Source organism: Ictidomys tridecemlineatus, chromosome 14 (genome assembly GCF_052094955.1).
Source record: "Ictidomys tridecemlineatus isolate mIctTri1 chromosome 14, mIctTri1.hap1, whole genome shotgun sequence".
Classification (NCBI taxonomy): Eukaryota; Metazoa; Chordata; class Mammalia; order Rodentia; family Sciuridae; genus Ictidomys; species Ictidomys tridecemlineatus.
In genome coordinates, this window is record NC_135490.1 from 61,351,909 (window position 1) to 61,637,501 (window position 285,593).

The window sequence follows — 285,593 nt, forward strand, 5'->3', positions numbered from 1 at the left end:
GACTGGTGAAACTTCACCTGCCAGTTTTCCTCATCTCTTGGCCTTTGGCATTTTTTAGTTTACTTGCCCTGTACCCCAGGGGATTCCTTTAAGGTCACACAAATCTTTGACATGGGGTCCTTTGGGCTGTGAGAGGAAAGAGGAGATGGCAGCCGCATGATTTAGCCTGTCTTCACTGTCCACACCCCTTGTCAGAAAGAATCTCTGTCACTAAAGATGGAGATGAGGCCAGCGAGAGAAACTAGAAACTGTAAAACTCTATTCTGAGAAAACACACCACCCAACGAATGCCTTGCAGCTTTTGCTGAGAGACAATGAATGTCACCGCTCTACAGTAAGGAGAAATGAGAAATCCTATTCCCAAGGGAGAGAAAATACATCTCCACATATGACAAGTAGTTAACATTATGGATAGCATCTGCCTGCGCTCTTATCATGATGTAAATTTGTTTTCTATTCACTGGCTTGAATAGTAACAAAATAATATTGAAATGTGAATGAAGCACACGATCCAAATTTTATTACAGTTTCCACGGTAATCTGACTGCTGGGGGGAAAAGTTTAGGAGTGAACAAAGGCAGAGAGCAGTTAGTCAACTTTTATATTTATAACCTATATTGGAAAGCCAATCTGTTTATTAATAATAAGCCAAATGCTTCTTGAAATGGGAATTTTTTTTTAAGCTTTGCTGCATCATATAATTGGAGTTTACATAAAGTTCCTGAACTGGTTTGTACTAACTTGTTGACAAGCTTGCTTATCATCTCTTTTGGATGAAACATAAAATGAAACTTTGGCCACAAGGCTCATAAAAACTATCTTATGCTTTTCTATATATACACTAGCAGTGAAGTGCTGGATGAAATCTATTTCAGATTTATCCTTTATATTAAGCTGCTCAGGGACAGGACTCATATTTCTTAGAACTTAGTGCAGCACATAGGCTTAGGTGGTTTGGAAGGTGTGCCATGAACTGGGAACTTTTAAGACTTATGGTTTGTATCATAATAAAACTCCTACTTCAAGTGAACTCTAGCATTTTAATTTTCTGTAATCATCATTTTATTTGACATGTTCAATATACAGTTATACTTATTTTAATATACATGACTATATTTTTTCTTACAAAGTCTAAAATTATAACACTTCCATCCATTTTTCTTTTTGTCACGCACTATTTCTGCTTTTTATTTGCTATGTTTTGTTTTGAGAGGGGGACTTGCCTTGGACTCCTGATTCTCTGGCTTCAGCCTCCTGAATTGCTGGGATTCTAATTATGCCCAGTTGTGCCTGATGATTTTTTAAAATATCTCTCAGTAAGAATTTATGAATGATTAACTTTATGAATCTTTGTCTATACAAAAATAGACCTTTACCTTGCCTCCCATTTTTTTTGAAATGATAATTCAGGTGGATATAGAATTCTAAGTGTTCTGTTCCCTTCAAACTATATAGATATTACTCTCTTGCCTTTGCCATTTATTATGACTGATGAGAAATCTATTGTTAGTTGGTTTTTTTCTTCTCATAAATCTGTCATTTCTGATAGTGTTCTTTTTTATATCCACATTTCAGATATATCACACATACAGAGAGGCAGGTGATTAAGCATTTATATGCTAGTTGAGGAATAATTGCGAAGTAAACATCCATTCAACTAGTGTTTGTGACATGACAAAATATCCACTGCATCTTAGATGGTTACCATCCCAATCACAATCTCTTCTCTTTCTCTTAAAGTAACCAGTATTCTGACATTTATGAGAGCCATGATCTGATGTTTTTAATAAGAAGAGTTTTACTCCCTTATATAGACCTTTAAGAAACCTAGCATAGTTTTACTTATTTATGAAAATGATGATTAAATGCCCCAAAACAGATCAACACCTTTCCATACCTAATAAGGAGAGAGCAGTCAGTGTTCTTGTAGGTTTTTGAGATTTTCTCTTTCCTTTGTAGTCGACAGCTTTACTGCAATGTGCCTACATATTATTTAATTTATCTTCTCATAATGCAGAGTGAAATTTCAATCTGAAACTGAAGTGTTCTTTTAATTTGGAAATTTTTATGCATTATTTAGCTTTAAACGTAGCTTCTCAGAATGCTCCTCCATTCTTCTATTACTATACCTCTCTTAGATATATGCTGGTATCTCAAGCTCTGTGCACGATGCCTTTTAAGGACTTGCTTATATACTTTTTAAAAATTCCTGTCTCTGATGTCCTACATAATTTCTTTAGTGAAATCTATTAACTAGCCTCAAGTCTAGAGTTTTAATACTTTATGTAAACATTCATTTCAATGATCATATTTTTCCAAGATAACAAATTGATTGTTTTCATTTTTTACCTGCTATTGTTTTGTTTCTGTATTTTTCTTTTATATCTTGATATATAAATATTTTATTAATTTCATATCATCTAGCTTTTCAGTCTTGCCCTCCTTTCCTTCCTGCCTTCCTTTTTCTTATTGCTCAAAGTCATGTATTACTTCTATAAATTCAAAAATAACATGATTTTGTTACAAGCATACTTAAGCACTTAATTACACAAACCAATTTTTCTGACCATCAACTTTAGGATAATCTAACAGACACATGAGCTCAAGAGCTAGAGAACAATTTCAGAGCTGGAAGTGTCTACAGTTATCATTAATTCTAATCTCTTCATTTTAAGACAGTAAAACTGAGTGCAAGGGAGGATGTGAGCTCTCTCTCCAATATTTAGATCCCAAACATGTGGGAAAGAAGGAACAAGTTGAGATTTCATCCTTTCACCGAGACCAAATCTGTGATAAGTCCTCTTTTAAAATGAGTTCTGCCTCCCTTGGTATGCTCCCAAGGCTGCAGAGACCATGGCTGCACTACGGAAGACAAATCAAACTGTTACTAACCTGCACCACACAAACCGCAAGGCTCAAGGAGAGAGGTCAATCAATACGTGTGTTATTGCATTTAGTTCTGGCTGGAACAGGATCACAGACAAGCCTTAATTCTGCTTTCTGCTATTTGTAGCTGTAAGAATCTGTCAGGTCCCTTGTGTTGAATTCTTATGGGTAGTAGTCATCCCCCATAATGGAAAGTATCAGTATTCTGTGTATAGACAAGACGATTCACGTCAATAAATTGATGCCAGGACCCAAGTGAGAACTCTTCTTAAAGTGACAAAGTTAACTTATGATACATACGTTGAGAACATCATAACTGTGAAAACATGATATGAACACGATCCAGCTAAAACCTCTAAGTTCTTCATCGATTTCCTTAGGGAAGACGGGGAAAACAGAACTTTCAAAAAATACACATAACTTGATACATTTACATTTCTTTCCCCTTCTGCCCCAGGAAGTAAATGTTAATGATACGAATATCTTAATAATACTTTCTACTTTTCACATATCTTATTAAACCCAATTCTCAGTAAGATTATGGGACTGTGTTGTTGTAATGACTACTTCACTCAGGACTCCTTATTAGGACCTACTACCTATGCAACAGCTGCAGGAGAATGTTACTTCCGACTGCTCACCACGGTCCTCCTCTGGAGAAATTGTCTTCAGCCTCATGGAATAGGGGAACAGCCATGCCTATGATTTTTCCTGTTTTCAGTAAGTGGTCCATGACTACCTCCAAAGAGTGCTCACATTGTTCATCTGGCAAATGCATTCTTTTTTCTCCCTCAGAAAAGAGGCTTCCACCAAGGGATATTCTCTGCCCAAGATTGTGTTCCATCCCAGGGGATGTCACTGAGGCAATGAGTATCTGATGTTGGGATATAAAGCCTTGTCTTCTAACCTTGGGTTGGAATGATAAAGATTCCTTGCCCTGGTTTTTGCATATTTGCAGAGCCAACCTATTACAGAGTTCTCTTTAGAGGCAGCTGAGCCTTTAGTTGTAGCCACATTGCATGTCTTCTCTTTCTGTCCAATAGTGAGTGTCCTTTTCCCATCCTGACAGCCATATATTCCAAGAATTACTTTAAAATAAAACTTTGCATTCAACTGTCCATCTCTCAAACTATTTCTAGCAAACTCAATCTGAAACAATTATTATTACCATTCTTATTTATATGCAAGTGAGTCTTACCAAATTCCCAGTTGGAAGTTCATAAAGTCAGGCCACTTATCCGAACTGTCTAACATCAAGTCCATATATTTTCTTTTATACCCTAATTCTAGAATTTGTCCTCTACTCTAACAGTATGCCTGGGGAAGGATTAAATTTCCCATTGACTTGTCTTTGTGTTGTTAGGGAACCAATAGCAGTCATATCCCAACAGATGGAGTAATATGCACTCTAGATGCAAGGAGCCAATTACTCAGCAGAATGCTCAAGAAACCTTTCTTCAATGGCACCAATCATTCCTAATCGATGCATACCATTTATTATCTTTTTTTCCACCTGACAGTATCCAATATAGGTTTAAGACACAGTTCAAATTCTCAAAGAAGTTTTCCTATTGTTCCAGCTTACATGTTTCTCTTCTTTGGTACAACAGCACTAAATATACCATAATGTCCTCAGAGGTAAGATATAGTATCATATTTCAGTCTTTTAAAGATTTTTGGGATAAACATTGTCACATATACAGTATAGTATAATAGTTAGGAGGCAGGATTTTGAGTCAAAAAGACCAGGTTCAAACTTTGACTCCATCATTCATTAGTTGTGAGCTTTAAAACCCTGAGGAAATAAACTGAGCTCTCAGTGACTCAGTTATTCTGGACTGTCAAGTGAAGATGACAGTGACCATGTCATAACTCAATGATCAATCTTAGGACCATGAGAAGCATGATAACAAGCCATCAATATGTCTGCTGATAGATATATTGCATTATGATGCACAAGGCACTACCTGTGAATAATTTTTTGCCACAAATATTTAAACTGAATCTAACCAAGACTTTAGACCAGACTTACGCTGAAGAAAATAGGAGATAGAGGAATATGTCAAATGATATGGCAAAAGAAAAAAGAAAAACAGACAAGTCCTCAAGTTGCTACAGTCTACAAATAACTAGCCCAAAGTCTTTTTTTTTCATTCAACTTTACTTGTAGAACAGTTTTTAATTTAACAATTGCAAAGACAACATAGTAAGTTCTGACCTACTCAACACCCAGTCTCTCTTGTATGATACATTTGCTATTATTAATGAGGCTATAGTGATACATTATTGCTAACCAACGTTTCTACTGGATTCATTTTTATAAAATTTTACTTAGTGTACTTTTGGTGTTCCACTACTCTATCAGGACACCATAGTACATTTAGTCATCCTGTGTCCTTTAGTTCTTTTTGGCGGTGACAGTTTCAGGAATCTGCTTGATTTGATGACATAAACAGTTTTAAAGAATACTGATCAGGTGTTTTGCATTATGTTCTTCTATTAGAATTTATTTGATGTTTACTCGTGATTAGATTGGGTTATAGGTTTTGGAAAAGAAGGCCACAGAGCGGAAGCGCCATTTTCAGTGTACTCTATCAGTCAACATACCTTATGGCTACCGATAACCTTCATCACCTGCATAAGGAAGTGCTTGTTGGGTTTCCACTTTTTTTCCCCTCTCTCTCTACATATTGTTCTCTTTGGAAGGACATCACTGTGTACAGCCAACACTGAAGGAGTGGGGAATTATTCTCCATCTCCTTGAGGGTAGAATATCTACATAAATTCTGCATAAATTCTTCTGCATGAGAAGTTTGTCTCTTTTATCCTATTTATTTATTCCATCATGCATATCAGTATGAATTCATGGATACTTAATTAATATTTCAGATTAAAATTCAACACTACTTTCTTTCTTTTGTTGCCTATATGATTGCAGCTGAGGCCACTTGGGAGCTCTATCGTTTGGTCTCTACATCCCATTGACAAACCCCCATTAACGTGGGAAGGTTTTTTGTTGTTTGTTTTTGTTTTAGCACTTCTTTTATTTCTGGCATTCAATATGCTCAGTCTCTACTTGTGTATTTCTTTAACCACAAATGCAGTGTCTTGACCATGTCTTAGAGTCAACCGTTTCTTTAAGGCTCATTGGGCAGTGGTATTAGAAATCAAAATCTGGGCAGTAAGTGTGCTTATTATCACTGTAGTGTCATTGCCTAATTACTGGGGTGTCATTGCTTCTGGGTCCTCTCAGGTGACAAATAAGGAAATATGTGCATATATCTTAATCCATGTGTACATACCTATCTAAATTTTTTGTCTGTTATCATCTATATCTATATTCATATAAACACAAGTTTAAACTTATATCTCCAACTCTAATCCATTACCATATGGATCATTCTGGTTTTCTCTTCTCTAACAGAAATCTGGCAGTCACAGCACCCATTCACTTAATGTTGATTCCAGTATGTGTCCAAAGCAGTATCAGAACCCATACTTCCATGAGAAACAACTTGATTCACTAGATTACATTGCATATGAATAATTTCTTTGTTGCAGACTCAAATCATTTCCATACTTCCTTAGACATTCCCATTTCCCTCTTGGACCCTTCAATCAGGCTTGCTTCATGCATTTATGATACAGTTAGGTTTCTTTTTGTTGCATTGTGCATTATCTGCTAGGATTTTTCAACTTAATAAATGATTTTTTTTAAAAAAATTGCATACATTAATGTTAACTTTTTTTCTGTAAAGTTCTATAGGTTTCTACAAATGTATTGTGCCATTTGTCTCTAATACACTAGTGCATAAAATAGTTCACTGCCTGAAATATTCTTCTGTGCTTCACCTATTGAACCTAATCCTCTTCTTGACACTGGCAGGCAGAGACAGTTTTATTGTTTCTGTTAAGTTTGCTTTTCCCAGAATGTCATATAATTGGAATCATACAATATGTAGTCTTTTTCAGGCTGACATCTTTACCTTGGCAACATTCATTTAAGATTCATCCATGTCTTTTGTGGCTTGATAGCTCATTTCTTTTCATTATTGAATAATATTCCACTAACAACCAGAGACATTTTTATTGTTTCTATAATTTTGCCTTTTCTAGTATGTCATATATGATTTACTAACTGTATATTGGCAGAGCTGAAACTGGAAGACTTCTACTTTTTTTAAAAAAATGTAATGTCATAAAAGACAAAAAGATTAAGGAAGAATGAGGGGGAAAGGGCATTAAGATAAATGCTTCTGAATAAAATTTGTGATACTCTATTCAATATTACTTTGTTCATACATATATATGCATATATATGAATATATGTGCATATATATATATATTGGGTGCAATTAAAAACATTTTAATAGTAACTTGATATTAGATAATATTAAGAAAATGCTACATCTTGGTGTCATAATAATGTAAATTATTATTTTGGAAACTTTATTTTTTAGAGATGCATATTAAAGAATTTAGGCTAAAATGACATAATATCTACAATTGACTTTTTTAAGCATAGAAAAAATGAAGAAAATGTGGCCAAATGTTAAGAATTAAATTATGAACTGTGGATGATAGATATCTAGATGTTTATTATGCTATTGTTTTATCAGCTTTTTCATTGCTGTGAATAAAAGTTCTAACAGGACAATTGTAGAGAAGGAAAAGTTTATTTGGGGGCTCATGGTTTCAGAGGTCTCAGTCCATAGACAGCTAGCTCAAGATAAAGCAGAACATCATGGTAGAAGTGTGTGACAAAGTGAAGCAGTTTGCATGATGATCAGAAGGAGAGAGAGAGAGAGAGAGAGAGAGAGAGAGAGAGAGAGAGTGAGTCAACTCTCTAGCTACAAAATATATACCCCAAAGTCACATCCCCAGGGACCCACCTCCTTTAGCCACACCCTACCCACCTTAGTTACCACTCAGTCAATCCCATTAGGAGATCAATTCGCCGATTAAGTTGACCCTTACAACCCAACTATTTTTCTTCTAAACCCTCTTGCATTGTTTCACATATGAGCATTGGGTGAATATAATAAACTTTTCCATAATAAAATTTAAAGTAAATGAGAAATATACCTATCTTGTGATGTTAATGAATATTAAAAATCACATATGAGGTAACATAAATAAAGTACTATTCATGGTACACAGATGGTGCTCAATAAGAGCTTCCTAAAATACCAAGTGGGAATTTTCTATTTTTGGGTAAGGATTGTGTATTCAACCGAGAGTAAATAATTTGGCCCCCTGCAATTAGTTTCACTTCACCTAACACTCACCTTTTTAGAGTAATGAACGGTAAGTCAATGTTGTTCATTTTTTAAAAAGCCACTATTAACATGAATCCAGCATATGTTAATGCTATTGCTGCTTAATGATGAATGATCAATAAGCAAGTTAGACACCTATAATACCATCCCTGCTGTGCGTTTCCTGACATTTGGTGACATCCATTCAGTGATTGATGCTTATTGAGGGATTGATGGGAACTGCAAATTTCTTGATTTTCTGTGCTTCATAGATAGTTTTGGTCTAGGAAGATATGCATTAAGAAGGTTAACACGTATTTAGTATATAAATAGTTTGTGAGCGTGAAGTTATGTCTTCTTCACACTCCATTAGGCTATTTGAAAATTCTACATTCTTTGAGCTATGAACTGCTTTCAAAATCAATGAGAACTTAAAAACCATCACAACAATTCCCTCATTTCAAAGATGATGAAACTGAAGCTCTCAGAAGTCAAAGGGCTGCCAGTGGGAAATAGGACTCTCAATACCCAGTTCTGTGTCCTAATATACATATCATTCCAGTTTTTTTCCCTTCTTATCTATAATTGCCCATTATAACAGTAAAGGAACCTGACTCCATCCATTCAGCATCCATTCACCTAATATTGAACTGCAGCACCAGAATTATTAAACCATTCTCCATGAGAAACAAATTTATCCAATGGATTGTATGGCTCATTGAACGGCTCATTACAATTCCTTTTGTCTTTAGTATTACCGACTCCATAAAGGGTGTTAGGAAGTTTGTTTTGTTTGTGTATTTTGTAGTTGTATTTATTTTAAATGTGACTTTTAACACCTAGCTTGGAAAATTCTTTGTATTTTTTCTCAAATAATTTTTACTCAAACACATTTGTTAATTGCTTACTACGTATCATGCAATCAAGATGCTGAAAGAAATGAACTGTTTCTTGCCCTCAACAAACTCAAAATCCAGCGGGAAAATTAAATGAATGTCCAAAATCCAGTGGGAAAATGAAAATGAAACAGGTCAACTGGGGGCTGTGGAAGGGAAATAAAGAAGAATTGATTCTGTTAAGATTGGGGATGGGGAGAGGGTAGACGTCATGGAGGAAATGGATTTTATCTGGGTCACACAGATAATAAGTATAAATTCCCTGGATGGTATCAGAGTGACAAGGGACAGTATGAACAATGGCACAAAATGTGAAAAGTCTGGGTGTACTTAGGGAAATGTGAAGAATGTGGATAGTTGCGGTTGGAGAAAAAAAGAAAAAGAAAAAAGGTGAAGTATCAGGAAGGAGAAGGAATTACCAGGATACGACCCTCAACTCTGGCTGTGTATTATAGAATTATAATCCTCAGGCAGTTTTAAGATATGCTAATGCCAAGGTCTCACTGCCAGAACAATTTTTACCTGGATTTCTGAGCATAGCTGCAGGCATGGGCACTTTAAGAGTTCCCTAGGTGACTTAATGTGCAAAGCCAAATGGCAGTGAATCAAAGCAAACTTAACTATGGGAGCAAATGGGTTGAAGGTCATTAGTTATCTGGATCATGCTGATCTAATTCCAGCATCAGATCTTAATTATTAAATGGCTTTTTTATTTAAGCAAATAGAAAGGCAACGATTTTACCTAAGGACTCAAGAACCAAACTTTTGCCATAAAACTATTAGTTTTAGTGGTTAAGGTACTAACTAAATCTATATAATAAACATCAGAGTTGGTGTAAGGAAATACATTCTTTTGAGTTTGATATTTAATGGCTCTGGTATTAAAGGAAACCCAATATGGGACACTCTCAATTTGCCTGGATCTGCCAAATCCTTGTATGACAACCTTCACCCAGAAGTTCTCCAGCATTGCTTTAATTATATCACTCCACTTTTCATTCGTTCAATGCATATTTATTGACTGTGTGCGGTGGGACTGGTCTGGGCTCTGAAGACAAAGCTGTGAATAAGACAACTAGAGTTTCTGTCCTCCTGGTGCTCACACTCAGAGAACTTTCTCTCAATTCAGCACTTCTAATTTCAACCTCACATTCAGAAACAGATAATGATAAATATTAGGTTTGATTAAAAGCTCACAATAACTTTGCCATCCCTCTCCCACCATCTCTCTGTCACCCATCTTCCATATTACTCTTTTAGAACATTACTATCATCGTATACCTCTCCCTGCTCAAAAATCATCCAGTAGATCTCTGTGGCTTATAACAGTGAATCTGCTATGTCTTCTATACCCTATGCCATGGTTCTTCAGGAAAACTGTTGTGCCAGCTCCTGTTATTGGTATGACTAGAATATATGCTCCAGGTATATCAGAATAAAAAATGAAATATAAATTTCTTACCCTAACTTCCGTAGCACCTTACTGCATGCTTTCCTGGTCAATTCTCTCTGCTTCTGGTACAGGAGCATTAAAGTGTTTTTACATCTCTACTTAAAATGTTTTTATTGACCATGTTTATATTACCTACAAGGCCTCAGTAGGTTTGGCCTCTTTCATTCTTTGGTAATTAAACATTTTCATTATCTTGAGGTATCTATCATGTTATTATTTTCCTTTCTATTAACCTCAACATAATAATGGTGTCTTGAGGAATCAGTGTTATACATTTTAAATGTAGATAAAGTTCATAGCACCTGGAATTATTGGGCACCTAGAGGCAGTAAAGGGGGAATGCAAGAGCTTAGGGTTTGGATCCAATTGACCTTGGTTTAAATTAAAATTTAGCATTGCCAAACTCTTGTATTTAAAATAGGAGTTAGAGCAATCACTGTCTGTTATACCAAAGAATAAAGATACACAACTAGCTCTTTTAAAACTCAAAACTCAAGTGCCAAAGAATAAACAATTTTCTCCTTAAGAAGAACTAATGCTCTTAAAAATTAAAACTTGCCAGCAAAGGAACAAACCAGTAAAGAGATTCACTGTTCTGTGTTCTGGGTAGAAAAAAAGAAATCAGGGCATTTTAAGTGTTAGGAGAAGTTAATCGTGGTTATGCTAATTAAGCATCGAAGCCCAGTGTTATCCATAGAACAGAATGAGTCCATGGGTCTGGTATGGTTAATTGAAATAAGTTCCATTGTTCAAGGGTTAGTACAATATTTCAATTAGGTCCAGTAAGGATGCAGAGTATTGAGATAATCCCAATTTTATGCTTTCTCTCTGCTGCAGCTACATAGAGTCTCTCATTATGAAACAAAACAGTGAATTTTAGTAGTTCCTAGGAAAGTGCTACCCTAACTGGAAATTTTCCCATATAAATGGTTGTTTTAAAAATTTCAAAAAATTAAAATGTTCACATTTACCTAGTATAAAATAAGCAATAAAATTTATTTTTAGTGTTTATCTTGTATCCTATAACCTTGATGAAGGCATTAGTTTATCTGTATATGGAGACAGTTTTATTTCTACTCTTCCATTCTGTTTGCTTTTACTTCCTTTTCTTGTTTTATCGGCAATTTGAACTTCTAGCACCTCATTTCTTAACAGTGGTCAGAGTGTACATCTTTCTTTTCCTTGTTTCTAACCTTGGAGGGAAACATTCAGTGCTTCACTAATAGGTGCTACCTACAGATTGTCATTAGAAATTCTTTGTCAAGTTATAGAAGACGTTCTTGGAAAAAAATAAATAAAACAGAAAGATATACTCCATTTCTATTTTAGTGAGATTTTTATACCATGAAACAGTTGAGTTATGTCAAATGCTTTTCCTATATTTAGCCTCTTGTTTTAGTTCAATATTTCACTGTAATAGTGTAATATCTGAGGGTGAGTGATGTTTAAGGAAAAGAGATTTATTTAGCACACACTTTGGGAAGCTTAAATGTCCAAAGAGCAGGAAGCTGGTTCTGACAAGATGCTCCCCTGGGAAAAGTCACATCATGGTGGACTGCACAACCAAGGAAGACCTGGCAAGGTAGGAAGCCACAGAGCATGAAGGAGCCAGTCTTGCTCTTTTGATAACGACTCTCTCACGTAAGAACTGATAGGGGTTCCCAATGAGAACTTACTAACCCATTTTGAGGGCAGCACCCAAAATGACTTCTCCCTGGCTCCACCTCTTGTAGGTCCCACCATGGCAACATCACCACACTGTGGGTCAACTTCTACATAGAAACCCTTGGAGGACAAACTACATCAAACTGTAGCACATGCTAAATGGATGACCTTGATAGATTTCTGAATATTGAATCACCCTTCTGTCCTTGGAATAAATGCCACTTAGACCCTACATATCATTCCTATTGTATTTTGCTGATGTCCATTTGTTGATTTTCAGCTAAAATTTTGCTATGTATGGTGGGAAGCCATTCTTGCACATGACTGAGATACCTCCCTGACTGGGTGTGAGGCGCTCAGACCCGCTGAGTCAGAGCTATCCCCACCCTTTCCCAGTGCCAGGGCTTGTCCATGTGAGGAGTAGCTGACCATTGACCTGGAAACCAATCACTGACCCTGACTTTGGAATGTTGTCTCCCTCGACCTTCATTGGATGGAATTTACCCTTGAATTTCTTGTTCCCCAATAAAGGCCACTCCCTGACATGCCCTTCCTCTTTCCTGCTGGTCTCTTGGGTAAACCTCACTACCACCAGGTAGCTGGAGGCAGGAGCCGGGAAGGGGCGTCTCTGAGCTGGGCAAGAAAAAGGTAAATTGAGTTTATGTGTCTTTATTTTGAACTCACTAGTTAACTTCTGTTTTGAACCTCTAGTACGAAGCTAGCATACTGGTCCCGCGGCAGAATGTATATTCATGAGGTATTTCAGTCTGAAATTTGTTTTTATCATGGATCCTTTGTGCTATTTGATTTTGTTGTCAGATTAATGTTAGTTTTCAAAACATAAAGTGGAAATTATTCCTTCCTCTTCTATTTTCTGGAAAGGGTTATTTTGTGTTGGTGTAGATTCTTTCAAAGTTTGCTAAAGTTCTCCAGTAAAATCATCAGAGCCTAGAGTTTTTGAATTATGAGTTCAAATTATCAATAGTTATAAGACTATTAAAATTGTCGGTTTCACATTTTGTGAGTTCTGGAAGTTAGTGTTTTCTGACAAATTGGTTCTCTTCACCTAAGTTATTAAGTTTTTATATATATTATAAATATATGTAATATTCTCTTTTTATCATTTTATTGTTTGCAAGATCTCTAGTGATATTGCCGATTTCAATTCTGATTTTGGTAATTTGCGTTCTTTCTTACCCTCCCTTCCTCTCTTTCTTTCTCTCATTAATCTTGTTAGACTTTGCTACTTTTATCAATATCTTCAGTAAATTCTTTGTTTTATTGTTTTTTGTTTGCTTATATTTTCTATTTCATTTATGTCTGCTTTTGCCACTATTATTTCTTTCTATATCCTTGCCTTTTGTTGTTTATTTTGCTCTTCATTTTCTGAATTCTTACGTTAGGACTTTAGATATTAAATTGTTTTTTCCAGGTACTGCATGTTAGTACTATGATGTCCCTCTCGGCATTGGCTTAATTCTGTCTTACAAATTTTTGATATGCCGCATCTTCATTTCCAGTTAGTTCAATACATGTTTTAATTTATCTTCAGACTCTTTTTTGACCCATAGATTATCTAGGAGTGCCTGTTTACTTTTCAAAGATTTAGAAAGTTTTCTTTTCTCTTTCTATTATTGATTTCTACTCTAATTCCATTGTAATTGAACAGCATATTCAGTATGAGTTTGTTTTTCCTTAAGTTTGTTGAAGTTGGACTTATGGCCCAGGATGTGGTTTATCTTAGTATACATTTTATGAACACTTGAAAAGAATGAATATTCTTCTATTGTTGGATGGATGGGTTTGTGAAGGTGGATATGATCCTGCTATTTGATGGTAATTTTTTTCTAAATTCTTATTGATTTTTGGTCTAATTGTTCTATTAATTACTAAGAGAGGGTTTTCTCCTAGTATAACTGCCTTTCCTTTCAGTTTCACTAGTTTGTACTTGACATATTTTGCTGTTCTAACCTTTGATGTATACACATTTAAGATTTCTGTGTCTTCTGGGAAGGTTAGCCCTTTTATCAAATGATGTCTGACTCTGTTCATTTTCTTCCCTCTGAAGTCTAATTTGTCTAATGTTAATATAACTATTTCTGCTTTCCTTTTCTTCAATCTCCGTGTCATTACATTTGAAATACATTTCTGGCAGAGTGCATAATGTTGGGTTACATTTTTAAATCCACTACGCCAATCTCTAACTTATAATTGTTATATTTATACCATCTATATTTAATGTAGTTATAAATATATTAGCACTCAGTGAGTTATTTTATTTTATGGGTATTTTTTTGGCCTTTCTAAATTTCTGTCTTTCTTTTTCTGTTTTCCTCTTGGTTACCTTAATTTTTTTTCAAATTTCATTTGGGTTTTTCTGTAAAATGTTTAACACATCTTTTTGAATAGCTTTTCTTAAAATAGTAGCTCTACATATTTTATTACGTTGACATAATTTATTGCAGCATATTGATGTCATTTTATTGCTTTTAGTAGCATATTTATTCCCTTAGTCTTACCTTCCCTTATTTATAAAATAATAAATGTTTCTACTTATAATAAACATTTATAATCACATCAAATAGTATTGTATTTCTGCTTCAACAATGCTCTATCAGAAGTGGACAGACACATCAGGCAGAAAGCCAATAAGAACATAGGTGAAATCAAGAGTATCATTAATCAATTGGATATAATTGATATACACAAATAACTTTATGTAATGGCAGCAGAATATACATTCTTTTAAGCACAATAAAACATTCTAACTTAGACTATATTATGGGCCATAAAATATACCTTAACAAATTTAAAATAATAGAAAACAAGCAATATCTACTCTTATACCACAATGGAATTGAATTAGAAGTCAACCACAGAAAAACAGCTGGAAAACTCCCCAAATAAATGTAGATTAAGTAACACACATCTAAATAACACATCGGTCAAAGAAAAAAGTCTCAAAAGAAACTTAAAATATTTTGAAATAAATGAAAGTATAGTTTATGAAAATTTATGGAATTTAGTGATTAGGTGGAAATTTGCAGCATTGAGAGCATGTGTTTGAATAAAGAAAGATTTAAAATTAATCATCTAAGCTTTAACTTTAAGTAGGAAATGAAGAATAAATTCATTGCAAAGCAAACATTAAAAAAATAAAATTGAAACAGTAATCAATAAAACAGAAAAGAAAAAATTAAGAATCAACAAAACTAAAAGCTGTTTCTATGAAAAGATAAATAAAATCAACAAATCTCTAGCGAGATAAACTAAGAAAAATAGAGAAAGGACAAATTACTAATTGAGAAATGAAAGTGAGGACAACACTACAGAGCTTAAAAATAAAATAAAAGAGCAATTATATTCCCCCAAAAGTTGATAATCTAGATGTACTAAACTCATCCCTTAAAAGACAAAATCTTCCAAAATTCATAAAAGAAGAATAAACAATTCCACTAGATACATTTCTATAAGTGAAAATTGAATAAATAATTAATGACCTTGCAAATCAGAAAGCAATTTATAGATGGATTCACTGATAAATTCTGCCAAACTCTGAATGAAGAAATTACATCAAATTTCTACAATTTCATTAGGATGATAGAAAAAGGGATTGCATCCTGTATCACTCTATGAGGCCACCATTATTTTGGTACAAAAATCAAATAAAAATATTACACAAAAGAAAACCAACAACCAATACTTCTCATGAACATAAATGCAATGTCTTTATCAAAATATTATCAAATTGTGTAAAAAAAAAATTTACAACACACCAAGAGGGATTTGTCCCAGGTACGCAATGATGGTTGAACATTCAAAAATCAATTAATGGAATCCATCATACCAACAACCTAAAGTAAAAAAAAATCGCATGATTATACCAATTGAAAGGTGAAAATGATGGAAACATTGTCACAACCCATAGAATATACACCACCAAGAGTGAAAACCCTATTGGAAATTATGGACTTTAGGTTCAGCCATTGTAACCAATGTACCACTCTAATGAAAATGGTGATCATGAGAGAGGATGTTGATAATGAAGGATGGAGAAGAAGTAAGAGATAGATGGAAAAATCTCTGTACATTCTGGTAAACTTTGTTGTGAACCTAAAACTGTTTTTTTTTTAAAAGTTTGTGTTTTTTTGTTTTGTTTTGTTTTTAGTGGGTATTCCCGGGGATTGGGGTTCAACCCAGGGTTTGATGAATGTCAGGCCACATCCCCATCTGTAAATAAATATTATTATTTTAAAGATCCTGGATTCATAATTGGCCTGCTCTGACACAGTCTCTGTTAGTATATCAGTCACCTTCTCACTGCTTTCCAAGAGTCCCATCAGTTCCAGCTTCATCTTTGCTGACATTCAGGATACTGTGCATATCAGTTTGTTCACATTTCTGGTTCAAAGGGCCACAGCTTTTCTGTGGTGTCTGGATAATGGAGAGGAGTTTTCTACAAGTTTTTAGACTTTGTCACAAAGAAAGAGAAGGCTTTGTTGCTAGGGCTTGTCTTTTTGGATTTCGTTGGCTGCTGTAGGTCACCTGCTTCTTCAGTTCCATTGTGTAAGTTATAGGAGGCAAAAAAGAAAATCCAAAGAACTCAGCATTGTATCATTTCTGTGTTCCTGAGGTCCCTAGCCTGTCTATTTTCTACTTCTCACAGTATATATAGAAAACATATGCCCAAGGATTTTAGTTGTGTTTAATAATAGGGGAAAGATTTGTAATTTATTTTCCCAGTAATCCCCATATAATATTTTAACTCAAAATTAATGTAAAAATATATGATAAATAGAGTATCAAAACTTTCAAGAAAGACATAATCAGTATTATTGAATATCTGTCTTTTCTAAGACTGCAATGTGGACCTGCACAAAAAAGTTATAGATATTGCTTATATTTAAAATTTGCCTTCATGTAGTAAACAGAAGAATAACCAGTTCATGGCTTAGAGAGAAATGTATTTGTTTGCTGCATGGAGAAAATTCCGAGATAGCTAGCAGCTCTGAGCTGGTAGGGTACTCTTTGGCATTATCCCAAATTTAGGATCCTCATTGTCTCTTCTATCATCTTTAAGCAATGACTTAATTTTCAAGGTCACCTTGTGTTGGGCTTGAACTATGATGACACCTGAAGAAGAAGGAATGAGATGGAAGTGCACAAGTAGTTCCTCTCTCAACTGAGACAGCTCTTTTCAAATAACTTTTCCAAAAATACTACCCATTTCCATTTACATCTTCCTGGTAAAGACTTATTCCTTTGTTACTTTTAAATGGAAAGGAAGGTTGACACTTGAGTCTTCTAGTCTGACCTGTAATGAGCTCAACTGAAAATCAGGTTCTCTATCTAAGCAAGAGGAAACCAGATGTTGGGGGAAGGTAATGAAAGCAATGATTGCCATACACAAGATACTTCCCATTTTCCCCAAGTCTTAAGGGAACCAGCCCAATCCCTATTTATGTTACCATGATGTCAGAGTTGGTAAATGGGAGTAATTTTTTCAGGAGGAAAATGGAATGTCAAATGCAGTGAGTAGAGTACAAGGACTCTAAGGTTCATGAACACGGAGATCTGCTGTCAAACATCAACACTAATAGCTCCTGCTTACCCTTTCCGCAGGGCCAATTTAGTAGTTCTCCCTTATCATTCTAGCCAATGTGAATGGATGCTGTTTTAGATCCAAGGGGCGGTATCTCCTGTTCATGGATACAAATAAGACATAACTTTATTGACTCTTTAAGGGAATAAAAACAAGCCAGAAATGTTTTTGATAGGAAAATTTTTATTTGTTTGAAAGCCAAAAATATGCAAATTGATAAAATCACAGAAAACAAATAAAACACATATGGACTAAAACATTCCATGTTAGTTTTCATTGCTTTATATTATTTATGTGTTTATTAACATTTTATATTTATATAAATGTATACATATGTTTACATATATTTTGTAGTTATATAAGTTTATATACACACCTATCATTTGTATACCAATTTTAATGTAGCAAGCTGTTTACAATAAATTCCAAATATATTTTGATCTATTTTAACTCAGGGAAATAGGTGCAAAAGAAAAAAAATACTTGAAAAGACATTGGAAAACAATTGTTAGTGAGGAATACAATTCGAGTGTCACAACAAGCCAATATCTAAGCATGCAATATTGTTTCTCAGAGCGATGACAAAATTCCCCTAACGTTATACATTCAGAATGAGTAACAGTCAGGACTTGAGCGTCTAACCTTCCAACCTCAGGAAAGCATGCTGCTGTTCAGGTATGGGGACATCATAGGCGTGAGGAGCAGAAGGCCAAATTCAAGGCCAAGGGCAACAGCGAGGCCACTGCAAGATGAAGGAGTGGCCATTGCCCAAAAGTCCTCAACCTTCATAGATTACTGTCATCACTCCCTGATATCCATGCACTTGAGCAAGGATCTCCATGTTTCTCTCTCTTATTACCATAGTTTTTTTTTAATGTGATATATCCATATATACACTGTTCATATTACTTTTGCTCTTTTCTCCTCTTTACCTGATTTAAAGTACCCATAGTGGTGAATCAGGAGGAAACTGCATACAGGATTAAGCAAAAATAACCACATCATGAGGAAAAGAAACACTCATACATTGCTGGTAGGACTGCAAATTGGTGCAATCACTATAGAAAACAGGATGGAGATTCTTCAGAAAACTTGGAAGGGAGCCATCATTTGACCCAATTATCGCACTTCTCAGCATATACCCAAAGGACTTAAAATCAGCATACTACAGTGATGCAGCCACGCCAATGTTTATAGCAACTCAATTCACAATAGCTAAGCTATGGAACCAACCAAACTAGGTGCCCCTCAATAGATAAATGGATAAAGAAAATGTGATGCAGGGCTGGGGATGTGGCTCAAGCGGTAGTGCACTCACCTGGCAAGCGTGCGGCCCGGGTTCGATCCTCAGCACCATATACAGAGATGTTGTGTCCACCGAAAACTAAAAAATAAATATTTAAAAATTTCTCTCTCTCTCTCTTTAAAAAAAAAGAAAAAAAAAAGAAAATGTGGTACATATACACAATAAAATATTAGTCAGCCATAAAGAAAAATGAAACTACGGCATTTTCCTATAAATGAATGGAACTGGAGACTATCATCCTAAGCGAAATAAGCCAATCCAAAGAAAACCAAGACCAAATATTCTGTCTGATATGCAGATGCTGACACATAGTGGGGAGGAGACTAGAAATTTACTGGATTATCAAAGGGTAATGAAGGGAAGGGATGGAGAATGGGAATAGGAAAGACAGTAGAATGAATGGAACATAATTCTCCTATATTTATATATGAACACATGACCAGTGTAACTCCACATCATGTTCAACCATAAGAATGGAATCCTAATTAGAATTATTAATACTCCATGTATGTATAGTATGTCAAAACACACTTTACTGCCATGTATATCTAAAAAGAATTTTTTAAAAATGTTTCCTTGCCATAAAAAACAAAAATGACCATATCACTAACCTTGAAGAAAATTAATTTTGAAGTCAAAGTCCTTTTCCTTCCCTATGTTGATGGTTCCTCACTCTTATGTATAGAGTGGTAGGAAAAACCTGTTTGCACCTAATTTTTCATACAAAATATGCTGACACACTTGCATGGAGAAGTCAGGAATTGCTCAGCCTGTCTTAAGTCCCACTGTGACCCACTCACTGTGATCAGCCAACTGCTTTGAGCATGTGAATCCCTAGTACCTTGGCATTCTGAAGATGGAGCTGTGTGAAGCATGCTGGGATCATCCTCGTTCCAAGAGTGGAATCAGGAGATGCTGCTATCCTTATTACTTGAGGAAAATATATGGAAAGTGGTCACATTCTTTCTCTTTTAAAGCTCCATTTGTTTCTGTGAGGACTCCAAGAATCTAGGGGCTGAGAATTGCTTGAAAAGAGGTGATTTGCAATGGAGAAATGTCTCTAGTACTACCTGTTGTCTCCTGGATTGTATATTTCTTTTGAAATCTCATTTTGCTATTCAAGTCTTTCCAGATAGTAGGGAAATTAATGTGGCATATCAAAAGTATGAAGTAAAATTTGTAAAGGTAAAATAATATATTCAGATACGATGCTGTAAGTAATCCCACTTAAGGAATGATCCTTTTATTTAACCTAGTCTAAGATTCCACTGGATATCTTTGGTATCATTGTAAGATTTTAATCCAAAGGAGATTAGTTTATTATGTTAAAGATAGGGAGGGAAAGAATATTTATGTTCAGAAATGTTAGAAAAATGGGTTGAAATGTTGAATATCGTTACTCTTAAATAAAACTGACAGAATATAAATCACTCTTAATGCGACTTTAACCACTTTTAAAAATGAACCAGGAGAAAATGGTTTCTGCTTCTCATATGGTTTGAACAGATTTAATCCTCCTGGTTTGTCCCCTGACTCTTAACTACAAAATAAACACTACTGAAGACCAAAGTAGAGTTTAGATTTTCATATCCAATCTAGGAGAAATGAGAATCCCAGAACAGTTGCCAAATGAGAAGTCAGTTATGGATTTTCCTGTCACCTGATATTTTCTGAGCTTCCTATCATCTAACCCAAAATTCATTCAATGTTAATCAAGTTTGTAAATTTATAAGATAGGCAGGATCGACACACCTACCCTAGACAGATGTTCTGTCCCTCAGAACATGACCAGTCCCTTATAAAAGTTGATTCTTGTTAACAAGAATTAAGAACCCCTATTCACAGACAAAATAAAACTTAGTCAGAAGTATAAATATATGCCCAGAGAAAGAAAACATTTTTCTTTAAGATATTCTCCATTCATTTTTTAAAGTATTAAATATTTATGGTTTAAATACAAAATAGATTCTTAAGAGCCAGGGATTCAACTTTATTGAGTCTTATAAATCCCTGGAATATTGCAATGATGATCAGTTTCTCAAATTTGAAATACTAATTATTTCAACAAATTAGAAACACTATTTAAAAAATACTGATTTGGTGTTTCATAGAGAATCATACTTCTATGCTCAAGTGTTGAAAAGTGAATATGATCCAACACCTTAAAAATCTCTTGTATTTCTTTCAAAGTCAGGCTGTGAGGACTAAATCAGCATTTATTTAAATTATCCTGAGAATTAGAAGTAGAAAGACCGAGAGATTTGATCAACCAAAGCTCAGAAAATCTTTAGGATTCAAAATGGTGAGGTATTTCAAGGTAGAAATCAATCACATGGATTTCAATTCTGGATTCCTAAAAAGAGATGTAGCGAAGGATGTCAGTAGACTGATGAGCTTTTCTTTCCCTGGGTTACCCAGCAAACCATGTTATTGAAAATCAGTGGTTGACTCTGAGACAGAGAGAAATGATGTTCTATAGTTCATAAGCATGCGTTCATTCAGCAATAGGCATGCTGAGTTAGCATGACAGAAGCTGAACTTTTCTAAGGGAAAAGTAAGAATAGTCCATGGCTAAACTAAGACAGTGAAGGTTAAGAAATGATGTCACAACAGAATCCAAAGCAAAAACCCTAGAATTTTAAAATATTTTGTAACTGTTTTCATTCAGATTTGATTGGCTAGATTAACTGCAAAATCATCATCATCATCATCATCTTTGTGGAGCATCTTCAATGTGAAACAAGATACTAAGTTTTTTAGATCTACATTATTTCTTTCAATCTTAACAAAAAACCTGTAAGATAAATATTGTTAATGTCATGTTTGCATAGTTTATCCAATAAGTGATAGATTCACACCTGAGGTGATGTGATTACAAAACCTGTGCAATTTCCACTGCACTATAGTGACTATTTGGAGGAAATCACAAGTGTTTTGAACTAACCATCCTACCTATAGTAATTTATTTTGTAAACATATATGTGCAAGTTCAAAATAGCATTCAGGAAGTTACTGGTATGTGCAGTATTTGTAATAGTAAAAGCCTGGAAAACAATACAAAATGACTCCCAATGAAGGAAGGGTTGAATAAGATAATGTGCTTACATATTAAATTAATATATATTTAATGAAGTCATTGCTACAAAAAATGTTTGAAAAAACTACAGAACACTGTATATAGTATGTTAAAATTTGTGTGAGAAACAAGAGAAATAAGATTACCATATATATTTTATACACCCATACGATTATACAAAGAATCATGAAAAGGAGTAACCAAAAATTAATACAAAAAGTTACTTAGTGGTGGCAAAGAGACATGGGATGAGGTGACAAATGTAGAAACTCAAATTCTCGGAGCTTGTTATCATTTTGACTTTTGAGTAATGTAAATCTAAAACAGTGACTGAAAATAAATAATGGGAAATTAAAGCTTTACATCCTAAAATGCAAGCCATATGAAACACACAAAAACAATTATATGTAAATTAGCAACATAGAACAAATAATTACTTTGATGGAATTAGAAGGCAACACTGATCAGGCACCCATAATGAGACATATTCTAAGGCAAAATGCACACACAAAAAAATCCTAAACTTCATTCAGAAATGTTTCCTCAGTGGTAATAGTTATTTTATTATTTTAAATCATTTTATGAATACCACCCATACTATTCCAGATACATAACTATTTGAAATTATTATAAGGGGAAAGAGGTAATATCAAAATGTATTTTGTGATGTACTAAGGATACTGGTCCTGAAATCTACCAAATATTATAGTGCATTTTAGCCTAATTCATTATCTGTATGAAGTTATAAAAGTAGCCGTAGATGACTAGGAATTATGTCATTTGTATTAAACCCAGATCTATTTCTGAGTATGTGGTTCATGCTGTTGTGAAAATGTTTTACCTTTTACCTTTGTCAGTTTGTAATGAGAAGATTTCCTTTTACCCTTTGTAGCTCAGAGAGCACTGATGTATCATCTCAAACACAATAAACATGCTCCTGAAGAAAAAAAAAAGACGTTAAGTAAAACTTCTGTCAATTTTTTAAGTTGAAATTTTATATATGATTTTTTAAAAATGATTTGTGCATGAAAGGGCATAAAAACAATAATATCCAAGTAGTACTGAGCACCTACTCTATTCAAAATATGTTTTCTAAATACCATTCTCCACTAAAAGAGACAGTATTTCTTCCTAAAAATGGCTATAGAGTAAATAATAGCCATTTACTAATAGAGTTAATCCAGGATATTGTAACGTGTTTTTTGTTCAAGAAATCAAAAAGGCTTTCCAAGATCAATGTAGTTTTGTCAAAAGAAACCAGGACACAGTTGAAAGAGATTCGACTGGTCAAACTTGAAAAAATCTGAACCACAAATGTGTTAGATTTCTGTCTCTGTGACAAAATACTTGATAAAATCAGTGTAAAAGGAGGAGAGGTTTCCTTAATAGTTTCAGAGGTTTCAATCCATGGTCACTTGGCCATGTTGTTTGGGCCTATGGCAAGGCAATATATCATGGTGGGGAGCACAAGGAGGAGCAAAGCTGATCAACTCAGGGCAGCCCAAAAGCAAAATGAGAAAGAGGAAACAGGGTCCCAATATTCCCTTCAAGCAAACATCCCTCAATGACCTTCCTTCCACTGATCCCCACCTCCTAAATGTTCAATCACCTCCCAGTGGTACTACAGGCTGCCAACTAGGGTTTTAGCATGTGGTCTTTGAGGGACACTTAGGATACAAACCACAACACAAAATAACTAATCGATATGATGTATTGCATCATGTAATTTTCATCTACAACACACACACAGGCACACACAGAGCTGCTTCCATTATAGATAACAATTATATCATCTTCTTCCTTGAAAATTGATAAAATAATGAGAAACAATTGAGCATCTGTACTTTTGTTTTACTGACCATAAAATGACACCAAATAGCCTTAATTGATGAAGGAAACTCTTTTGTTATAAAAGACAGTCTGCTAATAATTATAGATCGAATAACAGAGGGGGAAACACCACCATTTCATAGTTTCTAATAAATCTTTAATTCAGGAAAGGATCAGTGCTGAATGCTAAAATTTTTAGGTGAAAAGTTAATAGTGCTAAAAAATATACTGCCACGTAGTTATTTCCAAATTATGAAGGGGAAAAATCAAAGTGTCAGCATATTTTGTATGAAGAGTTGGGTGCAGAAAAGATTACATTACAAAGGAAATAAATCACTGGCACCATCACAAATAATATGTTAGCTAGTCGTTATTCTGATTTGGATATGAGGTGTCCCCCAAAGCTTCTGTGTTAGTACAGACTATTCAGAGGTAAGGATTAGAATATGAGAGCTGTCACCTAAAGAGTCCTAGTTTGAATGGGATGAGTGGATGGTAACTGTAGGCAGGTGGAACATGGCTGGAGGAGGTAGGTCACTGGAATTGTGCTCTGGAAGGGCTGTTCTTCCCTGCAGTCTTGAGCTAGAGAGGAGAGTCCCCTCTACCCTGGGTGCAGTGGGAGCTCCCCCTGACACCCAGGTTGGAGGTGTCTCCCTCTAACCAGGGGGACTAGAGCTTCTCAGTTGGCCATACTTTTCTTCCAGGAAGTCCTACCTCACCTTGGACCCACCAAGAACTAAAACTTGAAACTGGGTGCCAAAATATAATTTTCCTCCCCTAAGTAATTCTTGTGTATTTTGGTCACAGTGATGAAAACTGACTTAAAAAAAAAAAACTCACATTATGCAACATAAAGTAGACCAGCATCATCAGTGACTTATTTTTTGACAAAACAAACATTATATAAAATATACTATTTCACACTTTTTAATTGAAAATTTCAGTGGTCTTATATAATTAATATTATTGGGCAACCATGTTTAGCCTCACCTCAAGCCCCAAGGAATGGACTTTGATGGACTAAGACCTCCTTTTATGAACTCAGACCTCTTCATCCATGAGCCTTCCAATAAACTTTTCCTTCTTTAACATTGTTCTAGTCAGATCTTCTAATCACAGCAGTGAAATAGCTGACTCAAACAAACGTATAACTAATTAGAACAAATAAATTAAGTGAATAAAATTAAAACTATCTTTTGCCCATTAAAGACCCTAGCACCCTGGTCAAGAATCATTCGACCAGATATGCAAATATTTGTTTATTTCTGGACTCATTCTTCTTTTTCGTTGTTCTATATGTCTCTCTTTATGTCAGTACCACACTATTTTGATTGCTAACAGTTGGTAGTAAGTTTTGAAAGCTGTTAAGCGTGAGACCTCTAACTTTCACACACCAGAGTATCTGCGTCTGTCTGCGGTGGCTTCTGCCAGCTTGGGATCCAAACTATGCTCTCTTACATGTCTCACCTCCAAGTTACGTGACAAAAAAATAACACTTGCTCCCACAGGTTGTCAAAGGACAGAGTACTATAAACAACTTCCACTCTGCTTTGTTCAACAATCACTCATTTCAGCAATGCAGCGATGTACAGGGTGAGGGCAAGAGAAAAAATATCTATGAAATCTCCTATTATTTTGAGTGGGGCTTTATCTTGATTGGGTGTTTGTTTCATTGTTGCAAATTTTTGACATGATTCCAGAGAACCTATAAAGATGTGTCAGTAATTCTGTAGTTTATTTTATTTATCCATCGGCCATCTTACTGGCATCACTGTACAAATGACTTATTGAAAAAAAAAAGTTTTATCTGAATACAATCATATCTTTAAATCTTACTTCCAGATGAAAGACTATATGAAACATAGGGAAATTACATAAATGAAACGATAAACCAATAAGATAAAAAAAATGATGGGCTTGATGGTCTATTAAAAGGGATTTAAGATTGAGATAGCATATGTCCTGATTTTTCTAGATGGTCCCTAATTACAACTATTGCCCTGCAATGTCTGAATCAAGCTAATTAACATATGCATTACAGCACATATCATTTTTGTGATGAAAATTCTACTCTGTTAGCAATGTTTAAGAATACAATACATAGTTATTAGCTATAGTTTCTATGTTCCACCACAGATCTTTTGAATCTGCTCTTCCTGATACTTTGAGGATTGTCTCCCTACCTCCATCCTTAACACCCATAATAACCACCATTATATTCTCTACTTCTACAAGTTCAACTTTTTAAATTCCTCAAAAAACTAAGATCAGGTGTATTTATATTTCTGTGCCTAATTTATTTCATTTAACATAATATCTTCCACCATGTTATTGCAAATAACAAGATTTCCTTCTTTCTTGAGCATATTTCTTTGTGTATATATACCACTTTTCTGTATCATTCATCTGTTGATGGACACTTAGGTTGATTCCATATCTTGGCTACTATGAATAAGGCTGTACAAAACGTGGGAATGCATCTATCTTTTTGACATAACAATTTCATTTCCTTTGGATAAATACCCAGTATAGTCATATGTTGCTTATTGATGATGACATGTTCTGAGAAATGTGTTTTTAAGGTAATGATTTCATCATTGTGCCAACATAATAGAGTATACCTATACAAACACAAAAGTTACTTCACACGTAGCCACTACTATAACACAGCATATTGTTTTACATTACTTTTTTTGTAAGTACAAGAAACACACTGTAAAATAATAATAAAAAGTATGGCATAGTATATACAAACATAAATTAAAGATATTTATTATTACTGTCAAGTATTATGTAATAATCACAACTGAATGTGCTCTTCGTTTGTGACTGGCAATTACCACCACAAACACATAAGTAGTGCGTTGTACCATACTGTTAGAATGGTGTCACTATCACAGAGTTACAGGAATTTTTTAGTTACAGTATAATCTCAGGAGAGCATTCTCATATATGCAAACTGTAATTGACCAAAATGATGTTATGCATTATATGATGACAGACAGATCACTTGAATATACCATATCCTATTTTTAACTTTTTGAAGAACTTTCACACTGTTCTCCATATGACTGGACCAATCTAAATTCTAATCAACAGTATGCAAGGATTGCTTTTCTCCACTTTCTCACCAACACCTGTTACCTTTCATCTTTTTGATAATAGCCATCCTAACAGGTGTAAGGTGATATGTCCCTATGGTTTCAATTTAAAATTCTCCGTGGTTTTAATTTAAAATTCTCTGATGCATTTTTCATATACCTGTTGGCCATTTGTATGTCTTCTTTTGAGTAATATCTGTTCAGACTTTTTGCCCACTTTAAATCAGGTTATTTGCTTTCTTACTTTTGGGTTATTAGAGATCTTTATGTATTTTGAATAGTAAACCCTTATAAGATGTATGGTTTAAAATGTTTCCAATCCATAAGTTTTATTTTCATTTCCTCAGTTGTGCAGAAGTTTTATAATTGATGTAATTTCACTAATCTAGTTTTGCTTTTATTACTTGTGCTTTTGGGTTCATGGCTAAAAAGAACCTTTGCTCTGATTGGTGACATAGAGTTCTATCCTGTTTTCTTCTAGTACTTTTACAGTTTCAGGTCTTATGTTTAAGCTTTAATTAATTTTAAGTTGATTTTACATATTGTGTGACATGGGATCTGAATTCATTATTTTGCGTGCAGATATACAGCTGTTCCAAAACTCTACTGAAGAGACTGACATTTCCCCATTGTATGTTCTTGGCACTATTTTGAAAAGCAGTCGAATACATGAATTTATTATAACTTTGTAGTATATTTTGAAGTCAGTGATGCATTACACTTTGTTTTTGGGTTATTTTTGTTCAAGATATATTTGTTTACTTAGGGACTTTTATGGTTCAATACATATTTTAGTGTTCTTGTTTTCCATCTACAAAACATTACTATTGAATTTTGGTAGGAATTGCATTGATTTTGTAGATTGCTTTAAGTGTAGATATTTTAACAATACAAATTTTTCCAATCCATTAGCATGGAATATTTTTTCTATTTATTTCTGTTCTTTTCTATTATCTTATCAATGTTTTATAGTTTTCCATGTCTCCCTTGGTTAAATTGGTTAAGTATTTATATTTTAGTTCATGTAAATGGAAATGTTTTCTTGATTTATTTTTTAATAATTCACTATTAATATAAATAAGTGCTACCAATTTTGTATGTTGATTTTATATTCTGAAAAAAAGGTTCATTAGTTCTATTCTTTCTTTTTTTTATTTGAGTTTCTCAATTCTTTTTTTTAATTGGTTGTTCACAACATTACAAAGCTCTTGACATATCATATTTCATACATTAGATTGAAGTGGGTTATGAACTCCCAATTTTTACCCCAAATGCAGATTGCAGAATCACGTCGGTTACACATCCACAATTTTACATAATGCCCTATTAGTAACTGTTGTATTCTGCTACCTTTCCTATCCTCTACTATCCTCCCTCCACTTCCCTCCCATCTTCTCTCTCTACCCCATCTACTGTAATTCATTTCTCTCCTTGTTTATTTTCCCATTCCCCTCACAACCTCTTATATGTAATTTTGTATAGCAATGAGGGTCTCCCTTCATTTCCATGCAATTTCCCTTTTCTCTCCCCTTCCCTCCCATCTCATGTCTCTGTTTAATGTTAATCTTTTCTTCCTGCTCTTCCTGCTCTTCCTCAGCACCACATAAAAAGTAAATAAATAACTTTATTTAAGTAAGTAAGCACCACATAAAAAGTAAATAAATAACTTTATTTAAGTAAGTAACTTTATTTACTTAAATAAAGTTATTTATTTACTTTTTATGTGGTGCTGAGGATTGAACCCAGAGCCTCACCCATACAAGACAAGTGCTCTTCCACTGAGCTACAGCCACAGCCCCCCATTTTTTTTTATTGGTGAAGTCTTTAACATTTTCTGTATATAAGGTAATGTTATCTGCAAACAGGGACAATTTAATATTTAGTCTTTCCAGTTGGATATCTTTTCTTTCTCTCTTGCCTAATTTCTCTGGCTAGAACTTCTCCTTCTATGTTGAATAGAAGTGGCAGGAATTGGACTGCTTATCTGTTTTTTTTTTTTATTTTAAAGAAAAAGTTTTCAACTTATCAACATCAAGTATGATGTTAGCTGTAGATTTATCAGAGGGGAACTGAATTGTGTAAAATGCTTTCCTTCAATACCTAATTCATTGAGCATTTTTAATCAAGAAATTATATTGAATTTTGTCAAATTTTTATGCATCTATTGTGACAATCATATTGTTTTTGTCCTTCATTCCACTAAGAGGCTGTTTCACATTTATAGATTTGTGCATATTGAACTATCTTTCAGTCACTGAATAAATACTATTTAATCACAAAGAATGTTCCTTTTGTGATGTTGAATTTGGTTTGCCAATATTTGTTGAGGACTTGAGAATTTTTGCATCTATTATAGTCATTGGCAATATCTGGCTTATAAGTTCATTGGGGCTTTTTTGTTTGTTTGTTTCCTTGTAGCATTCTTGTCTAATTTTAGTTTCAGAATAATTCTGGCCTTGTGAAATGATTTGGGGAGGATTTCCTCATTTTAACCATTTTAAAAGAGTTTTAAAAGAATTTACATGAGTCCCTTTTCATATATTTGGTAGAATTCATCAGTAGAACCATCTGGTCCTGGGCTTTTGTTGATGAGTAACTTGTTTATTACTGATTTAATCTATTTTTTCCTCACTGATCAGTTTAGATTTTCCATTCTTCATGGATTCAGTCTTGGGAGGTTTGATGTATCTAGAACTGTATCCATTTCATCCAGATCATTCAGTTTTTTGGTGTGTAATTTTTCAGCAGTTTTGAATGATCCCATGTATTTCTGTGGTATCAGTTGTAATGTCACTTTCATTTCTGATCTTGTTTATTTGAGTCTTCTTTTTTCTTCCTCTTAATGTAGGTTAAGGTTTTTCAACTTTATGCTCTAAAAAAAAGCAAATGTGGTTTAACTTTCTAATGTGTATTTCATTTATTCTACTCTGATCTTCATTATTTCCTTGCTCTTGCTAACCCTGAGCTCATTTTTTTCTTGTTTTTCTGCTTTTTTTTTAGGTATGAAGGGAGGTTGTTTATTTGGAATCTCTCTTATTTTTTGATGTAGATATTGTTATATATTTCTCTTTATTTGTAATTTTAATACAAAACATACATATTATATATATGTGTTGCATGTGTGCATGTATTGTGTGTGTGCAATATGGCAAAGGTGATAATTTTTTTAATTTAGGTAGTAGGTATATCGGAAATAATTATATGATTTTCCTTCTTGTTAAAATGTTTAAATTATTAGAAATAAATGTTTAAAAATCAATAAGTTGTGTAAAACAAGATTAAATGAGTCTTTAAAACCACTCACAAGACCTTAATCTGCTAGCAGAAACAAACAAGGAACTGAACTAGCTAAATAAGGTAACATGTAATTGAAATTCACTCTATTTCTATTAATTTTTCTCTCATTCATATTTCTCTAGCTTATATGTGTTAGGCTACAATTAGCTGGGGATGTTTGCACCTATAGATCTCACATAAAGGGAATGCTTTCCTTCCTCATACATTATAAAGGCAACTTCAATATAGGAATAGTAGTTTTGTTCCTGTTTTCACTCCTCAGCATCTATAAAAAGTGCTGTAATGATTGCCAGTGACAAAGAAACTCATGAAAGTTTGAAGAGGGAGGTGATAGATCATAAAAATTGCCATAATTCCTCACTGCAGCTTTTATCTATAACTCTTTGAAATGTAACTTTATAGGCCTTCCTATCAAAAGGTAGAATCTATTTATTAATCCTTTACATCTGGGCTGTGAGTTGCTTTAACCAGTAGAAAGTGAATGAAATGCTGCTGTAGCAGTTCTGGGCCTCCTCCTTGAGAGGCCTGGCATGTTCCCACTCTGCCTCAGAACCCTCGCAGCCCACTACCTGAACTGATGCAGTATAACCCACTGTGTATTAAGACACTTGCTCAGTTGTCTCCAATACTCCAGCTAATAGGAGCCTTAGAAGCAGAGCCTCTTAGCTGACTACCATGGACCACAGAGGGGTAACTGAAGCAACCTGAGAGCAGAATAACTTGTTACTTGTTATTCTGCTCAGCTAAAATTGCTGATGCACAGAATTGTGAGCAGCATAAATGGCTGTTGTGATAAGCCACTAAGTTTGAGGTGGTGGTTTGCATAGAGAAAGATAAATGATATGAGGAAAGAAAGAGAAGGAAAAGGAGAGGGAGAAGAAGTCAGCAATAGAGAATAGAGGTCCTGAAGATAAGGATGACTTTTTCATGGATGTCTTGAATCCTCTATTTTTTTAACCATTTTTTTTTTTGCTATTGCACTGGTAGCATTGAGTAAGTACACAAAAGTTATGCCATATTATTTCTTCTATTAAATTAAATTTGATTTTTGAAATATTTATACAGATAAAAGAACTCTTTAGAGTCCAGGAGAATATTTCATTTACCATTCGTTTATACATAGCATCTGTCTTCCAGCAATTGGTAGCTACCCAGTCTCACTTAGCAATTTTCCTTTTAATTAACACCCTACCAGAATATCATGATTTTCCTGTCTTTTAGCCCATTGGTTACGTTAGTCTGTTTAGTGTTGCTCTAATAGAATACCAGAGAATGGGTAACTTATAAACTAAGTACACTTATTTCTTACAATTCTGAAGGCGGAGAAGTCTAAAATTGAAGAATCTACATCTAGCTGTGGCTTTCTTGCTCTGTCATCTCATCATGGGAGGCAGAAGGACAAGAGAGTAGCACAAGAGACAATCAGAGGTCAAAGTCCTATCCTCAACCCCTTTTTATAATTGACATTAACCCATTCCTGAGGATTGAGTCTGATTAGGCTCCATATCCCCACACTCTCATGTGAGGTATTAAATTCCCAGTATTTGCTTTCAGGAGCACACATTCAAACCATAATTCTGGTGCTTCAATTTTTTTAAGACTGGTGGTGTTAAGTGACGTGATTTCTCCACAGGGGTATTGACCTTGACGTGTATTCCGGAAGCCACAGATGGTGAATTCCTACCTGGAGCTCCTAATTTCTTCCTCTCTTCCTACCATATACCACCTCTGAGTATAATATACCAAAAAATACATGATGAACTTTATCCAGTGAAAAATATTGACAGAAATAGTGAAAATATTTGATCAGTATCAAAGTCTAGATAAGAGGTCTTGATTTGACTCACAATTGAAATGTCATATTCTTGATACTGTGCAAGGACCACAAATAATATCTGCAGATATAGGAGATTAGAGAAAAAAAATAGAACAGGTTAAAAGTAGAAAATATCAAACCAAAGATTATACTCAAGTGCCTATGTTCATACACCCCCCTCCTTCAACCACTCCTGCAAAGGGTTTTGAAAACTTGTTGGAAACCTAGAGAACTCAGAGGATTAGCAATACAGAGATGATCATTTTCATGTGAGAATAGTTTGGGATAAAATAAAGGGAACATGCTATAAGGACATCTGACCATATCTTGCTTTTGTAATTTTGGCTTTAGCCACCTTTCCTTGGATCTTGATTTCTCCCATACTGTGGACTGCTCTAGCAGATCAATTGAAAGTGATCAACACAAACAGTAGTCCTAGGCTAGTAAAGCAGTCAAAATGTAGTAGTCAATGCATTTCTGTAGTCTTCTTAGTCCTCCCTCACCAAAGAGTAGGAAAAAGAGGGACCAGTAATTCTTAGGACACTATGGCAAAATAGATTGGCAAACAAGGTAGATTAGACTCTAACCAGGACCACAGAATCAACATCTCTGAAAGCATGTATCAGGTAATTCAAGTTCAGAAAACTCCCCCAGTTATTTTTTCTGCAGCTATCAAGGTGCTGGTCCATGAATGACGTTTTGGAAACCATTGGATATTTTTAAAATTAAGGAAAATGCTCTCTAAGACATGGTATTTACATTATTTGTGGTAGAGAAAATTAACTTTTATACAGTTAGTCTGAACATTTCTATAAATATAGCATTTGAGTGAAATTCTAGAGAATACAAATACATAGACAATGAAGTGGAGAAGTGGACAGTATAAAATACTGACCAGAGAGTAAAGTATGATTTTTCAAATATCAAGAAATCCAGGAATTTTAAAGTGAAATTTCTAGAATTCAAAATGTTAACTTACTTTAAAAAAAAATTTAAAACACTGCTCTCAGGCTCAACTAGATGTTTCTATGGTCTAGAACACTCTATGAGCTACCATTAGGGGGTCTGCAAACACAATGCTGCCTTTGCACAATTGCATTCTCAAGTATTTTAAGTATCAAAAGAAACTACCTCAGGCTGAACAACGACTAATCTTGACCAAATACAGTTTTTTTTTTTACCTATGTATGCTTTGTGGTAGTACATAATTCATCCTAAACACAGATTGATTTGGTGCACAACACAGCAGCATCCCTATCCCCATATACAAACTCAAACATGAGTACACACTCATGTCTCAATGTTAGTCAGCTCTTCACCTCCATGACAAAATGCCTGAGAAAAATCTCAAGAGAAAAAAAAATAATATTTGGCTCAGAGTTTCAGAGGTTTCAGTCCATGGTCATCCAGCTCTATTGGGCCTGAGAGGTAAGAGAATATAATGGCAAAAAGGTATGGTGGACAAAAGCTTCTCACCTCATGGCAGCTGGAAAACAAAGAGAAAGGGAAAGGGAAAAAATACTATGCCCAATACGATGCCTCCAAGAACCTACTACCTCCAATTAAGTTCGACCCTCTGCAGATTTCAACGCCTCCCCATAGTCTATTCAGCTATGAATCCCTCATTAATCCACTGATGAGATCAGAGCCCTCAGGATCTCATGGCTACCCCAAATCCCCACCTCTGAACATTACTACACTGGGGACCAAGTTTTCAAAACACAAGCCTTTCAAGTATTTTCCAGACCCAAACTATAACAATAACACTCTTGGTGTCTATTTTTGTGAACTTATAGACACTGGGTGTTTGGGGACTGAAGGAAGAAGGTCTTTTATGCAAGAATATCTGGGGTAATAAGGTGATGAAAATATAACTACCATTCTCAGTATTTCATGAACTGAAATTTTTGAATCTTTACTAAAGAAAGTATTGAAAGTACAGGATAAAACGTATTTCCTTCCGCTATGTTGTTTGGGCATCTCAGTGAGAATGTCAACGTGGAGATGGGAGATGGCTTTCTCTCTCTGTCCTTCTGATTATTGCATGGCTTCAGCACCAGGAGGACTAAAAAAGAATAGAGCTTCACTTGGCATCTTTGGCTGTTGTGTCTCATATGGGGTTAGAGTGAGTGGCTCAGCATTTTAGAGATGGTTCCACTGGCAATGCCAGAAGACCTATCTCAAGTCACTTGTGAGCAGCCATCATATCCAAGAAGACCACAGTTGACATGTGCCAACTTTTTCCTGTATAACAGTGAAAACACAAAGGGAACTCCCACACCCAAGAAATTGAACTTGCCCATCATAGACCTGCCACTCTTACCATCTATGACCCCACTGAACACCTTATTTGCCCCAAAGTCATCTGTTTAGAATGGATCTAAGCCAATTTAGCCATGCAGAGTCATCAGGTTCTTTTTGGTGAATATTGGTTGCTACCAATGATCAGTGAGAGATGAAGCCAATTGTTTGTTCTACAATGCTTTTGCCATATATATTTGCTGTTTTTTTTAATAGCAAAAAAGTACCCTTAATTCTGCAGCAAGTACCAACCATTATTAGTGACCAGGCATGGAAACCTGCAAACAATGATTTCTTGCACACTTGAAAAAGTCCCCACCTTCCAATATTTTCACTCTTCTCTTCAGGCACTCCACAGTGCCTTTCATTAATCATTCACCCTGAGCCAACTGCAATGAATGTAGTAATCCTAGTAAGCATTCCTTGTCTATGGTTTTGCTTTCTGTACTGTCAGTTACATGTGGTCAACCATAATCTGAAAATATTAGGTGGGAAATCCAGAAATAAATAATTCATCATTTTTAAATTCTGTAACATTCCAAGTTAGATGATGAAATCTCACACTGTTCTACTTTATCTCACCTGGACGTGAATTACTCCTTTGTTCAATGTATCTGATGTCTACACTCTACCACCCACTAGTCACTTAGCAATATATCAGCTGAGATTACAGTACTTATGTTCAACTAATTCTTATTTTACTTATAGTCGTTCCTAAACAAATGAGTAGCAATGCTGGAGATATAGATAAGCCAAAGATAAGCTATAATATGCTTCAATAAGTAAAAAATTCTTGACTTAATAAGGAAAATAACAGTATCTGGTGAGTTTACTATGATCTATGATGAGAATGAACATTTTAGCGTGGAATTTTGAATACTAAAAAACAAATGCGTGTTAGTTTTCCTATTGCATCTTTTTTTTCAAAATTTATGACCATAGTACAAAAGTACTTAGTTAAGAAGAAAAGGAAAATTAAAGTTGGGTGTATATAGTGGGGAGAACAGTATATACAGAGTTTGGTACTATTCAAAGTTTTGGCCTGTACTGGGGTGGCTCTTAAAATATATATCTCATAGATAAAAAAAAAGTACAACTGTATTGTGAGGGCAGAAAAAACTGTATCTAGTATTATTGAAAAAAATTCTCTATGAAGTGGGAAACTAAGGAATATGTACAATTCTTGACCTGATGTCTTACTCAAAAATATACTAGCTTACTGGAATTTTAGTGAATTAATTATTCAAGAGTAGAGTGCAAATATTTTCCATACAGTACATATTGAAAATTATTAGTTTTCCTAAAACATATTTTTATTCATTTTATCAATTAATAAACCCTCTATTTCCAAATCAGACTATGATATATGAAGCATACTCTATGGCTTCCTCCTGAATTATAAACTGTGGGATAAAGCCCTTCAGGTATTCTTCAACTGCGTTTGAAGGATCCTAAAGAGTAAATTATTGAGGAGCATCCTTTACATGATATCTGACTATTCACAGAGTATAGATTAATATTAATTTTGTGCACACCTCATGCTGTCCTAATACAACATAGAGAATAGAATAATATCCCCCAGAATGTTGATTTTGGCCAAGGAAACTACTTTATAGTGAAGATGTTATAGTTTGGGTGTGATGTGCCCACCAAAAATTCATGTGTAAGACAATATAAGAAGGTTTGAAGGAGAAATGATTGGGTTATAGCCTTAACCTAATCAGTGAATTGATCCCTGATGGGATTATCTGGTGGTAGCTGGATGCAGGTGGGGTGTGCCCAGAAGAAGTGGTTCATTGGGGTATATATTTTGTATCTGGAAGTGGAGCTTCTCTTTCTGCTTCTTGATGGTAACATGAGCCACTTCCCTCCACCATGATGTTCTTCCTCACCTTGACCCCAACAAATGGAGCCTCTGTCTATGGATTGAGATCTCTGAAACTGTTAGCCCTCAAATAAACTTTTCCTCCTCCATAATTGTTCTGATTGGGTCATTTTATTCATAGCAGCAAAACAGCTGCCTAAACAGGAGAATCTACATGCCTGTAGACTCACTGTTCTTGCTAACTTATCCATCTTCTAGAAGAAGCTGGCCCTGTAATACAGTAGAATAGTGTATGAAGACTGACACCAGGTTAACTAGGAGAAAAGAGAACTAATAGGAGTTCGGTACACAGATTTGATAATCGTTCATAATCAGGAATCAACAATGGAACCCGTTCTTCCTGAATGTATGTGAACACATACTTAAAGATTGAGATGACAGGAGTCTCTTTTACATTTACACACATAATTGTCTTCTCACAAAATTTCACACCATGCAACAACAAACATATTCCTTGTTAATAATCAGTTTTCACGGTTAGTATCTTGATATCATAAACCTCCTTTCCTTCCATTTAATCAAAGTTGAGAAAAGCCCAAGTTAGCTAGGTGAATGTCTCAGTTTCGATTCCAGTGGAATCACTGTTTTACTTGGTGGAAGCCTTGTTCTGAAACATAAAAATCCTGAAACCACAGGAGCACAAAGTTCATATTGATATTGGACAAAAAAAAAAAAGAGTGATACAGAGCAGTAAGAACACCTTTCTCCAACCATCATTTGAATCTCCTTTCAATTTTAGGGCAACCCCCACATTGTGAGTCTTGCTAAGAAGCACAACACACCTCCCACGCCATTATAGAAACAGAGACTGGGTACTCACTTTCCATGCCTCCTTATAGTTATCATGTGGGCACTTGATCCAAGCAGAGCCAATAACAAACGTGTGTTCTGTGACTTGAATAGAACCAACAAAGAAAAGAAGCAAAACAGGAGGGAATCTCTCTGCAAGTAGATGCGAGGTTCATCCAGTTTTCAAGGGCACTAGCATCCTTATTGCAAGCAAGAGTGTCCAGTGATGAGTGCAAGGCAAACCACTGCCTATTCTGGTACCCAGAGCTCTTGATTTTTCTATTGCTGCATAATAAATTATCCTATCTTATCACCTTAAAACAATACATCTATCCTCTCACTATTCTGTATCCCAAAATTCCCAAAGGTCTTGACTGATTCTATACTATAGGTCTCAAAGAATAAACTGAGAGAGTGACCAGCCTGAACTCTTTCTTGGAGGCTCTGGACGGGTTCTGGAAAGGATCTGTGTCATATAGTAGCTCGTACACTGGTGACCTTGTGTGTATCCATATAAGTCATATAGGCAAAGGCTCCAAGTGCCACTCTCTGCTCCTTGGAAGAATGCTTGTGATCCTCCCAAAGTCTTAGAGGATGGGAGGATGGTAAGGAACTTCTCTGAGGCCATCTCCCATGGGACCTGTCTCCCTGAAGGCTTCCATGAGAGAGCTTCACATTTTCTCCAAGGTATTGATAAGGCATGAGATTTTCTTCTCTACCCCCTTAAACAGGGAGCTGCAGGATATAAAACTGCTTAGCTATGGTCTCAAATTTGTTCTTCAGCAACAACGTCTCAAGATCCTTGTTACAGGCCCCCTTTTTGTCTCTGTGTGGAACAAAGAGTAATGGGAGCCAGAGCCTTTGGCTCATCTTCCTTCAGCAATCTATGTGAGTAATAAACTCTCTGAATCTAAAAGTCGCTCACTGTATCTTGACAGTCATGTCGTAACCTTGCCTTGTCTTGTATTTGCTTGATGATCTGCTTCCACGCTCATGTAGATTGCTGACAGAAGTCAGTTTCTTTCGTATGCAAGCTGAGTCCTCTTTTCTTTCCTTGCTGTCAACTGGGAATTTCTCTCAGCCCCTAAGGTCATGGGCATTCCTCATCGTGTTGCCACTTCTGTCTCTACGCCAGCAATGGTACAGAGTCCTTCTTATGCTCCAAATCTAACATTGACCTCTGCCAGATTTCTTCTTCCTCTTTTCAGAAGGTTTTGTTTTAGAGATCATTGGATGAAATTGGGCCCATCTGAATTGTACAGGATAAATTTCCCTGTTTTAAGGTTCAAAAACATAATTTGCCAAGTTCCTTTAGCCATGTAAGTTAACATATTCATAGGCTGTAGGGATTAGGGTAATTAGGGTACTTCTACCTTTGGAGGTGCATTCTGCCCATTGTAACTAACAGTGACGTTGGTATTCCACTAGGTCAGATCTATTGTGAAATGTTAGTTCTTGCCTTGGCTGGGTGGTTTCAGAGTTTAGTTCTCCAGCACTCTCAGCTGCTCAAGCTCCTGCAAGATGTTCAATACTATTCTATAAATTCCTCTACTGAATATCAGGTCCATTTTTATTTCTTTCAGCTCAACTGCAAACTGACACAGATCCACATCATTTTCAGCATGGTTTACAACTCTTGGATGATATTACTTGGGGCTGAAATTTGATTTTTGCCAAGTAATTATAGCCCATAGATTGCTTTAAAATATCTTTTTTTTTTCTTACAGTTCTCTAGTAGAAATGACACCTTGGTGTGAGAATCCTCTTTTCTTTTTATTGATAGAGTCCTATCTGAAATTTATGGTACCCACCTCTATAACTGTCTTATGAAGTAATTCCTATGTTTTTGACTGACCATTAGAGTGGAAAATGATTGAGAAAGTAGTTACACAAAGACATCTTATCTCTCTCTCCCAATGCCCCCCTATCCTCAGTTCTATTGGCAGTCAATATTTTTTATACATCCATCATCTAAAATTGCAGAGGAAACAATCACTCAATACCATTCAGTTGCCTTCTCAAGTCTATACTTTGAACTCATTGTCACCCTTCCTCCAGGAGTGCATCTGGAATAATCCTGCAATATCTTGTATCCCTACTTACCTGAGATACCACCTGTATTCTCATCTCTTTACTGTCACTTGTATTCTTCTCCCCTGACTGCACTGAACATTTCCTAATCTGCTTCCTACCCTTCTGGCCCCTGAAAAGCCTCCACTGTTCACCTTGGGCCCCCTCACCTGGAAACAGCAAATCTTTCTCCAGTTCTTGATCACTTTGCTTTGGTACAGAGTTGGCTTTCCCCAAAGGACTTCATTTCTCCACAATTCTCCCCATCGAGGCCTTTATCTTCCTCCCCTTTTTCTTCACACTGCAGGGCCATGCAGCAGCAGCACAAGTATTCTCATTTGTCTTACTGACTTTTCCATATGCTCTGCCTTCTTCCTGCCATCTCCCCTCTAGAGCCAGCAAGACACAGAGGAGGGACCACTTACTTCCTGTCATCTAGAGACAGCTTGCTCTTTCCCATGTCCTTGCTGCAGAAGTGATTCTTGCAGTCTCTGTTCAGGTACCTTCTTCTGAGAGCTTTCCATGACTCTCCATTTGTTTTCTAGTACATCACTTGCTCCATTTTCTTCCAAGCTTCTATAGTCTAAATTTTTTTTATTGTTACTCATTTAGATTGTTTGTCCACATGAGAAGAAGTCAGACTTGTTTTATATTTCGTAGACTTAATATTAACCAGTTTTCCATCACTGTGACAAGACACCTAAGATAAACAATTTAAAAGGAGAAAAGTTTTAATTTGGCTTATGATCCCAGAGGTTCCGGTTCATGACTGCTTGGTTTTATTGCTTTGGGGCCTCTGGCAAGGTAGTTCATCATGGTGGAGAATGTGTATCAGATGAAAACTGTTCACTCAGAGTAGCCAGAAAGCAAAGAGAAAAGAAGAAGATGTTGAGGTCCCAATATCTCTGCCACTTTCCAGAAGTACCATCTTCTAGGAACCAAGTCTTCAACACACATGGCCTTTTGGGGACATTTAAGATCCAAATCATAACAGATATAACTGTGTATCTAGAATTGTTTGTGATGCTTTTAGAAAAATTACCTAACTAAACTTGGGTTAAATTTTTACTTCATAGCTACTTGAAGTTCTGTCTTGATATTTTATCTAAATAGCCAATTCTGCTAGTACTACTGATATAATAATACACTTCTTTCTCACTAACATTCCTTATTACATATGACGTACTCATATAAAGTCTGTTCTGGGATTTTTCTACTGTCATTTGGATGTATTTGCCTGATTATTCTACCAAAGGCAGACTGTTTTGATTATTGTGACTTGATAGGCCTTGAAAACTGGATGAACATAGCTGGTTTGAAATGGAGGTGGCAACATGATGAGGAATACCCATGGCCATAAGGGGCTGAGAGATTTCCAACTGAGAGCCAGCAAAGAAATGGGGACTCAGCTCACATCCACAAGAAACTAAATAGTGTCCACAACCTGCAGGCACTGGGAAAGAGATCATTGAGCACACACAGGACAGGAATTGATAGGGCTAGTTTCTTTTTTCCTTTTAAGCATCTCATGGGAAGTGTCTTGCAAATTTACATTAATATTCAGATGCTTGGGGTGTTTTCAATGAGAAAAAGAAAAACTAAATTTGATTCCATAAAAGTTGAACTTCCTTATGCTACAAAACATCAGAAACAAACTTAGGAATAGTATTTGCACCATATGTAAAAGTATATGGGTAGGGGTCAGACAGACAAGGTGATTCCCTCAGAGGGTATCACATCAGCCTTGAGCTACCCCATCATCCATCAAATTGCATGATCGCCCAACTGTCACAGAATGCTCAGGGAAAGACTGGGAACACTCAGCTCAGCCTTTCGCTTAGGAAGATGGAGGAGCCAATTTGAGAAAGAGCACAAAGCTTGAACACAATCAAGATTGAATGCATCCGTAGATCTGACCTGTGGACTGGACAGAAAGAAGGAAATTGAGAATGTCTGGAAGAAAGTACTAGAGCCTACAGATGAAGTACAAAGATTTCCAAGAAACAAGTGAAATTGGTGTGCCCATTACCCCCAACTGTACCACATCCTAACCCTCGAGAGACCTCTGTTGTCTGAGGAGAGACGATGGTAGGAAGGAACAGGAGGACTCAATGCTCTGGTGTGGGAAACCCCTCCCCCCAAACCAGACAAAAGTCATGGAGGTGCCTACCTTATGGTCAGTCAAGGCAAAGAGTGCTGGGTCTCTTCAGGAATGTGGAGGAACAGCATCAGCTGTGGTCAAGGACAATGGGGCAGAGGAGCAGTCATGACTCCGTGAGACAGGGAGCTGGTTTTCTTGTGAGTTCCTCCCTGTTCCCTAACCATGTTCCTAGAAAATAATGTGATAAAGGGGAGGTCCCAGAAATGCTTGATCAAAGAGGTGGAGATTCTGGGTTTGAGGCCTTACTACAAAAATGTAATTACCAGTAGGTGAAGTCAGGGTACCTATGAAAAACAAATGAAAGAACCACAATATTCATATTCCTAAAAGATGTTCTTTGCTGGAACATAGGAAGGACTGGCTTTCCAATGGGGAAAAAAAAGGTCTAAGGCTATTAACAGATCATTTACTGGTGAAGAATTGTGACTTACAATGCACACATACATCTGCTTAGTTTTAAAATAAAAGAAGAAATAAAAATGAACATGAGAAAGTACATTAAAGTTTCAATTGAGCCAATATGTAAAAAATGTTAAATGTGATAATGTTGGTGAAATGGAGAAGGCCTAGGAGTTTCAGGAAAAATAAAAACAGCGCGCAAGCTTACTAAGAAGACATTGGCAATACATATCAAATATTTAAAAATGCTTGAATTCTTGTACATAGTAATTTCATTTTTAGGAATTAATCCAAGAAAGTCACTAGAAATGGAGAAAAATATTTACAAAGATGCTTATTGCAGCATCTTTAAAAATAAAAGCATTGCAAACAACTTAAATGCATAGGAAATATCTAAATAATCAAGATAATACAGTAAGTATTACACTGCCATTAAAACGATGTTTAAAAGTAATGCTAATGATTTTAGTTGAACTATATCTAATGTTCAACACAAGAACCAAAAAAAAAAAAAAACAGTATAGTGTGATTACCTTCAAGCCATAAAATCACTGAGCTGTACCTCAGGCATTACCCTGGCCCCTGAAATCATTTTATGGATGAAGAAATTAAGATTCATAAAAGAAATTAAGAATGAGAGAGGATAAATAAGTGATGTCCCCAAAGTCACAAAGTTGGTTGGAAGCAGATGAAGGACTGTAATTCTAGTTCCTCGATTTTCCCTTCACTGTTTTTGAGATTTGTTCACTTGGATTTCCATACAATATGCATTTTCAGAGAAGCCCAGCCTTTACCTGTATCAGTACATCCTCATTGTGTGTGTCTGGATCTCTCCATTAGTATTACCTTTATCAAACATTTTTGACTCTCAAATTGCCTTATCTCCAAATCTTTGTCTGACTTGGTAAAGGAAATTCTTTTTAAAGAACTTTGCATCCTCTCTTTTCTAATAGTTTTGTTCTTATCTGTACTATACATTAATACTTTAAGAAATATGCATTCATGAGGAAAATGTTCTTAAGTCTTCTCGAATTCACAAAATTTAATATACCACTATAATTCTCTCTGAAAAATGCCTAAAAATATTACTTAAAATTTTAAGTGCCCCCCCTTAGACAATTAATGATTCTATGAATTCAGAACTAAAGCCTTTTATGAAGCTATTAAAATAAATTCTGGCAGAAGCAATTGCTGAAATAGTTTCCCAGATTGCTTACTCTTGTTTTTCTGTACAGTGCACAATTCTGAGTTGAACTCATTATTTAATTCCTAAATTTTCTTTTCTGTTTGAGAAATATAATCATTTAACTTTTTTTAATCTCAAACTTAGTTGTCAATTTTCAATACAAGGTCTTTTTTTTTTTTGAGAAACAAGTATGTGTTTCTGTGTCCTGAGGGCTTTTTATTTTGGATTTCAAGTTTTTAATTCAATCACAAGTCACAAACACTGAATATAGAACAGAGCCAAGTTACTATTTAAATTCCGAGAGGCCAACTAAGATCATCTACCAGGAGACTTGGCATCTTAACCCATTCTGAACACAAAGTTCAAGTTCATGAGACTTACAAAATGACGGGTTAATATATATGCCCAAATAACTGAAATTTCATTGTCATCTACAAATGCCAAGTCTGTTCTTTTTTCTTATGGGTTTGTATTTCCAGTAGGACCTTCAGAGTCTACTTCTTAAATTATCATATGCCTACCTTTCTGGCTTCCAACTAGCTTATGAAGATGTTCCTAACTCTGTCTCCAACACAATCTTAAGCATAACAATTGCTCAGTACTTACCTGTTTGCAAACATAACGGGTCCAGGTTGTCATGGGACAAAAAAGACAAAAAAAGCAAAAACAAATGTTTGTGGGAAACCTCTGTGGTCTTACACAATCAAACATTTGATAGTCCATGTTATCCCAAACCAAGTGCTTTGTTTTACTTCAAGAGATTGAAATGCACCCTGACCTATCAGAGGTTCTTAACAATGAAAATAGATTGACATTTATACAATTCCGTATAATGAATAAAAAGAAGAAACTTCATCATGAATGTATAATTGAGAAATCAAATTCCACTGTCCCTGGCATGAAATAAAGTACACATGGACACTCAAATAGTCATGTGCTTTCCTTCCCTAGCAAATACCAGTTCACTTCAGATCTATCGTCTTGCTGAGGACTATGAATCTAGGATGAGGTGACCTAGGGGTATGCCCTACTCGTTGTTACAGCATATGTAAGACTGAAAAAGTAAATTCTTTTCTATCTGAACTTAAAAATATCATCCTGGTATAAATTCACATTAAATAAAGGAAAAAATTTTCCCCCCAAAATGATAAAGCTCACCAGCTGTTAATACCTTTTTGAGTCAAGTAAATAAATCTCAATTAGATTTCACACAATAAATGTCATTGTGCCTTACCACAATTCCCACATGCAATCATGAACAAGTACTCACGATTTTACCTCCTAAATAACTTTCAAACACATCTGCCCTTCTCTGATCCTTTGGCCACCCTTCAATTCCACGATGCCATACTCCCTGGCTTGGCTTTGACAACCATTTTCCATTCTAATCTCTACTGCTGCCATGTCGTCTGCCTATTGCAGAGACAGATTTAGATAAATAAAAATCAAGTGTCTGGTCTCTACTCAAAAGGCTTTGGAGGCTTTCCTGTACTAGCAATAATCAAATGGACAGGATCAAAATCCCACACCCCACAGGGCCCTGTACACTTGGTATGATTCCAGGCACCTCCCCTGCCACTTCAGAATCCTGTTGCTCTCAACCCTGATTTGTTGTCTTGTGACCTAGAGAGTGGCCCCTGGGTCTGAGTGACAGGAAAAGGGAATGGGAGGTGAGATTGTTTATTTTTGTTTGTCCCAAGTGATTCTCATATTCAGAGTTGAGAAATACACCTCATGGATAGTTTGGGTCAAGTGACTTTGTTTTGAATTCTTCTTTACTATTTTTAGTTTCATTTTATTTTAGGTTAATAGAGTAATGATAAAATAATAATGATAGTAATAGTAATAATAATTAAAAACACTTATGGGAACAATATGATGTTTTACTGCATTTAAACATGGTGTAATGACCAAATCAGGACAATTAGCATACCCCTCACCTTAAACATTTATGATTTCCTTGTGGTGAGAACCTGCAACACACATACAATACATATTTTTAGCTGTAGTCTTAGTGCAGTAGAACATCAGAACTTACTCCTTCTATCTGACTATAATATTGTACTTTATGAACAGCCTCTCCCAGCTCTGCCTTTATGAGATCAACACTTTCAGGTTCCATATGTTTTGAATCTTAGGGAAATGTACTATCTGTTCATAGTACTTGTTTTATATTATATTTGGTCATTTGAAAGTTTCCTGGGAACAGGGACCCTGGTGACCACACGGTAGTTTTTCAGTAATCTCTTGTTCTAGGGGTGAGTAAAGGCACAGCTAGCTACAAGATAGGTGATTATTTTATCTAAATTATTTGCTATGATAGAGTGCCTATTCATTATAGAGACTATGAGAATGATGTTTTTTAAAATACCTATAATCTTACCACAAAAGATAACAAGCAGCCTTCATTGTATTTTCTTCTACTCCTCTTTTTCCAAAGCATATATATTTAAATATTTGGGGGACAATATTGTACATTCAAGGTTGTTATCATTATATAAGAAAGCAATGTTGTTTGTGATAATTTTCCATACAGGGTATGACAGGATAATAATCCACCAATGGATTTCTTCATTTATTTATCCGTTCATTTAACACTTCAGTATTTTCCATTCTTTCTCCTTTAAAAGTATAAACTATCTTAAAGAAATGAGAGAATTTGAGGATATAGATGTATTTAACCTGATTTAGAGATCATATCCATGCATTGAAACATCACGTGCTACCCCATTTATGTCAAATTTTATTTATCATTTTAAAAATTAACTTAAAAATTAAAATATATTTTTCAGGTGGTTTTATTCCCAAATTCTGATCACTTCCTAAGGCCAGATAACTAAAAATTGACTTATTGAGTCAGATAAGTGAATATTTTGATATTTGGCAACATCTACATTTTCAACAACAGTAGATGAGGTAACACTTTTTTTACTCATGATGAAGAAAATTTCCTCTTATTTGAACTTTCAGATCATTTTCAAATATTAACTTTTGTCTTTATTACTGAATGTTCCTGTTTCCTTTCTGTTTTGCCTGTAGTGTTTACTATTTCTTAAAAATTTATGAGAGTTATCAAAATTTCTACCAATTATTTCCAGTAAAAATACGTTGCTTGATTTAATTTTATGATGTTTATAAAATACAAAGAAGTTAATTTCCATACAAGCAAAGAAATTCATTTCCCTGTTGTGATTGTTTTCATTCTTTTTATACTTTCAAAGTCTTTGCCTCTATCAGATCAAATAACTAATGACTGAATTTTCTTCTAGCTTTTAGTTTCTTTCGTTTCTTTAGACATTTATGTATAGATCTCGTTTCTGCTTTAAAGAATCGAGCTCTGAAATTAAGAGGAGACATCGTTTGAAGGAAAGAACTCAGACTTGAGCATCAAAGATCCGGGCTTCTATTCCTGATCAGTTCTGTGCTCTAGACAAGTTAACTCATACTCTTGAGTAAAATCAGTATCTTAACACCTGCCATCCAAGACTCTTACTATGAAGGAGGTGGAAAATGGCGAGATACCAAGAATGTTTCTGCTTTCTTCTCCCCTAGGCACATATGTTTATTCTTGCATCTGATGACATTTTCTCACCTGGAATGACCCTTTCTGTTTCCTTTCTTTGTCCTCTAAAGTCTACCAGTTCTCTACTACTATCTGCTCCTTCAGACAACATGTGATCCCATGTTCCTCTTTAGGGTTGCACAGTTGAGGCTATAATTAAGTATCAAATGCTTCTTCATAGTTTTTTACTGCCTTTTGTATGTTTGCCCTAACTGCACAACTTCTCCTCCACTAAACTCATCTTTTACAGCGTGGAAAGATTTTGCAAGATGCTGTGGAGTACACACACACACACACACACACACACACACACACACACACACACAAAATAGATGGGTGACTCTCAGCTGAGTGATTTGTTGATTTATAAAAATGAAATTAATTCACAAGAATTTAATACCCTTCTCTCAACCTACCCCAACCAACAACTTGTGCCTTGAAAAGATCAATGAAGGGTTGACCTAATTCCAGACACGGATACTAAGCATTTGATGACAAATGACATAGCAGAGGTTATATCCCCTTCCTAATGGAGTTCAGAGCAATAGAGCTATTCTCAGCTTCTGAACATAGTCTCTAGAGTACAGACCTCACCCTGAAGTAGTTCTAGATGAACCTGGCCTCATCTCCCAGAGTGCACACCTGCTTGTCTTCTAGAGGACTGCAGCTCCTTCAAAGCATTGCTGTCTCCTAGTCTGGCTGCTCCTTAGGAGAATTGTCCTCTGATCCATGCAGTCTACAAAATACTGCTAATCGGGTGGTAGCTGGCTTCATCTTTTCCATGTGCTCTCTCTTCCCTTTTCTCCACCCTCCGACCCCTTCTTTCTCTCGTTAGACTAAAGAGGTCCCCTTAGATGCAACATGATTTTCAAATCAGAGCAGCAGAGGCAATCAGGATAGTTATATAAGGCCATTAAAGATCCTTCATTAACATCAAGTGCCCCTTTGTAATGAACCATGTGGCCTGGAAGGAGGAAGGAGGTTTAACCTCTCTGCAGGGAGGCAGCCTCAGATGCTCAAGTTTTCCGCCCAAGATAAAGGCAGCAGCTTGCAAAGCACCCATCTGTAAAGCAATCTGCAAAGCTTAGTGGTGAGAACACTTATCTGGAGTCAGTTAGACTGGACTTTGAATCACAGTCACCATTTACTAGCTTGGATACCCTGGGAAAATCACTGAATTCCCCTGCACCTCAAATTTTTAATCTTTAAAGTAGAGAAATTTATATCTCCTGTGCACCATTGTAATGACTTGGTGAGATAATCTGCATAAAGTTTTGATATGGAACCCTATGTTCAATAAATAACTATTATTATTACTCTTGAGTATCCAAAGTTGAGAGTTTAATACTTTAAATTTATAAAACACTTTGTAGTACCAAACTTGAACCCTATGTGAGCTATGAATCAGATGGAATCGGTATTTTATCTCCCAGGATTCTGGACCCCCCCATTTACTCCCCCACTACTACCACCAGATTTGTTAAACAGAAAATTCAAGAGTCAGAGCCATCCCACGAGGGTCCAGGATGCTTCTCACCTGGCCACAAAAGCCCCCTTGACTTATTGGTGAAGGAGCCATAATTAACAGAGGCCATGATTCCCCTGTGAATAATGAATTTCTAAATGATGAGCACTGGTTTGCTTTTGTTGTTTCCACTCCATCTACTAGGTTCCAGCCAGGCAGTACTAAAGCTGAGAAGTCCAGCTATTGTGCACTGTCAATTTGTTTAATGATTATTCGAGGAGCAGGTGATTTCTATTAGAGAGCAAGTGACAGATTGCCCATTAGCTGGAAATTCGTGTTTTTCAAACAAGAAGTTCTCCGCCAACAGGGAAGCAAAGCTGGCTGGTCTGCCTCTTCAGGCACTACTCTGCCCACTTCCAGCCCCAGCAAAAAGGTTAATGGGTGGTGGAACATCTGGGTGATGTTTGGCCAGGCCAACACACGAGACTCTGAACATATCCACTACCACCAACCAGGAGGAGAGGAAACGGGGTAGGGAAAATGACTGCCAGTGTGTGTTCCAAGGCTGAAAAGAAGAGTCTGGGAACCTGGATCCCAAAGGTTATTTTCTAGCTGAAGGAAGTTGGTAGAGAAGACTCCTAAAGCCAGGGAAGAGGCTCCTGGACCACCGTGCCAACAGCAGCACAGTCTTCCCAGGGGAAACTAATGGAAATTTTTTCCTTTTGCACCTTGTTTTGCTAATGCACATTGATGGGAACAAGTTTTAAGATTCTCCTATGTCTTGATTTCTGTGATGAGCCTTGATCGACTATGATCGAGATCACTCTTGGTCTTCATAGTAATAAAAGCCAATTCTAAACAAGACATCTGGAGTGAAGAAGGAACAATGCTATTTGCTATTTTGGTCCTTTTATTACATTTTCTAGCCAGGCATGGTGGCAGTTGCCTGTCATCCCAGAGACTCGGGAGGCTGAGGCAGGAGAATCGCAAGTTGGAGGGCAGTCTCAGCCACTTAGCAAGACCTTGTCTCAAAATAAAAATAAATAAATGAATGAAATAAAAAGGGCTGGGAATGTAGCTCAGTGGTAAAGTTCCCCTAGGTTCAATCCCCAGTACCCCCCCAAAAAAAAATCTAAACCAAGGATAGTGATCCAGGGCATGGATTAACTGTTAACCTAAGTTACAGATCTCTGCCATACCATACTTCAGAGCAGAAAGGTATTCTAAGCGCTTCCCAAACTGTGAGACTGATGTGCACAGCCCATTATTTCTCCTTTTAGCATCACTGAGGTGAGCCAGGGCTTTTGCCAAGAAGTGGGGGTGATGGTGGATAAAGGGCTCTCCTTTTATCTCAATGTTTCTCAAGATTTTTTACTTCTTCCTGCTCTAAGCAGGATGTGGTTTCTGAAGAATTTTTTCTCTTTTTTTCTTTCTCTATCTTTTTCTTTTTGCATATCCCAAGGCAAAAAAAAATCTTTTTTCTTAAAAATAGATAAATAAATAGGAAAAGAGAAGGTGGGTGTGGTGGCAGTGATGGTGACAGAAGTTGTTGGTAGCAGTGGTGGCAGAGGTTGGAGGACTTTATGGGCAAAAGTTAGTTGATATTGCCCCCTTGTGGAAAGATTCCCAAAGAACAATCTTTAGTCTGGTGCAAAAATCGCCATAGCACTTTGGTGGAAGGGGACCTGGCCTTTGGCATTAAGGATTACAGACAGTATCAATGATAAAAGAAAGGGATAACTTGTTCAGAGGAGGACATTCCGTAGAGTTTGGCTTTCGTGACAAGCAAATAACATCTCACCACCAAATTGCTATGCTTCTTCTTCCACTCTCTCTCCTGGCCAGAAAGGATTTGATTCTTATCTCTTGTGTAGTACTCCCCTGCCACCCGCCCCCATTAGCTCAATGCTTGTTAGAAGTGAGATCAGAAGATATTTTAAAACACTCAGAAGATTCAAAGGTTTTACGAAATAAGCTTACTATTAGTCTTTGATGACTATAAACCTTCATAGGTTTTCTTTTTTTCTCCAAAATCCTATTTGGTTGCAGTAGCTCCAATCTGCTTTCATAGATTGAAGAACTAATTCCTCTTCCTGAATCCCAGTTTCCTCCTTTGAAAAAAAGTATGACTAAAACTAGGGGCTAAGCATATTTTAATGCTCAATGATTTCTGTACCCTAATACTTATCTATATACCTTTTGCATATTATGTTACAAAAACCCTTAGTTCAAGGACATGCTGGAAAAGAAAATAAGTGTATTAATTTGAAGAGCTTTATATCAAGGGCTTTTCATATAAAGGCAATTAAAATAGACAAATGCAATTAAAATCACAATACTGATGAAGAAAGCCAGAAATACCAATAAAGAGGGCAGCATTATCCTTTGATGGGAAAAAGAGCAAAGGCTGGGTAAGTAAGCAAATTTCTGTCCTAGAAAACAATTAACCCATTCCAAGCCATTTCACTCCTCTCATGCACACATCATATATCCCTGTTTTGGATTTTCTTTGAAATGCGTAGATTAGGATGAATTTTATGTTTGGAAAGTTATTTTGTATTTCTGGTGTTTTAGCTTCTCTCATGAGATAATTGGAAACTGCTGTGCCGTCCCCAAACCAAAGATGGAGCTAAAGACCGATCCTTTCATGTTTCGCCAAAGCTTGCAAGGAGACTGGGAACCTTGGGGAGGAGTGTTTGCAGGAACATGCCAACTCAGTGGGGACTGACAGGGAAAACATGGCTTTCATCTCCTGTGCCATTGGTTACAACTGTTCTTTTCACCTAAGCTTCATGTTGGGACTCAAACAAATGCACAGTTTGTTGTAATTAGGATTTTGGAAGCAGCCTCTGCACAGCACCCACAGGAATAATGCAACCAGCCGCTGGGACAATGGTCTGGGATTTGCTGCAGCTTCTCAATGGTAGACCAGTCATTTCAAACAGGAGCAGTAGAGAGGGTGGGCAGAGGGATGGCAAATCATCAGGGCACTGGCACTGCAGCCAGGATTGCTGGTTGGAACTGCCAACCGTGGGCCTCTGCTGTTGTCTCCCTCACCCCACTCTTGCTGGTGAGCATTAAACATTCAGATAAAATCACCAGCTTGATGTTCAGCTGGCCTGATTGCCAGAGACTGATTGCATTATTCATTCTCCTGAAAAGATTTTTAGGACTCTCAAGGATCCATAGATATTATATTTTTAAAAAGAAAAAAAGAAAAAAAACTCCAGAATTATCAACAGTTTAATTTATTCTTTTGTTCTTTTTTTTTTTTTAAGAGAGAATTGCAGAAGATAAACAGAGAGACCCCAAATAGAAAACAGGTTGAGGGTGAGGTTGATAGATTTTTGGAAGCCCTGTATGTTATAGGATTGGGAGACTCTCCATCTCTTCTTATTCACGTCCCCTTTCTAGGTGGGTTCCTCCACCTTCTTTAAAAACAACGGTAATAAACAAAGGCAACAAAACACAAACCAAAAACAAACCTCTTGCTCCTTGCCAATTCTCTATAAAATACCTCCATCTACTGGTCAAATGAAGAATGTTCACATCTTATCTTTTGTTGTATTTGTACCACAATGATTTATGAAAAATGCCCTCCAAGCACTTAATGCATTAGTTAGGAATCACAAATTTTAAAAAATTAAAGAGATTGAGGAAATTTTTCATTGCATTTCACAATTCACCCAAGTGTTGTGTTTGTATATTGGGAATGCTTGCATGTGGACATACATACACAGTTTGCAAACACCCAAAATGAGAAATAACTCCGTACAATTGTAGAATCAAAATAATGAGAAAAGATTAATGAATGGGAGCCTGGGGCGGGGAGAGAGAGAGAGAGAGAGAGAGAGAGACTGAGACTCTCTTGCAAACTACTTAAGCCTATTCCTAGCCAGACCAGAGAGGGAAGGTTCTGGTTTCAGAGATGGAATCAGACACAGTTGCCCAAGTAACCATGCTCCCTTCGTGTATGAAAGTAACTCCATGAGATCTGAAGAGAAATTAAATTGGATTCCAAGAAAATTTTTTAAAGACAACACCCTTTCATCAAGAGTCACTCCAAAATGATTCAATCTTCTTCTTCCCCTCCCCTCATTTTTATAAAGAACCCCTTTGAAACCAGGTGTGGTGACAATGCCTGTAACCCCAGCACTTGGGGGGCTGAGACAGGAGAATCCAGAGTTCAAATTCACTCTCAGCAATGGTGAGGCACTAAGCAATTCAAGGAGACCCTGTCTCTAAATAAAATTCAAACTAGGGCTGGGGATGTGGCTCAGTGGTCAAGTGCTCCTGAGTTCAATCCCTAATACCAAAAGAAAAAAAAATAATCCATTAGAGGAATGAAGTCAGACACTGGAATATGGTAAGATGTTTCAATCTGTCATATAAATAATCTAGGACCATGGGAAAAAGTTTCCCTAGTGTGTAGACCCTGAGAGCGAGCCCAAACACCAGTCTGACCTTCTCACCCTACAGATAAGAAGATTAGGATTCAGGAAATATAGGAAACTTCTCCAAAGTCTCTACTTCAGATGTTTACCAACAAATTCTACAGAAAATATAAACAAAATTTAAGGTATCTACATGGATTTCAAATCAAATTGTATTATTCAGAACACCAGCCTTTTCAGTGCTCTTCCTTTCTAAAAAAAACAGACCCCCACACCCACCCTGGACATCTAGCTATGGCATTTTAATTTCTATCACAGTAGGACATCTTGTTGTGGACCGTCCACAGGGACAATAGAATTCAGAAAGGACAAGTTTCAGTAAAACACAGATCCAAATAAATAGGATCCGTGTTTTCTTCAAAGGAAGGCTTTCTCACTCTCCCTATTGGTGAAATTAAAGAGAGAAGTTAAAGTGAAAATGAAAACCAAAGGTGGAGTTCAGAAATCACTTGGTGACTAAAATCTGCCCGTGCACAAACCTGGAGGAACCAAGCTTTTCATCTTTCACATTTCCCAAGTGATAAACACGTTCCATCAAAAGAGGTATTTACCCCAGAGACAGCTTACATGAGGCAATTCCACCACCACTCAAGAGCTCTGAAGGAGGCAATTGTTTTCAGCCTTGGCTTTAGACCCAGTTCTGTAATTGTCTACTGTGTGAACAGCAGCCCAAGATTTCATGATGAGTGTTTGGTCAATGGTAATGGATGATCTTTGGGAACAAGAAATAAACCTACTTGTAAAAATAGCAAAAGATAAGGTTACAGAATTTAATGAATGGATTTGGGTCCTTAAAAGATAACATTGCAACATCATCTATTGCTTTCAAAAGCATTGCAAACATCCATATACGTCCATTCATGAGTACTACTAGGCATACTGTAGAAATGAAGTTCTTACTTTCCCAGATAGGCCATGTTTCTTGAAGAGAGTAAATCATTAAAATTAATCATTTATTCAATCTCATTATAAAGTCTAATTTTTTTCAGAAAATCTGAGTACCCAGAGGTAAATTACAGAGATGTCTACAAAGTGAAGCAAATTTTCTAATTAAATGACTGATATGTTAAAAAGAATTCATTTGAACTTTAAAAAACACAAACAAAAACACTTGACAGCAAGCATCGTCTTCGTTTCTTAGATTTTATTGCAAGGGCTTGGCAGCAAATAGCCCCAACCAAAACCCAGAAGAACCATCTAGAAATCCAAGGTCAACTTGACTACTCTAAAAAAAAGTACCTTTGTCCAGAGTGCGTCTTCAGTCTAACAAAGCCTCCCCTGGTCTACCCACCCATTGGGCTTCATAATCTAATCATTTCACCTCTGGACATTCCTGTGCTCATGCAGGAATTTGGAGGGACAACTATAACAGTGAATAACTATAACAGTGAATGACTTAGTTTACAGTCCCTGAAGATTCAGTATTCCATTCACCCCACGTATATTTGAGTATGTCTAATTTATTCATTGAATCAACAATTATTTATTAAATTCATTGCATCTGCCCAGTGTGTGCCAGGTACCCTATGAGATGCTGGGTACATAGTGATTAGTAAGACAGGTGATGTACAGTGCTTGTGGAGTTCAGAGTCCTGGGAGAAAAGATAGGAAGTAAACCCAGTGGGAGGCTATGAAGTGCAATGAAGACAGGCTCAGAATCGCATTCACAGATCACAAGGACATGTGGTGGGGTTTTCCTTTCCACTGGACAGTCAGAAGGAAGTGCTGGGACCTACAGGAATGGAGAGCTGAAGTGTGACACCAGGCTGCCTCTAGAGCCACAGGTGTCCTAGGCAGAGGGGACAGAGGCAGTATGCTGCAAAAGTCTGAAGAAGAAAAATGTGTCTATGTTCTCTTGGCTAGGAGGAGGTGGTGTGGCAGGAACACAAAGTAGCTGGAGATTCCTGGAGTGCAGGGTGACCAGCCATCTCAGTTACGTCAGGACTGAGGGCATTCCCAGGGCACTGAGCCTAGGACCCTTCTGGAGAACTGGAGACTGGGTCACCTTAGGTTCAGTGAGTTAGAAGATAACTTACTTTGAAACCACCTGCATGCTTTTTGTCTCCTGTGCTGAAACTAATAATGTTATTATGTGGGTAGCAGATTATTAGAGAAACAAACCACCTAGGTGTTTGAACTGAGTCAAATGGGGAAAAGGAAAAAGATGCCAGGAATACCTTTGAGAGGATTAAAATACTTTGAAAATATTGAGTGGCAGAAATCAAGAAAATGGGAAAATAAATTGGTGGTGATAGCTTAATCATTATCTAAGAGAAAGCAGACTAAGGGAAATGGATAAATTTTGACTTGGAAACTCTGATCTTGTTGTCTGAATAACTATAAGTGTGTGTATGTGTGTGTGTGTGTGTGTGTGTGTGTGTGTGTGTGTGTGTGTGTGTGAGTGAAACAGAGGAAGAGCCTGGGGAGAGAGAAAGACAGAAGGAGGAGGAGGATAGAGGAGAGAGTTCATGCATGTCTAAAGAACAAATGATTTCTTCCTTCCTTCTTCTCTGCCTCTCACTCTCCTCCTTTGTAATCTCTTCCTTCCTTTATAATCAGTGCTACTAAGAAAAGGAACTGACATGATACTGGCATGTTTTGTTGTTATTATTCTTTGTTTTATGCTTTTCAAAATATGTTCATGCTATGTTTTCGAATCTTGACAATGATTATATCAAGTAGGTATTGTCCTTGACATCAAATCAGACCGTGAAAATTAAAGTGATTTGGTAGACATTACACATGAACTCAGCAGAAGGACCCAGGCTTGAGTTCAGGACTTCTAACTGCGAGACCAGAGTTCATCACAATCTCACCCTAGCTCAATGACAAGATGCTGTGAAAATGCAAGTGTCAAGGAAGGAAGTATGACTGGCAGCAGTTCTAGGAATTGCTCCTGCTCTCTTCAGAGAATAGCCTTCCCCAGAGCAAAGTCATGGTGGGCTCCCAAGGGTCACATGATTTCCCCTATGTCTCATCTGCTCCTGTCGGTCATCTTCCTGGTGACTGGTGCAAACCAGGCCCTCCATCAGACTGACAATTCAACCGCCACCTGTGCACACTGTAAGGTATGATATTTCTCATACCTCTGAAAACACCTAGATACAATGAATTTCTCCCATTTTGAATTTTACTTCTGATGGGCCAATCATTTTTCTGACAGTGTAAGAATAAAAGCAAGAAAGAGGAGGGTCTCCAAAAGAAGGGATAAGGAAACCCAATCTACAGGCTGAAGTAGTAACCAAACAATGATTGCACTAGTAAAACTGCTCTTTACAGTGCTGTATGATAGACTTATCTCATTCAAAGGAAAATTTTAAAAAAAAATTATTTCAGTTTGAAGACATCTTGTTTTCTCAAAATTATATTTATTTAATGAAAACAGCATAATGTGCTGATAACATGCATACCTAATGAAATGGTTACTAGAGTCAAATTAAAATAGACATCTCACATCTCAAATTAAAATCACATCTCACCTTTGCATGTGGCCCAGTGCACCTAGCATCCACTATTTTAGCAAAAATTTGGAATATACGAAAATATTATTAATTATTCTTTGTGTTACACACTGGATATTTAGAACAATGTATCCTACATATCTACAACTTTTTAAAATGATAAAAACTTGAAGCTTTCCTCCTCTGTCCGTCTGATATGATTGAGGGTGTGACCTGCTGTCCAATACAGAACCAACTCATCCACATGCATATGGGTTGAATGTTATTTCACCCAAAAAGTTGATGAAATAAGCCAAACAGTTAGCTAGCTACCAAATCAGTAGGATCATGGTCCCAGAGGATGTGGTTCCCTTGAGGTCAGAGAGAATGAATGTAACCATCAGATCTAGCGATCTCATCTTCTGACTACCCATGTGGTGAGGTCCTAGCAGGCCCCAGGTGAGGACCAACTTGAAGCCTGCAGCATGGCAGCATGGTGGATGGAGTCCTTTGCCCCAGAACTCCTCCTTGGTTGTCACGCAGCATTCAGATGCTGTAATACAATGGACTCTACTTCCTGGAACGGTTACCATGCCACCCTGACATCACAGAATAACCCGACCATTCCGTCTCCTGATGTATCAAGCTAAGCTACAAGAGGAAAATGGGGAAGACTTTGGGAAAACCACCTGCACAACCGAGGTCCAGGCAGCGTTTATCCTCTCCTCCTTTGTGACCTTCTTCAGTGGACTCCTCATTTTATTCCTGTGCAGATTGCTCTGGAGAATCATAAAAAAAGGGGGAAACTTCCAGGGCACCGGATTTGTCTTGGTCAGTGTCCTTACTTGGGACCCCTCTGTAGGAAGATTAGTGATAGGTTTGGCATGTGTTTGTGTTGAACAGACAATTTAGGCTTCACTCAAATTATCAGGCTGATCTTAGGGAGATAGGACCCCAGGCCACCATTCCAAAGCTTGTAGACACAGGGCCCTGTTTTCGCTCACTCACGTTGGGGGGAAACAATGTCTTCTGTTTCTGATGATGAATGTCAGTTCTGGAAACTGAGGTCACTATTCTGACAAAAAAAATGTCCATAACTATAATGTCTGTACCTCTACTTATAATCTTAAAAAGACAATTGTTTTAGGTACCACAGGGCACAGGAAGGCAAAAAGGAACAAGATATCAATGTCACCCTCACTTTAGTAAATCATCCACGCTTATGTGGTCACATGAGTATGCTGTCTCTCATGTAGGATGCCAACACAGTACAGCTACACCAGCCACAAACATATAGACAGTTTTTATACCCAAGTCAGCTTTGCAAGTGTTGGTGTTGTGGAATAACAGCTGGCGAATGATGATGATAAGAAAAAAGGACACCTTAATAAGAGGAGGCATTGCTTAAGAGTTTGAAATAAAGCTCTCAATGCTGCCTCATGACTGTTCTATAACTAAAAGGCAAAGGCAAAGTGTTTTACCACGCCCTTTGTAGTTTTCTTTCCAGTTTGTCTCTCAAATTTTGTTTTGTTCTCCCAACAGTTTATAGTAATTTTCATATAATAGAATACATATTACCTGTGCTTCATAATTAATATAGAAAATTTGTTTAAACCATTTAACATGAAAGAGCTATATAAAATAATATAATGTATAATTATGCAGTAAATTTTTAAGGTTATGGGCAATATGCAATTTAGGTTTATATAAAATGTAACCAATGTTGAAATTTATAAATTTTATAGCTGAGTTCACTCTAGTAATAATTATTTCCACATTAAAGAATTTAAGCAGTGGCACAAAAAAATGGGAAAGAATTCTGAGATACTGACTTAGGTGTAAATAGACATGGCGAATCTACCTCCAGATATCTATTTTTTGAAAACTATGCAACAGAATTTGTAGAATTTTAAAATCTCCTGAGTCCTCGTATAGGAAGTGTTTCTTCTTCTCCTTTAGATTCATTTTTTATGTAATTGTGAAAACGTGAACATTTTTGTCAGTTCATATTTATTATGTTTTTTATCTCCAACTTTGGGTATAATTCAGTCCAGGTATATCTTTTAATTTCAAATATTAAAAAAGTGTCACAAAATGGTAAGAAGCTAGGTGTAAGCAGCCAGAATACTATAGGTTCTGCTTTTCAAATTTAAGGACAATGTTTGAGAAAGTTGGAGTCTCTTCTCAATAATTTGTTATATTTAAATAAGCCTAAGGAAAAGTTGGACAAATGTAAAAATGTCACAAATCTTGTTACTGTGAAAATTTCTTTTAAAAATTATTTGGAGAGTTATAATTTTCCCATTCTCAAGGATTTACCACCTCCATAAGTATGATTCAATTATATCTTGGAGCCAATTTTTTTCCACAGACGGTGCCTCCAGTTTTAAGATGAAATTCAAATGAGTATTCCATATTAACGCCATATTAAGTATTTTTGATAAAATCTATTCTCAGACAACATCTCAGGAATGCACATTCTGAGTCACATGTATTTAAGGACAAAACCATTGATCAGGATGTCAACTCCATCAGACTCTTTTAATGAGGCTTCCCTACATACCATTCAGAAAATATAAGTATAAAAACTGAATGATTTTGAAACCCTAGCTCCATGTAAAATGAGCTTTTCAGAAAATCCAAAGGACTCGGTCAGCTTGTGGCTGCCCTTATTATTCAGCATCCCTCTCTCTGACTGTTCTAGACTCTGTTAACAGACATGGACACTGCTCTTGAGCAAATTATTTCATTCTTCTATAACCTGGTTTCTTTAGCAATGCAAAATTGATTTAATCATACCTACTCTACCACATCCTATTATGATAACATTTCAAATACAATAAGTAGGGGTGTTCTGCAGATGTAAGGAAAGATGGTGAATTGGGGAGAATATGATACCAGGTAAGAAAGCAAAGGCAACAAAACATTTTTGCAACTATCCACCTTCCTTGTTGTTTAAAAAAAATATCAGATATTTGAGCAATCACTTAAATATCACAGTATATCCTTTATAAATTTTTCTTTCATCCGTGTATTTTGATGGAAATATGTAAAAACACTCATTCCTGGAGCAGAAAGCAGCTTGCTGCTCCCAGCTCTGAACATGACAGCCATGTCAGTTTGGAGGGTCTGGGGCTCAGAATAGGCAAGAAAGGCAAGCATAAAGACTGCAGAATTCAGAACGAACAAAACTGTGCAGAAAATTCAGAGAGACAAACTCAGTAAGATACATTCTATGAGATACTGGATAAGCATCTTTGATGTTCCCTGGGTTGGGCAAGGTAGAGTGATCTCTGGCTGATACCATGATAAGAGCCTTCATCAACAGAAATAAGGCAGATAGCATTCTCTGAGTTACATCTCACTCTGTTGATTTCTTTCTCTTGTTTATAGGATTTCCTCTCATCAGGTAGTTTTCACAGCAGTACTTTAAGAAGGCTTTATTTTTATGGAGTATTCCGTGATCGTATAGAAATGTTGCTTTCAGCACAGACCTTTGTGGGGCAAGTGCTGGTAAGTATGTTCTCAGTGTTAACTTGCTAATGGACTTAAGCCACAGATATGATTAAGGCTCAGTATGTGCAGTTTTTTCACCCAAGTAAGCATCTACTATTCCAGTGGTTTTATCTCCCTCCCCACCCCCACCTCCCTGTGTCTACCACTTTCTATCCATTCTTGTGCTTTACTTATCTCTGTACTGAATATAATACTGGGCATTAGGTTTTTATAGTATTGCTAGATTTTTATAAGAAAGAAAGCTATAAATTAGGGCAAAGGTTGTGTGGATTTTATTCTCTTTATTAGTAGATGGGTGAATATTTTTTCAAAATTGACATTTGGTGAACTAATCTAGCCTAAAATGTACATCTACTTTCCCCTTCTTTGATTCCAGCAGACCTCTTTCTCTTTTCTTCATTACACAAACTAGCTGTTTTCGCCTCTCCATGGTTTCTGCTGCTTTACTTCTCATTGTAGTTTCAGTAACTTGAACATATTACAACTTAGTTTAGGCATTGTATCCTCAGGGAATCATACCTTATCCCCACATCAGTCTGAAAGCCCCTCCTCTAGCCTCTGTTAAATCTACTGGACACTGTTATTAAAATTATCTAGACACACGCCTTTCTCCCCTAGTGCACTGTGAACACCCTGAGAAAAGACTGTGTCATGAAAATGTGTGTTTCCCATGGTCTGGGAATAGCAGATGCCCTATCAACAAACATTGCAGTGATCACGATTTCAACAGTACAGTTTGTTCTAAAGCAATAACAAGGAGATTCCTTCTATGATCTGGGATGTGCTGCCATCAGATGGTGATATAGTGGAAGTAGGTTCACATGATCTAAAGATCATACTTTGTTCTTTATAACTAGCAAAAACATGGCTCTTTTCTAGTTGGTGTTGCTAATTCAGGTATAATCAACTGCTAAAGTTTGCTTGGAAGTATATAAGTAAAAGTGCTTTCATTAAAGCTGCATGAAATGGTGATCATCCGGGAGTGTGCCTCCCTTTCTTCTGTCTTCTAAAGTTTCAGTTTCTTTTCCTGAAATCCCTGTGGGTATGACCTGTTGCGGAGGATTTTGCGATTCTCTTTGATTATATCAAGGATTTCTTGGTTAGGATCTCTTCAACTGTTCAAGTCGTATTTGACTATGTGAGCATATATAATACTGGGAAGAACACATTAAAGGGCACTAGAGGGAAGCAGAAGACATCTTATAACACCCACCATAGGAGCATTGCATATGGGGGCAGGTGAGAAAGAACTTATCATTGATTGTGCACCAGTAGAAATTCCTGTAATGATGGGAAAAATGTCCTTTCAATCTGTAACATCTAATGATGATCTAGTTGGAACACCAGAAGAAATGGAATAAATGTTAGATTAGAATAAATACTCTATCTCAAAAGGCATAATTGAGTTTATTTGAGGTTCCAAGTCAATGTTTAGGAAAGAATGAGAAGAGAATGAAATGAATTTTAGATTTCCTTCCTTCCTTCTATTTGTCTTTTCTCTGTTTTCATAGAAATTCCCTTACTTTTTTAAACAAACAGTCAACCACATGCTAGGTCAGTACTCTAGACATGATAAAAACTGTGGGCAAGAGACTTGAACTTAATTCTGGTGGTGGTAGAGGAGATAAATACAATAAATTTATAAATCAATCATCTAAATCAATAAATTCAGATGCTAACCCATAGTATTATGAATGATGAGTTTGCAAGTTGTGCTTGTTAAGGAGATAGATCCCATTAGATAGAGTGATAAGAGAAGAAATCTCTGAAAAGGCAAAATTTGAGCTGAAACATGAAGAACTAGTAGGCTAATGCAATTGAAGAGTGAAGGGAACAGGATTGCAGATAAAGGAAACAAACTTGTGGAAGTAAAGAGCTCAGGTTACCACAAGTACCAAAAGAAGTTTCATAGTCTTAGAGACCATGGAAGGTGGGAGACAGTAAGGTCTGAAAAGAGACTGGAGAATAGTCCAAGGGCTTGTGCTTCACAGGAAGGAGACAAAGTTTTCAAAAGGAACCATTGTATACTAATGTAAGGGAAGCCATCTAGGATCTTATAGCATGAATGGGTTGACATGATCTGATCATGTTTTTAAATTAAAGAGGCACTAAAGGCTGAAAACAAAGAAATCATGGAAGTTAGACTGGCAAATGACAATAGAAATTAGTAGAAAATTTTTGATATCATGTAAGTTAAATTCACAGCAAAAAAAAAAAAAGCATGCCAAGTAACTCGTATTCATTTTCTAGAACTCACTCACTTAACAAAGTACCACCAACAATGGCTTAAAACAACAACAATGTATTGTCTCATAGTTCTGCTGGCTAGAAGTCCCAGATCAAGGCATTGACAGTGTTGTTTGCCTGTGAAGCTGCAAGGGAGAATGTTCCATGCTTTTCTCCATGCCTGTATTCTGTCTTCTGGAAATTTGCTGGAAATCTTAAGACTCTTTAGCATGAAAACACATCACCTTTCCCTCTGCCTTTATGTTCACATGGTGTTGTCCCTGTATGTGTATGTATGTGCATGTGTGTGTGTGTGTGTGTGTGTGTGTGTTCGTGTGTCTGTCTGTCTATTTACCTGTGTCCAAACTTTCCCCTTGTATGAGATCACAAGTCACGTTGGATTAGAACCCATGGTGTGACCTCATTTAACTTGAGTGCATCTGCAAAAACCCTAAATCCAAACAAAATCATTTTCTGAGGTCCTAGAACTAGAACCTCAACCTATCTTTTTGGGGAGGAGCTCAACATGTAATCCTTGTAAAGACCAACATATGACATTATGAATATTATCATACCAAGAATATAACTTCAAAATAATACATAAGTAAAATTACAAAGATGAAAAGTGTAATATAAAAAAATCACATTGGTAGTATTAGATTTTAGTTCACTTATTTCATATTAGAACATACTAAATCAAATAATAATCATTATAAATATAAAGACTAAAGTAGCTTAATTAATGACAGTTTATTGAAATGATTAATATCCATGCTCTGAAAAGAAAGATTACGTTTACAAATGTTTATGTTTCATTTGTAGACTTTTGGCATATGTAACAATGATAACTATAAACCTTAAAAAGTAGAAGCAGGGACTGGGATTGTGGCTCAGTGGCAGAGTTCTTGCCTTGCACATGTGAGGCACTGGATTCAATCCTCAGCACCACATAAAAATAAATACATAAAATAAAGGCATTGTGTTCATCTATCACTAAATAACATATTTTTTAAAAAGTATAAGCAGACAATATCACTGTACACCGTGCAATTAAATATATCAAAAGAAAGTAAGATATCAAAGACCTACCAGTTAAAAGCCTGTTTAAATGACTTTTGAAAAATTAGAGAATATTTAGAGAGTAAAGGCAAGGAAACTATTAGATATCCCTTGCCCCTGTAGTATAAATTGGAAGTTGTTCTGAGTTAAATTCGTAACATGTAAAAGTTATTTTGCTAAATATAAAATAATTAAAATAAATGAATTAAGCATTAAACTAAAAAAATAATGAAAACAGATTAAATTCAAGAAGAATAAATTAAAAATATAGAAATTAATAAGCTATAAAACAGCTGACATTACAAGTGAATAAAATTGAGAAAATCATTAGTATAATCAGGAGAAAATTTACAAATACTTGAATTAAGACATTGAAGTGAGAAAATAAATACAAATAACAAGGAAATTAAAAGATACACACACACACACACACACACACACACATATGCAATTAAGTTTAAAAACTGGATGATTCCCCATAACAATGTAAATTCTCAAAACTGTCCATAAAGAAAAGAAACTTAGACCATATATTTTTTTAAAAAGTAGAGTTGTCAAAGACCTCTAATTATCACCATTATGCACCTCTTCTCTCCCTCCTGTGGGAAACTGATGGCTTCAAGGTCTAGCCCAACCCATTTTTTGAGTGGATATCTCTAATACTAATTTTAAAATTCCTGAACAAAGAAAATAAAATAAAGTGCCCAGTTTTCTTTTTCAATGAAGAAAGCACAGTGTTTCTATCAAAACCACCAAAAATAGCAAATACAAAAAATCTACAGACAAATCCCCTTAATACTTTAAGAGAGGACACATGGGTTACTACTCAAGGAAGAAGAACAAAAGGAAGGAGGTAGAGGGGAAGTGGGGGTGAAAGAAGAAAGAAAAAAATAAGGAAAAATTGAACAAGAAGGAGACATCTGACAAATAAAAGAAAAGAAAAGAAAAATTCTCTTCCAAACAGATGTCTCCTTGAGACCTTCTAGAAGAGAACAGGACAAGACATCAATTAGCTGTATAGGATCTATGGGCTTGAAGTTATGGTGCATCACAAAGCATATTTTTATAACCATGACTTGTGGAAGAAATTTTCTTCTGAATTCAATTCTATATATGGCCCTGTTCTCCTATTCTTAGACAATTATTGTCTTCCTTATTTTGTTGTTGTTGTCACTCATTGTGTAGATAACTATGCTTCTCTTTCATTTTTGGCTAGAAAATTTGGAATCAAAATTATGTCATTATGTCTTATTTTTGGCAAGTATATTCATTTTTAGCATAATTCTCGCATCATTTAGTGCCTCTATGCTGTTTTTCTGTCTCCTCTGAATCCTGTTTTTTCAGGTAATCTGGGATTCTGTGTCTTTGTGTTCTGCCTTAAGTCCTTTATGCAGATGTATAATCTTTTCTGTGAATGTGTAATCCTCTCAGTAGATGAATAGGCCTGAGCAGCAGCCGCAGCTCCAGTTGTTAACCCTATCACACAGGAGAACTAGCACCAATGGAGCAGCACAACTCATTCAGAAATGAGAATAGTTCAAAAATGATGCTGGAAAGTGGGTCAAATAAAGATTATTTTGCCATTTTTTGCTGATTTTCCTTCTACAGAGAAAAACAAACAAGCAAACAAACAAGCATGAAACATGGGGAAAGATCAGTCTCTTACTATGTTCTTTACGGCCACTGTGTGTTTTAAAATAAAATAAGCCTGTCCACCAACTTGAGACGAGTTGTCTCTTTACCTATATTTTTTGTAGATTTCTATTCATTATTCTATAGTCTGAATAGATACCACCAAGCATCAAGGATTTATTTTGGTGAATGGCATAAGATTGTGCTCTAGTTTAGAGATCTTTGTCATATATGTAAAGAAAAAGACTGATAGGAAATGTTGCACCATGCTTACACTAACTTGGTGAAGTAAAATTTTTATGAACTGATTTTGTGGATAGCTGCACTGTTGTATTTATATGAACACAGTACCATATTCAACAAGTACAAAGGATATATTATAAGAGAGCTTCCTCACCCCAAACCAAGAAGCAACCACTGCCTTGAGTTTCTTCACATCTGAAAATGCTCAGTAACATTTTCTTTAAGGGTGTAGTCCACTTAAGACAACTCAACTCCTCCCTTAAGTTATATTTATAAAACTATAAACGTCCAAGTAATAAAATAGTTTACTCCTTGAGGCAAACCTTGTAGAGAGTAAGTCTAGTTGTGCCAGTTAAATCAGATCTGAATTCAAGCTAGTTCATGGAGACCATATCTTTAAACAAGGATACATACTTCCCTGAGGAAGGGGAAGGAAGACAGGTCATCAGCAGATGTCCATGGGTGTGGGCAGGTGCAGGTATTCTCCAACTTTCTTAGCTTTTATTTCCTAAAATCCATCTATCTGAATAACCCTCATGCCAGTTCTTTTTTCCCAAACCCTTTTAATAGTGCATTTTATAAAAGAGAGCTATCGTCATTACCTCCTTTTGATAAGTGGAAATTATAACATGGGGATGAAAATGTTATCTATAGAATTTCATGAAGAAGTTAGTTAATATATGAGGATGAGTTAACATATTATAATATTTATATGAATTCATAAGTGTGAAAATATGCAACTAGTGTATATAGGTAATAATTATTATTGATATTTACGTCATCAAGCTATCTCAGTGTTGACATCTATAAATATAAAAAGACTAATATTGATGCTGAACCCTGTCTCATTCTAGAAATAAGTAATATTCCTCTGTGCATATATTAATTTTTAAAAATCCATCTTGTGGTTGGATTTTCTATAAAATTTTATCAGTTTTTAATAACACCTTTATTGCTTTGATCAACTCTCTTAATAAGAATTGTAACGAAAAATCAATCCAGAAGAAATTTATGAAATAATATTTAAACACAGATATCAGGAAATTTTGATTTTCTTTTGGTTTCTTAGGCTGCCTAGAGATATCAAACATGTACCTGCATTTCTGCATTGGATTATTATTTGTTGGAGATGTTAAACAGTAATTACCAAATCAACATGATGTTGTATATTATAACCACGATGATCATAAATTTGGGATTTCTTTGGTTCTCCTGATGCAATTATTAATAGAATCTCATTTTCAACAATTTATAGTTTTGCACAATAAATTATATAGCTATATTAGTTTTAAATAAAAGTTTTGATTTTTAGCTCTACAGGACATTTTCCAAGGAAAGGGAAACAATGAACACAAAGTGTCTTTGAAGGGTTCATTAACTGCACAGTAGATCATCCTCCACCTTTAGTTAGAAAGAAGCATCTCTCTTTCTTCTCTCCCTAATTCATACCTTTCTTCTTCTCACTTGATGTGCCATAACAGTACCTTTTGATTTCATTTAACTTCCCTGCAGGTTTATATATTTCATGAATCTCTTTTTAAAAATAGTTTTATCCATCAATTCTATATACATATTTATACCACACAGCCACTGGATCTTCAAACTCAGAGCTCCATGTCATCACTGGAACAGGTTTCCTGAGTTCTCTTCTGAACCCTCTTCCTAAACTCATCCTTCTCCTCTGTCAGCTCCACCAGAGGCTTGTTGTGGTAGACTCATCAACTGGGTATTCCAGTATTAAAGACCATTTTGTCTCTACCTAATATGACTTAGGCCAGAAGATACAGGACAGCACTACGCACGTCTAGTGACCAGCCCCACCATCCTGGTGTAGTCTTCTCCCCAGGAGACAACCATTCCAGATGACCAAATTTCCCCAGATTCTTGAGTTTTGTTTGATTTATTAGAATATTTCCTCGGAGTATTTCTTTGACTGTAGACTTTGACAAAAAAAAAAAAGTTGTTACTTTTATTAGTGCCTGGTTCATCTTTAAAGTTGTGTTAAATTTAATTTTGATTTCTTCTTTGATTCATGATCACTTTAGAGGAACATTGTAGGATGTCTTCATTTTCCACAAGAGGGGCTTTTATTGGAAGTAGGGCGGTTATTCTTTCTACTTTGGTAGAAATTTATGGTCCAGAGATGACATTACTTGCATGATTTCCACTTTGTGAAATTTATAAGAAATTCTTTTTTAAATTTTTTATTTATATGTGACAGCAGAATGCATTATAATTCTAATTACACTTATAGAGCACAATTTTTCATATCTCTGGTTGTATACACAGTATATTCACACCAATTCATATCTTGTACTTTGGATAATAATTATCATCACATTCCACCATCAGTAATAACCCCATGCCCCCTCCCCTCCCTTCCAACCCCCTCTGCCCTATCTAGAGTTTGTCTATTCCTCCCATGCTCCTGTTCTCTATCTCACTATGAATCAGCCTCCTTATATCAAAGAAAACATTTGACATTTGGGGATTGTCTAACTTCACTTAACATTATCTTCTCTAACTCCATCCATTTACCTGCAAATGCCATGATTTTATTCTCTTTTATTGCTGAGTAAAATTCCATTGTGTATATATGCCACATTTTGTTATCCATTCATCTATTGAAGGGCATCTAGGTTGGTTCTACAGTTTAGCTATTGTGAATTGTGCTGCTATAAACATTGATATGGCTGTGTCCCTGTAGTATTCTGTTTTTAAGTCCTTTGGGTATAGACCAAGGAGAGGGATAGCTGGGTCAAATTGTGGGATCATTCCCAATTATTCAAGAAATCTCCATAATGCTTTCCATATTGGCTGTACCAATTTGCAGTTCCACCAGCAATGTATGAGTGTACCTTTTTCCCCACTTCCTTGCCAACACTTGTTGTTATTTTTCTTCATAATAGCTGCAATTCTGACTGGAGTAAGATGGTATCTTAGAGTAGTTTTGATTTGCACTTCTCTAATTGCTAATGATGATGAACACTTTATCATGTATTTTTAATTGATTGTACATCCTCTTCTGAGAAGTGTCTCTTCAGGTCCGTGGCCCATTTATTGATTGGGTTATTTGTTTTTTGGTGTTTAGCTTTTTGAGTTCTTTATATGTCCTAATTATTAGTGCTCTATCTGATGTGTGAGGGGTGAAGATTTGCTCCCAAGATGTAGGCTCTCTATTCACCTCAAAGATCTTTTTAGTTTGAGTCTATCCTATGTATTGATTCTTGATTTTAATTCTTGTGCCAAAGGAGTCTTATTAAGGAAGTTTGGGCCTAATCCCACATGATGCAGATTAGGGCCTACTTTTTTTTCTATTAGATGCAGGGTCTCTGATTGTATTCCTAAGTCCTTGATTGATTTTGAGTTGAGTTTTGTGCATGGTGAAAGCTAGGGGTTTAATTTCATTTTGTTGCATATAGATTTCCAGTTTTCCCAGCAACATTTGTTAAAGAGGCTATTTTTTCTCCAATGCATGTTTTTGGCAACTTTGTCTAATATAAGATAATTGTAATTTTGTTAGTTAGTCTATGTGTCCTCTATTCTGTAGCATTGGTATACCAAGGTGCCAATACCATGCTGTTTTTGTTACTATTGCTCTGTAGTATAGTTTAAAGTCTGGTATAGTGATGCAACCTGCTTCACTCTTTCTGCTAAGGATTGTTTTAGCTTTTCTGGGTCTCTTATTTTTCCAGATGAATTTCATAATTGCTTTTTCTATTTCTATAAAGAATGTCATTGGGATTTTGATTGGAATTGCATTAAATCTGTATAATGCTTTTGGTAGTATGGTCATTTTGATAACATTAATTTTGCCTATCCAAGAGCAAGGTAGATCTTTCCATCTTCTAATGTCTTCTTTGATTTCTTTCTTTATGGTTCTGTAAATTTCATTATATAGATCTTTCACTTCTTTTGTTAAGTTGATTCCCAAGAATTTTTTTAGGCTATTAAGAATTGGGTAGTTTTCCTCATTTCCCTTTCTGAGGATTTGTCACTGATATACAGAAATGCCTTTGATTTGTGAGTATTGATTTTATATCTTGCAACTTTGGTGAATTCATTTGCTAGTTCTAGGAGTTTTCTTATGGAACTTTTAGGGTCTTCCAGGTATAGAATCATATCCTTAGCAAATAGTGACAAATTGAGTTCTTCTTTTCCTATGTGTGTTCCTTTAATTTCTTTCATCTGTCTAATTGCTCTGGCCAGTGTTTTAAAAACTATATTAAATAGAAGTGATGAAAGAGGGCATCCATGTCTTGTTCTAGGTTTTAGAGGAAATGCCATCAATTTTTCTCCATTTAGAATGATGTTGGCCTAGGGCTTAGCATAGATAGCCTTTATGATGTTGAAATAAGTTTATGTTATCCCAAGTTTTTCTAGTGTTTTAAACATAAAGCGGTGCTGTATTTTGTCAAATGCTTTTTCTGGGTCTATTGAGATGATCATTGTGTATATATGCCACTTTTTTTAATCCATTCATCTACGGAAGAGCATTTAGGTTGGCTCCACAGTTTAGCTATTGTTAATTGTGTTGCTATAAACATTGATGTGGCTGTGTCCCTGTAATATGTTGTTTATGCTGTTTTTAAGTCCTTTGGGTGTAGTCCGAGGACAGGGATAGCTGGGTCAAATGGTGGTTCCATTCCAAGTTTTCCAAGGAATCTCCATACTGCTTTCCATATTGTCTGCACCAATTTGCATTCCCAACAGCAATGTATGGGTGTCCCTTTTCCCCACATCCTTGCCAACACTTATTATTGTTTGTCTATATAATGGCTGCCATTCTGACTGAAGTGATATGGTGTCTTTGAGTAGTTTTGATATGCATTTCTCTAATTTGCTAGAGATGATGAACATTTTTTCATATAATTGTTGATTGATTGAATAACCTCTTCTGAGAAGTGTCTGTTCATGTCCTTGGCCCATTTATTAATTAGTTTATTTGGTTTTTTGGTGGCATATATACACAACGAAATATTACTCAGCAATAAAAGAATAAAATCATGGCATTTGCAGGTAAATGGATGCAATTGGAGAAGATAATTTTAAGTGAAGTTACCCAATCAAAAAAATGGCGAATGTTTTATCTGATATCTCATAGTGGGGTAGGGAGCCAGTAGCATAGGAGGAATAGAAAAACTCTAGATAGGGCAGAGGGGTGCAAGGGGAAGGGAGAGAGCAGGGGCTTAGAAATGATGGTGGAATGTGATGGATATCACTATCCAAAGTACATGTGTGAAGACATGAATTGGTGTGAACATACTTTATATACAGAGATATGAAAAATTGTGGTCCATATGTGTAATAAGAATTGTGATGCATTCTGCTGTCATGTATTTAAAAAATAAAAGCAATTAAAAAGAGAGAAGATCATATGATTCTTATTGTTAAGTCTATTGATGTGATGAATTACATTTATTGATTTCATATGTTGAGACAACCTTGCATCCCTGGGATGAATCCCACTTGATTGTGGTGCATGATCTTTTTGATATGTTTTTGTATTTGATTTGCCAGAATTTCATTGAGATTTTTGCATCTATGTTCATTAGAGTTATTGGTCTGAAGTTTTCTTTTTTGATGTGTCTTTGCCTGGTTTTGAAATCAGAGTGATTTTGGCCTCATAGAATGAGTTTGGAAGTGCTGCCTATTTTTCTGTTTCCTGAAATAAATTGGAGAGTGTTGGTATTAGTTCTTCTTTAAAGGTCTTGTAGAACTCGGCTGTGTATCCATTCAGTCCTGAGCTTTTCTTGGTTGGTAGACTTTTGATGGTGTCTACTATTTCATCACTTGAAATTCATCTGTTTAAATTCTGTATATTATCCTGATTAAATTTGGGAAAATTATATGACTAGAAATTTTTCAATGCCTTTGATATTTTCTATTTTATTGGAGTATAGGTTTTTAAAACAATTTCTAATTATCTTCTGTATTACTGTAGTGTCTGTTGTGATATTTCCTTTTTCATCACGTATGTTAGTGATTTGAGTTTTCTTTCTCCTTCTTTTCATTAGCATGGCTAAGAGTCTGTCAATTTTATTTATTTTTTCAAAGAACTAACTTTTTGTTCTGTCAGTTTTTTAAATTGTTTCTTTTGTTTCAATTTCATTGATTTCAACTCTGATTTGGATTATTTCTGTCTTCTGCTGCTTTTGATGTTGATTTGTTTTTCTTTTTCTAGGGCTTTGAGATGTACTGTTAAGTCATTTATTTATTGACTTTTTTTTCTCTTAAGGAATGAACTCCATGCAATGAACTTTCCTCTTAGAACTACTTTCATAGTGTCCCAGAGATTTTGAAATGTTGTATCTGTGTTCTCATTCACCTCTAAAAAATTTTTAATCTCCTCCTTGATGTCTTCTCTAACCCATTGTTCATTCAATAGTATATTATTTAGTCTCCAGGTATTGGAGTGGATTTTATTTCTTATTTCATAATTGATTTCTAATTTCATTCCATTGTGATCTGATAGAATGCAGGGTAGTATCTCTCCTTTTTTATATTTGCTAAGAGTTGCTTTGTAGCATAATATATTTTTTTTAGAGAAGTATCCATGTACTGCTAAGAAGAAAATATATTATCTCATTGAAGGTTGGAATATTCTATATATGTCAGTTAAGTCTAAGTTATTGATTGTATTATTGAGTTCTATAGTTTATTTGTTAAGTTTTTGTGTGGGAGATCTATCTAGTGATGAAAAAGGTGTATTAAAATCACCCAAAATTATGTGTTGTGGTCTATTTGACTCTTAAACTTGAGGAACTTGAGAAGAGTTTATTTGATGAACATATCCACTCCATTGTTTGAGTTGTATATATTTATCATTGTTAAGTCTTATTGGGGTATGGTTCCCTTGAGCAGTATGGAGTGTCCTTCTTTGTCCTTTTTGATTGACTTTACTTTGAAGTCTACTTTATTTGGTATGAGGATGGAAACCCTTGCTTGCTTCCACAGTCCAATTGATTGGTATGATTTTTCCCAACTCTTCACCTTCAGTCTGTGAATGTCTTTATATCTATGAGATGTTTCTCTTGGAGGAAGAATATTATTGGGTCTTTTCTTTTCTTTTCTTTTTTTAATCCAATCTGCTAGTCTATGTCTTGATTGGTGAATTTAGGCCATTCAGGGTTATTATTAACACATGATTTGTATTCCCAGCCAATTTTATTTATTTTTGGTTTTTAACGTGATTTGGTTTCTCCTCTGAATAGATTTTCCTTTAGTGTAATTCTTCCCTCTTCTGATTTTCATCATTGTTTTTCATTTCCTCTTTGTGGAATATTTTGCTGAAGATGTTCTGTAGTGCAGGCTTTCTAGTTGTAATTTTTTTAACTTTTGTTTATCATGGAATGTTTTTATTTCATCATCAAATCTAAAGCTTGGTTTTCCTGGATATAAGATTCTTGGTTGGCATCCATTTCTTTCAGGGCTTGGTACATATTGTTCCACGATCTCCTGGCTTTGAGGGTCTGGGTTGAATAATCTACTGAGATATGAATTGGTCTCCTCCTATATGTGATCTGATTCCCCTCTCTTGTGGCTTTTAAGATTCTATCCTAATTCTTTATGCTAGGCATTTTCATTATAATGTGTCTTGGTGTAGATCTGTTGTAATTTTATACATTTGTTGTCCTGTAAGCCTCTTGTATTTGGTTTTTCAATTCATTCTTCATGCTTTGGAAATTTTAGGATATTATCTCATTGAAGAGATTGTGCATTCCTTTGGTTTAAAACTCTGTGCCTTCCTCTATCCCAATAACTCTTAGATTTGGTCTTTTGATGCTGTCCCATAGTTCTTGGATGTTCTGTTCCTCATTTGTAACTTTCTTCACTGTGTGATCAACTTTATTTTCCAGATTGTATACTTTGTCTTCATTATCTGATGTTCTTTCTTCCAAGTGATCTAGTCTGTTGGTTATACTTTCTATTGAGTTTTTTTTATTTGATTTATTGTATCCTTCATTTCAAGGATTTCTGACTGATTTTTTTTTCAGGGTCTCTATCTCTCTCTTGAAGTAATCTTTTGCTACCTGTATTTGGTTTCTTATCTCATTGTTGGAGTGATCAATTTTTGCCTGTATTTGCTCATTTAGGTCATTCTTTAATTCACAGATCATTTAACCTTCTAAACTCCTTCTCTGACATTTCATCAACTTCGCTGTTCAGAGGTTCTGTTATTATAGTGCACTGGGTTGTTTGGGGTACTTTCCTCCCTTGTTTTTTCATGCTGTTTATGAGTCTTCCTTTCCTGCAGTGTGAATCTGAGAAATTACAGTTTCTTCCCTATATTCTTGTAGTACCTGGACAGATTGTCTGTACCTCACCTTGATTTTGGGGCTTCCAGATCTGCTTGTGTCCCTCAGTGGATGCTACCGCATCCTGGGTCTGGGACCTGTGTAAGTTGGAGTGGGTTGATCTGGGCCACTGGGCTTGACCTCCCGTGGTAGTACACTGGTCAGAAGGGGCGGAACTGCACCAGAGGCTAGGCTCTGGTGAGTGTCTGCCCTAGTAGGAAAGGGGTGGACCAGGTGTGCTGTGCACCTGGGCCCTGCAGTGGCCAGTGTGGGTGGATCTGCTCTGCTTTTTATTGATAGACCTTTTATCAATAGGAAATATTCATTTGTATTGAATTTAATGTCTTTTTCTGGAATATTTTAGTATGTAACATTGACTTTCCTGCTTTCATTTTATGCAAACTTGTTTGGGATTTCTTTGCTCAACTCTCTTTTAATCTTACTTTTATTCTCTTTTAAGTGTGTCTCTTGTAAATGTCATGTAGTTGGATATTTGTTCTTGTATTGATTTAAGAATACATTTATTTCTTAATTTACCAGGGGAATTTTATCATTCTCCTTTATAATGATCTGTTTTATTGGTCTTTAGAAATTTAAAAATTTAGTTTGCTACCCCAAAGAATATCTAAATATTAGTGGTTTTAATAAAAAAAAATAGGAGATCTATTAGTAAAGATAGAGAAAATGGACATGTGATACACAACCAGAAACCTGTTGTTAATTCCATTAATTCTGTTAATTTCTCAGCCTACTGAAGAGACAGAATTTATGCTGGTTATAAATTTTGAGAAATTGGCTAAAATATTAGCTCCTCCACTTTCTAGTTTGTAATCTTGGACAAGTTGATTTTTCTAAATTGGATTTATTCATATAGTACAAATATAAAAAGAGATTATAATAACCTCATTATATTGTAGAGACAATTACATAATAATACATGTAAACCACTCAAGGCATAGTAAACACTTAAAATAAGCTGGTATTTACATTTGTAGTTTATTTTTATTACTTTTTATTTCTTGGCATCTTCTAATGTAGGTAATTCTATTTTTAAGAGAATATTAAAAACAATAGGTATATCAAATTCCCCATTTATTTCTCTGTATATCTCTGTGTGTTTTATACTTATACCCTCCTCTTGCTTGATACTTTTTGTGGAAATTTTTTTTCACACCACCCTTTTTTCCTCCCAGATATTGTTGAACTGGTTTGAACATTGAGTTTCAAATTGCATTTATGTATGCCTCTGTGTGTGTGTGTGTGTGTGTGTGTGTGTGTGTGTGTGTGTGTGGTTTTGCATGTGGTGGTGTGGTTGGGAGGATTCATAGCATTATACATCTGTAAGATTTCTTCTTTATATTTGCAAAGTTGAAATTTATGTTAATTTTACCAGTTTTATGTACCATGTTTTTATATATTTATCTTTCTCAATTTTTCTCAAGTCCTTCACATAATCTTCTTTTCTTCTTGAGCACTTTACATTTTCATTTGCAAAGGGATGTCCTTTGCTGTTTTTTGAGTTCTTCCTGATTTGTTTCAATAATGTTGTCCACATGTGTTATATTGACCTGTGAGGTTTCTTGGATTTTACCAAGCCATGATTCAGACAGGTTCCTCTATGACATTTCTTGAGTATATGGTTAGATAAGATTTCCCATTTATTGTAATATTGATTACATTTGTCAATTTATATATTATGAGTTTATGCCAACCTCAGCATTTGATCCTGAGGTATGAGTGTAATACTGCACCTCAGTATTTGATTCAGTGTTTGATACATAATGTATTAGCTTTACAAAGTTTCCCATGTTACGAACATATGTAGATATGACTGCTATGTTTAAGGGGGAATAATCTATGATTGGGGTAATCTCTTCAAATGTATAATACAATAATTATGACCATTCATACATAATTTCTTTGTTAATATCCTGATATGTATAATGAGTGTCCTCTAGCTGAAATTTGATATTTATGATAATTGCATGTTTGTGGTATTGCTATGATGAGATAAGCTATCAATAATGTTTCACATGAATGTTGAATTATGTGTAGTGATAATCTCTTGATGCTGAACAACCAGAAGGCCTGGATGGGTAAATTTGTGCTATTTCTTATTGATCAAAACTCAATGTAAAATGATCCACTTTGCATGCTATTTCTGATGTATTGTCATGCACTTTCTAGTACCTGTTGCATCCAGTTATGTTGTGTTTGAAGTCTATTTTGAATCACATAGTGCATGAGAGTTTATAGCCAATTTTTAATGATATCATGATGTCCACTTTATGGTTCAGGTTGTAATTGAATTGTTCTTGGTAATTCTACCAATTGTCGTATTTTTTTAGTAGGGAATAAATTTGCTGAATTGATGTAAATAGTGCAGTCACTGTGTGTGCTGTTGATGGCTGAAAAGCATTCAAGTTCCATTTAAAATTAAATTAAGTTTTTCTTAATTTCCTCAACTTCAGCTTCCTATATTCTGGAAATTGCTAAATGTGCTCTTATGCTAAGTACTACAAACAATTATAGGTGTTTTCTTAAGCGGTATCTGTCAGTGGGTGGTTATTCAGGTAGGTTCTATGGAGATCTATTATTACTTTAACATCACACAATGTGCCATTGCTTTGGCTGTGACAAAAATCATCCTTTCTATGTTATATGTGGATCCTAACTGGTGTTTGTTAGTAGATGATTCTAACTAAGAAGTGCATTGGGGTTTACATAGATTGGATTTGTAAAGCTTTGGTGCAGGTAGTGTGAGTCCTTTTGACCACTGTGTACTGTGCTGTTCTTATGGACTGTGTGTCACTTCAGCATACTCTGCATATGTAGCAGGATTCCTCCTGAGGCATGGTTCATACAGCAAGATTTAAATGATATGCCTGGAGCTACAGTTGGTAACCGTATGTCCCACAGTGTCAGGTTGTGTTGTCCTGGATATCGTATGAAAAATGGACATCATTCCAAGATTTTTATATGAAAATAATAATTTGTGAGTCCAGGGTCAACACGGGTTGTTTTATCAAAGATAATTTTTGTGCCGTGTCAGCCACTACAGCGAATCCTTTGTTTCGATAATGTCCTTAAGAATCTTTGGAAATATGAATGTTATATCTTCCTGTATATAGTCTTGTAGTGTGCTAGTAGAAGTGGGTTTATGTAATAATTTGTGTTATTTTCATAGGGGTCTATATTCGTAATGTTTTCTATCTTAAATTTTGTTTATATGTTATTACGTTTGTATGTCTTAAATATTGGAAAGTATGGCCCAATTGTTAATGGTGAATTAGAAAGTATTATATTGTAATTTGAAAATAGCCCTTCCTATATTCTTAGTTCAATGAATTTAAAGAAGTCATTATTGCCGTAATAGTTAACATGACTGATAATGTCCGAATGGCCAGTGTGATTAGTCCCTTTGTGCACCTAGTTGCAGGGACTGAGATTATAGATTTTCTGTAGTTGTCACGTTCCCTTATGTCCTGTTGTCCAATAGGAATTTTCAGCCATGCCAAGATATCCTGTGGGGAGATACTTTTATCTTTAGTTTTGATCTGCACTTGAAAGGTAGCATGTTAGGTATTTCTAATTCCTTTCTTTCTATATTTTCATAGGTACATTTAAATAGGAGTGAGGATTTCCCTTAATTGTATGTTCTCTCTGATTTTGATTGAAATAAGCCTAAAGCAATTTTAGTTAGAAAGTCAGAAATTCTAGCATTAATTGTAATTCTCTTTTTAATAGTCCATTAAAATTTTCTATATATTCTGATGCTATAGGGTTATGTGGTAAATGAAAATTCCATTGTATATCCCAGGTGTACTGCCCAGGCTGCAAAATGGGATCTCTGATGACTTTATATTGTCCCAGGTGGCCCTCAGGCTGCATACCATAACATTAACGCTACGGTTGTAAAAGGCTGGTGGCTTAACTGCTTCTACAGCTGAACTTAATTCTATGTAAATTTCTACCATTGTTACTGTATATTTTTGTGGGTTTGGTATTGTATTTGCCCTATAAATTCTATTTGCAGGGTATATCTGCAGAGATATCTGTTGGTATTCTGTATTGAAATATTGTCAAAGAGTTTTGGCATTCTTCACCTCCTCATATTACCCTCTGCATCTCATGCCATGTTACTTTTTTGGTTTCTGTCTGTCTCCATTAGTATGGTTCACTGGTGCCCACATGTTCTTTGAATGCACATGTAATTAATATCTTATGTAATTTTTTCATATGGGTCTTTCTTAATTGGCTACTTCTCTCTTTTCCTTGTTATTCTAATGCTTGGCACCTTGGATATTTCTCATGTGTTATCTTCTTCCTTTCTAAGTGTTACAGTTGGAAGTGGATGTCTGTAGTTGTAATCTGCATTCCTTATGAATTTTACTTTGGGTATTTTATCTTCCATTCTTATGCTTTGTGTTAGTCAGTTTCTTACTTGATTGTATTTAGTTGTTTTTCACTCTTCTTCCAACAGGGTGATATGTGTGTGAATGTGAACCTGATGTTAATTTTGTGTGTGTGTGTGTGAGCCTTCTTGTAGTGCTCTCCAGTATTGGTGTGACTTCCCCTTGTCCATTTATTTTATAATCATTTTGTTTCCACTTGTGTGCTCACAAGCCTATTAAATATACATATTTTTTCATTCTTCAATTATGCATTGTCTGACTGTGAGTACCTTTGCTATGCATTTGGCACATTGCACAGAAAATGAAAACCCTACTTCATGAGGACCATATTATCTTGGGTTCTCAGGGCTGCTGATTTCCATTTATTTTCCTTTGGGCTATGGACGTTGATCTATCTGTAAATCAGTCATTATGAATGTTATTTAACTAGGCGGAATTTGTTTTGCCCTTGGAATGAATTATATTGCCATGGATTTGTTTTGCCCCTGGAATGAATTCCATCAAGTCTATCTCCCTATTGTGAAGATCTCTGATTGGCCTTTAATGTCAGTATTCATGCTGGGTGTGGTGGCACATGCTTCTCATGTCTCACATGTTCTGGCTGTCTGCCAATGCCTTCATGAATGAGCATTGTTGATGTCCTAGTGCATCTATTAGTTAAACTTTTTTTTACGTCATTTCTTGCTACTATATCATATGCCTCTGCATATGCATTTCTGGCAAAATATCATTGCTGGAGATTGCTGTTTTTAGTGGCTTGGTATAAACCTAGCCATTTAAAACTATCCTCAGTTTAGTAGTATTGCAGTAAGGGCTTTTGTTAAGCTTGATGTTCTCCAGCTTACTGCTATCCTGGTCCTATGATGACATGATTTTGGGTGGTTAGCTATAAGCTTAACAGCTCATGGTTTAAATTTGGGTTTCTGCTAAAGAGAAGAGTTTATGCATTTAGAATATGCTTAAGGCTATAATATTTATCCCTCTACCCCATAGGGGTACTAGCCAATCAACATATATGATTTGTTTCTGCATAAAATCTGTCCTAAGTTTTTGCAATTCCGCCCTTGTGTATTCTCTGTCTTCTGGTGTATTTTGAAGCCTTTGTTATCCATGGATATAATGTATTACTGTTTTTCTAGTTTAAATTGGTTGTGCCATATAGATCCCCCTGCAAGGATCATTATAATCTCCTAGGTCCTTGGGATGAGGGCTCCATGGCCCCAGGGATTGGTCTACTTGCCATCATATTATCTGCATATTTATGTTTCCTATGTACTTTAACTGCCAATTGCTTGGTTTTGTGTCTGTCCTGATCAACTTGTAACAGGCTTTTTAACAATATTGCAAACACCTTTTCTTTGGCTGTCATATATATATAAATGTGTTGACATCATTATTATTAGGATCCCTTATACCTTATTCCATATTCTCTGCATCTGCCATTAATAATTTTCTCCTAACCTTCTGGCATGTAGGATACCATGGATTCCCAGAGGCAACCAACATTTGAGGGTGTTCTCTGTGCACTCTTTCCCTTATCTTTCTTCCCAGAGCTAGCCATTTTACTTTTAATTTTCTTGTTCACTCAAATAATATTTTAGTCTTGCATTACAAAGTAGTCCACCTTATAGAGTTGTAATCATACCTGTGTGTCCTGAGGTTTGCTCCCCTTCTTTTTACTGCTTTATATATCACTTTCGATAATCAGTACCAATGTACAGGTAATTTGCTTTCCCAGATCACCAACCTTTGGCCATTGATCTGTACAAAGTCAAGATGTGCCCTCTTTTCAGCACCTGAGTTGAGTTTCACCTCAAATGGTTTACACTGCAGGGCAAGACAGGTCTTGGATTCATGCAGCAAGATTATGGTTTCTGTCATCAAGTCCCTATCAAAGTATGGGTCTCACATTTTATCTTTATTGCCAAATGACTTATTTGTTTGAAAAAACATCTGTATATATCTAATTATTTTGCAAGTGGATTACTCATTGGATTTCGTTTTTACTGAGTGCAATTCTATGACTATGACAATTTTCAGGAACAAGCTATGCCATTAACATACACTGGACATATTTGTATATTTCTACAATGTCATCATTTGTTGAATAACAGTAAATTCACAAGTTACATCATTTTCACTTGTTGCAATTCTCTGAGTAATTATGGGTCACTGGATAGCTCTAAGCTGAGGTAATCACAGTTTCTTTTATTTGATTTTAATCTTAATTTTAATAACTATAACACTCAAGTCACACATCATACTCCACACAATAATATATATAGGTTACAGAAAGAGAAAGGGTTAAGGTGACCACAGGGTTACAGATTACAGTGCCAAAGGTAGAGACAAAACAAATAGGAATGCAGAGAGTCACTGCAAGTGATTAGATAAGGGTTTTCACAAACCAGTTCTGAGAGTTGTCAAGGCAAGTCTTCCAGGGTGTCAGCCTGAAGTGTCAGATTGAAGTGGGAGTCTGTCTGGTAAGTCTTGCCTTAGGAAGGAGAAACTGCTGAGCTGAAGAGAGTTGGAGTTTCAATGCTGTAGCAATTTGCCTTGGCAAGGGCTCATGATGAGTGACCAGGGGATGGAGTCAGTGTGCCACAGTGTCCATTCATGGTGTACTCCTTCTTTTATGGATTTTTTTATGGAACTGGTGAGAGGTTTACATCAAGTGAAGTTGATACATTCCTGTGTCTGGTGTTTCTGATATGATTTGAGGTGTCCACGTGTCCAGGAGCTCTTTGTTTAGTTTGATAAGTTGTCATGACAAAGTTATTTATCCATTTGTGTCTTATGGTTGTTTTGTGCAGATGGTTGTTGTTTATTTGTACAAACAAGGTGTAGAGTCATTCTATCTTGGCACTTGTACTCAAAATGGAGTAACCACTGCTCTTAAAATAGAGTCAGTCAGTGCTAGGCACAATCTATACACCATGGAGTAACTCAGACCTGGACACAGCCTGTTACCCACATTTATTTTCTTTAAATTGTAGATAACCTGATGTTTTATATTTTCTATATAGAGGAGTATGGGATTTCTTCTTAAATGTAAAATTTCTGTGTGCCAAGGTCATTCCTACTTGGTAATGGCCCTCAGCATCTCCCCCCTTCTGATTAATTAAACAACAAGCAATGTGGCTTAGGACCGTGCCTGGTAGGTTGTCCAATTCAACATGTGGTTCTTACCCGTCATGGGAGAACTGACCTTTACACGTCAGTTTCCTGTCTTAGGTTGAATCCACTGCAACCAGATCAACCCGTCACTGACTACCGGTCCAGCATTCAGCCATGCTTGTGGATAGGCCTAAGCACCAGTGGGGGGGGGGGGTGAGGTTCTTGCCTCACCTCTGTTGGCCCCCAAATTTAACCTTGGTGCCAGTTGGGGGGGTGAGGTTCTTGCCTCACCTCTGTTGGCCCCCAAATTTTAGACCATCACTAGTAGAAGGGAGGAAGATACAGAAATGCCACAACACCAAGCCAATTGACAGCTCCTTTGGAAAAATTGCGTCACTGGTGACACCATCAGCAAAGATGCCAGCATTACCACAATTAACATGGGGTGCGCTGGCAAGGAAATTGCATCACTGGTGACACCATCAGCAAAAATATGCCAGCAGTACCACAATTCGCTGTACCAGACGATAGTTCACAATGCATGCAACTGATATATAGTCCAGGCAAGTTCTGCAGGCAGTTCAAAGTGGAAGAGTCTATCAATATGTCCATTTCCTCCCAAAGTAAATCAAATCCTTGATTGAGCATTACTTGTTGAGTTATATTCATTGATGCATCAGTTTATACAGTTTACTGTGGTGTAGCTATTATAGAAGCTATAGTTTGGTTTTCTTAGTCTTCCCCGGCACTGGGATGAGAATTCTGACAATGATGTTAAAGAGACATTATCCTGAACAGAATTATTAAATATAATGAAAAGGAAAAGTGAAAGTAAACAAACAGATCTGTTAATCACCTTTAAAAACAATAGTAAGCAAATAGATCTGTTAATCACCTTTGAAAGCAATCATTAACAGCTGTTTACCTAATTTAAATTAAACCACTTAAATCACGTGAATAAAAAAAATTCGGATCCATTTTTTCATGAGTGCTCCTCATATAAAAATATGGACATACACACATACTGACATGCAACACAAAACAGTGCATACATAACATAAAACACATAAGACAATAATAAAGGCCTTGTAACTTTACCTAGGTAAAATCTCCATTGCAATGTTTAAAAACTCCACAGTCAAAAAATATAACACAGTCAAAAAACAAAACTGATCAGAAAAACATTAACCTAGGTTTGTATGAGCTCAAAAAATAAAATTGAACTTTATGATGTGGGAAAAATGCAATAATAAAATAGATATTGAAAAAAGGCACCGTGGTTAATCACTGTCACAGATGTAAGAATAGCCAAGTTGGAGCTCTGGATATCAGCTGTTATGGATTTCAGTCAAATTATCTTCTTTTTGGTCTGTAGAAATTGCTTTAGTTAGTGTCTCTGGAATCCAAATCGGCTGCTGTTCTCCCTGTGGAAACACAAAAACAGAACCCTGACTCCAGACAAACACTGGGTCAGGACCTTTCCATTGTCCTGTTAGAATATCTTTCCAAAGTACCTTAGGCTTATGTACATTTTTCGGATACATATGTCTTTCCGCAGCACTAAGTCCTGATGAATCCAAATTTAGAAAGTTTAGAGTAAAAAGGGTTATTTTAAGTTTATCTTTGGGGGATAAATACCCCTTTAAGATCCTTTTAAATTTAAATCTTTCAAAGCATTCTGCCTTACTTTTTAGAATTATTTTAGTCCTTATAATTTTTAGATGTGGTTTTAAACCATAGTTGTCTTAGCCTTTTGCATTTTCTATCTGAAATACCTTTACTTGACATTTTCAACCATTTTCTATCTTATTTCTATCTTCTAGTTTTCTTCTAAAGTTTTTATATTTACCCTTTGTTGCTTTTTTTCTCTCCTAGTTTTCTTTTGTTTCCTATTTTGTGGGTTTAAAATTCTTGTCTTTCTACATCTTTTTATCTTCCTATATCTTTTTTATCTTTCTACATCTTCTCTCTTTTCTTTTTACCTTTTTGTACTTCTGTTTTTGAAGTTTTCCACTTGAAATTTTTAATCTTCTTTATCTAAATCTTTTATCTTATTATTTTCCCATTTTCATGGGTTATTTTTTTTCCTCCGTCATGAAGGCATCTTAACCACCTTCAATTTAACCTTTTAAAGGCTTTTGCAACTTATTTAGACATTTTACAGCTTTTTACTTTACCACACAAAGATTATCTCATCTCCCTCTTTTTGGTTTAATAAGTACATTTTAATAGTTTGAGGAGTAAAGCAATCTTTTTTCCGCCATGAAGGTATCTAGACCACCTTCAATTTAACCTTTCAAAGCCTTCCAATTATCTTCTATACTGTACTTTTAAATGTACTTTTTCACCACCTACCGCTTTATTCTCTAAAACGAGGCTTAGATTCTGTATAAATCGCTTTAATATTAGTTTACATGGCTGCCCTTCAACCAAAGGCTCTTTTTTACTCCATTAAGAAGCTTTGTCTCAATCTGCCATGTACAAATACCTTTTTTCTTCTTTCTTCCTTTCTCAAGCTTTTAAAGTAAGTCTAGTTTCCTCAAAATCTTTTTAAATGGCATTTACAACTTTTTACTTTACCATACAGAGATTATCTCATCTAGAAACATTTATTTAACCTTTAACCTGTTATATTAAAATATATTTCCACATCTTGAACCTTTTTATATCCTTTTTTTAACCGTTAACTCTTTTTATAAATTTACATTCTGAAACAACCCTTATAAAATTACTCCACTTTAATAAGATGAAATACTTTCATGTTTTTTAAGGTACTATTATACTGTAATTGAAACCCAACTGAAACTTCTTATACTCTTTGTATATAAATTACACATGATAGAATCTTAACACTTAGTAACCTTGTTTCAGCAAAGACACAGACCAAAGCAATATTAAACCTTTTTCCATTCACCAATTTATGAAAACACACATAATGTTTAAATATATTACCTTATGGAACTTAATAAGTAAAGAGTACTTGATTTCATATTTAGTGGTTGATATTTTAACACTGTAGCTTTTCAAATTAATCAGATGTCTCTAAAAACCAAAATCTTAGACAAGTATAGTAAACAGAACTAGCCATCTCTTTCTTGTTGAAGAAAAATCCTTCTACAGGATACCATGATGGTCCCATTGATATACTTAATAACCCGTCTTTAAAAAGCCATGGGCTACATTTTTGTATTGTATCAACATATGCCCTAGCTGTTCTTGGTCTTACTGGGGTGCCTCCTTCCTCTAACAATTTCTCTTCCTCAGAGGCGAACAAAGTCAAACCTTGAGTCAACCATTTTCCCCAGTTTGCCTGAGAAAGTTCTAGGAACAGGCAACTTGAAATAAAAACAAAATAAATCAAAACCAGAACACATTGTTTTTTGAAATGGTCACCCATTTTTTTTGCTCTCCTTCAGGAGCGAGCAAATTCACTTACCCCCAAGCTTCAGACATCCCTGTACAGGCCACCAAAATGCCAAGGTCTCGGCTTGGCACCAGAATCACGAGCCACCACACAGCTTTGTAAGTTCAAACAGCAATTCTTTATTCCCGCTCTCACACCGCCTCCATACAGGTCCAGGGGCAAATGCGTTCTGCCGTCTCCCGCACAATTCACCTACTCCACGAGGCTATCTCCAAATCCCATTTTAATCTCAGGAGAACTCAACGGAACAAGCAGCAGGAACACCCTAATCCCAGCAATAATCTTCAATCTCCAACTTCCCTAAAACCCATTATCTTAAACTGGCAACGCCTTAAACTCAAGGAGCCGGTTACTTCCTCAAACCTGATCAGCTCTAAACCTGGATCTGCCTTGGTCCTTGAGCAAGGTCACCTTATTAAAGCATGCATGCAATGTCCCATCAAATGTCCTCTAAGCAGCGTGGGGTACGCTTGGCAAGGAAATTTTGATGCGTCATTCCTACTTGGTAATGGCCCTCAGCATCTGTGTGTTACCATCTGTATGTCCTTTTAATGTTTCCTGCCTGACCACATTTTAAAAAATATTTATCAGTGCCTTATACTTATATGTAGTAGTGGGGCTCATTTTTGATATATTTATAAACGCATATAATAGTTTGGTCCACTTCAATCCCCAGTACTTCCTCTTTCCTGCCCCTCTTCCCTCCACCTGATTCTCTTCCTCTACTTGGTTGATTATTTATTTATTTATTTTAATTGGTACATTACAATTATACCAAAAATTTGAATGAATTTTAATATATTCCTATGTGCACATAGCATAATTTGGCCAACTTCATTCCCCGCTTCTTTGCCTTTCCCTATCCTCCTTCCTCCCTCTTGGTCCCCTGATTCTACTGTAGTGATCTTCCTTTAATTTTCAAGGGATTTCATTTTTTTCTGTCTAGCTTCCTCATTATAAGAGAAAACATTTGACTCGACTTTCTGAGTCTGCCTTATTTCACTCAGCATGATGTTCTCCAGTTCCATCTATTTACCAGCAAATGTCATAATTTTATTCTTCTTTGTGACTTAGTAGCCTCCATTGTGTATATATACCATATTTTATTCAACCATTCATTGAAAAGTATTAGGCTAGTTCCAGAACTTGGTGATTGTGGATTGTGGTACTATCATGTTGGTATACATATATCACTATAATATGCTAAGTTTAATTCTTTGGGATAAATACCATGGAGTGAGATAGCTAGATCTTATGGTGGTTCCATTCCTAGTCTTTGAAGAAACTCTATATTGCTTTCCAAAGTCTACTAATTTGCTATCCCACCAAGAATGTATAAGTGTACCTTTTTCTTCACATCCTCACCAATAATTATTGCTATTTGTTTTCTTGGTGGTTGACATTCTAATTGGGGTGAAATAAAATCTCAGTGTAGTTTTGATTTGCATCTCCCTGATTGCTAAGAAACTTGAACATATTTTTCCTATATTTGTTGGCCATTTGTATTTCTTCCTTTTAAAAAATGTCTTTTTAGATCTTTTGTTCATTTATTCAGTGGGTAATAAGTGTTTTGATTTCTTTATATATTCTCATTATTAAGCCTCTGTCAGAATAATAGTTGGCAAAGATTTTTCTCCCATTCTGTAGACTCTTCATTCTATTGTTTCTTTTTCGTTGCAGATTTTTTTTTAATTTAATGTCATTCTGCTTGTTAACTCTTGGCTTTATTTCTTGAATTTTAGGAGCCTTATTAAGAAACTTGATACCTGTGCCACTATGTTGGAACATTGCACCTGTTTTCGTCAAGTAGTCTCACTGTTTCTGGTCTAATTCTTAGGGTTTTTATTCAGTTGCAGTTTATTTTTGTGTACTGTGAGAGGTAGGGGTCAAGTTTTATTTTTATAAATATATAGATATGCAGTTTTCCAAACACCATGTGTTAAAATGATAATCTTTTCTCCAACATTTGCTTCTAGCACCTGTGTCAAGAATCATATGACTGTATTTATGTCCATTTGTCTTTGTGTCTTCCAGTTTATTCCATGGGTCTTCGTATCTGTATTTATGCCAATCCCATACCATTTTTGTTATTATAGCTCATAGTATATTTGAGATAAGGTATTATGATGTCTCCAGCCTCACTCCTGTTGTTCAGAATTGTTTTGACTATTGTGGGCCTTTTATTCTTCCATATAAATTCTATCACTCTTTTTTTCTAGTTATGTTTGATAGGTATTACATTGAATCTGTAGAATGCTTTTGGTCATATGGCCATTTTGATAATATTAATTCTACTGATCCAAGAACCTGGTAAATTTTTCCATCTTCTAAGATCTTTATCAGTTTTTCTCTTCAGTATTTTCTAATTTTTATTGTAGGATTCGTTCATATCCTTATTCAGATTTATTTATAAAGTTTTTTGAGGCTATTGTGAATAAAGTAGTTTTCCTGATTTTTTTTCTCAGCAGATTCATTATTAAGTAGGAAATTGATTTTTGTATGTTTATCTTGGATCGTACTATTTTGCCGAATGTGTTTATCAGATCTAGAGGTCTTCTGGTGGAGTTTTTTTTTGATCTGCTAAGTATAAAATAATGCCATCGTTAAACAGATTGTTTGACTTTCTCTTTTCCTATTCATATCCCTTGTTGGAATGAGACTTGTTTACTTGTTTCTTCGTGTTTTAAGAGGTCTTGGACTTGTGCATCTATTGAGATATATTCCTCTTTCTCTTTTGTGTGGATGTCCCTTGGTATGTAGTTATCTTTTTGTAATAAGCCCCATGTTATTGATATCTCTTCACTTCAAAATGAAGGTTCAGGGGGTTCAAGTGTTAGTTTGAACCACCAATACCCCTCAATTTGTCACGGCAGGACTGCTGATTTAACTCACTCTGATTGAGCTGCCATAGCACTGTGGGCTTTTTTGAGTGATCATTTTGGAATATTTCTCATTTTTCTATAGAAGTAGATGGGCAAAAATGAGACCTGACAGATGTCCCTCTCTTGTTTTTTCCAACTTGGGGCCTAGTCATTGATTTGCGGGGGGTTGTCTGCCCCATTCAATGAGTTAAAGCATTGATGAAACTGGAATGAGATCACTCTGTGTCTGGAGGAAGGTGTACTGTCACTCTGCTGAGTTACAGGTGTGGTTCAGCTGAGGAAGCCCTACCTTGTGAATTCATAGTGAACCAGTGACGTCCCAGCCCCTCTCAGAAAAAGGGGAAACAAACAATAGCAGCAATAGTAACAATCAGTACACAGCTTTAGAAGAAATGTCATAGGCCCACTATGGCACATACGCAATTAATTACCACAGAAGGGAATGGCGAGGCAAGCATTTAACAACAGCATCAGCAATGAAAAGCTACTAGCATTAAAGTGCACAGCAGTTTTCAACTCAGCAGTACTAATCACTCCACAACATGAATGGTGGGGCAGGAGTTATATAAACTAGATTATTTTTAAAGGAATTCTATATTCCAAACTGTTCCTAAAGATAATAAAATGAGGTTCACAGAGAGAAGAGAAAATGGGGTGAGAAGAAAAGAAGTTTTAAAATATTCAAAAGGCAAACAAGTAAAGCAGGAAAAGAGAGAGCATGTGGTGGCTATAAAAAAGGAGGAGTATAAAAATAACTAAAAAAATAAATAACAAGAAAGCTAAAGAGAACAAGCAAATTTGATAACTGAAGGGAGAAGAGAGAAAAACGCAGTAAGAGAAACAAAAACAAGAGCTAAAACAAACAAAGCAAAATGTCAGACCAAAACAAATAAAAACCCCTTTTCCTCTAACGTTAAAGCAAGGCAAAATGACAGAAGAATAAGGAAAGAGAAGAAGAAAAATGATAAAAAAAAATAAATGAATTTATGTTTGCATATGAATGTGCCAGTCAGCACAACCAGAACACACACACTCCCATTTATTCTCAGTGGAAAAAAGAAGAAAAAAGAAAAAAAAAATCCTAATGCCAAATCGTCTTCACTGAGGAGATCAAAACTGTCCATAAGGACCGGTTTCACTGCCTGCACCTCACTGTCCTTTTCTCCGTTTCCTCTCAGGCTGTGTTAAAACTTAGGAAGGACAGGGCTGGGGGATGTCAAACTGTTTTGTTTGTTTGTTTGTTTGTTTGTTTTTGTTTTTTAGTTGCTCACTAAGCTGTCTGCTAGATTGGCCAGGACCTGAGGCTGGTTGTAATAACTCTCAGTTTCCTTTCTTGCCAATTTGTTAGGATAGAATAGAGAATGGTGAAAACTGGAGTTCTGACCACATAACGAGGTGGATAACCTCCTGGATGGACTGATGCAGAGTTCTAAATGTGACGTGCAGGCAGCTGGCATTTAGTTCTGACCTTTCAAACTATGTCCTAAACTATGTCCTATGTATAAACTATGTCCTATGTAACTGCTCTAGAGAAAATACTTCCCACCCACGCTTCTGCTGAGCAGATGCCAATCTGTGCTGGGCATCCAATCTCTGGAGGGGTCTCTGGGAGAAATCCACGATTGGGGCAAAGTGGCCAACTGGATCTCTGCTGGTCAAGCATAACCCCACTGCCCATAAATGCCATCTTCCCAGGATCAGATACAGAGTTCAAATATATTCACCTGTTCACTTTCTTCCCAGCTAGTTTTGCGATCCACCAAACCAAAAGGGAAAGCTAGCCATACCTACCACTCCATAGCCCCCGCCTGAGTCCCCTTGGCTGCAATCCCTTCTGTGCCTATCTCAGTTGGGCTCTGCCAGGTGGACTGCAGATCTAATGGCAAGCACATGCAGGGATAGTCGGCTGATGCTTGTTATGAATCCCTAGGCTCCCCCAGCAGAAAGCTGCTGTGGCCAATTTAATATGGCATCCCTCCTCAGCTCTCTGCCCTCCCTGGAGGAGCAGGGAGCACTCTTCATATACCAGCTCGCCACACTGCTTCTGGGTCACTCAAGTTCAAACTGCCCCCCCTGTTCCTTGAGTTCTCCATATGAAATTTTCTTTGCAAATTCAATCTTTCTGATAAGGTTGTCCAACTCCTCTGCAGTGAACTAGCACCACAGTGCTATCAGCTAGTTTCCCAAGATATTCTTTTTAATCCTATATTCAAAGCATCCAAATCTCTGTGTGTCTGTGATTTTAATATTTAATTCTGGTGTGTTCCCTCTGAAAACCTTCTCACTGAAAAGCAGCGTTCCCACTGGATCCTGAGCCTCTCCTCTTGCCATCTTTCCCCACGGCGAGAGAACAGGTCTATGGCTCATTTGTGACAAAAGACTGCTGGGCTACCTGCTTTGTCCCAGAGACGCCACAACCCTGGAGATCATCCTTCCTATCAGTGTTTGCTGGGGCACGGAATGCTGGTTTGCTTCCATGGGTCACGTGTGTGTCACAAGTGGGAGCCTTCTCTAACCTGTTCAAGTAGGCATGTGGAGGAATAAGGGCTCCAGAAGAAAATCAAAGTGTGAGGAGTATTGAGAAAAGATTTGCCAGCAATCAGTGTGGGAAAGTGGAATATGTTCACCCAAATGAAGGGAACCACAGATGGAACAGTTAACCATCAAATATTATCAAGACTTCCACACCTCTGCCCCTTCCCCTTGCATTTCTGATCCCCTTTACATTTCTCTACTTTAATTTCTTAGCATTTATTTTCTTACATACCATATGTTTGTTTAGCATATTAATTATCTTTATTTATTGTGTAAGCTGTATGCTAAATGGGGACAGAGTTCCTCATATCTATGGTTTACAGATGAACAGAACTGTACTTGGGTCACGATAGGAGCTAAAGAAATATTTGCTGAATTTGAGTAGGGATTGAATTGGGATCAACAAAGAGCAATAGAACCATTCCTGAAAGTAGGCATTAAACACCTTCCCAGAGAGCTACAGGGTGGGGGCCTCATGACCTAACACCAGTCCAGTGAGACATTGCCTGCTCCAACATCCCCTTCTTTCCCTCCCACACACTGACCTATAATTCTGTAGAGGCCAAAAGCAGTGTAGTCAGTGGAAAATTAGAAACCAAAAAAGAGAAAGGGTTAGTAGAAGACACTGAACCGCCCTCACCCCCTTACCAATACAAGGAGCTTACCCAGGGAACATCTGAGCTGAAAGGGAATGAAGCCTTAATTGTAAATAGATTTTAGAATTTATCACTGAACTACATTGGTCTGAAAATATTAAAACGCTGGATAGTTTCAGAACTAGAAATAACCGGGGGAATGTTTAGTTACATCGAGCCAACCTGAAAAATCACAGAGGCTGCCAAGGATTTTATTTAAATGCATTGAGGGCTTTGAATGGACAGTTTTCTAATTACATTTCACAAGCTTGGCTTATTTCAGGCTAGACACATTGGTATGTTGAAAGCACTCCTTTTCTTCTTCTTACTTGCAATACTTCACTTTCTGCCAAAATTCTGAGTATCCTTTGGGATGGATATGTTTGTAACTGTTTCTTCTACCATTGCCAGTTCAGGTCAAGGGTCTTCATCCTATAGCCTCCATTTTCTAACATATAATGAAGTACATAACACATGGTAAGCATTAAACATTTGATAAGCTCTAGGGGTAGCAGGAAGAATAAACCATTCATTTTAAAGTGTGTATGAGTCATATTAGGTAAGTAAAGTGCATGCATGTTTATTTAGTAAAAGGTTCAATCCATTTTTCTTGGATGAATGAGTGATTGAATTAATTAATTAAGGCTAGCATACGTGAATGTGGGAATAATTAGTTACACATATGTAGCAGGCAAGGTAAAAAGAGAAAGCACATTTCCTCTTGTCCCCTCTCTACCTAGCAATAAATATATACAATAGAATTTATTTTAACGTATTTTTTTAAAAAGAGACAACATAATTTGGTTTATTTCATGTCAATAAAATGGATCTCCCCTTCTCCCCTATCTTTGTTTCTATTTCTAGGTGATTCTTGTGTTTGTACTAAGCATCGGCTCTCTTATAATCTATTTCATCAATTCTACTGAGTGAGTAAAAATCGTGTTACTCTTGTCTTCTACATCAATAACTTATTCATCTACTCTAGAATTTTCTCCTTAGGAATAAGGTTTAATATGTTTTCACACAACAAACATGTGCACACACTCACCAAGCTCATAAAAAAATGGCAAATGCTTAATTGCCCAAGCAAGCATGAACCCAGTTCTGCACACACACAATAAAATAAAATAAAATAAAAAAAGAAAGAAAGACAAACTAAAGGAAAAAAAAAGTGTGAGTTTGCCCTGCATCCTGCCATCCTACATTATTAGAAGAAATTGGTATGCACAGATAACCTTAGAGTCTTTGGCATACCAAGCCTCTAGCTGTCTCTCCTCACTTAATTAACTTAATGAAAGCTTTTGAATTCCTCAGGTGTTGAAACAAAGGTCCTGTAGTAGTTTCAGAGTTTCTCAGAGATTTCAGAGAACTTTGAATGGTTTTGAGTAAGGAACATGTTAGATCTCACCTTGTCCTCTGAAGGCACTCCTTTCTTACATTAGGATAGATTATTTTTTGAACTCAAGCCAACCTAATCTTGAACTCTATGACATTCACCTGGGAATTATATCAAATTTTTAGCCGAGATAAAATTAGGATTTGCAGGCCCATAATGTTAGGCAACTTTACAGAACCTAGGAAGGGTGGTAGTCTTTGCTTTGTAAAATTCCAAGCAGATCTTTTAGGAAATTTTCTTTGAATTTGGTTCAGTTTAGCCCACTTGACAAAGAATAGCTCTGTATCAAATTCTGGAATCTTGCAAATTCTATCAAATGTCCCGACTAGATAGATAGTCTTGCAAACCAAGAAGAGTCACATTATCTTTATGGCTCTGAATACCAATGAGAAAATTGAAATGAAACCAATAAAGCCTATGACAGAAATAGAGGGTAATTTTCCTGTTATTGTTAGCTCCATGGGTGGTCCAATGGTTTTGTTTATGCATAGCTGTACTCCCAGGAGAAAGGTAATTTTCTTCAGATCTGAACTTAACTGATCATTCATGATGAATAAAGAGAAAATTGCCTATCCTCTCCTTTTATTTGTCCTTTATAGTTATAGCTGTTTTAAATGTTCACCTTTACAAACTGCCCTCATTTCTTTGCCAGCCCTGTTGGAAGCTGTTCTTCATATGAAGACAAAACAATCCCTGTGGATTTGATTTTCAATGCTTTCTTCAGTTTCTATTTTGGGTTGAGAGTAAGTACCAGTGGGAAATGTGGGTAGACACACAAACACAACAGGAACAACTTGAAGAGACCTGCCTGTGCCTTAGTTACACAATCTGCACAAGTTTTTCAGGCTGGAAAGATGAAGGGTCTGTTCTCTACATTGTTAAACATATAATAAGGCCTTAATCTTCTCTCTCCTGCACTTGAAACTGTAAGCCAGGTCCAAAATTCCAACACAAGTAAAAACAATTCCTTTATTAAGTACCATCACCCTGTCACAATGTCCTCCTTTCTCACCTACCACTAGGAAAGCTCTATTAATAATCACAAGCTAGCAGAGCTTGATCAAATCTCCAGAAGATGCCATTGTTTGACTAATGGTATGTGTGCAATATGGCAATGTAAAATACTATTGTATTGTAGTTTCACTTATGTTACACACATTTATGAAGCAATTCTTTTATTCCATAGACATTTAGTAAGTACTCATTCTAGTTTTTAATGTATTTATTCATTCCATAATTATGGGAGACTATATACATATACCTTTATATGTACATACAGTATAAAATCAAATATTTTATCCACATTTTATCCATATGAGCATATTGTTTATGCAAGTGTATATACACATATATAAGATGTGAATTTTTACTACCTTCCTATAAATCTCACTCTCGCCACACTTTTCATCAAAATCTTCTGTTATAGCAGACTCTCCCTCTGGAAATCTAGTTTTCTTAATCTAAATAGCAAAGTTCATAAATATAGGCATGGTCAACCAAGGTTCTAGGAAGCTATACCTTTTTCATTGTATATCATCCTAAATCATATATCTTCATAGCACACAATGGGGGTTTTATTTATGTAATTTCATTATCAGAAAACTCTAGGAGCAGTAAAAAGGTGAAAATGCTTATACTGAAATGTGAGAATTAAGATTCAGTAAGTAAAATGCATATATGTTTATTTATTTAACACCCACTAAAAGTGCAATATCTGCATCTATGTAAATATATGTACATTTATAATAACTACTATAAGATATATTTATATAGATGCAAAGTTGTTATAGATGCACATATATTTGTTGTGTTTGCACATGTATAAGATAGAACAAGAACAAAGCTTCAGTTGATGAATGAAATGCAGTTGGATAATGTCATCTCTCCTGTTCACTTTAAAATTCCTGAGCATGACAGAATTTTGAATTTTTTTTCCATTTGATAGTTTTTGGCAGCTGATGACAAGATCAAGTTCTGGTTGGAGATGAATTCCATTGTAGACATTTTCACCATCCCACCAACATTTATTTCTTATTACTTGAAGAGTAATTGGCTAGGTAAGTATGCTGTTGGAATCATCTATAAGTGTTTATCTTTCATTTTCTTTGAATCCTGACTGTTATTTTAAAAATTCCTCTCCCTAATCATGTGGTTTTAGGTGGTGTTTACAGAAATCTACTTTTGGCCTCAACACCTAGCAGTGTACCTGGTATACAGTAAGCATTCCATTGTTGTTGATGGAATGACCACAGCCACAATCTGAGAGGAAAAGATCAAGAATTCCATTCTCCTGTGGCATTGTTGTGTGGGGATCCCACATGCACTGGGATAAAAAGCCTCCCTTAGTTTTCAAAAGCTAATCATCATACCTACACATGCTGCAACATGTTTGGGAATTACTTAATGAGTTGTTTTGCCTTTAAAGTAGATACATTGACAGAGCATTTGTAGTATGTAGCTTTAATTGCTTTTCATGTAATCTTATATTTTTATTTCTTATCTATAAACATATACCAGTTTCCTTGCTACCATTATTAGAAAGCTGCATGAAATAAAACATCCGACAAATATTGAAGAGTTTATAGAAATTGGATAGTCAAGAGTGTAAGTGCTTGATGAAAATTTGCTCCCAGTTCAAAAGAAGAGAGTAAAATGAACAGTGCTCATTATTTGGAAGGCATGCTTTAACATGCTTTCTATTAACTCTACAACTATATAAAGTAGATATTATTAGAATTTCCAATTTAGAGATGAGGAACTATAGAAGTTAGAGAATTGTTTGGGGTGACATTGGCTAGTAAGTGTCAGAACCAGGATTTGAACTGCAGCTCATGTTCTTACCCTCTTAACACTACACATTTAGACATTTAGACATTTCAGGGAGGGAAAGAATGCATGTAATTCCAGTCGTGTTATCATTGAGGCTGCTCCCTGGGGGGATCCTCTTCATTTGGAATCTTTCTCCTTTTGATTGCTCTGTAGGTTTAAGGTTTCTAAGAGCTTTGCGGCTACTGGAACTCCCTCGAATCTTGCAAATTCTACAAGCCATCAAGACAAGGTAAATGCTAGCTTTGTCTGGCTGTACTGCTTGTTTAGTAGTTTGGATTAGAAGGAAAATGTTAACTGGACCTCAGGCTCCACTCAATTCCCAACAGAATTTCAGTGTAAAAATCATGAAGTCCCTCAGTATTCATATTATTTATTCATTTTCTCCCATCATGGTACACTGGCCCCAAACTTTGTGATCGTTTTAAAGAGACTGTGTTTTTTTGTTTTTTTGTAAATTCCAGTTGACTTCTTGTTCTAGGTCCCTCCACCAAAAAATAAACAATAATTCAAAGGCTTTGGCTCTACACATTTTTTTAAAAATGAATCATGTTTCTCCTTGCCAAGTAAAATAAGAAGCATTTTTTTTCAAGTTTAGGAGTGTAACAGTTCCTCTGTATGTGAGAGTTGTCCATTTGCATCAGTTAACTACGCTTGCAGAAATAAAGTCATGGCACATTAGGTAAAATTTTACCTAGATGCATGGTTTGATCCCCAACCTTGGGAAAAAGAAAAAAAAGAAGAAGACCTACCTACATATCTTCAAAAAACAACAAAATCCAAACAACTTTGAGCAGCAATACATCTAAAATTTAAAGCAGTTTGGTCTGTTAACTACTCAAAATCTACTCACCCCTATATTTTCTACATTTTCACTAGAAAAAATCAAGTATTACAAGCCAGGTGCATTTCATTGCTAAGAGTTTGTGCATTGTGGAGAAGTCGGGGAAGGAAAGGCTATTCTTGTGTGACAAATGGTGCTGCCTGAAAATCACAGAGTTTTCAGCTAAACTCTTGGGCCTTCCTGGGGTGACAGGAGGATCTCTGACCCTCTTCCCTCCAGGATTCTGCTCTGAGTTCAGCAATCTCAGGGACTCTACATTTCTGTGATTTACTCAAAATTTCATTTTGCAAGCCCACTCCCTGGATTGCTGGGTATATGCATTTTGTACTTTTACTTTAGACAACATAATAATCTAGTAGATTGATCTTATGATGATCCTCAAGCTGCGTATTTTTAAAGGCTACATAATAGAAGGCTAATAGATGTTACAGCAAAATTCACAATTTGAAATAAATAGGACCAGTTGAGTTAGAGAGCCGGGTTTTCCAGACTCTACCATGTATGAATCAAGCAAAGAATCTTGTAGTAATGCTGATTAGTAGCTAAGGGTGGGGCTTGGAAGTCTGTATTTGTCATACCTTCCCCTGGGAATGTCATTATTTCAGGTGTATGATTCAAATCTTGAATAGAAAGCAAAATCTAAAAGGATGAGGTTTTCTTGTTATTTTGGAGCCTGTTTGAGGAGACCCAACAGCTCTTTGTCTTTCTTTCTCTAGTAACTCAGTGAAGTTTTCCAAACTGTTATCAATAGCTCTCAGTACCTGGTTCACGGCAGCAGGATTCATTCACCTGGTAAGCATTGCATCAGGATGCCTAACAGTGTGCCTGTCAATGTCAGCAACCTTTCTTCAAAAAAATGAATAGGAATCTGCATAGAACAGAGGGTTAACTTTTTACTACCCCTATATAGGGCTGTTTCTCACCTTCATATCTCAAATATGTGTCTCTCATGATCACACCTTGATAATCTGCTCTTAGGGAAAGAAATAATAAAGTCTGAAGTTATGCATAATATGTAAAATTTATTGCTAAATTTCATGGAGATCTAGGGATTCTCAAATTATATATATATATATATATATATATATATATATATATATATATATCTTACTGTGCACTAGGCCCTGAGTTCAACCCCTTAAAGGAGGGGGGTGGGGGGAGAGGAAGAGGAGGAGGAGGGAGGAGAAACTCAATTTAAAAATTTCAAACACGGAAGCTATATAGTTGTCCAGGAGGAGTTGCTATTGCCAAAGAAAGTTTTTATAAAAAATATATATTTTTTAAATTTTTAGTGGACCTTTATTCTATTTACTTATATGCCATGTGAGAATCGAACTCAGTGCCTCACACATGATAGGCAAGAACTCAAGCACCTTAGCCACAACCCCAGCCACACCAAAGGAAGTTTTGAGGCTCCTGAAATTAATCGGAATATCTCTCTGCTTCCTTAACCTATAGGAAGGACTAGTTCCTATCCCACATAGTGAGCCACACAGTAAATGGATTGCATCAAAATGAAAGAAATTCCTGGTCTTTACTTCTTGAGGACAATTGAGGAGCAAATGTGAAATTGATGTGAAGAATGTGAAAATTGAAGTGGGAGGTTTAAAGCCTAAAGAATCCTTAATCCTTTGAGAAAAAAAACAAAATAGAAAATATAGGACCAGTCCTGTGGCCTTGACTCTGTCTCTCAAAATCATTTATAACAATAACAAGAACAAAAAGTCAAACCACTTACCATCCTCAATTTATCCAGGAAAGGTTAAATACTAAATGCACACTATTATGGGACTTTTGAAAAATCTGAAGCCAGCCACATTCCTCTTTAGCACTTAAGCAGGGGAAAGTTTTTCTTGAAGATGTGTCACAGCAGGAAAGGCAGATCCTTGAGTGTAGAGAATTAGACCTACAGTCATGCAACTACCCAGGGAGAAACAATTATCAGTGTTCCTGGAGAGATTTGCTGGCCATCCTGGAAGGCTGAAAGTTGTCTTCAATGGCAATTCCAGTTAGAGGATTTTCAGCTAATGTGCCTATCAGCATGTTTTATTTTACTTAATTAGGTTTTCATTTTCTGTTTTCTATCTTTTTTAATTAGTTGCTAACTTTTATGGAACACTCACATAAAAATCCAGACTTCTAAATTCTTTGGGAAAATGCAAGAGTGGAGTAACCCCCACACTCTCAAGGCCACCAAGAGTCATAGTCATATAAAAATCCAGATTTCTAAATTCTTTGGGAAAATGCAAGAGTGGGGTAATCCCACACTCTCAAGGCCACCAAGAGTCATAGCTGAAGAGTGACTGCTCCCTGTGTGAAGCAGGTGCTCTTGGGTTGGGCATGGGATCTGCCTGACCCACTTAAATCATTGAGGTCTCTTGCTTGTCCTCTCTCTAAGCATGTGAGCCTATTACCCCACTGGGCATGCAGTCCCCCAGCTGAGGAGACTTCTAGGAAGGCTGCATGCAGAGAAAGGAGAAGCAACCAAATGACTTGTGAATTAAAGGGCTCTATTTGAGTCACACTAATTTCCACAATGTAAAAAATCTAGTGGGACTATACTCATTAGATGTATTGGGAGACTGTTTGAAATGACAGATCAAAATAAAAGTTATCATGATTCCAACTCAACACCTTTCCATACTCACAATATCCTGCTGAAAGTTGATACCAACAAAAGATGAGCATTAACAAGAGATGAATCAGTGTGGTACCTAAGATTCAAATCTGTCAAAAATAACAAGGTGTCGGGGAAGGGATAGAGATACCACTATAATAGTAGTTACATAATACCAATCATTACAAGATAATTTGCCCAGGGGAACAAAGAAAAGTTAAGAAAATCCCTCATTTTGAAAAAAAAATGCAGAGAACTATAAAAAAGACTGAAATTATCCTTCATACAATAATTTATAAGGTTTTGACTATGGAATTATTAAACAATTGGAGGAACGGAAGAACAGGTTGAGAGATAACAGAGAAAAAGAAGAAATTATTACAGAGCTGAAATCATATTAAAAGAAACCAAAATAAAATGACACAAACATGTTCAGAAACATGCATGACAGGACAAAAGAAAAAATACTGATTTAGAAGATACATAATTGTGGAGAAGAAACAGGAAAGATGGATAATAAGATTGATTCAACAAAGTATAAATATTATAAGTATTTTCAAAAGAAAGGATGCAAAAAATGGCACCAGAAAATTGTTTGAAAACATGGTTGTGCATCAATAGATTAAAAAGTACACTGTATTCCAGGGAAAATGACTCTAAATTATTATTATTTGGGGGGTGATGGGTTCCAGGAATTAAACTGAAGGGTATTTGACACAGAGCCACATGCCCAGCCCTGTTTTGTATTTTATTTAGAGATAGCATCTCACTGAGTTGCTTAGCATCTTCCTTTTGCTGAGGCTGCCTTTGAACTCTTGAGATCCCCCTGCCTCAGCCTCCTACGCCACTGGAATAATAGGCATGTGCCACATCACCTGGCAACTTTAAATTATTAATTCCAATCATGTTTTGAAACAATCATTGACTGCCAAGGATAAGGGAGAGAATCTATGCAGAAGAAAGCAAGACCCACAGAAAAGGGGAAAAACCTAGCATCATATTTCTTGGTAGCTTTACTGAATACCAGAAAATGATAGAGAAAGTTTGTGTGAAAAAAAAATGTAACCTATTTTATTACTTTAAGCATCCAAGGGAAATAACACCTGTGAAACCCTTTCAGAAATGTATCCTGATCAAAAGCAGCTGCAAAGGTCATGAATCAAAACTAAAAACAAAGCAAAACAAATGGACAGTCCATGATGAAAAATAGCGTTAGTGATTACTGACTTAATTTAAAAGACAGTCAATATAACCAGACACCTTATGGTTACAAACTAGAATGTGCATGTGCCACAAGACTATAACTAATATAATGTTAGTGGAGAGGTGAGAGAAGATGGGAAAGTATCCTAGTATTCTCCTCCTACGTGGTGTCCCTTACCTAAACTGCACTGAAAGATAAAGTTTAAAAACATGAGATTCGGTTTTGAAATATGGAATTAGATAATGATTCAGTATCTAAACACTGGTCCATGATCCTCTGCCTTAACTTTAACTTACTTCCCATCTTGGTCTAATGGGTTGATGCCAACATGGTAAGAGAAAAAGCATAGTGAACAGATAGATCAGCTTAAGGCTGCCAACTCTCTTTCCCCATAAACTACACGGGCAATTTAAAGAGATGCTGGGAAAGTAACAAGGGATTTGAAACACTGAAGTAAGAAATACTCCCAAAGACAGTGAGTTAAATTTTAAAGGGCTATTTAAATTATTTTCAAGGATATTCTCAGATTGAAATCAATTTGCTTTTCTTCTATACAATGTATTTCTCAGGGATAATATTGAATCCCTGTGCCAAGATGTTGTGAAAGACAATGGAGTTTAAGCTTCAAGGAAACTGTCCCAATATACAGGAGTGACTTAAATTTGGCTTTCATCTGATGTATACTAGTCTTAAAAATAGTGAAAACCCCAGGAGTCAGCAGAAGCAGATTGGTACATGTTGCAACAATATCTAGTATCAGCCATGGGAATATATATAAAAAATATATATAAAAAACATATATATAAAAAATATATATATAAAATGCATGACATATATAATACATAATAATAACTATTATGTTATATAAAATATATATTATATTTTACATATTTATAATACTCATAAATGCCTGTTACTACATTTACTTAATAGAAAAAAAGATAATATAATAAATTTAGTTTTCTTAAAATGTAAAGACTCCAAGGGAAAAAACAGGAAAATATTTTTCAGAGGTTTTTTTTTTTAAATCACTGGAAATATTTTTGCAAGGAAAGGGGGAAATACTTGGGAAGGTTGTCTATTTTTCTTATACTAGTATTTATGTACAAAGCTCACTAAAATGAAGTACTCATTTGCTAAAATGTTTTTTTTCCTCAATGGTGTTCCTAATCTGGTTAGTGAATGAAGATGAGTGGTAACTGCTTGACCTGAGAGACTTTGGGGTCCCTGGGCTCTAGTCTGCCACGGCATGCTTCATGAGAAGAGAGATGGGGCAGTGGCCTCCACTCCATGGAGTATTTCAGATACAGAGCACAAGCCACAGGTCGCCTCAGGTTCAGCAATATTCACAATGAAGAGAACCCAGGCTTTACAATCACACCTGAAATATGCAAAGTCCTCACAGCAGCCTCAGAATCATTTAATGTTTCATTTGGAAGAAATTGAGATTAATTTGAGGTCTTTGTTCTAAACCTTCCCTTAGATTCCATTCAGAAATCTAAATCTTTTCTCTTTAAACAGGTGGAAAATTTTGGTGATCCCTGGCTCAAAGGTAGAAATTCACAAAATATAACATATTTTGAGTCCATTTACCTGGTCATGGCAACAACGTCAACCGTCGGCTTTGGAGATGTGGTAGCCAAGACATCCCTAGGACGGACCTTTATCATGTTCTTCACCCTGGGGAGTTTGGTGAACAATATTTTTAAGCGTATTTTGAATATAGTTATATGAACTGAAAAATACTGGTTAGTCACCAGAGGTAAAGGTTTGAAGCAGGTGTCATGTGAAAATGAGAAGATGCATAAATTCCATATTTTATAAACTGCATCCCCAAGAGCCCAAGGTACAATTTTTTGGTTTCTAGGGGGCAAAGGATGGTAGAAAAGGGAGAAAACTTTCCTTAGCCTCTACCTTGATTTGAATAAACCGATCTTCCTTCATCTTTTACCATCAAATTAAAGTCTTTCTTCTGAAGAAGGAAATTCGAGATTTGATCTAGGGAAAGTTCTATTTCATCCAGCCCAAATGAGTAAGCTCTTACCCATCAGCATTTAATTTCAGATAAATGAGCATCTATTCTTGGTTTAGGAATATATTAAGGGCAAAGGAAGGCTCCTTTTCTTTTAATGAGTTTTATTTTAGTTACTTAAACACTATCACAGAGCTGGGTACAGTGGTGCATGCCTGTAATCCCAGTGACACAGGAGGCTGAGGCAGGAAGATCATGAGTTCAAAGACAGCATTAGCAACTTAGGGAAGACCTAAGCAACTTAGTAAGGCCCTAAGCCAGACCCTGTCTCTAAATTTTTAAAAGGGAGTGGGTGGGGATGTAGATCATTGGTTGACTGTTGCAGAGTTCAATCCCTGGTACCAAAAGGAAAAAAAAAAAAAACAACAATAAGAGTTCTGTACTGCATCTTCTTTCTCATACCCTCCTGTCCATGGTGTTACATCCTTTCATCTCAATTATTATCTCTTAAGCTCCCTCAGCCCCATGATCCTTTCATTTTTCCAAGGCCCAAATAGTGCAAAGTCAGAATCAAGAAGGGAATTGAAAGTTATGAAGGGCAAAACCATAAGAGAAGTGACCTTCCCCTTACCTTTGCTTTATCATGTTGTATGCTGAAAAACATTTTATTAAATTTTAGCCAGATCCAAAGGCCAATCAAGAAAAATGGTCTCCCTTTTAAAATGCAGATAACTGTCATATCCCCTGCTAGATGGAAGAAAGTTGTATGTGACTTTTTTTTTATTTTATATTCTTGGAATTTTGGAACATTTGTAAAAATAATGAGACCTTATTTTGGTCTATTTTTCCACATATGAGAGTAAACATTCAACCCTTCACCTTTTTGAATATGGCTTTTGTCATAAAGCATCATGTTTCATTCATTTACCAACACAATTTAATTCTTTATAGCTGAGTAAAACTCCATTTTGTATGTACATATGCCACATTATCTTTATCCATTCATTTGTACACTGGCACTTCAAGTGGTTCCATATCTTACTATATCACTATGGTATATTGATTCTAGTTTTTGGGGGGTATCTACCAAGGAAACTAGACTGAAATAAGGGGGGGGGAAATAGAGAGGAATTTCATGAAAAAAAAGATCAATGGAACAGAAGAAGGGGATTGATGGGGAAGTAGAAGGATAGGAAAGGAAAGGAATGGTGGAATTGAATTGACCAGAATATGCTATGGATATATATGAATATACCACAGTGAATTTCATCTTTCTGTTTTTTAAAAAGCTATAAATAAATTGAAGGAAGACCAATAGAATAGAGGAAGAAGAACAGGGGGAGGGTTTTGGAGCAGAAGTACTTGGGACTGAAGGTAGAACAAATTATATTCCATGCTTGCATGAGTGTGTCAAAATAAACCCCAATATTATGTATGACTATAATGCACTGATAAAATATAATGAGACCTAACATTTTATTTGCTGATCCTCTTAGATATTGTTTGCGAACTATATCCCTGAAATGGTGGAACTTTTTGCTAACAAAAGGAAATACATCAGTTCCTATGAAGTGGTCAAAGGGAAGAAGTAAGTATCATTTAAGTGTAATTTCTACTGTTTCACATATTCCACTAGGCACATACCTTATAATAGATGCCTACTAACTGACCTGGTTACAGATCAAAGGTGAACATTTTGGCAAGTTTTTTCATCACTGAAGGGACTGTACTAGAATCAATACCATACAAATAAATATTTGATACAAACTACTATATAGACACTTATAAGGACATTAAATCAAGTAGGCAAACCTAAATAATAGAGTGGCAGGGATTCTCCAAAGAATACTGACATTTAATTGGGAATAGAAGACATTTGCAATGGAAATACACTTTCTGTAGCAAACTATGAGCATATTGAAGGAGGTAAAGGATGATTTCAAGGTGAAATGAAAGCTGATCACAGTGGGTCATGCCTGTGCTACTAAGTTCTTGAGAGGCTGAGGTAGGAAAAGCTTTTGAGCACCAGATAAAAAATAAACAGTTATAAGTAGGGGACTACAGAAGAAATATTGAAAAATAATTATTGGCTACAAAGACTAATAAAGGGGTGGTACCAGTGTGAGGTTGAATAGACAGTTGTCACTCAGATCCCCCTGTAGAAGCACTATTTGTGCAAGGTTTTGGGGGATCTTGTGCAGGTTGTGGTCTGAGTGTTTTATGTGATAGCTGTTATCTTGTAATTTTGCATAGAAACTGCTCCTTCATTACCTCCTGTCTTTTCTTTCTTTCTTTCTTTCTTTCTTTCTTTCTTTTCTTTCTTTCTTTCTTTCTTGTCTTTCTTTCTTTCTTTCCTTCTTTCTTTCCTTCTTTCCTTCCTTCCTTCCTTCTTTCTTTCTTTTCTTTCTTTCTTTCTTTCTTTCTTTCTTTCTTTCTTTCTTTCTTTCTTTCTTTCTTTCTTTCTTTCTTTCCTTCTTTCTTTCCTTCCTTCCTTCCTTCCTTCCTTCCTTCCTTCCTTCCTTCCTTCTTTCTTTCTTTCTTTCTTTCTTTCTTTCTTTCTTTTAAACACAGTGACTCCATTTTTATTCCAAAAATATGTAGAACTAAAATAACAGATAATGTTATAATCCACTGTCAATAAATAGTAGTGATTTTGGCAATATTTCTACATTCTTTTTAAATATTTTGGATTGTTCTAATTAGTTATACATAGCAGTAGAACTCATTTTGACACATCACACATAAATGGAGTATAACCTCTCATTCTTCTGGTTGTATATGCACAAAGGGTCGTAATGTCCTATTCATTCTACTATCATTTCTTCCCTCATATTCCTTCTCCTCCTTCACTTTCCACTATCTAATCCAAATCTACATTCTTTATCACTATCTAATCTCTTGTGTTACTAATTGTCTCATTCATTTCCATCATATGGTGAACTTTTGGCAAACTTTACATAATGGATAAAGTTAAAGCCACAATTCAAACTTAAAATAATTAAGGTAATTGAGTTGCCTTAGGTAAAACTCCCCTAAACCACTTGGAGCTCATTTTTTGGGCAAAGATTTGCTACAGTGAAGAACAATTTTTTACCTCCTTCTACAGTGCTTCTAAAATTATTGATTTTGTCTAAGTTATGACTATTTATTCCAAGGAGGAAAACTATATGTGGAAGTGTTTTTATTCTATTTTCTTCTTAACTTACGTTACCTTTTTTTCCATTACTATTTTTCACATCTATGAAGAAAAGAAGGCATTGGAGACCTTAAATGTAATATAATTGTTTTTCATTTAGTCCCCACAATAAAAAGGCACATTGGAGATTAATCCCTTTGGAGAGATTTCTTAACACATTTGATTAAAAAAAAACCTTTGTTGACCAAGAAGTATAAATAGAAAAGGAAATATATGTTGAAATTAATGAAAAATAACTAATATAAAGTAATGGAATAAACCAGATAAGCCAAAGTCTCAAAATCCGAAACTTTTCATCTCAGAAAAGGCATATGAAATGCATGAAATATCAGCCACTAGGGTTAGGAAGTTTTAGATTAATTTAGGCTAGAATTATTCCTTCCATTTTCTTAAATGATTAATAGGGAAATAGTTTTTGCAAATATGCTAAGCCTAAGAAAATTGATGGCTGTTTTTCATCCTGAAAACATTTATTTCTGTACCTATCTTAGATTTCTCTCCATATGGCTTATTTTGTCTTATATACCTGATAATTTTAGATGTGGAACTGATCTAGAATAGGAGACCAGCTCAACAACAATATTTCCCATTTGCTATGGAAAAGTGAATTAAACCATTCTGAGCCTCAGTTCCTCAATGAAAAAAAAAAGTCTATATCAGAGCATCAGAAATCCAAGGGAGAAAAACTGAATGAGAAATCCATTATAAGTCATAAATAGCTACAATAAATCTAGCAATGATTGTGCTCCTGAAAAACTACATGCAATTCAGTGGTTTGGAAACATGCCATATTTGAGATGAGCTAGAAGACCACAGAAGTCTGGTGCTTTTGTACATTGGAGATGCAGCTCTTTGTGTTCCTATTTAAAAAATCTGAGGATTTAAAATCTAAATTTATTTGTAATCAGGGTTAAGCTAATTGTCATCCCTAAGACCTAATAAGAAGCTATAATCAGTGGATTCTACCAACTACTGGTAGAAAATTGCATAAAAAATGAACATGTGACATACATTTCCCTTGTCATTATTCCCTGAACAACTATTTGCAATGGGAGTACAAGTTCCATAGCAAACTATGAACCTATTCAGGGAGGTAAAGGCAGTGTACTAACTATTTACATAGCATGTACAATGTATAAGGTATCATAAGTAATCAAATGATGATTCAAGTAGACAGGAGAATCTGCTGAGTTATATGCTATCAATATATCACTTTATATGAGAGATTTGAGCATCTGCAAATTTTGGTATCTTTGGGGGTCTTGGAATCCACTCCCTGTGGATATGGGGAATCCACTCCCCATTGTACTTTTGTTCTTCAGATGACCTTTCTGTCTACTGTTCTTACCTAGGTTCATTGTAGTCTGTGGAAACATCACTGTAGACAGTGTGACCGCTTTCCTGAGGAATTTTCTACGTCACAGGTCAGGGGAAATCAACACTGAGATTGTTTTTCTGGGAGAGTAAGTATATCTGTAAGGTTCTAAATGGGTTCTAAATTAATGCTCGAAATATTTACACATACTTTAATGGGAGAAAGTTACCTTTATAATATTCCTATAAATTTTAGGAAATAATAATAAATAAGAAAGAAAAAGAAGAGCAATATCATGTCCAGAGTTAACCTCTGCAAATATTTTGGGATATATCTTACCAGATGCTTTCCTAAATGTATTTTAATATTACTTAAGTGGCTCTATTAGCTGGCATTTAGTTATTCTACACGTGCTATTATCATATTTGACCATAATTTTGTGCACAAATCTTATGTCATACTTTCTTATTACTAATTGAACTGTTAATTCTCAGAATGGGAAGTGTGAAGTTCACATGGAAGCAGAAAGGATTGGCCTTCGTGGTGTTTTTGTTCTATCCAGTACACCTATCCACCAGCAGAGTTCAAATCAAAGAGTTTGTCAAACACCAGGGAATACATATTTAATACAGAGAGATTTTTAAAGCATAGTTGAAGTGTGTGAAATGAATTCTTATTGTTTCATTTTACAATATTCAATTTTAGTTCCCAGTAAAATTGAACAATTGTGTGTGTTTTAACTGTTCTCATTTCTTTTTGAAATTCCTATTTCTTTTATGGTCTTCTATCAGGGGAGTCATCTGTTGGCTTATTGACTTTCAAACACTCAATATATTTTGATATTTGCTCTTTTGTGTCTTTTGTTGTGTATACATGTTCTACTGTCTTCTGCCTTTTAATTGTGTTTGTGTTTTTAATATGGAAGCACTTAGTTCTCATGTGTTCTAATCCAACAACTCATTATTTCAGCTCTTTGCTTTTCTGACCTTCATAGGCCTCTCTGTTACAGAATTAAGTGAATATTTTTGTAGTGTTATTATATTTTCATATAATGATTTTTAATATTCAAGCTCTCTGGGATTGATTGTGTGTGATAATAACAACATTATTTTTCTCCAGTGATTAATCAATTGTTCAAACATCATTCACTGAGTAAGTTAGGCAGATTTGAAATAGCATTTTGATCTTACAAAGGATTGTATGTGGGATTGCCTTGACCTTCATGCATTTTATAGTTTAACACTCTGCACAATCCACCATGATTTTGAATCATCACATATGTGATCTACAATAACATTTATTACTTTATGCTGCTATTGATGGACAGTAGTTTTGTTTCCACATCATTGCATAAATGGATAACTAATACAAAAGAAATGATACTGGAAGTGGAGTACTGTCTTTCCAGGAGCCAAAATACCCTTTCCAAGGTAGGCAGAGGCTGGAAAGTTTTCATGGATATTGTTGGCACGGCTGGAAAGACTGAAGAAATTGCTACCAGGTGCTATAGGAAGCACAACCAATGTTATCATTATAGAATTTTTGTAATAATTTCTCTGGCAATAGCATGGATGATAGAAAATGTACCTCATGAAATTATGAAGTTGGCTAAGAAGATTTCCCCTAAAGAATACCGAGTCTCACTTATTTTAGTTTAATCATAAGGATATTATAAGGAATTTGTTTTAAATGAGAAATTCTTTAGTTTTCAAGCAGAACAAAGAGTAAGTATAAAAGTCCCAGAACAGTCTCTCCAAGTAGCTAAAAATATATCACAGAGAAAATGACCTCAGAGGAAAAAAAATTCAAGTCCAATGTGCACCCTTATAATGTCTGCTCTCAGGGTCAGTCTCCAATCAAGAATGTGACTACCAGGTTCTTTAGACTTCAGAAAGATGTAGAGCAATGATCTATAGATGCTCTCAGTCAGGCCAAAGGTCTTCAAGAAGCTGAGACATTCTTCTAGGAAACTTTACATTCTTTAAGAGAAACTGTCTCCAAGAATATGAATATGATCATGACATAAATCTGAACAAGATTTTTAGAAAATATTCAAGTCTTAAATTTTACTAGTAATAGTCCTGACAGTTTAGAGTAAAAGGGATAGAGAGAGTGCATAAGAAAAAGCATGCCCCTAAGCTCCTAATCTAGTGCAAGCAGAAATCAGGTAGTATCAGGTACTTAAGTACAAACGGAGGCCATCTTACTAGGGAAATGAAAGATGGGGATTCAGAGACAAGTATCAAAGAAAAATGAATTAGTTCATGAGGACAGACCTGAGCAACTGGACCATAATCAAAACAAATATTCTCTGCTCAGGAAGTAAGTGATCCCAATAATATATGCTCAGATAGAGTTCAGAATTTCAGAGAGATAGACTTCAGATTTCTATGTGCTCTCTATTACCACCCACTCCCTTATTAACTGGGAATGTCCAGTACAATTTTTTTTTTCTCTCTCTACCTCATAATGGTATGTCAGTTGATGATGTGAGAAGCTATTCAGTTCACAGGTCACTGGTCTTGGGATTAGGTGGAGCTATGTGTCAGGAGACACATGCAGATCTGAATCAGATTTAGGTGAGAAGATCCAGGAGTTTGAGGTGATGCCATAAAGATATAGGACTTTGGGGGAAAAGTGAGAATGTTTCGTGCAAGATAAGGATATGAATTCTTATGGCCGGACAGAGGGAAGACTATGGTAGATTATTTTTAAAGAAGGTTATTCTTTCCAAATACTTATACATAATCCATTCTTCCAACCAAAAGTGGAGTCCCGTACTCCCCTTTATTAAATCCAGGGTGGCCTTTTAACTTAAATCTGCTCTTGCTTTTGATTCCTTTATCTAATAAAATGTGTACAAGTGACAGTGTGTCCATTATGGCCAGCCATCTTCGAAGAGTTCTGACAGCTTCTGCTTTCAGTCTACAATCATCCATTCAGATGGAGAAAGAAGCCCATTCAGCTTCCAGCCATTTCAGATAGCACCATTGAGTCAAGAGACATGTAAATGATGTCATCTCAGACACTGTAGCCCACTAAAGCTCTCAAGACACATGCAATCATAGAAGTTACTCCAACAAAAGCACATGAAGCAGCACTATCACCCAACTGAGCCCCATTGAACCAACGAATGGAAGCAAGTCATATTCACAATTCCTTGAAGATAGATTTATCTTCACTTCTTTGAAGCCCCTTGGCTTGAGTAAGAGAATCTTCAGGTCACCTTCCAACATCTTTCTGAGCTCTGAAAAAACTGTTGTATCCTTGATTGGAGCCTGACCCTAAGATCAAATGCTATCGGTGTGCACATTGGACTTGATTTTTTCTCCTGAGGTCATTTTCCTTTTGACACCACTTCTTGCTATTTTAAGTCACAAAGATACTGCAAGAATTTATACAAAAATGAATAACTGATGCAGAAATGAACCCATTTATTTCTTTGGTAATAAAGCTACAAAAAAAATCTAAGGTATATTTTGAAATTTCACATAGTTCAATTACTAACTCACATTTATATAATTCAAAATACTGGTTACATGGAACAAAAACTGTGGCTACATTAAGCAAAATACATAAGTTGAAATCATCAGCTTTCCTCTGAAGCAGCCAGACAACTAGACTTAGAGATGACACAATAAGGAATGAAGGTGATACAATGCTTCTTTTCTTGAGTAATTTTGATTATTATCATGCATGAGGGGGTACATGGCTGTAGACTTTATTATCTTTTCTTGTTTTCAATGAATATATATTATATACTTTTATATGTGCTATTTTTCATGATACAAGTTGAAAGATGAGAACTTTCTGTGGTTCACAAAAGATGTCATTTCTCAGACTGAAAACATAATGCTGATAAAGATAAATGAAAATCATGTACACATAAACTTACTTAAAATGTGGAAATCAAAACAGGGCAAAGAGAGGCAAGCATGTTTTCGCTGTTGTAACATAGAAGGGACACCTAATTCAACACTGTTACACATGGGATATATCGGGGTGCTCATCCAGGAGAAAGTTACCAGTTGAGAGAATAGTGAGTGTTTAAAGTTTACACATCAAAGAGCAAAATATTCATCATGAACTCTCACCCTTTCCACTTTCCCCAGTCCTACTACTCAGAGATAACCACCCCAACTTTATGTTATTATATTTCTTCCAACTTTATAATTATGTTTGACTATTATTTTGACTTCTCAGTTGTAGGCAGGATTAACCACCACAGGTTGCAGATGAGGTTGCAGATGAGCATTGCCCAGCTCCCCACGACTACCTCCTTTCATCATTCCAAAATAGTTATCTTAGAACTTGCAGTTATAGGAGAGTGCTTATATCATTACAGGAATAGTGTTTATATCGTTATGACTAATAAAAATTGCTTCTTGCAGATTCAAGTAGCATGTTATGGTATACTGTACTGTATGTCTCCTCAAAATTAATTTTCAATACTTACAAGATTGCCTCTCTTTGTTATATGTCTATCATGTACACTACATCACAGAGGATATATCCTGATGATATATCACAGGTATACCCTGACATTTTTTAAACTACTCCAACATTAAGCAATACAATAGGAACAAAAGTTAAGTGAAAAAAAAACATTTTAAAATATTTTTTAGTTGTCAATGGACCTTTATTTTACTTATTTATATGTTATGCTGAGAATTAAATCCAGTGCCTCACACATGATAAACAAGTATTCTACCGCTGAGCTACAACCCCAGTCCTAGGTGAAAATTTTCTAAGAGTTGCACATGGGCTATTGCAGTATTTTAAAAAAATATGGTAAGATTTCTATTTACTTTTAATTATCAAGGAAATAATTAAGAATCATGCTTAAAACTTTTTAAATCTTTTAAAAAATCTTATTTTATTGGTTCTTTTTATTTATATGTGCTGAATCCATTTTGGTAGAATTATAAAAGCATGGTACATATTTTATTCTAATTAGGACCCTAGTGCCTCTCCTTCCCTTTCCTTATCCCCTGCTCTTGTCCCTCTATTGATTTTCTGCAGTTTACCCAGTTATTTTTAGGTAATTTTTTATTTGTTCTATTTGTTATACATGACAGTGGAATGCATTTTGACACATCAGACATCAATGGAGTATAACTTCTCACTCTTCTGGTTGTACATGATATGGAATCACACCAGTACTGTCCAATTCATCCTACTATCCTTCCTACCCCTAGACCCTTCCCACCCTTCACTGGCCTCTGGCTAATCCAAATTACCTCTATTGTATCCTAGCCATGCCCCCACTGTGAATTAGCATCCTCGTATCAGAGAAGACATTCAGCCTTTGTTTTGGGGGGGATTGGCTTATTTCACCTAGCATAATAGTCTCTAGTTCCATACATTTACCTCCAAATGCCATAATTTCATTCTTCTTTAAGGCTGATTAATATTTCATTGTGTATATATACCATTAATCCATTTATATGTTGAAGGGCATCTACATTGCTTCCATAGTTCCGCTATTGTGAATTGAGCTTCTATAAACATTATGTAGCTGCATAAGTGTAGTATGCTGATTTTAAGTCCTTTGGGTATAAACTAAGGAGTGGGTTAGCTGGGTCAAATGGTGGTTCTATTTCAAGTTCTCTGAGGAATCTCCATGCTGATTTCCATAATGGTTGCACCAATTTGTTGTCCCACCAGCAATGTATGACTGTATCTTTTTCCCTACATCCTCACGAACATTTATTGTTTCTTGTATTCTAGATAATTGCCATTCTGACTGAGTGAAACAAGATCTTCAGTGTATTTTTTTTTCATTTCTCTAATTGCTAGAGATGATGGACATTTTTCCATATATTTGTTGACTGCTCATATTTCTTTTTTCTTTTCTTTGAGAAGTTCATTTAGTGTCTTTTGCCCATTTCTTGATTGAGTTATGTTTTTTAGTGTTAATTTCTTTTTAGTTCTTTGTATATCCTGGAAATTAACACTCTACCTGAGGGGCAGGTGATAAAGAATTTTCTTCCAATATGCAGTGTCTCTGTCTCTGTCTCTCTCTTTCTCCTCACACTCTTGATTCTTTCCTTTGCTATGAAGGACATTTTTAGTTTGATGTCATCCCATTTATTGATTTTTTAATTTACTCCTTGTGTTTTAGCAATCTTGTTATGGAAATTGGTTCCTAAGCAAACATGAAGCAGTGTTGGGCCTTCTTCAAGTATGTGCAGAATTTCTGGTCTAATTCCTAGACATTCAATCCACTTTGATTTGCATTATGTACAGGGTGAGATAGGGGTTAAATTTCATTCTAGCACATATGGAATTCCAGTTTTCCCAGCATAAATTTTTTTGTTTATTTTTTATTATTTTATTATTTTTTAAAATATATAATAACAGTGGAATGCATTACAATCCTTATTACACATAGAGCACAATTTTTTGTATCCCTCTATATAAAGTATGTTCACGTCAATTTATTCCTTTAAACATACTTTTTTGCATTATAATTCTTAATACACATATATACCACAATTTTCATCTCTTATTGCTCTGTAGTGTAGTTTAAGGCCTGGTATAGTGATGCCACCTGCTTCACTCTTTCTGCTAAGGATTGTTTCAGCTATTCTGGGTCTCTTAATTTTTCCAGATGAATTTCATGATTGCTTTTTCTATTTCTATGAAGAATGTCATTGGGATTTTGATTGGAATTGCATTAAATCTGTATAGTACTTTTGGTAGTATGGTCATTTTGATAATATTAATTCTGCCTATCCAAGTGCAAGGTAGATATTTCCATCTTCTAAGGTCTTCTTTGATTTCTCTCTTTAGGGCTCTATAGTTTTCATTCAATAGATCTTTCACCTCTCTTGTTAAGTTGATTCTCAAGTATCTTATTTTTTTTTTGAGGATATTGTGAACAGGGTAGTTTTCCTTATTTCCTTCTCAGAGGATTTGTCACTGATATACAGAAATGCCTTTGATTTATGGGTGTTGATTTTACATTTTGCTACTTTGCTGAATTCATTTACTAGTTCTGGAAGTTTTCTGGTGGAGTTTATTGGGTCTTCCAGATATAGAATCGTATTGTCAACAAATAGTGCTAGTTTTAAGTTCTTCTGTTCATGTACTTCTTTCTTTCATTTCTTTCATATGTCTAATTGCTCTGGCCAGTGCTTCAAGAACTATGTTGAATAGAAGTGGTGAGAGAGGGCATTCCTGTCTTGTTCCAGTTTTCAGAGAGAATGCCTTCAGTTATTCTCCGTTTAGAATGATGTTGGCCTGAGGCTTAGTGAAGATATCCTTTATGATGTTGAGACATGTTTCTGTTATCCCTAGTTTTTCTAGTGTTTTGAACATGTAGGGGTATTGTATTTTGTCAAATGCTTTTTCTGCGTCTATCGGGATGATCATATGATTCTTATCATTAAGTCTATTGATGTGATGAATTATATGTATTGATTTCTGTATGTTGAACCCTGGGATGAATCCCACTTGTTCATGGTGCACAATCTTTTTGATATGTTTTTGTATTTGATTTGCCAGAATTTTATTGAGTATTTTTGCATCTATGTTCATTAGAGATATTGGTCTGAAGTTTTCTTTGTTTGAAGTGTCTTTGTCTGGTTTTGGAATCAGGGTGATATTGCACTAATAAAATGAGTTTGGAAGTACTCCCTCTTTTTCTATTTCCAGAAATAAATTGAAGAGTATTGGTATTAGTTCTTCTTTAAAGGTGTTGTAGAACTCAGCTGTGTATCCATTCAGTCCTGGACTTTTCTTGGTTGGTAGTCTTTTGATGGCTTCTTCTATTTCCTCACTTGTTATTGATCTGTTTAAGTTGTGTATATCTTCCTGACTCAATCTGGGAAGATCATATGACTTAAAGAATTTATTGATGCCTTCACTGCCTTCTATTTTATTAGAGTATAAGGTTTCAAAATTATTTCTAATTATCTACTGTATTTCTGTAGTGTCTGTTGTGACGTTGCCTTTTTCATCACGTATGCTGGTAATTTGAGTTCTCTCTCTCCTTCTCTTCATTAACATGGCTAAGGGGCTGTTAATTTTATTTATTTTTTCAAAGAACAGCTTTTATTTTTGTCTATTTTTTGAATTGTTTTCTTTTATTTCAATTTCATTGATTTCAGCTCTGATTTTAATTATTTCTTGCCTTCTACTGCTTTTGCTGCTGATTTGTTTTTCTTTTTCTAGGGCTTTAAGATGTAGTGTGAGGTCATTTATTTGTTGACTTTTTCTTCTTTTATGGAATGAACTCCATGCAATGAATTGTCCTCTTAGTACTGCTTTCATAGTGTTCCAGAGATTTCCACATGTTGTGTCTGAGTTCTCATTTACCTCTAAGAATTTTTTAATCTCCTCCTTGATATCTTCTATAACCAATTGTTCATTCATTAGCATATTGTTTAGTCTCCATGTGATGCAGAAATTTTTATTCTTTATTTTGTCATTTATTTCCAATTTCATCCATTATGATCTGATAAAATGCATGGTAGTATCTCTACTCCTTTGTATTTGCTAAGAGTTGCCCTGAGGCATAGTATGTGGTCTATTTTTGAGAAGGATCCATGTGCTGCTGAGAAGAAAGTGTATCTGCTTGATGCTGGTTGATATATTCTATATATGTCAATTAAGTCTAAGTTAGTTATTAATTGTGTTATTGAGCTCTATAGTTGGTTTATTCAACTTTTGTTTGGAAGATGTGTCCAGTGGTAAGAAAAGTGTGTTAAAGTCATCAAGATTATTTTGCTGTGGTCAGTTTGACTCTTGAGAAGAGTTTGTTTGATGAACATAGCTGCATGATTATTTATTATTGTTATGTCTTATTGGTGTATGGTTCCCTTGAGCAGTATGTAATGTTCATCTTTATCCTTTTTTATTAACTTTGGCTTCAAGTGTACTTTATTTGATATGAGTACAGAGACCCCTGCTTGCTTCCACAGTCCATGTGAGTGGTAAGATTTTTTCCAATCTTTCACCTTTAGCCTGTGTATGAGTTTTCCTATCAAATGAGTCTCTTGTAGGCAGCATATTGTTAGATCTTTTTTTAAATCCAATCTGCCAGCCTATGTCTTTTGATTGGTGAGTTTAAGCCATTAACATCCAGGGTTACATTGAGACCTGGTTTGTATTTCCAGCCACATTTGTTTATTTTTGTAATTTAACTTGACTTGGTTTTACTCTTTGATGTTTTTCTTTTAGTGCACTACCTCCCTCTGCTGGTTTTCATTGTTGTTTTCCATTTCATCTTCATGAAATATTTTGCCAAGGATGTTTTGTAGTGCTGGTTTTCTAGCTGTAAATTCTTTTAACTTTTGTTTATCATGGAAGGTTTTCATTTCATCTTCAAATCTGAAGCTTACTTTTGCTGGATACAAGATTCTTGGTTGGAATCCATTATCTTTCAGAGTTTGAAATATGTTGTTCCAGGATCTTCTAGCTTTCAGGGTCTGTGTTGAAAAATCTACCACTATCTTAATTGGTTTACCCCTATATGTAATCCAATTTCTTTCTCTTGTGGCTTTTAAAATTCTCTCCTTATTCTGTATGTTAAGCATTTTTCATTATAATGTGTCTTGGTGTGGGTCTGTTGTGATTTTGTGCGTTTGTCATCCTGTAGGCTTCTTGGATTTAGATTTCTGTTTCATTCTTCATGTCTGAAAAGTTTTCTGATAATATTTCATTAAACAGATTGCTCATTCCTTTGGTTTGGACCTCTATGCCTTCCTCTATCCCCATAACTCTTAAATTTGGTCTTTTTATGCTATCCCATATTTCTTGGATGTTCTGCTTGTTGTTTCTTATCATTTTCTCTGTGCGGTCTTCATTCTTTTCAAGATGATATACTTTGCCGTTGTTGTCTGATGTCCTATTTTCTAAGTTTTCTGCTCTGCTGGTGATGCTCTCATTTGTGTTTTTAATTTGGTTTATTATTTCTTTCATTTCAAGGATTTCTGCTTGTTTTTTTTTTATAACCCCTATCTCCCTATCGAGGTGATATTTTGCTTCTTGGATTTGTTTATGTAGCTCATTGTCAAAGTGATCTTTCACTGTCTGTATTTGTTGACTAATGTCTTCTTTGAGATTCCAAAACATCTGTTTAATGTAAATCCTGAAATCTTTCTCTGTCATTGTTTCTGCTGTTTCTGTTAATTATTCTAATAGTGTGTTACCTTGAATTGTTTGTGGTACTTTTTTCCCTTGTCTTTTCATGTTGCTCACGTTTCTTTCCCGCTCTGAGGGACTGGTGTGTTATTGTGTTTACCCTATAGATTTGTAGTGTTCTTGTATAGCTCCAAGACCCCTCCTTTGTGGGGAAGGACAAAGTTGACATTTCCCAATATCAACAACACATCACCTATGAGTAAATTATTGTTATTAAGACACTTATAGTTAGTCTCAATGTCTAGAAATGTTGGATTCAATTATTATTTAAAATATAATCAGTAGTTTCATAAAAGGTATACAGTTTCTGATGGCAGACAGAGAACTGGTGGTTGGGTATACGACATTATGTTAAGGTGAAAAGATGTGAGGGTATGGGTTAATATAACTTAGGAAATTTGGAGGATAATTCTAATGAAGAGGGTTAAGTAGCAGGGGAATAGATAGGAGATAATTTAGGGTAGACAAGTATGTGGGAGGACAGTAGAATGCATAAAAACAAACACATATCTGTATTTAGAAAATTAAAAGAAGTAAAAATATTAAAAATTAGGAGGATGAAAGAGGAAGAGAGGGAGGAATAAAAATAAAAAGGAAAGAAAGAGAGAGAGAAAGAAAAGGGGGGAGGCTTATGCAATTCCTCTACATTATATTATTCTGGAGATTCAGTTCTTAAAGTTCTATTTCATGCAAAATTCTTGGTTTCACATACATCGGGGTTATTAAGACCAGAGGAGGAAGGGTAAATGAGAAAGGAATAGGATAAAATGGAAGAGAAGAAAACAAAGAAAAACAAAAAACAAACAAACAAAAATGTTCTTAGATTTTAGTTTTCTCCTCTTCTCTTCCAGTAGGTGGAGTTGTCTATTCCAAGCTTGAGTCTCTGCCCTCAGGATGGTGTCGGTAACCCATGTGAGAAGACTAGAGCTCTCCCTCTCTTGCCTGGAGCTTTCCTAATCTTGGTCTTTCTGAGTTGCTCCCAGTTTTTAGATTCCTCCCCTCTCTTGCTTATCAGGTCTCAGCTGCGGGACCTCTTGCCCTCTGCCCTCTTGCCCTCCATCCTCAGATAGTGCCAGGTGGGCAGCACCCTGGCCGCACTGCACTCCTGTTCTACTGAGAGCTGTTTTTGTGCTGATGGTCACTGTGCTGGGGGAGGGGGAGTCACAGCTGGGGGAGGGGGAGTTGGAAACCAGGTACCTGTTCAGTAGCAGATCCAGATCCGTGCTGGTAGCCATGCCCACCAAAAGATGGTGAGAAAAGTTTTCCAAGATGGAGTTCATCTGTTTCCAACTTTGGGGTGTCTGGTGAGGTGGGGTGTCTGGCCAGGTGGGGCAGCTGGGATGTCCTCGTGCTGTGGCTAGAACGCAGTCGGATGACCAGCATGGGAGCAGAGTGTAGTCTGGAGTCTGCCACTCTGCCGAGGTGCTGATTTGGTGTTTCTGCTCTCCCTCTTGAGAGCTGGGCCTGTGCTCAAACTGTGGCCCTTGGGACCCGAGTCTGGAGTCTCACCAGAACACAGAGGCTCAGGGTTCTGCTTGGTGTTGGAAGCTCTGGTGGATTCTGTGAAAATCCTCTGTATGGGGTCCTGTCACACGCTCTGAGATGCTGTGATCCATCAGGGCGAAAGCCTGTGGAGAAGCCATCTGACTGTTTTCTCAGATTCATGCACAGAGCAGCCAGAAACTGTATCTCCTCTACTCTGCCATTTTGGATATTCTGGACAAGTTCTTAAAAAATGATTTCTGTTGGTTTTGCCAAGTAAACTGCAATTCCTTAATCCTGCATTAATTGCTCTCTGGGCCTGAACAGAAAAGTAGGAAATGGCTTCAGCAAGCAGAGCCCAACATGCCTGTTCTCCATTTTTTTTTTTTTGTATTTCTAACATTCCAGGATATGGTGTTACTTTATTTTTTTAATCATTTTTTTTATTTATATATGTCAGCATAATGCATTATAATTATTATTACATATGTAGAGCCAATTTTTCATATCTCTGATTATATACAAAGTATATTCACACCAATTTGTGTCTTTATACATGTACTTTGTATAATGATGTCCATCACATTCCACCATCATTTCTAACCCCATACCCACTCCCTTCCCCTCTCACCTCTCTGCCCTACCTAGAGTTCATCTATTCTTCCACAGTACCCTCCCTACCCCACTATGAATTGGCCTCCTTATATCAGAGAAAACATTCAGCATTTGTTTGTTTGGATTGGCTAACTTCACTGAGCATTATCTTATGTAACTCAATCTATTTTCCTGCAAATGCCATGATTTTATTCTCTTTTATTGCTCAGTAATATTCCATTGTTATATATGCCACTTTTTTAATTCATTCATCCATTGAAGGGCACCTAGATTGGTTCCACAGTATAGTTATTGTGAATTGTTCTGTTATAAACATTGATGTGGCTATGTGGTCTTCTAGTATGCTTTTTTTAAGTCCTTTGGGTATAGACTAAGAGAGAGATAGCTGGGTCAAATGGGATTCCATTCCCAATTTTCCAAGAAATCTCCATACTGCTTTCCATATTGGCTGAACCAATTTGCAGTCCCACCAGCAATATATGAGTGTACCTTTCCCCACATCTTCGTCAACATTTATTGTTATTTTTCTTCATAATATCTGCCATTCTGACTGGAGTGAAATGAAGTCTTAGAGTTGTTTTGATTTGCATTTCTCTAATTGCTAGTGATGATGAACTTTTTTTTCATGTATTTGTTGATTGATTGTATATCATCTTCTGAGAAGTGTCTCTTCAGGTCCTTGGCCCATTTACTGATTGGGTTATTTGGTTTTTTGGGGGGGGGTGTTTAGCTTTTTGATTCTTTATATACCCTAGAGATTAGTGCTCTATCTGTGTGTGAGGCGTAAGATTTACTCTCAAGATGTAGGCTCTCTATTCACCTCACAGATTGTTTCTTTTGCTGAGAAAAAACTTTTCAGTTTGAGTCCATCCCATTTATTATTCTTGATTTTATTTCTCATGTCAAAGGAGTCTTATTACATATAATGGAGATTAGGGCCTACTTTTTCTTCTATTAGACTCAGGGTCTCTGATTTTATTCCTAAGTCCTTGATCCATTTTGAGTTGAGTTTTGTGCATGGTGAGAGAGAGGGATTTAATTTCATTTGTTGCATATAGATTTCCAGTTTTCAGAGCATCATTTGTTAAAGAGGCTATTTTTTTCTCCAATGCATGTTTTTAGCACCTTTGTCTAATGTAAGATAATTGTAGTTTTGCAGGTTAATCTTTGTGTCCTCTATTCTGTACCATTTGTCTACCAGTATTTTTTTTGGTGCAAATACCATGCTGTTTTTGTTACTATTGCTCTGTGGTATAAATTAAGGTCTGGTATAGTGATGTCACCTGCTTCACTCTTCCTCCTAAGGATTGCTTTAGCTTTTCTGGGTCTCTTATTTTTCCAGATGAATTTCATTATTGCTTTTTCTATTTCTATGAGGAATGTCATTGGGATTTTGATCAGAATTATATTAAATCTGTATAGTGCTTTTGGTAGTAAGGTCATTTTTATAATACTAATTCTGCCTATCCAAGAGCAAGGTAGATCTTTCCATCTTTTTTTATTTATTTTTTTTGAGAGAAAGAGAGATAATTTTTTAATATTTATTTTGTTTTAGTTTTCGGCAGACACAACATCTTTGTTTGTATGTGGTACTGAGGATCGAACCTGGGCCACACGCATGCCAGGCGAGCGTGCTACCAAATGAGACACATCCCCAGCCCCGATCTTTCCATCTTCTAAGGTCTTCTTTGACTTCCTTTTTTAAGGTTCTGTAATTTTCATTATATAGATCTTTCGCATCTTTTGTTGATTCCCAAGTATTTTTTTAAGCTATTATAAATGGGGTAGTTTTCCTCATTTACCTTTCTGAGGATTTGTCACTGATATACATAAATGCCTTTGATTTATGAGTATTGATTTTATATCCTGCTACTTTGCTCCATTTACTAGTTCTAGAAATTATCTGGTGGAACTTTTAGGGTCTTCTAGCTAAGAATCATATCATCAGCAAATAGTGCCAATTTGAGTTCTTCTTTTCCTATGTATATCCCTTTAATTTCTTTTGTCTGTCTAATTGCTCTGGCCAGTCTTTCAAGAACTATGTTGAATAGAAGTGGTGAAAGAGAGCATCCTGTCTTGTTCCAGTTTTTAGAGAGAATGCCTTCAATTTTTCTCCATTTAGAATGATGTTGGCCTGGGGCTTAACATAGATATCCTTTATGATGTTGAGACATGTTTCTGTTATCCCTAGTTTTTCTAGTGTTTTGATCATGTAGGGGTATTGTATTTTGTCAAATGCTATTTCTGCATCTAATGAGATGATCATACGATTCTTATCTTTAAGTCTATTGATGTGATGAATTACACTTATTAATTTCTGTATGTTTAACCCCAAACTTGCATCCCTGGGATGAATCACACTTGATCGTGATGCACAATCTTTTTGATATGTTTTTGTTTTCGATTTGCCAGAATTTTTTGAGAATTTTTGCATAGATGTTCATTAGAGATTTTGGTCTGAAATTTCCTTTTTTTTTGATGTATCTTTGCCTGATTTTGGAATCGGAGTGATATTGGCCTCATAGAATGAGTTTAGAAGTATTCACTCTTTTTCTATTTCCTGAAATAAATTGCAGAATATTTTTATTAGTTCTCCTTAAAGGTCTTGTAGAACTCGGCTTTGTATCCATCCAGTTCTGGGCTTTTCTTTGTTGGTAGACTATTCATGGCAACTGCTATTTTGTCACTTGAAATTGATCTGTTTAAATCGTGTACATCATTCTGATTCAATTTAGGCAAATTATATGACTCTAGACATTTATGGATGCCTTTGATATTTTCTATTTTCTTGGAGTACAAGTTTTCAAAATAATTTCTAATTATCTTCTGTATTTCTGTGATGTCTATTGTGATATTTCCTTGTTCATCACATATGTTAGTGATTTGAGTTTTCTCTCTCCTATTCATTAACATGGCTAAGGGTCAGTCTATTTTATCTATCTTTTCAAAGAATCAACTTTTTGTTCTGTCAGTTTTTTCAATTGTTTCTTTTGTTTCAATTTCATTGATTTCAGCTCTGATTTTAATTATTTACTGTCTTTTACTGCTTTTGGTGTTGATTTGTTCTTCTTTTTCTAGGGCTTTGAGATGTAATGTTAAGTCGTTTATTTGTTGACTTTTTCTTCTTTTAAGGAATGAACTCCATGCAATGAACTTTCCTCTTTAGAACTACTTTCATAGTGTCCCAGAGATTGTGATATGTTGTATTTGTGTTCTCATTCACCTCTAAAATCTTTTTTCATCTCCTCCTTGATGTCTTCTGTAACCCATTGTTCACTCAGTAGTATATTTAGTCTCCAGGTGTGGGAGTGGATTTTATTTCTTATTTCATAATTGATTTCTAATTTAATTCCATTGTGATCTGATAAAATGCAGGGTAGTATCTCTCCTTTTTTATATTTGCTAAGAGTTGCTTTGTAGCATAGTATATTTTCTATTTTAGAGAAGGATCCATGTGCTGCTGAGAAGAAATAATCTCATTGAAGGTTGGAATATTGTATATATGTCAGTTAAGGCTAAGTTATTGATTGAATTATTGAGTTCTATCTTTGTTCAACTTTTGTGTGGAGTATCTATCTAGTGATGAAAGAGGTGTGTTAAAGTAACCCAAAATTATTGTGTTGTGATCGATTTGACTCTTGAACTTGAGAAGAATTTGTTTTAATGAACATCGATGCTCCATTGTTTGGGGAACACAATTTATAATTGTTAAGTCTTGTTGGAGTATGATTCCCTTGAGCAATATGTAGTGTCCTTCTTTGTCCTCTATGATTGACTTTAGCTTGAAGTCTACTTTGATATGAGGATGGAAACCCCTGCTTGCTTCCACATCCATGTGAGTTGTATAATATTTCCCAACCCTTCACCTTCAGTCTGTGAATATCTTTTCCTATGAGATGAATCTCTTGGAGGCAGCATATTGTTGGGTCTTTTTTTTTTTTTTGATCCAATCTGTTAGTCTATGTCTTTTGATTGTTGAGTTTAGGCCATTATTATTCAGGGTTATTATTGAGACATTTGTATTCCCAGGCATTTTTGTTTATTTTTTCCTATTTAATGTGACTTGGTTTCTCCTCTTATTAGATTTTCTTTAGTATAATACTTCCCTCTGCTGATTTTCATCATTGTCTTTCATTTCCTCTTCATGGAACATTTTGCTGAGGATATTCTGTATTGCAGGCTTTCTAGTTAAAAATTCTTTTAAATTTTCTGTATCATGGAAGGTTTTTATTATCAAATCTAAAGCTTAGTTTTGATGGATATAAGATTCTTGATTGGCAACCATTTCTTTCAGAGCTTGGTATATGTAGTTCCAAGGTCTTCTGGCTTTGAGGGTCTGGGTTGAATAATCTGCTGAGATACAAATTGGTCTCCCCCTATATGTGAACTGATTCCTTTCCCTTGTGACTTTTAAGATTCTATCCTTATTCTGTATGCTCAGCATTTTCATTATAATGTGCCTTGGTGTAGATATGTTGTAATTTTTTACATTTGGTGTCCTATAAGCTTCTTGTATTTGGTTTTCGAATTTGTTCTTCATGCTTGGTAATTTTTTTTTATATTATCTCATTGAAGAGATTGTGCATTCCTTTGATTTGAAATTCTGTGCCTTCCTCTATCCCAATAGCTCTTAGATTTGATCTTTTGATGCTATTCCATAATTCTTGGATATTCCGGTCATGGTTTCTTACTACTTTAATTGTGTGATCAACTTTATTTTCCAGATGACAAAGTATACTTTATTATCTGATGTTCTTTCTTCCAAGTGATATGGTTTGTTGGTTATGCTTTCTATTGAGTTTTTTATTTGATTTATTATATCCTTCATTTCAAGGATTTCTGACTTTTTTTCATAGTCTCTCTCTCTCTTGAGGTATTCTTTTGCTACCTGTATTTGCTCTCTTACCTCCTTGTTGGAGTGATCAATTTTTGCCTGTAATTGCTCATTTAGGTCATTCTTTAATTCACAGATAATTTTAATTATGAACCTTCTGAAGTTCTTCCCTGACATTTCATCAACTTTTCTGTTCATGGGTTCTGTTATTATAGTATCCTGGTTTGTTTGGGGAACTTTCCTCCCTTGTTTCTTCATGTTGTCTATGTGTCTTCCTTTCTTGCAGTGTGTATCTGAGATATTACAGTTTCTTCCTTATATTCTTGTAGTACCTGTACAGATTGTCTGTACCTCTCCTTGATGTTGAGCTTCTAGACTCTGCTGGTGTCCTTCAGTGTATGCTACAGAATCTAAAGGTGGTGGTGGCAATAGCCGAGGTAACTTGAGATAATAGTTAACGTGCCCCAAGATGGAAGCAATCTGTTACATAGATGGGACTGAAAGGGTGGGTCTCACAGTCCCTTTTGGATGCCTGCTCTGAGATGTAGCTGCTTCTAGGCCCTGTCTGTTGTCAAAAATTTAGGGGCTACGGCATGAAGAAGGCTCTGGTGATGACAGCTGTATCCCAAGATGGGAGTGGGTTAGGCTTAGGCTCCCAGATGTGGGGGAGTTGGCAGCAAACTCAGACCTAGCCTTTACCTGGGTCCTGAGCAAGTAAGTATGGTCAGATCTGGGCTGGGCCTGGGCTCCCCTGGTAGTCTGCTGGTTGGAAGAGGTGGTCCTGTGCCAGAGGCTAGGCTTCCACGGGTGTCTCCCCAGCACCATTTTTTGAAGAGGCTATCTTTTCTCCAAAGTATGTTTTTGGTGCCTTTAAAAATTTTGTTCTTTTTAGAATACTTTCATATACATGACAGTAGAGTGTATTTTGACATATTATACATACATGGAATATAATTTCCCATTCTTGTGGTTGTGCATGATGTGGAGTTACACTAGTCATGTATTCATATTTGAACATAGGAGAGTTATGTCCAATTCATTCTACTGGCTATTCCCATCATTCCCTCCCTTCCATCATTTCCCTTTGTCCAATCCAATAAACTTCTATTCCCACTCCTCCACCCCCACTCCCATTGTGTGTCAGCATCCATATATCAGAGAGAACATTTGGCCTTTGGTCTATTAGTATTGGCTTATTTCACTTAGCTGATTGTCTCCAGTTTGGGGTACCTTTGTCTAATATGAGATAACTGTATTTATATGCATTTATCTCTGTGTCTTGTATTCTATTCCATCAGTCTTCATGCCTGTTTTGGTGCCAATATCATGCTGCTTTTATTACATAGAATTAAGATATATTTTTAAATGCATAACTATAAAGTGAATATTCATGTAACTACCACTCAAATCAAGAATTATTCCCTTGATAGTTAACCATCATGATGCTGTCCAATTACAACCCCATCGCTAGTCCTCAAATTACATTTCCAACATTATATCTTATAATATTTAATTGTCACATCTCTATGTTCACTTAGAATATTTTTTTCTTTTTTGAAAACATGTAAATAGGTTATAAATTTACTTGCTCAACATTATATCTGTAAGTTTCATCCACATGGCAACTAGATAGGGCTACACTTATTTTCATTGCTTAGTACTACATGACTCCATTATATGAATACACTGCAATTTTTCTGGATCCACTATACCATGGGTGGCATTCTCCTCCCCTAAGTCCCAACATATTTTTGCTGTTATGAAAAATAGTGCTGTGGAAATTCTCATATTTGTGTCCTGTTAACCAGGAATAAAATTGCAAAATATAAAGCTTAAATATCTTTCTGTAACACAATCTTCTGCAGAATGTTTTTGCCAATCTGTATTTCCTCCAGCAACCACAGAAATTGCTGTTGTCCTGCATCTTACCAACACTTGGAACTGGAACACTATATTTAATTGTCACATGCTAAAAAAAATCTTTAGCCATTCTTGTGAATATTATTTTATAAAATGATGGTCTATTGTTATGGTTTTTATTTAAGTTTTCTTCTTATTAATGAGGCCAAGCATATTTCCATATTTCTAAGTCATATAGAATCTCTGAAGTGAAATTATTGTTTTCTTCTCCATTTTTTTCTCTTGAATTTGTAGTCTTTTTCTTATTTATGTAAGATAATGTGTGGTATAAACCTTTGTAAATTATATACATGATTCTACTTATTTAATGTCCAAAAAAGTTATCAATTCATGGCTCTATGCTACTTTTCATTAAATTTACCCTGTTTAATTGTTTTCTATTTCTTCTTGCATCTCTGATCTTCCTTCCCATTTTTATTCTTATCAAAAATAAAACCTTTACATTTTTCTTAAATTCAAGTCTTCCAGTAACAAATTTTTGTTGATGATGATGATGGTGATGTAATGATTTATTATTTCTCTCTTGATTACTGAAAGATAATTTCATGGATATAGAATTATAAACTGGCAGTTTTTTTCTTTAAGAACCATGGAATTATTATTCCATTGATTTCTGTATTTTATTGTTGCTATTAGGAAGTCAGTTGAACTCTCTCTTTAAGGAGCTATCTTCTTAGAAGATCATGTGTTTTACTTACTATGGAAAGTACCTTGATGTGTATGGGTTTGATTTTCTCTTCATTTATCATGATTAGCATTCATAAATCTTCCTGTATCTCTGGACTGGTGTCTTCATCACTTTTGGAAGATTCTCAATTATTTATTTAAGTATTAGCTATGTCACCATTTTCTCCTCTCACTTCTGGGACTCTTAAATCTAGCTATGCTTGTCTTTTATGCTTTGCTTTTTCAAATATATTTCCATTTTATATTTATTTCTCATTTAAATTTTTTGCTGTTTCAAATATATTTCCCTTTTATATTTATGTCTCATTTTTTAAAATTTTTGTATCTCTGGATACTTTATTCTGACCTAGGTTCCAGTTCTCTAATTGTCTTTTTATCTGTGTTTAATCTATTTACAAACCCATCCATTGAGTTTTTAATTCCATTTATTGTTTTGTCCACTTTTCTACTTGATTTTTTTGGGGGGGGTTATAATTTATTTTGTAGAATTGTGTAATTTTTGCAGTAATTCTTCATCAGTTATACAACTTACAAATATCTTCTTCCAGTTTGAAACTTCTTTTTTCACCAATTATAATATCTTTGATATTTAAAAATCATTAATATTATTATAGTCAAATTCACAATTTTTCATATTTGACATTTTTTTATTTTGTCTAGAAAATATTTTCTTATTCTAATATTTTAGTTACATTTAAATGAAATTTCCCCTAAGAATTTTTTTAAAATCCTCATTTAAGTTACCAATTTCATAAGAATTGCATTTTTATATGGTAAGATACATGCATAAAATCTTACTTGTTTCTTTGCCAATGCCAGTTATTGAACAAAGCCTTTGCCTACTCAGGGATCTGACTTGATACTACTGTGAATAGGTCTTGTCTTTTCTTTCTATCTTATCAATTTGTCTATATTTTCATTAGTAATAAATGTTTTTATTGCTGAAGATCTTATGGTGAGACTTCTATCCTTTCTTTATTCCTTTCATTTTCTATAACAGCTGACAAGCTTTTCTTGGGCATTATCTTTCATATAACTTTTATAATAGCTTTATTGTGTACTATTAAAAAATGTAGAAATGTGATGTGAATCTGACTAAAACTTTAGAATTCAGTATTGATTTCTTTATGCTACACTCTTTGCAAGTCTAATAGTACTGTGGCTATCCATTTATTTAGCTTTCATGTATTGTCTCTTAATAATATGGGGTGGTTTTATAGGTAGAGAGCATATGCATACAATTATGTACGTAAATGTATGTGTGTATATATGATATAGAAAAACCTAATTGACTTTTGTATATTAATACACATAAATTTCTCTATCATTTTTAATTTTTCTGTACTAGTATTAGGTGCTTCAGTGTAAATTATCAAATAAATCATTCCAAATAAAGGCAGTTCATTTACTTCTTTTCAATCCTATGTGTATAATTTATTTAATTTCTTATGACATTTACTTTACCTATATATATGATGTCTTCTTCATTCAATTTATAAGCCATTTTTGTCTTTTCTTTTTTCTCCATTTGTTTTATCATTTTTGCCTGTAACATTAGGTTATTTTTCAAAGAAGCAACTTTTGACTTTGTTGATCTTCTCTGAGTTTATTCTAATGTTAGTGTCTAAAACTATACATTTCCCCTAAAGAACTGTTATTATTTTATCCAATGGCATTTATGTTTAATATTTTCAACACAATTTATTTCTAAGAATAATTTTTAAAAAGATTTTAATTTCTTCTTAACCTGCAAAATTTTTATCAGTTAATTTTTAAATAAGAAGAAAGTTTTTATTTCTTTTATGATTTTTAACTTATAAATTAAATATATTCAGGTCACAGATCATAATATGTACAGTAACATTTTTGTAATGTATTGAAGTGTTTTTTATCAACTTATTATCATTTTAAAGTATTTTTGTGTCCTTGAAAATATCAAGTTTTCTATGTGTTGATTATAGGATTAATAAATATAAAACTATTGTGTTCAAAATACTTGATGATTTTTTTTCCTGCTTGATCTGTCAAAAACTGGGAGAGACTTGTTGAAATTACTCATGACATTGGCAGATTTAATTTCTCCCTCTGACTTTGTCTATTTTTGCTTTATATATTTAGAAAACATTATATGAAATTCACATTTGTTTTAAAATGTTATATCTTTTGAAATCTTAGATTACATAGTAAACTTTTTCATACTTATTAATTTATTTATTGTTTCTATGACACTACCTTGATTTGTATTTTCTCACATCACTGATTGCTTAGGCCTGAGCTATAGACTTGGCCTCTGGAATTAGGTAGTTTGTGTTAGCATCACCTAATCACATGGGTTAATAATGAAAGATGGATGTTTTCCAAGAGGAAATTAGGGTTCTAGTAAATGCACTAAATAAGTTCAACAACCTCTAAAACTAAGCCAGCCATCTTTTTCCCATCTTTGTCACCACATATTTTTTAACCAGAGTCACTCCTTCTTTGGAATTGGAGACTATATTTAAATGCTACTTGGCCTATACAACTTTTATCTCTGGGTCTGCACTGAAGTGGGAGGATCTGAGGCGAGTTGCGGTAAGATTTTGTTCTTTTCCTTCTTGTTTCCCTAAACCACAACATTTAAGATGATAAGTGTACACTGCTACTTCAACAGCTATTATTCCAGATACTTACATTTAATTATTTCACTAAGTTATCTAGGATAGTTTTACAAGTTTCTGAGATCTGAAAAAGTTATGAATAGCAAAAGTGTTCTATCTTACCACCCAAGGAGGATTCTTACCAGAAGACAGATTAGTAAAGGTTGAATGTTTTATCTGTTATGCAGAAGCTAATCCAAAATAAGCTGGGGGTGGGATAAAGAACAGAATACAAGAAATATCAGTGGAATAGACAAAGAGGAGTGAAAGAAAGGGAGGAGAGATGGGATGAGGAAAGACAGGTGAATGAATCTAACCTAATTTTCCCATGCACATACATAAACATACCATAATGAATCTCACCATCACGTACACACACAAGACACTAATTTAAAAAAAAACTATAAGTAAGTAAATGTCAAAAACATCAGTAGGACAGAGGGAAGGGAACAGCAGGCAGAAGGAAAGAAGGGGATGTGCTGGGGACTGAATAAGAACAAATTATATTCCATGCTTTTATAATTATGTCAAAATGAATCCTACTGTCATGTATAACTCAAAAGAACCAATAAAGAAAACAAAAGAATCTATCAGCTTTAACCAACTTCTCCAAAGCATCCTAATACACTTTCTTATAGAAGCATGAAGGAAAACAGCAGAAACCCCATTAAGATAGTGACTGTAAGTAAGGAGCAATAGCTGACCCTTTAATTAGGTTTGGTTTTAGGTAAAAGCCAGCTTCCTAATATGTTCTAAGTTTCATAGACCTGATAAACCAACACTTTTCAGTTTAAAGCAAAACAAGTATAAACACTTGAATCAGAAAAATGACAGATACCATGTAACCTTTATCTCTCTTACCATTCCATATTATAAGCACCATTTTCAATAATTTCCTAGAATCTTAAGATTTCCATCTCAGCTGTCTTAAAAGGTAAATAAATATACAAGCAGTTGCTGGAAAAGTCTCACTGCTCATCACAAGACATAAAACAATGGTGATGATGGCAGGAAAAGCACAGCTTTGTACTTAACCCACTTTAAATCAATCTTACATCTGCATTAGAGACCCTGTGATCTGGTCCATCAACTGGAGTCCTCTGAGATCTGCAGCATTTGTGTGATCCTGATATAAAGGCAGCCTTATTAAAATTCCTTCTCACGTGTGTTCTCTTTCTCATTGGCAAATTTATGATTACAATATAAAAAAGTGGGGAGGGGAGCAGTAGAATATTTCCCACATAATTAACAAGACAGTTGCTGTTTAATCTGGAAGAGTAGGTGGAGTCTGCAGAAGCATGCCTGATTATAGCCAACCCCTTGTGCAGTGATTTACATGCTGAGGACACTTCAAATATTATGAGGTAAGAAGCTGGCATTATGTTCTAATCTTGATATTGTTCTACTTCTATTAAAACAAATTGCAGGGCACAGGACTAAACAGGATATATATATATATTGGGGATTGGACCTACAGGAGCACTTAACAACTGAGCAATATCTCCAATGCCTTTTTATTTTATTATTTAGAGACAGAGCCTCCCTGAGTTGCTGAGACTGGCCTTGAACTCTCCATCCCCCCTGCATAGGCTGTCCTGTGCCTGGTACTTCACATGGTTATTAGCTATCTGAATTTAAAAAGCAAGCATACAAATAACTGATTACTGTTTAGACAGCACTGTTATGATACAGTCTCTCCTCCTCAAAAGCAAAGATTCCCATTTATGAATACTATTAATACGCTTTATTTATTAGGACTTCCCTTCAGTTCAGTGTGATGTGCTTGTGAATATTGACAAATATTTTTAGGGATGCATAGAGTGTTTCTATCTTTTCACTATGAGCTTATATGAGATGAGGAGGAACTTGACTTGTGCTGGCAGAGATTCAACTGATTGTGAGGGCAATGGTATAGTGCCTAATCCACATGCACTTCCAGTCCCCAAAGCAAAATAAATACACATAGCTGAAGATGCCTCTGCACACAGCAATAAAAAGCTGAGAACTTGCACCATGCATAATACACTGCATATAAAATAAATCTTAGTTTCCTAATTCATAAAATGAGAAAGTTGAAGTAGATGTTCTATGAGCTATTCAAACTATAAATAGCAAATAAATCTGTTTTTTTTTCTGTAATTACTGTGTTTGGGTTTAAAGGCTAAAGGATGTGTTTATTTTCTCCCAAGAACTTGTTCCAGAAGACCATAGTCTTCTCTTTCCAAGCACTGACATTTTTATAGATTTGATTTACTTAGCCACCCAAATATGGCACTCTTCTGTGCATGCTATTAAATAGAACAAATTTAGGAAATAACAGAACACTGAATTTTGTAATATACTAAGTTTTCCTAAAGTACCCACCTGACATTTTAACTTATTTGAATTATAATTCAGAGTCAATATGACAGCTCACTAATGAGAGTAATTGTGGCTTTTGCAGGGTGCTCTCTATCAAAAACTATTACCCAAAGACTAGAGTCATCATACAAATCCTTCAGTCCCATAACAAGGTAAAGTGACACTCCTGAATGCTCAACCTCTTCCTACTGGGTCTGTGAGACGACGTGAACCCTATTACCATCTAATGGATCTACAAATTAGAAAATATTTACCAATCATAGGTGAAATTTGGTGTATGATTAAGATTGTTGATCACTTAAAGATGTCAATGGGAATCAGAATTACCTTAAGCCATCTGACCTAATTTTGCAACTCCAGCTATTTTTGTCTTGAAAAGTAAGAGCAATTAAACACTAACCACTTTTCCAATTATTCTTATAATTCCTTGACCTGAGCACCACATTTATTCCCAAGAATGAAGAGTAAATGATTTCAAGGAAAATTAAATAAAATCTGCCAAGAGCTTTATTGAGGTATGTGTGTATTCTTAATGCTTGACTTACTTTCTACCATGAAACAGGATTTCCTGCCAAAGATTCCCAGCTGGAACTGGAGTACTGGAGACAACATCATCTGTTTTGCTGAATTAAAGCTTGGATTTATGGCTCAAGGCTGTCTGGTGCCAGGCTTGTGTACCTTTCTAACGTCTTTATTTGTTGAGCAAAACAAAAAGGTAACTTTATAAATTGATGTTGAATCTTGACTCCTTTCCCATGTCCCACATATTAGGGTCACAAATAGAAAAAAAAATTGAGGAAAGCAAGAAGTAAGTCCCCAATAAACGAGATTTGATTTATGCTTGAGCTGAGAAGAGATTGAGAGATCTAGACTGAAGTTCCAGGTTCTTCTTTGGTCTTAAAGAAGTCACTTGTCTTATTTCTGTAGTATTTATTTGCAAACATAAATCATAATTCTTCTTCCCTACATTTCAGAATGTTATCAATGTAAATTCATTCAACACTTTGGAAGCACATTGAGTTATGGAAGGTAGAAAAATAAATATCCTATTACTAGCAGAGAAGTCATATTTAAATTTAAATAAAATACGAATAATATAATAATTTATGTTAATAAAATATATATGATACAAATAATAACTAAAATCTAATTTTCCAGATTATTTTGGGAAAGTCCCTGCAGTAGTAAAAACAATAATCACTGATGAGTACTTACTGTGTGTGTTGTTTCCCCTCAGGGATATGTTAATGTATATCCTAGCAGTGGATTGTGAAGCTAACTAAGTTGATTGTATAGTTAATTAGTGAAAAGGAGACCAAGAATTCCTGGATCCACAATCTTGCCATTATGCCCTTTGCCTCTACTATTGGGTATCCACCCATGGTCTTCCACATCATGCCTTTGATATCTTTTCCTGAGACAAAGTAAAGGCCTAAGAGGGACTGTTGGGATGAACTTCTACAGCACAAAGTGTTGTCATCTGTTATAGTTTAGATATGAGGTATCTCCCCAAAACTCATGTGTGTGACGATGCAAGTATGTTCAGAGGTGAAATGATTAGATTTTTATAGTTGTAAACTAATCAGTGGATTAATCCATTAATAATATATTAATGGTAACTGCAGGCAGGTAGGTCACTAGAAGGCATGCCTTTGGGGTTTATATTTTATCTCCAGTGAGGGAAGCCCCCTCTCTCTTTGCTTCCTGGTTTCCATGTCCTGAGCCGCTTTCTTCCACCAAGCCAATTGGCCAAGATTCTCTGACTCACCTTGGGCCCAGAGCAATGGAGTCAGTGCACCAAGGACTGAACCTCCGAAACCATGAACCAAAATAAACTTTTCCTCCTCTAAGTTGTTCTTCTCATTCCCTTTGGACACTTTGGAAAGCTGACTTAAATATCATCCAAATGCCATTCTGATGCAATGCTCCAAGAGAAGAGTTCAAACCCTGGACTGGGCCTGGTATTCCAGAAGCCTTCCTGAGAGTGACTTTTCTGTCCATTTAATTCTGAATTCAGATCTGCTATTTTGTATACCCCATTTCCTTCTTGGCCACCTTTTGGGAATTATTTCCTCTGTTAAATACAGATTTTTGCATCTTTTCCTATTCTTTCCCAGTGCTATTAAGGAAAAGCAAAAAAAAAAAGGTAAAAGATCCAATAGCTAGCAAAATGCTAACTGAAACAAATATTCTGAAATTCCTTCTATAAACATAAACAAATCTAATATACAGACAAAAAGAGATAACCACCTGGCAAAGTGGCACAAACCCAGCAATTCAGCAGGCTAAGGCAGGAGGATGACAAGTTTGAGGACAACTTCATCAATTTATCAAGGCTTTCAACAACTTAGCAATATGCTGTTTCAAAATTTAAGAATAAATTAAGAAAGAAAAATGGTAGGAGATGAAATTCAGTGATAGAGCACCCTGGGTTCAATCCCTAGTAGTATTTAAAAAGGGTGGGTAGATGCCCATTAGGACAGAGATGACCAACAGGCAGTAGGAAATAAGCTTTGATAAATATATATATATATAGACACACACACACACATATGTATATACACATACACACACTATGTATGTATATTATACATATACATAAAATATGTGTAAATGTGTGTGTATATATATGCACAAACACATATATATACACATACAAACATGTATGTATGTATATTATACATATATATATATAAAATATGTATATATATATATATATATATATATATATATATATATAAAATAAAGTCTGAAACTCCTTCAAAAATTCAAAAATCCTAAACTGGACAGAATCAGGGCAAGATTTAAAGCTATACTCTACCCTGGTGCTTTAGAGTCTGTTACACACCCATTGACTTTGGTTTAGTACCAGGACTTCAAAGTTTTATGTCGCATTTTTCTCAAATTAGGTACATACTTTCCCTGTCAGTTTTTCCATCAATAAAATGAGGATCATTAATTTCACAATCTCAGTTTTCCAAATATTAATGTCTGTAAAACTTATGAGTACTCAGATTAGAAGACATTAAACCAATCGCATGTGTTTTAATTATTTGTTTAATATTGTGAGAAATTGTAGTCTGAAAACTGTTTCTAGTTGGTTACAGGTTCAGAGCCTTGAACTCATGGATTCTTCTATCCAGAATCCTATTGCTCTCCTCCCTGATCTCTTAACTCAGGAAGTTTTCTCCATCTCCATGGTTGTAAAAGTTGGAAGCACCAAGCCAACTTCCTTGGTAATTTAGACTTCAGTGGTGGTGTGAACTGCCAAATGAAGGGAGCCCTCCTTAGGAGGGGAGTTGAAGAGATTGGAAAATGGGAAGAGTCAGCTGAATCTTGGTGTGGAGGAAGCGGGTCAGGGCAAGGTGCTGAGTTATTTGAAATAAGTAGTCCTTCTTAGCAGGCCAGTTTTCAAACCACAAGATGACCATCCGAGGAGAATTTCTGAAGGGGCCATCACTCTCCACAGTGAGAATGCTCTGCTGTCTTTACTGATCTTTCTGTTATTTCAGTTGAACTCCCCCGCCCACCGCCCAATGCTTTTCCTTTCCCAAATGAATCTGACCTAACTTTCTTATCTACATATAAGAATGTGCCACAGTGAATCTCACCATCATGTATATCCACAAGATACTAATTAGATAGATAGATAGATAGATAGATAGATAGATAGATAGATAGATAGATAGATAGATGATAGATAGATAGATAGCAAAAAGATCAGGAGAGCAGGAGGAGGGTAGGGTAAAGGGAAGTACTGGTGACTGAATTAGAGCAAGGTCTATTCCATGCTTTTATAATCACATCAAAGTGAAATTTAAAGTTATGTAACAAAAAGAGTCAATTAAAAAAATTGAGAAAATGCTCCAGAGTCTATAGAAAATTCAGATTCTCATCTGAGACTCTGGATTGTGAGGGACTTGTTGTGCTGTATCTATGAGAACAGTGTGGTGGCAATTCTCATGTCAGCAAGTGGCAAGGATGAAGAAGGGTCTCACGCCAAGTCCAGGAGGAGTCACTCAACAACCTCCCTTTAGTCTACATTCAGCCTTTATTAAGACATACCTTCCCCTTCACCTCTCCCAATTGTCTAGAAGTCTACTACTACCTTTGATTTTTATATTATTATTGCCATTCATCAAACTGTATCTTTGAACTCATCTGAATCAATAAAGGATTCTTATTCTGGGTAGAAGGCATGATTATTTTTCTTTGTAGTATCTGGTTCATCAGCAGAAAACCAAGATGTTTCAAAACTCGTTCTAAACAATCACCTCCAGAGAGAGAAAACTTAGATTCTTCATTATTGCTCCCATCTTATCGTTGTCACTAACTCAAAAACACAGACCACTGTGCTGAAATTAGGAGTGGACCAGAGAGAAGAATTCTAATCCTCAACCAGAGGCTCAAATGCTGTTGTAGATAGGTTTTTTTTTTTTAATTATTGTTGTTTTTGTCTGTTTATTTGTTTTGTTTTTGCTGTGACCAAAATACTGGGCAAGAACAACTTAGAGGGGGAAAAGTTTATTTGGGGTTACAGTCTCAGAGGTCTCAGTTCATTTTTGCCCAGCTCCATTACTCTGGGCCTAAGGTGATGCAGCACATCATGGGCAGACGGACCCAGCAGAAGAAAACTGGTCAGCTCCTGGAGAGATCAGGAAGCACAGAGAGATGGGGATATAGGAGTCATAAGAAAGATGCACCCTTCTAGGGCACCCCCCTAGTGACCCATCTTTTCCAGTCATGTCCCGCCTGCCTACAGTGACCAGCCAGTCATTCAAACTAGGATGTACTCATTAGGTTATAGCTCCCAAGGTCTAATCATTTCACCTCTGAATATTCTTGCATTAACAGATGCTTTGAGGAGGGACTTCTCATTTGCAAACCATAACAAGACACTGTCTGGGAAGGAAATTAGTCATGGTGTATCTTCCTCCTTCTGAACTTTTTAGTGAAAATTGTTTCAGTTCTTTCTTTAACATTTGTCCGATTGTACTTTACAATATATCTCCTTTCTGTGGAAACTGGTTTGCTGCTTAGAAATATATTCAACCTGTATACACACCTTCCATGGGACATGATTGTGTGTTACAGATTTCTCCTAAACAGACCTGGCAAAAATATTTCTTGAATAGCCTGAAGAACAAAATCCTGACTCAACGTCTCTCTGATGACTTTGCTGGAATGAGTTTTCCGGAGGTTTCCCGGTAAGTTAAGTGAAATACTTTCCCACACTCTTCCCACCACAGCATTCTTTCAGCACTGTTCATGGAGGGTTCACTGTAGGCCAGAGTCTGTGACAAACCCTGAAAATGTAAGAATGAATAACTTGGAGTCCCTGCAAGGATACGATGCATGAGGGACAGTTTTGTGTCAGTCCTAGTTGGTACACTGGCTCAGTGTGCCTTCAGGAGGATTGGAAAACTGCTTTTCTCCCCAGCATGGAACACAGGGTTAGTCATAGCCTTGTAAACTAGCACCCTGCTTATCTCTCTGTCTTCCTTCCTAGGCTCTGCTTTGTGAAGATGAACCTTATGCTGATAGCCATCGAATACAAGCCCCTCTTTCAGAGTGGTTACTGGTACCAATAAGGCTTTTTCCCGTTGTTTTTGTTGTTGTTGTTGTTGCTGTTTTTTGTGTGTTTGTTTGAGAAAAAGCTTTATGATTAAGAATTTCTTAAAGATAGAAACATAACTAAGCTTTTGGCCATAAAAAATATAAAGATATATAGAGAGATATAAAAATATAGAGAGTGACATAACTAAGCCAGTCTCTTGGGCACCCAACCCAGGCTCCCATTGCTATGATGCTCTTGGTGCTGTCTTGAATTATGGGTTAGAATGGTTTTCCTAGTAGCTAACCACTTTGTTTTTGTTCCTAGTACCCTGCCATGGTTCTGCCTTATGAGCAGGAGAGAGTAGAAATGGTCAAGTCTCAGAGTTGTTCCTTTTAACAACATTATCAGATCTTGAAATCGTCTTGACCATAAATCAATACCATGAAATAGTATTATTTGGAATAAAAATTCTCCCATGAACTCTAGCCTTAGAAAATAAGATGCAACATCTCATAAAATGGGAACTTGACTTTTCTACTGAACAAAATCTGCTGTTGGTTGATAAGGTCGATGAAAGAAAAAGGTAACATCACCAGACCATTCTCATTTTTTGAGAAACTGTAAGTGGATAATATGAGAAGTTGTCATGTAATAAATAATAAAATTCAGGATGAACTGAAGTACATAAACATAAATGAGAGAAGTAAGAAGGAAAGTGAATCAACTATAGTAATATGGAGATAAAAATGCTGAAATATAAAGTGGTGACTAAGTGGTATGGAGAATTAAATCAAGCCAAATTAAAATCAGAACACTAAACTCCCACTATGATTTGTTAGCCCTGTGGCCTTTGAGAAGTGTTCATTTTTTTGTAGATTGAAGAAGGCAAGTTAATGAATCTCTAAGACCCCTGCCAGCTCCAAAATTGGTATTACAAGAAATCCTAGAATTATACGAAACATTAGAAATTAAGTAATTCAGATACACCGTGAAGGAGTTATTTTGCATAAATGGCTTGAAAGAAGAAAAGAACTCTCTGAATAGGGAAGTTGTAGAAGGTAGCTGGACAAAAGAAATCAGTGGGGTACCATCAGTTGGATTCATTAGGAAGAGAATAACCTATTGTTTGATCGGCCAAATCTATTTAACATTTTTGTCCTGCTCAAGAAGATCTCAATTTCAACAGAATTTCACTATTTCAAGAAAATTTCACAATTTAAACCTATGTATCTAAACATCTGCAGAAATGGGACTTTCTACCAGAAACAGGTCCTCATTAAAAGAATAGTGTCAGAATATTTAACCAGGCAGTTTGGGTTTCTGACTGGCAAAAACTTTATCAAGTTTTGGTAACATCCTTGGCCTTCAAGAACCTGAGCTATGCATCAAAATTATTTTCAAAATTCAAAGGACAAAGAGATTCCCAAATCCCTTATCTGACTACAAAATCAAAATCTCCTGTGGGTGGGACCTTAGACATTTTTAAAATCTCTATAATTTCTCCAGATAATTCACCAGCCTCTGGAAATTGGCCTTTGGACCACATGCTGTTTGTATCATTTCCAACTCTAACACTCTAGGTTTCTTTAAGCTTTATTAAAATGACTGTTAGGACATTACAAACCAGAAACATGAATGTTTCGCAGGCAGCCAATTTCCACGTAGATTAAAGAGGTCCTGGTGCTGTTTACCTCCACTACACATCTACCTTAATGGAAAAAGGACCTGCTCCAATAGATTTCACTTTAGTTTCTCATTGGAAAGTCAAGTGAATCAAAAGGATTAAATCCTGGCTTGGTTGGAATGTATTGATTATAGTAATCTCTCACATGGTTGCTGTTTCATGATCATAGGCATTTTAGATACATTCATTCTCATGTCCTCTAATCATGCAGTGCAATGTGTGTAATTATTAGCTCCATTTTGTGGTTGTTCAGAAAGATTAATTAACTTTTCCAAGTTCACACAACTCTCAAGTGGCAAAGCCAGGTTCTGAATGCATACAATCTGGCTCCAGGGACTATGCTTCTGATCACCATTCTGTACTAAATCCACCTCAGTCACTATTGGTAGAAAGAAGACTAGACATCTCAATAGCTGGGCCTCAGGCCAGTGTATTGAAATACCAGGGGAAACCTATCTTTTGTCCTCATTCATTTTCACTTATAACTGATTCACTTAAATGTGCTCTAAAATTTGCAAATACCCTGGACTATCATAAGGCATTGTCTTAGGGAATAATTTGTCACCTGCTAAGAGATTGTTTGATCTGACCCTAGACGGGCAATGTAATGAGTTTGTTCCAGTGGCAAATATTCTATAATAGAGCAACAGGCCATGTAGGGAAGATCAAGCAATAACTCTGGTTTGGAAAGGTCCAAAAAAGTTTACCTCTTTTTTCGAATTGTGACAATACCTTTGTAGCTAGATATTTAACATGAGTTCAGAGAACCCTCCCACCCATAGCATCCAGACAAAGAGGGAGAAATATGAGAAACTCAATAACATAAATGCTGTGACTCTACTTTGTGTACCACCAGAGATATGAAAAATTGTGCTATATATGTGTAATACGAATTGTAATGCATTCTACTGTCATATATAACAAATTAGAATAAATAAAAAATGTTAAAATAAAAAAAACTATAATAGAATACTGTGGCAAGCAGTATCATAGATACAAATTTATAAGACAAAATTTCCATATAAGCAATAAGAAAATAGAGAATCAAATTGTCTAAGTAATGTAGAATAGGCATAATTCGAATGGTTCCCGCTCTCAAAAACCTTGCAAACAAAATAGAAAAAGAAGAAGAAGTAAAAAAAAAAAAATGTTTAACTTCAAAAGCTGCATGGATAACTAAACAGAACTTTTGAAACCAGCTGGTTAATTAGGTAGAATTCCATTTTAAAGACGTGTGGCCTGTGGATGAAAAAACCCTAGCATCACCATAAGACGAGCAGCTATGAGGTCCTGATTTATTGGCAGTTTGATAGCCATGTCGACATAGCATCACGTGTCTGAATGGGTTGGACCATCTTAGATTCATGACACAACCCAGGAGGAACTTCTCTTCAGTGTGGCTGTGTATGCAGCTTAATAGTCAGGTAGTTGCATGGTCCCCTCAGCATATTTAGTAGCAGTCAAACAAAGGATTACATTCACATTTTCCAATATGTTTGGCAGAAAAAGAAGGTTGAGTCCTATTAACTCAGAAACTTAGGAAGTCCCTTGGTAATGACAGTATGAAATACCACAGAAAATCATCCTCAGACGTCAGAGGGAAAAGTTACTGTATTTGTGTTTTCCATTTTCAGTGGTCTGATACTAAATCCACCTGCACAAATTAAGCTACGGAAGAATACATTAGGATTCTTTATTGCTGAATCTCCAAAAGAAGTCAAAAGGTAATTTTTTTTTATTACCTTATGGGGGTGGGCGGTGCCTAAAGCAAATACAACATAATGAGGCAGGCTGAATCAGTACACCATAGCTTCCTAGTGTGAAGCCTCACATAAGTCATTCTTGATTTGCTTTCATTGTCCAGAGCCTTATTTTACTGTGCCACCTGTCACAGTGATGTGTATAATCCTGAGCTAATTGAAAAATGTGACTGCAAAAGTAAGAGCCGACATCACCTCTCAGGTAATCAAACTTTATATTTAGCTGCCCTTAGCCCAGCTTTTAACGTTCTGGCCAAGGAAAGAGAAGAGGGTTCCATCAACTAAAAGACAATTCCCCTTGAAATTTGGCCAAGATGAGTCATACTTTTTCCCACTGGGTGTCCAAAACCTAAGATTTAGTCTAACTCAACTGCCTTAAGGATAAATGATTTCCAAAAGATATTAAGTAATGTCTAACTAGTTAGTGGCATCACCAAACTCAATTCCAAACATGCGGACTTTCAATCCATTCCTTTTCACTCTTTCACACTGATCTTCCAACTTTGGCCTGATAATTCATGCTCTATTTTACTGTTTTCTTGGTCATGAGGATGTCACCTCATGACTGTTCCTTGTGAATTCTGTTTCCATAACAGATGGCAGGCAGTTTAAAGTTCATTCATTTTGATGCAGTGGCAAGGAAATGTCACTTTCTCTATTTTTCTCCAGGGCTTAGCAACAACCATTTTCACTTAAATGCAGGAAAAGGAAAATTAATCTTAAGTAGTTATGATAGCTTAGTCTCTTCTGGTTTAAAAGTTAGTTTCTTCCAGGTGCATTCAGATTCTTTGGGTAAAATCTCAGTGTTTCAGAATTTAAACTCAGTCAACTTAAAATGTAAATTTTCTAAGAGGGATGTTTCTTATTCCTAAGATTATTATTCTCTCCTTATCTTCAGAATGCTACTTAAACGCAGAAATAAACTTGCTTAGCACCATGATTATTCCTATAGCAAACAGCAAATACAAATTCCTCCTGAGGCATGCAGTTCCTTGTCCCCTTTGGTCTGTAATTGTCACCCTCTGTGACCCTCACATTGGCAATCGATAAATCTGTTCCATTTAGTTTGCAGTCGTTTATTGTGGAAACCCATTGTCCTTGTCATAGTCTCTAGTCTTGAGGTCTGTGAAACCCTCCTTTTCCATAATTCCAGTCTCTTTGCATTCTCTATGTTACTTTGGTCCCTCTGCTGTTTGGGATTTTTTTCCATCTCCCCATGTGTGTTACTCAGCTTTCCATCACTGTGACAATGAGCCTGAGAAAAAATAACTTAAAGGAAGAAAAGATTCATCTTGGCCCACAGTTTCAGAGGTTTTCGTCCATAGTCACTTGGCCCCATACCTTGGGCTTCAGATGAGGCAGAACAGCATGGCAAGGAGTGTGGGGTAGCACAAAGCTGCTCAACTCAGGGTGACATGGGAAGAAGAGAGAAGGAGAAAAGAGACCAGATATCCCTGTCTGGGGCTTGCACCCAGTGGCCTATGTTTTCCAACTGTGTCATCAGCTGGGGAACAAGTCTTCAACACATGAGCCTTTGGGTCACATTTCAGTCCAAAACCATAACAGCCTGTATACATGTCTGACAGGTGGCGGGATCCTAGGTGGGTGCCCTCCTAAGACTTCTCTCTGCTTGCACACCCACACTGCCCTGCCTCTTCCTGTGTAGTCTAGTGGCATTATGACTTCACACGTTTCCAGATAGTCTGCCAAGAGAACAGTGAAAGGGAAACTCCTCTCTCATACTTTTCCCTTGCCCATCACAAAACTCTCACGTTTTCCTTTTTCCTACCAATCTCTCACCAGCCTGAAGAAGTGGATCGTGTCTGTGTGTAAGGGTGGGAGACTCGGTCATGTCTCAGGGGTCTAGGATCTTCTTTATTTAGTCGTAGATTAAATAACATAAAATAAGCACCATCCCCATCGCAAATGTACGATTTAGTGGAGGTCAGCAAATGAACAGAGTTGTGCAACCGTCACAACAATCAATTTAGAACATTTTTCTCTTCTCAAAAAGAAACTCAACACCTGATAGCAATCACTCCCAGTTTTCCCCTACCTACACCTATAGAAACCACTAGTCTGTTTTCGGTCTCTACAGTTTTGCCCATTCATTCACAAGAGAATCATACCAAAATACACTATATACAGTCATACAACATATAGCATTTTATATGACTCCTTTAGAAAACTCAGTCACACTCTAGCATGTATCAATACCTCACTACTTTTTATGAATAAATAATATTCTGTTGTATGCAAATACCTTGTTTTGTTTACTCACTCACCTGTTAACTGCTCTTAGGTCTCTTTCAAACTTTTGGATGGATGTTGCCAAGAATGCTGCTATGAACAATGATATACAGATAACTGTTCAAGTTCCTGCTTTTGGATTTTTCTATACATATACTCAGAAATAGGATGCCTAAGTCAAATGTTCATTCTTTGTTTTAATCCCAAGGAAACACTATACTGTTTCCACAGCAGCTACATCATTTTACCTTCATAACTAGCAATGCACAAGTGTCTCTATCTCTCCACATTCTCATCAACACTTTTTAACTCCCATATTTTTTGTTTTGATCTTCAGTTAGAGTCATCCTAATGGATGATGTGAAGTGATATCTCAGTATGGTTTTGATTTGAATTTCCCTGATATTGATGTTGAGCATCTATTCTTGAGGTTCTCATTGACCAATTTTGTATCTTCTTTAAAGAAGGTAGTACTCAGATCCTATTTTAATTAGGTCATCATCTTTCTATTAAGATGAATTGTAGAAAGTCCTTAGATAGTCTGAGAACCCATCTCTTATCAGATATATGATTAGAAAATATTTTCTCTCATTTTGTGGTTTGCATTTTCATTTTCTTCAAATACTTTGAAGCATATTTTTAAGTTTGATGAAGATCAATGATGTATTTTTTTCTTTTGTCATTTGTGTTTTCATGCAATATCTAAGAAGGTTTTGACCAACCTAAGGTCATAAAGATTTGCACTGAGAATTTTGGGCTCTGACAATTAGTGCTGTGATCCATTTTGAGTTGACTTTTGTGTATAATGTAAGGAAGGAATCCAACTTCATTCTTTTCACTGTGGATATTCGGATATCCCAGAACCATTTGTTAAAATGATTATTCTTTTCCTATTGAACTGTTCATGGCAATCTTTAAAAAATATATAATAATTAATTAAAATGTATGGGTTTATGTCTGAAGTCTAAATCTAAATTTTACTTTATTAATCTATGTCTAGCCTTATAAGTACCATACTATTTTGATTATTACAGTTTTGAAATAAGTTTTGATGTTGGGACATATGAGGTCTCCAACTTTGTTGTTCTTAATCAGGTTATTTTGGTTATTCTGAATTTCTGCATTACCATATGTGTTTTAGGATTGGTGTGTAAATTTCTGTAAGGAAGCCAGATGGGACTTTGACTGTGATTGTGTTGAGTTTATAAGTCAATTTTAGAAATATTGATATCTTATATTAAATAATCCAGTCTATAAACATCTTTTACATCTGTTTAGTTCTTTAATTTCTTTCAATAATTTTTTTGTTTAGTTTTTAGATCTCAGGTCTTATATTACTTTTGTTAAATTGTGAAGTGTTTTACAGTTTTTATTATTGTAAATGACATTGTTTTCTTAGTTTCATTTTAGAGATATGATTCATTATAGCATATAGACATACACTTGATTTTTTTTTTCTCTCTCTCTTTTTTTTTTTTCCGTACTGGGATTGAACTCAGGATCACTTGATCACTGAGCCACATCTCCAGCCCTATTTGTATTTTATTTAGAGACAGAATCTCACTGATTTGCTTAGTGCCTCACCATTGCTGAGGCTGCCTTTGATCTCGAAATCCTCTTGCCTCAGCCTCCTGAAACCACTGGGATTATAGGTTTGTGCCACCACGCTCGGCACAATTGATTTTTGTAGATTGATCTTGTATTCTGCAACCTTGCTGATACCAATACTTTATTTGATTGCCTTCCATTTAACTTCTTGCCTAGTTCTCTGGCAAAACCTCTAGGATATGTTGAATAGAAGCAGTGAGATCCCACATCCTTATTTCATTCCTACCTCAGGGGGAAAATGTTCGGTCTTCCACCATCAGGTATCATGTCAGCTATGAATTTTTCATAGATAGCTTTTATCTGGTTGAGGAAGTTCTTCTCTATTCCTAAATGGTTAAAGTGTTTCTCTCGTGAAAGGTTTTAACTTGATTTTTTTTCCTTTTGTTTCCTTTCTCTTTATTGGGATAATCATGCTTTTGTCTTTTACTCTGCTGATATGGTGCATTACATTAATTGATTTTCAGATGCTAAACTAACCTTGTGTCCTGAGATAAATCCCACTTGATCATAGTGTGAAATCATTTTTATGCATTGCTGGATTTGGTTTGGCAGCATTGTGTTGAAGAATTTCACATCTAAATTCAATAGAGATTTTGGTCTGTGGTTCCCTTTTCTTATGATGTCTTTGTCTGCTTTTGCTATCAGGGAAAACCACTTTATTGTTTGAGTTAGAATGTGTTTCTCCTCCTTCATGTTTTGGAAAAGCTTGAGAATTAGTGTTGATTCTTCTTTGAACATGCAGTAAAATTTTACCTGTGAGAGAATCTGGGGCTAACGATACTTTTTTGATTATTTATTTACCATCTTTCCTTATTCTTAATTATGCAGATTTTCTAATTCTTCTTGAAAAATATTTGATAATTTGGCTTTCTAGAACTTTGTTTATTTACTTTACACTGTCAAACCTCCCATCAAGTATTGTAGACATAAGTATTATCTTGTATCCCTTTTTATTTTTTGTCAGGTCAGTACAATATTCACTATTTCATCTCTGATTTTAGTCATGTGAATATAACCTTTTGTGTGGCCAGGCTTGCTCAAATATTTGTCAATATTGTTGATCTTTTCAAAGAAATTATTTTTGTTTTAATTCATCTTGCTCTAGTGTTTTTTTATTCTTTAATTGATTCATGCCCACTCAAATGCTTATTATTTCCTTCTTTCTGCTTGATTTTTGTTAACTTCTCTTTCTTCAGTGCCTAAAATGAAAAGTTTAGTTGAACCTTGATTTCAGGTCTTTCTTCTTTTTAAAAAAGATAGGCAACTACTTCTATAACTGTTCTTCAGCTATGAGTGTTCTTCAGCCCTCATGAGGGGCAAGCTATATTGTGCATTTAATCTCATTCACATAGAAGTATTTTTGTAATTTCCCTTGTGATTTCTTTTTTTCCCATTGATTACTTATGTACTGGTTGTTTTAATTTCTACCTACTTAGGAATTTATCTGATTTTCTGGTTTTGTTGCTTTAGTTCATTTTATTGTGATTGGAAAACATACATTTTATTATTTAAATTCTTTTAAATTTATTGAAACTTTCTATGTGGCTTAGTATGCAGTCTATCCTGAAGAGTTTTCAATGTACAACTTGAGAAGAATATTGTGCACTGTTGGCTTGTCAGGAGGAGTATCTATACACATCTGTCAAACCTAGGTCTTTATCAGGTCGTTCAGCCCTTCTGTTTGCTTTCTGAGCTTTCTAATTGTTCTAGCTACTATTGAAAGTGAAGTGCCGATGTCTTCAAATATTATTGATATTGAATTGTCCATTTCTCCCTTCAAACCTGTGAATTGGAAACATACTCATACATTTTTCCTTTATATTTTCCTATGCAAATATTCCATTGTAGATGTTCCTTACTTCTTCATGAGGATTTGGGTTAATGTCAAACATTCCTTTCTTTCAACCTCAGGGACTCCCATTGGTATTCATTCTAGGGCTTCTATTCTGTGCTAGCGACAAACTAAGATTTATCAATCTTAAAATGTTCTAATTTATTCATCACTTTTCATGGATAGTTTTGCCACATGGAGAATTCTTTGTAGGCAGTTGTTTTTTATTCAGCACTTTATTTAATGTCACTTCTTTCGGGTCTCCATTTTTCTTGATTAAAAATCATCTTTTAAGGTTGTGGGGAAGCTTCTTTTATAAATAAAGAATCATTTTTCTCTTGCGGCTCTGACCAAAATTTCTTTTTGTCATTGGGTTTCAACACTTTGATTATGAAGTGTCTAGCTATGTAGATAACTTAGAATTTATACAACTTAAAGTTTATGGAACTTCTTAGTTGTGTAGATGAATGTTCTACATGTAATTTAAGAAGTTTCTTGTCTTTAGTTTTTCAAATATTCTTTATATCTCTTTCTTTTTTTCCTCTCCTGTACCTTTCATTAAATATGATAGTCCATTGAATGATACCCCAAGGTCTCTTAAACTCTGTTCAGTATTCTTTATTCAGTTTTCCTCTGTCACCCACACTGGATAATCTCCATTGACGTATCTTTGAATTTGTCAATTCTTTCTTTGTATCCTGAAATTTGATCTTGAGCTCCTCTTGCCAATTTTTTCAGTTCAATTATTGTAATTTTCAACTCCAGGATTTCCACTTTGTTTCTTTATATAATTCATAACTATTTACTGACATTCTGAATTTTTAAGTTATGCTCAAATATTTTAGTTATTAATGTTTTTTCTTTAGATCTATAACTATATTCAAAATAGCAGATGTAAAGTGTTTGACTAGTAAGTATAATTCTGAATGTTCTTAAGGACAGTGTCTATTAGTAGCTTTTCCCACTGGGCATTGGTGATACTTTATTGTTTCTTTCTGTGCCTTAAAATAATCTGTTGAAAACTAGACATTGAAATGATTATAATTTGGCAGTTATGTAAATCAGAGTCACTTAGCCTCTTTCTTAATGTTTCTTGCTTTCACTTTTATAATTATCATAATTTGCTTAGTGACTTTTCTGATCTAATTCTGTGAAATCTGTATATCTGCCATTTGTAGCCACTGAAGATTCTGTTAGTTTAGTGGTCATCTTATACTTGGACAGATTTTGTTAAATGCATGGAACCAATAATTCTATATCAGTGTTTGTCAAAGGATTCTGTACTTGCATTGAGTCATGCCCTCGGTATTCAGCTAGATAGTTGACCACTCTGCTTTAACCTTCACTTCCTGTTTGCACAGAAACTCAAAATCAGTTAAAGATCACAGCTTAGGGCCTTCCTGAGCATCAGCACAGCTGTGCATAATGCTAGGCAAAAGCATTATTATTTAGATTCCCAGGAATACTACAGAGCTTCCCAAAATACCTATGCACATCTCATTCTTTGGTCTTCCCTTTAGGATATAGTGTAGGCTATTGCTTCCCTAAGTGCTATGTATTTCCTCAGGTACCTGTGCTATTAAAAAACTCGTTAAAACTCTCTGGGGAGAGACTTTTAGTACTAGGTAATTTCAAGTGAGGTTAAAGGAAAAAAAGCATTCAAGTAGTTCATCCACAGAGCTAACAGACAAGTCAAATAATGACTCTTCCTTGGAAATAAGGCTTTGAAAGAACTGAAGTTGTGCTTTCCTCTTCTGTGGCATTATTTTTTCAAGGCTACCAATAAGCTGAGGAGCTGTGGGGGAACTGGTGTAAATTAAAACATCATAATTTTTTTTATTTTTTATTTGTTCTTTTTACACATATCAGTAGAATGTATTTTGACATCATACATACACAGAGTATGACTTCTCATTTTTATGATTGTACATGATGTGGATTACCCTGATTGTGTATTCATATATGAACATAGGAAAATGATGTCCAATTCATTCTACTGTCTTTCCTATTCCCATCGCCCTTCTCTTCCCTTCATTTCCCTTTGTCTAATCTGATGAACTTCTATTCTTTGCTCCCCGCCTCCACCCTGCTTATTGTTAGTTAACATCCATAGATCAGAGAGAACATGCAGTCTTTGGTTTTGGGGGATTGGCTTATTTCAATTAGCATGACAGTCTCCAGTTCCATCCATTTACCGGCAAATGACATAATTTCATTATGGTTTAAGTCTGAGTAATGTTTCATTTTCTTTATCTGTTCTTCTGTTGATGGGTCTAGTTGGTTCCATAAGTTAGTTATTGTGAATGGAGCTGCTATTAACATTTATACGGCTGCATCACTGTTACATACTACATGTGAAGTCTGTATTTCTGCAGTTTGTAACCACTAAAGATTCTGTTCCTTTAGTGGTCATCGTATAATTGCATCACTATTATTGCATAACTGCATCACTGTTACATACTAATCATTCTACTATGCTGATTTTAAGTCCTTTGGGTATATGCTGAGAAGTGGGTAACTGGGTCAAATGGGAAACACCACAATTTTCGCTATTCTTACTAAGGTGTATTTATTTCATTGATTAAATATTTCCTGGTTTGATGGTGGTTAATTTTCATTTATGTAAAAAAAAAGTAACAGTTTTTGCCAGTTTATTCTGTGTGTTATGGAGGGGCAATGTTCTGAGGTCCTTATTCCACTATATTTTCTGGTATCTTATCTTTATGCTTTAAAGATAGTTTTTCTGGACATAGAATTATTGACTGATAGTTTATTTCAGCACTTCGTATATGTCATATGTGTGTGTGTGTGTGTGTGTGTGTGTGTGTATATATATATATATCACTGCTTTTTGCTTCCATTCTTTATGATGAGAAGTCAGCCATAAATCTTATTGGTTTTCCTTTGTAAATCATATTTCATTTTTCTCTTGACAAGTTTTTCTTCTTGTCTGGCTTTCAACATTGTCACTATGATGTATCTTTCTGGATATTTTCCTGTTAATCCTACCTAGTATAATGTAGTAGGGTGAATAATGCCCCCCTGAAGATATCTGGCAGTATGTGAATGTTATCTCATGTGGCAAAATGAACTTTATAGATGGGCTTAAATAAAGGATCTAGATACGGGGGGATTATCTTGGATTATTTAGGTGGAACCTAAATGTACTAAGAAGGGTCCTCATAAAAGGGAAGCAGAGGGAGACTTTCGTACATGGAGAAGAAAAAGTTTCTTTTGCCTGCCTGTTCCATACTTAAAGGACTTTTGTGATTACATAAGACCTACTTAGATAATCTAGGAAAATCTCTTTATGTTACAGTCAGCTGATTAGCAGCTTTAAATCTACCTACGTGCTTCAGTCCCTCTTGTCACATAACATGTTTGCAGGTCTTTGGGACCTAGGTATCGTTTGTTTGTTTGTTTGTTTATTGGCAAGGGATGGGTGAGGCATTTTTCTACCTACCACATACTCCTTAAATCATTTGTAAAGGTTATCATAACAAATTATTAAAACCTTGGTGACTTGAAATAGTAAAACTTGATTCTCTTACAATTCTAGAGACCACCAAGCCCCAAATCAAGGTACTAGCAGTGTCCCACTTCTTCTGAAGGAGTTAAGGGAATACTCTCCTTGATTTTTCCAACTTCGGGTGTCTCCTATCATTCTTCAACTTGTGGGAGCATATCTCCAGTCCCTCCTTCAATTTTTGTATGTTCCTCTTTCTTGATTTCTTCTTTGTTTAAGGACATCATAGGATTTAGAGTTCATCCAGAACTCCAAGATGTTTCCATTTTGAAATTCTGGACTGATTGCAAATTCAAAAGCATTATTTTCTTTCTTCCTTTTTTATTGGTACATTATAAATATACCTTATAGTGGAATTCATTATGCCCTTTTTGTACATGCATATAACTTGGTCAATTTAATTCCTCAGTATACTCCCTTTCTCTTCCTTTCTCCCTACCCCAAATTCACTTGCTAGACTTTATTAATCTCCATTTTATCAGCATCATCATTATTATTGTTTTAATAAGTGCATGATGGTTATATATAAAGATAGGGTGCATTGCGGTATATTTATATACAGACATAGCAAAAATTGGTAGATTAAGTTCCCCAGTACTTCCCCATGCTCTTTCCTCCTCCCTGCACCCCCAATCCCCTTCCTCTACTCTGTTGGTCTCTGTTGTATTTTCATAAGATCCCTTTTTTATTTCTTTTTATTTCCTCTATGTCCAACTTTCACATATGAGAAAAAACTTTCTACACTTTCTAAACTTTCTGGGTCTGCCTTATTTCACTTAGCATGATACTTTCCAATCCCATTCACTGACTAATAAATAACATAATTTCATTCTTCCTTATGGCTGAGTAAAATTACATTGTGTACATATGCCAATATGTTTTTTAATCAATTTGTCTGTTGATTAACACCTAGGGTGGTTCTATAACTTGGCTTTTGTAAATTGTGCTGCTGTAAATATTGGTATTCATGCTTCCCTATAGTATGCAGATTTTAGTTCTTTGGGATAAATATCAAGGAGTGGGATAGCAAGGTCCTATGATTATTCCATTTCTAGTCTTTTAAGGATCTCTCATACTGCTTTCCAAAGTGGGTTCTACCAACAATGTATAAGTGTACCTTTTCCCCTACATCCTCATCAGCAATAGTTGTCATTTGTTTTGTTGTTGTTGTTGTACCGGGGATTAAACTTAGGGGTGCTCAACCACTGAGTCACATTCCCAGCCCTATTTTGTATTTTATTTAGGGACAGGGTCTCACTTAGTTGCTTAGTGCCTCACTTTTGCTGAGACTCATTTTGAATTCACGATTTTCCTGCCTCAGCCTCCCAGCCACTGGGATTACAGGCATATGCCACGGCACCCCAAGTGTTGTCATTTGTATGCTTGATGACTGGATGACTGCCATCCTAACTCAAAAGAGATAGAATCTCAGTGTAGTTTTGATTTGCATTTCCCTTATTGCTAAGAATGTTGAACATTCTTTTTCATATATTTGTCAGCAATCTGCATTTTTCCTTTTGAGAAATGTCTGTTTACATCATTTGCCCATTTTTTGGTTGGGTTATTTGTTTTGATGGTGTTACATATTCTGAGTTCTTTATGTATTCTGGATATTAATCCCCTGTTGGAAATGTAGGTGGCAAAATTTTTTTCTCCCATTTTGCAGGCCGTCTCTTCATGCTTTTGTTTCCTTTACTGTGCAGAAACTTTTTTAATTTGATACAATGCCATGTATTGATTCTTGGTTTTATTTCTTAAGCTTTAGGAGTCTTGCTGTGTTTCACTACATAATTGTCACCACCATGTAAAAGCATTGCACCCTGTTATTTCAGTTCAAAAATTGGTTTGTAGTGTTTCATCATATAACTGTCACATAGTATAATTCTGTTCATCACACAACATAAAAAGTAAACAGAGCAGTAATGTATTCACTAGGGACATATGGATGCACATTTGCCCAGGATTGCTCTTATTGCTCCGAATGGCTTTGGCTCCTCAGGGTCTCCTTTTTCTATATGAATATTAGGATTCTTCTTTCTAGTTCTGTGAAAAATGTCAAAGATTCTATTTTTGTGTAATGTCCATGTATTAATCAACATGAGATGTCACAGTAAAATACTATAGCCTGGGTAGTTTACACAACATAGATTAATTTTCTTCTGGTTCTGGGGTCAGGTAGATCAAGGTGCCACTTTGGTTCCTGGTGAAAGCCCTCTTCTTAGCTTGCAGACAGTTTCCTTCCCACTGTCTTTTCACATGGTGCAGAGAGGGAGAGAGAGGAAAATAGCATGCTGGTCTCCCTTTTCTTATGACAATGCTAATCTTGTCACATCAGAGTTCTGTTCTGCCCTATGAGCTCATTTAGCCTCAGTTATTTCTGTACAAATCCCATCTCCAAATACAGTCACATTGGGGGTTAAGTCTTCAACATATGAATTTGGAGGGGAGGCACAATCCCATCCATTATGACCACATTTTGAGATTCTGGGTGGACATGAATTCTGTGGGACACTATAGTTCATGAACCCTTGTGGTGAATAATCAGCTTCACTTAGTGTACTTTTCAACACAGAACTTCCGCTTGATTCTTTTTGAAATTTCTATCTGCTTATTGATAAGGTCTCTTTGAAGAAGTGTTGTCATCTTGCCTTTCTGTACTCATTTAATCACGGTTCTCTTCAGCCCTTTGAACATATTTAAAACAGCTTTTCTGAAGACTTCTGTCTGCTTTATTCTGACATCTGGACTCTTGCACAGGCAGAGTTTCTTTGCCACTTATTTTCCCCCTGTGCCTGGGCCATGCTCTCCTATTTCTCCGCATGTCTCATATTTTTTGTTGTTGCTGAAAAGTGGACAGTTTAGATTATGTATTGTAGCAACTCTGGACACTGGAGCTACTTGTTGTCGTTGCTTGTTTGATTAGTTGGTTAGTGACTTGGCTGAGCTATTTCACTGAAATCTATTTCCCTTCACTGTGAAGTCTATGATGTTGCTCATCAGAGGTGCAGCACTGGGCTACAGTAGTTGTGATAGTCATCGGGTTGACAGCAGTCTTAGCGGGGCTCTTTTTCACTGTCTCTTCTCTGCTCTCCCTGATAAACTCATTGCTTCTATTGGGAACATATTCAGCTTTTAGTATCCACTAATTATCTGCTGATTATTATTTTTGACAGTGCTCCTTGGCATATATTGCTCCACTCTAGTATCCTCTCAAATCTGGGTCTTTTGCAGGAGGAGGGTTTTTTATTATTATTATTATGGTTTTTATTTATATATGACAGCATAATGTATTATAATTCTTATTACACATATAGAGCACAATTTTTTCATATCTCTGGTTGTATACAAAGTATATTCACACCAATTGGTGTCTTCATTTATGTACTTTGGATAATGATGTCCATCACATTCAACCATCATTTCTAACCCCATACCCTCTCCCTTACCCTCTCATCTCTCTGCCCTATCTAGAGTTCATCCATTGCTCCCATGCTCCCCCTCCCTACCCCACTATGAATCAGCCTCCTTATATCAGAGAAAACACTTGGCATTTGGTTTTTTGGAATTGGCTAACTTCACTGAGCATTGTCTTCTCTAACTCTACCCATTTACCTGAAAATGCCATGATTTTATTCTCTTTTATTGCTGAGCAATATTCCATTGTATATATATGCCACTTTTTTATCCATTCATCTATTGAAGGGCATCTAGATTGGTTCCACAGTTTAGCTATTGTGAATTGTGCTGCTATAAACATTGATGTGGCCTTGTCCCTGTAGTATGCTGTTTTTAAGTCCTTTGGGTATAGACTGAGGAGAGGAATAGGTGGGTCAAATGGTGGTTCCATTCCCAATTTTCCAAGAAATCTCCATACTGCTTTCCATATTGGCTGCACCACGCACCAATTTGCAGCTGCACCAGCAGCGTGTGAGTGTACCTTTTCCCCCACGTCCTCACCAACACTTATTGTTGTTTGTACTCATAATAACTGCCATTCTGACTGGAGTGAGATGAAATCTTAGAGTAGTTTTGATTTGCACTTCTCTAACTGCTATCAATGATGAACATTTTTTTTCATATACTTGTTGATTGATTGTATATCATCTTCTGAGAAGTGTCTGTTCGGGTCCATTTACTGATTGGGTTATTTGATTTTTGGTGCTTTGCTTTTTGAATTCTTGATGTACCCTAGAGATTAGTGCTCTGTCTGATGTGTGAGGGGTAAAGATTTGCTGTCGTAGCAGTTTTGTGAGACTAGTATTTAAAGTTTGTTCTGATCATGAGAGGGCGCTTATTAGCTGTCCCTTTTCCTGGTTCACCACAATAAGCTCTGAGCTTCCACTTAATTGTGTACTACCTAAGTCAGCATTTACTGTCAAGAGCATCCTTGGACCTATTCTCCATACTCTTGAGAAGAGCTTCATAGCTCCTTGTTCTTATGTTCTGACTCCCCCCACTGGGAAAAACCCCTGAACCGAGGCTCCAGAGCTGGGAGGGAGGGTGTTGTAACAGTGGTCTGTTTCTTGTGATGTGGCATATCTGCTTTATGACTAGGACATGGGCAGTGATGGCTGCCTCTGGCCTTGTTTGTTTGCCTCTTCTACTCTGGAGCCTGTGGTACAGTTTCTAAAATAAGTTTTCATTTATTTTCTGTATTCTCTTTTTTTCTACATTTTTATTGGTGCATTATAGTTGTGCATCTAGGGGATCTGTTGTGATGGGATTTGTTGTTACAGACGCACACATGCACACAAGATAACAATATAATTTGGCCAATATCACTCCCCAGCACTTCTCCCCTCCCCCCTACCCCTTTGGCCCTTTCCTCTACTGATCTACCTTTTATTTTGGGAGATGAGATACACTCCCCCACACACATCTTTGTTTTCCTTTTTTCCTCTTTAGCTTTCACATATGAGAAAAAACATATGACCCTTAATCTTATGGGTTTGATTTATTTTGCTTAACATGATGGTGATTTAAATGGTTGTGTGCATATATGGTTGAATTATTTTCAGAAATCAAACTTTTTGGAAATAAATCACTGTGCACATATACACTGACATCAGTCATTCATCAAGACAAAAATGCCTTACAAAAATGAGTATTCATCTATTCTTTTATATGACTTTTAAGTATGGTTTTATGACAAATATTTTAAATGAGCAAGTTACTCTAGTATTTAGATGAAAATATTTATGTATAAAAACAAGCTTTGCCTTCCTATTTATAGATACTCCAAATTCTGCCCACTTCTACGACGTTTTATAGTATCTAGCAAATAGACCAGTGGAACTTTCACTTTGAAATCTAATTTCTTAGCTTCAATGTAATCATAAAACTCCTTAGAATCTTTCATTCCTGTCAGAATAGAGTCATTTCTTCCTGTCACACACTGATCTTGGATCACCACTACTGTGGATCCTATAGCACTCCATCCAGAATAGCAGGCATCTGTCAACTGTTGTTGACTTACATTTGCCAGAAGATGGCAGCAGAGCACCATAAGATGGTCAGCAGTCCCACACCTAGCATATAGACTGCTCTGCAGATTTGCATCTGGAGAGCTAATTCTACCCAAAATACGCCAAAAGGGAAATTGTTTTAGAAGAAGAGTGCTTGGCCTCAAAGGGCTAAAAGTCATGATAATATCTGGAAATCCTCCTATAGAATTAGCTTTCAAAAAGGGCTTAGGAATCCCAGTGTGGCGGCACACACCTATAATCCCAGCAGCTCGGGAGGCTGAGACTGGACCTTGAGTTCAAAGCCAGCCTCAGCAAAAACGAGGCGCTAAGCAACTCAGTGAGACCCTCTCTCTAAATAAAATACTAAATAGGGATGGGGATGTGAATCAGTGGCCGAGTGTCCTTGAGTTCAATCTTCAATCCCTGGTACCCAAAATAAAATTTTTAAAAAGGGGGCTTAGGAACTATTCAATGAATGATGAAATAGAAAATTTCTTTGTTACTCCTACTTTATTCTAGAATTCTAGAAAGGCAGCATGGTGTGATGGTTAGGAACATGAATTCTAGTTTTGTCAGTTCTTAAGTGTCTGACTTTGGCCCAATGACTTAAGTTCTCAGTATGTTTCATATTTCTTTGAAATGTTGATAGTATTACATATCTTAGAGAGCTATGTGAGAATATGTGTACATGAAGAGTATCCAAATTGATTGTATTGATGAAAAAACCATATGATTAGTGCCTGGAAAATATTATACATATATGTTAATCATCCAATTTCCCATGGAAATCTAAACTCATGAAGAATCTTTGATTGCTTTTCTCATGAATGAAATCCAGATAAAATGGGAAGAAATGTGCTAGCAGTTTATACTTATTTTAGCCCATTCTCTGATGTCTTTTGGTTTCAAAGCATGAACACCAGTAAGGTCAGTCTTCAGAGTAGAAGTAGTAATTTCTGTTCTCCTACTTAATAAAATTTTAAAAAGTTATTAAACTTCCACAGCCCAAATTGCACAGCTCACAGTTGTAGTTTCTTCTTATGTTTTTAAATTTCTTTGATATTGAACCCAAGATTACCACTGAGCTACAACCCTAGCCCTTTTCATTTTTGATTTTGAGACAGGGTCTTGATAATTTGCTGAAGCTGGTCTTGAATTTGCAATCTTCCTGCATCAGCTTCCCAAATCTCTGGGATTACAGGTGTGCCCCACTGTACCAGGAACATGATTGTAGTTTCTATTGACTCCAGTTTTAGAATAGTGGTCCTCAACCAGGTCAGGAAGGAACTCAGAAGAATCTTTGTATATGGTGAAGGAGAAAGAATGGGCAATTTTATTTTATTTTTTTATTGGTTGTTCAAAACATTACAAAGCTCTTGACATATCATATTTCATACATTAGAATCAAGTTGGTTATGCACTCCCATTTTTACCCCAAATACAGATTGCAGAATCACATCAGTTACACATCCACATTTTTACATAATGCCATATTAGTAACTGTTGTATTCTGCTACCTTTCCTACCCTCTACTATCCCCCCTCCCCTCCCCTCCCATCTGCTCTCTCTACCCCACCTACTCTAATTCATTTCTAGCATTAAACAGATACATGAGGTGGGAGGGAAAGGGAGAGAAAAGGGAAATTGCATGGTAATGGAGGGAGACCCTCATTGTTATACAAAATTACATATAAGAGGTTGTGAGGGGAATGGGAAAATAAACAAGGAGAGAATGGGCAATTTAAAAATGATTCTCAGGAAATGTATGTTCAATTCCTTTGTGAACTGTAATCTGTTTTAGAGTTCTTATTAAAAGGTTAATATTAGGATTGTAGGTGTAGCTCAGAGGTAGAGCACCTACTTAGCACACAGGAAGTCCTGGGTTTAATTTCCAGTTCTGATAAAAAAGTTTTAAGTAAAATAAAATGGTGATATTCTGTTGTGACGGAGTTATACCTAAAGGATAGCAGAATTATACAATGAAAATTGGAAACAGATATGAAAAAAAAAGTTAGACATAGAAAAAATAAAGTGATAAGAAATAGTTTGAGTAGATGGTCCAAAGTCTGTTGGATAAATTTATGGATTTATCCCACTACAGTTTCTTCCCCTTTGACCTGGGTTCTCTTTTTTCATAAACATACAAGACTAATAACATATACATCTTAGAAAAGTATCACCCCAGTCAACGTCCCCTAGACAGGAGAATTCCAAACCCAGAAGTGTAAAATATGTAAGTGCCCTAATGAGTCTCCAGGCTCATCTCTCCAGTGTGGACCACCAATGAAGTGCAGTCAGAGTCCCCGTCTCCCAGTGGCTTTAAGTAAGACACAGATGAGGTGGCCTCACATGATTTTTTTTCTTCTCTAAAGTGGAGTTCAGGCACCACATTTTGACTGATTTCCAATTCATAGGAAAGTAATTTGGTAGCAAGTTCACAAAGACTATACACAAGTATTAGTACTCCTGTGTTTATGAGAGTTGCAAGTAATCTCCCAAAGCTACCACTGACTATGGCCCTCCTATTTATTCCAGTCCTTAGCACTATCTCCACATGGCTCAGGTCTATGGTTCTGTTTTTGTGCCAATCCATGCATTTTTTTTAGCCATAATACGTATATCTATCATAAGTTTCATGAAGTCCTGGTGGTGATTGTAAATATAGAATAGGTAGATAATTGTCATCCCTGCTTTTTGTCACATTCTGTTGCATTGCAGCTTCTTCAACTCTGAAGAATCATGGTTCTTATCCAGAATGGGTGATGTCATTTTGAAGGCATGTCATGGTGATTGGCAAAGTACCAAATTTTGTAAATAATTCCAGCAATTTAGCTATTTAGTAAATTGAAGCAGATTCGGGATTATCTAAATAATATAGACATTGTTTTCACTCATTTGAACTGATTAAATTTCCTGAGTGAAACAGAAAGAAGTAGATATTTTTCTTTCCATATGGAAACCATATAGGAGGTATGTCTTAACATGCAACCCTATCATGTAAATTCTTGTTGCTTTTTAAAAAGTCATTTCTTAAAACAAAAACGATTCTCAGAAAGTTGGCCAAGTGCAGAGGGACTGTGATTTTTTTATATCCTTCATAGGACTCAGATATATGGCCTTTTGTGTGTCTAAAGCTTTATCTAGAATTCTCCTTAGGTTATCCATAGGAAAGTTACAATAAATGTTGGCATAATATTAGCAGTCTACTTAGTATAAAGCAAAAATTCATTTCAATTTTTCTGGTCTAAATTATAAGAAAATAATTACTTGCACACTTTCAGCTATAGGTAGAAAAAATATAAATTAATCAAATGATCAAATGTCTTAGAATGAAATCAGAGACACTTCAGTGGCTTTCCTACCATCTAGAGGAAGGGATTTCCTCTTTCTGTTTCTTTTTTACTCCTCTCACCCCAAGTATTAGCAGCATCATTGGAAGTGAAGCAAGGACAATGATGGTCCTTTGCAACTTCTTTATGTATCCTTTTTATCATCCTTGGAGAGAAAACCACCTTCAGACTTCCTTTTGAAGGTCAATAGAAAGATAAAATTTTCAGTTGAAAAGAAATCAAAAGAGCTCATTGGGGACAGTACATTCTTGACCTTCAGACAGTGAACACCTAGACAGAAACTTCACTAATCCTGGCATATCTGCTCCTTCCAACCCATCCCACATATATGTACATATTTCCAATATTCCCATAATTATGAAAGATTCCAAAATTATAAAAATTAATGTTTTCAGAAGACATTCATTAAGAATGACACAAGAGAAGATTCCAAAGCTTTAGCAAAAATTTTGAATGATGCACAAAAGCGCTTGTCTTGCCCACCTATCCTCCGCTCCTGCCCCTCCTCCCATTTCTTTAATAGCTGGTAGATGTTGTTGGCTAGAGAGTTAGGCTTTGTGAAAAGCAGTGACTTTTCAAAAGTTCTATTGTTCCTAAGCCAGTTTGGGCATGTTGTATTTTACATTCCAGAACAGCTTTTATCTACTAAACTGCTGGCCCTTAAAGACTATGGGTTGGCAACACAGCTAGTGTCCTCTCAGATTTAATTCAGATATCCCCTTTCTAAGCCATTCCTTTAGGGCAGAAGGTACCTGCCAAATTATGAAACATCAGTCAACCTGAAAACCTGGTCCAGCCTCCATAGATAGGCAAGAGAAGGCTTCTGGGGATTATAGGTAGGAACAACATCATTCCAAATCTGATTCTTGTATCACATCCGTGTGATACAGTTATGGCTGACTTAAGCCGACGAGTTTATTTGAAGGATGTCTTTCTTTCGGAAATGTGTTTTGACTCAGTTATTTTTTTAAATGAATTAGAATAGTTCAGAAAGAACTACATCAAAAAGATGGGGAGGGATACTGAGGTGTTTCTGAGTGTCATTGTTCAAAATGAGGTGATGTGTGACTTTAAAGGCTTGTGCCATGTGTGCTGCCCATTCAGACTAGCCTCAGATCAGAAATGAACAGATGCCTAGGTTGAGGTGGAAGGAAACAATGATGTTTCTTTTCTCCATTTGAACGGTCAGGGGAAGGGAAATAGTAGTGATGGATGTACCTTGAATCTCCCCCCTCTTGGTAATTTCTGCTCCAACAATCTCTTGCCTCTGATCACCCAGCAACCAGATTCAGGCAAGCAGGTGATGTAGGGGATTTAAAGAGTGGATAAGAAACATCTAAAACATTGTTTAGAATGTAGTATTTTTAAAATCACCATGCCAAGTGCCCATTCTTATGGACCCACACTGACTTCCTAACTCAGAATGTTGGAAAAAAAATTCCCTGGGTTGAATCAGGATTTCAGGAGGAGAAGTGACAAGATTGTGTTCCAGCCTGTGAATGCAGGAAGAAATAATGGTTCATGTCATTTTGTTTCTACCTTAAAGAAGCTTCCTATTTTTAATCTACTAATTTCAAAATTTCTTACATATATCCACATAATCACTCTCCAAAGTAATGGTATTATCCCCATTTGGCAGCAGAGAAAATTATTTGTTTTTGTGTTATTTCAAGATTTGAAAATTCCCAAAGGTTTTGATACACATCCCCTGTAAGATCCAGAGTTTTCAAAAGTCAAACTTAATCATGAAGGTAGCTTGAAGGAAAGATAAATTATAACCTGGTGATATTCAAGGAGAATGAATTGCAACGTGACCAGTATTTATAGAAAGGAGATGGAACTTGTACAGTGAAGCTTTCTTGGAGTTCTAAGGTGTCTCCAGAACTTGTCTGTGGCAGGAAGGTTTCTTAAATGCTGCTCCCTTGGGTGAGATGGGAAGGGTGACAGGTTAGCAATGTGTGGAAGTAACTCAATAGTGTTTATTTTTACACGACACAGGGATTTGAAATGCTCACCCTCTAATTCTAAAGAACGGAATCCAAGAATTTGCTATAATTCATCCTTTTAGAAGTAGTCTATAGCTAAGCATTCCCAACCTCTATCTAGTCAAGAACCTGTAAATGTCTCAGCCAATGGGAATGATCCCAAAATCTCTTATAAAAGGTATTATGCCGGCTCACACTAAGGTTGCTATGCTATTGCAGGGACAGCAATAATGGTAATGAAAAGCTTCAGGAAGTCATTCTGTGGCACAGTGGCATCAGATTCTTTTCCAGGACAGCACAGAAGCTCAATTAGCTTTTCAAGTCTGGCAACCAAGTAAGTGCCTCAAAGAACCCTGGGACCCTCTGTTATTTTGTAAATCACTAAGCAACAAAAGCTTGTTAAACCACACTACTTGTTTTATCAGTTCCTAATACAGACCAATGGAATTGTTTCTCACTAAAATAAATTTAACTCTACTTCCCCATATCATTAAGTAAATACATCTCCTCCATCTTGCCTATAGATGATAACTCAAGGTCATCTATAACCATAAGAACAAAAGCTATGTACACATTTTTTTTTCAGACCACCTTTCAGGTACCCTAGAATTAAAGATTGTGGTCAAATTTCAGCTATTTCCAAATGGCTTTTCTATTATTAATCCATTCCCAATTTGTAATAAATTCGTATTGAGATTACCTAAGATGTGCATTTGCAAAATAGGGTAATAAAAATCCTTCATCCCCTGCTTTTTTTTCCCCTTATAGCTCTTCAGTGCCTTAAAACTTCTACTCACCAAAAAGCAAGGTTGTAGGTGAAGGTTGATTTAGTTAGCTGACTTTATTTAAATAAAAGATCAGTCCAAAATTTTATCACTCCAAATTTCAGTGAAAAAAAAAAAACTCTGTAACATGTTGCTAACATCTGTGTTTAGTAGTTGTAATATACTATGAAGAGCTTTAATGATTAAGAATTGTGATGGTCTAAAGGTAAATATTATCAGTGCAGCATAACTAGTTATGCTTTGAAATTATATAAAGTAATGAACACTTTTGCAGAAGTTTTGAAATAATTGAATGATGTTAAGTATTTAAAGTACTTTCCTAGTATAGTCATTATGCAAAACAGTATGAAAATTCTTCAAAAATTAAAAATAGGAACATATGATCCAACAGTCCCACTTTTGAGTATTTATTCAAAAGAAATGAAGTGGGTATCTCAAAGAGGTTTCTGTATTCCCAAGCTATTGCAGCATTATTCAAATTAGCCAAGATGTGAATCCACCTAAGTGTCTGTGAAAAAGTAAAAGGATAAGGAAAACGTGTGTGTTTACACACATGCAATGGAATACTATTGACTCTTTAAAAGGAAGGAAATCCTGCCATTTGCAACAAAATGGATGCATCTGGAAGGCGTTATGCTAAGTGAAAGAGACCAGACCCAGAAGGACAAATAATATATGATCTCACTTATATGTGGAATCTAAAATGGAACCCAGAAGTACAGAGAAGAAAAGCAATTGCCAGAGTTTGAGATATGGGGGGAGGCAGGGAAATGATAGCCAAAGGGCAACAACAGCAGCAGCAAAAACACTTTAATTTTTGGCTGTTACTGATTGTTCATTAAATATTCATTATTATTGCAATAATCCATTTTTGTATACAGGAAGGTGTATGAAATTGGGCTGAGTAGGTCATAAGTGTAGAGTCTTCCAAGACTATAGATTTTGAAATAAATCCATTGCTTAATCTTGTTTTTGGTTTAATTTACCTCTTTCTTTTAATACATGAAGATCCACACTTCTGTTAGAAGATTCTGGACTAGTGGGCCTAGTTATCATAGCTTTTACTGTACCATTCCCCCAAGTGGGACAGGCATCAAGTCTGAGACTCCTTAGGCTGCCCCAATTCTTAGGTACACTTTTTAAGAAGAAATTAAGAGTCCTGGGCTAACTATTTCTGCCCCTTCTAACTAGTTCTATTCCAGAATTTTTTTTTTTATAACTAGCCGCATTCATCTGTGTTAAAAGTTTTAAGAATTAGTTGAAGGGAAGGTGCTAAGGAATTTCAGTAATTGAGAATTAGCCTCACTAATTCCAACAACCAAATAGTTACAGACTACATTGGGAGTTGCATATTTTTCTCCTTTGAAAATAGTTGGTAAATAGGTATTTATTGAGTGCTGCAACTGCCAAGTAGGCATTGTGCCTGATGCTTTCATAGATAAAGAAATCATGTTTTGACTTTCATGCAATCTTGTTGGATAAACAAGATAAATTCATATAAAACAAATCAGAGACCAAATAAAGCAACATTTCTTCAAGTATCACATTGATGGTTCTGGCAGAAGGTCAGAGGAAGAGGTCAATGCTGGATAGATTTTTTTTCCCAAAAATATTCTTATGGGAGGTGGAATTTGTAAAGGTGGGACATAGTGGGAACTTCAACTCTGTGAACAGTGCAACCCAGACTAGACATGGGGGAAATGTGGCACCTCCCATGTACCAGCTAGCCAGCCTGACAAGAGTGTCATGAGAAATAACATCTCAAATCCCTCAAGAACACATTCTTGGCTATTGGTATTGTGCATGCGTGGGTACGTCTGTGTACATTATGTTTATGTTAATGCAAAGTTGTTACAAAAACATGATTCAAATTTGAAAGTTGTTTTGAGGCTATGAAGACAACATATGTAACAACACGCAAAGGCTCCAATCATGTTTGTGCTTTCATGTATTCCTTTCCATGATAATAAAAGGTTGGCTAGCCATGGATAATCAAGAGCTACATAAAATCCTTCAGTGTAATTTTAGCCATTCAATTTCACTGACTTTTCTCATAATTCTTTAATGCAGCTGTGAAAACAAACTAATTTAACTTACTGGTATTTTTCTCATTGTCTTTAATTCCTCTATTGTCTACAGTAAACCAGGCCATGGTCTAATGCAGACATCTAGGAGTGGAATCAGTGCAGATGGCCTGGTTCATCTGTTAGATCTGATCCCTCATCCATCTATGTCTGGTTGGAAATTCCTTAATATGCTTTGAAAGCACCCAGAGAGGATCCAGAGGTCCAATGATCTTTAAATCTTATTTTCACTTACATTTCTTAATTCAAAAGTAAGATATGTTCATATGAATTATAGAGCTTAAAAAAGCTAATTAATGACGCATTCTTGAATCTCTTACAATAGTAGTATAGTAGTTCCCCTTATCCATGGTTTTGCTTCCCATGACTTTACTTCCCATGGTTTTAATTAACCACAGTCAACCATGATCTAAAAATATTTAATGGGAAATTCTAGAAATGGACAATTCGTAAGTTTTAACTAACTCTTGTTACAATGTGTTGCTGTAACTGTTCTACTTTGATATTGTTGTTAGTCTTTTACTGTATGTAATTTATAAATTAAACTTTATCATAGATACGTATATATAGGAAAAAATATCACATAAGTAATTTCCAGTGCTATCTGTGGTTTCAGGTATCCACTGCAGGTCTGAATGTTTCTCCCATGGGTATGGGAGGACGACTGTATACACTTCAATAGATAGGTTCCTCTTGAGGGTGAATTTCTGTGATGTTTCATCAGTAGAGTTGGTTAGCTCAGGGGATTCAAGTGCAGTGTTCATGGGTGAATGGACAATCTTGCTCCCACTTCATATTATAGGATAGAGTTTTTGTTTGGTTTGTTTACTTGTTTGTTTTGGTTGTGTTTGTTTAATTTGAAGGTCAAGGATAATTCCCCCTAGCAAATTGGCAAGCATATGTCCTTGGTAACAACAATGAGTGGTAAAATAGACTAGCTGGCTTAATAGAGACAAGCAAGCATTCTTGAAGTAAAAATGTGAAATATGTGTATATGCTATTTGTGATTCATTTTTGAGTATTGCATTCACATACCAAAACCAGCTGACGATGGACTTGATACTCAAGAGTTGTAATCTTCAGGACACCATTGAGCTTTCCAGTAAGTTTGGAAAGTACTGTCTTCTTAATAGCTCTAACTTAAATACAAGTTATAGTCCAATTTCTCATTGTGTATGTGGTGCCTTTCTTTTCCCATAGAATAAGCAATGTTATAAATAGCTATTAGGCTCTCAGACAAGCACACAGAAGACCATTTAATAGATGGTAGTTAAATATATATTTATTGATGAATGAATAAATAAACAGTAGCTCTATTCAGTTGAGGTCTGTGTCCCTAAATCTAGGGATTGTGTGATAGGAGACAGAAGATAAGGATTTTCCTTTTGAGGGAATAAAGTAAGATCTATACAAAATTTTATGATGAATGAAAATGCATCACAGGCACCTCTGGATCCCTTTGCTCTAGCTTCTATTTTTTTTTCTTTTTCTTCTTTTTTTTTTTTAACTATTGTCACCCAACTTTGGGCAAAATTATTTCAGCCCATTTTAATTCTTCATCAATTATTTACTATTTTCTTCCTCTTCTCAATCAAAACTCACTTCTTCATTAAAAATTCTTGTAGTTAGATAATAGAAAAGATTTAGTTACAACTAAGTCTATATTGTGTTGTCATGGACTGATAACCCATAACCACACTTGGACCCAACCAGACTCCTCCATTCCATTGCTCATGGAAATTTCTAAGCAGCATATGATAGACCTAGGTCAGGTGATGAAACCATTTTTAATAGAAAGGCTTGTCTTCTTTGAACGTTATCAGTCTTTTTCTAGAACTCCTCCCTTTGTGTCTGCATAAATCAATTCTTAAAGACCATATTGAAATCTGGACACCTTCTTATATGACTTGCCCTCACACAAGGTCTTAGTGGCACCTAAAAATGAAATCATATTTATAATGTCAACTTCATTTTCATGCTCTCCGTGTCCTTTTAGACAGAGCATAGAACACACATGATATTTTTTTTCTCTTTTTTCTAATGCCTAACCCAACCTCAGTTCTTTCAAGGTCAAATGGTCCAGGAATACAAGTTCAAGCAGAGCTCCTAGGGAAGACATCCTCTCTAGTCTTTAAGCTTCATTTTACTATTCTGTGCAGTGGAGATAATATTAAAGCCTGAATAATTGAAATGTTGTGAGGATTGTGCAAAATAAGACAGACAAATTTCTTATATAACATCTAATACTTTGTGAAACTATAGCAAGTGAAAAATGGTTCCTGTTGGGCTGATTTTTGGTGGCATTCCCCATTCCACTTTGCCATTATTTCTCTGGCTCTGAGATTCTCATGATTTTGCAATCAGTTTTTTTTTTTTTTTTTGTGGGAAGGGCCACGTGATTACAGACCTCTCAAGGTTTCACCCACTGTCTACTTCCACATACACAGTCCATCAGCTCAGTGGATCATATCAATGGGTCCATTCAGTGAAGATCTGCAGTGCTGTAGCTCCCACTGGTGCAGTGGCTATACCATATCCAAGTCTGCCTATGGCTTGCTGTTCTCCTCCAGAATATTCTTTTCCGTGAAAACTCCAGTTCCTTCCTTGTATACTCCCTGCACTGAAGACATGGCTGTCTTTAATTTCTGAGAAAATGGTAGCCCATCCCAAAAGAGTACTAGGATAGCCTCTGCCAGGTCAAAAGCTTGTTATTATTAGTTTACTGGCCACAAATATGCAGAAAAATTCCTCCCAGTGGGAGAAATCCTTTGTTTCTCTTCTGCCACATGCATGTCTAAGCTAACCTAACTTTTGCCAGGCATGACTCCTAAGGCATCTGTCCCCATATCTTCTCACTCTCATGCCCTTGCCACCACAGTATCACACACTATTCTCTCAGAAAAGAAAGTTGAGTATTTTCTCCCTTTGCACTCTCAGTTCTGTACAGTTTCTGAAATTCTGTGCTCCAGATGACCTAGGTAAGAAAATAACCATCAGTAGCCTCAATGATGTCTGAACTACTGAGGACCAACTTCCAGGGTCCATCCAAGGGCAGAAGATTGGATATAAGTCTCATCACACATAGCTCTTCTTTTCCCATTAATTTGAGCTTTTCATAGAAATGGATCCTATGAGATTACCTGAGCAGTTACTTAATCCTCCCCTTTTCTATATTAAACTTTTAAAACCACTTTCCCTCTGGATAAGCACAGGCTTTTATATTTGAGTGTCATACAGCTAAATCAAAAGCATTCATTGGTTCTGTCTTTCATGTATGCTTACTGAGTATGCCATCACTTGTGGGGACAAGTGCATAGAGTACTGCATACATGGCATACGTTAAGGGAGTCTGAGTGGCAGCCAGCCCCTCATGCTAGGCGTGTGAGTGGCAGACCATTTTACCCTGCAGGTACAGCCCTGGGTGTGGGGCCGTGTGTTGCAATCCCTGTGCTTGCTCCACGGCCCACTCCTTGATTGGTTGCTGCAAGGACAGTTAGCAGAAATTACCTTGGTGGCTTCCTGTAATCTGCTTAGCTACTGCCTAAGTATACATACATGATAACTCTAAAATAAAATTAGACCTACTTCCAGCTGGGTCTCCAGAGGTCTTGATTAGCAACTCTTCAGCCACACTGTCCTCTACCCTGTTCCGTGGACCTCCTCGCTGGATGAGAGAGAGCACACGCAGCTGGCGCCTGAACAGGGACCTGAGGTAAGCGTATAAGACAGGGTGTGGCCCCTCACAGAGTGGTGAGGAAGGGGAAATGGGGAACTACCAAGTTCCACCAAAGACTCCCAATAACTGTAGCATTTCAAGTAATGTTCTAGAAATTCATGTTTATCTAATTAATACTGCATAGCCAGCATCTCATTTTCCAGAGGCACCTTCTCCAGAAATCCCAACAACACTTATTCTCCCAGTTTTGACATTCCAAAACTCTAAAGATGTTTCCCTCACTTTATTGATGCTATTGCTAGTAGGGCTATATGTGTGCTCTGAAGTCTAATAAGTATCTTCATCAAGTCTCAATACCAAGACCAAAGAAAACCATCAAAATTGTTCTTATAGAGTTATAGGGATAGGATAGGGAAAAGAGACACACATGTACAGAAAGAAATAAGTTTGAATCACAATGCACCTGGGTCCCACAGACAGATGAGTTAGAGTGGCAGGGAATCTAAGAATAAGAATTTGGAAAGACTAAGGAGGTATTTTTCTCTCAACCCTCCAAATACCACTTCTTCTTATTTTTTATCTATAAGCAAAAATCAGATTTTTGAGGAAAGCCACAACCCTAGCAAAATACCATAGACAGTAATAATTCATTATGTATGTAGGGAATGAATTAATTCTTGAGATTAGCAAAATTTTATCACTGTTGCTTAAAAATAGCAGATAAAGTAGCTCTAAGCTTCATAAAAGTATCAGAGCTGTACCACAGAAAATTCATCACATCTCTCCCATTCCTCCTTTCTCCTTCAGTCCTTCTAGCCTAGTAGGCTGCAATGAAGGAGAGAAAAAGACACTTCTTAGACCTCTATGTGATTCTGTGGACAAACCTTAAGAAAAATGGAGTCAAATTCTTCTAGAAATTGTGGATTTGGAAATTTCCATTCATTTGTCTGGGTGATAAGACGAGGAAGTGGCCCTCAGAGCATGGGAATAAAAATTACAGTGAGATGACTGATCACTCACTGAGTTTATATATTTTATATATACCTAAATACATATATATATATATATATACATATATATATTTATAAATATATAAATATATTCTGTAAATATATATAAATATATATTCTATAAATTGTAAATACATATATTATAAATATATAAAATTGCACTTCTAAAACAACACCTCGAAATCTATTGTGTGACATGGTATATGCTTTCAGTTTTCAGAAAGAGTGATATAAGAGAAAGACACCAAGTTCTATGGCTATTGTGGGGGTTCCAAACGTGAACCATCCAGGGTCAGATTTCAGCTCTGTGGTTTCCACACTGAGCAAGTCACTGAGTGTCCTGTGGCTCAGATCCCTCATCTGTAAAACAAATCAGATTAGTCTCCCAACAGTGGTGAGGAGGTTAAATCTAAGACATTTAGAGAGCCTCCTAACATAGAGTAAGCACACCATAGGTGTGAGCAATTATCTCTACCCAGAAGATGAAATTGTCCCACAAAATTACAGAACCCATGATCTTGGGAAGCCACCTTCAAGCAGCTTTCTGCTCCAATTGTATTAAAAGTCTCCATTTAGGCTAACACCAATGGTTTGAATAAGAAAGACAACTTGGAGATAGATGTCATTTCACTTTAAATCAGAAGGCTGACAACGCTGCAGCACAGCTCACCTGTAGGAGCAAGAGAAGCAGGCTCAGTTCCAGTTCGGTTAAGAGACAATATGATCTTGGCCTGCGAGGAATGATGTGTTTCCCTTAGCTTTTTCTCTGCAGACATGAGAATTCAAGAATTCTCATCTTATGTTAGGTTTATGTTTGGTTCCTAAACACCATAATGACATTGATAATAAAAGTCAAGGACAGGACCATAACTGTTTTTTTTCAACTCAGCATATGACAGGTGTTTACCTAATATATCATTGGCTCTCATGCAATAATTTATAACTCTTCTTTATACACTTACCAATAATAAGTGTTTTGTGTCTATAACGGTCCCCAAGTACTTGGTAAAAATCCTTCTTACCAAGAGAGTGTTAAAAAAATACACCTTTCACAAACTCTTCTTCCATTCCTTTTCCCCTCCCTGTCCCCTAGCCCATACCATAGCTGGTTTGTAAATAGAAGGCAGACAAAACTTCAGGGTCGATGGGTGGATTCACAACTTAGCAAATATCTTCAGCATATGTGCAGTATCAGGACAATAAAATATTGTTCCTTGCTTCTATCCCACAACCAATTAGGTCAGCTGTAAATATTGGAGTTGCTTGGTAAACATGCTGGAAGATTGTGCTGACTTGCTAATATAAGTGAAAATGTAATTAGATTTATAACACTTTTTTTTCCAAACCATAATTTACAACAACAGAAAAAAAAAAAAGACTCATGCAACCTGCTGAAATATCATTATTAAAATGCACATGAAAAGTCAATTGTGCCAGAGGGAGGTATTTAAGAGAAGTGAGTTTTCATACCCTGGGATTACACCATGGGGATTACATATTTCTTATTTATTTATTTTTCCCTGAGATCTCTGCTGTTGCCAAATGAAAAGGAACAGATATTTTACTTATTTCACTCTGAAATATTGCTGAGGATGGTGCTAAGAAGTAAACTAAATAACCTGGCTCTCTGGAAACCTACTTTGTTCTCCTCAGAGCCCCAGGAAAAGCAGGGAACGGTAGTCACCATTCTTTTTTATTTACAAGCCTGTCTCTCTTTGAGCAATAGTCATATTCCTTAACACACACAGAAATCAAATATTTTTCTGTGCTAAATGTTGTTCTTTATTATAGTCTAAAAGAGGAGATTATCATATGGAATTCTGTGGGGGCCATCCTTAGGTAAGGATAAGAAGTAATCCTCATTTTCGTTTTACAACCTGGGGTTCTCTCTGCTCCCGGAATCTTAGTTGGAGCACAACTCGACCTTCAGACAAGGACAGTACAGGGTGATGGGACGTCTATGTGTCTAGATGCAGGTTCCTCCATGGGTCCCCTTTGGACCCTGAGGGCTGCACTGTCCCAACAGATGATCCTGGGTTTCTGGCAACATTCAGCCCCACTTTCTGAGGCTTCAGTTGGTTCTGATCCCAGTTCCGTCTTTCACCCAGCCAGGTTGCTGTTGTCTTCTTTTGGATTTCCCCCTAATGAATTCAGGTACTATTATATCTCATGAGAGTTTAAGTTACCAGTGAGGGAAGAGCTGGTTAAAAATAAATCATAAAGCAGTTTATAATGGGAGTGAAGCTGCCCTTTTATGTCTCAAACTTCTCCTAACATGTTTGGTTTAAATAATGAAGGAAATTTCTCATACCCATTTTTTAGAATTGCAGATATATATATATATATATATATATATATATATATATATATATATATATATCAGATAAATTACTCCTGGGGAAAGATTTTGGTGGCACCGTATAAAAATCAGTCAGCAAAGTAAATCATACACATACATACAAACATGCAATTTGCTTTATACATTTATTCTCTACCCACACCACTACATGCATAGTTTACAGATATACCTATATACAGGAAATTCTATTAAAGACAAAAACAGGGAGTGGCCAAATTTCAGACATTAAATCAAAGTAGTGTCATATTATAGAGCTGTATGGCCTTGTCACTGAAAACAATATGAATGAGCTGCCAACATATGAATGCCTATTATTTATTTATTTATGAAATGTCCGTCATTGTAATTAATGCCTTATCTTCCATTGTATTAAGTGCTCTTTAAAATTTCTAGTTTGTGGGTTGAGGGTGTAGCCTTAGAAAAATTCAAGGCCTTAGGTTCAATCCCCAATACTGCCAAAAAAAAAAGAAAAAAAATTCTAGCTCATAAAATAATATTTCACAAAGCATAAATTTTCATACAGATTAGCTCGATTTGCTTCAACTGAAACATTCTGTTTGATTTTACAATCAGGCAAATCTGGTGCCTGCATCTTACACTGTTTGGGTGTAAATCTGGAATATTCTGGGATCTTCCTACATATCCCTCTTTTGAGCTTTTTCCCACAGCCTAGGTCATCAGCTGCCAGGGTATATTGTTATCTATCTCTCACTTGAATTTCATTTTACTCCTTTGAGTAACCCTTTATGGACCAGAATTGGAGGCCAGTTTTCAGAGGCTGAGGTAAAAGGCAACTGGCAAGATTTGGCAGGGCCAGCTCCACCTCTGCTCAGCTGGGAACGGTCTTCCAGGAAGAGTTAGCATCTCCTTGCCCATAGCAAGCTAGATCTCACCCACAGTCATTGATTTCCATCTTACCTCCCTTAAAGCCTCTCAGGACAAGGTCTGAGGCAGGCAAAAGTAAATAAATAAAAATCAATGAACCTAGCAGTGTACGGTTCTGAACCCCTCTAGGCAGATTCTATCTGCAAAGTTTTACAACCAATCTATAAGGATTTGGGTGAACATATTAAAAAACAGAAAGGAACAATCCTGGTTGACTTTTACATTCACCTGTTTTTCAAAGTCAAAGATCTATTTTAGAAAGCCCAAAATCTGTAGGGTTATTTAGGACTAGGAAAAAGAACACAGAAAAAAAAAATGAATTTATCATCATTGAGCAGACTCACCTCTGTCAACCCTGATTATGTCCCTCTTCCCAAGGTGTTTTGAGGGTCTTTCTTCCCATCCAGAATCCTTGTTTTTCTTGGGGGAGATGGGCAGGGTAAAGGAAAGCCATTCCTAGTGAAGTGCTCTTTCACCAGATACTCTCCTCTCCACCGCCAGGTCTGTGGGCACTGCCTCAAGTTCCCTTCCTCCCTTCCCTTGGTCCACCTGTCCTCTCCCTCGTTTTACTGTTGGAGCCAAGGATCTTGCCTTGGTCCTTTTGTAAGTCAAGAAATAATAGAAAGGTAGTGAAGAACCCAACTCCAGCTCCCAAGCGGGAGGGTGTGCATAGAGGTATGGAGATTAGAACTTCAGGAGACAACAGCTTTCTTCAAGCTCTATTTGGGTCAGGGAGTGGTACTGGGGATTGAACTCAGGAGCATTCAACCACTGAGCCATATTCCCAGTCCTTTTTTTTTTTTTTGTATTTTATTTAGAGGGTCTCACTGAGTTGCTTAGTGCCTCCCTTTTGCTGAGGATGCTTTGAACTTGAAATCCTCCTGCCTCAGCCTCCGGAGCTGTGGGGATTACAGGCCTGCGCCACCATTCCATGCTCTCATTTACACCTAACCTCATACAATCCTTGGCTTTCTTGTTTCCCACTGTGTATTGCAGTACACAAAGTTTGATATGGGGGGGGGAGGGCAGGGTCCAGTGAATTAGAAAGAAAGTGAGGAAGGATTGAAGAACTGGGGAAGTAGGAAGAGTAACCTGACTGAGGAACAACTTCCCTGTACCAAATTAAGGGGAAAATAATAAAATTAGAACTGTTCCCAAGTACCTGATTTTTATTTTGCCTACCTCTATTAACTGCACTCAGAAACACACACTAAGGTATGCAAAAAAAAAAAAAAAAAGGTGGGGGGTAAGAAAAAACAGTAAAAAAAATAGTGAAGCCAGCCAGGTCTGTGAACTACTAACCCCTGGACTGGGAGTCTGATCAAAGAATCAAGTGAGGAAGCTGTGAAAGAAGACTGCTCCTAACTTCAGTCCTTATGCCTCCTCTGTTCTGCCCCTGAGAATCTCTTACCTCTAAGAATCTCTTCAATCGCTTGACTATTTCCATCTTCAGTTCTAATCCCAATCCAAGCGACCATCTACTCTTCTAGATGATGTCTCTTCTTTTGCTGTTTCTTTCCAGAACTAGCCTCTTGACCTGGCCTTCCCTCATGTCTTCTTATCCATTCCTATATCACAGTTTGAGTGATGTGTCAAAAATAAAAATTTGACAGTGTCACTTTCTTTTAATATTTTCTTTTCAGTGCCCTTAGAAATGAGATCAAGATCCTTAATAATGCCCTACAAAAAAAAAATATGGCTCCTACCTCTCACAGAAATATTTTTTAAACCCTAACGACACAATATCTTCTCACTTCTCCACATAAGCAGTATTCTTCTTTTCCTGCCTTAGGCTTATTTCATACCCAGAAAACATTTCCCTTCCAATCTTTGCCTAGTAAATTCTTGCTACATTACAAACCTATTCTAAAATGCAACTTTAAACCAGGCATGGTGGGGCATGCCAGTAATCGTAGCAACTTGGGAGGCTGAGGCAGGAGGATCCTAAGGTCAAAGCCAGCCTCAGCAACTTAGCAAGACCCTGTCTCAAAATTAAAAAATAAAAAGAACATGGAATGCAGCTCCGTGGGTTCAATCCCCAGCACTGGCCCACTCCCAAAAAAGTAACTCTAGAAACTCCAGAAAACCAGGATGCAAAAGACTTTATATTTTAGTGACATCCAAAAAATTATCCAGCTTTTCATTATGAGGAACCAGCTCCTTTCCAACAAAATTGTTGTCTCTTGTGTGGTCTTTTGTAACAAATTTAGTATTTAAAATCTTCTAAAATAAAGACAAGAAAATTTCTAACAAAGAATTATAAGTCAGAATATCCATAGGGGAAAAGGTGATGCTGGTCTTCAAGTTAGACTGGATCCAGGAGGAAATTGATCTGAACTAGGTATCCGCCATCTCAGCCTCACTCTGCCATGGGGTCCTGTATGCAGTGGTCCTAGATTCACATCTAAACCAAGGCTTCCTTTTACCTCTGTTCAGTAGAAGATGGCTGAGCAAGCGTAAAGTCATATCTGAAGTCATGTATAAGCTCACGCTAGAGGACCAGTTCCCAATGTCCTGGTTTTTCAGTGAGTGAGTGGCTCAATAGTTCAGATTTCCCTGACTTGCCTGATCCCCAAAAGCAGAGTCTTCCACAGGGTGGGGAAAGCAGCCAATCTCAAGCTTGGTAAACAACCCAAAGGATTTACTTCAAATAAACATAAGAACCATAGTCAGATGATATAAGTACTTTTAAATATTAGCATGCCAATTAGGATATACACATAGGTGTAAACATCATAGAGTACACACCGTGGTGTAGTGAATACAGGAGGTGTCCATTAAACAGTAAATTGGATCTCAAGAGGCACATGTCTAAAATGCAAGAAAAATGGTCAGCAATTTAATTGTATTAATGCAGTGTGTATTTCCATCTAGTATTTGGTGAGTGCCTTGGATGTACATTATGTTTTCATGGATTCATTAATAAGAAAATTGTGCTGAGGGCTGGGTTAGGGATTGTGCTAGAGATCAGAAAATCAGTGAAATTAACAAGGAAGGCTTCCTTCAGGAGGCAGATCTTTTTGATGTGATAAATGCTTCAACAACCGGGAAGCCATGATCCTCAAGAAGGGGGAAAAAATAACATAATACAAACCAAAGCAAGCCTGATTGAAGGGAAATGCAAATTGGCTTTTCCACAGATGAAATTCACCTGGAAACCAGTAAATCATCAGGATTTCACTCAAGTCACTCTCTCAGGTCCTCTAGAAGGCCCACCTAGAGTGGGCACAGTAAAGATTGGTTTATGGCTGGGATATTCGTTACATTTTAATAAGGCTTGGAAACTTAGATGTTATTCAGTGCAGCCGCCAATCAAGTACCTGTATAAAAGCAAGACAAACATAACAGTAAATGCTAAGCACTTCAGTGTTCAGCGACTCTGGCAGGATGCGCTGTAGGCTTTATGAATGTGTGAGAGTGAATATACAGAAGCTTGGGAAAAGGTCATTGGTATTTTTGGAGCAATAAATCAAGTATGGAAAGATTTGCATTTTGGCTGTATAACATGCAGGACTGGATTAGAGGGAGAATACTTTGAAGTAATATTTCTCTGCTGACTTGTTTTATTAGCTTCCTTTAAACATGTTACATTATTGCTTATAGAATTTCATTTACTCGGATTGGCAGCTTGATAAATACGTCTATTGGCGATGATTTGGATTGCTCTGGGCATTAATATTATTAAAACCTGTCACAAGGAAATGTCTGAAAGATGACTTACTGTAAAGATTGCAGCATGAAATAAATCATCCAGTGGTATTTGTTACCATTTATGGCCTCTTGGAGCTGAGTCAATCCCTTTTTATGTTGCATTATTTTTCAAGTTTTTATAGCTTTACATTATATATTGCTGTCAGAAATGAACAGATGGGGTGTCGAACATGAGCCTTCTGAATAATTCCCACCCTCCAGTTATTGGTATGAAGGACAAGTGCAAAACTGTGTGTTCTCAAGCAAAAAAAAGGAGAGAGAAAGAGGTGGGGAAGCTGCTGTTGAGGAAAGGGATCCCTTTTGTCAGATTGTTTAGGCCAATTTCACCAGCTGGTTGGAATCCCTGACTGGCAGTCACCCTGTTTGGGTTTCAAGCAAGAGATGAGGTGGCTGTATTTGGCTCTAAAGAGCCAACAAATGTGGTTTTTGAATGCATTTTCTCTGAGTGCCTCTTGCTGAGACACCTCCACATTTGGGGATGAATGTATCATATTTCCAAAAAGCTGAGAAATTATTTTTTTTAAAAAAGCAAGAAAACAAGAGGGAAGACAGAAAGGATTCAGTATTCTTTGAATCAGTGACAAATATGCAAGCCTCTTTGTTGGGGTGGGACACAAAGGATGATTTCTCAGAGCTCTTGGAATCTGTAAAAGGGGCCCCTGGAAGTTCTCACCTTTTTGGAGAGGAAGCAGGAACAGAGAGAGCCCTCCAAGGCCTTATGCTCCCTCGCTGAAGAACAGTATACCCTTGGGAGCCCCAAGCTGTCCTCTGCTGGTGGGGCTGGGCAGCTGCCTAATTGTCTCACAAGCCCTTCTGCAGGGTCCTGAGATTTGGCAATAGAGGAGAGAGAAGTAACCCACTAAAACGCCAGCCAACTTTTCAAAGTGGCAGGGAGAATTCTCCTCATTTACCTTCACTGCCTACTACCGCATGCCCCTTAGCAGTGGTACACATTACCAGCTCATCAGAGAGGAACAATTGATAAATACGAATTTTGGATGCCAGGAAATCCAATGCATTGCTCATCATCTTGGGACCCTAAATGGGTCACTCAATCTCTCATTATCATAAAATGTGCATGAGAATTATTTGCTTCTGCTTACCTCATAATGTTGCTGTGAAGAGTCAAACCACCCAACACACACACACACACACACACACATACACACACACACACACTCACATACACAGTGTGCACACTGAAAGTTCAATGATCCCTGTATTTGTCAACAATGGGTGGTTGGATAGTCATGCTGCAAGCAGATCCATGCCTTCTCTCCTATCAAGCTCTGCATTTTCAATCTCTGGTACTTATCTGCTCATCCTCAGATCCTTAAACATTGAGCCCTTTCTCCAGCATCTCTGAAAAGTGTTCCAATTAAGGAGTGATTTGCATATGACCATGTGAGCTTCAGCAGCTCCCTCCACCAAAGCAGACCCATTCTTCCCTACCGCACCTCTGATTCCTTTGCCCCTCTTGAATTGCTTCCTCTTTTATTTCATCTCCAAGAGGATCTTCCATCTGATTTGTCTATTTGTCACCCTATTGAGAGAACCATCTGGATAAGCCCATGTGACTGTTGATGTCCCTCAGTCACACCTGAAACATGAAAGACACTTGGGGGTGGGTGCCTTTCATTTGAGACCTACTGTCAAGTAGCATAGACAATTTTCTGTCCTTATCCCAAGGAAGGGAGTATAAAGAATGAATTTCAGAGAGCTGATTAGTTGATAAAGGTAATTGATCAGTTGTGTTTGCAGAGCTGAAATTTCTGAACTCCAATGAGAATTACCTCTTATTATTGCTGTTGCTTTGGTTCCCCCATTGTCCTTCCAAGGGAACATTTGCACTAACCCCAACTCAACCAACTTGGTGATGCTGAGCCCTATAAGCTAACCAACACAGAAAATGATTAACTCTCAAATGTTACATCTATCTATAAAAGATGCATGTCTTTTCTTTCTCCCTCTCTCCTTCCATCCCTCCTTCCTCTGTTCCCTCCCTTCTTTTCTTCTTTCCCTATCCCTTAACTAGCATTCACTTTTGCTTCCCCAGAGATATATTCATTGAGTCATCCAAGATTTTAGCCTCTTTTTTTATACCAGAGATGATACCCAAGAGCCCTTAACCACTGAGCCATAGCCCCACATCCTCAGTCCTTTTAATTTTATTTAAATTTCGAGACGGGGTTTTGTTAAGTTGCTGAGGTTTTGTTGAGTTGTCCTAAGTTGCTGATGCTGGCTTTGAATTTGCAATCCTCCTGCCTCAGCCCCCAGCTACTGGGATGACAGGAATATTCCACTGTGCCTGGTTTAGCCTCTTTTGAATAAGCATCCTGATTTGTTTCCGTATAGCAGTTCTCTTGTATCTCATGTGTGGCTATGATTCACCAAACTAAGCAACCAGTGAATTACCTTCTCTGTCCTCAGGGCACTTAATGTGAACCTACCTTACTGTTTTTTCCTTACCCAGACCAGTGTTTAGAAAGATGATACTCAACAAAGTCCCCATCATTCTGTGTCCTAGCACACCTCTGAGAAGAGAAGCATGGCCCCAAGGTTGAAACCTGGCTCTCTTATTAACTGGCAGCCACATACTTCCCCTAGGCTAAATCCCCTGTCTGTTACATCAGAGAAAAGATGAGACAGGAGTATCAAAAGCACCTTGGAGCCTGAAGTTACCACTTGCATCTGTTCCAACACCATATCCTGAGACAACCTCAGCGCAACTCTTTTCCCCTGGTGGTACTTTGATTTTTCTGGAGGCAAAGGATTCTGCTGTTGATAATCATTACCAAGTATGTTTCTCTGACCAGTTCCAAGATAATTCCTCAAGCAGAATTTATAAATTCTCCTCCTCCTTGTTTTGGTTTCTATTTGAAAATGTATCCCAAATTCACTAAAACAATCAAGCCATTCTTTTACATTAAAGGTCAGGGTATGTATATGAGTGTGTGTGAGTATGTGTGTGTGTGTGTGTGTGTGTGTGTGTGTGTGTATGGTGTGTAAGGTATGGGGTCAGGAAGAGATGCAAGTTGGACCCAGAGTGACCTGACATCATAAAGTCCCATAGTAATGTCTAATTACTGCTATCCGCCTCTTTATTATTAATTTCACAATTCTAGCACATAAAATAACTTAATCATTTTTCAGAATTTGCATGACTAATGGAGTGAGTTCTGATAGAATAAGGATAAGTTTCATAATTAGGTTTGGCCAGGAACTTGTGCAAACCAGTCTATTTATAATTTGGTCAGCTTCTGATTTTTAATGAGATCACTGAGAGGGACTGAAGCCTCTGGCAGCGTTCACTGCAAATTTTAATTACCCACAGTAATTCTGACAATTACACACATGTCATAAATCACATCATAATGACCCACGAAGAAAGTGTATTTAATTACCGAAAGGGGAGTTCTCGGGTTAAACAGGTAGATGGGAAGTGCCGAGATGTGAATCACATTTGAAATCAGAGCTGCCTGATTTTGTGGCATAGAAGAATAGCCCTCGAAAACTGATGTCACAGCAAATAAAGAAAAAGTCATTGTCAAATTTCTGACTCTGTCTCCAACATGTAAACAGCTTTGAGTCATCACTTCTGTCCTTATAACAAGAGAAAGCTGAGCAAATCAAAATTTAAAGACTCTCCTGGGTCCATTAGAGAATTAAGGCTGCAGGGAAAACTGTCACCCTGCATTCTAGAGAGTCATGGCCAACATTTGCTCACTGGGGAGCAAGGCACTGGAGGTATAAACTGGTAAGGACCCTCAAATCCTAGTCTTGATGAAGTACTGGAGGCTGAGTGTGGGCTAGGTGAAGTACCAGAAGCTTCTGGGGCTGCAGCCTTAGCAGTGTCCCCACACTTTATTTATTTATTATTTTTTATTAGAGCATTATAATTATACCTAGAAGTTTGGTTCATTGTGGCAAAACCATACATGAAAGGAATTTGATTTCTATCCCCATTTCTCCTACTTTCTCTCCCTCCTCCTTCTTCCTATTCTTTCTCTACTCTACCCATCTTCCATTCACTCCTTTATTTATTCATTTTTGATTGGTACTTTCTACATATACAGAAAGGATGAACTTTCCTTTGATACATTTATATATGCATATAACATGATTTTTTGAAAAATTTATTCTGTATTTCCTCCCCTTTCCCATCCTCCCTCCCTCCCTCTTGATCGCCACCTTCTACTCCATTGATCTTCCCTATATGTTTATAATATTCAGTCCCCCCCACACACACACTACCTTTTTTCCCTTATTTTTCTCTAGCTTCCACAAATGAGAGAAAATATTTTACCCTTGCTTTTCTGAGACTTATTTCACCTCGTATGGTATTCTTCATTTCCACCCATTTACCAGCAGATGCCATTATTCTAAAATCTTTATGGCTGAGTATCTCCATTGTATATATGTACCACATTTTTTTGATCCATTCATCTATTGGTGGGCATCTGGGCTAATTTTATCATTTGGTTATTGCGAATTTTGCTGCTATAAACATTGAGGTGGCTGTATCACCATAGTATGCTGATTTCACTTCTTTGGATAAATACCAAGGAGTGGGAGATCAGGGTCATATGGTGGCCCCATTCCTAATTTTTTGAGGAATCTCCGTATTGTTTTCCAGAGTGTTCCAGAGTGGTTGTACTAGTCTGCAGTCCCACCAACAATGGCCTTTTCCTTCACATCCTTGCCAGCATTTTTTTATTGCATGTATTCTTTATCATTGCCATTCTGACCAGAGTAAGATAAAATCTGAATGTACTTTTGATTGGCATTTCCCTAATTGCTAGAGCTGTTGAATATTTTTTTTACATATATATTTGTTGGCCACTTGTGTTTCTTCTTTTGAGAAGTTTATCTTGAGTTATTTTGCATATTTATTGATTTTATGTGCCTGTGTGTGTGTGTGTGTTCTGTTTTTTGAGTTCTTTATATATTCTGGTTATTAATACTCTATCCGGGAGGAGATAGCCAAGATTTTCTCCCATTCTGTAGGCTCTCTCTTCACACTCATTTCCTTTGATGTGCAGAAACTTTTTAGTTTGATGGCATCCCACTTATTGATTTTTTATTTTATTTCTTGTGGTTTGGGAGTCTTGTTAAGAAAGTAGGCACCAGCAGTTTTACAATGGGGTGTTGATGCTATGTTTTCTTCAAGTGTATGTAAATCTTCTGGTCTAATTCCTAAGTCTTTGATCCATTTCAATTTGGGTTTTGTGCAGGGTGAGTAATAAGAGTCTAGATTCATTTTTCTACATATAGTTATCGGTTATCCCAACACCATTTGTTAAAAATGTTGTCTTTTCTCCAAAATATATTTTTGGCACCTTTGTCAAATACAGGATGGCTGTAGTTGTATGGATTTCTCTGTGTCTTCTTTTCTTTTCCATTGGTCATCTATTCTGATGCCAATACTGTGATGTTTTTGTTACTATATCTCTGTAGTATAATTTGAGATCAGGTATTGTGCTGCATCCTGAATCATTCTTTTTGTTTAGAATTTCTTTGTCTATTCTTGGTCTCTTGTTCTTCCAAATGAACTTAAGGACTATTTTTTATAGTTCTTTGAAGAATGCCCTTGTATTTTGATGGGGATTGCATTGGAATTTATGTATTGTTTTGTAAGTGTGGCCATTTTGAAAACATAAATTCTCCCCATCTGGGAATATGGCAGGTCTTTCCGTCTTCTAGGGTCTTCAGTTTCTTTCTTCAGTATTTTACAATTTTCATTGTAGAGATCTTTCACCACCTTGGTTAGACTAATTCCTAGATATTTTCTTTCTGTGTGTTTTTGTTGTTTTGTTTTGTTTGAGCTTATTGTAAAAGTCTGATTTTCCTGGCTTCTTTTCTCAGCAGAATCACGGTGGGAGTATAGGAAAGCTGTTTATTTGTGAATGTGGATTTTGTATCTTGTACTTTTCCCAATTGATTTATCAATCTAGAAGTCTTCTGGAAGAATTTCTTGGGTTTTCTAGATTTAAGATTATGTCATCAGCAAGTAGAGATAATTTGACTTCTTTTCCTATTTATGTTCTTTTGATTTCCTTCTTTTGCCTGATTGCTCTGACCAGAGTTTCAAGAACTATATTGAATAGAAGTGGTGAGAGTGGAGATTCTGGTCTTTTTCCTGATTTTAAAGGAAATGGCTTCAGTTTTTCTGCATTCCATGTTATGTCATCTTTGGGCTTACCATATATAGCCTTTATAATGAGATTAAGTTCCTTCTATTCCTAATTTCTCCAGTGTTTTACATGAATTTGTACTGTATTTGATCAAAGGCTTTTTATGCATCTATTGATATGATCATATAATTCTTGTTCTTAATTCTATTTAAATAGTACATTATATTTATTAATTTGCATATGTTGAACCAATCTTGCATCCCTAGGATGAAGCCCACTTGCTTGTGGTGTTTTATCTTCTTGATGTGTTTTTAAATTTGATTTGCTAATACTAAGGATTTTTCACTATGTTCAGCAGGGATATTGGTCTGTTATTTTCTTTTCTTAATGTGTCCAATTTTGGTATTAGGGTTTCCTGGCTTCACGGAATGCATTTGGGAGTATTCCCCTTTCTCTCAGTTTCATGAAATAATTTGAGAAAGATTGCTATTAGTAAAGTGCTTTAAAGTTCTGATAGAACTCACTGAGAATTCATCTGGTCCCAGGTTTTTCTTTGGTGGTAGGATTTAATATATATATATATATATATATATATATATATATATATATATATCTTGTAATTGGTCACAATACCTTTATTTTATTTATTTATTTTTATGTGGTGCTGAGGATCAAACCCAGGCCCTCACACATGCTAGGCGAGTGCTCTACCACTGAGCCATAACTCCAGCCCCTGTTGGTAGGATTTTAATTGTTGTTTCAATTTTATTGTTTGATATTGTTCTGTTTAGGTTTTCTCTATTATCCTGGTCCAATTTGGGTAGTTTACATATGTCTAGAAATTTGTCAATGTTTGATAGATTTTCTAATTTATTGGAGTATAAATTTTCAAATTAGTTTCTATTGATCTTCTGTATTTCAGAAATGTCTGTGGTGGTATTTCCTTTTTCATTTCCAATTTTGTTTATCTGGTCTTCTGTATCTTTGTATTGGTTAGTTTGGCTAAGAGTTTGCCAATATTTATCTTTACCAACTCTTCATTGAATTACTCAAGTATATTGTTCTTTTATTCTCCATTTTATTAATTTCTGCTCTAATCTTTATTATTTCCTGTCTTCTACTGATTTGGGGATTAGTCCTCCCCACCCCCAAGGCCTTGAGGTGGAGTATAAGTTTATTTATTTGGAATCTCTCTATTTTTTAATATAGGCACTCAATGCTATAATTTTTTCTCTTACAACTACTCTCATACTGTCCCAGAGATTTTGATATATTGCATCTCTGTTCTCATTTTTTTTAAGAATTTCTTAATTTCTTCTTTGATATGTTCTTCATTTAAAAGAACATTGTACAATCTCCATGTGTTTATATGTTTTCTATTATTTTTCTTACTGTTGATTTCTAATTTCTTTCCATAATGATCCAATAGGATGTATAAGATTATATTGATTTTTTTGTATTTGCTTATACTTATATTGTGATATAGAATATGGCCTATTTTGGAAAAGGTTCCATGAGAACCTTTCCATGCTGAGAAGATAAATTCAAATGTTTGAGAGTGAAATATTTTGATAATGTCTATTAGATCTATTTGATTTATAGTACTACTTAGGTTGGGAATATCTTTATTCATTTTATGCTTTGATGACCTGTCTGTTGGTGAAAAGGTTCTGTTGAAATCATCCAGTGTTTCAGTTACCTTTTTCACCACTATGACCAAAAGACATGACAAGAACAAATTTAAAGGCAGAAAATTTTATTTGACACTCACAGTTTCAGATGTCTCAGTCCATAGATAATGGGCTCCATTGCTCTGCATACAAGGTGAGGCAGAACATCATGGTGGAATGCTGTGGTAGACAAAAGCAGCCCAGTACATTACACCAAGGAGAGAGAGAGAGAGAGAGAGAGAGAGAGAGAGAGAGAGAGAGAGAGAGAGAGAGAACAAACTCCACTTTCCAGGGACAAAACATATACCCCAAAGGACCATGCCCAGTGACCTACCTCCCCAGTCACATCCTACCTGCCTGCAGTTACCACCCAGTTAATCTACTGATTAAGTTAAGACTCTCATAACCCAATCATTTCACCTCTAATCCTCCTTCTTGCATTGTCTCACACATAAGCTTTAGGGAAAATCTAATACCTAACACATAACACCCATTATTATTGGGATCTATCTGAGTTTTTGTTTCATGTAATCTGTGCACTGACATTTAGGGATTAAATATTTATAATAATATCTTTTTGTTGGATTTTTTCCTTTACCAAGATGCTGTGGCCTTCTTTATCTCTTCTGATCAATATTTGCTTGAAATTATGTCCCCACACTGTATGTAGATAGTTTTACTTTTAGAAATCCTACAAGATTCTCACAGTTAAGAACCAAAAAAATCCCCTCAGAAACTCTGACAGGGTGAGAAGAGTCACAATTGTGAAATGCACCCAGAGGATTTTTCTTTTTTTTCCACTTTCTTTTTTTATTAATTAAAAAATGACAGAGGAGTGCATTACAATTCTTATTACATGTACACAGCACAGTTTTCATATCTCTGGTTGTATATAAAGTATGTTGACACCAATTCTTATCTTCATACATGTACTTTGGATAATGATGTCTATCACATTCACCATCCTTGCTAATCCCCTGCCCTTCCCTTTCCTTCCCACCCCTCTTCCCTATCTAGAATTCATCTATTCCCTCCCTGCTCTCCCTCCTACCCCAGTATGTGTCAACCTCTTTATATCAGAAAAAACATTCAGCATTTGTTTTTTGGGGGATTGGCTAACTTCACTTAGCATTATCTTCTCCAATGCCATCCATTTACCCTCAAATGCCATAATTTTATTCTCCTTTATCGCTGAGAAAAATTCCATTGTGTATATATGCCACTTTTTAATCTATTTATCTACTGAAGGGCATCTAGGTTGGCTCCACAGTTTAGCTATTGTGAATTGTGCTGCTTAAACATTGATGTGGCTGTTTCCATGTAGTATGCTGTTTTTAAGTACTTTGGGGATAGTCCAAGGAGAGGGATAACTGGGTCAAATGATGGTTCCATTTCCAGATTTCCAAGGAATCTCCATACTGCTTTCCATATTGGGTGCACCAATTTTTAATCCCACCAGCAATGTATGAGTGTATCTTTTTCCCCACATCCTGGCCAACACTTATTGTTGTTTGTCTTCATAATAGCTGTCATTGGACTGGAGTGAGATGATATCTTAGAGTAGTTTTGATTTGCTTATCTATAATTGCTATTGATGATGAACATTTTTTCATATATTTGTTGATTGATGTGTATCCTCTTCTGAAAAGTGTCTGTTCAGGTCCTTGGCCCATTTGTTGATTGGGTTATTTGTTTTTTGGGTGCATAGTTTTTGAGTTCTTTATATACCCTAGATCATACTACCTAAAGCACTGTACAGATCTAATGCAATTCCAATCAAAATCCCAATGACATTTCTCATAGAAATAGAAAAAGCAATCATGAAATTCATCTGGAAAAATAAGAGACCCAGAATAGCTAAATCAATCCTTAGCAGGAAGAGTGAAGCAGGTGCCATCATTATACCAGACCTTAAACTATACTACAGAGCAATATTAACAAAAACAGCATGGTATTGGCACCAAAACAGACTGGTAGACCAATGATACAGAATAGAGGACACAGAGAGTAACCCACAAAATTACAATTATATTAGACAAAGGTGCCAAAAACATGCAATGGAGAAAAGATAGCATCTTCAGCAAATGGTGCTGGGGAAACTGGAAATCCATATGCAACAAAATAAAATTAAACCCCTATCTCTCACCATGCACAAAACTCAACTCAAGGTTAATCAAGGATCTAGGAATTAAACCAGAGACTCTGTGTCTAATAAAAGAAAAAGTAGGCCCTAATCTTCATCATGTGGGTTTAGGCCCCAACTTCCTTAATAAGACTCCTATAGCACAAGAATTAAAAACAAGAATCAATAAATGGGATGGATTCAAAGTAAAAAGTTTTTTTCTCAGGAAAAGAAACAATCTGTGAGATAAATAGAGATCCCACATCCTGGGAGCAAATTTTTACCCCTCACACATCAGACAGAGGATTTTTCATTACAACAGCGTACTCTCCAAGAGGACAGACTTCAATGCCTGGTCTGGCCTGGGGTAATAAATGGCATGTCTTTGAATCTAGCCCCTCCATGTTTCTGTTTTACCTGAAGTCTGAGAGCATGGGATCTGGGAGATAGGATAAGCTAGATTTTTGAAGGTTGCAGCCCCAAGACACAGGACCATTAAAAAACTGAAACTTAATCAGAAAAATATGTAATCTTCATTTATTCCACAATTACCACCACATCAAAAGGGTTCCATATAACACAAATGAATTGTAGTTGAAATAACTGTAAGGTGCAAGAAGAAGTTCTTATGGAGACCCATTAACATTAGAGGAGATGAAAATAATGATATTAGAGAATATTTGGAGCCTCTGAAAACTACAGCTACACCAAGCAAATACAATGCAACTCTTAGACATATTAAATATAAAACCTCTAGCTAAGGACCTCTGTACCTTAATGTCATAATAGATGAGAGAACATAATTAGGAATACTTTGTTATAAGCTACCTATACTACACATGAAGTAGTATAGTCTTATTCTAAGGTGAACTTAGTTTTGGTAAAAATAAATAAATATTGAAAATCTCAAGGCAAATCCTAAGTTTTTTAAAAGGAAATATAAATAATATGCAGAAGAGAAATAATAATACTGAAGGCTCAATTAAAACTGGAGAAGGTAGGAAAAAGAATGAAAAGGAAGACATGAAGAACAAACCAACAAATAGGAAACCAATTACAAACATGGTAGACATTACTCCAACTATATAAATAATCATTTTCAATATGAATGGTGTAAACATAACAAATAAAAGTTATTATCTGAGTAGATAAAGAAGCAGAACTCAATTGTATGCTTTTCACAAGAAAGTCACTTGTAATATAAAGATTTAAATAGATTAAAATGTAATTATGGTGGAAAAATAAACCATGCTAACACTAATTGAAAAGAAAGCTACCTACATTCATTTTAGCCAAAGACAATTTAGAACAAGAAAAATTGTCATAGATAAAAAAAGGGGCATTACATAATGATAATGAGGTCAATTCTCCAAAAAGACATAGCAATTATATTCATATAAAAGAACACAAAAATGAATGCATTGTGTGTGTGTTATCTTTCAGATTTTCCTATGTAATTACTTTTATTGGCACTCTTTATTTCTTCATAGAGTTTCAAGCTAATGTTTCTTGTTCTTTCATTTCAGCCTGAAGGAATCTCTTTAGAATTACTTGTAGTAGAGGTCTACTAGCAACAATTCAGGCACTTTTTGTTTATCTGGGAGGATTTTATTCTACCATCATTTTAAAATGAAATTTTGCTAAATTCCTGGCAATCTTTTTCTTCCTTCAGAACTGTTTGAATGTTCTTCTATTTCCTTCTCATGAGAAGAAATCTAATTAATCTGATTAGAAGAAATCTAGTCTCCTCACAGATCTCTTGTAGATGATGAATTGCTTTGTATTAGCTGCTTTTAAGGTTCTTTAGTTCATGTTCAACCATTTAATTATGATGTACCCAAGTGTGAATTCATTTAAGATTATAAAGCTTGAAATTCTTTTATGTTTCTCAAAGTTCTCATTAAGTTTTTGAAGTTGTTGGCCATCATCTCTTCAATTTTTCTCCTGTCTCCTTTCTCATCTCTCTTTTGGAACTTCCATAATGTGTATGTTGGTACACTAGGTGATATTCCACAGTTTTTCAAAGCTCTGTTCATTTCTTCAGTTTTTACCCTATTTCTTAGTCTGGATTCTTTCTTTTGTCACTGCAGTCTGCTATTTAGCCCCTCTATTAAAATTTCATTTTGGGTTATTGTATTTTGAACTCCAGAATTTCCATTTTTCCCCCTTACATTCTATCTCTTTACTGGCATTATATATTTGATGAAATATATTGTTTTCATAGTTTCCTTTAGTTCTTTAGATAGTTTCCTTAAATTATTTAAATGTATTTATAATAGCTACTTAAAAATCTTTGTCTAAGAAACCCAGGGTATGGGTTCTCACTGGAACAGTTTTATTGACTATTTTTCCTGTGTATGGACCCTTTGTCTTTTTAATGTTTTTATTAGTGCATTAGAGTTACACATATACTGGGGGCCATTTTGACATAATCATACAAGCGTGGAATATAATTTGCTCCACATCAGTCCCCAGTACTTCCCCTTTCCCATTCCTTCTCCTTCCCCCATTCCCTTCTCTCTACTGTATTTTGTGTTTCCTAATTTCTTGTTAGAAGTCAGACATTTTTAAATAATGTAACATGGTATCTAGAAATTACTTCCCTCTTTCACTCCAGAGTTTACTGTTGCTATGTTTTCCCTACGCTTTAGTGATTTTCCTGAACTGATTCTCAAAAGTCTGTATTCTTTTTTAGGTGTTCACATTTAAGTCTCTGCTCACTTGGTTTTGTGATTGCTTTGAGACTTTAAAATGTTGAACCATTAAGTTTCTTTGACTCTGACATTGGATTCTTTGTGCATGCTGGGGAATCCTGTCACCACTCTAGTGGTTTACATCTTTGCCTTAGCCTTTATTTATTGTTGGTGAAGAATTTCAAGGGCAGCCAGAGGTAAGGGATTAATTAGGTCCCTCTTAGATCTTTCTTGGGCATTTGTGCTCTGCAGATGCACACTTTTTAAAAAAGATTCCTATAATTAGTATTTCAAAATTTTTCCAACTATCCTTGGGCTTCTTGGTCTCCATCTTTTCCTTTTAATGAGTTTTGTCATTCTCTTATTTGCCACATTGATATCCCTGCATCAGGTATCAGCAATTATGAAATTTTTTATGGTGATTATTTTTGAAAAATGTCCCAGGGAAAATGGTTGTTACCACTGAGGAAGCTCTAAGTCAGTTTAAATAAGGATAAATTTTGAGAGTGGGTGGTTCCAGGGAGCTACTCAAAAACTCAATAATGATAATGGGGTTTGGGGAGCTTCAAATACAAAACTATTATTACTATATTTTGAATATTATCAGTGGGAATTTATTTTCCATTTTGCTATATAAGTACCTACATAATGCCAATGTAGCCTCTTGAAATGCAGGGCTTAATATATGTGTTATTTGGCAATTTATAGAAAAAAAATTACCAACCCTGTTCTAAATAGTTAAGTTGACCAGTATTACATCAAATATCTCAAAATAATAGGTAAAGATTAATTTTAAGATAATTTGGCAAAGGAAATCACCCTTATCTTAAATGATTGTTAAAAGTTTTAAGTTTGGATTAAAAGATAGTTGGAGAGCTGTGAAAAGCAGGGTGAATAAGGAATGCCCATATTGAGAGCAACTAACCCTAAATTATGTAATCCCATTTTTCCATTAAAACAAACAGAAAAAAAAAGAAAATAGAGGAATCAAAATAGAATAAAATGGTCATTAAGAATTTTGATACTGAGCTTTGTAATATTTTGAACAACCAATAAAAAAAGAATTTTGATACTGTTACTGTTAGACCTTTTCCCTGGAATCCTGAATGGAAGACAGTTCCTTGATAAGGTCAGTTGGAAGAGGTTGGGGAAAGACTTCACAGGACATGTAATTTCTCTACTCTTTCTTAGAGTAAAAAGAGCTCAGACATTACTGGGAATCTATTCCCATAGATATTGTGATATGGGAAAAGAAGGGATGATTGAAAAGCATTGCACTTACAAAAGAAACAGTCAAAAACTTATTCCCAGGAGGACACATATTATTTATATTTGTATTAGATAGCTCTTACACAGATGCCAGTTTATTGTAGTGTAAGAGTTGCCTACAATTTTGGATCTTCCACTTGGCCCACAAGGCCAATAAAGAGGGACACACAGGCACTTCTGCTGGCTGGGTGACTTACTGCTAGGCCATGAAGTGATTTTTTTTCCCTTTCTGTGAGACATAGCAAGAAGGTTCTGAGTCAAAAAAAACCCTGCAGATTTATCTCAGTGGTAGAGTGCTTGCCAAGCATGCAATAGGCCCTGGTTCCATCCCTAGTACTAAAGAAAACAAGCAAACAGAAAACCCTTACTTACCAACATGCAAAAAGGTTTCATGACTTATATCAAACATAAAATGAAATTATATTGCCAAAAGTTGTGTTTGTACATGTGTGATTATTAAATTGTAGGAAAGTTCCCACAAAGTTTCCAGAATCATATTCATTGTCTCTCCACATCTTCCCATGGCTACAACTAAAATAACAATATTGCAAAGGAAATAAATAAATAAATAAATAAAGTCTTCCAAGTGTCCCATCTCCAGTTTTAAGAGATGTAGCATAATGTTTCTTTATGCTACAGTCCTCAGCTTCAAGAAATTCAGATTATAATGTCACCTATAGATTCACACATAAGGAAATAGGAGGACTTAATGAGCTTCAGTAACATAATTTCAATTGCAAGTAAACAGAACGGGGGGGAGGGGAAGCTTCTCTTTCTTACCTCTCTTATTCCAGTTTACCTTTAAAGAACTGAAACATAAGGGAACATCCAAGTAAGAGACTCTTCCCTGCCTTATTAAGACTATCTCACCCTGTAAATCCTCTACTACCTCCCACTAAAATACCCCAACTCTCACCTTTCATCCCTTAAGAACAGCCCAATCTTAATATTCTTGTTAGAGAACACAAAACACAACCTTCCCCAGCCCCATCACAGACCCCTAATTCTAACTTTTCATCTTTAATCAAGGCATGTCAGATTTTTAAAATAGCCATCATGTAGCACACCAAGCAGAAGGAGGGTTCAACATCATGAGTGATCCCAAGTGGCCTCTGTCTCCATTATCCCCATTGCTCCTTGACAGGTCAAGGTGCTAGGTAAAATGTTATAACATTCAGGATTCCCATATTCAACAGGCTTCTTTCCCCCAGTGATTGCTTCCAGATGGGAGGAAATCTTAAAAGTCCATGGCCCTCAACACATCATTAGGTCCTGCCAGTGCTTCCAAGAATCCGTAATCACCAGCGCTCCATTTCATCTCCATTTCAACATTTGGTCACAAGGATTTCAGAGAAGCTAAATGACATGGATGCAGAGAATTTCACAAATTACTTCTTGTTTCTAGAAAAAAGAATATTCATAATGTTCATGTACCTTGGAATTATTTTTACTTTCCTCTGCAGAGTTTATACCCTTCAATCTGATACTCATCTCTCGCTCCCTTGTTTCTATATACATGCAAGCACACATGCACACTCATGCCAGTAACATGGATACCATTTATTTTTCAGTCCTAATTTATTTCAGGGGATATTATTGTTAGTAATTTTCCAGGGCAAGCCTCTCACCCCACTGCATAAGAAAAGCATTTATGTCATGTTGATCTCTGACCTGGGCCCAATCCCATAAAAGCTCAGAATATGTATCCATTCAATGAAAAGCATGGTGATTTTTCAGGTATTTTATGCTCTCATTCCTCATCTCCACAGCCCACCCCCCCCAAAAAAAAAAAGAAAAGAAAAGAAAAACAGAAAAAGAAAGAAAAAGCCTTTTGCCTAAGATTTGCATTTTTCTCATTGATGTATTATATAATCGACAGAGTCATAGCAATTACTTAATTATTTATTTCCCATTCAGTAAAACAAAGAAGATCCTGTATCCTAAAACTGTTTATGGGGAGTGGGTGGGGATATCTTTCACTTAGATCAATCTGTATGTTTACTATATCATTTGATATTCAGAAAGTGTTGGAGAAAAGCGTGGTGGAGTATGAGAAAGAACGTCTAAAAAGTACAACTTTATGCTGAAAATATTGGCTAAGGAAATGGTTCTCATGAGAGGCGAGACATGCCCTGAGCACCTGGCTTTCCTGCCCAGGACACAGACTTTAGTCTTTACTAAAGATGTCTGCTGCAAGGGTCATGTCTCATTTGTCCTCACCTCGTAGAAAATCTCAAATGCAATATCCATAAAATGAGGGTCCATCTGGGAATCGGTAAAAAAGAGGAAAATTGCCTTTTTATCTTTTCTTTGCTCTTCTGTCTGGTAACAATTTAAGTTTGAGATACCTACCGGCAGATTTTCACAGAAAATGTTCTGCAGAAAAGCTGTCAGTTTTTACTCATCAAAAATAAAGCAAAGCTTAATAGAGAGATGCTCCAGTGCAAACTACTTGGGTTTATCTATCCATTTCTGGAATCATCATCCCATTTCTGCCTTCACCTGGGCTGGGACCACTCTGACCTTGGGTCTAACTTTTAAGCAATAGGGTGGAGAAAATTTCTTTGTGGAAATTTTAAATTGTAAACATTGAGAACAGAGGCCATAGATTTGATAGACTCCATCTGTAAAGCAGCAGTTAAAGGCAAATGGAACACCATTCACAGCTGATTTGCTTTACCCTAAAATGCATTCTCTGTTCTCCTATATAGACTGAAATAAGACTATATTGGATATACTGATACCCTGAATTTTCATAAACTCTTTTTAAAAAAATACCATTTACAGATTTTTAAAAATTTTATCTGCTGTCTTTACTATTAGAGTTTATAATTCCTCAGTGACTCCATGAAGACCTCAAATATGCAGAGTCTGGAGAGATTAGAAATCAGAAGAAGGTTGGGAATTATAATTCACTAGAATCAATTGTATTAAAACAGGACTTTGACCACCTAGGTGTCCTCTTCTCCTTTGAACACCAGCAAAAGTAATTTATAAACAGCAAAGGAGTGGAAAGTTTTTCTGGACAAAGTGTGAAAGATTTTTCTGGGTATAATGTTTCAATGTTCTGTTCTTCCTGCCTCTTCTTCCCTCCCTGGGACCTTTTCAAATCAGTATCTCATTTTGGAAATAGAGCAACCAGTTTTAGCCCTGAAAGTCTTACATCCCAGGAAACGCCCATCCCAAGCAAATCAGAACCCAAACAGTTGATCACCCCTAGGTGGTGGGTAGAGGGTTCCTTAGGTCCTTTTTCCTTAAGGTTTTTCCAGAAATCCACCAAGTGGGCTTGATACCTTGGAAATAATTAGGCTCTTGTCAATGCATGGCATGTGCCTTGACATTTCATGGCAGGTTTTCTGCCATTTACCCAGGAAAGGGATATATCAGCAAGGATAATGGTCAAGCTGAATAGAAGGCAGAGAGATTGGTCTGTGCTTTCCTCTGTCATGGAAGAGGAAGCAAGCACAGAGGGCTTTTCTGCAGAGAAGATGGATCACATTCACTACCTTTCCAAGCCTATTCTATAGTCACTGGGTCCTGAAAGTTACTCAGAGCTGACAGAATCCTTTGTCAGGCTCATCTGTGTGTCCATGGGGGGCGTGAACTGTACAAAATTATCTGTTAAAAAAAAAACTCTCAAGTTTACTTGTCTTGTAATGAATAAGTGGCAACTAGATGAAAGTTAGAAAAAAGAAATCATATTGTGGTCTTAAAGATTAGGTTCAGATTCTGATATTTGACTATGTGTGTGTAAGTATATGATCATGTGGAATAGGGGTGCAAGACCTTGGAGCAGGATAGAGTGGGAAACACTGGTTATATAACATGCCCCTTTTTTTCCCCAAATTTTAGGTAAATTTTTTTCATAATACAAAAGGTGGTAGTCATTACTGGCAATAAATGAGTGTTTGTAAGTCAAGTATGGACTGAATAGCCTTGTGGGTATATACTAAGTCATTAGAGAGAAGGCAACTATCGCTTTCCAAATACAAAATTCTCGGCACCATCAAAGGCACCCTGGGACTCCAGATTTTCCCTTCTTCCTTTGGTGGAAACTTGACCTTTACTTTCAAGAGAGAGCTATAATGAATTTTTCAAATATTAAACTAAGAAAGTCACTTAAACTCCTGAACACCCAGATACATTCCTCCTGTCCTTTCCAACACTTGGCCAGAGGACTTTCCTCCCTTTGCTCAGACTTTATGTAACTTATTAATTTTATAATTCAAGCCTTGAATTAAAATATATATTGAATGAGAATATCTACATATCTATATCTCTATATAAATAAATATTATACATGATGTTTTAAGGGATTTCAAGTGAAATAGGCATTAATTTAGGATTTCCTAACATCAAAAAAATGAGGCTTGCAAAAAAAGGAAAAGGAACTGTAGATACATTTTGAACTTTCTATTAGGTATGGTGAACAGCAGAGGATTTCAATCATCATCAGATTTTTTTTTTTCAGGAATAATCCAAGTATACAAAGTGGAGGAAATAATGACAGCATATTTTTTACTCTTGGAAATCATGCTGCCTGATCTGGCACTATGAAGCCTAATCAACTATCTTAATAGACCTTTAAAAGCAACATGATTTAATCCGATCACATCAGGTGCCATAATTGGAAACCAAAGGCATATGATCCTTTTCTTATATTTTTCTTTACATGATAGGATTCTTTTTTTTAAGAGAGAGCAAGAGAGATAGAACAGTAGAGAGAGAGAGAGAATTTTTATTATGTATTTTTTAGTTTTTGGTGGACACAACATCTTTGTTTATATGTGGTACTGAGGATCGAACCCGGGCCGCACGCATGCCAGGTGAGTGGGTTACCGCTTGAGCCACATCCCCAGCCCCTACATGATAGGATCCTTGCAGGGTAAGTTGCTGTGAACATGTAAGACCAGAATGGTTTCAGAAAAAAAGAAATAGAGAAAAGAGTACATCTTCTTTGCTAGAGCACCTGCAAACATGAGCTCATAAGACATTGGCTTCATGTCTATCAAAACAACCCCCCAAAAGGCAGGCATAAAGGGAAAAAAATAGCTGCAGGTATCAATCATGTGTTGCACAGTGCATCCAACAGTAGACTGCTGAGAGAATTGTTCTCACCCAGGACACTTGACCTATCAAGTTCCAAAGGTGGAGGCCAGAGGCCGAACTCCAAGAATGTTTCAAGTTCCTTTTGACTGCTTCCAGGCAGAAGTACCACACTGTAGCTTGAGCAATGAGAAGCACATCTTGTGACCAGAGAACCACGCCTAGAACCATCCTCATCCTAAGCACATTCTTCTGAGGACCGTCTCAGATAACTCCTATCACATTTTTAGTCAGCCTCTCTCACACACAAAGCCTCTCGCCCAGGAGATTTCTGTCAATGGTCAGGATGTGGCCTTTCCTTTTTTACCTGGATGGTGTTCTACAGCTACTTTTCCCTTCAGTTGCATCAACTTTTACATTCTATTCCTTGTTCTCAAGTTCTAAGACTTCTCAGACTCAGATTCATAGAGATGATTTTTGGTCTCTTTGGGAAGATATATTTCTGCAAGCATCATGCCATTTACAAAGCATATGGCAGAAGGGAACTTTAGATAAGGACGGCAACTGAAATTGCATTAAGTTTCGCTTTGGCAAGGACATCAGATGGATGCCTTTAAGATGAAATGGGTCTCCTCCAGCCTTTTCTTTTCTGCATGTCTCCAACAGGTGTTTCCTGTAAGGCATATGTCTGTTTTCCATAACATCAGAATGAAGAAAGATGTCTGTGACAGCTTGTGTACATAGATCATGTTTTCTTTATGATAGAATAGTGTACAGTGATTGATTTGCTCTTCCAAGTCAAGTTAGAGTGTTCTTGGGACATCATCTTCCATTTTCAAAATGGGCGTTTAATTACCAGACCAAGGACTCTTCATCATAGGAGTAGGGGGAGGGTGGAGATGAAAAGAAATGGAAAAAAAAGCTAAAGAAAGTAACAAGAAGGAAAGTAGTATTATTCCCCGTGAACTCAAATGGAAAGAGTAGAGAAAAAGGAAGCCCTTTCAATGAAGATAAAATAGAAATTTCCAAAATGTTTTCAAACTTGGGAACATTATGTAAACACATCTTTTCAGAAATCTGAGGGATAGTGTCTAAGAAGTTACTTGTGGAGAGAAAAAGGTTCTGTTGAGTAAGTAATTCAGCCAGTTCTCCAAATCCTGTTAAAAAAAAACCAGGTCTTAAGTGTGTTTCCTTGTGAATCTCTTTCACAAGGTCAGCATAAAGCCACCACCATGGTTCTGTCTAGTACCATTCAGAGAGCCATAGGAGTTAAAATTCAGTACTGGGGTGCCGCAGTCTGGCTGGGCACAATTCAGGAGCCACTTGTCAAAAGAAACTAACTTTATTTTTAGAACTACAAACGCCAAACAAAACAGCTCCTCAGGAAAAAACCCTCAGAGCCCAACTGCCACCACCGGCTTCCACAAGCCTCTCACCCCGACACCAGCCTCTCCACCTCCCACAATCCTCCTGCTCTTGAGGCTGATTGGCTGGGTTGTGTGGGCGGAGCCAAAGAAATCCCCCAATGAGCATCACCGCAGAGAAGCCAATCAGCTAGATGTTGCTGGGGCCGCTGTGAGCCAATCATCAGCTGGCAGTTGGAAGGGCAGGGAAACAGCCCAATGAACATCACTGCAGAGGAGCCAATCAGCTAGATGTTGCTGGGGCCACTGTGAGCCAATCATCAGCTGGCAGCTGGAAGTTTGCTGGTAGCTGGAAGTTTGCTGGGGCCCCTTTGGCTGTGGCTCTCAACACTGGGGCTCATGAATTATTGATATTTAAACCACCCATCATATCAATTCAAATGAACAAAGAATCCGTTTTAGTCAAGCTGAACTTGAGGCTTACATTACATCTTCTGGATGGTTAAATGACTAGAACCTACTAACTCCACTACATTTATAAGTAGGCCTTAAATGCAGAGGGAGACAAAGGATTTGATCAAGGTCTTGTCTGATCTCCTTAATAATTGCCCTTTGCTTTTCCAAACTTTTCTCTAGAGCTCCACCCTCCCTACTCAGGTTTTGCTGCTCAGGTTCCCTCTCCCTCCCATGATTTTTGGTCTGAAACTTCTATAACTTTGAATAAGCTCTTTTATCTGAAAAAAATGTGACTATCTAAGCACTTTAGCGCTCAGAAAAACTCCTAACCCTCCATCCAGCACAGATGACATTAGGTTGTATTTCTCCCGAGACGTACAGGAAAATCTCACAGGAGAGTGATGTCATAAGCTACGGATTACCAGGGCTGAAGGTTTAGTGTCATGGGTAGGTCGCAAAAGGTATTTCAGCAATTAGTAACAAATATTTTTAAATAATTAAGTCAATTAATCAAATGAGTAAATAAATAAATATGTAGATAAGTAAAAAGAGTTTTTGTTGTTAGATAAATTTGTGAAGCACCGGATTATACAATTTTTAAAGGGTTTCTTCATTGTATGACTTTTGAGGACCTCTCATATGCTAAAGTGTAGAGTGAATCTCAAAAAGGGATTTTTTTTTTCAAACTTCAGAAAACAATCCCTCAAAACTTTTCCAACTACTGATAGACTATGGTACGTGATTTGGGGAAAAGGTATGTGTGTCAGTATAGGATGGACTTGTGCTTACTTAGCAAGCAGGAAATCTCGTGATGAAGGCTCCAACACAGGTCAAAGAGGCACAGGTTCTGCTCCCCATAACCACTCACGCACCCAGGCTGATCTTCTCTATCGCAGGTTAGGACAGAGTCTGAAAAGTCACATGAGGGCTTTTCACTACCTCAGTCATCCCTTCTTACATTTCACTGGACAGAACTTGTCATGTGCCTCCATATAACTGCTCAGGAAGGAAAGGAGAACCGGGTATTGTGAACACTTGTGACTTTGATCTCAGCATTATATTCCTGAGCCGGTTTTACTATTTGTTAGCTCTTTCCTTTTATCTATAAAATGAGGGGGGGGGGGATGTCCTTAAAGTCTCCAGCAGAGATGGAAATGCTCACCAAATATGGCAATTGTTTCTCATGTCCCTGAGTCCCCTTAAAGTTAACAGGAACCATGTGACTGGTTCTGGCACCATGTGAGCAGAAACTATATGTGTCACTTTGCAAAAACAAAGTGTTTCTTCAGCCATGAGGTAGTCTGGGCAGACTCTACTTTGGGCTCCAGGCTCTGATGAGTTTCACAACTTAGCTCTTTACACTGGAGCCCCAAATGGTCTCAAACTAACTTTTCATTCTCCATATTTAGGACTCTTCTAGGCAATACAGAGCAAGAATCTGACAAACTTGATGGCTCCGGCATGTTTCACTGGTGCAAAGCCGTCCCTTTGGAAATGGTAACTTTGGTAGGTGATCTTGTACCACCTATCAAATAAAATACATGATCCCTCAGGGTAAAGGATATTCTTCTGATTATAAGCACCTGTCATTTTCCTTTGTAAATGGTGAATTTGCAAAATGAAATGATATGCAATATAATCCCTGAGACATTTGACAAAGACTACGGGGATAATATGGTGGGATTTGAAACACCTTGATTTCTTCAACTGCACCTCCCGTTTTAATACTTTAGCTGACTCAATTATTTAGAATAATGCTCTTCTGAAACTTTGAGGTTTTTCCAGTAAATCTAATACATTTAAATCCACCAGGAAAACCTACCGTTTACAAGGACTATGCAGTCATTCCTTTGTTTAAAATAAACAAACATCTCCCCCAAATTACTGGATTTGAAATTTTACTTTTAGAATACTTTTTTTTTCTTTGAAGCTGGCCCTGCTTCTATTACACACACTAGCCAAAATATGTATTTCTTATATATAACCTGGGCAAATTCTATTAGATATGGTAAAACTAATCAGTTTACTGAAATGCTAACAACCAAGTTGTAAGAAGCTTTGCATCCTAACCCAGGCTCTTACATCTGTTTTCTGGATCCCCAACTATTCCCATTTTCCAGAGTTAAAAACTCAAGCATAATTTCAGGTTTTTTTCTCTACAAAAGTAACTGATACGTTTAACTAATAAAAATGATTGTTTGCATCTGTATGAACCCTATATGATTTTCTTCTCTATGACTAATTTATAATTATAATTTTTTTGTTGCTTTCCAAAAGTAGTTTAGTTTCTTTTTCCTTACTCACATTCACATAAACACAAACATCTTTGTGGCTCAGTGCCAATGTCCTGACTGAATATGTTCCAATTTCTGTAAAAGTATGATCAATCATTTAATCAGAAGTATCAAATTGTCATAGCTGTCATATCAACTGGAAGACTATTAGGGTTGCTGAAACACACCATTTTAGCAATTAGGTCTTATTCTAAACTATGCAAAATAAACATCCGTTGAGCAGGAAGCCAAACATGTTTGCAGTGGGAGGCAAATCTTTAGAAAGAAAGGTGAAGAAATCGAATTCAGATAAAGGCAGCCAAGAGACCAAGAAAGAGAAATAACATTTAATTAGAACATATTTATTAAGCACAAATTTCCAATGATAGATATTTCCCTTATGATAACTTGATATGGAATATAGGTCACTCAGAGCAGCCACTGAGTCCTTTAAGTGTAGAAGGGCCTTTTAGTTTTAGAAATGCTAAGGGTTTTAAAACTTGTATCTGTAAGGGAAAAGTTTCCAGACTACAAATTTCAAGAAGGCTTCAAACTTGGTTCTATTTGCAGAAGGATCAAGCGGAAATATTCAGTTTAAGCTACATCCTCTTCTTCCCCCAAAAAGCCACCATCTTTCTTAATTGGGAGACAGTTTTGTGCTCCAGTTTGTTAAAGAAATCGCCTCTCTAGCTGTGCCCATAAATGCATTCCGCCATGTATCTTGTTTCTAATTGTTTAGTTCTCCTCAGAAGAGTAATTGTTGGACTTCAGGCATGTTACATTAAATACCATTAGAGGCTTCATTATTCAAGTTAAAACTAATCAGATTAACTGCAGACAATTATTTAATAGATTTGGTTAAGATTCATATCACTCTCTAGCAAAGCTCTCCAGACAAATAGTTTTATTTCCCCTCACAAGAAGATCCCCTTAGAAAGAGAGTATTTCCCAGTATTTGCTAATCTGATCAACTTTAATTGGGGAGATGTCAGATGCTCCTTATTTATCCTGTTAGACTTTGTCAACCCCTGTTTTGTAGAAGTTTGTCATTTGACCTTAAAAACAACAGGCATAATAAAGAACAACATATCCATTTGAAATATTGTACATCTTTATGTGCCTAGGAATGTAGAACATGCTCACATGTGAAATTCAAATGCATTTAACTTGTTCTCTACCGGCTTCCCAATGTCCAAGTAACATTCATATTGGATCCATAGTTACAAAACAACAGTTAATCCCTCAAGCATGATGCTTTCAATATGTTGTTTAATTCCCGCAACAAAATTAATGTTTATTTTTATGTTTTACCATTTGAAACATAAAGAAATTGAGGGTCAGAAAAGTTAAAGTGACTTGTTTATTCACATGGCTAGGGATAGAGCCAGAATACCTAGTCGGGTCTTGATCTTCGTGTCCAGTGCACTTTGCATTCCATCTCAACACTATAGATGAGGCATCACCCATTCCCTGAAAGACTAGACAGATGCCTAAAATAAGGTTCCTACAGGAATATCAATTTTTCACTTACACTTGCTTTTAATGAGTCTCTATGAAGGAGGAGCCCTAATCTCAATAGATGTCCTACAAATTATATTATATTCGTCTTAGAAACAGATGTGATGTTAATAATTGACGTGTTTAGGATCAAATGGCTTATTTTGTAAACTTTCTTTTGGGTGCTTGGCATGATGAATTTCCTTGACTCAGGAAAGTTTATTGAATCAGTTCCGTGTATTAGGTTGAGCCATATGAAATGGCCAATACTCAACCATTCTTGACCTGCAAAAATGCAATTCCACGTGGTTCAAACAACTGTATGAAAAACCACTGAATGACTCAACATATTACAAACTTAATATAATTTTCAGGGCTCTCCAGCAGACTTAAGTTTGACAATGGAATTTGGAATCTCAGCTTTTCACAATCAGACTATAGCACATAGGAGGCTAAACACAAATAATAAAAATTAAGAAATATTTTCCCTATTTGACCCAGTGGTTTTCCATTCTGAAAACTAATGTTGATCTGAGTTTTACTTGATTCACTCTAGGTTGATAGGAAACTAAAAGAAGAAAAAGGTGAAATAAGAAGTAATTTCACAGAAAAGACACAAATTATAATTGCACCACTTAAGCCTAAGTTGCATTTTTATAAGCAATTTTCAAAACTCTATTAACTTTATGAAGGTACCACTGTGGATGTACCTAGACAAGTCAGGATGAGAGTAGGTGTCCTCCTTGAGGGACTCTTATCTTGTTTATGAAAATACTCAACTTTGGTGTGCTTATCCTTAGAAACGATCTGAAAAGTCAAAACATGATTTTCGGAACCACATCATAGCGTGCATATTTGGAGATGCCCACACAGCCCTGATGGGGCTTCGGAACTTTGTGATGCCCCTAAGAGCTAGCAACTATACCCGGCAGGAGCTGAAAGACATTGTGTTCCTTGGGTCTCTGGATTACATGCAAAAAGAATGGCGATTTCTCCGGAATTTCCCTCATATATATATTCTGCCTGTAAGTATCATATAAGGAATAATGAATATTTATAATGATAATAATACTAGAATTAATAACACAACAGTTTGCAATTGTATTCTGCATACCAAGGGCCAGAACTGTTCAAATTATTTTTAACTGTATTAATTCATTTAATCCTCAAAATGACCCTAGGGGATAGATATTAATGATGTTGAACTTCAAGTATGGAAAGAATAACTAACTTGCTGAAGATAACACAGCAATTTAAAAAAAATAAAATTTATATGTAGACATCAGGGTTTTTGCTCAAACTCTACCATATTTTATGGTATTTATACAAAGAAGAGTTTCTCTGCATTTCTGAGATTGATTCTTAATGGCCAAACCTAAGCCAATAGTCTTTGCACTCTTTCTCATCTTTTTTGGAGACATCTTATATGGAACACACTGTGCTACATGGTCCCTTATAAGTGTAGGAAATGTTGGAATTGGGTTTACATTTTTGAGATATAGATTTTCTGTAATTTGAATATTCTTCCAAAACTCATGTTAAAATCTAATTGCCATTGTAACAGTGTTGATAAGTGAGACCTTAAATTGATGATTATGTTAGCAAGGTTCTGTCCCATGAATGGATTAAGTCTGTTGTCATGGGTGTGGGATTAGTTATTGTGAGCATATGTTCCTAATTAAAGATGAAGTTTGGCTCCATCCTCTTTCGTGGGTGTGTGAACTCTTGCCATTTGATGTCCTCCACCATGATATGATGCAGCAAGAAGGGCTTCACTGGATATAGGTCTTCCATCTTGGATTTCCCATATTCTAGAATTATGAGAATTATCTTTATAAGTTACCCAGTCTGTGATATTGTATTGTAGCATCAGAAAACAGTCTAAGACAGGATCCATTTAGACAGGATGCTTATGTGGTATTGTAGTTCCAATCTGTTTCATTACTCTCATGGGTTTTATCCCAATGTATGCTACCATTTCCCTAGATAAAAAATCTACTATGTATGCCAAAGCATTTGGAATTTTTCTAAAATAATATTGGCAATATGTAAGCAATATTTTTCAAACTTCAAAAAGGTTTCTCTCAAAAATCAAATTACGTTTGCTCTATTAAAAAAGACATCACAGGGACAGGGGTTGTGGCTCAGTGGTAAAGCATTTATCTAGCACTTGTGAGGCCCTGGGTTCCATCCTCAGCACTACATAAAAATAAATGAAATGAAGGTGTTGTGTCGAACTACAACTAAAAAAAATTAACATTTTTAACACAAAAAAAATCACAAAGTTCTCTGTTCCACCTCCCTTGCTTCAGTTCATATGATGATTAGCATAAATATGTCATATATCAAGTAAATAAGTATTTAGATCAAGCCAGTAGATGCTGGAGATATTTGAGTGTGCAAATCACATCACCCACAAAGACCCACCACCATGAGCCATGATATCAAATCCTTTCATCTGAAAAGTTCCTTCTCAATCTGGTTTTCTCTCATCAGGGATCTGCACTCTATCCTGCAGACCTACAGGCACTCAACATAGAGAAATGTTCCATGTGTGCTATCTTAGCACCCTCATCTAAGCCATCGAGCAGCCAGACTCTGGTCGACACAGAGACCATCATGGCCACTCTCAATATCGGATCACTGCGGATCGTCCCCTCTACTGAGAAACATTCAACAAAAGGTCAGAATAGTCCTCCTGATAGGAAGAGGCTAGGAGAGATGAAATAAGGACAGAAAACTAACTCCTCTCTGAAATACTTTCATTAGGAAATATAAGAGAGGTTGGTTTAGATATCCTCAAAGATTCCTTCCAACTCTGACAATACTGTAATAGGAGTAGCCTACAATTATTTTCTCTGAAATTCTAAGTCAAATGAAGACCAATATCCATCTTCTAAAAAAATTCATGTAACACTGTTTTCCCATTTTAAAAAATCACATAATTCTAAGAGCTATTATTTTTTGTTGTTATTAATCTAATATCAGTGAACCTAGAAATTGGCATGTTATAATAAATAACAGTATTATTATTAATCATTTTTCACTGAATCTATAGATATTCAAGGTACAACTCTTAGTTTCATGGTTGAGAAAAGGAATTGTAATTATCTTTTACTCTTCAAGATGCTTTCAATGTATTAATTTCAGGAAATTATCTTAAATGTCCTTTATACACTGTCCCATTTCAGAATCAGATTGGGAAGAAATAGTAAGAGAACAGAGGGGATCTCTTTAGGGTGGAGATCATGTATTTTCCTCTGTGGATTCCTCCTAGCACCTATACAATTACTATCATTTATTAGATACTTAAAAAATACATATTGAATTGCAGTAAATAAGCTAGTGGGCTGGACCAAAATGTTACTGAGATTAATCCCCACTACAAAGCTGTGATTTTCCTTCTTCCCACTAACTGGGAAAAGTCCTACACCTTAGTATCTCTCCAAAAATTGACCACCACTCAACTGAATGTGAAAGTACTATTACTGCAGAATATTCTATATCTAAAAGAGACTTACGATTCAAGAAATAAAAATAAAACCTAATTGAAATCACTTCAAGATGAGACACTGGGTCCTCAGGCTACATCGCTGCTGACCACAGCTTATCCACCTTGTCTGGAAATATCAATGACAGTGTAAGCCTCTCCGTGATTATGGCTGTGGATAAAAATGTTCACAACTGGGAAACCAAAAGAACCCCAATGACCACCTCCCAGGTATTACTGTTAGTCAGGAATATAAAAGGTTTGGGGGACAGAGGAATAAAGGGGCAATCTAAACTTTGGTAGCTGAATAGAGCTGGCTACACATCCCCACTAAGCAATCAAATCCAACTCAAGATTTCACATTCAGAGTTTTAAGGGTTTTTTTTTTTTGAGAATAGATCTAATGAAAGAGTACTTCATGAATATCAAAGTGTCATACACAGCTCAAGTGAGGAGATGTGAGCCTTTCTTCTTTTGAAAGAATCAGAAGATCTATAAACAGGGTATTGTGTTGTGCCACAGGATTCCTTAGCTTAGCAAATAGAGTCACTCCTCATATTCACACATGATGTGTGTGTGTGTTTGTGTGTGTGCATGTTGTCGTTAGATGCATGCATGCTTGCAAGTGGACAGAGAAGATGTGTTCACTTTGAAGACAGTATCATGCATATAGAAATGAAAATGTGCACAATATGTAAACCTGATATAAACTGACACCATCATAAGCTATCTTGTTAATGGGCTGGATGAATAGTCCTTCCTATTATTATTTTTTAACCTCACTTCCTCTATGTGCTAGGAAAACATTAACATGTGATCCTAATTCTGGTTTCCCTATATTTAGTGATTTTCATATATTTATTTATTTACTCATTCAACAAAAATATGTTGATTTTGTGTGATGGGTCAGGTACTTTGTTACAGTCTAGAAAGTAGCCCTTAGGTACCAATTGACTGGTTTGGTAGAAGGAGATAGAGGAAAGAGTGGAATAGGAATAGAAAGAGGAAGAAACAAGGAAGGAATGTCAAACTATTTGAAAGATCATAAGGAGTGAGCAGGCAATTTCCCCAAAGATAAAAAGAAAAGTACTTGTAGGCCTTGCACCATTCCTTATGTGAATGGGATTTTACCCATCAGAGTGATGGGAAATTTGGGTCCACATAGACTCTAGCAACCTACCTGACAAAGCTCATCAAGTCTGCTTATCTGATAGTAAGCCATCAATGAAGTTTTAGTCTGAGCACATTTTGAGGAGGCACATGAATAATTGCTCAGGAATTTCTCCAATTCCTGTAGCATCATAAGAGTCAGTCTGGAGTTTGAATGTAGAAATTTCTAATCCTCAGAGAAACCTCTTTGTCCCTCTTAATCAGTCTTCCCTTTCCATATTAATAATCCTCTTGCACCATATTGATTGAAGAGGCGTAAACTCTCCCCTAAGCATTGAAAATATGAAGGATTGTGCAATCCCTCCTCCCTGAGTACCTCGGGGGAGGGGGGTTCTTTCCCTTTCCTTCAGTCAGTGGTTCTCAGCCAAGGGCAGTTTTTCCCCTCTGACAGTGTATGGTGACAGCTTTGATTGTCACAACAAAAGGGATACTTCCAGGATTTAGTTGGCAGAGGACAGAAATGCTACTGAACCTTTTCCAACTCAGAAGGACAGCTCCATGTGATAAAGAAATGTCATCAGTACGAAGATTGAGAAACCTTGTCCCAGCATATTTGGTGAGCCTTTTGCGAGGTCATTGGGCTTGTCCACATCTTCACACCATGACAAACCCACATATGAAGTTAGGACAGAGATTCATACAGCATGTTAGGTTCGAGGGAAGGACAGAGTAAGGGCTCTGCAAAGGTTCCTAAGAACACCGGGCCTCCTGGACATCTTCATGGCAAACCCAAAGGTTTTTCAGTAATGCTCTAATTATTGCCCTGTCATGTCACGAGAACAGGTTGGCAAACCTAGGTACTGAACTAAATAATCTGTGGCATAATCTAAACATATAACGGTAATTAAGTCTGACAACTTAATACGCTACTGAAATTTAAATGTACAGTAGTAATCTACAATTAAGCAATCTTTTGTAATAGCACCCTGCCAACCTGGAAGATTTCAGGTATAATACGATGTACTATTAGGCAGCAAAAATATTGACATTAGTAAAATATACTCAGGCTATGATCTGACGCTTATTCAAATTAACCATCACTCTATAAGGGAGACAGAATTGAGGTGGGAATTCCGTTGCTGTCCTTCAATCAGCTTTGGAAACAGATGTTTTATGCAGTCACCTTAGCTAAAGTGGATGTTTCTGCACACACAGAGCGTTCTACTCCAAGTAGAATTCCCAAGTCCTCTCAGCAGGGAACTGGCGTGAGAAAGTAGGATTCAAAGGAGGGTTTCCCCACTGAGATGTTTCCCCTTTGAGGGAAACTGATCCCAATATTTTACTAAGGCCAGCTACACATTGCATATCTCATAGAGGGACAAAGTAGGTACTCTGAGAAGGACATGAGCTTTGAAACGAGTGCTGATCAGAAAACTCCACCCATCAGTTACAAGCCAGTGACAGGGGACAAGGTATGCAAACCCTGAGTTTCTCCTTATTCTCCTGGAGGATCTAGTCACACTCCATTCACAGAGTTGATGTGACGGTCATGTAATTCTCTTTTCACCTGGCAGTGTCTGCTCTTCACAGCCACCAGAGGGATCCTTTACAAATATTTATCAGATAATCTCAGTTGCCTGATTTAAATTATAATGTTGACCAGTAGTAATTATACAAAAATTATATAGGGTCTTGTGGGCTGATGGGGAGTTTGAATTTCCTCCTAATTCATCCTGTTCATGCTGGACCTTTCCTACCTTAGGTCTCTTATTCCATTCCTTCTGCCTGAAAAGGGCTGTTTCTCATTCCTCAGGATATGTTCCGCTGTCAAAGATGCCTCCCTTTGATCCCCAACTGGAGTCACCTCCCCATCTCATTTATTAGTCTCTAAAGTTTTTTGGGGTTTTATAGGCATGACTATCTGAATAAAATTGTATTTGCAACATGTGACATGTAGCTGGGTCAGGGACTGTTCTTAGTCCTCGAGTGAAGTCGATATGATTTAAGTGTTTGTAGAAGGGAAGGAGGGAGGAAATGAGGGGAGGAAGGGGAAGGAAGAAAGGAAAGAAGGAAGGGAAGAAGGAGGGAAGGAAGGAAAAAAGGATGGAAGAAGGGAGGCAGGAAGGGGTGGGAGGAAGGAAAGGAGGGATAAAGCAGATAAAGCATCTTGTACATCCTGAGAATAAGGTAGAATTTCAATTCCCTCAAGTATTCCTGCATTATAAAAATCTCAAGAGATTTTTTTTTCAGTCCATCACCTGTAAGATTTATCTCTAGCCACCAATATAAATTTACCTCTTAAAAAACTGTGGATCCAGTTAGCCCTCTAGGCTTCCATTTCTTCACCGACAACGAAAGGGCTTTAGAAAATTCCTGAGGTCACTGCTGGTCCTAACTGTAAGCCAAGTGCATTGGGTTGATTATGGGAGCTTCTATATCCATGACTGCATCAATGACTCAGAATATTAGTGAATGTCAGAGTTATATTCAGCTCCACTGTGCATTGACAAGCAATGTCTCTTTCACTGAATACTTCTTGGGGAGATGGAGGATGTGTTAAATACTGTAGTGCATAGATTTCCATCTGGGGGGAAAAAGGATCTACCTTTGGATTTCATCTTTTCCCCTGTCTTGATTTCAGTGGCTGGATTCTCTCGTCCTGTGTCTGTTCTCAGAAGGCCTCACTGACATGCTCATCTCCATTCACTCCCTATCCCACCTTCCCTCCCTCCCCTCTCCCTTATGGATCACCTAGCTCAGTTCCATAAAAGACCCTCTTACTTTTTCATTCCCAAAGCAATGGAGAATCTTCATCAAAAGCAGACTTTGAATTTTTACAATATTTTTTTTTGTCTGTTACATAGCATCCTCAGAAAAGTTCAAGAACAGGGATCAACCGTTTTGAGGCCTCACTTATGGTGAGGTAGTTAACATTTTATTTATTTATTTATTTATTTTGCCAGGGATCAAACCCAGGGCCTTGTGCATGCAAGGCAAGCACTCTACCCACTAATTAACTTTAAAAAAAATGTACCCTCATTTCCCATAGCTCTGTCTCCTTTATACTTTTTCCTTTAACTTGGAGACCAGTATTCTCATATCATGCTTTTTAAAGACTCTTCAAAGTTCACTACTTGAGGAAACCATGTTCCAGGCAGGTGCTGTATGTCATCCCCCCTTCTAGGGTGGAGGCTCACACCAGATTGAAGTGTCTTATCTCCTAAGGCAAAAGGAAAATTGTTTATAGATTGAACACAACAGTCAAGATCCCCAGGTGGTACCTCACCCATCAGCTCTACTGAGCAGAAGGAAGACATACACAAGTGCCTCTATCCAGAGAAGACCTCCAAGAAAAGGATACCAGGAGACAGAATTTATTTGCCATGTGTCCAAAAACACGGATGGAGCAGCACTGCCACGTTGTGAATGGTTTCCTAAAAGTTCTATAAGTAAATTAATGGGGTTTGAGGAACTGACTGAGTTATTACCCAGCACCATCACATCATGGAGGATAATCATATCTTAATTATGATGTCAATAAGCAACTCCAAAGAGAGCTTTGACAGTTTTGGCAATCCAGTCAAAGTGTTCAAAGTGTTGTTTAGAAAATATGCACATAAATGTACACACGCGTACATACTACCCCTCTCAAAAGGAGATGCCCAGGAGACCTAAATATAATTGGCTATCTTCATCTGATGGATCCACCACACCTGGGATTACACCCAAACACAGATGGAAAGTATTTGGAAAAAACTCTTTACAGACCTGTTTCTACACTAGTCTCTAAGCAATACAATATAGTATTTAGGTGCGTAGCATTTGCACAGTGTTAGGCATTATAGGTAATCTGTAGATAAAAGATATGGGAGAATGTAGATAGGTTATATGCAAACACTATATAACTTTATAAGAAGTGTTTTGAAAAGAAAATAAAAGAAGGGATTTGAGTAATCAAGGGTTTTGGGGTTTATGATGTTTCCCAGAACCAATTCTCTACAGAAAAGGTCCAACCGTAATGTACTCTTTTTTTCTAAGTATAGAAAAAGATTTGGGATTTGAGCTTGAGAGCAAATTTGTTAAGATAAAGCATCAATTCACATTGTGTTCTTATACATCCTTGTCAAGGTTTGCAAGCTATTTTATTTACATTTGTGCTCTCTTTTTGTTGTTGTTGTTGTTGTTGTTGTTGTTATTGTCTCTGTCTACAGAAGTGTGTTTGCTTGACTTCAGAGACTCTTGTGGGAAATCAAAATGCCGACGAATCCCCACCCTCACTGAACTGAGTAAGTTGGGTTTCAAGGGCAAAATTCAAAGCAGAAATCTTTATGATGCATAATTGATGTCCCAAGGTTCTTTTTTAGAATCCACAGTCTCAGGACTGAGGAATCAGAATGGGACCTAAAGAGCTTTAAGTGCTTGGCTTCATGTCATGGTGGGTTTTTTTACCTGACTGCTGACTTCGTCTTGAGGAGCCTATTCTATCTTGGTGTCAGGGAGCAGGAATAATATCTGACTTCTCCATTCTTCTGGATAACAGGAGAGGGAGGGAGACCAGTAACCAGCTCAGTCTTATTCAAAGGGAGGGGACGTGAACTTGAGGATTGCTAGATCTCCTTGTAACTGTATCTACCCATCATGAGACTTTTCCCCATGACCATCTACCCATCATAGGCAGATGAAGCATTCAAGCTGCAGACTTTGAGGAGGTGCTCATTCCTGAGGTCATTAAATTTTAACTCCCAAGTATCTCCTTTGCATCATCTGAATCCCAACTCTCTGTGATGTGCTTCTAATATGGAAACACACCTTGGAAAAATTACAAAATAAGCTGTAATCTCTCATCAACATCTCATGGAAAATGAACATGTATAAAACTTTCTAAGACCTGAGGAGCTCTCAAGCAGGAAGCAGTGGGATGGGGGTGGACAGGAAAGGAGGTTTGGGTGCATTTGGAAGGTGTTGATGGAACACTGTGGGACATGCTGAGATTCATGGCTGAGAAGAACTGAGGAGAAGGGGGAAAAACAAAGAGGAAAATGATGTCTTCTTAACATAAATTGAGCCAACTCAAAGAAGCTCTCATAAGCTGGTCCTAGGCATGTGATTTGACTGATTCTATGATATAACAAAGTGTTTAATAGGCATTTTGTGATTTAGAACACCTAAGCCCAGTGGGACATTGACCAAATTACATGAACAGATCTCTTAGTCCTAAGAATAAAGTAGGGGGACTTGGAGAAGAATCAGTAGCCCCCTCTGCCACCATGGGAGCTGGGAATCAAAGTGCAGCAGGTGGGAAATACCTAGTCACCTGGATCCTGGGCCTGGGCCCATAAATTCAGCTTTGAGCCCATCACTTCCATAGGTCCCAAACTGGTACCTGCCAGCATATTTATAAACATCTTGAGACTGTCAGCTGCCGTTTTTATTCATGTATTTTTTCTTCCCATTTTGAACTATCTTTAACTCCCTGTGTGTACATATACTAAATTCATGAATTAGAAGACTGTAAGTCAAAGTGGCTCAGGGATTAGCTGGCTTCTTGCTAGTCCATAGGTACATCTGGTCACTCTCCAGGGACTCACAGATTTTGTTCAGCCAAGTATTTTCTGGCTCCAGGCAGACCTCATCAAATTAGCCTAACAAGTCACCTGCCAGCTCACTCAATTTCTTGTTTCTTTGTCTGGCTGGAAAGGGTCATACTGACATGGGAGCTGCAGGACTGACGGTTAGCACTTTAGTACAGAAGGTACAAGGGCCTGCAAGAAAACAGCTAGGAAATGTGAGGACACTGGTTTAGAATGACACGGTGAAGTCGGGACAAAGGCTCCTGAGGATTGGCACTGCAAGGAGAGGGAAGTGGGAGTATAGGAGATGTGGGTTGGTATTAGTCATGCCCTGCTCATCTTTTATAAAAATATTGCTGTTCTCAGAAGAAAACGATTCACTAATACCACCAGTCTGACACTTCCCCCTAACTTACTGAGAAATAATTTAAAGAATTAAGGAATAATCCAATCTCAGTAAAGAATGTATTCTGGATTGTATGTCCAGTGAATTCGCTTTGATCTGTAATATCAAGAACTATAATGTCAAGCACTGTGAAGTTTCTAAGATTTTATCCTACTTGCAATCTAACAAGTTAACCTGCCACTGTCTCATGGATGCTGGTAGAACATAAGACCTCTAAGTCAGAGACAAAAAAAAAAAAAGTTTGTTACTTACAAAAATAACAGTAGCCAGAGTATCATCATTTTTGTGATGGTTGCCAAAGTTCTGTTTACCACAGAATGACATGAAGAGGTCCAAATGATACCTCCTGCATCCACAGTGGATTGTTGTACAAAAGAGGAGCCAGAGTTTTGGAAAACAGAATCTTTTCCAATTGTATAGAAAGTAGCAGCTCCATCTTCAATGCTTCTTGCTATTCAAATGTTTTTGAAGCAATAGTCCAGGAACAAAGGCAGCCAGCCCTCTGTTCTCCCCAACATCAGCCAGTTGTATGGACTACAGACTCTGCTTACAGGGGTCTAAGTTGTAGCCTCGGGTTATTTTGGTACTGCTGTACTGTCCTCATGAAGAAGATTCTCTAAGCCCTTGCTATTCAAAGCATGGTCCACAAATGTGCAGCACTTAGGTGCTTGGTAGATGTGTAGATACTCAGACCCCGCCCTGGACTGAGGAAATCAGAATCTGCATTGTAATAAGGTTGCCAAGCAATTCTTGTGCACAGTAAATTTCAAGAAGCCCTGCTTTAACTCACTCTGGGCTCAATTAACTCTAGGAACCTCCATAACACCATGTTATATAAAATGCACTGTGCCTGCCCTCCCTTTGTCCTGGTGGGAAATAGCATCTCTACCTGCGTACTGCCTTTCTATCTGGGTCACATGGGTGGCCAGATGTTCCTTGTTAGTGCCTGTTTTCCCAGTGCAATTGTTCCCAGTGCCCCCTTTTGTTTCCAGAAGTATTCTGGTTGGAAAGATAAATTGGATAAGGGTGACCCCGGGACACTTCCCTGGTCAAACTGAGCCTGGGGTAAAAGAATGTTCCTTTGATGGTGAAGTACTCAAGAGGGACTCATATTTTTAGGGGAGGACAATATTTGAAAAGGAAAAAAACCATGTAGTGAGTTAAGGGTAGAAGCCACAGAGACATTAAGACACAAATCCTTTGCTAAGTGATCACCCTTGGCCTGCCTCACACGGAAACCCCTATCTTCTTGTCTGCCTGCCTTTCCCTTTTGCCTCTCTTACCTTGCAGAAAATCCTTCCAACATCCACTTTATTGAGCAGATTGGTGGACTGGAAGGGAACTTCACGGGGACAAGCCTGCATCTGAGCGCTTCCTTTTCCACAGGCGCCGTCTTCTCTGGCAACTTCTTGGATTCCCTCCTGGCCACCGTAAGTCCATTTAAGCCAAGAAGTCCCCCAAACCTCTTGGAGAGAGGTGAGTGGGTGGATTAAGGTTTGAGGACATCACAATTCACAATTCCGATTTCTCTTTGATTAAAAAAAAAATTGCACATACATTATTTCATCTCTCCTCAAAACTGCTTGAGGAGAGAAGCAAAATTTTGAGATGATCAAGATTATAAACTTGAGGCCCTGGGAACTGTGACATTTGATGCTAGCCCTTCAGCTTTCAGTGCATCTCCACAGACCAGGGCCTTTGGTTTCAGAACCTCATGGATACTACCTTCTCTTCTCTCTACAATTTCCCAACAACTCTTTCAGAAGTTAGTTCTAAGAGATTCATGGGTTTCATGGAAAAAGGTTTGGCATTAGGTAGTGTGAATTTTACTCAGAGTTAAGTCAAATCTTCCTCCACCATTGTCCCTCTTGTGTGATGCATTTCTGAGTACATGGTCACTGTTTAGTTTTCAGCAGCTCTTTAGCCATAAGGCAGATCCCTAGCATTCATTACAGGATTCCCATAAATAAAATCCACTAGTCGTCAAATACCTATCAAACTCCTACACTGTGCAGGGATACAGCAGTGACGAAACAGACCAAACTCCATCTATGTGCAGCTTGCACTCACAGAAGAGACTGACATGAACATCAATATGTAATGTACAAAGGATGCCAATCACAAAGACTGAGGAAAGATGAGATAGGAAATGTAGGGTTTGGGGAAGTAGTTGCAGATTTCAGTATGTTCCCAGGGAAGGCAGCATGCTGTTCAAGCTCTGGAGGAAAGGAAGATGCACACCACCCAGATCCTTGGGGAAGAAACTATACAGGCAGAGGCCAGGAGGCAGCTGCCCAGACTGTTGAAGGAATTGCAATTTGATTAAGAAATACAGGATCTGTGTATGGCCATTTATAATGACTGCAAAAACACCTGAAAGGAAATACGCATGTTCCACTACCTCAGAGTTTTCCTCCTAAGATTTTTCAGGGGAAGGATTACAAAAAGGTCCAAAGTCCAATATGCACTTGCTTAAAGGAACAAGGCTCTGAGTACAGTTTGAATGTACTCAGAATGTACTTCTGGAATGCTGTGTAGAAGAGGCACCATTCCTGAATGGCATGCTTGTCTCAAAGCAGTTTGCACATTTAGGGGAATGTGACCAGGACATATATGTTCCTCTCCTGACATCAAGGAAGGTATTATGTGGCCCTTGATTCTGCCTTTCTTAGCCATGGAAGGGTTTCTCATGAACCCCAGGGAGATACCACTGCTTCAGGAATAGTTTAACATTAAACAATTTTGTGGGTTATCAAGTTTCTAAAGGGTTAAGTAACATACAGCCCCTGACTGAGCCAGAGAGGGATGCATTGGAGGGAATCAAGTCAGGTTACTTTTCTGAGAAGGTGACTCTGTCAGACAGAGTGTTGTATCACTGTCTGTCACTGATATGTCAATTAACTTGCCTGGAATTAATGACTGGAGTGTCAGGCAGAAGGTGACTTCTGATGAACTTGACCTGTCGGCAGGATGCATTTTAGATGGGTTTAAGCTCCCAGATCTTTTCAGAAGCTCTTAAGTGGCAGGAAGCTTCATGCCTTAAATTAAACTTGAGACTTAATTAAACTCCACTGCTCCACTGGGCCACACAGGCAGAATAAAGCTACAGATTCTATTTAGAGTTAGTCAGAAGGCAGTGTCTTGGTGTTTTATACCTCTATCACAAAATACTGGAGACCAGGCCATTTATAAAAACAATAGAAGTTTATTTGGCTCACAGTTCTGAAGACTGGGCAGTCCAAGGGCATGGTGCAGTCATCTGTGTGGCATCTGGTGAGGTTCTTTCTGCTGTGTCATCGCACCGTGGGAGGCAAGAAGGCCATAGAGCACATGCAAAAAGATAGAGAGGAGAGGGCCAAACTCATCTTTGTTATCAAGAGCCCACTACTGCCATAAACTAATCCACCCCAACAATAATGGTATTAATCCATCTATGATCTCATAACCTGATCATGTCTTAAAAGTCTCACCACTTAACAGTGTTTAGTGTGGAGTGTTTCCAACATATGCTTTCAGCAGGGAGTATATTGAACCGTGGCAGGCAGAATAGATGATGAAGGGTTGGAAGAGTAGAAATAAAAGAAATGAACATACAACGTAAGCCAGCATAGGAAACACCAACTTGATAATTAAGTCTTGAGCCAGGTGTTGGCGCCTAGGCTTAGTGCTGACTTCCATAATGCACCATGAGCGTGACCTTGACCTTGGGCAGTCAAGATGAGAAGACGATCCCTTGCTAGAAAACAAAATGAGCTACATAAAATCTCAGAAGTCTTTTCTTAGGCTAGATGGTGAAGTCCATGAGAGAGAGACAAAGTCAGGTAAATGTGCCCTATATAGGAAGTTGTCACATGAGGTTACAAGCCACGCTGGACCATCAGCTAGCTGTTAAAGAGTCCTGATAAGTGTGTTATTTAGGACTGGCTCTTGGTCAGCTGTCTATGGAATGGGGATGGCAATGGAGCACCAGGGCAGAAGGCACCACGTATGTCAAGGAGGCTCACAGGGATAGTGAACCTCTAAATACCTATCTGGTAGCCTTCTATTCTAGCTATTACATGTATCTTTAATGATGTATGGCACAGCAAAATGAACACACTGTGATAATGCTGAAACGCTGAGCTAAACCAGACTACTGAACGTAATCAGTGAGTGCTGTCCTCTCTTGTTTTCCTTTCCCTGGATGATATCCTATCCAACCATTCACACAGAAAGAAAAACCAACCTAAGGATGAGGCTGGAGTTGTCCCTGAGCCTCCAATGTCACAGGCTCCTCCCCTCTGGGTACCATTTGATTTTGGCTGGTCTCTGGATATTACCACCTGGTCGCATGGAAATAGCCTCAGAGAAAAAAGAGAACATTCACCATCATCTACTGGAAATACCAGAATATGCAGATGTTCTCAAATCCTACACTTTATTTTCCTTACACAACAGAGTATCTCCTGGCTGAGTTTGGGAGGAAGCAAAGACATCATTCTTCCCATCTAGTTAGGATGTCAGCTATGGGCTCCATGGCTATCATCCCCTCTAACATAGATCCATGGCAGACATCATCAAGATCCACAGCTCTTCTCTCCTAGCTCATACCTGCAAATCTTCCCCACAGTAGACCTCTAGGCGACTAATTCTCATAAATTCTGTTGTTGAGATGTTACCAGTAACAATAGCAATATCAGTCATAGGAAGAGTAGTATCTTTCAAGCATTTCTCTTGTGCCAAGACCTTGCTAAAGCATATTGTATTATCTTGTTGATTCTCCTGTCAACTCAATTAAGGAAATACTATTCTTAGATTTATTTTATAGATAAAGACTCTGAGGCTTAGAGGGGTATAATCTGTCAAAGGCTACATCACTGACAAATAAAAAGTTGTTTTTAAACCCAACTTTATGTGATTCCAGAGACAGCCCTCACCACCACAATCAACTTCCCCTCCAGAAACCTAGTTCTTTATTACTAATATCTTTCCAATGCAAGAATTTTCAGGTTTTTCTTAGAGGAATCCAACTCTCTGAGTGCTCAGAGATTGCTGAGGAGACAGGCAGAAAAGAGACACAAACGTGCCCTCCCACACTGCTCTCTCCTTGATTAGAGCAACTCTGCTTTTTTCTGTGCCATATTTGAGGCACAACTACATAATATTTCATTGGAAGAAATATTTCTATTGCTAAAAAGACTTTAGAAACCACTCCCTACAAATTAGAATATAACAACCAACAGAAAAGTATAGGAGTATCCTGTTCTCCTTTCCAAGACAGGTTTCCCATTTCCAGTCTGAAGTCCTAAGTGGGAGGCAAGATTCAACCATTCCCTCTATTTTTTTCATTCCTTTTATACTATAATGTCCCTGCCCCAAGAATATCTTAGGGGTTAGGCTCTTCCAACCTGATGCCCACCTCAAGGTACCGAGAGATTGGGTCCCCATGGCTGTACCATCAGTGGGTATAATTAAACTAAAACTGTTTCTTTCCCAGATGCCCACACTAACAGGAGAGCAAACCTAAGAGATGTCTTCAGAATAGACTCTCCTGGGAAAAGGGGGCTCACACTTCAGCAAACAAACTGTTAAATAAGAGAAGAACACCAGCCTCAACTTTGATCTTGGTGAAATATTTCCCACATGATGTTTATGGGATTGCTTCCTTCCTATATGTACTTGGAAAACTTCATTGTGACTTTCCATCTTTCCCTCCCAATCATCCTTATAAATTCTAAGGAGAATGAATGTACAAGTCCCAGGATGCAGCAAAGCCCACAGTAGTGTGTGATAAAGTAGTCGCCACTTAGAAATAATGAAGTCTTATATTTTCACACAAGTTAAAAATCTCTACATTGCGAAGGATATTATATATTTTCACTGAAATATAATGGTTTTTATCTCCAAATCTCCAACTGATACTGTTAATACTGTTGACAATATTCCCTGGTATACTACCTAAACTCCTGTCCCGTTTAGAAGAATTTGTCTATACCTAATTCATATTTGCTTTTAAATCTTTATCAGTTCAGTGCTACGAAAACTAAAATATGGCAAGACCAGTCAGGCCTATGTGCAAGAATCCTACATAGCTTTACAACTAAAGAGTTTCATAAATAGACAAGAACTTAGGGAACACTTTTCCTGTACTTGTGAGAAAACTGAAGCCCACCGAAGTTAGATGAAATTCTCAAGGTCTCTCAGCTGGTTAGTTGCAATTTTCCAACCATAGAGCCTCACTTGGAGTTAAAAGTTATTTCCCAAAAGATGTTTGATCTTAAGTCCTTTGGAAAAATCTCAGAATAAAGAACAGCAGATGGCTTCGATATTAGTATGTATACTATTAGGTAATATTCCAGATTATGAAAGAGACTTCATGTTTTATTGCAGTTAAAAGCTTAAACAACTTGGGCTGCAACATTTCCAACATTGGAAACTCAATGTTAGAAATTCTAGTATTCTAATACATGCTATTGCATTAGAATTGCAGTCCAAAGTCCAAAAAACATTTCAAACACATTTTAACTTTGAAATTTTCTAGAGAAGGAAAAGAAAGAAAACAAGCAAAGGAGGAAGAAAAGATGGAAGGGAAGGGAAGGAGAGAGGAGAGGAGAAGAGAGGAGAGGAGAGGAGAGGAGAGGAGAGGAGAGGAGAGGAGAGGAGAGGAGAGGAAAGGAGAGGAGAGGAAAGGGAAGAGGAGGGGAGGGGAGGGGGGAGGAAAAAAAAGTGAAGTTGTGAAAGGTCAATAGCAAAGAACTCCAAATAAGAATAAGGAGATGAACTCACCTTATAAGGGTGACATATAAATCCCATTATTTTCCCCAATTTAGAATTGCAATCCTTTTGATGTCAAAACTGAAGAAATGATATATTCAAAGGCTAAGCCTCTCAGTTAAATATGTAAAGCACACGTTTCCCTAGAGCCATCAACAGCAGGATAACCCAAGAATTTACACCTTTTCTTTCATCAGAGGAGAATTATTCTAACCGTATTATGTTTGATCACTCACACTATGGCCACATGTGCTTAAACGGATTGTGGCTCAACCTGGATTTACATCCTCTATTTCCTCCTGGATGTCAGGGGACTGATTCCTAAAGCACCTTTCTGGGTGCTGGTGGGATGGAACAGAGAAGAAATGCAAGTAGATTCTCCCAGTCCAAGGAATAGAGTGAAGTCATCTTTTAATCCAAAAACTGTTAACAGTTACATTGATTTTCTCTAAATCCGTATAACTTATGTTATTTCTTAAGTTAACTTGTACCAGCCACCTCTACATTTTACTAGCAATATTGGTTTGTTAAAACTCTCCTGCCTATTGTCGTCAGTAAATACCTTTACATCCCATAAACACCTGCCCCATTCAAAACAAGCACTTCTAAAGATGATGTTAAGTAGATTAAGGCCATCCTCTGAGAAAGCACATAATTTCAAGGAAGGATTTCTCTGCTATGAAAACCAGCAGTGTCAGAATCTCTAGGGTATTCTTTAAATTCTCTCTTCCACTTCCATTCATCAATTCTGATTCAGGAGATCTGGGATCTCATAGATCTGCCCTTGTTAGTGTAACTCCAGGTAATCCAGGTACATGAGAACTAATAATAAAGGGAATAGAAATTAGTAATAGGTATATTTCATTAAATCCTGCAAACAATGATAGAAGGTAGATATTGTCATGTTAACTTTAAAGGAAAAAAAATGCATAAATTGCCCAAGAATACTTGTCAAGGGTGTGACAATACAAGATTCAAACTCAGGCCTATTTCATATAAACAATTAACTATAAAATACAGAAGAAGGAAATAGAGTAAAAGCCAGAGGTCATGGGATCCTAAAGAGAAATAAGCTTTATTCTGATGAGGAGACCCAAGCTGGTAAGAGATGAACAAGGTGTCCAAAAGCAAAGCCGGAAGAGAAGAAAAGAATAGGTCAAGCTGCTACAGACTGACGAGTGTGTGTATTGCAGTGAATAGTTAATGAAGGTGAGCCAAGAAAGGGAGGTGATATCAGATCACAAGGGCTCTGAAGACCCTAATAAGGTGTCTAAGTTTGAGGAAGCAGATGGCATGATCTGATTCATGATTGCAAATGAGAAGAAAACTAAGTTGAGAAAACTAGTAAAAAGGTCCCTTTAGAGATTCAGGCTTCAACAGGGTATGGTGGTGCATGCCTATAATCTCAGCACTCAGGAGGCTGAGGAAGGAAGATCACTTGAGTCCAGGAGTTCTGGGCCAGCATAAGCAACACAGCAAGACCCTGTCTCGAAAATTACCACCACCTTCATCATTCACCATCATCATCACACAGGCTTCAGAAGTAGAGTACCTGAGTTTGAATGATGATAAATGAATGATAAATGAATGATATAAATTCTAGACTAATAACAGTCACTTATATTATTTATTATAAAAATGATTGCTTTCCTATAATTCTTTTTTTCTGTAATATTTATTTCTTCAGGAGTAAAAGTATAATATAGATTTTTTTTTAAAGATAGAAAGTTAAGAATGACATTTGCAAATATGTTCATGCCTAGGCTACAGATTGTGGTAGGAATTGTGGAGAAAGGGAGTTCAAGAAAATGAACTCAATTCAGACTCAATCCTGTTTCAAAATAATTAGACCCACGTCATCATCTTGTTTCATTTTGATGTCAGTCATTCTAAAACCCCATACATTTACTTATCCAGAATCGATAATTTCTGAAATGTATAATAATAGTCATGGGAAATCCAAATATTAGTAAGACCTAAGTCAATGTCTGTCCTCAAGTCAGGCACAATCAAAAGGAGTATAAGTAGGCTCACATCCAAAATATAGCCCAAGGATAGATGACAATAGTATCAGAAGTCCCCTAGGAGAAAGTCTGTAGGGTGTTCCACTAAATACACATTTTTAAAATAAATATGTTTATAATTATGGTATCTGTGGCTTAACGTACTCCTCTGGTCATCTGTGAAAGAAAGAAATCCTTGGTATCTATATCATTACCCACTTTCTCCTCCTTCTACAGCATAAGCTCCAAGGAAACAGGATCATGGTCCAGGTTGTTTACTCTCAGTTGTACCTAACCCAGTCTCCTATCCAAAGTGGCTTTGATAATAATAATCACAAGAGAAGTTCTCTGCACTATCTGGTCCATGTCAAACAGTGACATCCACTGGATCTCCAGGTCTGAACACCTCCACCATTTACATGCTGGCTGCTCTAACATTACACATGAATTGTCCTTGCTCCCCAGGCCTTCTACAACTACCGTGTCCTGGAATTACTTCAGATGCTGGTGACAGGAGGAGTAAGCTCTCAGATGGAACAACAACTGGATAAGGAGAAGTTCACTGGGTTGACTGACAGCTACTCTATGTATTCGTCTGGAAGAATGCGGTGTAAACTGGGGCTTCTGTCCTTAGAGCAAACGATTTTATCAGACATTCAAGTGAGTCTATTCTTATCATACTAGATTTTCTCACTTCCTGAACACTCTGAGTTTCTGAAAATTGTGTTGACTGTTTGGGTTTATAGATGGTCTACCACACAGAAATAATAATAGCAGTAACGAAATTAATACAATCTTATATTCATAGATTGTTTTACAACTCAGTGAATTTTCTTGTTATTTTTTGTAGCAATACCAGGAAATAGACAACGGAGTGGGTTAGTTATCATGACAGTGGACTTCTGGCAAAAGAACTAGTTTAGCCCATTTACCTTCTCTCTTGCAAATGTGCTGTCTTGCCCTTCTACCTTCTGCCATGGGGTGACACAGCAAAAAGATCTTTGCTGGATGTAGGCCCCTTGACTTTGAACATCTCTTTCTCTGGACTGTAAGAAATAAATCTTAGATCTTTATAACTTATTCTGTTACTGTAGCATAAAATGGGCAAGAATACCTAATAACTTTGTACCTTGACAAGGTTATTACTGATAATTATAATACTTAAAACTTACTAAGTATTTTCCCTGTGCCTGACTATTTTAGATTTTTTTCACTTAATCTGTCCAAGGATTTGTACAGTAGTTGTCATCATTCATTTCATTTAACAGATCAGAAAACTGAGGTTTTCAGAAGCAAGGGCTTACCTGAAGCCACCATATTGTTCAACGATGTCAGAGCAGGGTTCCATCTCAGGAATACCGTCCCAGGGTTTGACCATTCTTCCAGTAACCACAATGCTAAAGAAATCTGATCAGGTCAGCTGACATCAGGCAGAATAGCTCCGTGATTAAGTCAAAGAATCACAGTGGGCTAACCAGTAGAAAATGCTTGACTTTTCTTAATCCAGGTTGCTACTGAATGACCAATTATAGCAAAGGGAGGTGATAAGAATTCTGGCAAATTCCAGTAGCGCATCTAGGCATCAGAGTAGAGTGCAGACTGGACATGAATAATCTACTGATCAGTGTGTTGCTTTTTTGTTGCTTAGGGCCTGGCTAAATTATCATGGTTAGCTTTGAACTTGCAATTCTCCTGTCTCAGTCTCCTGAACTACTGGGATTCTAGGCATGGGCCACAACTCCAAGCGCTGGTTTGGTTTTGATTAATATTGTTATCCACCTGTCCAGTGTTATTGTTAGAGGCAGACCTTGACAAGGAACCATCTTTTTCTGGTTCAGTGGACATCAGAAAAAATTGCTCCCTTCACAAGGAGTATGGTGTTCCAGGCCTCCTTGCCCAGTGTGTCTCAACATATGCTACCAAAAAGGGCACATCCTATGCTCTTGGCATTGGAAGCCCAGGTACAAACAACTTTCCAAACACTCCCACAGTATTGTCTGATCTTGTGCATTTCTGTGGACCCGGGTGCCTCATCTGCAGTTGACTAGTGAGTGATTTTTATGCCCAGAGACTGCAGCTGGCAACCGCCTGCTGGTATCAGAGAAATAATAGATTGGTCTGCCTATGTGTCTTACCTTCACTCACTTTGCTCTTTTCTTAAGAAATCGTAGAACTGAGCAGACTGTTTTCTTTTGCCCTTTCTGAACCTATTTGTCCTATCTGCTGCTGCTTTTGAACTCATTGTCTATTTGTGATAAGTTTGTTGGCCAGAGCCAGAGACCAAATGTAAGAAGTCATCAGCTGGCAGTCTGAAAATTTGCTGAGGTCCCTTCGGCTGTGGCTCTCAACATCTGCTGATAACGCCAAGGTCGTGGGTTCATTCCCCGTACGGGCCACCAAATGCCACAGTCCGCCTGGGCACAATCAGGAGCCACTTGTCAAAAGAAACTAACTTTATTTTTAGAACCACACATGCCAAACAAAACAGCTCCTCAGGAAAAACCCTCAGAGCCCAACTGCCACCACCGGCTTCCCACAAGCCTTTCCCCCAAACCACAAGCCTCTCCACCTCCCATAATCCTCCTGCTCTTGAGGCCGATTGGCTGGGTCGTGTGGGCAGAGCCAAAAAAAGTCCCCCAATGAGCAGCTCTGTGGTCTGAAAGGGCAGGGAAACAGCCCAATAAGCATCACCACAGAGGAGCCAATCAGCTAGATGTTGCTAGGGCCGCTGTGAGCCAATCATCAGCTGGCAGTCTGAAAGTTTGCTGGGGCCCCTTCTCAACAAGAAGTGTGCTTGAGATTGTGATCTCAGTAAGAGTGGGATAAGATGAGTCCTTGGGGGTTATCTAACATCCCAATCATGGACTAACTCAAAAACTGAATTTGGAACCCATTGCTCATTGATAATTCTCAATGATGGTTACCAAATAGGAAAAGTAATAAGAACACACACGTACCACATGCATCTGAGGCTCTCAGAAGAACTTAAATGACCAAAAAAAAAAAAAGCAAATCACACAGATTAGTATCTCAAAACTAATCATCAGTTACTATAATTACCAAGTCACTAAACACTATTATCATAAATATATTAGGAAATGTCTTTCAGACCTTCTAAAGTTGGACCGCAAAAAAAAAAAAAGGAAAATAACATTTGAATGAGTGCTTGTTATTGCTTGATGAATGTGCCCAGCAGACACGTTTTTCTCTCTTTTTTTTTCACAGCCAAGAACCACCTTTGGACAACTATTCTGTGGCTCATTAGATTGTCTTGGAATCTTATGTGTTGGCTTATACCGCATGATAGATGAAGAGGCGAGCAACCCAGAACATAAAAGGGGAGTGTGCTAATTTGAAAAGTGCTGACCACCCACCCAAGCAGGAGAACCAAAGCTACTTTATATGTGAAAGAGAACTCCATAGCTCAGAGTCCACAGTTATTATGGAAAGATTCTGGTCAATCATGATGTAGGAAGAAAGAAGAATGAGTGCAAACAATAGGAATGCTGATGGTTAAGGTCCAATTAATATTGGCCTTCTAAGGAGGATGGAGTTTGGGACCCCAGTGAAAACTGAAATATGCAGACCTAAATTTTAAATAAGTTCTTTTGCAACCTAACTTCCACCCACGATTGTACAACTTTCTAAAGCTAAAGACATTGTCTGCATTGGAAAGATTTACTTGTTTTTTGCTGGACTCATTTTGTAAATATTTATTGAGTGCTTCTTTCCAACCACTGTGCTTTGTGCTTATAAATCAGGGATGCACTTTGTTCAGATTTCAACTTTATTAACTGGAGATCCTTCTGCCAGGAGTGTGGAAGAGAGAGGAAATGTATATAGAGGATATAAGAAAAGAAGATACCATTCTAGAGATAATACAATTGTTTAGGCCCTAGACAAGATTCTCACAGTAGAATGCACAGTAGTCAATAAAGAAGGAGGAATTAAAAATGATGGAGTGTAAATAGACAATTGAAACCCATTCCAGGAGAAAAGAGAAAGGAACAAAACAAGTAGAAGAAAAAAGTCCCTGTAATTTCTCTATTAATAAGAGAAAAGGAGAGAAATAACAGATGCTTAGGAAGACCTATAATATATCTAGGTGGGAGGTATACTTTTGGGGATTTTTATTTAGTACCAAAATTTCTCAGTTCATAGGCATTGCTGAGAAAGAAAATAAAAGTAAGAAAATAAAAGGTAAGACTTGAACTACTAAGAAGAATGCAATGAGGTTTAACCATGAAGCAATGCTAGACTGTAAAGAGAAAAGACGGTAACACTGGAAATCCTGAAAAAGTTAGAGCAGATATACCCAGAGGAAGGAGATGAGAGAGAAGGAATGATGGGCTGTTGTGGTTGGAGAGTGACTTACTGAAGCTTAAGATTTTTGACAGGCAATGACAATATCCAGAATGTGGCCCTGAAAATGGTTTGGAGATATACCATCATTCGGTAGTAGAAATCATAGAAATGTGTCTGGATGTCAGAGCTGTGAACCACAGAGATACTACAAGCACATAAGATGATAGTGGCCCTGAGGTTTGGGGGGGGAAATTACATCCCAAGTGCCAAAGACCTAAATAAACATGAAGGTCTACAGATGGCTGGGGAGGGTTATATAACTTTACAGAACTCACCCCGTGAAGTAAGTGCGTGAGGTGTGAGGTTATGGAAGCAATACTGAGAAGCATACTTGATTCTGGCATGCTCTTTCTCTGCTTGAACTCTAATCCCTGGCCCCAACACCTCGGGAAAACCTGTAGAACATGGTAATTGAGAAAATATGCAGTTTATACTTGAGAGGATCTCAAGGAAGGAAATGGCACTCCTGTTTTAAATGATATATGTGATTAGGGTAAATCTTGTTTTATAAAATAAAATAGAGGTTGCAGTATTTTCAATGGAAAGATAATAATGGATAAATTATTCAGTAAAGGAAAGTCAATCATGCATTGAGGGACCATGTTTAGGAGAGAAGTAACCATTTAGGACAGCAGTGAAGAAATACAGGGTGAAAGTCATACGAGGTTATCCTCTCTGTGTTCTGTCGTGAACACTAGGTATTAATTAACTCATTTATTAAGGATTGGCTATGTATCTGATATTTTTGCTAAGACAACTTGCTTCCCTACAAAGTCTTCCTATGCAAATACAGACTTTGAATTTTCCTTTAGATTCATTGGCATTCACTCTTTGCTTACCAAAGTTTCAAATAGAACGCTGTGTGAAACCTGTTTGCATGAGTACTAGCTTATGGTAGGCCTAAGCCAGGATGGAAATATCTGGAATACCTGTTATCTTCCAATTTGACAGAGCCTGGCTCGGTGTTCAATTTTGTACTTACTGAATTCATCAGTGTAGTGCATGTTCAAAGAAGTTAAACCTGGAGTTAGGAAGTCCTTAGAGATCAGCAAACCAAATCACAGTCTTATTCCTTTCCCACTAAAGCAGTGAGAACAGCAAATCCCAAAAAGGGAGATTTCATTCCTAAGGTCCCCAGTCCCTCCTCTAAGACTTCCTCTATTCGGTGTCCCAGAGATCTTTACTGTCAATCAGAAACCAATGAAGCAAAGCAAAACAAAAGCAGTTCCCCTTTTGACCCAGCAAAATGATGTCTTTATTTTGTTCATTGCCTATAACCATTCTGTCCTAGCCACAGAAGCTCAGAATTTATCTTTGATTTTCCTTATAGGTTTGTGATTACCCGACCAGCCAATGACCTTAAGTTGCTGCCTTCAGATCTTGTGTTTTGTGCCATCCCTTTCAGCACTGTCTGTGAAAAAAAGGATGGTGGTTTATCTCAACCAATACATGAAGTTCAAAATATTGTATCAAGAGAATCATCGATGAATGCAAACCTAAGTTATCCTACTGCGGTTTACCCAGTGAGTAAGAGTACGCCACAGAAATTGTTTAGTTCTGTCCAATCTATGGAGGTAAAACCTTCTTTCTTTTCTGAAACTCAACAAGCAACGCCTAGTTTGAGTTTTAGGCTCTCAACTGACACAAAGGCTAATGAAAATGTGAAAGAAAATGAAAAGGAAAACATGAAGGAAATCCTGAAGGAGAATGCACCATAGTGTCCAAGCTAAACTGGACCCATTGATATTCTCCACAAACTTCTAATCTGATACTAACAAGGCATCTCCAAAGATGAAGACTTTGAACAAAGAAAATAAAAATGGAAGCATGCCACTTTTGCGCCCATGGCTTGCTGGGTGGTTGACCAGCAAGCCACACTGTTTTGGAAGAGACCAAAATCTAATCTTGTCCCACTGGATCTGATGTGATAAATAAATAGATATATGATAAATGCTATTAAGGGAAATTCAATGGTCTATTTCCTTTGAGCAAAAAATGGGCTAGTTTGGCTTGCATTTAAAGAAGTCATCCAGGTAGAGAGATGCGGATTGAAATTGGAATTAATTTGTTGGTAACTAAGACTTACGTATGTACTGGTGCATAATAGGTATATAGTAAGAATGACTATTAAAGCATCTTGGAATGGGATGCCTGGGTAAAATCAATTAGATTGAAATAGGTAGACTTTCAAATTCCCTAACTCAGAAAAAGAGACATTATTGCATGAAAAGTTTAAAGCATTTCCCCATAGTTCATGTTCTAAAATAAACCAATCCACTGCTCTTAAACTTCTCTTCAATCAAGCCATTTACCCTAGGTATTACTCTATTAACACAATATTCAAAACTTCAGCGCATCTAAGAAATATCCGCTACCAGTTGATAGTCTTGGAATGATGAGTTTGGTAAACAAAGCTTTCTTGCAAAGGGAAGAAGAAAGGAAATAATGAACTATATTTCTCATAAACTATTTTACATAATGTTTACTATATCCCTTAAATATTAGCATATTTGAGGATTTTGTCTCATTACCTTTGTTTTTACAAGGAAGAAAGTGCGTCACACACACGTCACCAAATAAAATGAAGCACACCCAGTTAAATTTGAATTTTAGATGAACAACAAATAATTTATAAGTATGTCCAAGCTATTCACTTAGCTAGTCAGTGATCAAATCAACATTCAAATGGTTTGACTTGGGCACTTGGAGACATTATGCCTTCAAATGTACAAATAAAAGAAACAGAATAAACTAAAATAAAAACAAAGACATTCATCCATAGAAAAAAAATGCATTAGTTAAGCCTTGGCTGTAGCAAAATCAACTCAATCTATATAGAAAAGAGAGTAATTGTCAGGGAACAAGGAAATCCTTTTCCTTCCTTCCTTTCTTCCTCCTTTTTTTCTTGATTTCTAATTCCCTTTCTTCCTTTCTTATTTTATTTTTTATTTTCTCCTTCCTTTATTCCCTCCCTCCCTTTTCCTCTCTCTTTATTCACTTCTTTCTTTCTTTCTTTCAAGGGTACCTACATCTTCATCCTACTCTCATTTTATCCTTTCTTTGTTTTTTCATACACATAGCACAATCTAGTTTCCTATAATTTGAAATGTATCCGTAGAGTAATGCACACTTCACCGACTGTCTGTGAATCTCCAATAATAATTCTTGAAAGTATATGATGGCCTCAGCTTTGGCCCCTCCATTCCAAAATGCTAACACCTGAGGAGCAGTGTGCCTCTAAAGAGAGTATTGTCCTCATGGAAGGGAGGATGGCTTGTGGCCGAGGAAGACAGGGCACTAAAGTCTGCAAAAAAAGATAGCATTATTCCCCTTGTCCATTTTATACCATGGGCATTAAAATATACAAAGCAGGTTTAGCAACAGCAAAATATTCCTAACAAAGAAACTGCGGTTTAGCCCTATGGATATTCAAGATCCACAAACCACTGCTATACATATATTGACCGATTTGCTTAGCACCCCGGCTTCAGTTCTCCTGAGTAAAAACCTCCATGTGACTACATTTCAACAGAGTAGACCAATTCAAAACATAAATACTTTGTTTTTTTATAATTCATAGGAATAAGTTCCAGAAATCTAGCTAAAGTAATATTAAGGTATAGCCGATGTGTGAGCATTCATATTACCACTCTCAATACATAAAATCATCAGAGTACCCCTAAACTCATTTGTCAAATGATTCCATACTCCAGAACCAAATTATTCACCTACAAATGACATTTTAATATGACTCATACCATCAGATCCTTTGGCAATGTAGTGGTAATTACTTAACACTCATTAAGAGTAGAACCAATATGAAGACAAGGGTAAAAAGACAACAAACACATGCTACAATATTTAAAGCTTACAAATACATGCTACAATATTTAAAAATTGTTGAGGTTTTGGCATTGTCAAAACTGGATGAAAGCTACATATTCCTTACTCAGAAAAAAATTATGTATGTATACAGTCCACAAAATTTATTACTTAAATAGAAGGCAGGTCATGGATCCACCTATAGTCTACATAAAGATTTTCATTGACCAGAAGAAAGATCACCAGAAAGAACAGGGCGGGGGAGTCAAGAGACTTGAGTATTTTTTTAAACATCTCATTAATCATTTTTTAAACTATTGGTAAATTATTAAACCATTCTTGGCTACTTTCTACAAATCAGGGCACACAGTTCTTCATTAGAAAAGAAAAAGGAAACTTAGAGTTTTTTTTTTTAATGTGATAAGCCTTTGGTCAAAAAATTAAATCAGAATAGTAATTTGGAAGTAATCCTCATAAATGAGTCAGGAGAGAAATTATTCTACTGTTTGTAAAAGGAGAATGTAACTCTAGAAGATTAAGAACACTGCTTCCATATTTATTTATTGAATTTGTATATTCCCTACCACCATACATCAGGCAGGGTACTAGATGCTGAGGAAAAAGTAGTGACCAGGGAGTCAAAAGAAGTAGATGAGAACCAGGACCCTAATTAACCATCAACTACTGGGAGGGGCCACCTCATCTGTGAAAGACTCACTAGATTGCTTTCACTGACCCAAGAAAGGAGCAAGGAGATTTATCTTCACTTAGGAATGTGGGTCCAAAAAACACCAATCATGAGGAATCTCCAAGCTCATGTCATGAGCTAGTGAAGTATCCACATTTATATCATGTTATGGCAGGAGTTTAAAACTGCATAAATAATGTGAGGAAAATCTGATTGCAAACCAGTGTGATAGTAGGAGCAAATGTGACTCCATTTTGTTTTGTGACTCCATTCTGTAAAACAACCATGCCAAGTAGAAGAGTCATGACTGGGGCAAGATGTTCTTTTCCTTTTGCTACAGAAACCTTTAAGAACACGGAACTACCTAATGGGGCATTGTTTCTGTAACTAGGGTAACAGGGCTCTGTTTCTGTAGCTGGGGTGACTGGGCTAACTGTGATTGGTTAGGCTTCCCTCCGCTTGACTGCTCTGTCCCTCTTCTGTAACCTGGCTTGCTTGCATTGGCTAGACCCCAAACATCCCTTTTGTGGTTTTCGGGCTTATAAGGAGTGCCCTTGCAATTGTTCGGGGCTGATCAGGGGAACAGCTTTATGTTCTGATCAGTTGCCACTAGTGTGCTTCAATAAAGGCTTGATTCGATTATACGTGAGTGGTCTGGAAGTCAGTTCATGAAACCCTGGGACAATGCTTTAACTATAACACCAGCAACATTCTTGAGGTAACTGGTTGAAAGAAATTTTGCAGGAAAGATTTCTACAACTCAGGACATACAGGACTCCATCAAGAAAAAAAGAAAAGTAAGTTCAAAACTTCCAAAAACAATAATCTCATAGTAGAAAAAGTAAATAAATTAGAAATGACATGAGAAAGTCATGATTCTCATAAGTGAGAGTTGGAAGATAAATCAAACTAGAAGGTTAACATGACCCCAGACTTTGGATATTAGAACAATCTGAAAAAGACCATAAAATTGTTGTATTTAATATGATGAAATTGTTTTAGAATATGATTACAAGTCATAATGAAAGAAGAGGTAACTGTGAAAAAATGAACAGGTAGACTTGAAAAGAACCAAAATACCAGAAATAATTAAATTAAAAATTAAATTTATAAGTTGAGCAATAAATTAGATAAATATGAAGAATGTAGCTAAAATTCATGTTGAAGAGAGAATGGAAAATATGAATGAGAGGTTAAGAGACAATAGATGGAAAAATATGAAAATGTACAATATACAAATCATTCATTTCCACAAAGGGAGAATAAGAAAAATGAAAAAAAATCTTATACAATTTAGAATTAATAAATAACAAGAATTCTATGATTTAAGAAGTCTAATGAATTATCAGCAGGAAAGTTAAAACAAATTCACATGTATGTATATCTATATCCATACCTAGACAAGACAGCAGTTTTTTTTCTAAGGAGATTGCTACTGAGAAATTGAAGGAGAAAAAAGATAATGGACTAGCAACATCAAAAATAACATGGGTGGGGTTGGGGCTAGGGCCCAGTGGTAAAGCACTTGCCTTGTATGTGCAAGGCACTGGGTTCAATCCTTAGCACCATATTTTAAAAAAATAAAGGTATGCTATCTATCTACAACTACAAAAAAGTTAAAAAAAATAAAAGAGATATAAAAGTATACTATGCTACCTATGTTGCCACTCAAGAGGGGAACACATAAATGCTTACCATTTTAATGGCTGAGAACACATAACTTAGAGACTTTTATTGAAAGAACTAATAAAAAATATATTTCAGTAGGAAGAGAATGAACTTTAAAAGATGGAGTAATACTTAAGAAACTATGATGAGAAAATAATTGAAACTTATTGTAAACATATATCAGTTATAGTAATAATGGTAATAACTTGGGAAGAGTTAAAAGTAAATTAGCACTAACAAAGAAATAAGAGAGGATATGAAAGAGATGATCAAGTAAAATTCAAAAATTGTAGCATTTTTCAGAAAGAACATAGAGATAATAATTGACTTTAACATCAAACAAATCACGTAAACATTTAGATAATAAACCAGAAAAACAGGATATGAGTTCTATATCAGCTGAGGGAAGCTAAACAGAAAAAAAGATGAAAATAGAATATAAAAACAGTAACAATTTAGAATTTTTTAAAAAATTAATGGATTATATGTAGAAAACAAAATTTAAAAAGATAGTGATAATTGTGAACATTTGACATTAAACAGATATAAATGAGTCAATCTTGTTAGGTGAAGGACAGATTTTCAGATTATACTTTTAAAACAGATATATACTAGTTATAGCAGAAAATAGGATTCAGAAAATGTAAAACTGGAAATAAGTAAAAAGATATGCTAGAAAAATATGAACATTTGGGTTGTTTCTATTTGGGGGCTATTATCAATAATGTTGTTTGTGTAGACTAGGGTACAAGTTTTTGTGAGAACATTCAATGATTGTGAATTGTTATGCACATGTAAAGGCCTTGCAGTACATAAAACAAAAGAAGTTCACAATCATTGAGCAAACCACAATCCTAGAGAAGGATTTTAACATACTTTTCTGATAAACAAATAAATCAAACAGAAAGAAATTAGCATATACATAGATAATGTGAACCACATAGTTAACTGGATTGAACTAATGGATGGAACTACATATAAAAATAAATGTACATATAATCACTAATCCAGCAAATAGCAATAAGTTTTCCCAACACATTTATATCTTAATTTTCCTATAGTCATCATGAAAATCAAACTGTATGAATCAATAATATCATACCAACAACATTGCAATAAAATTAAAACTTGGTAACAAACACTCAGACCTCAACAAACAAAATTTAACACATTTAAAGTAAATAATAAAAAATCTAAACTCCATTGGTCAAATTTAAAACTTCATGGGATATTACTAACTTTTGAGATGTCAATTATAATGCAAAGATAATATATTAAAATTTATGGTGTATGTCTTTAATGATATTGAAAAGACTGGATATCCACTTGCAAAAGAATAAATTTTGACCCTATACCATATACAAAAATTAACTCAAATGGATTAAAGATCTAAGCCCCGAAAAGTCAATGCTCCTGAAAGAAAACAAAGAAAGAACTTTGTGACATTGGATTTGGCAAAATATTGAATATGTCACCAAAAGTATAAACAATAGAAACAAAATAAACAAAAGGAGCTATACAAACTCAAAAGCTACTCTACAGTAAGGTAAACAATCAACAGAGTAAAAAGGTAACCTAAAGAATGGGAGAAAATATCTGCAAATTATTTATCAGATAAGGGATTAATATATAAACTATATAAAAACTCCTATAACTTGGAAACAAAAAGCCTGATCAATCCAATTTAAAAATGAGCAAAAAACCCTTGACTAGACATCTCTCTTTCCCTCTCTCTCTATACACACACACACACACACACACACACACACACACACACACACACATGTCTAATACACATAGGAAAGTTAGTCAACATAACTAGTCAACAGGGAATTGCAAGTCTAAAACAGAAACTATCACCTCTCTCCAATTAGGATAGGAGAAGATATTAAAAACAAAAAGCAAAAAGAAACAGAAAATAATAAATGTTGGCAAAACTGTAGAGGAACTAGAATAGAACCATTTTGCACTGTTGGTTGGAATGTAAAATGGTATAGTCATTATGGAAAACAATAAAATTAAAAAATAGAATCTCCATATAATCCTGTACTTTCGCTTCTCAGTATTTATACTCCCAAGATTGAAAGCAGGATCTTGAAAGGGTATTTGCACAAGCTTGTTGTACCAGTTTTATTCACAGTAGCCACAAAGTGGAACCAACCTAAATGTTCATCGACAAACAAATGGAAAAATATATTGTGATATATGATATATGCATATGAAAATATTATTTAGATTTCCTTAGGAAGCAAATCTTGTCCTACACCAAAACACAGGTAAACTATGAGGATACTATGTGGAGTGAAATAATCCAGCTACAAAAAAATGCTGATTTCACTTATATAACATATCCCAAATTGTCCAACAACCAACTCTTAGAAACAGAGAGAAAATGGTGGTTGTCAGTAGCTAAGGGGAAGGAAGAAAAGCGGAGTTGTTCAATGGGTATAGAAATTCAGTTTTTTTGCAAGATGAGAAAGTTCTCAAGATCTGTTGAACAACAATGTGTATGTAGTTGACACTATTGTACAATGAAGAAAAAAAAGCCAATAAAATGGTAAATTTCTTGTTATGTGTTTTTGATAACAATAAAAATTTGGGGGTATGTATAAGTAGTAGAAAGAAATGGATTTATATTCTTATCATGCTTATGTGGCAATAGGCAAAACATTAAAAATTGATGAACTAATTGCTCAACTTAGTAAATTGGAAAATAATAGTAAATTGGTATAAATCTAAAGAGATTTTGCATCAGTTTTTATATTTTCTAATTACTTGACTAGAAAAGGAAACCAGAGCATAAATTATATACAGGTCAACTTTGCAGCTGGGCATAGTGGCACATGCTTGTAATCACAGCAATCTGGGAGGCTGAGACGGGTGGATTGCAGATTTGAGGCCAGGCTTGGCAGTTTAGCAAGACCTTGCCTCAAAATAAGAAGGGTTATAGTGGGGACGTAGTGGAGTGGGGAACCACGTTCAATTATAGTACCCAAAACAAAAAGGTCAAGAACATTTAAAGTTGTTATGTAATAAGCTGGGCATGGTAGCACATGCCTATAATCCCAGGGACTTGGATGGTTGAGGCAGGAAGATTGCAAGTTCAAGGCCACCCTCAGCAACTTAGCTGTGGTTTTTCGTAAAAAAAAAAAAAAAAAAGCCAAAGGACTGAAGGACTGATGATGTAATGCATCATGGAGTACTCCTGGGTTCAATTCTCCAGTACTGAAACAAACAAACAAACAACAAAAAGAATCAGCTTTACTCAGTATCTGTTTGCTATTTTGAGAAATAGCAAAAATGGCCTATATTAAATGAACTTTTTTTCAGGTAGCCTATGAGAATGACAGAGCAGTATTTGAACAGCACTGAGAAATAGAACAACCAGGTTAAGATGAAAAGGCTGGAGACAATGTAAAAATCTCTAAAATCCACCATTATGAATGCAATCCTCAAACATGCAGCACCAATATTACTGAAACTGAATCCCATCCCAGACCTATTGAATCAAAACTTGCATTTTATAAAGTTCCGTGGGTGATTCATACAATAAAGCTTGGGAAGCATGTTTATGTATGCATGCTTTTAATGTACATGCTACATATGTGACATATGCATGCCACATATTACATATGTGCATATAAATGGGAGTATATATGTATGTTGCCTATGGGTCATGTATTGCATATATGCTTAAACATAAGTATTTCGTGTGTTGAACATGCATGTCGTATTAGAGGTGTGCATACACATGTGTATGTATTATGTGTGTCTTGTATATGTCATATATTACCCATACACATGCATATATATATATATATATATATATACACATACATACATACAGTTATGCACATATAAATACACATCACATACATATAAATATAGGTATAGTGGTTTCTGAAAAATTAAAAAGAGCTAGAGGTTTGGTTTTAATAAAAAAAAAAAAAACCTCTTCAGATATTGTGCTATGAGTATGTTACATATTCAAGACTTACAGTCTAATCCAAACACCTCTAATTAATTATAAAATCCTCAAGCCGAGTAAAACTGTAAAGGAGTTATGGGAGACTGGAGTCGCAAGGTTGGTGCATGTTTTCCTACAGGAATATTTTTTCTTCTAGGACAAAGTAATAAAAAACCCAACCTCTGAATCCTCTGAATGTTATCTTCCTTGAGTTTCTTGATTTGCATGCACAGGGAGTACTGGAAAGTGAGAAGCGAAAGGAAGCCAGGGCTGCTGGGGACTGCAGAGAGCGGGAGAAAGGGCCCTAACACTAATTAGGTTTGAAAGACTACAGGATGCGTCCAGCCACTGCGTGCTGAGAAGAAAGCAACCTGAGCTGCTGAATGCAAGTTCAGACTAAACTCACCACCAGCCCCCTGGGGACGTCACAAGGTAAACCTGATCATCTCTGTCATTTACAATCATTATCAGGCAGGCTGCTCCTGTAATTTTACTGGGGAGCCAATTAACAGATCCCTGACGCTAGGGGGGATATGTCCCAGACCTCCACCTGGATTTTTTTTGAAAAGGAAAAATCGGGCAGCTTTTGTACTGCTGTCTCCTGATGGGTCTCTTCTAAAGGCAGAAGAAGGGGATGATTTCACACAAGACAGCCACTCCTCAGGTCAGACAAGCAGGTGAAGTCCGTCATTTCTCTCCCTTAATTTTATCTTTTCACTAGCAACCTAAATTAGCTTCCAGATAGCCCAGCAAGCCTTGTTTCCTTCTTTTCTAAGCTAGGGAAATGCTGACCAGTTCTCTTACTCTAGCTTGCCTTCCAGGAATGTCTGTGCAGTATTTCATCTTAGAAGAACTTGGGAAAAGACGGGCTAATGCACTAGGAAGGCACTGAAGAAGGGCCGCTCACATTGATTGCTCAACCCCACCTATTTTCCCCTTTCTCTTGCCTTTCTGTCACAGTAAATTTTTTTAATCAGTTGTCTGCATTCACTGTTTTATGTCTACATCTGTTCCCTTTTTAGACCACCCCAAACTGGCAATAAAATTTCATTATTCTACCAAAAATACTCTTTCTGAGAGTATCAATAGCATTTATATAGCATTTGTATCACTCAGGATTTATATATCATTTATAGCACTCAGATTTTGGTAGTATTTGTACTTGAAGTCTTAGCAGGATTGAGTACCATTGATCCTCTCCATGCTGAAAATCCTCCCCGTCTGACTTCCATAATATAGCAATTTTCTAGATTTCCTCTTCTCTGATTATGCATTCTCACGTTGCTTTCAGCTCTCCTTTTCTACAACATGATTAGGTATTAGCATTGCTCAAAGGTTGATTATGGACCCTCCTTTTTTTTTTTTTTAACTTGCAGGGATAATTTAATGCATTAGAATGCTTTTTATTACTGTAACAAAACACCTCAGATAACCATCTTGAAGAGAGGAAAGGTTTATTTTGGCTCAGTGTGTTGGAGGTTTCAGTCCACAGTCAGTTGACCGTGCTGCTTTTGGGCCTATGGTGAAGATGGATCATGGTGGGAGTTTGTGGAAGAAGAAGCTGCTTAGCTCATGCAGCCCTGGAGTAAAGGGATAAAAGAAGAGGAGGGACTAGAGTCACTAAATCCATTTCAAAGGGATAGCCCCAATGAGTAACTTCCTCTCCTCAGGTCCCACCTCTTAAAAATTTCATCATCTCCCATAGCCACAGGTTGGGGACTAAGCCTTTAGCACACAGGCCTCTGGGGAACATTGAAGTTCCAAACTATAACATTTAATGATTGAGATAAATAAGGAAAACTGGTCAGTGACAGTGTGTAACTTAAATTCAAAGGACAGGGGCCATTTGCCCATTCATTATTGTCCTATAAGAAGGTGGGCCCAGTGTTACCAGATATTTCTTTTTAAAGAGAAACTGGAAACCCTGATTATGCTTTAAAATTTTTGTTTATATCTTTGATAGAGTAGCGGAAGCCAACCAACTCTCACCCTAAGGAAAAAAAAATTAGAACTGGGTAAAATACTTTAAATTGAAGTAATCAGAGAGCAACAAAGTCAGAATGAACTTGAAAGGCTAAAATGCAAGAGAAAGGAGAAACGTGGAGGTGAACCTGCCATTCTCTGCTGTTTTTCCCTGAAGGCATTGGCCAATTAGTAAGTGATTCTGGACAAGAGATCAAGTCGAATCTTAAGGCTCAGAGTTTTCAGCAGTCTCATGGGGATAGGATGGAAAAAAAAAATCAGAGTTAAGGGCTATCACAGTAGTCAGGTCTTGAGGGGAATAGGTTGTGGAAAAAAAAGAGAATTGGAAAACAGTGAGCAAGACTTTCTGTGTTGCTTCTCCCACCCCCAAGGAAATGGTAGAAAACACAAGTGAAGATACAAATTCATAGTAAATTTATTAAGTGAAAGATGCACTTAATAAAGATGCACTTAATCTCTTAGGTAAATATTAAGAGATTAATAAAAAGAAAGCAAAACTATGAAAAAGCCAAAGCTGGGGGGGGGGAGGGCGGGGACTTGCTTGATCAAAAAGAAATTAAAATACAAAAAGAAAGAAGAAAAGGGAAAGGCGAATTATAATCAATGAGCAAGAGGGTAGATTTTTAAACTAAAAATGGGCTGAAACTCTGGGGGGCAGTAACCACCTACTTGAGAGCTGGTAAAACTCACTAGAAGCAAATACCCTTGAGATGCCACCCACTGAAGAGCTGGTCAAACTCCCTAGACAACCCCCCTTTTGAATTAAGTGGAATCCTAATAGGTACCACCACCCCTACTTTTGTTGTGGCACTGGTTTCTGAAGATCATTCATGGATGGTTATTTCTGATTTGGGTGGGGAGGGGAAATTCCAGTAGCTTCCACGGAGCCCTTTTGACCATGGTGTCACTCTCCAGCTCAGTGTGGATGCTGCCAATTCCTGAGCGTTCCTATTCTAACTCTATGTGCAGGAACTGTGGGAAGTAACAGTGAAGGAGAGTCCACCTGCAGCTGGTCTCTGGCTAAGCCTCCCTCTATTGTCTTATCACTGTCTCACTTTCACTGGGGCACCACCATGGCACTCACTCGGGGACTTTAGGAATTAGGACCAAACCTACCAAATGCACTTTAAGAGGTTCATTTCCATAGATTCTTTAGTTGATAACCAAACTTTAATTTGGAGGAGTAAAATGTTAGAAATTCTACAGGAAACATGTATGATAGCCCAAGCATCAGTGATTATTTCTGGCATTTAGTACTATTTCAAATTTTTGTTTAAATACAATATTACAGATAGAATTTTATATTTTTTTTTGAACCCTGAACACAATCCCATTCAGTCTTTGCTCCTATTATTAGTGTTGTCTAGAGGTAAAACATTACCCTAAATTTAATATGTTGCCTTCTAGCTTATTTTTATACTTCGACATGTATGTATATATTTATAACTTATGCAAAGATATCAAAGTTCTGACACCTGGTGGGCTGCGGCCACTCCCAATGTCTCTTCATCTCAACCCTGGGGCTCTGTTGTATTTTCTCTCAATCCTAGAGCTACCATGGCTTTATAGACCAATATGCTTTTCTTCACTTTTATTTGCAATCTTGTGTGTGTGTGGGGGGGGGGGTAATCTATTTAAGCTGAATCTAAAAAACATCCTATAGTTTAGAGTTGTTTATTCAACCTAAAATTTTTTACTTTTTGAGTATGTAGTACCACTTATTTCTGCATACTTTTTATATGGTTTTATCACATATAAATATGTATCCGGAAATTATTTTTCCTCCCTTTTGCTGTTTTTTAAACTGCTTTATTCATTGAGGGTGTTTTTTTTCTCAATATTATGTTTCTAAAACAAATTTTTGGTGTCATGGTACTTTTACTTCATTCCTGTCAATTGCTGTATAGTATTCCACTGGCTAAATATAACACAACTAACCATTTTTGTGTCTATGGACATTTGAATCTTTGTTTTTTCATCATTTTAAATAATTCTACACATTGCTAAAGATGTGTATATGTGCAACAGTGTCAAAATAATGTATAAACAGGAATATAAAAATGTAATCGCTCTATCATAGAGTATGTGAATTGCCAGCAATCCATTTTTCCCCTCTGCATGCTTTAAACAATTTGTATTTGTCATTAATTTTGAGTAACTTCATTACGATATCTCTTGGTATAGTTTTCCTCATATCTCTTATAACTGGTGATTCACGGAGCCTTCTGGACAAGCAGGCACACTTTTCTGTCCATTTAGAAAAACTCATCTTTATGTCTTTACTTTTCTCTTCCCCCACTTCAGGGGCTTTAATAATCTATATCTAATTTCCCTCAAAAAATATTTTGTAGTTTTTATATACAAATCATGTACATATTAATCCCTTTGTATTTCATAACTTTTGAATGTGATGTTAATTGGTACTTTAAGAATTTTAATTATTCAATATCTCTTGCTAGCATATGATACTATTGTATATTTACCTTGTGACCTTTATTAGTTACAGCAACATTTTCCAGATTTCTTGGAATATTTTGCATAGATCTTTATGTCATAGATATTAAAGTCTGCTTTAGGTCTTCTTTTCTATTTATTATGTCTCTTGTTTCTTTATTGCTGTGGTTGATATCTACAATACAACATGGAAAATCAGTAGTGCTATTTATTTGTTTTTGATCTTAGTAATCTAAAGATCCCTTACATTCTCTTCAGAGTTTCATGAATTCTCATGGGAAGACTGCTATAATTCTTTTATTTATTCCTCGATATATTTTTTCCTCTGGCTGTCTTCATAAATTTCTTTTTATCTTTAAATTTCAGCAGTTAGCTCTGATGTGTCTAGATGTCTAGTTGTTTTCTTTTGCATGGTATATATTTCATAGACCTGCAAGAATGATATATGTATTGTATTTGTTCTTTGTTGTCTAATCAAATTTATAAATCGTTAGGCCATTATCTCTTCAAATATTCTTTTTTTTTTTTTTTTTTTGGGTACCGGGATTGAACTCAGGAGCACTCCACCATTGAGCCACATCCCCAGCCCTAATTTGTGTCTTATTTAGAGACAGGTTCTCACTGAGTTGCTTAGCGCATTGCTTTTACCACGGCTGGCTTTGAACTTGCTATCATCTAGCCTCAGCCTCCTCAGCCTCTGGGATTTCAGGCATGCACCACCACATGCAGCTTCTTCAAATATTCTTTTGTTCTACTTTCTCTCTATTTTCCTTCTGGTAGCCAATGCACGTGTGAGTCATCAAATATTCTCACACAATTCTTGGATACTTTTGTTTGTATATTTTAAAAATTGAAATATTTTCCTTATTATTTCACTTTGAATAATTCTTTAGACTCTTTTAATTTTTTGTTCATTCCCTCACATATACAAAATTTTGATAAACGTCACTGAAATTATTCATCATTAATATTAGGTAACTTCTGTTGCCTTGACCTCTCCTTCTTTCTATGCTTTGCCAAAAATAAGGATATTGGTGTGTCCTGTCTTTCCTCAGAGAGTCTTTTCAGACTTTGGAATGTAGTTCTTCAGATTGCCTTGCAAACTCAGCTCTTCACTGAGCTCTAAAAATGATGGGGGCTGTTGGATTTTTGATTTTATGTTGAGATTAACATTTTTCTTATGGCTTTCTAAATTATAAAATTAAGCATTAAGCATTTATGGTTTAGATGTAAAGTATCCTCCCAAAGCTTATGAGTGAGAGGATGCAAGAATGTTCAGAGATAAAATGATCACATTATGAGAATGGCAACCAAACTGATGGATTAATCACTTGATTGGATTAACTGGGTCACAGCTAAAGGCAGGTAGGGTGTCACTGGGGGCATGCCTTTGGGATATATATTTTGTCACTGGTGAGCAGAGACCCCACCCCCTCTGGTTGTCAGGCTCTGAGCTGTTTTCCTCTGACACACCCTGCTGCCAGGATGTTCTGCCTCACCCTGCGCCCAGAGCAATGCAGTTCACTAACAAAGGACTAAACCTTGTTGGGTATTTTGGTTGCAGAAAGGCAAAGCTGAGTAAAATAAAGCACAATTCCTGTGGAACTTTAATAAACCATTCAAATTAAACATAATTTTTATAATTATTTTATAAAGACAACATGTATTTGGACTAACCAGAAGTATATTTTATATATGTACCACATCATCTTTTTGTTGTTGTTGTTGTTCTGGTAAGAACAGGAACATAAGATCTACCTTCTAAATAAAATTTTAAGTATACACTAGAGTCTTGTTAACTATAGGCACAATGTCATACCACAGATCTCTAGAACTTGGTTTTCCTGCACAATTGAAACTTTATACCTATTAAGTAGTGATTCCCCATTTCTTCCTACCCCTAACTCTTGACCATCACAGTTCTACTCTTTGCTTCTACACATTTTAATAGTTATATACTTCTTGTAAATGCTATCAGTAGTGTTTGTTCTTCTGTTACTGAATTATGTTACATGGCATAATTCTTTCAGTGTTCACCTGTATTATCACATTTGTCAAGACTTCCTTGTTTTGTAAAACTGAAAAATATTCCATTGTGTGTATATGTCAAACATTCTTTATCCATCATCTGTCAATGGATGTTTATAGACTGTTTGTACATCTTGCCTATCATGACTAATATTTGCATTAAAAATGAGCATCCAATTATCTTCTTGAGATCTTATTTTCCATTCTTTTAGATAGATATCCAGAAGTGGAATTGCTAGATCATGTGGTAATTCTCTTTAAAATTTTTTTTTAGGAAACTCTTCATTCTTTTCCATAGCAGCTGCACTATTTTACATTCTCACAAACGCTGGACAAGGATTTCAGTTCCTTTACCTCCACATCAACTTGCTAGCTTTGATTTTTGGCTTACATAGTAGTCATTCCAGCATGGACAAGTGACACATCATTGTGATTTTGATTTGCATTTCCCTGATGTTTAGTTGTGTTGAGCATTTTTCCTGTACTTTTAATGATTTTAATAGAATGGTCTAAGTCCTGTGTTCAATCTGAAACTGGGTTATTTGATTGTTTGATGTCTGCTTGACTAATGAGTTGAAAGAATTTCTTATATACTTTGGAAAATAACCTCTTTTCAGATATATGGTTTGCAAATATGTTCTGACATTCAGCAGGTTGTATTTTTGTTTTGTTCATTGTTTGCTGTGCTAAAACTTTTTAGTTTGATCTCATCCCATTTGTCTAGTTTTACTTCTGTTGTTTGAACTTTCTGGTCATATTCAAGAAATCATTGCCAAATGTAGAATCATGAGGATTTTTCCTCATGTTTTCTTCTAAAAGTTTTGTATTTTCAGGCCTTATACTTAAGTCTATGCTCTATTCAAGTTTATATTTGTTTATGATGTAAAGTAAGGATAAAATTTCATTCTTTGGATGTAGAGGAACCGATCTTCTCCTTTGCAGAAGGATAAGAGATAAATATATATGGAACTAAAAAAAACCTCAATAGCATAAACCAACCAATCAATCCAATTTAACCAATGGAGTAAAAATCTGAATAGATTTTTATTTTAAAAAAAAGACATATAAAAGGGCAACATATATACAAAAAATGCTCAACATCCCTAACCATTGGTGAAATTCAAATCAAAATTACAGACACTACTTTATCCCAGTTAGAACCACTATTATCCAGAAAAAAAAAGAAAAAGAAAAAAATGTAGCAAATGCTGGCAAGGATAAGGAGAAAGAGGAAGTCTTGCACAGTTTGTGGGAATATAAATTAGTACAGCCATTGTTGAATACAGTATAGAAGTTTCTCAAAACATCAAACATCAAACTATCACAGGATCCAACATTCCCTCTACTGGGCATATAATCAAAGTTAATTAAATTAGCATGTCAAAGAGACCTGCATTCTCATATTTACTGCAGCACTATGCACAGTATCCTGGGTGTGGAATAAAGCTAAATGTCCATAAATGGACAAATTGATTAAGAAAATTAGATATAAATGCACAAAGGGATGTTCATCCATTCGAAAGTATGGCTGTCATGTGTGACAACGTGTATGGACCTGGAGGGTATTGTATTGAGTAAAATGTCAGGCACAGAAAGAAAAACACCATATGATCTCACTCACAGGCAGAATCTAACAAAGTTGATCTCATAGAAGTTGAGAATAGAAGAGCTGTTGCCAGAGACTGGGGAGAGTGGGGATTGGGAGTGTGGGGAGAGGTTGGTTAATAAGATCTAACAGATAGGAGGAATAAGTTATGGTACGCTATGGCACAGTAAGGAGGATAGAGTTAATCATAATTTCAAAGGAGAGGGGATTGTTATTAATTAATCTCAAAGGAGAGAGGATTTTCAATGAGCTCACCATAAAAAAATCACAAAAGTTTAAAGTGATGTGAAAGCTAATGATCCTGAGTTAATCATTATCCAGTATGTATATAAACCAAAACTCCACATTGTGCTTCATACATATGTACAAATATTATTCATGGATCAAAAAGGAAAATTAGTTAAAATAAGTAAGTAAATAAGTCTTCTCTTTATTTCTTCCATCATCTCTGCTTGCATTCTCTTGATTTGTTGATATTTTATTTTGAGCTTCCTGTTGATCTTCTTAGCTGGTGGAACCATACAGATCTTAGCCTCTAGATCAAAACCTCTGTATCCATCAAGTATCTGTTTTTACTCATGCCAATGTTAGTGGATACTCACTACCTTGGAACCACTTCAAAACCACCACAAACTCTTCTCCCTCCAAACACACACACACACACACACACACACACACACACACACACACACACCTCATATTCAGTGCAAAATGTCAAAAGGTTAGATTTCTACTTTCCAATAGAAGCTTTACGATAGAGAGTCCACAGTCCATCTGGGTCAGAGCCATCCCTTTAGGCTTTTCACCATGTGAGCCCAGCAAAGCTCTGCCTCTGTGGCCCCAGCATATAAATGTGTGTTTATTTCTCCTTTTCTGGGAGTGCTCTTTAGAGAACTCTTATGCCCCTTGTACAGCCAGAGATTCCTCAAAGCACATTTTCTATGCAGACTATATTTATCCTTCAATGAAATAGCCCTGCAGAATATCTATCAACCATAATGACAAAAGGAAAAGCTCTAGCTTAATTTGATGAGAAACCAACTGAGATATTTACATAAGTAACTTTGAAAAACTCTGGCCATACACAATACTAGGTTGGCATATGTGGATGCCATTAAACTCAGCTATCCTTGAATTTCAAAACTACCGGGCATTTGGTGGGTGGGGATGCCAGATACCTGGAAATCTGGGGAGAAATCAGAAAGGAAAAAAACAAACAGTAGCATTTTGATGCTGGGTGCCCTTGGCAGGAATAGTGGCAAACTTGCTTAATTTCTATGGCATATACAATTTATATTATTAAACTGATGGTTTCCCTCTATTATTCTGTGTGTGTGTGTGTGTGTGTGTGTGTGTGTGTGTGTGTGTGTGTGTCCCATTTTACTGGAACTTTCCTTTTGCCTTTCTTAAAAGGTGACCCAAAGTAATCTATTACACAACCAAACAAGATAGACCTATATTCCTACAATTCTACTATCTAGATCCCACAGGTTGTTGGTCTCACCACAGTGGCTTGAGGGGAATTAGTACAAGAAGAGAAAATTAGTCTGTTTGTGACCAGGACAAGGCCAAGCCTTGGTATTAATCCACATTTGCCTGTCTTCATTGCAGTAAGAACTATTCTATTATTTGGAACAGCAAAGTCTAATTGCCCTCATAGTTGAACAGTTCTTCAGGGTGGTACATTGATTTTACACGTGGATTGTACCTGTACTCAGTGTTTAAATCTTTTGTAACAACCTCCAGACAAGGACATCAGCTTACTCAGAGTCACATAATGGGACATGGGCCCATGTGCCCAGTGTCACATAGACTAATGATGAAAATCTGCTTCCACCTGATGATTACTCTACTGGAAAATAAGAAAACAGAATGCACAGGTATCTGAGAGCTAGCAATACTGATTGTGAGGTCGCTCTTAACTCACATCAGATACAAAGCAGGCAATTACTACTCTCTCAGCTGACACAAATGTCTGAAATTCTTAAGTTTTGCTTTCATAGTAAACCTAGAAAATGCATACTCAATAATCCCTGGGCTGTTTCTGAGAGGTCTTATAGGTTTGGTCAGGGACATAAAAAAAATACTTTAAAAAAAAAAACACCTTCTACTGGGAATCTCTGTAGTTAGGGATTTGATTGATTGATTGATTGATTGATTTGATTTTTTAATTATTTTTTATTGGTTGTTCAAAACATTACAAAGCTCTTGACATATCATATTTCATACATTAGATTCAAGTGGGTTACGAACTCCCATTTTTACCCCAAATACAGATTGCAGAATCACATCGGTTACACATCCACATTTTTACATAATGCCCTATTAGTGACTGTTGTTTTCTGCTACCTTTCCTATCCTCTCCTATCCCCCCTCCCCTCCCCTCCCATCTTCTCTCTCTACCCCATCTACTGTAATTGCATGGAAATGGAAGAGACCCTCATTGTTATACAAAATTACATACAAGAGGTTGTGAAGGGAATAAGAAAAAAACCAAGGAGAGAAATGAATTACAGTAGATGGGGATTTGATTTAGAAGTCTCCTTTAGTACACAAGGAAATCCACTAAAATGGGTGTGTCTTTCTAAAACTGTATATCAAGTGCTGAGTTGTCTGCCTATGGCATTTGAAATCACAGAACTAAGCAGAAGCCCTATATAAAACATGTAGATTTTAGACAACAACAACTCTGACTGAGTGCTACTGCTATACTGCTATAGACAGAGCCTTGATCAGAAGCCAGTTCCAGTGGTCACACACTGCCAGTGGTTTCATGTGGTTTAATTCTGGATCAGGTTAGGAGGCGAGGCCTCTTGGTGCAGTGGAAGGAGAGTTGGGGTCACTTAAGGTAATGGCTTATTTATCAACTAGCATAGAAGTACAGTCATCCCACAGTATCCAGAGGGATTGGCTCCAGGACCCACAGCATCTGCCAACACCTTCCATGCTCAAGTTCCCTTTATAAAATGGCATGATATTTACATACAACCTACAAACATCCTCCCATATACTTTAAGTCGTCTCTAGGTTACTTACAACGCCTTGTACAATATAAACACTATGTAAACATTTGTTATACTGTATTAAGTAATAATGACAGGAGAAAAGTCTGTGTTCAAAACAGATGCAGGGTTTTAAAAAAATTTTTAATTTGCTTTAATTAGTTATACATGAGAGTAGAATGCATTTATGCACTTTGATATATCATACATAGCTGGGGTATAATTTTTCACTTTTCTAATTGTACATGTCCCAGAATAACATTGGTCATGCAGTCATATTTGAACATAAAGTAATAATGTCTGTTTTGTTCTACTATCCTTCGTATCCCCACATCTCCTCCCTTCCCTTCACTCCCCTATACCTAATTTAAGGTAACTCTATTCTTCTCTAGTACCCCCGCAACACATTGTGAATTAGCATCCACATTTTAGAGAACACATTCAGTTTAGTTTTTTGGGACTAGCATGATATTCTGCAACTCCATCCGTTTACAGGAAAATGCCATAATTTCATTCTTCTTCAAAGCTGATTAGTATTCCATTGAATATATATCTCACATTTTCTCTATCCATTCACCTACTGAAGGACACCTATGTTGGTCACATAGTTTAGCTATTATAAATTGAGCTGCTATAAACATTGATGTGACTGCATCACTGTAGTATGCTGATTTTAAGTCCTTTGTGTATAAACTGAGGAATGGGATAACTGTGTCATATGGTGGTTCCATTCCAAGTTTTCTGAGGAATCTCCACACTGCTTTCCACAGTGGTTGTTCCAATTTGCAGTCCCATCAGCAATGTATAAGTGAAGCTTTTTCCCCACATCCTCGCCAACATTTATTGTTGCCTATATTCTTGATGATTGCCAGTCTGACTAGAATGAAATAAAATCTTAGTGTAGTTTTTATTTGCATTTCTCTAATTGCAGAGATATTTAACTTTTTTGTATAGTTGTGGATTGAATGTATTTCTTCTTCTGTGAAGTGTCTGTTCAGTTTCTTAGCACATTTATTGATTGGATTATTTGTTTCTTTTGGGGGGGGGATAAGTCTTGAGTTCTTTATATATCCTAGAGATTAATACTTTATCTGAGGTGCATGTGGTAAAGATTTTCTCCCAATCTGTAGGCTTTCTCCTCACATTATTGATTGTTTCCTTTGCTGAGAAGAAGCTTTTTAGTTTGCATCCATCTGTTTTCTTGATTCTTGATTTTTCTTCTTGTGCTTTAGAGGTCTTGTTCAGGAAGTCAGACCCTAGGCCAACATGGTGAAGACCTGGGCCTACTTTTTCTTCTATTAGGCACAGGGTCTTTGTTCTAGTGTCTAAGTCCTTGATCCACTTTGAGTTGATTTTTGTGCAGGGTGAGAGATAAAAGTTTAATTGCATTTTGCTACATATAGATTTCCAGTTTTGCCAGCACCATTTGTTGAATAGGCTACCTTTTCTCCAGTGAATGTTTTTGGCATCTCTGTCTAGTAGGAGATAACTGGATTTGTGTGAGTTTGTCTCTGTGTCTTCTATTCTGTACCATTAGTCTACATGTCTGCTTTGGTGCCAATATCATGCCATTTTTGTTACTATAGCTCTGTAGTATAGTTTAAGTCTAGTATTGTGATGCCTCCTCCCTCACTTTTCTTGCTAAGGATTGCTAAGACTATTCTGGGTCTCTTATTTTTCCAAATAAATTTCATGACTGCTTTTTCTTTTTCTTTGAAGAATGTCATTGGGATTTTTATAGGAATTGCATTAAATCTGTATAACACTTTCAGTAGTATGGCCATTTTGACAGTATTAATTCTGCCTATCCATGAGCATGGGACATCTTTCCATCTTCTGAGGTTTCTTCAATTTCTTTCTTTAGTATTCTATAGTTTTCATTTTAGAGGTCTTTCAGCTCTTTTGTTAGATTTATTCCCAGTTATTTTATATTTTTTAGGTTATTGTGAATGGGGTAGTCTTCAGTGTATTCATTATTGATATATATGAATGCCTTTGATTTATGGGTGTTGATTTTATATTCTTATACTTTGCTGAATTCATTTATTAATTCTAGAAGTTTTCTAGTGAAAATTTTTGGATCTTCTAAATATAGAATCATGTCATCGGCAAGTAGTGATAGTTTGAGTTCTTCTTTACCTATTTGTATCCCTTTAATTTCTTTCTTCTGTTTAATTGCTTTGGCTAGAGTCTAAAAGATGATATTGAATAGAAGTGGTGAAAGAGAACATCCTTGTCTTGTTCCAGTTTTTAGAAGGAATGCTTTTAATTTTTCTCCATTTAGAATGATAATGGCCTTGGGTTTAGCATATATAGATTCATGATGTTGAAGTATATTCCTACTATCCCTAGTTTTTCTAGTGTTTTGAACATGAAGCAGTGCTGTTCTTTGTCAAATGTTTTTTTCTGCATCTATTGAGATGATCATATGAGTCTTGTTTTTAAATCTATTAATATGATGAATTATGTTTAATGATTTCTGTTTGTTGAACCAACCCTGCATCCCTGGGATGAATCCCACTTGATCATGGTTCACTATCTCTTTAATGTATTTCTGCATGTGATTTGTCAGAATTTTATTGAGAATTTTTGCATCTATGCTCATCAAGGATATTGGTTTCAAGTTTTCTTTATTTGATGTGTCTTTGTCTGGTTTTGGTATCAGAGTGATATTAGCCTCATAGTATGAGTTTGGAAGGGTTCCTTCCTTTTCTATTTCATGGAATACTTTGAAGAGTATTGATATTAGTTTTTCTTTGAAAGTCTTGTAGAACTTGTCTAGTCCTGGGCTTTTCTTTGTTGATAGGCATTTGATGACATTTTCTATTTCATTACTTGAAATTGATCTGTTTAAATTGGGTATGACCGCTTCATTCAGTTTGGGTGGGCCATTTGTCTCCAGAAATTTGTTGATGTCTTTGATATTTTCTATTTTATTGAAGTATAAATTTTCAAAATAGTTTCTAATTATCTTCTGTATTTCAGACACGTCCATTGTGATATTTTCTTCTTCATCTCATATTTTGGTAATTTGTGTTTTCCTTTTCTCTTTGTTAGCATGGCTAGGGGTTCATCTATTTTGTTTATTTTTTTCAAAGAACCAACTTTTTGTTTTGCCAATTTTTAAAATTGTTTCTTTTGTTCTGATTTCATTGATTTAAGCTATTGTTTTAATTATTTCCTGTCTTCTACTGCTTTTGGTGTTGATTTGTTCTTCCTTTCCTAGAGCTTTGAAATGTACTGTTAGTTCATTTATTTGTTGACTTTTTATTCTTTTAATGAATTTGCTCAATGCAATAAATTTCCCTCTTAGTACTGCCTTCATAGTGTCCCATAGATTTTGATATATTGTTTCGGTGTTCTCATTTACCTCTATGAATTGTTTTCCATCCTTGATTTCTTCTACCTTCTATTCATCATTCAATAGTGTATAATATATCTCTATATGTTAGAGTAGTTAGTTTTATTTTATCATTGATTTTGAATTTCATTTCATTGTGACCTGATAGAATGCAGGATATTATCCTGGTTTTTTTGTTTTTTTTATTTACTAAGAGTTGCTTTGTGGCATACGATATGGTCTATTTTGGAGAATGAGCCATGTGCTGCTGAAAAGACAAATGCAGTTTTTGTTTTTTTTTGTTTTTGTTTTTAAAAAAATGTTCTCACTTTGTAGTTGGTTGAATCTGCGGATGTGGAACCTGAAGCTATCAACTGTATTTTAAATGATATGTCAACAAGTATTGCCAAAAATTCATACCAGTCTCATTATCAGTTCAGATCCTAAGAAATCTAAGGTGTTTTGCTATTCATTTAGAGGAAAATTTTCTATTCTGTTAGGGACTAGATGTGTTCTTTAAGAGGCTTTTCTAGAAATTCCCACTAATTTTCAAATGAAACATTTGATATATTATGTAGATGAGATTATTTTGAAAGTTCCTCTAATACATTTTTTCCAATCAAAGTGATTATTAGTTGATGACTTATTTCCTTACCTCTTACCTTACCTTATTTATTTTTTCCCCAGCTCACTCCAGTTGGTCTTTCTATCAAATGACTCATTGACACAATTCTTGTCAATGTCACCAATGACCTTCATGTTATTCAGTAGAGGGGTCGCTTTCTGTTCTCATTTCACTTGACTGCTTGGCAACACTTTACACACATGATCATTGTCCTCTGGAGGGGGGACTTTCTTCACTTTTGTAACACTCCAAACTCTTGATTTTCTTTCTTTCCCATTGGTCACGACTTCACAGGCATATTGAACAGATTCTGTTACCTACCTTTTAGCTTTTGAATGTTCCAGAGCTCAGAGCTAGGATATCTCTTCTCCATGTTTATTATCTTCCTTGATAACCTCATTTAAGTCCATAAATTTAAATACCTTCTTGGTGTGGACAACTTCCAAATTCATATATCTGGCCTTTACATCTCTCCTGAGTCTTCTGTGTCTACTAACTTTAATATTGTGATGTCTAATAGCATCTGAAATTCAATTCAACCAAGAAAGAACAACTGGTTCCATCCTTCCTCTGTCCCAACTCTGTCTTACTCCATTGTTATAAATGAGCATTAACTCAACCTGCATATACCCTATTGCTCAATGTTCATGGAGGAAGACCTTGAGGTCCCCTGTACTGAGGCTCATAGGCAGGGATATGAATATGGACCACTCGGCTCTTGCTTCTAAAACATATCCTGGTTTTAAAACCTAAAATGGTTTAGTCCACTCATTTTCTCTCTGCTGATTACTACATCTTTGCTCATTCTAGTTCATTGTTTCACAACTAGACTATTCTCCCAGCCTCCTAACAGGTCTTGTTTTAACTGAATTTAGGTAATATTTTGTAAAAGACTCATATGTACCATTTGTGACATAGAATAGTTAACTTTGAAAATATTAAATAGTTATTAGTCAAATGGATGAATATGAGATTTTTATACCAAAGGAACATTTTTCTTGTAATTTTTCAGAATCTCACTTAACTAATTCACAAGTACAAATATAAAGTCTTTGTCAGAACATGTATCCTGAAGTTTTATACCAGTAAAGACAAGAACAAAAACAGTTCAGAATAAGAACAGCTCATTATTTTATCAAAGATACACAGTGTTTGGGCATCTTCCCCAACTGGATTTTGATCCAGGACTCAGAGGAAATCTTCCTAGCCTGCTGCCAAGGCATTAGTCCTCCAAGTCTAAAAAGAATTATTCTCTTAAATATTCTTCAGAAGGTATGCCTCTTTTTAATCCATGTGTTTACAGCAAACTATTAAAAGTTCCACAGTTAATAGAATTTACTACTTTTCTTAAGTCATCCCAACATTCTCAAAGCCTATTTTCACAGCACTGTCATTTTATTCTTTCCTTTTAATAACCCCAAAGCCAAAAAACCAAATCCTATACCGTTAGATAAAAAGTTATATTCCTACTAGGGTGATAGGAAAATGACAGTACCAATCATTTGTGAAATGCAAAAAAAAAGTAGATGGTTCAGTGACAGAGAGGCTTGGGCTCCATCCTTGGCTCTGTTGACCCGTGAGCATGAGTTTGCAGAAGTAGTCTAACTTCCTCTTATCCCACTTTCATATCTCAGAAAGGTTGCTGATAACCCTCTGTTACCAGATGTTTGTGAGGGGTAGATGTGTTTTTCCTGGGACAGCACACAGAGGTGAAGTGCAGGCCCAGTGCCTAGAGCCAGTTGACTCCTGCAAACTGCTCTGGGTCTTCCCTCCAATGGTTCTATTTTGGTTGCTGTCAATCAAATGTTACTGGTCACTATTACAGTGTCCAGCGGCAAGGACCTTTGGGATCTCTTTGCAAGATGCAGACACTGTGGAAACATGAGAAATGGGGGAGTCCTAAGACATCTGTCAGACATCTCACTCAAAGTCAGTTCAGCTACCTGAGCTGACAGCAGCCACACTGGAGATAATCAATAAAGATTTCAGAATGAATTAATGAATGAAGATGGGTGTTCTTCTCCATCAATTGCCTATTAGAAATACTTAATCACATTTTTCATTGTTTTATTGCAGTTTATAGACCGAAACAAAACAACCTCTTGGACTTGAAAGACGGCACTAAAGAAATGCTACAGTGTACAGAGTGACTAGAAAGCAGACGGAGGGAGGGGAGAGAAGTTGTGGGTTAAGGGACAGCAGAGATTTGATTCTGAAGAGAAAATCCTTACTGGGTCAAGGCCGCTTTTGCATAATTCTATTATCACAAGAAGAGAAGAAGTAATCATATTAGGTGTGTGCTATCCTGCTCGATGTGGCTTGTCTTACCTTACTTTTTGAAGTCATGCAGGTTTAAATGCTTTGTGTGAGTGAGTTGTTCTGAAGATGCCAATCAATAAGGCAGGTGCTGCCAGAGCAGCGCAGGGAAGTTTTTGATGTTGACAATGACATACATTCTTGTGCAGAAAGGAGTAATCCATTTGGACACAGTTATGAAAAAGTTTCATGTGTACTGCTTTATCAAACAGAGGCAGTGTCTTTCTGAAAGGTTGCCTCCAGACAAGGCAACCGCGGGACCGCAGCCTGGCAGGGGAGCAGCCCGGAATAACAGCAGCCCTTTATCTTGTCTCTCTCCATTGGATGAAAAAGTGGGCATTCACATGAGCAGCTGCATAGGGTTATTAAGGGTTACGAAGGAATTCTAAATTGTAAATTATGTTAATATTTTATAGGCATGGTCTCCTTTATCCACATAACAACCAAGTCCCTACACCCCATTTTATAGGTGAACATAAGCAAGTAGAGTCTAATTCAAAACTAATAATTTACGAATGAATAAAAAAAATGTTCCGGGCACCCTGCCGGGCAGCTTGGAAAGCTAAGATAGGAGGATCATGAGTTAGCAACAGCGAGGCACCAAGAAATTCAGTGAGACCCTGTCTCTAAATAAAATGCAAAATAGAGCTGGGGATGTGGCTCAGGAGTGGTCGAGTGCCCCTGAATTCAAGCCCTGGTACCAAAAGAAAGAAAAAGAAAATGTGATACATACACTTATGAATTTCATCTAGCAGTAAAAAAAAAAAAGTAAATCCTGCCATTTGCAATAACACTGATGAATGTGGAGATTATGCTAAGGTAATTAAGTCAGGCAAAGAAAGATAAATACTCTATGATCTCACTTATAGGCGGAATCTAGAAACTCGACCTCACAGAAGCAGAGTATAGAACAATAGCTAGCTGGAGTTGGGGAACACAGGGGCAAGTGGGGAGATGTCACTCAAAGGATATGAACTCTCAGTTCTGACACAAATGAGTTCTTTTTTTTTAGTTTTAATTAAAAAATAGTTTTATTATTAATTTAATCCTTATTTGGATATATAATTTTTTTCATATGTATCATCGAATTTTTTTCCATTCTTTTTTTCTCTCTATTTTGATTTTTTTATTGGTTGTTCAAAACATTACAAAACTCTTAACATTCATATTTCATACATTTGATTCAAGTGGGTTATGAACACAAATGAGTTCTGAGGATCTAAAGTACAGCATGGGTGCTGATGGATATGGTAACTTGCAGGTAGCAATCATTATACAAGGTACACATCAAATCATAATGCTGTATGTCTTAAATATAAAATCTTTATTTGTCAATTAAATATTTTAAAAAGCTAGTAACCTAGATTAGATCTTCCAGAAGATAGAACTGAGATCTTCCAAATATGTCCTTACACAGAGAACACCGACTTGCCAGGTATGCATTAAGCAGTCTTTATTATCGGCTGCCACCTCCCCTGGACTGTGTGGGAAAGAAGAGGAGCTTTGTAGCAGTGATAGGATTTTGCTCTAACCCCTGCAGGCAGGGCCAGCACGTGCTGATCATAGAGGTTCAAGTGTTGGCCAACAAGAAACTGGGAGTTCACTTTTTCCCATCATAAGAGGGATCAACATCACAGGGCAGAGTATAGTCCTGTTATGTGTATACATGTGTTCAGAGAAAAACTGCAAAATCATTTTATGGGGCCACAGGAATTTTCATTATGGCTTTTATCCAGGGCAGCCAGGAAACTCAAGTCAGGCACATTTGTGCAGATAACCTTCAGTTCCTCTCAAATCACAAAGTGTTTGCAACTCCACCACTGAACTATCACAACATCATGTCCTCTTTCTGAACCATAGGCTCTACAGGCTCCAATTGGTTTAGGCAAAAGTTCGGTGAGCAAAGGTAATCTCAGTTTTTCAATATGATTAAGATTTAGAGTATTGCAGAGTATAGTAAAAGAATCAGAGCTGGGCAAAGTATGGAGGATTTTGCATTTTAGGCTAATGAATTCCGGCTTTGTTCTACATGTTTTAAGCTATGTTCTAGTTGCTTGAGGAATCTTGCATTCAAAGAAGCACTTGTTGCAGCTATAGTCAAGGTCTATAGTACATGCAGTCAAGGTATATGGTATGTGCATCTATTACAGCTCCTCATATTCATGGTAAACATTACTAATTAATCATAGCACTGAATTTCCTAGAGGCAATTCAAAAATCAGCTGCTGGATCCCTCTGGACATCTGTTAACCTCTGGTCAGTTTTTATAAGATGCCTATTCACCATTCCTAGATCATGAAATCTTCTAGGTACCAGAGGTAAGGAGAGTCTCTCTGGTTGAGATCCAAGGATGGTTGAGGAGGTGAGGACACTGGTGTGCTGGAACAGGCTGGCACCAACTTGTGGGAGCCATCTGTGTACCTTTCTTCCCAAATCCAAGGTCAATAGGTATTCTAAACAGAAAGTGTGGGTCCAAATCTGGAAGTCATTCAGCCAGGTCTAATGTAGCTTGAAACTGGCTACAGTGGGAGTATCTTTCCGTGGAAATCAGCATTCTCTACAAGTAAGGATTTTGTGAGTTTGTTCATTTGTTTCACTTTTGAGACTCAGTTAGCACAGCATGGAATAAGGGGAAGAAGGTAAGAAAAAGACTACAATTCATGGTTCTTAATTACCCTCTGTGTTAGTCTGACTTTTCTCACTGTAACAAACACTTGAGATAATCAACCTATGAAGGAAAAAGGGTTATTTTGGCTCACAGTTTTAGAGGTTTCAATCCAGGATTGGTTGGTCCCATTGCTTTGAGCCTCTAGTGGCATATCATGGCAGGAGTAAGTGTAGAGCAAAACTGTTCACTTGAGCAAAGAGCAGAGTGAAAGAGAGAGGGGAAGAGATTGGGTCCCACAACCCCTTCAAGGGCACACCACCATTGACTTAAGACCTCCCATTAGGATCCACTTCTTAAAGTTTCTATCACCTTTTAATAATGCCAAGCTGTGGACCAAGCCTTTAATACGGGCAGTTTTGATGGACATTTTAGATCAAAACTATATTAATCCTCACTGAGGCCATTCAAATGGCCAGCCAAACCTCTTCTCCACATGTGAATCATTGCAGGCAGTGGTCAGCCCCAGAAGTTTCTGTGTGTACTTTCGTTTCAAATCAGATTTGGACTTTAGAAAAGCAACCCTGGCTGCAATGTAGCAGATAGACTGAAAGGGTGTCACATCAGAAATGCTATCAGAGGCAAGGATATCAGATGGTAATCAAATTGCCTTTGTCCAAATAAAAGATGATGAGACCTGAACTAAGGCCAGAGCAGTAGGAAGGTGAATGAAGAGAGGACAGATGTAATCGAAGTTTAGAAAAATAGAGTTGACAGGACTTATTGATTAATTGGGTGTCAGGGTGAGAAAAGAAAAAGGTAGATGATAACCTCCAAGTTTCAGATGATATTGTCATTCATCAAGACAGAGTATACAGAAGGAGTGGCAGGTTGTGTTGAAAAATTGCTGACTTAAGTTCAGAGCAAGTTGAGATGCGTGAATGGCAGGTAGATAGGGCTGAGGCTCAGAGATGTAGGTTTGACCAAAGAGCATTTTGAAAGTTATGAGATGGTAGGAAATTGAGAGCAGGTAATTAGAAGAGATCCTGCATTGTGAAGAGACCTAAAGGAGAAACACACATAGAAAAAACAGTATTTGAGGGATGCTGCCGCAGTCCGGCTGCAGCAAAATAACCGGGGGTGACGAACAACTTGTGTACATTGATACAGCAGAAGTGGGAGCCGTTTATTGTAGGACAGGAGCGGTATTTATACATTCCACACAGCTTAGCTTAATTAGCATAAACTAGATACATCAGTTAACCAATAAGAAATCTCCACACTTAATGGCTCGATGGCCTTACTTCACAAACCACTCCCTCTGGCATTTTGCCAGGCGCCATCCAGACTTGTTTACAGACTCTAATATTAACCACTCCCTCTGGCAAAATGCCAGGCGCCATCCAGACTTGTTTACAGACCTTAACAGGATGCGTCACAAAATAAATTGTAATAAAAGGACAGGAGTGGGAATGGTCAGTGAAGGAAGAAGAGACCTGGAAGATAAGCAAGGAAAAGAGAGAATTAGATGGGAATCAATGTAAAATAATGGATCATGGTCTAGGATAAAGTTGAGGGGAAATAAAATCAGATTAGGTTTAGCTGTGAGAAGTTTGCTAAGACCTTTGCCAGAATGGTTTCTGTGGATGGTGGGGAGAGAAAGGGCCTATGGGTATTTAGGGAACAAGAGGTGGAAGGTGGACAGAAGAGAAAACAGAAGCAAGGACTGCAGGTTTAAAGGTAAGAAAAAGAAGAAAGGTACAGAGTGGAGACATAACATTTATTTTTACAAGGACAACTTGATCATAATTTTATGACATTAAGAAGCAACCAGTTAAGATGAAGATGTTGATTTGCAAAGGAGAAAGAGAAATCACAGGTACAGTGAGGTTCAAGAAGAGACGAGAGCATTGATCAAGGCACAACTGGAGGGCATGCCCTTAAACAAGAGAAATAACAGCAATTCCTGCAAGATCAGAGAGAGGGAGTGAGAATAAATGCAAATATGGATATCTTTGCAATGATTGGAAATTGAGGGAGGTTAAGTGTGATGTTCCGTTTGCTCTTGAAGTTTGAAAAAGTTTGACAGGAATAGCAGAAGTTGAAATAAGTATGGGGGAATGGAAGACAGCATAATACCCTGCTTTAAACCTGTGCTAAATTTTAATGCTTTAATACACACACATGGTTTTGTTGCACTGTCATTTCTGTACATTCTGTGTCCCCTTAGTCACTGCACTACCATAGTCATAATAGCACAGCTCACACCCCATTACTATTGCTCATATATTTAGGGGAGGAAGGGTGCCTCTAGCATAGCAGAGCACCTGAAATGTAATGGCTGATTAGTGGATGTCTGTTGAATGGATGAATGAGTGAGTAAATGACCAGATGCCTGAATTAGTCCAGTCTCTCCAACTAAACCATTAACTCCAGAGTGCAGATTGTGTCTTCAAATTGGTTACTCAGCATGTTTGGTACATAGGAGCTACACAATCAGGATGCATTAAAATAAATTGTGCCACTTACAGACAAAATGTTGATGTAAAAATCAAGAAATGCATTCCAAGGGAGAAGACTTGAGATGAGATGAGATGAGATGAGATGAGAAGAGATGGGACAGAATGAGAGAAGTATTGATTTCAAAACTAGCTAATCCCATTGAAGAAAATACAACCATCTTTCTCTTCCCAGTGGTTTGTGTGATGGGTTGATTGATGGAAATTATAGGAAAAGTATCCTTTGAACATCCTGGTGCCTAGTGTTTCCCACTTCTTACAGGAGTAGGCAGATTATGCAAAGGGATTACCAGTGTTTCACACTGAATTTATTCTCCGGTTTCTTAGAAATTGGTTAATTACTATGGTCTAGAGTCGAAGGCCCAGATAAAGTAGCCAGTGGCTGTTGGCTGTTGCCCACTTTGTGGTTTTCCTCCTTCTAAAGCTGCTGCCCCCACTGCCACACCTCCCTCTGCAGTGGTGAGAGAGAGAGAAGCCCTCAGGCAGGCAGTGAAAAGCAGCTCCTCTCCTCCCTGCTTTGAAATGTCCCACAACAAATGATAGTGGCAGGGAAATGTCTTAATCCAGCGTGTTGTTTAGCATAATTGATGTTCAGATGCAGCGTTGGTAGAAACAAGCCCAGTTAATTGGTCTCTCAACCTACATTAGCTCTTGCATTGCAGCCAATTAGGCAGGGGCCAGAGGGCCCTCTGCTCTGCCATTAGAGCCCTCCACGCTGAGGCAGGGAAGGTGCAGCAGTTAGGTAGCAGAGCTGGCATAAATGACTTTGATGAGCCGTGTGCAGCTGCACCACAGCCGGAGCCATCTGTCCAGTTAGGAGTGTGAGCCCTTCAACCACCAATCTGAAAGGTGAAAAACGAAAGGTGATGTGCAGAAGACAGAAATCTGGGCCCTCCCCCAAGGGATGGAGTGCCACAGGAATCTTTGAAGATGAGAGATTTGAAGGGTTTAAACCTAGCACTGGTCCTACATCAATATTCTTAATGAACTAAGAGTCCATCATTGTTGGAAATGCCTTCGAAATAGAGAAAAAAAATTTTTTTTTTCTTTTTAGCACTAGGGACTGAACCCAGATATACCCCAACACTGAGCTACATCCCTAGTCCTTTTTATTTAATTTTTTTTTTATTTTAAGGCAGGGTCTCATTAAATTGCTGAGGTTGGCCTCAAACTTGCAATCTTCCTGCCTCAGCCTCCTGAGCTGCTGGGATTACAGGTACGCACTACTGTTCCCAAAAGGAAGGACATATTTTAAGGAGACACTATAGACCTTACTGCCCAAAGATCCCCAGACCAGCAGCATCCCCATCATCTGGTGGGGTGTTAGGAATGCAGACCCTGAGGCCCACTGTTGACTTCCTGAATCAGAATCTCTAGTTTAACAAGATCCCCAGGTGTTTCATATGCCCATTAAATATGAGAAGCGGCGCTCCAGGCCTGGGGTCATCAGACACCTTTTATTGGAAAGCATCCATGTCCATTCATTTGCCTATGGATCATGGCAGCTTTCTCTCTACAATGGCATAGCTGAGCAGTTGAAGGGGCAACCTAATGGCTCATAAGCCAAAAATACTTACTCTCCAGCCTTTTACAAAAAAATGTTTGCTGACCCCTACTCTGGGCCAGCAGAAAGTTCTTTAAGAAACTGTGTGACTAATGTGTCTGTAGGTTCTCTGAGAGCAGCTAGAGCCAGATATTTAAACAATATTATGGTCCTGATATTTTTATGGACATTATGGACTTGTGGAACAATATGTGTTAGATGATAAGGATGTTGATTCCAGGGACTTGGAAGTTGCAAAATTTTGTACTTCCTGATCCTATGACTGAGTCTAATTGTTTGAAGGATCCTTTTCCTCCCTCTTTCACAGAGACTAAAGGAAAAAAAATGATAAACTGGCATTCATAATAAAACAATCACTAATTTTCTAAAAGTGCATCCTTGAGAGCATATTCATTCACTAGAAATATTAACTTTTCCAAATATACCAAGAACTTGCTTTGACTTTGTTGCCAAACTTTGGGGATAATCTTATACCTAACAAATTACTCAAAGAGACCACTTTCTTTGCTGCTGTTTTTCACCAGCATGAAATGTTAGCGAGCCACAAGCTCTCTTAAAACAGGTTCAGCTGCTCTGTTTTATATATAGCAAAAGGACTGTTAAAAATACCCATTGCTGGGTGCATCCCATGAAGACAGCTTAACTTGTCGGTGACTAATAGTGAGGAAGGCGCTTGCTAAACCAACATGTCTGAATTGCTGAAATATTTTGATAGGAGATCCTGGCTTGGAGCTTCTAGATCTGCACTTAAAAGAAGTATTAAGGAAGCTTCTCATTATGTCTTTGAAACTCTTGGAGTTTCTCCAAGCTTTTGCTACCCGAGTGTGTCTCTGTCCTTCTGTCTCTCCCTCTTACACACACACACACACACACACACACACACACACACACACACACACACACCATCAACAAAAGCCAGGCTGCAGCCTCAGACTCCAGACGCATGCATCAATCATAATTGCAGCTCTGCCAGCAGTCATGTAACTGCTTAAAGACCTCAACAGCCTTCTGGCACTTAAAGGGGGAAAAAAAAAAAAAACATCTAATTAATCACAGGTGAAACAGCTTGGACCGTCTCCAAAAGCCCCTGAATTTACTGCCAAGCTTTGATGCTAATTTTCTTTCTAAGTAACCCCCTAAAGAAATTTACGATTAGGTAATTAAAGTAATGAATAAAGAGATACTTAGGTGGAGGGAAATGAGGAGAGGGAAAAAGTCTATATTTCCACCCTGTAATAAACGCATCTGGGTATGCATCATTTGTGAACCCCAACTTAAAGGTCCCCAAGTGACTTTCTCCTGAAGAATATTTTAAAGATCAATATTTGAAAGACCAAAATCAGGCATATAAATGAAGTTGGGAGCAGGTCATTCTGCTAGGGCCTCTAAGATAGGCAAGGGAATATATATGGCCTTCAACCAGATACTTACTCTTGACTTTTTTTTTTTTTAATGTCACAGCTTATGTCCTATGGGAAGCTTGTTGTGGTTTCTTCTGTGAGCTGATTGGCTGGCATTACTGGGTTTGATTTAGAACTCACCTCTCTCCTGTTTCCCCAGGTTCCTCCTGGGATAGATTCTAGATTTCTGGTTTTAATTGGCTGGAGAGAAATTGTTTCATTCTTTTGTCCTTAAAATTGGAAGTGTTCAGTAGGGAGGACTTTAGATTTTATAATTTCAGCCCAGACCTTCCCTCCCTGACACTTAACATAGGAACACTACAGGAATGGGGGACGCCAGCTAATTGGTTACTTTAAGTTACAGAATTACACAGAAATGTTCTGTGTTTAAATAACGAATCAAACAAGCTTCTGGTAAACTTCTAAGTGCCTAGAGCTTCAACCCATGTTGGAAACTCATGCCAGCAACTATTTTGTTTGTCTTAATAAATATAGTGTGATAAGTACAATACTTTTTTGAATAATTCAGAATCTTGGATTTTTTGAGTGAAAAGCGCTTTACTCTGAATTATATCAACACGGCAAAATAGTTTGTACAAAGATAGAGCAGATCCACATTTTGTCTCTTTACCATGTCTAATAGAATGTGAGTGCTTACTATTTATTATTTATTGGGGATTTATGTAAAGAATGTATGAGACAATTGAGGATGTAATTCAGCGATTAGAGCCCTTGCTTAGTATGTATGAGGCCCTGGGTTTTCCACCCCTAAAACAAGAAGGAGGAGGAGAAAGAGAAAAAAGAGGAGGAGGAAGAGCAGATTGCAGTAAATCATCACTGTCTCAAAAATATCCTGGAAATTTATTATTGTTCTTCTTTTCTTCCTTTTCTCCTTCTTCTTCACTAAGCTACTCTATGAATTTACATATATATATATATATATATATATATATATATATATATATATATATATTTGTCCTCTACTGAAAGAAATAGGGTAAAGATCATAAATGCCTGATTTTGGTCTTTCAAATATTGATTTTTAAAATATTCTTCAGGAGAAAGTCACTTGGGGACCTTTAAGTTGGGGTTCACAAATGATGCTTTATAATGAGACAGGTAATTTTATAGTTTAGTACTTATTTTTGGACTGAGGATACTGAGCCTCAGAGAGGTAAAATGATTTGGCAAGGATACACAGCCACCTAAAGGTAATAGGCTTGGAAACCAGATATGCCTGCACTTGTAAACAGTCCCTGCCATATACCAGCTGGGGACCTTGAGAAACGACTTGCTTTCTGAGGTTCTTATTCTGACCTATAAAATTAAACAATAATATTCTTGAGGTGAAGATTAAATGCACTAATATAATAAAATGCTTAGCACCATACTTGGAACATGGTACATGACAAAAAATATTTATCTCTTGTTTCTATTTATTTCAAATTTTCTGGGGACTCAGGATGTGGCTAACTGGTAAAGCACTTGCCTGGCATGCATGAGGCCCTGGGCTTGATCCCGAACGCTGCAAAAATAAATAGACAACAAACAAATATTGAAAAATAAAAATCTTCGATTTAGTTGTGATTTTTTTGGTGGATTTTATTAATTATTCATAGTTTCTTACTGCTTTACAAAGAAGGTGGATCCATAGTCAAGGGCAATTCTTTGGTTGCTCACAGACATGTGGATGCAGCCAGAACTCAATTGCTCTGCAGAAGAAAAAGCCACATATTTCAGAGGCCTCTAAATCAGTGCTTCATTATCCTCCTAGGTAACAGAATTATATGAGTTTTGAATTTATTCCTCATTAAGGACTAAAAGAGCCTGTCCCCAGGAAAAGCAATTTCAAGACATGAGTGAGCCCCAGTGAAGAGGTAGTATATGGTGTGATGTGAGATGTTCCCCAAAAGATCATGTGTGAGACAGTGCAAGAAGGTTTAGAAAAGAAATGATGGATTATGAGAGCCTTAACTGAACCCATGTGTTAATCACCTGATAGGGATTAACTGGGAAATACCTGTAGGCAGGTAGGGTGTGGCTGGAGGAGGTGGGTTGATGGGGGCATGCACTTGGGGTTTAGATGTTGTCCATGAGGGGGCGCTCTCCCTCCCTCTCTTTGTCCCTTGTCCCTCCTTTCTCTCTCCCCTCTCCCCCCACCACTTTCCCTCTTCCCCTTTCTCTTCTTCCCTATGTGATGCCTGAGCCACTTTCCTCCAGCACATTCCCATACTCTTCCTCCATGATGTTCTACCTCACCTCCAACCTCCAGGAATGGAGCCGGCTGTCTACAGACTGAGACCGCTAAAACTGTGAGCCTCCAAATAAACTTTTATTCCTCGAAGACTGTTCTTGTCAGGTCTTTCAGTCATTGTAGCAAAAAAAAAAAAAAACTGACTAAAACAAGTGGGGAACAGGAAGAGGAGTCATTTAAGGATCGGGAAAGACCCCCCAGTCCTCCTGAGTCAGGAGGTCATCGTCCACTCACCCCTAATCTCTGTTTTCCTTCCCAGGCTCAACGACCCCAAGGCTTCGCTCCTCTCTGAGTCTTTATCAAAAAGCTGAGAGAAGTTGGAGAGTCCTGCCAAATAGGAATTAAAAATGACAAAACCACTGATTAGATCTGAGGTGACAAGAATGAGAAATAAAAGCCATTAGAGCCCATTTGCAATGTGCCCTCAGCAAGTCTAGTTTCAAGGTGCTCCTCCAAAGATTATTAATGACATGACAGTGTTTTCCGTGCAGGAATCTGATATGTGAAATAACACTGGTGTACACACACTGCATTGTAGATGGCAAGAGGGACCTGCCCTCATTTATTTAGTTTTTACAGATTTGAAGAGACACCCTAATTCGGCTGTCAGGGTGAGTGCCAGTGTTAAGCACCCAGCCCTTGGAGGAACAGATTTCCACAGTAAGTAGTTTTCTTTGGTAGTAAGAGCCAGCAAAGGGTTTGGCCCAGGGGCTAAACCTGGCCTTTCACCTAAAGTTTGTACAGTCAGCAAGCAAAGAATGCTATCACATTTTTAAATGATTAGACAAATTAAAATAAGACTAGTTTGTCACCCATGGAAATGTGATAAAATTCAGATACCAAAGTCCGTAAGTTAAGTTTTATTGGAGGACAGTCATTCATATTCATTCGTTTATATATTGTCTCTGACTGCCTTTCCACTACAATGGCAGAATTCAGCAGTAGAAACACCAGAAAGCCTAAATCATTCAGAAAATGTATGCCAACCCCTGTTCTGGAGAATCCCTCAGCGAAACTATTAACATTTCTTTTTGCAAAAAGGAGAGTACTTGCAACTGAAAAATTATTAAAAGGGTTTTCTCTAGAAAACTACAGCCTTATTTTAGACTCACAGGATGGAAATCAGTATATCTGCTACTCCCTGGAGACAAAACACCTAATCCCCAAAGCAGTAAGTTCCAGGTTTTTTAAGAAGTCTTTAGAGTTAAGGTCCACCAGGTTCCAACTGCCATTCAGACCCAGGACAAGTCAGCAGTCAGTCCCAAAAAAGCAATGCAAATATCTTATTCTTTCAGAAGTTATCAATGGCTATTGATCAGGAATCCCCCATCATTGGTCCTCTCACATTTTACCTTCATCAGTAGAGAAAAGCATGAGTCCGGAAATCACATAAACCCTAATTATTTTTATATCCGCCTCTGAGCCATTCATCTCCAGCTCATTTCTATGCCGAGACCTATTTATAAAATTTAATAAATGTGATTTTATTCCTTTCTACATCACTCCCTCCATCCAAAGAACAAGTATGGCCCTCAACTGGCACCACCAGTTGTATCTAAGATACTCATCATCCTAGAATATCAGATTGCTTACAGTCATTGTCCTCTAAGTCTTTTTTTTTTTTTACAAACTAGAGAAAATGCATCTTAAGATGAAGAGCAATAGTGCTGTTGTTTGGACAACAGAATGGATGAGGATTGACAGTGAACAGGAACAGCCACATCACCCTCAGGGCCTCAAACATCAACCCTCATGAGAGTAATCATGAAGTCATTCACCAAAGACATGTTCAAGAGTGCTCTTAGGTGGATTACCGATGGGCTTAGCCAGCAGGACCCATGCACATACACACTCAAAAGTAATGCAGAGGAGAAGAAAAAGGATCAAAGAAAAAGGTCTAATAGCAAACAAAGAAGCCCTAAAGGGGAAGGGAGTACACACCCTGGGCAATTTATAGACGAGGGAGGACTAGAGTTGAGCAAGAAAGATGGGTCAGACTGCACTATTCAAAAGTGGGTATTAATGGTTTGGGGTTTTTTTATTTTGTTTTTTTTGTTTTGGTACCACGAATTGAATTCAGGGGCACCTCATCATTGAACCACATCCCCAGCCCTTTTTTTATATTTTATTTACAGAAGGGTCTCACTGAGTTGCTTAGGGCCTTGCTAAGTTGCTTAGGCTGACTTTGAACTCCTATTCCTCCTGCCTCAGCTTCCCCATCCACTGGGACTACAGGTGTGTGTCACCACACCTGGCATTAATGGAGTTTTACGGTGAAAATAAACAAACTCTTAACACATACATTACAATTGTGTTCTATTCGAGTAGAGCTACAATAACACAATACTTTAGGTATTTATAAGCAGCATACATTAATATCTCACAGGACTAGAGGATGGGAAGTTCAAGATAAGGTTCTAGCAGAAGGTGAAGGCCCTGTCCTCAGGAATGGTGCAACCTTGTGGCATCCTCACATGGAAAAAGGGACAATAATGCTGGAAGAGCCATCTCACTCCCTCAGTCTATCCATATCCTATCCATAATCATGAAGCTCTCATGAACTATTCATCTCCTAGAGGCCTGACCTCTTAATACTATCATGTTGACCATTAAGTTTCAATACATGAATTTCCGGGGCATTCCAATTGAATTCTCTTTCAAAACAATAGAATGGACAAAGAACCTTTACCCAGTCTCTCAGTTGCTTAAAGTAGAAAGGTTATAATTAATTCCAAACACAGAATTCCACTTGGGTAGGCCTATCTTTAATGAGTTGGAAGAAGGAAAATAATAAGGATTTGAATCCTACTCTTTTGTCAGAGGAGATAAAATTTAGGCAATCTTACTCTTGGACTAATGAGACCTCAGAGCTTCAGTTTTAAAAACTCTTTTGTAGGATAAATAATCTCTAGAATGAATTAAAGAATTGTAGGTCAAGTGCTACCCAAAAGATTCCTAAGCCAAACACTGATGTGAGATCATAGCCACAACATTTTGCCCATTAATCTTTAAGGGATCTCTCCCATAAGCCTTTGCAGTATATTTTTATTCTTTTTTCCATAGGGTAGAAGCTATTATCCATGAATGTTGAGATTTCTTTCTATCAAACACAAAAGAAAAAGAACTTATTTGGGGATATTGACCTCCTAAAGGCAGAGAAGAGAAAAACTGTACCTTTAATTGAAATGACTTCAAAGGCTCTTTTTTGTGTGTGTCTAAATTCCACTCTTTTAAAAATGCACTCCTGAATTATAAAGAGGTGCCATCACATCAACTGGATAGGGACTGTGAGACACTCAAGTTAATGGTCTTGCAAAAAAGTAAGTTGTGGAGAAATCCGACAGAAATAGTGTCCGAAAGCAACAACTGTGACATAATATCCTACTCACAAATAATATTGCAATCAATACAAAGCATTGTAAGGAAAGGGTGACCTGGTGGCTAAGACACTCCTCTAGAAGCACTACCTGCCATTCTCTCTCTCTTGGGAGTGGCCAATAGGTAAAATATTACAGGTTGAAATTTCACATCAACAAGTCACTGTCCACAGGTGCCCAGTACAGGTTTGCATATGTTATCCAATTCCTGTCCTTTGAGAAAAGCATGGGACTATTCATGTCAGCAGGTTATGCTCAGTGCTTTGGGGTAAATTTTCTAGTAATTGAGACCCCTCCCAACCCTTCCACCTGATCACTAGCTAATAGAAGGGCAGCTTCACCAGAGGTTGGCAGCAAACACATTGTTCTGCTTGCTGCCTTCCAAACAGCTGGAATGAATCTTTCAAGAGGCACAAAACCACCTTGAGCCCAGAAAAATATCAACAATTGAGGTAAGAACAATTGCTCTACTTAGGCGTCAATGTATATTTCTACTTAGAGGGGGCAGATCCTGCTCCATCATGCAGTCGTGAATGTAGCGTGTTGTATAGGATAACCATCCTTCAGGAAAAAAGAACAAAATGCTCTAATTGGCAGTGTGCAGTTGTTATAATTAAAAGCCTCTTTAACTTGGAACAAAGTTTATTCCTGGAGAGGAAACGGTGGCTGGGAGTCGCACCCAGCAGTGTCAGCAGGCTTGAACTCGCCTTTCTCCCTCCTTGATGCTGACAGTCACAGGAAGCCTGAAACCCCTTTGACACTCACCGCAGCGATGACAGATCCTCCCAGAAGACTCGACAGCGGCAAACAAATGCATTGTTCTCCTTGTCAGCCCACTATTGAAAGGTGATCCACAGCCCAGCTGCAATTGGCCTCATTTGTTGGTGTTAGCAAGTGTGAGGCTGAAAGCTCATTAGAAAAGCGAAAGCTGAGAACAAGTTCCTCAAATCAGGCTGCAGAATCAGGGACCTGTCAGCAAGCTCTGAGAGAGGAACCCGCCCTGCACCTTCTGCTGGTGATGGAGGCCCCTAGTCCCTTCCTGCACTCTTTCCCTGTCTCACCTTGCACAACCCATCTCCAAAAAATGGGATCACAGGTGTTTTTGGTCAGGGACTTTGATTTCAGTTGGTTAGTTTTCTTTTCGTCACTAAATGCTGCCTCTCTGCGGATCGGAAATGCACTGGCTAGGTCTTTTAGGAGCTCTTGGGACCTGTGCCCTTTTCTGGCATTAGTGCCACTTTGTCATCCTAGTGCTCTTGAAGCGTTACCCACCTCCTCGGCATTACACATACATGGTAAAATGCACAGTAGTTGATTAAACCTTTATGTGTTGGTCTACCTTTATTAAACTATGGACTCCTTAAAAATAGGGGCTTTGAGGGTAGCGTGGGTAGTAGGGAGCACAGTCTTTGGGTTCAAGAGCTAGTGCCATCTATGGTCAAGGTCAACTCTGAAATCCTTCTATAACTCAATTTGTCACTCACATAAGAAAGGAAAGAAGAGAGTGTTAGGGGCCTTTGTCCTTAATTCCTAACTCCTGGTACCTCAGAAGGGGTACTTAACTTCAAAGAAGTTATTAAAATTATGTGTCATTAGAGTAGGTCCTAATCTTATAGAACTGGTGTCCTTATTAAAAAGAGGATAAACACAGAGGAAAGGCAATGGGAAGTCACAAGAAGAAGGCAGCCTCTCCAAGCCAAGGAGAGAGGTTCAAAAGATACTAGCCCTGCTCACCTTGATCTTGGACTTCAGCTTCCAGAACTACATGGAAATGAATTTCTATCGTTTGACCCTGCTGGACTATGAAACTTTGGTGTGGCAGACCTGGCTAACTATGACAGGAAGGTCAATCTGGTATGGCAGACCTGGCTAACTATGACAGGAAGGTCTGACTAGAGCTAACAATCTGGGGTCCTGGTCTCTAACTATGAATATCATACTCATTTTTGAGATGGTGCTAGAAGGTGTGGACCTTCTAGGGAAAATGCACAGACACACAGAAGTTTGCAGTCCATTTGGGCTCTCAATGCCTGACTATGATTCCTGATGTCCTAAGTCCTCTCTGGAAGTTTGTGGATCATTTAGAAACAGAAAGAAAACACAAGGGTCGGATGGTAATGAGACTCTTCCAAGAAAACAGGCCCTCCACAACCTGGTCAGAAGAAAGAGTTAAAATTTGGGGAAAACGAATGTCACTGTCATTTCAATGCACATTCCCTGAAAGTGACTTCAGCCCTTTGTTTTAGGGAAAAGGAAAAAAAAATGATTTTCAGGTTTTGTTTTTTTAAACTATCTTTCCAGACATCAGATGGAAGACCCCCTCAGGACATTTTCTCTGTGTTAGCAGACCTATTTAAAAACAAAAATAAATGAGCCGAACTTGATATGCTATGATATTCAGAGATATGTTTCTTGTCTACCCAGATCTAAAGAATGAAAGTAGTTGGCCATCCCATTTTATTTACAAGAGAATGGGATATGATGGGCAAGGAATGGGGTGACTTGGGTTCTAGTTCTAAAAATATTCAGCCATTCAAAGACACAGAGAGTTTAGTTAGAAAATTCTAAGTAAATATTGACATAAGTTAACCTTTATTTTTCCCACCCTGTTCACCCACCCATAATCTAAAACAGCAATACTACCAGTGTTGGCCATTTCAGCTCTAATCTGCTCTCTGTAGCCTCTCCTTTCTCCATCTCCTTCTCCCCCATTTCTCCATTATGTAAATTCAGCAGGTTGAAAAGATCTCGATGGTCCCTTCCTTCCAACTAAAAATTCTATGATTTTATGATTCTCTGAGTCCCAGTGCTGTGGTAGCTCTAATTTCAGGCTTGTCTTTAATTCTTTGCTTTGCTTCACAGAGCAAGAGAATAGCTTATGTTGCAAAATGCATCCCAGAGAGTTGCACCCCAGAGACCAGGAACAGGGCGGACGCGGGCAGCAGCTAATGCAGAGCACAGCAGCCTGACCGGGGATGGGTGTGTGCATGCGGGGGAGTCTTGTTATTGATTGTGGAAACCCTTGCTTAGCCATGTAGCTGCGCTGGCAATTATAGGGCGGAGGTAGTGTGAAGTGGTGAGGGGAGTTTCTTCTGAGAGAGTTCTTCCAGAGATTTCTCCCCAGTTTAGCTCTGCGGGACAACTGAAAGAGCTGACAGAGAGCCAAGGATAGACTTTCAAGGAACAAGTCAGCTTCCTTACCTATCTAACTTTGGAAGAAAATCCACAGCAATATCAATGTTTTGAGAAAGAAAACACTGTCAAGTACTGCAATACTAGAAGGGAGCTTTCCTTGCCATGCAATGGAATTCCACTGATTTACCCTTTCACTTCCTGTAACAGGTCTTCTCAGAGGATCCTTTCAGACAGAACTTGGGATAAGTAATTATAATTTAAAGCACTTCAATAAGAATTCTATGAGATAAAACTGGCAAATGAAACAGACGTTTTCCTATGCTAGTCCAAAGAGACAAGGGTGTGACCACAGAATGGACAGAAAGATGAACAGGGTTAAGATCTGGCTTTGCTTTTAGTACTTAGTGCGACCTTGTAACCAATCCCCTTTGCCATACTTCTGCTAACATTAGAGCAGAGTGGAAGTTGTTATTTTAATAGCAGTTTTAGGGTGAGTCAGGGGTGGCAGAAGAATTTCCTTCAAAAGGACAATGAACTGCCCTCCTTGGGAACTTGAGCTTTATCCTTGGCTCTGATGGATATTCTCCTTGAAGGCCTTTCTCCATGGAGTGGACTGGGCCAAGAGTGTTCTGGTCACAATAGCAAATGACATTTTCAAATTTCCTAAGCCAAACCCCAGTGTCACCAATAAAAGCATCCATAAGAGGTATCATTCACTAGAGCTACCAAAGAGTAATTACGTTTTTAAAAAAATATCTCCAGAGAGTATTCAAAATGTGGTGAAACACATTGGTCAGACTTCCATGAGGCTATACAAAAATAATCGCAACTATAGCAGAGGTATAAATGTAATATTTATAACTGTTATGGACATATGTAAATCCGTATTGTAGAGACATGGTGGGTAATAGAATTATGGTTGATTTTTGGCATCTCTTCTATGTATGTCTTTATTTCCCATGATGTTGGCAATGAGCATATATTTTTCCCCTTTGGAAGGGACCTGCAATGACATAAGGGCAAAGCATTTTTATCTTCCTACTTAAAAACAAAATTAAGCCGGGCTCAGTAGCACACGCTATAATCCTAGTGGCTCTAGAGGCTGAAGCAGGAGATTTGCCAAGTTCAAAGCCAGCCTCAGCAACTAGGCAAGGACATAAGCAACTCAGCAAGAACTTATCTCAAAATAGAAAATAATAACAAAAATAATAAAAAGAAGGGTTTGGGATGTGGTTCCATGATTGAATGCTCCTGGGTTCAATCCCTGGTACAACCCCCCCACCAAAAAAAAATTAAGAACATGCAAGAAGAAAGAGCATGCATGCACACACACACAGGCACATACATGTACATGTAAACAAAATTTAAAAACATACATCTGAGAGAGGAAGCTTTTTTCGTACACCTAATTTTTTAACCTTCTTTGTGCAGGTAGATAAAAACCAAGAGTTCCACCTTCCTGGCAACTAATGGATATTTTTTCTTTTATTCCACACTTTTCTCATCATTTTATTCATTCTTTGGGTTAAGGGAAGAGGGAAAAGTAGACAGAGGATAAAGTTCACAACAATGCCTGGGCCTGCTTCAAGTGGAAAGAAGGTGCACACATGTCCAATTCTTCCTCAAAGCCGGCCCTGTTCTCTGTGCCTTGCTGCAGACACATGAGTGATTTATTGCTCACAATGTCTCTGAGTTTGTAATAAAGTTTTCAGCAGCTCTTTTTAGCTGCTGTAACCTCTGCCCCTGAAATCTCTCTCTCCTTCCCCCTCTCTCTGTCTGTCTGTCTCTTTCCTCTCTCCTTCTCTCTCCTCTGACTTCACTTTGTTCTTTTTTTCACATAATGTCAACTCATAAAGCTTTCATCAAGTCAACCAGGTGGAAAAATTCCTTTGCTGAAAGATGCATTCATCCAGGCCCGGGTGGTGAAGAAGAGGCATTGGGCAGGAGAGGGACATGCCAGACAAGGTGGGAAGGGAAGAAAGTGTTCACTGGTTCACAGCTGGGAAAAGCTTTGAGCTTGGGGAGGGAGGTGAGTGCAAGCTTTGCAGGGGCGTGCCCCCTAGATGAAAGGTCCCCTCCACATGCCCTGGCTGCCAGCATCCACAAGCTGATGAATCTGTCACTACAGGATTGGGGCATGTAATTCAAATTCATAATGTCCATATTCAAAGAAGTAGAGCTTTGGACCTAGCAATGACGCTAAGCCAGGTACTCTCTAACATTACACACTAGCCTCTTGTGGGCAGGTTGACTTTCCTCCCTCCTCCCATAATCCACTCAACCTTTTTCTACCTCCAGCTCTGCTACATCTTGCCTTGATCACCCCTGCCACCATACCCCCTACTGTGCCTCAGGATCTTTAGCACACCCACCTAATATCATCCTAGAGCTATGTGCGAAGTAATAGGGTTGCTACAAGTACTTGAAGAAAGGCCAGAGGGATCAAGACTACAAGGAGCAGTAAAATAAGATTTGTGATGCTTTGTATTTCTCAAGGACTAGAGCCACTGCACAGAAGTTTAAGATTTGGAGAAAGGCTAAGTGTGGCCAGATGTCCTGTTTTTGTTTTGTTTTTTTTCCTCATAAGACCTTAATTTGACAGATACTCCCTAAATTCCTGGGATCCTAGTGAAAGTCTCATGATAAATCAAGGGTTTCCAGTGCTCCCAAGAAACACCTGGATGTCAACTTCACCCTTCCAGAAGCCTCCAGTGTCTGAATTCTGACTCTCTTTCTTCCTTTACTCATTATACTTGAAAGAATACTTACCCTTATGTAGCAAATTAACTTCATTTGAGAATCGTACTGTAAATCAGAGAGCAAGAAGACAACCCCAAGAGACACAGTTTGCATTAATGAGCTTCAAAACTGTGGTCTTGCTCCCCTTTCCTCAAACCATAGTGGGATGTCCAAAACTAATATACTAACACAACATTACTGATTTTACCAGTATTTTCTTTCTTTTTTTTTATTTCAGCAGTTCAAATTAAATGTGTAGTTGTGTAGTCATTATTGTTTGCTTGTTTTCATATAATTCCTGCTTGGGGGTTGCTTAATCTATAAAGTGATATATTTTATAAAGTGTACAATCTGTAAATTGATACGTTTTATCTAACTTGACAAAATTTTTACTTTACTTTCTTTTTTTTTTCTCTTGAACCATTCTCTCTCTCCTTTTCCTCTGGCTCCTCAATTTTGTAGAGCCTCTTAATATTGGTCCACACATGACTTAAGTTTTGTTTTATTTTATTACTCTGTTCTTCAGTTTGGAAATTTCCCCTTAACTTTAAATTCTGACTTCAAATTCACTGACACTTTTGTTATCTCCAATCTGTTGTTAAGCCACTTGAGTGAATTTTTAAAATAACTTTTCATTATAGATAGATAGATTCCTACCTACCTACATGCATACCTCCATCAATACATACATCTCCTTATGGACCTATGGAAATTTATTTCAAATTTTTAGTTTATAATTCAATACTACTTTATTTTGCTGCTTAAATTATTCCTGCTTTGATCACTAGGTGGTGTATGTGTGTGTGTGTGTGTGTGTGTGTGTGTGTGTGTGTGTGTGTGTGTGTGTATGACTGACCACATCCTTACTTTATGGTAATACAAGACATTCAAGGCTTATCTTCCATTTTCCCTGATGTAGCTGTAGAATTATCCATTTATCCAAAGAGCTCTGGATTGATCTTTTTTCTTTCTGTCTTTCTTTTCTTCTTTCTTTCTCCTTTCCTATCTTTCTTTCTTGCTTTCAGATGATATTTAAAAATCAAGATCTGGGTGCTACCTGTGCTTCCTACTATTTGGTTTATTTTTAAATTCCAGATATTTATTTTTTAAGGTTTAGAATCCCATTTGTCTCTTTCATAGTTTTTATATTTCTCCATTGAACTATCATATTTGTTCATTTACAATGAGCATACTGCTGTATTATTTTATGAAATTTCCAACCTATGATCTTAGGGTTGGTTTCTACTGATTGCTTTTTGTAAGACTCTTAGATATGAGTCACGTTTTTCTATCTTCATGTTTAATAATTGTAGGCTTCATGGTAAATGTGAGTGATGTGTTATAGAGAATGTGAGCACTGTTACATTTTTTCATCCTCCAAAAGTCCTGATTTGTTTGTTTCAGTGGGTAGTTAATAGGACTCAAACTCCAACCTCTGTTTCTTTAAGTGAACAACAGCTGATATCTCTGCCCAGTTCATTTAGACTTAAACACTTGGAGTTTGCCCTGCAAGTATGTAGTTCAGTGATAAACCAGATATTTGGGGCATTTTTATACAGAATCATACATCTCCTTCTCAACTATACACTCACCCCCTTTCCAGTTGCTACAGTCACTTTTGTGGTGCCTTGGTCAGCAAACCTATGGGTTTCTATCAGAGATGTAGCCACTCTACATGGAAGCAAACTAAGAATCAGGCTCTGGTCAAAGAGCCTTAAAAAAAAAAAAAAAAAAACAGGAAATTCCCTTCTGCCAAATGTTGATCCTTGCTTTAGTTTCTGGGTTTAGTCATTTTTAAGTGCCTTTGGGTAGTTGTTTTCAACTTGTTTGCTTTTGTACTCTGTCCAGAATTGATAGTTGTTATCTGTGAAACTGTTAATCCAAAAGAAGCTAAAAGAAACAAATTTTAATGGTAGGAAAAATATTCACTTATCCTATTACTGTCACCTTTGAGTTGTCTATAGAACACTTTTTAAACTTTTTGGAAAGAAAATTCTATACCGTATGTATTCAATAAAACAGAATTTCATCAAGAACTAATGTTCAACAATTATAAATTTCCTAGGGAACACATTGTATTCATGACTCTGTCACTCTTCATCTACCACCAGAAAGGAGACAGTCCAATCAGAGAAATAAATTGGCCACAACAGTTAAAGTGATATGATAACAAATACTGAGACCAGGAAGAGGTCTTAATGGGCGGATTTTGTTCAGGAAGTCTTCCTAGAGGAGGAAAATATGGAGCTGATCTTGAAGGAAGTGGAAAGAAATAGTATTTTCTAGGAGGGTAATAAAAATATGAACCAACAGCACCATTTGATTTAGGGATGAGAAGTTAGGTTAAAGCAGAGAGTTCAAGTATGGAAATAATGAGCTATAATGTTCAAATAGTTGATCAGAAGATCAGGATTCCAAAGAAAAGTTATTTGAATTCCATTTTCTTAGAGGGATGCTACTAAGATTCAGTGTACACAGATAATGTGTGTGGTGGGCTCAGGGTAAGATGTATGAGAGAAGTAACATGAAGTTTTGCTTTTGGCTATGTTTTGATGAAACAACCATAAAATATGTCAAGCAGCCCATACCCCATCTGTTGTGGTTGGGGTCACTACCTAAAGTAAGTGACTTTCTTTTTTTTTTTCTGATCTTCAGGATCTTTATTTTTATTTTTTTTATTGGTTGTTCAAAACATTACAAAGCTCATGACATATCATCTTTCATACATTTGTTTCAAGTGGGTTATGAACTCACATTTTTACCCCAAATACAAGTTGCAGAATCACATCGGTTACACATCCACATTTCTTAATGGCAAATATGTGTGGAAGAGGAAGGTTTTAGAAAGGCATCTGGAACCACACTGAAACTACCTAGAAAGGAAATTTCATCTTTTCCTACTCCTTACTCTCTTTTATTGTGTTTCTGGAAAAAAGAATCAGATGATCCTACCAAACAGGACAGGCTGGAAATGAGCCAAGGAGATGAGTGGACTCTAAGCTCCAGGAGATCAGTATTCACCCATCTGTGTGGTCCAATACTCAAGAGCTTACAGTGTCTAGCAGCTAGTGGACACTGAGTGAGTATGGACCTAGGAATGACAGTCAATGAGTCTGATCACACCAGCTAATTGCATGCTTTTCTTATGTGTATCTCCCCCTCCACCTCTCTTTTTGGAGGAGGAAGTTATTCAAAACTATTTCAGCCTATGATTTTAGACTTAAAAATTAATTATAAGTGAGCCACAGTGGTGGCAATAAAATTGGTGATAAGTTTTCAAGGTAAAGATAAGTCTTGGGGCTGGGGATATGGCTCAAGTGGTAGCGTGCTTGCCTGGCATGGGTTCCATCCTCAGCACCACATACAAATAAAGATGTTTTGTCCACCGGAAACTAAAAAATAAATATTAAAATTCTCTCTCTCTCTCTCTCTCTCTCTCTCTCTCTCTCTCTCTCTTTAAAAAAAATAAATAAATCTTCAGAGTCACAAATTTAAATTTCAGGTGAGAATCTCTTCACACTGTTACTCAACGTTCTTAAATATGGAATCTCTGGATTTGTTTATATTGAGGAAGGTGGAAAACTCTCCAAAGGGTAAATCAAAATATTTGTTCATTTTACGAATTTTGCCATCACTTTAAAGGTGGTACCATTATTTGCATGTTAAATACAAGGAAAAACTAAGACACAGAGAAGTTTAATACTTTGCCTGAAGACACACAACTAGTGGGTTTATAAACCAGAATTGAAAACGAGGTAACTTTCAACTATACCATCAATTGGCACTAAGGACTTGATTCAGTTGCTGGCTGATTTGTCAGGTTAATGATGAAGGGAGAATTCATTCCACAGAATGATGGTGATAAGAACATACCAATGAGGGAGCTCCACAATGAGGCAGACAGAGGGCTAAAGGTGAGACTAACAGCATCAAAATGTTTCCTTCTCTTGACACAGCCCACAATAAACAGTCAAGAGTAGAATCTGGCTGAACAATGAAATCTGGACCAACTTCTCCTGAATCATCCCTTATCATGGGCAAAACAAAAACTGTAAAGAGATCTTCATCTGTCCTAATAAGAAAATTACTAGGGCTGGGGATGTGGCTCAAGGGGTAACGCGCTTGCCTGGCATGTGCAAGGTGCTGGGTTCGATCCTCAGCACCACATAGAAATAAAATAAAGATGTTGTATCCACCAAAAACTGAAAAATAAATACTAAAAAAATTCTCTCTCTCTCTCTCTCTCTCTCTCTCTCTCTCTCTCTCTCTCTCTCTCAAAAAAAAAAAAAAAAGAAAGAAAGAAAATTACTATATCCTTCTCATGAAAGTTCTACATTTTCTAGTATTTCTTTCTTCTTCACATGGGTCCCCCAGCATTCAAAACTAAAATTAAGGGTAAAGCCCATTCTAGAAAATCACTGAAAATCCAGAATTCACCTCCACTTGACTTATTTCACTAGAATAGACCCATCAAGGGAAGAGGCTGTTGACTTTTGTCCTGGTTAATTAACTATTCAACCAAACCATTTGAAGACTTACCATATCTCAAATATTTATAATAGGCAAGTAGGACATGGGTATTAAGAAGACAGTTCTTACCCTAAAAGAGCTCATAATGCAACTGACTGATCTAAAATGAGTAGCTTCACTTAGGCTCAATTTACTGATCTATAAAACAGAACAATTCTCATCCCCTTTCCAAGACTACACATTCCCATTGGTGTCAATGTGGCCTGTGCTGCATTACAGTATGCAAAATGACCTATGTAAAAATTATTTTTACCTTTTATACACTGCTTCATTTAACAGTCAATAAGCTAAATCTAAACTATATGGATAAATTAGGCAATTTTCTACCAAATGCTCTGAATTTCTATAAGACCAATAACAGAGTAATATGAAATTTCCTCCTTTTCTTAAAAAGAAGCTAAATCCTTACAGTAGAGGTACAAGAGAGGTATTGTTTTACAGATATAGTAAGGATTACATTATTTAGAATTATGTATGTAAGCAATAAGGACCCAGAAGAGACTAACTCAAATAAGATGCCAATTGTTTTTCTCTCCGATTTAAAAGAAGTTACAAGTAAATAAGTCCAAGACTTCTACAGTAGTTATGAAATTGTCAGGTGAAAGCCAGCTCCTTCCTCCTCCTAGTTGCACCAACCAGAAGATGTGGTTCTGTTCATCTGATCCAAAGCAGTTTCCATAAATGCAGCCAGCACACTCATTTCTGAGTAGCAGGACAGACAAAGGAAGTTAGAAAAACTTGATCAATCTGCTTGCATCTCACGAGTTAAAACTGAGACACAGCCATGCTTGCTTAGCTGCAAGAGAGGCCAGGAAATTTAATTTTTAGTCAGGGAATAAGGTGCCTAGCTTAAAGTAAAATTGTCTTTGAGAGAGAAATTGGAACATATATATATATATTTTTTTTAAAAAAAAGAGCGAGAGCGAGAGAGAATTTTAATATTTTATTTTTTAGTTTTCAGTGGACACAACATCTTTGTTTGTATGTGGTGCTGAGGATTGAACCCGGGCCGCACGCATGCCAGGCGAGCACGCTACCGCTTGAGCCACATCCCCAGCCCTGGAACATATATTTTTAAGGCAGTTAGCAGCTTTTAATACAGGAACCTCAGAAAGATACTTATAAGTATTCATTGACAACTCTTACAGGTGTGCCTCCTTTTGAAGAGCTAACACCTGCTGTAGTTCAGGAGAGCCCCAACTCTAGTCAGTGGTCTCAAACTTCATCTAGAGGACTTGAGAAAACAGATTGCTCAACACCAGACCTAGAGTTTCTTGTTCAGTAGGTCTGAGAGGGGCCCAGATCATTTGCATTCTGATACGTTCCCAGGTGGTGGTGGTGATGCTGCTGATTTGGGAAGCACACCTGAGAATTACTGCTCCAAGCAAGTGGAATGCAAGGAAAAAGGAGGAAAGCAAGAGACTGTGTTAAAGCTGAGTGGGCAAAAAGGTCAGAATTAACAGAAATAATAATATCAAGTCATAGGACAGACACACTGTAAGTCAGAACTGCTAACTTATCTATTAAATCAAAGAAGCAATCTCTTAATGTTTCAGAACGTTCCAGGACATAACATAACCCAGATGCTATTGCTCAAGAGATCCTGGGTGTGACTGTGACCTGACCTGCTTGACATGCCTTTTTGGAATCAACAACCACCACACATTATTTCTCCAAGTTGCTGAAATCTGACTTCTTCCTTACTTCTGTCATATCCACAGCCCCATTGGAATTGCCAGCCTATGGCCTGCCTAGGATATTTGGCTCAGGTTTTCCCTGGAGGGCAGAATACTGACACAGAAAGAGCCATAATCAGCTTCTGCTCTCTCAGTCTCAGGAAATCAGTCACCTGGGAGTCCCTGGTTTCCTTGTCATCTCTCCAGAGCCCCCTAATCATGACAACTTCATTTATGAGACTGTCAGTGGTGATAAGCCAGCAACTTCTAACCATCCATCAAGAAGGACAACAACATTCTCTGGTTGGGTGGAGCAGTTTACTTTATCATTGGAGTCTTGATTTTCTATTTGCTCCCTTATGTTTTATACCGTACAACATAAATTCATTCATGACTATGGACCCTGGACTTTGATCACACCTACTTGGTACTCGCTGTCTGTATGCTCTAACAGTTTGTGGATATTCTGTCTCCTTCAGCCAACATGATTACACAGCATACCCAAAGCATTCAGCACAGTGCCTGACATCTAGGCCATCCACCAATGCTGGAGGGTTGACATTGAGCCTGGGTTTCCCACATGTACATTTTGTCAGCAGGACCTTGAGGTTCTCTGCTGGTTCCCTTGCTAGAAGCTCCAGGTACTATCTACACCCGCAAGCATGACCAGCCATGGATATGGTCAACTTCTCTTTGCCCTTACCCTTATCTGAAAAAAAGACTGCTCAAAACACTGAGTAGATAGCCCTTGACAGAATGCCAGGCCCTAATGCAGGCCTTGGGCAGAGACAGAGAGGAAAGGGGAAGAATATAAATTCCTAAAGATTTTCATTCCAATAAGAATAGCAGGTGTCTGAACTCTACAGAAGGGACCCCAAAGCCAGCAGCAATTGCAAGGATCAATCATGACCTAACAGGTCAGTGAGGGTTTAGGGTGAACTTGGCCCACACTGTTGTGCTGGGCGTGTTGGTGCTGCAGATAGAACACAGAACTAGACTGAGCATCCTCAATCCCTCTCTCATGAGTTGGTGAATTGGCACCTCCCTCCTAGTGCTGGCCCATCAAGGACACAGTGAAAATAATTTATGGAGAGATCTTTCAGGAGGATGAAAAGGTTAGGAAAATTTTATGCTCTAACAAACTTACTTATTCTTTCTTCTCCCTGTATATATGCATGTATTTGTGTGTTGGCATTAGAACCCTAATGCTCAGCCGGAAAGCACCAACAAATGAGGATCTGAAATCACTCATTCCTCAGCTGCCGGACTGTCTATGCAATATGAAATTGATCTCTTTTAAAGATTTGATTGGGCTGAGGAAGATGGCTCTCCAAGCTGAGTTCATCTGCCCTAATCAGCTGCATTTTTTTTTCTAGTCTCATTTAACTTTCTTGCCACAGAGATACAATGAGTGTAGACAATACAAAGGGGATGGAGCCATGAAGCCGTAGAAGGAATTAGAGGCTCCTGAGTGAAGAGGTAATCTGACTCACTGTTGACACTGCCTGTTGAAAGTATTTAAATAGCTGACCTACTGATGACCTTTAAATTTGAGATTTTACAGAAAACTTTAAAACCAAATAAACTCTGAACCAATAAAAATGATTTTGTAATTCTAAACTAATCCAGGAGGTCAGACTAGGAAAAGGTTGGGCAGGGACCATTACTGGGGAGGGAGCTCAAAAGACCGATTTTGTTTTTCCTATTTAAAAGCCAGTTGTTTTATACTAAAAAATGTATAGTAACCTGTTATGTGAAAATACTGGACAATAAAAGTACACTTGGAGGCAGATAGAGTATAGAGCAGAGGAAAATATTGTATTTTTATGTAGTATACCAAATAATGATGTATAATGTTGGAAAGGAAAGATTGGCATGGAGCATGATGATTTCATTGGGTAAGGGAGACCGGTCTAGAGTCCTATGATATGTAAAATTCAGATAGACAGAAAGGAAGCAGTTATTATTCTAGGGAAAGGAAAGTCCTGAAATTGGATAAAAGGAGAGGGAGCACACTGGAGATTACTGTATAGCTTCTGAGTTAAGTGATAAAGAGAATCAAGTGGTGGAAGGGTAATGTTAAGTGGATATTAACAAAATCTCGCTTCTTACACTGACCAAAAGAAACAAGGAGAAACAAAATAGAGAAAAGTATCACTACCTGACCTAGAGAATAGTCATTATTTTATTTTATTTTTATTTATTATTTACTTTTTATTTTATTATATATGACAGCAGAATGCATTACAATTCATATTACACACATAGAGCACAGTTTTTCATCTCTGTATACAAAGTATATTTACACCATTCATGTCTTCATACATGTACTTAGGGTAATGGTGTCCATCTCATCCCACCATCTTTTCTACCCCCATGCCCTCTCCCTTCCCCTCCCACCCCTTCGCCCTATCTAGATTTTGTCTAATCCTCCCATGCTCCTCCTCCCAACCACACTATGAATCAGCTTTCTTATATCAGAGAAAACATTCGGCATTTGGTTTTGGGGGATTGGCTAAATTCACTTAGCATTATCTTCTCTAACTCCATCTATTCACCTGAAAATGCCATGATTTTATTCTCTTTTATTACTGAGTAATGTGAATGGTCATTATTTTATATCACTAACCCTGAGAAATATGTACAAAATATGATTTGGTCCAAATTGAAATGAATCATCAAAAGCTAACAACCTATCCCCATTTCCTGATAGATCTATATTGTTATGGGAATATGAAGAAATTCTATATAATATTTTTAAAAAGATTATAATCTCAAATTTAATAAAGATTAAGTCCAGATATATGAACAGGATAAAAAGCAAATGCCATACCTTGCCTTCCCTTCCTCACCAAGGAAAGAATATATTTCCTTACTAGGGCAGGGAGAGAAATTGCATACTAATACATTTTTTTTTCTCTAACATGAATTTTTAATGGTGGCACAAGATGACTCAGTAAGACAAATTTTTCCTAATAAAAAAGTTCTGAGGTAGAAACATCCCTATTATATTTGTCTATACTATTAGGGAAAGATCAAATTTTTGTGAGCTCTTGACCCATTGAGTACTGGAGAACAGATTTGATCATTCCAATCCATCATTCAGAGTCCAGATAAAATTTAAAGAGAAGATTAAAATATCATACAAGCAAACTGAAAATGGCAAATAGCAAACTTGGAAAGAGTTTCTGCTATTAAAAAGTGATGAGCAAGAACACACAGCAAGCAAGCAAATGCAAGACAGGCCAAATTCTGCAATGGAAAAGGCACACATGAAAATGCATGGAAGTTTTAAGTTTTAAATGAAATTCATTCTCTAGAATAAAATTTAATAAGAAAATATAAGAAAAATTAAGAGGGAATCATAATCTCAGGATATTAAATAAAATGGGCTCTAGGAAAAAAATCAAAAGAAGGAAATAATGAAAAAACAGAGTTTTTAAAGAGAGAATTTTGAGAAAATATAAAATGTTTTAATGTGATAATGCCGGTGCATTTAAGTAACACAAGATAGAGCAAGATCATTGTTCACAATACAATAATGGAATCAAGGACATAGATATAGGCTTCCAAAAAAAAGAGAAAAGAAAAGAAAAGAAAAGGAAAAGAAAAGGAGAGAAAGAGAGAGAGAGAGAGAGAGAGAGAGAGAGAGAGAGAGAGAGAGAGAGAGAGACTCCAGACTGTAGAAAAAACACAAAATACCAAAAATAGTGATACTTGTAGAGAATAGGTAGAAAACATGCATATGTGAAATAAGGGGGCTTTAAGAAAGAAAAAAACAGAACAAATATTATAGAATGAGTAGGAAGACACAAAATAAAAGAAAAAGGTTAATGGAGCTTTCAATTGACCCACTGAATTTACCATAATTCATCAAAATTCCAATAAGATTTAAGACATACCCTATGAGTCTTCCAAATTTCAAAAATAAAGAGAAAAAGTGCTATCATCACTAAGGAAAAGTAACTTACAATAGGAAAAAAGCAGGGTGATCTCAACATATTCCAGAAGGAAATGGCATGATATCCAGAGCTTGAAGAGATGGCAAAAGGTGAAACAAAGGTTATATATCCAGCCAAGCTGAGTATGTGTTTCATGTGTGTTAACAATGGAAACTCAAATTCAAAGACTTAAGCATAGCACCCCTTGAAAAATTCACTTGAGAATAGTCTGAACTAAAAAAAAATATTCATAAATAAAGAATATTCAAGCAAAGGTAATGTTGAACATTTATATAAATGCAGAATTGAACCCAAGTAATTTTGCTAATTATGTTGGGAAAAAAATAAACATTTAATTGTTTAAAGGCAAGGTATGTAATAGAGAAAGTAATAACTGAAACATAATTTAATGTAGTAATAAAAATTTTACTAGAAATCCACACAAGACTACAACAGCAAAACCCAAACTGTGAAGTCTCAATGACATAATTTCTTCATCGATAATAGAAAAAAATCACCATTAGTTACTTTCTCAGTTTTCAAGTAATAATTACAAGTTTTGGTGCGTTTGTTAAACACATCCAATATTCACAACCAGAAGAAAGTTGCCCAACAGGAATTGTAAACACAGCAAAAAACATAGAGGCAAGTATGGAGCTTGTGGCAACTGTAAAATATGTTAACATAAAAGTAAAAAGTTAAAAAAAAAAAAAGAAGAAACATAACACAAGAGAGAAAGCATAAAAAAATAACATGGCAGAATATAATACCCAATATATATTTTATAAACAAAAGTAAGTTGCTAATTTACCTATTTGTGAAGAAACTATTAGGTTGGGGTTTATAGTGAACAGGCTTTGCCATTAACATAGACCACACATGATTGTGTCTTTCTGCAATCTCAGAATTTGCCAAATACTCGTGGGTCACCCAAAAGTCATAGGCCAGGCAAACATAGGTTCCTTTACTCTGATCTTCACTACTAATATCTCAAGTCACATAAAACAATTTACGTGTGTGTGCGTGTGCCTGCACATGTGTGCTATAGAAAGGCTATTGAAGACTTAAGGCAGCCACAGGGATCTGGGGGCTGAACTGAGAGCTAAAGCAAAGAGCAGATAGGAATGCAAAGAGTCACTGTAGATGAGATTTTTGAACCAGCTGAAGACTGAAGAACTTGTTCAGGGTGCAGAGCTGTCAAAGTGCCGGAACTTATTCCAGGCTATGGTCCAGACAGACAAACGGCAGTTTCAGAATGTCATCTTGGAGTGTCAGCTTGAGAGGTCAGTTTGCAGTGAACTGTGGGTGGTTGTCCCAGGCAGAAAGAACCGTGCTGAAGCCCAAGGATAGAGGATCAGAGGTTTGCTGCCATGGTGATGTTCCCAGGCAAGGCTTGGGATGAGGGAATAGGTGACGATGGGGTCACTGTGCCACCATGTCCAGTCTTGGGGCGCTCCATCTTTCAAGGACCTCAGGTGACAGACAGGGTTGCTTCGTTCAATGGACTAGTGTGTTCAATAAACTCATGGGTCTGATTTTTCTTAGGTAAGTCTAATATGCCCATGCACTCAGGTGCTTCTGAATACTTTTATCAGTTTACATGTGGCCATTTTTATCAGCACAATTAATTTATTAGTTTGTGCCTTATGGTTATTCTAGGCAGATGGTGGTTGTTGACTTGTAGAAACAAGATTTAGATTCATTCTACCTCAGCATTTGTACTCAAAATGAAGTAACTCATGGTGAACTACTGCTTTATAAAATGGAATTACTCAGGGTTAGGCAAGTCTGAAAACTACACTTTAATATGTCATATAGTTAGCACAGCATGTCACATAGCCTGCTCTTTTAGAAAAAGAAAACTCCAGTCTACAAAAAAAAAAATACCTATAAAGTTCATTAAGACTGAAATTCAAATGATAAGCCAACACATGGCAAATAAATGAAAGTACTGTTCCCAATGTATGCCTACTGACCTAGCTGAATTTCTACTCCGCCCTAATCTTGTTTATCTTTGAGAACAAAAAGCCTGAAGGCCAAATTTCCTCTTCAGGTGGGATTCACCAAGCCCCTTGGATCTGAGATGACTGCCAGAAAACACCAAAACACTTCTAATTTCATTACACAATCAAATTACCATATACCAAGTGTCCAACCTACCAGCCACCATGACAGGAAGCACCAGACCATAAAAAGTGGAAGAAGATGGTTGAGTTCTGGGAAAATACAGGAAATCCTCCCTTTTGTTAGATGATCCCTCCCTCTCATTCATTTTAACCTACATCTATGACTTCTCCATCCCAATAGGTTAAGTAATTGATTTGCAGGCCCAGCCTTTCCCTTCTCCCTTCTCTGATCAGTGAATAAACTTATGCTCCTAGCACTAACCTTTGGTTTTGCTTTTTGGCTTCTCAACACTGACCAGAAAGAGATTGCTGCAGAGGCAGGTTGTTTCTTCACCCTACAAATGGAGGGTGGAGTTTGTGAGTAACAGAATAATAAAGTGATATATGACTAATGTACAAGGAACTGTGGTTTCAGAAGCTGTCTTACAACTTTAAATTCCAAACTAAAAGATTAAAGGGGACAAAGAGAAGGCAATTTTATAGATGAAGATGTATCACTTAATAAACTTACAACTCTATTGTTTGTATCGAATAGAATAGAACTAAAATATATAAAATAAAAACGTTTAAAATGCAATGAAAGTTTTACAGAAACGCTCTAGGAGTAGAAAACTTCAATATTGTTCATAATGAAGTTTAAAAAGCCTTTCATATTTAAAATAAAATTTACTTGTTTTGAATTTTATAATCAACAAAGGTGTGATGTGTATTGTATCATTTCAAACACTATATAACAAACTTCCAAATATGGAAAACAAAATATACATACTTTTCATGTGTAAAACCTAGTTTTGTTTTTTTTTTTTAAATGCAGAAAACGTAGAGTTGGGTGGGATGTCCCAGGTGTACACATAATGTATACCCAGCTACTCAGGAGGCTGAGGCAGGAGGATCCCAAGTTTGAGACCAGCCTGGGCAACTTAGTGAGATCCTGCCTCAAAATAAAAAAGGGCTTGGATGTACTCAGTGGTAGAGTACCCCTAGGTTCAATATCCTGAACCACACACATACAAAATGTAGCATATGAAAATGTAAAAATGTAGAAAATGTAAAATATTTCAAAATTTAAATTCCCAAAATTACTCAAAATCTTTTAACTACAAAGAGAAACAATAATTGATAAACGAAAATATTTCTAACTCTAATTAAAAATCTAAGGTCACAGAATGTCAAAATCATGATTAAAACATATTAAATAACAATAAAGCATAGCCTTATGATCAAATTTACTGAATGAAAACATAATTGCACTCAGAGGAAGATTCAAAGCCTTAAACAACATCGGTACTAAATAAAAACTGGTATAAACCATATTTTATTCAAAAAGAAGAAGTAAACAAATTTAAGAAAAATACACAAAATAAATTATAGTTTTTTTTAATCTAAAAAGTAAAACAAATCCACTAACTACCAACAAATTATAAAATGCAAATACATAATACTAGAAGTAATATAGGGTATATTTCCAGATTTAGTAAAACTTTCATAATGTATATATGTTACTGAAACATCACACGGTACCCTATAAATATGTACCAATTTTATGCTTTTATGTATCAGTAAAAACATAAATTTAATTTATAGTTTAAAAATTATAAAAATTAAACAAAAGCTTGACTTGATACTTATGCCAGTAAAATTATAAATTGGGTAGGTAAAAATATTTTAAAGAAAAAATACACATTACAAAAATCCATCCAACAAAAGTAAGGACATTTAAATTAATGAATAACCACTGGGGATAAAATAAAAAATCAAGAGTACTGAAAAAACAAAAATAAGCCCCCATACTCCCCAAAAACAAAGTTCAGATGGTTCCAAACATGATTCATAGGGGCTGAGTAGTTTTTGAATGAAATACCTAATTCTGGAAAAATGAGGATTCTTCCCAATGTTTTCCTGAGGCCGTTGCCCTGGGAATAGCCTGGACTCATGGCCAGCCAAATCAGAAATAAATTTTAAGACCTTTATTTTTCTAAGCAGAATGAGGAGCCAGCAGAAGGTGGACAGTTAAATAAAACATCAGTTCACACCTATTAAAAGCAGTGGAGGCAGTTTCCGTGCCAAATTGGCTCGAAGAACTCGTGTGGCAGGTATGCTTTTAATGAAGATCATTTCTCCACCTTCCTGTTTTAATTTGACTTCTCTGGCAGACTTGGGCTTCCTTGGCATGGAGGAAATCTGCTTAACTACCACCATCTCAACCGTGAACCAGACAGAGCTGGATCCCTTTACCACTTGGGCAGTTTGGCTTCTGACGTGAACAGGAATAACAGGGTTGTTTCCAACCAGAGAGAGAGAGAGAGAGAGAGAGAGAGAGAGAGAGAATCCAGCAGGAAAAGAGAGGCTGCTGTGCATGGCTGGATAGGCCACGTGACATTGGTGGCAGAAGCTGTGCCCACACTAAGTCTAAACTGAATTATAAATGATAGCCCCTTGGCAGATGCTGGCAGCTAGAAAGACCGACTTTGTAAACATCTCCACGCTGAGTGGAAGCACTTCTGGAGCTGGAAGCCTGGCTGAGGCCTAGAGCCTCTGCTCAGCTTGAGAACAGGCTGAGGCTGCAGCCTTAGCCTCTGAGGCTCTCCATATCTAACCACACTTGTCTTACAGATTACATAAAAATTTCATGGCCATTTCATTCTTTTGCAAATAGGTTCACAATTATATCAGACTGTGGAATATCTCACAAGGCCTTAATCCAGGCAGACAAGTGTTTGCTGAGCATGTCTGTATTACTTTCCTATTGTGGCTGTAACAAATTACCAAAATTTGAGTGGTTTAGAATCAAACACACATTTTTTAATCATACATTTCAGGAGTTCATGAGACCAAATTGAGTCGTATGGCCTGAAATCAAGGTGTTGGCAGAGCCGTTTTTTCTTCTGGATATTCGAGAGGAGAATTCACGTCCTGCCTTTTCCATCTCCTAGAAGCTGCCTGTGTGCACTGGTGCACGGCCCCTTCCTTCATCATTAAATCACATTGTTCCAACCTCTGCTTCCATGGTCACATCTCTTCCCCTCATGCCAAACCTTTTAGAGGGACCCTAATGATTGTATTGGGCTCAACTAAAAAATATAGAATAGTCTTCCTTTCTCTGGATTCTTAATAAACACATCTGCAAAATTCATTTGCTTTGTAATTCGTCCTCAAATAACAGGGATTAGAACCTGGACATCACTGGGAGGTTGTTTTCTATCTACTACCATGTCCTCTGTGGACATTGTATGTGGTACCTGTTCTCTTAGGCACACATCAGTACGATTCAACAAGGCAAGAACTGACACAAGTTCATGTGTGATCAAGGTCTAGTGAAAAAAAAAAAGGTGGGAGGCGATGTCAAAGGAGAAGAGGACATCTTGTTTGAGAGTGTCAAATGTCTTGTTTGGGACATTCTGTCTAATGAGCTAGCACAGAGGAAAGGAGGAGTCGAGGAGCTGAACTGGATCTTGAAGGATGAGGGAGAAGTTTGCTTCCCTGGGTCCTAAAGGAAACCTTTATGGAGAGTTGTCAGTTAAAGATACGAAATATCAGTACTTTCATCACACTCCATGTGGAAGCACCTCCAGGTGTGCAAACAGCAAATAATTGTCCATTTACCGAGAAAGAAATCAGAGAGCTTAGCTTTAGTCATGCCTCTTACACTCCAACCCACACCCTTCCTCAATGCCTAGAGAAATCTATGTCCTTCAGAGTGCTCTGGGAGAAATTGGGTCAGGTTATGCCCACATAGAACCTCTCTCCAATTCCTCTATCCAACTGGCTGTCGAATATGGTAGCTACTATATGTGGTTGTTGAGCACTTGAAGTGTGACTAGTGTGACTGAGGAAACGAAATTTTAATTTGATTTCATCTTAATTGATTTAAATGTAAATGCAAATAGCCACATATGGCTAGTGGCCACTGTGGTGCACAGCACAGTTTCAGATATTCAAGCTGCATAAGGACAGCAGCCCTGATTTATTCAGGCTTATATCCCCAGTGCTATCGCAGTACTTGCCGCATGTTTTGCAATCAGTAAATGCTTCCTACTTGATTAAATGGAGAAAAGAGAAAAGAAATTATTAAATTGGAATGATCCCATAGCACTAAAATGGAAAAATAATAATTCCTTGCTTGAATTCTGTTTCTACCTCTTAGTAGATGTATAACTTTTGGCAGTTTCAAGTGATAATAAATAATAGTAATAATTGCGAACATGAATGAAATATTCAGTGTGTGAAATTCTTTATGAGAATTAGTTGGTTTGATCCTTCTAACAAGTCCATTTGTTGGTTGAGAAAAGTGAGACTATGGAGAGATTAAGTCAATGGTTTCAAATTGATGGTTATGACCCATTGCTAAGTAGAAAATAAACTAAGTTGGTCCCTATCAGCCTATGTATGTATGCATATATGACACATACATATATGTGTTTGTACTTATATGATCATTTCTATCTATATATGTACAAATTGTATTTGTACTATATGCACATGATTAATTATTGAAAAGGGTTTAAATCCATTGAATTAAGTAACTTTGTCAAGGTTGTTCTGCTAGCT

The 285,593-nt window shown here is 36.7% G+C and overlaps 1 protein-coding gene and 1 long non-coding RNA gene across 2 annotated transcripts; one reads left to right on the forward strand and one right to left on the reverse strand.

Moving 5' to 3' along the window:
- Positions 1-56,534: 56,534 nt before the first annotated feature.
- Positions 56,535-223,610, forward strand: Kcnu1 (potassium calcium-activated channel subfamily U member 1). The gene is made up of 30 exons (XM_078031345.1): positions 56,535-56,729; positions 59,292-59,411; positions 90,744-90,805; positions 91,928-92,018; positions 93,221-93,332; positions 94,258-94,333; positions 95,662-95,737; positions 100,288-100,458; positions 102,235-102,326; positions 105,287-105,397; positions 127,402-127,507; positions 128,854-128,936; positions 130,016-130,085; positions 130,496-130,648; positions 135,028-135,140; positions 135,443-135,514; positions 138,809-138,898; positions 139,039-139,136; positions 195,007-195,109; positions 195,623-195,719; positions 198,784-199,008; positions 200,480-200,666; positions 201,568-201,704; positions 205,448-205,501; positions 205,831-206,032; positions 206,795-206,869; positions 209,850-209,989; positions 217,781-217,975; positions 220,541-220,659; positions 223,011-223,610. The coding sequence occupies exons 1-30, from the start codon at positions 56,535-56,537 to the stop codon at positions 223,396-223,398; spliced, it is 3,813 nt and encodes a 1,270-aa protein (XP_077887471.1). The 3' UTR covers positions 223,399-223,610.
- A 35,212-nt stretch (positions 223,611-258,822) lies between these two features.
- On the reverse strand, positions 258,823-259,836 carry LOC144370632 (uncharacterized). Its single transcript, XR_013430535.1, has 2 exons — positions 259,756-259,836; positions 258,823-258,979 (listed from the first exon to the last, which is right to left on the reverse strand). It is a non-coding gene; the product is annotated as an uncharacterized LOC144370632 (long non-coding RNA).
- Positions 259,837-285,593: the final 25,757 nt, after the last annotated feature.

Excerpts from the sequence above, each read along its gene's own strand:
- Kcnu1 (XM_078031345.1), top strand. The coding sequence starts at position 56,535 with ATGTATCAAGCTAAGCTACAAGAGGAAAATGGGGAAGACTTTGGGAAA. Across the intron at positions 92,019-93,220 it reads GTTTCTATTTTGGGTTGAGA|TTTTTGGCAGCTGATGACAA; the intron begins GTAAGTACCAGT and ends TCCATTTGATAG. Across the intron at positions 128,937-130,015 it reads GACACTTCAAATATTATGAG|GGTGCTCTCTATCAAAAACT; the intron begins GTAAGAAGCTGG and ends TGGCTTTTGCAG.